Below are 288,358 nucleotides of genomic sequence, written 5' to 3'. Positions count from 1 at the left end.
GGGATCAGCAGTGGAAAAGGTGAGCAGTTTCAAGTTCCTGAGTGTCTTTCCTGGGCTCAATATATTGATACAATTGCAAACAAGGCATAACAGCAGCTCTATTTCATTAGGAGACTTGGTATGTCATCAAAGACGTGCAAATTTTGACAGATTACTATGGAGAGTATTCTAACTGGTTGCATCACTGTCTGGTATGGAGGGGCCACTGCACATGATTGTAAAATAATACCCTTAATACCATCATTCCAAATAAACTGATTCCTAAGCTCTGGAACCTGTGTCTTAGCACTCAGATCTGCAGCTAAATCTTCAACTTCCTCTCAGACAGGACCCGAGCTGTAAAAATAAGGGACAAGCTCTCCTCTACAATCACTCTGAGCACCGGTGCCCCACAAGGCTGTGTACTCAGCCCTGTGCTGTACTCACTGTGTAGCCAAGTTGTGATTGTGTAGCCAAGTTTCCATCGAACTCAATATACAAGTTTGCTGATGACACCACAATTGTAGGCTGTATCTTGGGTAATGATGAGTCTGAGTACAGAGAGGAAATTAAAAACCTGGTGGCATAGTGCGAAGACAATAACCTATCCCTCAATGTCAGCAAGACGAAGGAATTGGTTGTTGACTTCAGAAGGAGTAGTGGACCACACAACCCCATCTACATCGGTGGTGTGCAGGTGGAACAGGTCAAAAGCTTTAAGTTCCTCGGGGTGAATATCATAAATGACCTGACTTGGTCTAACCAAGCAGAGTCCACTGCCAAGAAGGCCCACCAGTGCCTTTACTTCCTGAGAAAGCTGAAGAAATTTGGCCTGTCCCCTAAAACCCTCACTAATTTTTATAGATGCACCATAATCGTAGAAAGCATTCTTCTAGGGTGCATCACAACCTGGTATGGAAGTTGTCCTGTCCAAGACCGGAGGAAGCTGCAGAAGATCGTGAACATAGCCCAGCACATCACACAAACCAATCTTCCATCCTTGAACTCACTTTACACCGCATGCTGTCAGAGCAGTGCTGCCAGGATAATCAAGGACACAACCCAATTAGAACAGCTTCTTTCCAACTGTGATAAGACTGCTGAACGGATCCTGACCCGGATCTGGGCCGTACCTTCCAAATATCCGGACCTGACTTGCACTACCTTACTTTCCCTTTTCTATTTTCTAATTATGATTTATAATTTAAATTTTTATTATATTTACTTCAATTTGTACTTCAGGGAGCAAGAAGTGCAGAATCAAATAATGCTGTGATGATCGTACGCTCTAGTATCAATTGTTTGGTGACAATAAAGTAAAGTAAAATGCTGCAGAAAGTTGTAAACTCAGTCAGTTCCATCATGCACACTAGCCTCCCCATCATCGAGGACATCTTCAAAGGTGATCTTCAAAAGGCAGCATCTGTCATTAAGGACCCCCATCACCCAGAAATGCCCTCTTATTATCATCATCAGGGAGGTGGTACAGGAGCCTGAAGACACAACTCAACATTTAGGAACAGCTTTTTCCTTTCCATCATCAATCCTTTGAATGGGCAGTGAACCCATGTTCACTACCTCACTATATTTTTTCTGGTTTACATTTAATTATGTAATTTTGTAATTTATAGATCTATTTTTATTATATATTGCACTGTACTGCTGCCACAAAGCAACATTTCATAACATATGCCAGCAATATTAAATCCATTTCTGATTCTGCCCTGCTTGCTTACCTTTGGCATTATAGAAAGGACACTTTCGAACATCTCCTTTGCCATCGTGAAGTGGGATTCCATCTTCTTGACCCGTTCCTTTAAGGGTTTTTCCTATTTTATCCAGTTCCTCAAATACCTGTGAGATTGTGTAAATAGAATAAAGATTAAAGGGTGGAAGGCTGTGGCCAATGAGTCCAAGTAGGCAACAATTGTTCCTCAAAGGTGAGCCCTCTGATCATCAGAATCAATCCAGTGCCCTTCGTGATATCCACTCTATTACAAGTAGACCTTTGCTCTTGCGAGGATGTCAAAACAGTTCACAATTGCAGGTGTGGATTCACTAAAATCCAGTAAAACTGAATTAAAAGCCTCCCAATTCAGGCTAACCTCCTCCCACTGAAGGCTGTATCTGCAGGTTAACTCCAAGCTGTAGGAGCCCAAATCCTTGATTACCAACACTGCATGTTAAGGACCTTAATCCCTGAAGTGCAGGACACAGAGGATCTTGTAGAGGTGTATGGAATCATGAGACATATACACTCAGTATTTGGTCTTTTCCCTGTGGTTGGGGAATTAGGAACTGGAGAGCTTAGATCTAAAGGGAGGGGACAAATTTACTAGTAACGAGGGTAAACTTTAAACACAAAGGGTGATCTGTACAATGAGCTGAGACATGGGCAGATACATACATTGGGAATGTTTAGAAGATGATGGGCCAAATGCTGACAAATAGGACAACTCGGATGGACATTTTGGTCAGCATGGACCAGATGGGCCAAAGAGCCTGCTATTGTCTGCATGTCTCTGTGGCACCAGACATACCACCACCCCCACCCCACAACATTTAGCTTATCCATTGTTACCATCACAATAATTTTATTAAAGTCCTCACCACCCATTAACTTAGAACATAGAACACTACACCAGAGGAACAGGCCCTTCAACCCATAGTATTGTGCCAAACCAATTACATTTACTCATCAAATAGCCAACGGAACTTATCACTTATGCCTACACAACTTCTATATCCTATTTTCCTCACATTCATGTGCCTATCTAAACATCTCTTAAAAGTCCTTAATATTTCTGCCTCTACCACCATCCCAGGCAGCACATTCCAGGCACCCATCACTTTCTCTTGCCTTTCACATTTCCTTTGAAATTATCCTCTCACCTTAAATGCATGTCCTCGGGTATTTGACATTTTAACCCTGTCTGTCTACTCTAACTATGCCTCTCATAATCTTATAAACCTCTATCAGATCTCCCCTCAGTCTCCACCACTCCTGAGAAAACAACTCAATTTTGTCAAACCTCACTTTACAGCACACACCCTCTAATCCAATCAGCATCCTGGTAAACCTCTTCGGCACCCTCTCCAAAGCCTCAACAGTCTTCCTCTAATGGGGTGACCAGAACTGTATACAATACTCCAGGTATGGCCTAACTAGAGTTTTTGCCCCTTGAATTCTTTTCTCAGCTTAGAGGAATTTGAATATGTGTGAAAATTTCACCCAGGACTAGAGGGCACAGCCTCAGAATAGAAGGATGTCCTTTGTGAACAGAGATGAAGAGGAATGTCTTTAGACAAAGGGTGGTGAATCTGGAATTCATTGTCACAGTCGACTGTGACATTGGGTATATTTAAAGCAGAGGTTGATAGGTTCTTGATTAGTCAGGGTGTCAAAGATTACAGGGAGAAGGCAAGAGAATGGGGTTGAGAGGGATAATAAATCAGCCATGATGGAATGGCAGAGCAGATTCGATGGGCCAGATGGCTTAATTCTGCTCCTATGTCTTATGAAAGCTGGCAAAGGTGCAGAAAAGATTCATGTGGATGAAGGGATTGGGTTATAAGATTCAAGATTGTTTAATGTCATTTCCTGCATATGAGTGTAAAGGACAATGAACTAATTGTTACTCTGGATCTGAGGCAGCAAAAAAAATGCAATAAGATAAAGAACACAATAATAAAATAAATAACAATAAACATAAATACAAAAGATAACATATACTCTGATGAAGGGTCTCGGCTCAAAACATTGACTGTACTTCTTCCTATAGATGCCCCCTGGCCTGCTGCATTCCACCAGCATTTTGTGTGTCTTGCTCAGACTGATTGTATGTCCATAAGGGAACTGACAGGAAATGATAAAGTAGTGGTGGTTGGAGGTATGGAGAGTGGAGTTAGTGGGTGGAGGTGTTGATCAGTCTTACTGCTTGGTGAAAGTAACCATTTTTGAGTCTGGTGGACTCGGTGTGGATGCATGGGATCCAGGGAAGTTTGGCCAGGTGGATTCAGAATTGGCTTGCCTGTAGAAGGCAGAGGGTCGTGGTGGAGGAAGTACATACAGATTGGAGGGTTGTGAATAGTGGTGTCCCACAAAGATCCGTTCTGGGACCTCTACTTTTCGTGATTTTTATTAACGACCTGGATGTAGGGGTAGAAGGTTGGGTTGGCAAGTTTGCAGATGACACAAAGGTTGGTGGTGTTGTGGATAGTGTAGAGGATTGTCGAAGATTGCAGAGAAACATTGATAGGTTGCAGAAGTGGGCTGAGAAATGGCAGGTGGAGTTCAACCCAGAGAAGTGTGAAGTGGTAAACTTTTGAAGGACAAACTCCAAGGCAGATTACAAAGTAAATGGCAAGATACTTGGTAGTGTGGAGGAGCAGAGGGATCTGGGGATATATGTCCACAGATCCCTGAAAGTTGCCTCACAGATTGATAGGGTAGTTCAGAAAGCTTATGGGGTGTTAGCTTTCATAAGTCGACGGGTAGAGTTTAACAGTCACGATGTAATGATGCAGCTCTATAAAACTCTGGTTAGGCCACACTTGGGAGTACTGTGTCCAGTTCTGGTCGCCTCACTATAGGAAGGATGTGGAAGCATTGGAAAGGGTACAGAGGAGATTTACCAGGATGCTGCCTGGTTTAAAGAGTATGGATTATGATCAGAGATTAAGGGAGCTAGGGCTTTATTCTCTGAAGAGAAGGAGGATGAGAGGAGACATGATAGAGGTGTACAAGATATTAAGAGGAATAGATAGAGTGGATAGCCAGTGCCTCTTCCCAAGGACACCACTGCTCAGTACAAGAGGACATGGCTTTTAGGTAAGGGGAGGGAAGTTCAAGGGGGATATTAGAGGAAGGTTTTTCACTCAGAGAGTGGTTGGTGCGTGGAATGCACTGCCTGGGTCAGTGGTGGAGGCAGATACACTAGTGAAGTTTAAGAGACTACTAGACAGCTATATGGAGGAATTTAAGGTGGGGGGTTATATGGGAGGCAGGGTTTGAGGGTCGGCACAACATTGTGGGCCAAAGGGCCTGTAATGTGTTGTACTATTCTATGTTCTATGCCACATAGCCTCCTCCCTGATGGGAGTGGGACAAACAGCCCAGGAGCAGGATGGGTGGGATTCTTCATGATTTACTCACGAAGAAATCCTTTTTTATTGCACTACTTATTTATTTGTTCATATATTTTTGTTATTATGCCCTGCTGTGGCTAAACAACAAATTTTGTGACATAAGTCAGTGATATTAAATCTGATTCTGATTCAGTAATCTCAGGGACTCCATGCCAACACTTTTGCAGGAACTCTCACTAGCTGCATCCCATCACACAACCAGAACAGGCAATTGGCCACTGTGCCGGCCGCTCACTGCAAATGTCCAGGTCCAAAGCCCACCTCCATGTTGAAGCGGAAGGCCTGGTTAGCCTCCTCCACAATCCTCTGCCTGATTTCCTCACTGGGCTCCAGACTGTTGAGCCTCGAGCGGTAGAGCTGCTTGAAGCGACTTGGGTTGGAGATGTTGTCAAAGGTGTAAAAGAGGACACCCTCTCCTGAGCTGGGCAAGCTGAGGGCCCTCTGGGCCACCTTCTTTAGCACCTGCCCCCCTGACAGGTCCCCCATGTAGCGGGTGTAGGCATGGGCAACCAGCAACTCAGGCTCATGCTCCCCAATGTGATGGATCCGCTCTGTGTATCTCCTCGTAGCCTCCGAGCACTGGATTTGATCCTTCCAGCTGGGACCCCATAGGAATGCCAGATCCTTAGCAAGAGACTCCTTGCGATGCAGCTCGAGGGGAAAGTACAGGGGAGCAAAGGCTGGATGCTCGGCATTCTTATCCATTTCTTCCTCCAGGGCGCTGTAGGTGTAGTAAAGGGCTACCGTGCCAAGCTGTAACACAAGACCAGACAGTGTTGTGACAGGGAGCCTTACATGCACCAGGCTCATCTACTTCCCCACACACCCTCACCTCTTTCTCCACAAGGAGCTTGCTGAAAGTCCTCCCAGAATGGAAAGAAAGCTTAGATCAGCTGTCTCTTCATTTTCCCAACCCTCTGGTGGTGGTGGGGGGGGGGGGGGGGGGAGATCATTGGGGAAACAATTATAGGGAATGATCCAAATATTTTATAAGGGTAATCCAGAGGTCCAAAGTGCCAAATGTCACGAACTACCACACACCCTACGAAGCCCAGTCTGAACAGGGTGGGTATGGATGTGTAGAGTTTAGTGCTACACATTACTGTGGCAGCAATCAGGGTTTAACTGGATATGGCGGGGCCACTGCACAGGATCAGAAAAAAATTCTGTATGGACAATGAACCCGTGAACACTCCCTCACTATTTCCTTCTCTCTTTTTGTACCATTTATCTTTTTTTTAATATATACCTACTGTAATTTATAGATTTTTTATTGTCATATATTGCAATGTACTGTTGCAACAAAACAACTTTCACAACCTATGCCGGTGATATTAAACCTGATTCTGATTCGAATTCCTGTCAGGAGTTTGGACGTTCTCCCCATGAACACATGGGTTTTGTCTGCGCGCTCCCACATTCCAGATTAGGGTTGGTAAGTTGTGGGCATGCTCCACTACCAATAAAAAGTATTCACCCTCTTGGAATTTTTCATGGTTTATTGTTTTACAACATTGAATCACAGTGGATTTAATTTGGCTTTTTTTTACACTAATCTACAGAAAAAGATGCCTTAAAATAAAAAGTGATCTAAATTAATTACAAATATAAAACACAAAGACATTATTGCACAAGTATTCATCCCCATTAACGTGACACACTAAATCAACACTAGTGCAGCCAATTGGTTTAGAAGTCAAATGATCAGTTAAATAGGGATCTGTTTTTGGAGACGTGAGGGCAGTCAAGGAGTTTCAATTGATTGTAAAAATACACTTGTACCTGGAATGTCTAACTGTTGGTGAGTCAGTACCCTGGCAAAAACTACACCCTGTAAACAAAAGAGCACTCCAAGCAACTCTGTGAAAGGTTATTGAAAAGCACAAATCAGGAATGGATATATCCAAGTCACTGAATGTCCCTTGGCATACAACCAACAAGAAATGGAATATGGCACAACTGAAAATCTGCCTAAAGCAGGCCATTCTCAAAACCTGAGTGACCGTACAAGAAGGGAACTAGTGAGAAAGGCCTTCAAGAGACCTATGACAACTCTGGAGGAGTTGAGTGTTGAGGTAAGAGAAACTGTGCATAAAACTGTTGCCCAAGTGCTTCACCAGTCACGGCTTTATGGGAGAGTGACAAACAGAAAACCACTGTTGAAAAAGCTCACATGAAATCTCGACTAGAGTTTGCCAGAAGACGTGGGAGACTCTGAAGTCAGCTGGAAGAAGGTTCTCTGGTCTGATGAAACCAAAATTGAGTTTTTTGGCCATCAGAATCAACACTATGTTTGGCATAAACCAAACATCACACTTCATCAAAAACACACCACCCCTACCGTGAAGCATGATAGCAGCTGCATCATATTGTGGGAATGCTTCACTGCAGCAGGCCTTGGAAGGCTTGTGAAGGCACAAGGTAAAATGAATACAGCAAAGTACAGGGAAATCCTGGAGGAAAACCTCATGCAGTCTGCAAGAGAATTGCAACTTGGGAGAAGCCTTGTTTTCCAGCAAGACAATGAGCCCAAGCATAAAGCCAAAGCCACACAGGAATGGCTTAAAAACAACAAAGATAATGTCCGGGAGTGGCCAAGTCAGAGATCAGGCCTCAATTCAATTGAGAATTTGTGGCTGGACTTGAAAAGGGCTGTTCACTCACAAGCCCCATGCAGTCTGACAGAGCTTGGGCAGTTTTGTAAGGAACAATGGGGGGAAATTGCAGTGTCCAGATGTACAAAGCTGACAGAGACCTATCCACGCAGACTCAAGGCTGTAATTGCTGCTGAAGGTGCATCTACTAAATACTGACTTGAAGGGGGTGAATACTTATGCAATCAATTATTTTTTGTTTTATAGTTGTAATTAATTTAGATCACTTTGTAGAGATCTGTTTTCACTTTAACACAAGACTTTTTTGATCAGTTGATCAGTGCCAAAAAAGACAAATTAAATCCACTGATTCCTGACTTCCTGTCAGATTGCCGGCAGATGGTAAGAGTGGGCTTCCTCACCTCTGATCCTCAACACAGGAGTCCCTCAGGGCTGTGTACTAAGCCCCCTCCTTTACTCTCTGTATACCTATGATTGTGTCACCACCCATAACTCCAATCTGCTAATTAAATTTGCTGATGACACTACATTGATTGGCCTAATCTCAAATAATAATGAGGCAGCCTACAGAGAAGAAGTCATCACCCTGTCACAGGAATTATCCTGGTGACCCTCCTTTAACTGACTCCAGTGTTATAGTATCTTTGTTTTAGGTAAGGGCACCAGGTGGGCAGTTTTCCAGGCATACATCACCTCTACAACTTCACAAAAACGTTTATGAGGCATTTAGACCGAGGTGGATGGGAAGGGAACAGATGGATTCAAGCCATGTACAGGCAGACAGGACTAGTAGAATGGCATCTTGGTCAATATACACAGGATAGGTGTTCCTTTGTTCCAACCCCTCATAATCCAGACAACACAGGCAGCAAGTAGAATCAGCCCTACCTTGAACAACTCCCGATGAATCTTGCCCTTGAGGAAGTCCTTGACGAACTGAGTATTCTCTGCTCGGTCATGTGATTCCTTTGTCCCTTCCTTCAGGATTTCTGACAGGTCTGTGGGACTGTGGGTGGAAGAAGACAATCAGAGCTAGCCATTAGCGGGTAAGGGCCAGCAAATCAATTGGGGTACAAGCAAGTGGAACACCTAGATTGATAACAGTTTGCTTCTCAGAAAGTAAACAATATTTTGACTTTACTTGTTGAGAGGTTGAGAATATTCCTGGGTGGAGTACAGTGCAGTGACACTCTGATATGCAATCTACCCCAATCTTGGAGAAGTACAAAATCCCATTCCCATCTCAGCTGTCCTTGTGCCTGAGAACACCATAGTCATTGCTCAAAATGGCTGAAAAGTTCTTGCTGTCTACCATTTCAAAACAGGAAAGAAAAGTGGATCTAGAACATAATAGCACAGTACAGGCCTTTCGGCCCACAATGATGTGCTGACCTTTAAACTTATTCGAAGATCAATCTAACTCTTCCCCTTCGAGGGGGGGATCCATGGACTAGTGTGCCACTTGGACAGAAGTCGGGGTCTGATCACCCCGGCTGGGTTGCCCTGGCAAGGGTGTCTGATGATTAAAGACCTGAAACATCCTACAACCCCGTGTTCATCACTGAAGATGTGTCCAAGTAGCCCCAGTAGGTGTATTCTGGTGGCATCCGTCGGTCTTGAGAGACCGTGGATCTGCGCCTGGAGTTTCCAGGGCGCAGGCCTGGGCAGGGTTGTATGGGAGACAGGCAGTTGCCCAAGCTGCAAGCCTTCCCCTCTCCACGCCACCGATGTTGTCCAAGGGAAGGGCACGAAGTCCCATGCAGCTTGGCACCGGTGTCGTCGCAGAGCAATGTGTTGTTAAGTGCCTTGCTCAAGGACACAAACATGCTGCCTCAGCTGAGGCTCGAACCAGTGACCTTCAGGTTACTAGTCTGATGCCTTGCCCACGCGCCAACGCATGGTGTATTCTACAATTCTACAACAACAATAACTTACTCAATGATCGATTTAACCCTTCTCCTCCCACATAGCCTTCAATTTTTCTATCATCCATGAGTCTAACTAAGAGTCTCTTAAATGTCTGGGGTGTAGTGCCTACAAAAAGTACTCAAACCCTTGAAAGTTCTCATGTTTTACAACATCAAATCACAGTGGATTCAATTGGATTTTTTGACACTGATCAATAGAAAAAGAATTTCATGTCAAAGTCAAAACAAATCTCTACATGGTGATCTAAATTCATTACAAATATAAAACAAAAAATTGATAGCATAAGTATTCACCACTTTAATTTGACACACTAAATCATCACTGGTGCAGCCAATTGGTTTTAGAAGTCACATAATTAGTTAAATGGAGATCACCTGTGCGCAGTCAAGGTGTTTCAAGGTGGCCTCCGTCAGTCGTGTCGACCATGGGTACTGCGCCTCTGGTAGTTACCAGGAGTGGCTTCTCCAGGGCAGAGTTGATATGGAGATCTGTCTGTTGCCCATGCAGTGGGACCCCCCTCCCCGTGCTGACGACGGGTCCAGAGGAACGACGGGAGTCGGTACAGTTTGGTGCCAGCAGCATCGCAGGAGTCGCCGTGCCGGTGCTGGGTACAGCAGTCAGCCGTCTTCGGGACTCCGACTCCGGATTTTTCCTCGGGGTTTACGCCCAAAGCCTTTCCTGTGAGCGGGTATAGCCGCAAGGCAGCGGAGGTTTGAAATTGGAGTTTTTCCTTTCCTGGACGAGCTACTATCCGTGGATAATGAGCCCCATCTGCCCAGAGCAACTGGTTTTAAGGCAGCAGTGGCCCGCCTTTGCCCCTTCTCCTCTCAGTGAGAACAGCTCCGCCGGGCATAAGAACTACACCAGACGTTGGACTTGGTTGTCAGAGGCTGTTTGAGACGCACGCCATGAAGAGCATTTGTTTAGCAGTGAGAGCTCGTCCCCACTACCACCCTTTGGCTATGACCACCCTTGGAGCCTGTTCAATTGACTGTAGTAAAAATACACCTGCATCTGGCAGGTCCAACTGCTGGTGGGTCAGTATCCTGGCAAAAACTACACCATGAAGACAAAAGAACACTCCAAGCAACTCTGCAAAAATCACATCACGAGATGGTTACAAGAAAATTTACAAGTTACTGACTATTATTGGAGTACAGTTAAGTCAATCAAGAAATGGAAAGAATATGGCACAGTTGTAAACCTGTCTAGAGCAGACTGTCCTCAAAACCTGAATCACCGTGCAAGAAGGGGACTAGTCAGGGAGGCCACCACTCCAGAGGAGTTACGAGCTTCAGTGGCTGAGATGGGAGAGACTGTGCATATGACAACTGTTGCCCGGGAGCTTCACCAGTCACAGCTTTATGGGAGACTGGGAAAGAGAAAGCCACTATTGGAAAATACTCACAAGAAATCTCAGATAGAGTTTGCTCTAAAGTCAGCTGGAAGAGGTGTTATTGACTGATGAAACCAAAATTGAGCTATTAGGCTTTTCGGCCATCAGACTAAATGCTACTTTTAGTGTAAGGCTAACACTGCACTTCATCAAAAACACATAACCTCTATCATGAATCGTTGTGGTGGCTGTATCATGCTGTATCTTCCCTTCAGCAGGCCCTTGGAAGGCTCATGAAGGTAGAGGGTAAAATGAATGCACAAAATACAGGGAAATCCTGGAGGAAAACCTGATGCAGTCTTGCAAGAGAACTGCAACTTGAGAGAAGATGTCTTTTCCAGCAACACAATGACCCCGAGCATAAAGCCAAAGCTGCACAAGACTGGCTTAAAACAACAAAGTTAATGTCTTGTAGTGGCCAAGTTAGAATCCAGACCTAAATCCAACTGAGAAGTTGTGGCTGGACTTGAAAAGAGCTGTTCATTCACGATCCCCATGCAATTCAACAGAGTTTGAGCAGTTTTCTAAAGAAGAATGGGGAAAAACTGCAGTGTCTAGATGTGCAAAGCTGATAGAAACCTATCCATACAGACTCAAGGCTGTAATTACTGCCAAAGATTCATCTACTAAGTACTGACTTGAAGGGGTTAGTAATTATGCAATCAATAATTGTGTTTAATAACTGTAATAAATTTAGACTAATTTGTAGAAATTTGTTTTCACTTTGATTCAAGTCTTTTCTGTTAATCTGTGCCAAAAAAGCCAAATTAAATCCATCGATTCAATGTAGGAAACAATAAGACGTGAAAACTTCCAATGGGGGGGGGTGAATATTTTTTTACAGCCACTTTGTTGTTGCTTTGCAAGGCAGGTGTTTTTCTCTTCACACTTCTCGTGCTTCAAATGATGAAGTGTGGCCCGAAAGGGGTAGACTTGAGCTGTCTGTCCGGGAGGCAGGGCAGGATCAATCTTCTCCACAGCCATTCCAACAGGGGTGGCTCTGAGTTGACGGCACCTGATGGAGTCCTTGAAATACATAAGCGTCCTGTTACGTGCCAACAGCCATAGACCACAGACTCGGATTTTAATGTTAAACAAAGATATTTTCAATACCTACCCAAAATATAGACAATTAAAACAATGGCTCCCCTAACCAAAAATTAACAGTGCAATGCATCTTAGCTCACAAACTGTGAAGGTCTGGAAATTGTTCTTCCTAAGTCTTACTCAAACAGAGTCCCAGGATGGCAATCCAGAAGGTTCCGGAATCCACGGGAACAGGTACAGGTGTCTGTGAGGAAGGGTTCATAAATCCACATTAAGATGACACAAGGTGATGATCATGGAAAATTCCAGAAGGCAAGTGGATCCACACAGGGATAACGAGGTGACAGTCACAGAAGATTCCAGATGTCAAGTGGTCGTCACTTAAATACTGGAGTCCACACAGGAATAACAAAGTGACGCCTAAGTTCCAAAATCCACATAGGGATATCACAAGGTGACAGTCAGGGAATAGTCCTTAACACAAGCGGTCACCACATAACACACCCAATTCTATGTATGGATCATACAAAGTGACAGTCACATATCAAATATGCAGTGTGTGCCGCAAATTATCACAATCTTCTGGACGCGGAGAAATATTAGGAACTACCACTGCAGTAGTGAACTCTTCAACTAACTCTACTCACTCTCTTGCTGGTAACTCAGTCTGCTGCATCGCTTAGCTGCAAAAATTTTCAGAAACCTCCCAAATTCAATAGAAAAAGCCTACACTCGTTTGTTATATGTTTGTTGAGGCCATCCCCATGCCTCATCCAGGCATACCCAAATGACCGATCCCACACCCCATCCAGACGCACCTAAATGACACTTACGGTTAATCCAAGCAACGTTGACATGTAACTCTCCACACATCGACATGTGGGTCCAGGTCATGGAGGCACTGCATTTGCCTCTCCCACCCCCTGGAAGTGTGTTCTATACACCCACCACATCCTCCCTGTACTTTCCTCCTATAACTATTTCTGCCCTGGAAGAAAGGCTGTCTACCCACTGTGCCTCCTATCATCTTGTACACCTTTATCATGTGTCCCCTCATCCTCCTCCGCTCCAAAAACAAAAGCCCTAGCTCCCTCAACCTATCATCATAAGATTTGTTCTCTACTCCAGGCATCATCCTGGTAAATCTCCTCTGCATCCTCTTGAAACATTGCACATCTAACGAGGTGACAAGAACAGAACACAATATTCCAAGTTGGCCTAACCAGGGTTTTATAGAACTGAAAGATTACATCATAACTCTTGAACTCAATTCCCTGATTAATGAATGCCAACACACAATAATAAAGAGAAAACTGAAAGACTTTGGAACATGTACAGGGTATCATTGTCCCGATAGTAATATTTACAACTGGAATCATCCCAAAGGCACTACACAATAGCATTAAACAATTAGACCTACACAGTAATATCTATGTAAATCTCCAGAAAGCCACAATAATAAACACCACTGGAATAGTCCAAAAGTTTTGAGCAATTGAGAAATTAGCATGCTTGGCTCATTTACCAGCTTGAGCGAAGAAAAAATAAATAATAACTTTATTTTTATAGCACCTTTCATACATTAAAATATAGGCTCAAAGAGTTTTACATAGCTTGTAAAGATAAATCAATATAGTCATAAAAATAAGACAAAATTAAAATCATAATTATACGGAATAAAATATAATAAAACATAGCAAATTGTGTAAATGTAAGCTACACCACCAGGCATTAAGTATTCCTATAAGTAAGCCAAATTTAAAAAGTAGATGTTTAGAAGTGTTTTGAAACATTTCACTGTACTAGCCTGGCATATCTCAGAAAGTAGAGTATTCCAGATTTTTAGTGCACAAGAGCAAAAGGCTGCATCAACAGTTCTTGAACGTTTGGCTCTAGAAACACTAAGCAAACCAGTATGAGGATCTAGATTATTCAGAGTCTTGTATACAACTGAGAGCATTTTAAAATTGATCTGAAAGCATCTGAAATGATACCAAAACCAATGAAATGTGCTCAGATTTTCTTTCTTTGGTTAAGACTCTTGCTGCTGTATTTTGAACAAGCTGCAGCCGATTTATATCTATTTTAAGCAGTCCTGAAAAAAAGAGTCCATAACAGTGGCCTAATTGGCTAAAATCAAAACTGTATCAGTTTTTTTGCATGTTGAGATGTTATAAGAAATCAAATTTTTAAATGAAGGTACGCAGTCTTAGTAATCTGGTTAATTTGTGATCTGACACTTAGCTCAGTCAATAAAAAATTCTCTACTTCTGGCTTGTTTTGTTAAGCCAGATAATCAAGTTTATTTCTAAGATCCTCACTTTTTTATTGCTATCAATAACTAAAATGTTTTTTCCTTATTTATTTTCAGGAAATTCAAACTCATCAATTCTATAATGCTACTAAGACATCGGACAAGGAGGTTCAGAGCCTTATGCTCATCTGGTGTAATGGACAATTACAGTTGTGCCATTTGCGTAGCTGTGGTAATTCACCGTGTGTTTTGAAATAATCTGACCGAATGGGAGCAGATAGAGTAAGAACCACAATGGACCATACACCTCCTTAATCCTATCAACTCGTGTGGCAACTTTGAGGGTTCTATGGATGTGGACCCTGAGACCCCTCTGTTCCTCCTCACTGTTGAGAATTCTGCCTTTAACCCTGTAGTCTACCTTCAAGTTCCATCTTTCAAAATGAACCACTTTACACTTTTCTGGATTGAACTCCATCTGCCACTTCTCAGCCCAGCTCTACATCCTGTCAATGTCCTGGTGTAACCTGTGACAACCTTCTACACGATCCAGAACACCACTAACCTTTGTGTTTTTGTGGAGAATTTTGTCCTCTTGTACCTGCTCCACAGTGTCTCATCTTTTACCTCACTGCTCCTTTCAGCTCTTGCCACAGATCTCTCAATTCTGCCAATGCCCACACCACTATCAGTCTCTGCCTTGATATTCAGCAACTGAACCTCCACAGCCCTTCAAGGGTTGAGAAATCCCATGAATCCCCACCCTCAATGAGGAAAATCTGTCTCTGTCCTAAACGGCCAACCCTTGTGGTGGGTCTGTGATCTCTGGTCCTGGCCAACTCAGCCATCAATCAGAAATATCAACTCTCCAACCACCCTGGGAGACCTTTAATGAGCCTGAGATGCTTGAACCAGCTGACATCAGAATGTGTACATTCCAGCCACCAAAATTGAAGCTGAGTGCCACAATCGTCCCGCAAACCCAGGGTAATGGAAGTCTGTTAGTAAGACATAGAAATAGAATTAAGCTATTTGGTCCATCAAGTTTGCTGTGCCACTTGATCATAGCTGATTTATTTTCCCTCTCAATCCCATTCTCCTGTCCTCTCCCTGACTACTCTAGAACCTAACAACCTCTGCTTTAAATATACCAAATGACTTGGCTTCCACAGCTGTCTGTGGTAATGAGTTCCATAGATTCACCACCCTCTGGCTTAAAAAATTCTTCTGTTCTAAAGGGACGTCCATCTTTTCAGAGGCTGTGCCCACTGGTCCTGGACTCTTCCACTATAGGAAACATCCTCTCCACATGCACTCTACCTAAGCCTTTCAGTATTCTGTAGGGTTCAATAAGATCCCCTTCATTCTTCTAAACTTCAATGAGTACAGGCCCAAACCCCTCAAACACTCCATCCGTTAACCCTTTCATTCCCAGGATAATTCTGTTTCCATGTTGTGTTTTTACATGAAGTGTAAAGGACAATTGCTGGAAAAGATGCTGGAGAGTAGTGGGGGGACAATGGAATGGTGGATGAACTGAATAAGTATTTTGTATCAGCCTTCACTGTGGAAGACACTAGCAATATGGTGGATTCAAGATGTCGGGTATCATGAAATGCTTGAATAGAGAAGGTTCTTGGGGAACTGAAAGGTCTGAAGGTAGACAAGTCAGCTGGATCCAATGGTGTACACCTCCCGAGTTCTGAAAGAGGTGGCTGAAGAGATCATGGAGGCATTAGTATTGATCTTTCAAGAATCACTAGATTCTGGAAGGTCTGGAAGACTGGAAAATTGCAAATGTCACTCCACTCTTCAAGGAAGGAAACTACAAGCCAGTTAGTCTGACCTCAATGGTTGGAAAAAATGTTGTGAGGTGTCAGGGTACTTGGAGGCCCATGATAAAATAGGCCGTAGGCAGCATTGTTTCCTCAAGGGAAAATCTTGCCTAACAAATCTGTTGGAATTCTTTGAAGAAATAACAAGCAGGATGGACAAAGGAGAATCAGTTGATGTTGTGCACTTGGATTTTCAAAATGCCTTGGACAAAGTGCCACACATGAGGCTGCCTAACAAGCTCCAAGCCCAGGGTATTACAGGAGAGATTCTAGCATGGATAAAGCAGTGGCTGATTAGCAGGAGGCAAAGAGTGGGAATAAAGGAGGCCATTGCTGGCTGGCTGCCGGTGACTAGTGGTGTTTTCACAGGGATCTGTGTTGGAACAGATTCTTTTTACATTGTATGTCAACAATTTGGATGGTGGACTTTATGGCTTTGTTGCAAAGTTTTCTGACTATATGATAGGTGCAGGGGCAGGCAGTTTTGAACAAGTAGAGAGCCTACAGAAGCACTTGGGATTAGGAGAATGGGCAAAGAAATGGCAGATGGAATATGGTGTTGGGAAGTATATGACCATGGTAGAAGAAATGAAAGGGTTGACTATTTTCTAAATGGAGAGAAAATACTGTACAAAAAACTGAGGAGCAAAAGAACTTGGGAGTCCTTTTGCAGGATTCCCTAAAGGTTAAGTTGCAGGTTGAGTCCGTGGTGAGGAAGGCAAATGCATTGTTAGCATTCATTTCAACAGAACTAGAATACAAGAGCAAGGATGTAATGTTGAGACTTTATAAAGCACTGGTGAGGCCTCACTTGGAGAATTGTAAGCAGTTTTGGGCTCCTTATCTGAGAAAGGATGTGCTGAAACTGGAGAGGGTTCAAAGGAGTTTCCCGAATATGATTCCAGGATTGAATGGCTTGTCATATGAAGAGCATTTGATGGCGCTGGGTCAGGATTCGGTGGAATTCAATAGAATGAGGGGTGACCTCATTGAAACCTATTGAATGGTGCAGCGTCTTGATAGAGTGGATGTGGAGAGAATGTTTCCTGGGGTGAGAGAGCCTAAGACCAGACGACACAGCCTCAGAATAGAGGGGCATCCTTTTTGAACAGAGATGAGGAGGAATTTCTTGAGCCAGAATGTGGTGAATCTGTAGAATTCTTTGCCACAGATAACTGTGGAGGACAAGTCTTTATGAATCTTTAAGGGAGAGGTTGACAGGTTCCTGATTGTTCAGGGCATGAAGGGATACAGAGAGAAGGCAGGAGATTAGGGCTGAGAGTAAAATTGGATCAGCTTTGATGAAATGGCAAAGCGGAAACAATGGGCCAAATGGCCTAACTAGTTCTTATGGTGTATCACTCAATATAAAAGAAAAGCAGATGATATTGAGGACCTCAGGACCATACAACTCGGACACGATGACGCCCACAAAAGCACTGGAAGCAGAATAAAGCAAATCACTTCACAAACTACCTATCCTCCCTCCTCACCCCCCCCCCCCACACACAACACCCCCCTCATTAATTAAATAACCCGCTAAACATGGCAAACCTGACAATGTCCCCATCCATTCTGGACTCCTCGTCTTCGCCGGGCACCATTGTTCAGTCGCTGGAGCTCGGTACTGGCACGGCATGGAATGAGGTGATGCGGCAGGGGTCGGGGTCGGGGTCGGGGTCGCTGCGGACACCAGAAGTGACAGTCAGGCAGAGTGAAAGGTGCAGAGACCCCCTCCCCTCCTGCCCCCCCCCCGTACCTGCCCCTGTCCCCCTCCCCTCCTGCCCCCCCGTACCTGCCCCTGTCCCCCTCCCCTCCTGCCCCTGCCCCTGCCCACCCCCCCCCCCCGTACCTGCGGTCCGCGACACCGTCCCTTTGCTAAGGTCGTTAAACGGACATGACGTCACAGCGCGGGCCCAACCACCGGAAAGTGCGTCGCCGTTGCCCCGGTTAACGCCGCGGCCCTCCCCTACCGGACTCTAGCTCCCCTCAGGGCCTCCTCCAGCGTGGCTGCGTTTCGGGCGTCCGTCGACCCCGGGTGAGAACGGATGGTGCCAGTGGGAGCGCCACCCGCCCCTGTCCCCGGTCTTTGTGTCTGAAATCACTGGATTCGCAGCATTAGCGTCCCTCTGGTGAGGTGACTGACTCCCACCATGGCTGTGAGTAATGGGCTCTGGCATTTAGACCCAGACATGTAGAGAGACTTTATTTCAAAACTAGACGGTATGATATGAAATAATATACAAATATAGAAACCGTGAACTCGTCTCGAGATCTAGGACCAAAGGGAACAGCCTTAGAGTGCAAAGACCTCCCATTAGAACAGAGATGAAGAAAAAAATTCTTAAGCCATAAGGTGGTGAATTTGTGGAATTCATTGCCACAGGCGGCTGTGGAGGCCAGGTCATGGAGTATATTTAAAGCAGAGGTTGATAGTTTCTTGATTAAGTTCAAGTTCAATTGTCATTCAACCACAATAGTACCTATGAATACCGGCAAACGAAACAACATTCCTCTGGGGCCCAGGTGACACCTTTAACTACAGTCAGAAGGCACATACAGCGAGTATAGGATTGCAGTAAAATACAGTCACACCAAAAATAGAAACCAAGACCCTGGGTCCGTGAATGTTATAGCAGTCAAACACAATACAAGCTGTTAAAGGTTACAGGGAGAAAGCAGGAAAATTGGGTTGAGAGGGATAATAAATTAGCCATGATGGAATGGAGTAGCAGACTCAATGCTGAGCGATGTAAGTTCTGTTCCTATGTCTTGTGGTTCTATTCATTAGAGTGAACTTTGAGAAAAGAGAGACAAAGGGCTAAATTATTAATGAAATAATTCTAACGAGTATAGCAAAGTTTTACCTCCATGGCTCTAACACTCAATATCGTAAACTAACACAAACATTGCCGCTGCTGTGGACGGTCTTCCATTGTTCAAGGAGCTTTCCACCCAATGCTGCCCCCTGTGTGCAATAAAGGAAGGAGGCTAGACTCTGGTCCTTCTCCCACAGGTTGGTTGCATTACTGCCTGGTATGGAGTCTGTGATTGCACTGGATTGTGAGAGGCTGCAATGGGTTGTAGACTCAGCCAGCTCTCAACCCTGCCCGCCATCACGGATATGATCAAGGTGCAGTGCATCATGAAAGTGGCATCTGTCATTAAGGGACCTCCCCATCCAGGAAATAAGACATAGGAGCAGAATTAGGCCATTTGGCCCATCGAGTCTGCTCCACCATTAAATCATGGCTGATCTTTTTCCCCCTTCAAACCCAGTTCCCAGCCTTCTCCTCGTAACCTTCGATGCCATATCCAATCAAGAACCTATCAATCTCTGCCTTAAGTACACCCAACAACCTGGCCTCTACAGCTGCATGTGGCAACAAATTTCATAAATTCACACCCTCTGGCTAAATAAATTTCTCCACATCTGTTTTGAATGGACGCTGCTCTATCCTGAGGCTGTGCCCTCTTGTCCTGAACTCTCCCAGCATGGGAAACATCCTTTCCACATCCAATCTGTCTATTTCCTCCCCCCATCCTTCTAAATTCCAGTGAGTACAGACCCAGAGCCATCAAACATTCCTCATTTGATAACCCTTTCATTCCTGGAATCATCCATGTGAACATCCTCTGGATCCTCTCCAAAGCCAGCACATATTTTCTTAGATGAGGAGGCCAGAACTGTTCACAATACTCAAGGTGAAGCCACGTCAATGCCTAATAAAGCCTCAGCATCACATCCTTATTCTTGTATTGGAGACTTCTCGATATGAATGCTAACATTGTATTTACCTTCCTCACCACCAACTCTACCTGCAAGTTAACCTTCAGGGTGCTCTGCACAAGGACTCCCAAGTCCCTTTGCATCTCAGATTTTTGGGCTTTCTCCCCATTTAGAAAATAGTCCACACATTTATTTCTACTACCAAAGTGCATGACCATGCATTTTCCAATATTATATTTCATTTGCCATTTTCTTGCCCAATCTTGTAATCTGTTTAAGTCCTTCTACATCCTACCTGTTTCCTCAACACTACCTGCCCTTCCACCAATCATTGTATCATCTGTAAACTTGGCAGCAAAGCCATCTTCTTCATCTAAATCATTCACATTCAGCATAAAAAGAAGTGGTCCCAACACCAACCCCTGCAGAACACCACTAGTCACTGGCAGCCAACCAGACAAGGGTCCTTTTATTCCCACCTTCTGCCTCCTACCAATCAGCCAATACTCTAACCATGTTAGTAGCTTTCCTGTAAAACCATGGGCTCTTAACTTGGTAGGCAGCCTCAGGTGTGGCACCTTGTCAAAGGCCTTCTGAAAGTCCAAATACAACATCCACTGCATCCCCTCAATCTATCCTACTTATAATCTCCTCAAAAGATTCCAACGGGTTCGTCAAGCAGGATTTTCCCTTAAGTAAACCATGCTGACTTTGCCTTATCTTCTGTGTCACTAAGTACTCCATAACCTCATCCTTAACAATTGACTCTTAACAGCTTCCCAACCACGGGGGTCAGGCTAACTGCTCAATAATTTCCTTTCTGCTGCCTTCCCCTTTCTTAAAGAGTTGAGAGACATTTGCAATTTTCCAGTCCTCTGGCACCATGCCAGAGTCCAGTGATTTTTTTTTTGAAAGATTGTTGCTAATGCCACTACAATCTTTAATGCTACCTCATTCAGCACCCTAAGATGCAGTTCATCTGGTCCGAGTGACTTATGTACTTTTAGGTCTTTCAGCTTTTTGAGCATCTTCTCCTTTGTAATAGTAACTGCACCCACTTATCTTCCTTCACACACTACAACATCTGACATACTGCTAGTGTCTTCCACAGCGAAGACATGCAAAATACTCACTCAGTTCATCTGCCATCTCCTTGTCCCTTGTTATTATTTTTCCTGCCCATTTTCTAGTGGTCCTATATCCACTCTCATCTCTTTTTTTTTTGCATACTTGAAAAAGCTTTCACTTTGATGTTATTTGCCAGCTTACTTTCATATTTCATCTTTTCCCTTTTCATGATTCTTTTAGTTGTTACCTGTAGATTTTTAAAAACTTCCCAATCTTCTATCTTACCATCAATTTTTGCTTTGTTGTATGCCCTGTCTTGTTTTTACATTAGCTTTGATTTCCCTTGTCAGCCATGGTTGTACTATTTTGCCATTTGAGTATTTCTTCATTTTTGGAATTCACATGTCCTGTACCTTCCTCATTTTTCCCAGAAACACACGCCATTGCTGCTCTGCTGACATCCCTGCCAGCAGCTCCTTCCAATTTACTTTGGTCAACTCCTCTCTCACACCAGGAGTGAAGGGATTAACATATAAGGAGAATTTGGCAGCTTTTGGCCTGTACTCACTGGAATTTAGAAGAATGCAGAGAGATCTCATTGAAACCTACTAAATGACTAATTAGGGTGGATGCGGGGTGGATGTGGAGAGGATGTTTCCTATGGTGAGGGTATCTAGAACTAAAGGGCACAGCCTCACAATTGAGGGGCAATCTTTTGGAACACAGGTAAGGAGGTAATTTCCTTTACTCCACTGAACTACTGCTACATCAGACTTTACTTCCTCCCTATCAAATTTCAAGTTAAACTCAGTCATATTGTAATCACTGGTTCCTAAGGTTTCTTTTACCTTAAGCTCCCTAATCGCCTTCGGTTCATTACATAACACCCAATCCAGTATAGCTGATCCCTTAGTAGGCTCAACAACAAACTGCTCTAAAAAGCCATCCCTTAGGCATTCAACAAAGTCACTCTCTTGAGATCCATTATCAACATGATTTTCCCAATTGAGCTGCTTGTTAAAATCTCCCATGACTATCACAACGTTGCCCTTTTGACACGCCTTTTCTATTTCCTGTTGTAATTTGTGGTCCACCTTCCAGCCACTGTTGGGAGTCCTGTATATAACTGCCATCAGGGTTCTTTTACCCTTGCAGTGTCTCATTACTACCATAGGGGAGGAGGTACTTGAGCCTGAGGCCCCACACTCAACAAGTTAGGAACAAGACGTACGGAAAAGCTGGATGAACTCAGCAGGTCACTGTTTCGGGTCGAGACCCTTCGTCAGGACTCAAGTTAGGAACAGCCACTTCCCCTCTGCCTTCGGTCCAGGAACACTGCCACACTTTTTTTTTTCATTATTTGCTTTAATAATGTATAGATTTCATGTCTTACACAAAACAGCAAATTTCATATCAGAAGTCAGGATTAATAAAACAGATTCTGATTCAGACTATCTGAGGCAAAGCAGATTGACCAGATTCAGCTCCAGATTTATTTGTTACATCAAAATATACAGTGAAATGTGTCTTTTGTGTTAACAACCAACGCAACCTAAGATGTGCCCTCCAAGAGAACCACAACCTTGTCGTGGTCTGGAGGCTTGCATAATTCAATGACCAGGAGAGCACCGTTGGCTGGAATCAGGGCTTCTATGTTTTGGCTTTTGGTAGGGTCACCCATGTCAAACCGGTCAAAAGGTAGAGGCCACATTAAAAGTGGTCCATTAGTCCTCCAGGTTTCAGGGGTTCAGCTCAGGGCTGACAACCCTGACTCTCAAAAAAATGCTGTTAGGGAAACAGCAACGAAGAATCTTCTGTATCTGAAGTAGAGGTATTCCTGAATCTCCATCCGGGACTTGCATCACTGACAGTAGTGAAAGGAAGACCATAAAACAAAGAAGCAGAATTAGACCTTTCAGCTGATCCAGTCTGCTCTGCTATTTAATCATGGCTGATCCTGGATCCCAGTCAACCCCATAACACCTGCCTTCTCGCCATATTCTTTGATGCCCTGACCAATCCGGAAACTATCAACTTCCACCTTAACATACCCACAGATTTGGCCTCCACCATAATCTGTGGCAAAGTATTCAACTGATTCACTACTCTCCTCCTTACCTCTGTTCCAAAAGATTGCCCCTCAATTGTGAGGCTGTGCCCTTTAGTTCTGGATACCCTCACCATAGGAAACATTACTAACCCCTTCAAGTCAGTACTTAGTAGATGAATCTTTGGCAGTAATTACAGCCTTGAGTCTGTATGGATAGGTTTCTATCAGCTTTGCACATCTAGACACTGCAGTTTTTCCCCATTCTTCTTTGGAAAACTGCTCAAACTCTGTTGAATTGCATGGGGATCGTGAATGAACAGCTCTTTTCAAGTCCAGCCACAACATCCTCTCCACATCCACCCTAACTAGTCATGCAGTAGGTTTCAATGAGATCTCTCCACATTCTTCGAAATTCCGGTGAGTACAGCCCAAAGCTACCAAACACTCCTCATATGTTAACCCCTTCATTCCTGGAATGAGCCTCGTGAACCTCCTCTGGACTCTCTCCAATGACAACGCTTCCTTTTTGAGATATGGGGCCCCAAACTGTTGACAATACTCCGTGTAGTCTGATATGTGTCTAATAAAGCATCAGCATTATCTCCTTGCTTTTATATTCTGTTCCCCTTGAAATAAATGTCAGCATTGCATTTGCCTTCTTTACCACAGACTCAACCTGTAAATTAACCTTCTGGGAGTCTTGCAAGAGGACTCCCAAGTCCCTCTGCACCTCTGAATTTTGAACCTTCTCCCCATTTAGATAATAGTCTGCACTATTGTTCCTTTTACCAAAATGCATTATCATATATTTCCCAACACTGTATTCCATTTGCCACTTTTTTGCCTATTCTTCCAATTTGTCTTGAGTCCTGCTGCAATTACGTTCCTTCCTCAGCACTACCTACTCCTCCACCTATTTTCGTATCATCTTTGCCATCAAGCTGTCAATTCCATTATCTAAATCACTGATAAGCAACGTGAAAAGTCGTCCCAATACTGACCCCTGAGGAACACCACTCATCAGTGGCAGCCAACCAGAAAATGCCCCTTTTATTCCCACTTGCTCCCTTCTGCCTGTCAGCCATTCCATTATCCATGCCAGCATCTTTCCTGTAATGCCATAGGATTTTATCTTGTTAAGCAGCCTCATGTGTGACACCTTATCAAATGCCTTCTGAAAATCCAAGTAAATGACATCTACTGCCTCTCCTTTGCCCATCTTCCTTGTTATTTCCTCGAGGAACTCTTAACAGATTTGTCAATCAAGATTTCCCTTTACAAAAACCATGCTGACTTTGACTTATTTTGTCATTAGTCTCCTTGTACCCCTGAAAACTCATCCTTAATAATAGATTGCAGCACTTTCACAGCCACTGAGGTTAGGCTAACTGGCCTATCATTCCTGTCTTTTGCCTTCCTCCCTTCTTAAAGAGTGGGGTGACATTTGCAATCTTCCAGTCCTCTGGGACCATGTTAGAATTAAGTGATTCTTGAAAGATCATGACCAATGCATCTGTTATCTCTTCAACAACCTCTCTCAGGACTCTGGAATGTAGTCCACCTGGTCCAGGTGACTTATCCACCTTAAGATATTTGAGTTTGTCTAGCACTTTTTCCCTTCCTAATAGCAATGGCACTTACTCCTGCTCCCTGACACTAATGGACATCTGACACACTGCTAGTGTCTTCCACAGTGAAGACTGATGCAAAGTATCCATTAAATTTATCTAACATTTCTTTGTCCCCCATTACTTTCTCACCAGCATCATTTTCCAGTGGTCCAATATCATCTCTCACCTCCCTTTTATTCTATATAACTGAAAAAGCTTTTACTATTCTGCTTTATATTATTTGCTAGTTTGCCCTCATATTTCATCTTTTCCCTTCTCAAAGCTGTTTTAGTTGCTTCTTTTGGATTTTAAGAGCTTCCCTGTCATCCAACTTCCCACACACTTCTACTCACTTTTATGTCCTTTCCTTAGCTTTTATACAGTACTTAAGTTCCCTTGTCAGCCATGGTTGCTGGCTATTTGAGGACTTCTGTAGGACTTCTCCCAGAAACTCCACTGCTCTGCTATCATCCCCACTGGTATCCTCCACCACTCCACCTGGGCAAGCTCCTCTCTCATGCCTCTGTAATTTCCTTTATTTCAGTGCAATACTGATGCATCGGAATTGTGCTTCTCCCTCTTGAATTACAGTATGAATTGAATCATGTTATGATCACTGCCTCCTAAGGGTTCCTTTACATTAATCTCCCTGATAAGATCAGGGTTATTACACAGCACCCAATCTAAGATAACCTTTCTGTGAGTAGGCTCAAGCACAAGCTGCTCTGAAAAGCCATCCCATAGGCATTCAATAAATTTCCTCTCTTGCAATCTGACACCTGCCTGATTTCCTAATCCCTTTCAATATTGAAGTCCCTCATTACAATTGTGACATTACCCTTATTACATGTCTTTTCCAGCTCCCTTTGCAATCTCAACCCCACATTTTGGCTACTATCTGTGGCCTATATATGATTCCCATAATGGTACTACCAGATGAAGGAAGCCACGAAAACCCCCCAGGGATGGATCACCTTCATTGCTGCCCTGAACGCCAGCGGTGTGATGGGCAAAAGAGAAAGAGAGCACCCAAAGGTGTAAGTGTCCACTACCCATTCCAGTGCAACATAGCATGCCCACAACGAACATTCAATATTAATACTTGGCCCTTAATCAATGTCTTAAGTGATAGTAAAGTCATTATCCCATTGTTGTTTTTGGGCTCTTGTTTTGTCATCTTGGCTTCTGTGCTTTCCTATACTGAAACAGTGTCTGTATCGAATACAGAACAGTACAATATAGGCCCTTTGGCCCAGTGAACACATTGAACACAGAACAGTACTGTACAATACAGGCCCTTTGGCCCAGTAAACACATTGAACACAGAACAGTACTGTACAATACAGGCCCTTTGACCCAGTGAACACATTGAACACAGAACAGTACAGTAAAATACTGGCCCTTTGGCCCAGTGAATACATTGAACACAGAACAGTACAATACTGGCCCTTTGGCCCAGTGAATACATTGAACACAGAACAGTACAGTACAATACAGGTCCTTTGGCCCAGTGAATACATTGAACACAGAACAGTACAATACTGGCCCTTTGGCCCAGTGAATACATTGAACACAGAACAGTACAGTACAATACAGGTCCTTTGGCCCAGTGAATACATTGAACACAGAACAGTACAGTACAATACAGGTCCTTTGGCCCAGTGAATACATTGAACACAGAACAGAACAGTACAATACAGGTCCTTTGGCTCATGATGTGCTGATCTTTTAACCTACTAGAAGATGAATCTGATGCTTCCCTCCTGCAGAACCCTTCATTTTTCTATCATCCATATGCCTGTGTAAGAGCTTTAGATGTCACTAATATATCTGCCTCGATCACCAACCCTGACAGGACATTCGACACACCACACTCAATGTGGGGGGAAAGAAACTACCTCTGGCATCCACCCTATACATTCCAATCACCTTAAAATTATGCCCCCTTGTCTTATATGCCCTGGGGAAAAGTCTCTAGTTGTCCACTTTATCTATGTATCTTATCATCTTGTATACCTCTATCAAGTCAACCCTCATCCTCTTTAGCTCCAAAGAGCTAGGCCCTAGCTTGCCCAATCTATCCCCATAAGACATGCTCTCTAATCCAAGCAGCATCCCAGTAAATCTCTGCATCCTCTCTGCAGCTTCCATATATTTCTTATAATGAGGCAAACAGAAATGAACACAATACTCCAAGTATGGTCTAACCAGAGTTTTACAGAGCTGTAACTTCCAAAAAAATAGTCCTCACTGGCTCTAAAACCCTTGTCAAATCCTGGGGGTGTCTTATAAATGTGAGACCTTTTAAGGAAGTGTGCTTGCTTTGACTGAACAGGAGTTTAAATGCTCCCATTATTTCAGAGAGCTGTAACAGGTCTAATATTCTGCAGTTTGATCCATTTGCAAAATGTTTTTCCTAGAGGAAGGCAGTCTTAAAATTTATCAAGTAAAGCTGTGTTTAGCAGGGAGATGCAACCTTCACAAATGCATACTAAAAATTTGTTATAGCTTGCCTTTTATTGTGTTGGTAATCTATGCCTGTGCAGGTTTTCATAGCAGCTCACACATCAACCTCAGCTGACGTAAGGCTATCAGACAGCCAGACAGATTTATTTGTTAATTTTTAAGTTACTTAGAGATATGAGGTGGAACATGCCCTTCTGGCCCAGTGAGCCGCACCACCAGAAAACAATCTATTTGGTGGTTGCCTGTTGTATCCGACATGACAGGAAAACAGACAGACAGACATACTTTATTGATCCCAAGGGAAATTGGGTTTCGTTACAGCTGCACCAACCAAGAATAGTATAGAAATATAGCAATATAAAACCATAAATAATTAAATAATAATAAGTTAATCATGCCAAGTGGAAATAAGTCCAGGACCAGACTATTGGCTCAGGGTGTCTGACACTCCGAGGGAGGAGTTGTAAAGTTTGATGGCCACAGACAGGAATGACTTCCTGTGATGTTCAGTGTTACATCTGGGTGGAATGAGTCTCTGGCTGAATGTACTCCTGTGCCTAACCAGTACATTATGGAGTGGATGGGAGTCATTGTCCAAGATGGCATGCAACTTGGACAGCATCCTCTTTTCAGACACCACCGTCAGAGAGTCCCGTTCAACCCCAACAACGTCACTGGCCTTAAGAATGAGTTTGTTGATTCTGTTGGTGTCTGCTACCCTCAGCCTGCTGCCCCAGCACACAACAGCAAACGTGATAGCACTGGCCACCACAGCCTGATAGAACATCCTCAGCATTGTCCGGTAGATGTTAAAGGATCTCAGTCTCCTCAGGAAATAGAGACAGTTCTGACCCTGTGCGGGAGAATTTTTAAAGTGGAAAAACCATTGCATTGTGGGAATTCTCTCAACTGAGTAAATCTGGTTCCAGTGGTATGAGTAGTCGTCACAAACTGGGGTCTTTCTGTTTGCAGTGCCTTGTCATGCTCTTCTCCATGGAGTATTGCAGAGCCGTCTTCCTGGCCGTGGGATCTCACTGTTAATCTCATCTGCCCAGCCCGCCGGAGCTGACTTTGCAGGCTAGGATAGACATGTCCCTATGAGGCCCACAGACTACCCTCAAATGGTTTAGACCGCCTGTTGAAGTGGTGTACCAATGTGTGGCCACTGTCGCATGCAAACAGCTGTTTGGAGACACAGGTGAGAGCTGAGTGTCTGGTGAGGACCAAAGGTGAATGAGATGCCCCAGAATGGACACAACAAGCCCCTTCACCAGAGGTGCTACCCCTTATACCTCTACCACCTATTTAACCCTAGCCTAATCATAGGACAATTTACAATGACCTACTAACCATTATTTCTTTGGAATATGGGAGGAAACCGGAGCTGCTCATGGGGAGAACATACAAACTCCTCACAGACAACATCGAAATTAAACTCTGAAACCCGACGCACCAAGTAGTAATAGTGTCGTGCTAACTGCACCTTGGAAAAAATGTACAGAAAGTGGTGGATTCAGCCCGGTCCATCACATGCAATGCCCTTCCCACCATCGAGCTCAAATACATGGAGCACTGCCACAAGAAAGCAGCATCCATCACTAAGTACCCCAGCATCCAGGCCATTCTCTCTTCTCAATACTACGATTGGACAGGTACAGGAGCCTTGGGTCCCACACCACTAGGTTCAGGAACAGGGATAACCCTGCAACTATTAGGCTCTTGAACTCACCTCAACACTGAACTGATTCCACAACCTACAGACTGACCTTCAAGGACTCTTTAAAACTCATGTTCTCAGTATATTTTTTATCTGCACTTCAAGGAGTCTGTGGAAGAAGGCTACCAGCTGGCACATTCTAGGCAGTAGGAGTACATTCTGAGAGACTCATTGAAGCTTGTTGCAGCCACCGAAAGGGCTCGGTGGGGAAGAACCACATTGTAGTGTTCTCCTACTGAAGAGGAAAGTGCCATGTTGAGGAAGAATTCCCTCAATTATTGGAGTACTGAACTACCCCAGGGGGCTTCATGAGAGGCAGCAGTGTTATTGATTTTAAGAAATGTAATAGAACACTGCTTAACACATTATCTATGAAGGTAAGATTGAAAAGGCATTGCCCCATTCTTGTAAATAATTCTTTTCGCTATGAATAAAGTTTATTTTGATAAAAATTGTCTTTTACACATTGTTTTTGTCAGCCTTTATTTATGTATAACTTTTCATAGATTCTACTGTATTTCTTTATTTTCTTGGAAAACCTTGCAAAAAAAATGAATCTCAAGACAGTATCCGATAACTGATAATAAGTTTGATTTTGACTTTGTGCCCATATCACAGGCTGTCACTGAGCTGGAGTGCACAGCAGTGCATGGCACAGCTGAACATTGAATGGCTGGCGTCAGGAACAATGAGGCTGTAACATCATAGAAATCTGCTGGAGCAAACAGCTGCATTGACTTAGGATGCAGTAGTAGATCTATGAGGAAAACGTTCAATTAGATAAACCAGAATGTGGTCTACAAAATTATGAGGGTATAGAATCCTCTCAATTATTGTAGCAGTGAACCACCCCACCAGTCACATGAGAGGTAAATACAGGCAGGCTTTTTCCACTAAGGTTAAGTGAGACTAGAACTAGAGGCCATAGGTTAAGGGTAAAAGGTGAAATATTTAAGGGGATCCTGAGGGGAAACTTCTTCACTCAGAGTGGGGAACGCATGTGGAACAAGCTGCCAGCGGAAGTGCTGGATGCAGGTTCGATTGCAACATTTAAGAGAAATTTGGGTGAGTACACGTATGGGAGGAGTATGGAGGGCAATGGTACAGGTACAAGTCGATGGGACTAGGCAGAATAATAGTTCGGTATGGTCTAGATGGTCTTCTGTAGTACTCTGTAAATCAAATTGCGTTCTCGGTTGTGGTACATTGATGTCAGTGTTGCTGAAGAAGGGAGAGGGTCAAGAACAACCAAATCCTGGCTCCAATTCACAAAACCCAGCAAATGTTGTTTGGGTATATTTGGATCAAAATTCAAGACTTGACTCTGTACTCTGTACTAGCTGGATCACCATTGCTGTCTGAGCTCACAGCTGGCAACATAGCCTTTTTAGCCAGCTACCAGAGGGCTCCCACTGCATATAGAACTAGGCAGACCTGTGCTGAATTAGATTATTTTTTAGACTGTTTCATTGTTATTGTCTTTACAGTTTAACAACTGCTTGTATTTTAAGAATATAATATATACAGAACATATGTATATATGCTCTTATATACATGTAACTGCTTACTACGGTTTCTGGTGGTCATTGTATGTATATGCAGTTGTTCAGTGTGTCCACTAGTGGTAACATATGTATGATTCTGGAAAGTTCTGGAAGCTTCTCTGGTGCTGAGTTATTTGAATAGGAACTACCTGATTTGTTGACTCTTACCTACAAACGTGAATGTTTTTGTCTTATCTATGGGGGGGATCTTCTGTCTTAGTCTTTTTGCCTTTTGCCATTTTGCTATTCCTTCTCTTCAATTACTAGACCTCTATCTGGCTGGTGGCGTAGTGGTACAGCACCGGACTTCAGAGCGAAGGCTCCTGAGTTCAACTCCAGCTGGCTCCCTTGCACGCTTGAGTCGAGCTAGCAACTCGGCCTTGTAAAAATAAGAAAGCCTGTTTTAAAAAGCTGTCATGATGGCATCCTGATAACTCTGCTTGGAGTTAAGGGCTTTCTTCTTCTTCAGTAGACCTCTGTAGTCTTAGAGATGATTTTGGCTCATTACTCTATGATGACCTGCCTACTCCCATCAACCAGCACCTGGACCGTATCCCTCCATACCGCTACTATCCATGTGCCTATACCTATCCATACTTCTCTTAAACATTGAAATTGATCTCGCATTCACCATTTGTGCAGGCAGCTCATCCCACACTCTCACCACCCTCTGAGTGAAGAAATATCCCCTCATATTGTTTGGGTATATTCCCCTTAAACTTTTCACCTTTCACCCTTAACCCATGGCCTTTGGTCGTAGTCCCAACCAAACTCAGTGGAAAAAGGCTGCTTGCATTTATCCTATCTTTTCCACTCATGATTTTGTATACCTCTATCAAATCACCTCTCAATCTTCCATGTTCTAAAGAATACAGTTCTAACCTATTCAGTCTTTCCTTATAACTCAGGTCCTTCAGACCTGGCAACATCCTTGTGTATGTTCTCTGTACTCTTTCAACATTATTTACATCTTTCCTGTAGGTAGGTAAACAAAACTGTACAAAAAAACTCCAAATTATGCTGCACTGACATATAATTTCAACATCCCATCTCTTGTACTCAAAATGAAGCTTTCTTTATGACCCCATCTACTTTTGACATCACTTTCAATGGATTATGGACCTATATTTCCAGATCCGTTTGTTCTATTGAACTCCTCGGTCCCCTGCCATTCACTGTGTAACATCTACCCTGGTGGGTCCTACCAAAGTGCAACACCTCGCTGCATTAAATTCCACCTGCCATTTTCAGCCCATTTTTACAGCTGGTCCTGATCCCGCTGCAAGCCAGGATAACTTTCCTCACTGTCCACTACACCCCTAATCTTGGTGTCAGCCACAAATTTGCTGATCCAGTTAACTACATTATCATCCATATCATTGATATACAGTAGATGACAAACAACAACGGACACAGCACTCCACTAGCTACAGGTCTCCAGTCAGAGAGGCAACCATCTACTACCACTGTCTGGCTTTTTCCACAAGGCCAATGTCTAATCCAGTTTGGCGTTTCGGGCTGAGACCCTTCATCAGTCCTGATGAAGGGTCTCAGCCCGAAATGTCGACAGTGCTTCTCCTTATAGATGCTGCCTGGCCTGCTGTGTTCCACCAGCATTTTGTGTGTGTTGTTTGAATTTCCAGCATCTGCAGATGTCCTCGTGTTTGCTCTAATCCAGTTTACTAGCTCGTCTTGAATGCTGAGTGATCGAACCTTCTTGACCAATCTTCTATATGGGACCTTCTCAAATGCTTCGCTAAAGTCCATGTAGGCAACATCCACAGTCTTCCCTTCATCCACTTTCCTGGTAACTTCCTCTAAACTCTATAAGTTTGGTTAGACATTACATACTATGCACAAAGCTATGTTGACTATCCTTAATCAGTCCAAGTGTATCCAAATACACATATATCCAGTCCGTTAGAATACCTTCCACTAACTTTTCCACAATTGATGTCAGACTCACTGGCCTATAATTGCCTGGTTTCTGTTTAGGGTCTTTTTAAAATAGCGGAATAATATTGTCCATCCTCCAATCCTCTGGTACTTCTCCTTTAAGGATGATATAGATATTTCTGCTAGGGTCCCAGCAATTTCTGTACTTGCCTCCTGTAGGATCCGAGCAAACACCTTGTCGGGCCCTGGGGATTTAACCAACCTGGTTTGACTCAGGACAGCAAACACCTCTTCCTCTGTAATCTGTACAGCATCCATGAAGTTTGTGCAACTTTGCCTCTGCATCCATCTTTCGAGTAAATACAGATGCAAAAAAGATTTTATGAGCTCCCCCATCTGTTTTGGCTCCACGCACTAATTACCATTATGATCTTCCGGAAGACCAAGTTTGTTTCTTGCGATCCTTATGTTCTTAACATATCTAGAATCCCTTAAGATTCTCCTTCACCTTCTCTGTAAGAGCATCTTCATGTCTTCTTTTAGCCTTCCTGATTTCTTTCTTGTGTTCTCCTGCAATTCTTACACTCCAGAAGATCTCTGGGGGATCTCTACCCACAGCTTTTCTTTTTTGTTTTCTCTGACTGAACTCTCGAAGAGCTAAAGCATCAAAATCTCCGCTCTAACTCTGTTCACTCCAAAGATGGCCACTCCACTTGCCCCTGCCTGCTTTCCTTTACTTTGCTCTTGCCAATCAATCCCAAATGTCAATTGGTCGCTGGTCAAAGCTCCAAAAAACTGCTGCCGGTTATCTCTCATCACTGTCTGTTTTTCAACTCTTTTTGTTCTATTGACGCTTAACAAAATGATCATGAAGCAACAAGTTTATGTGCCTCTTTCCCAAAATCTAAAAGGACCTTGGAGTAAAAACTGGAATCCAACAGGTAGGAGGGAGAATCACCAGAGGATGTGCCTTGGGAAATTGGCAGAAACACTAGATAAAACAACTTGTGTCAGTGCAGCTGTATGCAAAGCAGCAAAATACCTGTCAATCTTTCTTTCAAATAAATTCCTTGGAAGGGTTTGGCAAGGCTATTTACAAGAAATGACAGGAAATTATTGAAAATAGAACATGCAAGTTAGAAGTGTTCAGTGTACACTCAGGCAGCTCCGTCGCGGGTACAAGCCTCCCCGGCCTCAAGGATATCTTCAAAAGGAAATGCTTCAAAAAGGCAGCATCCATCATTAAGGACCTCCATTAACCAGGACATTCACTCTTCTCATTGCTACAGCAACTGTGAGGTACAGGAGCCTGAAGCACACAGTCAGTGTTTCAGGAACAGCTTCTTCCCCACCGCCATCATAGGTTAATTTCTGAATGGAGAATGGACCTACGTACACTTCCTCACTACTTTATTTACATTTTTAAAAGATTGATCTTGGAGCAGGTTAAAAAGCCACATAACAGCATGGGCCAGAAGTCCTGTACTGTGTTGTAATGTCTATGTTCTTTTAATTAATACTCTTCAGTCCTGGTGAACTGTTCTGCACCCTTTCCATAGGCTCCACATCCTTCCTGGAATGTGGTAACCAGAACTGCACACTATATTCCAAGTGTGGCCTAACTAAAGTTTTATACAGCTTTAATATGATTTGACAACTTTTATACTCAGTGCCTCTAGCAAAAATGACATATGCCTTCGTAACTGTTCATACTCTCAGGGAGCTATGGACTTGAACCCCAAGATCTTTCTTTGCGGAAGTGCTCCTAAGGGTTGTGCTGTTTAGTGAATACTTTCCTCTGACAGCTGATCTCCCAAAGTGAAACAGCTCACACTTGTCAGATTAAACTCCTTCTTCCAAAATCAGAATCAGGTTTAGAATCACCAGCATTGATAGATCTCTGTCAAGGCCACAGAAATCTCCTCTTTTGCCTTTCAATAACTTGTGATGGATCCCATCAGGCCCTGTGGACTTATCCATAGTCTTCTTCAAGAGACCCAACAACTCCACTTTCTTGGTATTACATGTCCTAGAATATCAACACCACCCCTCCCTGATCTCAGTATCCTCCATGTGCTTGTCCTTGGTGAATACCAATGCAAATTACTCTCTTTGAATGGTCCTAGCTACCTTCTTGTTTTTAATATATATGTAAACTGGCTTTTGGGATTTATTTACTTAGAGTTGTGCCTGGGGTAACTGCACAATGTGTCCACGCCGTCCAATTGCACCCATGTGACCAACTAACCTATTATCCCATATGTCTTTGGAATGGGGGTGAAAGCCAGAGTGACGAGGTTCTGCAAAAGGGAGTTAGGTGCTAAGTTAAAGGGTAGGACCTCCAGGGTTGTGATCTCAGGATTGCTATTCGTGCCACCTGTTATTAAGGCCAGAAACAGGAAGATTAACACTAGCAGTTGGTATAGGAGGAAGGGAATAAGATTTTTAGATCATTGGTCTCTTTTTCAGGGAAGGCTTTGCACCTGAACTGGAAGGAGACTAATGTCCTAGTGAGAAGTTTCACTAGTGTTGCACAATGGGGTTTAAGTTAGAGTTGCAGAGGCATGGGTGCCAGAACAGTTAGTGGAGAGGTTGTGGAGACAGATGTTGGTAAGACTTCAGTCAAAGTTGGGAATCAAAAGGTTGAACATAGTGTGACTAGTGTCCTGAGCTGCCTGTATTTCAATGCAAGAAATATCGTAGTAAAGGCAGATGACCTTGCCATGGATCAACACCTGGAATGATGATGTTGTAGCCATTAATGAGACTTGGTTGTGGGAGGGGCAGGACTGGCTGCTCAATATTCCAGGGTTCTGTGACAGAGTGAGGGGGTATTAAAGGAGGAGAGATGGCTTTAATTAGTCAAGGAAATGTCATCAACCAACAGTCCAAGGGATTGAGAGGAACATATTTGTAGAGAGATTGCCGACTGTTGCAAAAAACATATGGTTGTTATAGTAGATGATTTGAACTTTCCACATACTGACTGGAACTCCCACAGTGCCATTAACTTCAAAGTAAATATGCAAAAAAATAGGTCTGGTCCATGGGCTGAGATTCTAAATTGGTGAAAGGTCAATTTTACTGGTATCAGAAATTATCTGGCAAGTGTGGGTTGGGACAGGCTGTTTTCTGGCAAAGGTGTACTTGGTAAGTGGGATGACTTCAAAAGCAAAATTTTGAGAGTACAAAGCTTGTGTGTAAAGATAACAAATGTAGGGAACTTTGGTTTTCAAGAGATATTGAGGCCCTGGTTAAAAGAAACAAGGAGGTGCATAGCAGGTATAGGCAAGAAGGAACAAATGAGACGCTTATGGAGTATAAGAAATGCAAGAGAACACTGAAGAAAGAAATCAAGAAGGCTAAAACAAGGTGCAAAGTTGCACTAGTGGACAAGGTCTACAGATATGTTAAGAGCAAAAGTATTGCAAGAGACAAAGTTGGTCCTCTGGAAGATCAGAATAGTAATTCATGTGTGGAGCCAAATCAGATGGGGCAGAGCTTAAATATTTTTTTGCTTCTGTATTTACTTGAGAGATGGACACTGTCTATAGATGTGAGGCAAAGTGACAATAACTTCATGATCTTGTATAGATTACAGAGGAAAAGGTGTTTGCTACCCTGAGGTGAATCAGGATGGATATATCCCTAAGGCCTGAAATGGTGTTCACTTGGACCCGGCGGGAGGCAAGTACAGAAATTGCCAGGGCCCTAGTAAAGATATTTAAATCATCCTTAGTGACACAAGAGCTATCAAAGGATTGGGAGATAGCCAATGTTATTCCATTGTTTAATGAAAGGCTGGAGACATAATCCAGGAAATTATAAACCGGTGAGTTTGACATCATTGTATGTGCTATCCAATGCAATTAGAACTGCACAGATCTGTATATCAGTGAGACAAAACCACCACTTCACAAACAGATAGCCCAACATAGGAGGTCTAACGCCTCAGGTTAAGACTCGGGACAAGGGACAGACAGACAGACATACTTTATTGATCCCAAGGGAAACTGGGTTTCATTACAGTTGCACTAGCCAAGAATAGTGTAGAGATATAGCAATATTAAACCATAAATAATTAAATAATAATAATGAGTACAAGTGGAAACAAGTCCGGGACCAGCCTATTGGCTCAGGGTGTCTGACACTCCAAGGGAGGAGTTGTAAAGTTTGATGGCCACAGGCAGGAATGACTTCCTGTGATGCTCAGTGTTGCATCTCGGTGGAATGAGTCTCTGGCTGAATGTACTCCTGTACCTAACCAGCACATTATGGAGTGGATGGAAGACATTGTTCAAGATGGCATGCAACTTGGAAAGCATCCTCTTTTCCGACACTACCATCAGAGAGACACTCCTCTGATGTTAACAATGTTAACAATGTCCACATTTTGGACAGGGAGGACAGGTGGTTTAAAAGAGCAGTTAAAGAAGCCATCTTTGTCAAACTGGAAAACCCATCCCTGAACAGAGGGGATGGGTATGACACCACTTATCAGCTACTTACAATGCAGTTCTAACATCTCCACCCTGGCATCTCCACAACAATTCACACCTCCATTCATGCAAAGATAAGGCTAATGACACTCTCATTATCTCTGCGGCTCTTAATGACTGTCATGTGATTGCTAAACCTTTAAGCAACTCAGAAAATTATAACCGGAAAACTACCCACCATGGATTAAAACTGAAGAAGTCTCTTGGATGAATGGAGAAATATCTTCAAGACAACACAGCAAGTCCCTTGGCTTGATTTATTAGGAAACTGGATGAAGGCAAGGCAGTGGATGTTATCTACATGGTCTTTAGCAGGGCATTTGGCAAGGTCCCACATGGGAGGTTGGTTAAGAAGGTTCAGTCGCTTGGTTTTCAAGATGAGGTGGCAAATTGGATTAGACATTGGCTGTGGGAGAAGCCAGAGAGTGGTAGTAAATGGTTGCCTCACTGACTGGAGGCCTGTGACTAGTGGTGTGCTGCAGGGATCTGTGCTGGGCCCATTGTTATTTGTCATCTATATCAATGATCTAGTTAACTGGATCAGCAAATTTGTGGAGGACACCAAGATTGGGGGTGTGGTGGACAGTGAGGAAGGCTATCATGGCTTATAGGGGGAATCTGCATCAAATGGAAAAATTAGTTGAAAATGACAGATGGAATTTAATGGAGACAAGTGCAAGGTTTTGCACCTCTGTAGGGCTGACCAGAGTAAATCTCACACAGTGAGCAGTAGGACAAAAGGATCTGGGAATACCGGTCCATAATTCTTTGAAAGTGGCATCATAGATAGATAGGATCATAAAGAAAACTTCTGGCATATTGGCCTTCATAAATCAATGTATTGAGTACAGGAGATAGGATGTCATGTTGAAGTTGTTTAAGATGTTGGTGAGGCCTAAATTGGAGAACTGTGTGCAGTTTTGGTCACCTACCTACAGGAAAGATGTATATAAGTTTGAAAGAGTACAAAGAAAATTTACAAGGATGTTGCCAGGTCTGATGGACCTGGGTTATAAGAAAAGATTGAGTAGGTTAGGACTTCATTCCTTAGAACATTGAAGATTGAGGGGAGATTTGATAGGGGTATACAAAATTATGAGAGTTATAGATAGGGTTAATGCAAGCAGGCTTTTTTCACTAAAGTTGGGTAAGACTACAACAGAGATCATGGGTTAAGAGTGAAATGCGAAAAGTTTAAGGGGAATATGAGGGGGAGCTTCTTCAATCAAAGGGTTGTGAGAGTGTGAAATGAGTTGCCAGCACAAGTGGTGCATGTGAGTTTCCAGTCAAGATGGTGCTTACATTTAACACTCCTTCAGTCAGCATCTTTTGGATAGATCATGAAATCATATATTTCACTTGTCCTTTACATGTTTTTATCTTGAATGTGATTCTGGAACTGTTGGAGCCTGCGGTTTGCAGTTTGCAGATCGTTTGGGTGTTTTGGCGCTCTGCAGTCTTCGAGAGGATTCCGGGATTCAGAGGCAGAGTGCAGGAACCTTGTGGCAAGAAGGCTGCCCGATCGCTGTGGGGTGCAAGCCAGTGTTTGGCTCCATTTTGTCAATTAAAACTTCTCTTGTTTACCAATTAAAACGACAAAAGAGATTGAAACATCAAGGTGAAGGTGGAAGGTGAGTGCTGGCTGTTAACCTTTTGATTGTGTTACGTACCCCATAACTGGGTCACTTACCAGCAAAGATAGAGAGATCCGTTGAAGTCTGATGGTACTATTTTTAACAGTATTTATTGATAAAAATACACAAAAATAATATCAATGCAAACATACAGATAATATACGTCGTCAATACTAAAACTAAAAGCGAGGGTACAATAATAATCAGTAAGGAATAGCTCTATCGTTGTCTAGGGGATAATGTATTGTCCGATGGAAATATAAAAGTCACGCAAGTTCATTCAAGCTGCAGCTTTTTTGGTTGGAGAGAAAGACGGGTTAAAACTTTTATGATGTCAATCTTTCGAGAGTCGTTGGGAGTTGATTTCCCTGTTGTTAGCTAAAAACCGTTCCTTCGTGGTAAAGACCAACCAATTCCAGGGCAAATGGAAACGGACGCACGTGGCCTTCCCACCTGCTTTCGCTATTACGGGATCGCTAACATTTCTTCTGGTGTGTCTGAGGGGCTGTGCACACAGACTCTCTTTTATCCTGACTCACAGGGTCTCAGATGTCAATCAGGTTGGGATGATGCAATCCCTCCACCAACCCCCCCCCCCCTCGGTTCATTGCCCGGGGGGGGGGGCTTCGATGAATTGTACAGCATTCAATACACAATTCCGTCTCCAAAAGACAATAACCTGTTCTGTGTCTTTTTATCTCGGAGACCCAGGAAACATTCCAACCATTGAGGAATCTGTGTGTCTCTCTCATTTCCTGGGTCTCCTGACTCGAATCAATAACGATCCTGCGATTCTCAAAAAGGAGGGGGCCACGGGCGTAACAATTGCTGGTGTGATCGCTCTGCTGCCGGAGAGGTGAGACTGCCTTTTGATATCTGGTGGGATTGCTCTGCTACAGAGAGGGAAAGGCCTGCCCCTGGGCCTGGAGAATGTTACCCAGGTGTTCTGTGTTTTGGATATGGACTTGGACTATAGACATTTTTTTCAGTCTTATAGATTTTTATATTCTGTGTTTTTCACCCAATCTTTCTCTTTTTTTGTGTGTGTGCAGGGGATGAGAATTTGAGGATCAATGTGCCTGTTAGATTTTGAGGTGGGGGGGCAGATGGGAACAGTGGGAGGGTGGTCCTAGCCCCTGCAGCTCCAGCTGAAGGGGACCAGAATAGCCATAAAGGATGTCTGACCATCTGAAATACTAACTAAGACCCTCCACTGGTCGGGATTGACTGGTGATACACAGGACAAAACAATATGGAGAGCAAGCTGTTGCCCACGCAACAGTTCCCCCCCCCCCCCCCATGCTGCTGATGAATAAAGAAACAGCAAAAATTGATACAATTTGGCATCAGCACTGTCGCAGGAGTTGCCAGTCAGCGTATAACTCAACGTAGGACACCCTCAGGGACTCCAGCTTCAGAGTTTTCCTTGGGGTTCATTCCCAAAGACTCCCCTATGAGTGAGTATAGCCGAATGGCAGTGGAAGTTTGAGATCAGAGTTTTCTTTCTCCAGGATGAGCTACCAACATCAGCTGACCGAAGCAATCGATTTTAAGGCACGAGTAACCTACTTTTGCGTCTCTTCCCGTCAATAGGTACTGTTCCAATTGGTCTAATAGCTAAGCCACATGTGAAGGCCAAGAGCTGGACTTGGTTATTAGAGGCTATTTGAGAAACACGTCATTGGGTGTATTTAATAGGCAGAGGGAGTTTATTCCCACAACCTCCCCCACCCACCCCCCAGCAAATGACAGCCTTAAAGAACCAAAATATTTCAACACACAAGGAATCATGTAACTATCATGAATTTTGTTCTATAATGATATATATTACACAAAACATGATTGTACAGCCAAGTTGGAGTATTATTTCAGCAAAACAATCCCTTTTAAAACCACACTGCCAAACTGATTAAAATAGAGATAAACTAGAAGTGGCTCAGAGTTTGATAACGTATGATGACTCAGCAGCTTTGAGTCTGAATATTTCCACTTCCACAGCAAGTGATGGTATTGGTTGTTCCCTGGTGCTCAGTGTCGCAGCCCTGGACTTCACGGTACACAGGTGGGTCAGGGTAAAGAGCAAATCAAGAAAAAAAGAGATAGTGTTTATGGATTCATTGTCCATTCAGAAATCTGGTGGCGGAGGGAAAAAGCTGTTGCTAAAATGCCTTCAGGTTCCTGTACCACCTCCCAGATGGTGGTAATAAAAATTCTATTCTTCACGCTTCAGACACCCAGGATTTCGGCTATATTCAAACTATCCAATGCCTCGAAGTATGATTCTCTTCACATTCACATTCCATAACATAGTCTTGATATCAATCTGCCACTCTGCAACAACACTGACGTGATCTGTCTCAAAGCGTTTAACGTTTAGCTGCCACAAGAAGGCAGCATCTGGGCCATGCTCTCTTCTTGCTGCTGCTGTTGGAAAGATCAGCAGCCTCAGGTCCCACATCACCAGGTTCAGAAACACTTATTACCCCTCAACCATCAGGCTCCTGAACCAGTGTGTATGTGTCACTGCTCTCTCCCATTGAGAACACAGTGTATGGGTCACTGCTCTCTCCCATTGAGAACACGGTGTATGGGTCACTGCTCTCTCCCATGCAGACCATGGTGTATGGGTCACTGCTCTCTCCCATTGAGAACACGGTGTATGGGTCACTGCTCTCTCCCATGCAGACCATGGTGTATGGGTCACTGCTCTCTCCCATTGAGAACACGGTGTATGGGTCACTGCTCTCTCCCATTGAGAACACAGTGTATGGGTCACTGCTCTCTCCCATTGAGAACACGGTGTATGGGTCACTGCTCTCTCCCATGCAGACCATGGTGTATGGGTCACTGCTCTCTCCCATTGAGAACACGGTGTATGGGTCACTGCTCTCTCCCATTGAGACGATGGTGTATGGGTCACTGCTCTCTCTCATTGAGACCATGGTGTATGGGTCACTGCTCTCTCCCATTGAGACCATGGTGTATGGGTCACTGCTCTCTCTCATTGAGACCATGGTGTATGGGTCACTGCTCTCTCCCATTGAGAACATGGTGTATGGGTCACTGCTCTCTCTCATTGAGACCATGGTGTATGGGTCACTGCTCTCTCCCATTGAGAACATGGTGTATGGGTCACTGCTCTCTCTCATTGAGACGATGGTGTATGGGTCACTGCTCCCTCTCATTGAGACCATGGTGTATGGGTCACTGCTCTCTCTCATTGAGAACATGGTGTATGGGTCACTGCTCTCTCTCATTGAGACCATGGTGTATGGGTCACTGCTCTCTCCCATTGAGACCATGCTGTATGGGTCACTGCTCTCTCTCATTGAGACCATGGTGTATGGGTCACTGCTCTCTCCCATGCAGACCATGGTGTATGGGTCACTGCTCTCTCCCATTGAGAACACGGTGTATGGGTCACTGCTCTCTCCCATTGAGAACACGGTGTATGGGTCACTGCTCTCTCCCATTGAGAACATGGTGTATGGGTCACTGCTCTCTCTCATTGAGAACATGGTGTATGGCTCACTGCTGTCTCTCATTGAGACCATGGTGTAGGGGTCACTGCTCTCTCCCATTGAGAACATGGTGTATGGGTCACTGCTCTCTCCCATTCAGACCATGGTGTATGGGTCACTGCTCTCCCATTGATAACATGGTGTATGGGTCACTGCTCTCTCTAATTGAGACCATGGTGTATGGGTCACTGCTCTCTCTCATTGAGACCATGGTGTATGGGTCACTGCTCTCTCTCATTGAGACCATGGTGTATGGGTCACTGCTCTTTCCCATTGAGAACATGGTGTATGGGTCACTGCTCTCTCTCATTGAGACCATGGTGTATGGGTCACTGCTCTCTCTCATTGTGACCATGCTGAATGGGTCACTGCTCTCTCCCATTGAGAACATGGTGTATGGGTCACTGCTCTCTCCCATTGAGACCATGGTGTATAGGTCACTGCTCTCTCTCATTGAGACCATGGTGTATGGGTCACTGCTCTCTCCCATTGAGAATATGGTGTATGGGTCACTGCTCTCTCTCATTGAGACCATGGTGTATGGGTCACTGCTCTCTCTCATTGTGACCATGCTGAATGGGTCACTGCTCTCCCATTGAGACCATGGTGTATGGGTCACTGCTCTCTCCCATTGAGAACATGGTGTATGGGTCACTGCTCTCTCTCATTGAGAACATGGTGTATGGCTCACTGCTGTCTCTCATTGAGACCATGGTGTAGGGGTCACTGCTCTCTCCCATTGAGAACATGGTGTATGGGTCACTGCTCTCTCCCATTCAGACCATGGTGTATGGGTCACTGCTCTCCCATTGATAACATGGTGTATGGGTCACTGCTCTCTCTAATTGAGACCATGGTGTATGGGTCACTGCTCTCTCTCATTGAGACCATGGTGTATGGGTCACTGCTCTCTCTCATTGAGACCATGGTGTATGGGTCACTGCTCTTTCCCATTGAGAACATGGTGTATGGGTCACTGCTCTCTCTCATTGAGACCATGGTGTATGGGTCACTGCTCTCTCTCATTGTGACCATGCTGAATGGGTCACTGCTCTCTCCCATTGAGAACATGGTGTATGGGTCACTGCTCTCTCCCATTGAGACCATGGTGTATAGGTCACTGCTCTCTCTCATTGAGACCATGGTGTATGGGTCACTGCTCTCTCCCATTGAGAATATGGTGTATGGGTCACTGCTCTCTCTCATTGAGACCATGGTGTATGGGTCACTGCTCTCTCTCATTGTGACCATGCTGAATGGGTCACTGCTCTCCCATTGAGACCATGGTGTATGGGTCACTGCTCTCTCCCATTGAGACCATGGTGTATGGGGCACTGTTCTCTCCCATTGAGAACATGGTGTATGGGTTACTGCTCTCTCTCATTGAGACCATGGTGTATGGGTCACTGCTCTCTCCCATGCAGACCATGGTGTATGGGTCACTGCTCTCTCCCATTGAGACCATGGTGTATGGGTCACTGCTCTCTCTCATTGAGACCATGGTGTATGGGTCACTGCTCTCTCCCATGCAGACCATGGTGTATGGGTCACTGCTCTCTCCCATTGAGACCATGGTGTATGGGTCACTGCTCTCTCTCATTGAGACCATGGTGTATGGGTCACTGCTCTCTCCCATTGAGACCATGGTGTATGGGTCACTGCTCTCTCCCATTGAGACCATGGTGTATGGGTCACTGCTCTCTCTCATTGAGACCATGGTGTATGGGTCACTGCTCTCTCCCATTGAGACCATGGTGTATGGGTCACTGCTCTCTCTCATTGAGACCATGGTGTATGGGTCACTGCTCTCTCCCATTGAGACCATGGTGTATGGGTCACTGCTCTCTCCCATTGAGACCATGGTGTATGGGTCACTGCTCTCTCTCATTGAGACCATGGTGTATGGGTCACTGCTCTCTCCCATTGAGACCATGGTGTATGGGTCACTGCTCTCTCCCATTGAGACCATGGTGTATGGGTCACTGCTCTCTCTCATTGAGACCATGGTGTATGGGTCACTGCTCTCTCTCATTGAGACCATGATGTACTGATCAAGATGGGACCAAACTGCAAAGTCAGTTGTGATCATTGCATTGGCTGCATTGTTTTTTCAGTTTCTGTAGATGGTTTTCAGGAACAGCACAGCATGTTTGGGGTGAGTTTGTGGTTTAGGATCATCACTGAGGGAGAGTTGGTGATCAGAGGCAGTAAATGTAGAGTTAGGGGCAGGAGACAAAGTTGGGAATCCAGGTCAGAGTGCTCTGCAGTCAAAGGTCAGCAGACCTTGAGAACCGAGGTCGTGTCTGCAGGGGAGAGGACACAGACCAGGGCTGGTGACCACACCCCACCCATGTCAGCTGGTCAGAGGTTCACGCCGGAAGGACACTTGGGTTGGTGACACCATCTCCCCATACTCCTAAGTTTGGGGAACCCCAACTCTGCAGGTCGCAGCCCAGAGGTCGGAATACCATGATCAGCAAGTTCGGGGGTCAATACCCAGAGTTTGCCCAAGTCCAGAGGAAAAGCCAAAAGTCAAAGCCTCTGGCTCCGCCTATTCAGAAGTTTGGGATCCGATGGTTTTAAGTCAGTGTATCCAGCCCAGGGACTGGAGGTGGCCTGGCCTGAAGTTGGAGGCCTTTCTGTGAGTGCAGGTGGGTGGGTGTGAGGCTGAATTGGAGCTTCGTTTGCTGTTTGGTGAAACAATGTGGAGTGCGCCATTTTTGTTCTCTGGAAACTACACGGCTTCAGCAACCCCACAACCCTGGTTAACCCTTACCTAATCACAGGACAATTTTACAATGACCAGTTAATCTACCTGGCATGTTTTTGTGTTGTGGGAGAAAACTGGAGCACCTTGGGAAAGAAACACACACCGCATAGGGAAGGCATACAGAGATTCCTTACAGACGCACCAGAATTGAACTCAGAACTCTGATGCACCAATCTATCACGCTGATGCACCATCAATAACTCACTCTGAGACATAAAGGCGAGATATTGGCTTTTATTGACTGGAAGAAGGAACAAGCAGTGAGTGACCACCATACTACATCCTGGAGACTGAGAGGCCGGGCTCAGGCCTTGATCGCCTTTATACAGGGGTCTGTGGGAGGAGCCACAGGAGCAGTCAGCAGGGGGCATGTCCAGACAGGTATATGTAGTTCACCACACACGCTAACCGTTCCATTACCGTGACACTGTGGTTGTTGATTTGTTTTTTTATTGTTGTTGCTGCTTGTGATGTTCTCCTGAACATTCTGGACATGCAGTGTTGGTCCCAGAATGTGTGGTGGCATTTGCAGGCTGCCCCTAGCTTACTCTTGGGTGTGTTGGTTGTTAACTCAAATGATACATTTCACTGTATGTTTCAATGTACATGTGATAAATAAATTTTAATCTTGACTATGAAGTAGCCAGGCAAGCCAATAAGCATACTGACTGCCTGAACCTCTGGGTGTATCCAGCATATCCTGTTCTTGTCTAGAGTTTTCAGCATTAAATTAGCATATTTTTGTGTACCTACCATATATTAACCCAAGTGGAAGGAATATATAAGGTGGATGGTTACAGTCTTTTCTCCAGGCTAGGGGAAACCAAAGTTATGGGGCATTGGTTTAGGATGAATGGGTGAAGAAGTTAAAAGGGGTCCTGAGGGACAACTTTTTCACAAAGAGGATGTCTTTGTGTTCTGTGTTCTTCTGCTAAGCATTGTGGGCCTAAGCAGGCTGATACTAGAATGTGTGGTGACACTTACAGGCTGCCCCCAGCACACCCTTGAGTGCATTGGCAGTTAATCCAAATGATGCATTTCACTCTATGTTTCAATGTACACATGGTTAAAAAAAACTTGATTCTTGATTGAGCTGCTAGAAGAAATGGTTGAGGTTGGTACAGTAGTAATATTGAAGGTGCACTTAGCTAGGTACATGGAGTCAAGATTATTTTATGTCACTTCTAGTAAACAAGTGTAAAGGAGGACAAAATATTTGTTATTCTGGATCTGATACAGCACAAGGAAACAGTTAGATAAAGAATAGAATGTTTTTTTAAAAAACATACAATAAGTATAAGTACATGAGATAGCTTAAATACATGGATTGATTGTCTGTCCATAATGTGACACTAGGCACAGGTGTGTCTGTACATAAGGTGACTCTGACAGGAAATGATGAAGTAGTGGTGGCTGGGGGGTGTGGAGGTGTTGATCATCCTTACTGCTTAGGGAAAGTAACTGTTTTTGAATCTAGTGGTTCAAAGTTCAAAGTAAAATTATTGTCAAAATATATATTTGTCACCATATACAACCTAGATTTATTTTCTTGTGGGTATAATCAATAAGTCCAATAACCATAATAGAGTCAACAGGGCAGATGACCAGTGTGCAATAGACAACAAACTGTGTGAATACAAAAAAGAAAAAAGAAAAAGCGACAAGTTTTGAGAACATGAGATGAGGAGTCCTTGAAAATGAGTCCATAGATTGTGGGAATTGAGTGGTTATCTCCTCTAGTTCAACAGCCTGATTGCTAAGGGATAATATTTTTTCTGAACCTTGTGCTGTGAGTCCTGAAGCTCATGTGTCTTCTTTCTGATGGCATCAGTGAAAAGAGAGCATGGCCTGGGTGGTGGGTCCCTGAAGATAGATACTGCTTTCCTACGACAAATCTCTGTCTAGATGTGCTCAGTAAACAGGTAGAGCTTTACCCGTGATGGACTGGGCTGTACCCACTACTTTTTGTATGATTTTCCGTCTAAGGCCATTGGTGTTTCCATACCAGGCTGTGGTGCAGCTAGTCAATCCTGGTATGGATTCTACATAGCCACCTCTCCGATGGGAGTGGGACAAACAGTCCATGAGCAGGGTGAATGTTGCTGGCTCTTTTCAGGCACCTTTCAGAGGGATATGGGACATTGGGCCAAGCTGGGTGAGCATCGTGGTTGGTATGGACTGGTTGGACAAAGGGCCTGCTACTTTGCTCCATGGGTCTATGACTCTAAGTTTCCTTGACTCCTTATTTCACCATCTTCCACTTTTTCCCACCTTAAGTTCAAAGTGGACATCACATTCTCTGCCATTGAATACAAACACAGTGAAGCTGCTCTTGGTAAACACAAGAGATTCTACTGATGCTGAAAATCCATAAGTGTTGCCCCTCCTTCCCTCTTCATTTCCCCACTCTGGCCTCTTACCTTTTCTCACTTGCCTATCACCTGCTCCTGGTGCCTCTCCCCCTTCCCTTTCTCCCATGGTCCACTTTCCTCTACTATCAGATTCCTTCTTCTCCAGCCCTTTACATTTTCCACCTATCACCTCCCAGCTTCCTCCCCAGCTACCTGGCTTCACCTATTACCTTCTGGATTGTCTCCTTTCCCCTCCCCCCTACATGCTTATTCTGATTTCTTCCCCCTTCATTTCCAGTCTTGATAAAAGGGGCCTTGGCCCAAAACTTCCATTTCCACCATAGTTTGTGCCTGACCTCCTGAGTTCCTCCAGCATTCTGAGACTGTTCTTGGGTTTGCTGAATCCACGTGTTTCTGGGACAGAAAGATTTGATGCCACCATACAAACATATAATGTTACCAGCACTTCCTTTGAAACTGAGATGTTCCTAATTGCAGACACTGTGATGTAATGCATAAATTGGAGATGAGTAAGGGGAGCACAGGCCCAGACCAGAAGCCATTTACAGTGTGAGCTGCCCACCCAGATCCCTGCTCCGTTACCCAGGTGAAAGGCTACCCCTGGCAGTATAGGCGGATCTGTCCCTGTAGAGGATCCAAACCAGTTTTGGTCTGTCACTGCTGGTTCTCTTTCACTTTCTATTTCTTAATGAGAAATGTCCATTGGCAGAGAGTCACCCAGACCTAGGTTAAACCTACAAATTTTACTGGAGAGTATAATTAACACTGTGAATACTAGCACTGAAGCAATGAATAATGACACCAAGTTTAACCATGTCAGTACTGGAACTGGGAATGACTAACATTACAAAGAATCTTTGTTCCTTTGACTGCTGTGTACATCAGCACAGATGACCCTTTGAACCGCAACCCCCGACAAACCCTAACCTAATCACGGGACAATTTACAATGAATGACCTATCCTTACCCAGTACACACTTGGACTGTGAAATCTGGGGAAAACCCATGCATTCTATGGGGAGGACATACAGGCTCCTCACAGAAGACACCCGGGTTGAACTCCGAACTCCGGAACGTCACAATTGATAATAGTGTTGTACTAATCACTATGTTACTGTGGCTCTGTGTACACCAGATGTATTAGTGTACCATATCTGGTGCTCCTGATGCAGCCTCCTCTGCATTGGTGAGACCCAACATAAATCGGGGAGGTGCTTTGACGAGCAGCTCAGCTCCGTCAGCCAAAAGCAGAATTTCCTGGTGGTCAACAATTTCAATTGCTATGCAATTACATTCCGGCATGTCGGTCCTTGGCCTCTGCTTTCTGCCATGGTGAAGCACCTCTCTACTTCCTCAAACCTACCTGCCCTTCCACCTATCTTCATATCATCTACAAATCTTGCAAAAGCCACCGATTCCATCATCCAAATCATTGACATATAATGTAAAAAGAATCGGTCCCCACAGAGATCCTCGTGGAACACCACTAATCAACAGCAGCCAACCAGAAAAGGCTCCCTTTATTCCCACTCTTTGCCTCCTGCCAATTAGCCACTGCTTTATCCATGCTAGAATCTTTCCTGTAATACCATGTACACATAGCATGTTAAGCAGCCTCGTGTGTGGCACTTTGTTAAAGGCCTTCTGAAAATCCAAGCACATACATCTACTGATTCTCCATTGTTACTTCTTCAGAGAATTCCAATAGATTTGTCAGGCAAGATTTTCCTTTGAGGAAACCATGTAGACTATGGCCTATTTCATCATGTGCCTCCAAGTACCCTGAGACCTTGTCCTTAATAATCAACTCCAACATCTTTCCAACCACTGAGGTCAAACTAACCGGCCTATAGTTTCCTTCCTTCTGCCTTTCTCCTTTTTTGAAGAGTTTCAAAGCTACATTTAATGTCAGAGAAATGTATGCAATATACATCCTGAAATTCTTTTTCTTCACAAACATCCACGAAAACAGAGGAGTGTCCCAAAGAATGAATGACAATTAAACGTTAGAACCCTAAAGCCCCCCCAGCTCCCCCCTCCCACGCATAAGCAGCAGGAAAGCGATGATCCCCCCTCCCCCACCAGCAAAATAAAAGCATTAGCACCTCCCACTGAGCACTCAAGCGTGCAGCAAAGCATCAATAAAGACGCAGTACCCCAAAGACAGCTCGTTCACCTGGTCATTCGATATACCACTCTCCCTAATAAGGGAAAAAGAGGTGTCCCCATTTCACAGCGAGAGGGGAGACATAACGAAACAACTTGCTGATTTATGGTGTTAAAAGTCCATTGCACCACTTTTTCTGAGCTCTATGCTTAAAGAACTTAGGTCTCTGGGGCAGACAGTCAGCAGCCAGTTGCTGCTTTCGATCTTCCATGTACTCTCATGACACACCGATCTCCTGCTGAGGCACTGACCTCGAGTCTGCCAGCCTCCAGATCCACCAAACCCTGAAACCCTGCAGCATGCTCGTCTTCTAGCCGTGTCCTTGGTATATTCAATTGCAGCCAGTCTTGAGACCCCGAGAGCGAGTCCAATTCCCACAAAGAACCGAAGCCAGTGTGTAGCTCCAGGTCAGGCTCTTCAAAAGAACCCTGAAAGGGAAAAATAGAGATAGAAGTAGAGCGGTTTCCAAAGGTGCAAGCAAAAGAGCCGCCTTAGGTACCATTGTCTCCGAAGCTCCAGGAGCTTAGGTTTGAGGATTGAAGTGACATTTGCAATTCTCCAATCTTCCGGAACCATTCCAGAATCTAATGATTCATTACAAATGCCTCCACAATCTCTTCAGACACCTCTTTCAGAACTCTGGGGTGTACATCTGTTCCAGGTGACTTCTCTAGCTTCAGACCTTTCAGCTTCCCAAGAACCTTCTCTCCAGTTATACTTCATGACCTCTGACTCCTGGGCCTTCCACCATACTGCTAGTGTCTTCCACAGTGAAGACTGATGCAGAGTACTTACCCAGTTCATTTGTTGTTTCATTGTCCCCCATTACTACCTATCCAGCATAACTTCCTGCGGTCCAATATCCAATCTCACCTCTCTTTTACACTATGTTTCTGAAGAAACTTTTGGTATACTCTTTAATATGATTGGCTACTTTATATTCCATCTTAACCTTTTTAATTACTTTTTAGTTGCCTTCTGTTGTTTTTAAAAGCTTCCCAATACTTAACTTCCCACTAATCTTTGCTCTATTATATGCCCTCTCTTTGGCTTTTATTTTGGCTTTGACTTCTCTTGTTAGCCATGATTGTGTCATCTTGTTTTTAGAATACTTCTTCCTTTTTGGGATGTATTTCTCCTGTCCCTTTCAAATTGCTTCCAGAAATTCCAACTATTGCTGTTTTGCTATTCCAATCAATTCTGGCCAACTCCTTTCTCATGCCTCTGTAATTTCCTTTATTCCACTGTGATACTGATACATCTGACTTTAGCTTCTCCTTCTTACATTTCAGTTATTTTATGATCATTTTCCCCTAAGGGTTCTTTTACCTTAAGGTTTCTAATCAATTGTGGTTCATTGCACAACACCCAATAGCTGATCTTCTAGTGGACTCAACCATGAGCTGCTCTAAAAAGCCATCTCGTAGGCATTCTACAAACTCCCCCTCTTGGAATCCAGCACCACCCTGGTTCTCCTAATCTACCTGCATATTGAAATCACCCATGACCCTTATAACATTACCCTTTTGACATGCATTTTCTATCTCCTGTTGTAATTTGTAGACTACATCCTCACTACATCAGGGTCTCTTTACCCTTACAGTTTCTATCCACAAAGATTCGACACCTTCTGATCCTATGTCACCTCTTTCTAATGATTTGATTTCATTTTTTACCAACACTCCTTCTGCCTTCCTGCCTATCCTTTCGATGCCTTGTGTATCCTTGCACATAAAGTTCCCACCTCTAAGGTGCAGGAGGAAAGGTTTCAGATTTATAGGTAATTGGGTAGTTTTCCAGGGAAGGTGGGACCTGTTACAGCGGGAGGAATTACATCTGAACTGGAGGGGGACAAATAATCTTGCAGGTACGTTTGCTAGAGAGGCTCCAGTGGATTTAAACTAGATACAAGGGGGGAGGGGAACCAGAGTGTAGGAACAGATGTATGGGAGAAGGAAGAAAAAGAAGATAGTAAAGTTGTTTGCACCATTGGAGATAAACAGAGAGGAAGAGGTGGAGAATTTCTTAAATGCATTTATTTTAATGCGAGGAGCATTGTAAGAAAGGTGGATGAGCTTAGAACATGGATTGATACCTGGAAATATGATGTTGTAGCTATTAGTGAAACATGGTTGCAGGAGGGGTGTGATTGGCAACTAAATATTCCTGGATTTCGTTGCTTCAGGTGTGATAGAATTGGAGGGACAAGAGGGGGAGGTGTTGCATTGCTTGTCAGAGAAAATATTACAGCAGTGCTCTGGAAGGATAGATTAGAGAGCTCGTCTAGGGAGACTATTTTGGTGGAATTGATGAATGGGAAAGGTGTAGTAACACTTATTGGGGTGTATTATAGACCACCTAATGGGGAGCGAGAATTGGATGACCAAATTTGTAAGGAGATAGCAGATATTTGTAGTAAGCACAGGGTTGTGATTGTGGTTGTGGGAGATTTTAATTTTCCACACATAGACTGGGAAGCCCATACTGTAAAAGGGCTGGATGGTTTGGAGTTTGTAAAATGTGTGCAGGATAGTTTTTTGCAGCTATACATAGAGGTACCAACTAGAGATGGGGCAGTGTTGGATCTCCTGTTAGGGAATGAGATAGGTCAGGTGATGGAGGTATGTGTTGTGGAGCACTTCGGGTCCAGTGATCACAATGCCATTAGTTTCAATATAATTATGGAGAAGGATAGGACTGGACCCAGGGTTGAGATTTTTGATTGGAGAAAGGCTAACTTTGAGGTGATGCGAAAGGATTTAGAAGGAGTGGATTGGGACAATTTGTTTTATGGGAAGGATGTAAGAGAGAAATGGAGGTCATTTAAAGGTGAAATTTTGAGGGTACAGAATCTTTATGTTCCTGTTAGGTGGAAAGGAAAGGTTAAGTTTGAGAGAGCCATGGTTTTCAAGGGATATTGGAAACTTGGTTTGGAAAAAGAGAGAGATCTACAATAAATATAGGCAGCATGGAGTAAATGAGGTGCTCGAGGAATATAAAGAATGTAAAAAGAATCTTAAGAAAGAAAGCTAAAAGAAGACACGAGGTTGCTTTGGTAAGTAAGATGAAAATAAATCCAAAGGGTTTCTACAGTTATGTTAATAGCAAAAGGATAGTGAGGGATAAAATTGGTCCCTTAGAGAATCAGAGTGGACAGCTATGTGTGGAGCCAAGAGAGATGGGGTAGATTTTGAACAATTTCTTTTCTTCGGTATTCACTAAGGAGAAGGATATTGAATTGTGTAAGGTAAAGAAAACAAGTAGGGAAGTTATGGAAACTATGACAATTAAAGAGGAAGAAGTGCTGGTGCTTTTAAGGAATATCAAAGTGCATAAATCTCCAGGTCCTGACAGCATATTCCCTAGGACCTTGAGGGAAGTTAGTGTAGAAATAGCAGGGGCTCTGACAGTTTAATTAGAAAATACAATAGACTGCAGATGCTGGAATCAGAACCATGTTTATTATCACTGACACACAGTAGGTTGTGAAAGTTGTTTTGCAGCAGCAATATATTAAATAATTACTCCGTAACAATATGAAATATAAAAAATAGTTAAGTTGTGCAAAAAGAGAGCAAAGGAAGAGGTAGTGTTCATGGCTTCATGGACCATTCAGAACTCTTAAAAACAAGAGATTATGCAAATATTGAAGATCTTAGTCTGGCTACTTCACCTTCCTTTCCAGACCTGATGAAGGTTTTCTGCCTGAAACATCATCTCTTTCTTCTTCTCCATAGATGCTGCCTGACCTGCTGAGTTCCTCCAGCAATTTGTGTGTTCCCCTATTCAAAAATCTGATGGCAGTGGGGAAGAAGCTTTTCAGTGACACTCTTTGAACTCCTGTATTTCCTCCCTCAGGGTAGTAATGAGAAGAGGGCATCTCCTGGGCCCGTAGTGACAGATGCCGTTTTCTTGAGGCATCACCTTTTGAAGGTATCCTTGTAAGGAATCTCAAATTTAAATTTATTGGCATTTGAATAAATACATGTAGGCATTAATGCAAAGAAAAAACTTACTTGCAGCAGCATTGCACGAACATAGTATCAGATAAGCAGCACTGAAGAGAAACATAAATTACTGGGTATGCACACTTCTTATATGAAAAGGGTGCAGTTAGAACAGAGATGATACTAGTCATAGTGTTGCTGAAAGGTAGTGATTAGGGCTTGCCGATTGAAGGGAAGTAGCTGTACCTGAACCTGCTGATGTGGGAATTCAGGCTGCTGAACGTTCTGCCCAATGGTAGCTGTGAGATGTTTGTTTAAGTAATTCATTACGGGCTGTATGTAAAAACACATGAAATGTATATGTCATGATGCCACCACATGATACGTGTAGGCCTTGCTTAAAGTAAATACGAACTAACACTTGCATTTCTCAGCTCTCTTGTCTTCCTTTCAAAACATAACACCCTCCTGTACTGCCTCAATGAGGCCACACCCAGGTTGGAGGAACAACACCTTATATTCTGTCTGGATAGCTTCCAACCCAAAGGCATGAACATAGATTTCTCTAACATCTGGTAATTTCTTCCTCCTCCCCCCATCTCTATTTCCATTCCCCATTCTGGCTCTCCTCTCACCCTTCCTCCTCACCTGCCCATCACCTCCCTCAGGTTCCCCTCCTCCTGTCTTTTCTTCCATGGTCTACTGTTCTCTCATTCCTTTTTCTTCAGCCCTTTACCTCTTCCACCTGTCCACTCCTAACTTCATACTTCATCCCACCTTCCCCCTCACCAGATTTTACCTATCACTTGCCAGCTTGTAATCCTCCCCCCTCCTCCAATCTTTTTATTTCAGGCTCTGTCCCCTTCCTTTCCAATCCCGATAAAGGCTCAGCCCAAAATTTCAACAGTTTTCCCCTCCGTAGATGCTGCTTGAACTGTTGAAATCCCCCCCAGCATTTTGTGTGTGCTGCTCGATATTTACAGCATCTTCAGATACTCTTTTATTTATGTATCAGAGAACGTTTTTATATTCCCAAAGTCTACTGCCTGTGAAGGTGGTGAACAGTCTTCGAAATTTGGAACTGGCCTTCCTAATACACCGAGGTCTCAGCATAATTCAAGCCAAACCAAGGTCACATCACCATGGAGTTATTGGTGTGGGTTGGGGTAAGCAGACTCATACCCAGCCTGTGTCGGGGGAATTACTCCCCCTGAGTGCACATCTCAGGATGTTGGGTGACATGAGAATGGATCACTTTCTGTCCACCATTTGCATGCTGACATCTGAGGTTTCCAAAGACTATCATGCATTTACATAGCAGCATGCAAAAATTGCTGGAGAGACTCAGCAAGTCAACAGTATCTGTGGAGGGGAATAAATAATCGATGTTTCAGGCCAAGACCTGAAAATACACATTTATAAATCGACATTCACAGCATTGAGATGTTCCGATACCTTTTACAGCATGTTGAAGTGTGCACAGGGCCTTTGAGCAGGCACTAACCCCCCCACACATCAGGATCAGGTTTATTGTCATCGGCATGTACTGTGAAATTTGTTAACTTAGCAGCAGCAGTTCAATACAATACATAATATAGAAGAAAAAAATTATAATAAATAAATAAACAAATCAATTACAGTGTACATATATTGAATAGATTAAAAATTGAGCAAAAAAGCAGAAATAATATATATTAAACAAGTAAGGTTGTGTTCAAGGGTTCAATGTCCATTTAGGAATCGGATGACAGAGGGGAAGAAGCTGTTCCCAAATCGCTGAGTGTGTGCCTACATGCTTCTGTACCTCTTTCCTGATGGGAACAGTGAGAAAAGAGCATGCCCTGGGTGCTGGGGGTTGTTAATAATGGACGCTGCCTTTCTGAGACAATGCTCCTTGAGATGTCCTGGGTACTTTGTAGGCTAGTAACCAAGATGGAGCCGACCAAATTTACAATCTTCTGCAGCAGATCAGGCAGACAACGACTTTAATGACAAACTAGAAGCAGATACTGGAAATACTCAGCAGGACCGGCTGCATCAGTGAAGAGAAAGCAACAAATACAAAAAGTAGGAGAACTCAACAAGTCAGACAGCATTTATGGAAATGAATCAACAGTTGATGTTTCAGGACGAGAGCCTTCATCAGGACTGAAAGGGAAGGGGGAAGGTGCCAGCATAAGAAGATGGGGGAGAGGGAGGCATACAAACTAGAAACAAGTGAGTGGTGAAAGGGGGTGAAGCAAGAAGCTGGGAACTTATAGGTGGACAAGGTAAAAGATGGGAGAAGGAGGAATCTGATAGGTGAGGAGAGTGGGCCACTGGAGAAAGGGCACCAGGGCAAGATGATGGGCAGTTGAGGAGAAAAATTACTGACTGTTAGAGAAATCGATGTTTGTGCCATCAGGTTGAAGGCTGCCCAAATGGATTATGAGGTCTTGTTCCTCCTACCTGGGTGTGGCATCATCATGGCAGAAGAGGAGGCCATGGACTGACAATATGGGAATGGGGCTAGGATGTAAAATGGTTGGCCACTGGGAAATTATGCTTTTTGTGGATGAATTATGCTTTTTGAGGTGCTTGAGAAGGTGGTCCCCAATGTTGGGTGTCACCAATGATGAGGAGGCTGCATTGGGAGCAATGGATACAGTAGATGACCCCAACAGAGTGACAGCTGAAATGTTACCTCACCTGGAAGGACTGTCTGGTGCCCTGAATGGAGGTGAGAGATGCGGAAACAACGTTTCGGGTTAATGGTTAGAACTGGGACAGAGGTAAAAAATGCTGTTTTATTCCACAAATCTGGCCCAGAGGTCCGGCAATAGAAACTTCTTAATCTAAGCAGATGTAGCTAGCTAGGAGAGCTGCTTTCCTGGGAGAAGAGGGAAGGAACAGGGCAGTAACAAAAAATCTGCTGGAGGAACTCAGAGATCAGGCAACATAAGTGGGAAGGGGGCAATTGTTGACATTTTGGTCTGAAGCAACAGGACTGAGATGAAGTAGAGTTCCTGACCTGCCGGGTAGGACACAGGATGTTTGACCAGGGTTTGTTTTTTTGTGTGTGCATGTGTGCAATGTAGTGGGTGTGTGGTGTAGCTGTGTGTCTGGTGTACAGTGAGTGTGTTTGTGTGTGTATGTATAGTGAAGTGACTGTGTAGTATGTGTGTGTAGTGTGCCTGTGTGCATATTGTGAGTGTGTAGTGTAGAGAGTGTGTAGTGTGGCTGTGTAGTTAGTGAGTGTAGTGTGTGTGTGCAATATAATGAGCGTTAAGTGTGTGTGTAGTGCAGTGTGTGTTTGTAGTGGAGTATGTGTAGTGTGTGTGTGGTGGAGTGAATGTTTAGTGTGTCTGTAGTATAGTGAGTGCGTAGTGTGTCTGTGTAGTGCAGTGAGTGCGTAGTGTGTCTGTGTAGTGTGGTGAGTGTGTAGTGTATCAGTGTGTAGTATGTATGTAGTGTAGTGAATGTGTAGTGGTGTGAGTGTGTAGTGTAGTGAGTGTGCAGTGGAGTGAGTGTGTAGTGTGTCTGTGTGTAGTGTAGTAAGTATGTAGTGTGTGTGTGTGTCTATGTGTAGTGAGTGTGTAGAGTGGTGAGTGTGTAGTGTGTCTCTGTGTGTCTATGTGTAGTGAGTGTACAGTGTGTCTGTGTAGTGGAGTGAGTGTAGTGTGTCTGTGTAGTGTGGTGAGTGTGTAGTGTGTGTAGTGGAGTGAGTGTGTAGTGTGGTGAATGTGTAGTGTGTGTAGTGGAGTGAGTGTGTAGTGTGGTGACTGTGTAGTGTGTCTGTAGTGTAGTGAGTGTGTAGTGTGTCTGTGTAGTGAGTGTGTAGTGTGTCTAGTGTGGTGACTGTAGTGTGTCTAGTGTAGTGAGTGTGTAGTGTGGTGAGTGTGTAGTGTGTCTGTGTAGTGAGTGTGTAGTGTGGTGAGTGTGTAGTGGAGTGAGTGTGTAGTGTATCAGTGTGTAGTATGTATGTAGTGTAGTGAATGTGTAGTGGTGTGAGTGTGTAGTGTGGTGAGTGTGCAGTGGAGTGAGTGTGTAGTGTGTCTGTAGAGTGGTGAGTGTGTAGTGTGTGTGTGTGTCTATGTGTAGTGAGTGTGTAGTGTGTCTGTGTAGTGTGGTGAGTGTGTAGTGGAGTGAGTGTGTAGTGTATCAGTTTGTAGTATGTATGTAGTGTAGTGAATGTGTAGTGGTGTGAGTGTGTAGTGTAGTGAGTGTGCAGTGGAGTGAGTGTGTAGTGTGTCTGTGTGTAGTGTAGTAAGTATGTAGTGTGTGTGTGTGTCTATGTGTAGTGAGTGTGTAGTGTGTAGAGTGGTGAGTGTGTAGTGTGTCTCTGTGTGTCTATGTGTAGTGAGTGTACAGTGTGTCTGTGTAGTGGAGTGAGTGTAGTGTGTCTGTGTAGTGTGGTGAGTGTGTAGTGTGTCTGTAGTGTGGTGAGTGTGTAGTGTTTCTGTGTAGTGTAGTGAATGTGTAGTGGGTGTGTAGTGTGTCTGTGTAGTGGAGTGAGTGTAGTGTGTCTGTGTAGTGTGTCTGTAGTGTGGTGAGTGTAGTGTGTCTGTAGTGTGGTGAGTATGTAGTGTGGTGAATGTGTAGTGTGTGTAGTGGAGTGAGTGTGTAGTGTGGTGAATGTGTAGTGTGTCTGTAGTGTAGTGAGTGTGTAGTGTGTCTGTGTAGTGAGTGTGTAGTGTGTCTGTAGTGTGGTGACTGTGTAGTGTGTCTGTAGTGTAGTGAGTGTGTAGTGTGTCTGTGTAGTGTGGTGAGTGTGTAGTGTGTCTGTGTAGTGAGTGTGTAGTGTGGTGAGTGTGTAGTGGAGTGAGTGTGTAGTGTATCAGTGTGTAGTATGTATGTAGTGTAGTGAATGTGTAGTGGTGTGAGTGTGTAGTGTGGTGAGTGTGCAGTGGAGTGAGTGTGTAGTGTGTCTGTAGAGTGGTGAGTGTGTAGTGTGTGTGTGTGTGTCTATGTGTAGTGAGTGTGTAGTGTGTCTGTGTAGTGGGTGTGTAGTGTGTCTGTGTAGTGTGGTGAGTGTGTAGTGTGGTGAATGTGTAGTGTGTCTGTGTAGTGGGTGTGTAGTGTGTCTAGTGTGGTGAGTGTGTAGTGTGTCTGTAGTGGAGTGAGTGTGTAGTGTGAATGTGTAGTGTGTGTAGTGGAGTGAGTGTGTAGTGTGTCTGTGTAGTGTGGCGAGTGTGTAGTGTGTCTGTGTAGTGGAGTGAGTGTGTAGTGTCTGTGTAGTGTGTCTGTGTAGTGGAGTGAGTGTGTAGTGTGTCTGTGTAGTGGAGTGAGTGTGGTGTGTGTGTAGTGTCTGTAGTGTGAGTGTGTAGTGTGTCTGTGTAGTGAAGTGAGTGTGTAGTGTATGTGTAGTGTGGTGAGTGTGTAGTGTCTGTGTAGTGTGGTGAGTGTGTAGTGTGTCTGTGTAGTGGAGTGAGTGTGTAGTGTGTCTGTGTAGTGTGGTGAGTGTGTAGTGTGTCTGTGTAGTGGAGTGAGTGTGGTGAGTGTGTAATGTCTGTGTAGTGTGGTGAGTGTAGTGTGGAGTGAGTGTAGTGTGGTGTGTGTGTAGTGTGGTGAGTGTGTAGTGTCTGTGTAGTGGAGTGAGTGTAGTGTGTCTGTGTAGTGGAGTGAGTGTGGTGAGTGTGTAGTGTCTGTGTAGTGTGGTGAGTGTGTAGTGTGTCTGTGTAGTGGAGTGAGTGTGGTGAGTGTGTAGTGTCTGTGTAGTGTGGTGAGTGTGTAGTGTGTCTGTGTAGTGGAGTGTCTGTGTAGTGGAGTGAGTGTGGTGAGTGTGTAGTGTCTGTGTAGTGTGGTGAGTGTGTAGTGTGGTGAGTGTGTAGTGTGTCTGTGTAGTGGAGTGAGTGTGTAGTGTGTCTGTGTAGTGGAGTGAGTGTGGTGAGTGTGTAGTGTCTGTGTAGTGTGGTGAGTGTGTAGTGTGTCTGTGTAGTGTGGTGAGTGTGTAGTGTGTCTGTGTAGTGGAGTGAGTGTGGTGAGTGTGTAGTGTCTGTGTAGTGTGAGTGTGTAGTGTGTCTGTGTAGTGTGGTGAGTGTGTAGTGTGTCTGTGTAGTGGAGTGAGTGTGGTGAGTGTGTAGTGTCTGTGTAGTGTGGTGAGTGTGTAGTGTGGAGTGAGTGTGGTGAGTGTGTAGTGTGTCTGTGTAGTGGAGTGAGTGTGTAGTGTGGTGAGTGTGTAGTGTGGAGTGAGTGTGGTGAGTGTGTAGTGTGGAGTGAGTGTGGTGAGTGTGTAGTGTGGAGTGAGTGTGGTGAGTGTGCAGTGTGGAGTGAGTGTAGTGTGGTGAGTGTGTAGTGTGGAGTGAGTGTAGTGTGGTGAGTGTGTAGTGTGGAGTGAGTGTGGTGAGTGTGTAGTGTGGAGTGAGTGTGGTGAGTGTGTAGTGTGGTGAGTGTGTAGTGTGTGTGTAGTGTGGTGAGTGTGTAGTGTGTCTGTGTAGTGTGGAGTGAGTGTAGTGTGGTGAGTGTGTAGTGTGGAGTGAGTGTGTAGTGTGGAGTGAGTGTAGTGTGGTGTCTGTGTAGTGTGGAGTGAGTGTGGTGAGTGTGTAGTGTGGAGTGAGTGTGGTGAGTGTGTAGTGTGGAGTGAGTGTGTAGTGTGGAGTGAGTGTGGTGAGTGTGTAGTGTGGAGTGAGTGTGGTGAGTGTGTAGTGTGGTGAGTGTGTAGTGTGGAGTGAGTGTGGTGAGTGTGTAGTGTGGAGTGAGTGTGGTGAGTGTGTAGTGTGGAGTGAGTGTGGTGAGTGTGTAGTGTGGAGTGAGTGTGGTGAGTGTGTAGTGTGGAGTGAGTGTGGTGAGTGTGTAGTGTGGAGTGAGTGTGGTGAGTGTGTAGTGTGGAGTGAGTGTGGTGAGTGTGTAGTGTGGAGTGAGTGTGGTGAGTGTGTAGTGTGGAGTGAGTGTGGTGAGTGTGTAGTGTGGAGTGAGTGTGTAGTGTGTGTGTGCGCGCGCGCGCGGTGGGCGGGACCGGGGGAACGAGAGGTGTTACTGACTTTACAGGTTACCCCGCGGGCCTCTCACCTTCCATTACAAACCCAGTATTTGGGGAATTGAATGAGAAAACGCTGAAAACGCCCAGTGGCTTGGGAAGCGCCTCTAATGTTACAGGTACAGGTGTCAGTAACGTTCTCAGTTTGTAGTTCGGTCTGTAGGTTTTGGGGGAAGGTCTGACTTTAGAAGGGGAGCTGGAGCCACGTCCCGTTCTGTTCGGTGACCTTGTCCCGGGCCACAGGTTGTAGAAAGTCCCCCAAAATCTGCCTAGAACCGAGGGCGGGGACACAGTCAGGTCGCTGTGGGCTTCCGACTGTAAGCGAGGAGCCAGAGAACTCGCTTCGCCTCATCCGGTCCCGGCGAAAGAGCGCCTGCCGCCCGGGAGCTGCTTCGTGCGCCTGGCTGCGCTCTCCTCGCTCGCTGTCCGGGACGCCGAAGCTAAACGGGGCAGTGACACGGGGAGTGCGGAACTCGCTCAGAGCGGCTCGGGGACACCGGCATCCTCTCCCCGTTCCCGGCGGCAGCGGAGCGACTCCACCTGGGCTGCCCGCCCGGGACAGATGCCGGTAGGGGATGCGGACGGTCCCCGACCCTTATGGAAGGTGGCGCTTGGTGTGGGGAGCTGGCGGATGGGGTGTCGGCGTTGGGGAGAGTTTTGGGGTTGGATGAGTGAGTAGATCCTCACTGGGTAATCTAGGAAATTGGAGTATGCGTTCTGTACGTGGCTCCCTGAAAGTGGAGTCACAGGTAGACAAGGTGGCGAAGAAGGTGTTTGACGCGCTGGCCTTCATCACTCCAGAGTACCGAGTCTAGAAGTTAGAACGAGATGTTGGCGAGGATGCACTTGGAGTATTTAGTTCAGTTTTGATCTTTATAGGAAAAATGTAATTAAACCCGAAGACTTGCAGAAAATATCCTCCAGTTTGTCGCCGGGACTTGAGGGGCTGAGTTATAGGACCTTTTCACTGCAGTGCAGGAGACTGAGAGGTGTGTAAGGAGAAGTGGAGATGTTTCCGTGTATATGTGACAAGGTCAAGATTATTTAATGTGAAAGCAGTTTGTTTCCCAGGATTGGTGAATCTAAACTAGGGTTAAGACGAGGAGGGAGAGGTTGAATATAAACTAGAGGAGCAATTGCTTAATGCAGTGGATAGTCTTTGTATGAAACGAACTGCCAGAGGAGGTGGGTACATTTAAACCGCATTTCCACAGTTAAATGGATGGGAAAGGTTTAATGGATACGGATCAGATTGATCTGGCTCGGGCAGGCTTGTCAGATACTCTCCTGGGACCCCTCGTGGTGCACGTCCTGGCCTCATTAGTGCTCCCAAGCGCCATTGAATTCCATTTCTCAGCCCACTTCGCCCGCACAGCGATATCACTCTGCCCACCCTCCACATCTATGACATCGGTGAACTGCCATCCTGCCTCCTTTGTCCACAACAGATCGTTCACGTACGTTGTACTTTGGAAAGTTAGCTGGGCAGTGTGTCGAACCGTGTGCATAAAGCTATGCTGACGCGTCTTTCAGTGACTCTGTATCAGGATCCAATGTGCCACGGCATTCCGAGACAGACCAGCCGGAACGGCTGCCATCCTCACCAGTGTGCCACGGCATTCCGAGACAGACCAGCCGGACCTGGTGCCACCCTCACCAGTGTGCCACGGCATTCCGAGACAGACCAGCCGGACCTGGTGCCACCCTCACCAGTGTGCCACGGCATTCCGAGACAGACCAGCCGGACCTGGTGCCATCCTCACCAGTGTGCCACGGCATTCCGAGACAGACCAGCCGGAACGGCTGCCATCCTCACCAGTGTGCCACGGCATTCCGAGACAGACCAGCCGGACCTGGTGCCACCCTCACCAGTGTGCCACGGCATTCCGAGACAGACCAGCCGGAACGGCTGCCATCCTCACCAGTGTGCCACGGCATTCCGAGACAGACCAGCCGGAACGGCTGCCACCCTCACCAGTGTGCCACGGCATTCCGAGACAGACCAGCCGGACCTGGTGCCATCCTCACCAGTGTGCCACGGCATTCCGAGACAGACCAGCCGGACCTGGTGCCACCCTCACCAGTGTGCCACGGCATTCCGAGACAGACCAGCCGGAACGGCTGCCATCCTCACCAGTGTGCCATGGCATTCCGAGACAGACCAGCCGGACCTGGTGCCACCCTCACCAGTGTGCCACGGCATTCCGAGACAGACCAGCCGGAACGGCTGCCATCCTCACCAGTGTGCCACGGCATTCCGAGACAGACCAGCCGGACCTGGTGCCACCCTCACCAGTGTGCCACGGCATTCCGAGACAGACCAGCCGGAACGGCTGCCACCCTCACCAGTGTGCCACGGCATTCCGAGACAGACCAGCCGGACCTGGTGCCACCCTCACCAGTGTGCCACGGCATTCCGAGACAGACCAGCCGGACCTGGTGCCACCCTCACCAGTGTGCCACGGCATTCCGAGACAGACCAGCCGGAACGGCTGCCACCCTCACCAGTGTGCCACGGCATTCCGAGACAGACCAGCCGGACCTGGTGCCACCCTCACCAGTGTGCCACGGCATTCCGAGACAGACCAGCCGGAACGGCTGCCATCCTCACCAGTGTGCCACGGCATTCCGAGACAGACCAGCCGGACCTGGTGCCATCCTCACCAGTGTGCCACGGCATTCCGAGACAGACCAGCCGGACCTGGTGCCATCCTCACCAGTGTGCCACGGCATTCCGAGACAGACCAGCCGGACCTGGTGCCACCCTCACCAGTGTGCCATGGCATTCCGAGACAGACCAGCCGGAACGGCTGCCATCCTCACCAGTGTGCCACGGCATTCCGAGACAGACCAGCCGGAACGGCTGCCACCCTCACCAGTGTGCCACGGCATTCCGAGACAGACCAGCCGGAACGGCTGCCACCCTCACCAGTGTGCCACGGCATTCCGAGACAGACCAGCCGGACCTGGTGCCACCCTCACCAGTGTGCCACGGCATTCCGAGACAGACCAGCCGGAACGGCTGCCATCCTCACCAGTGTGCCACGGCATTCCGAGACAGACCAGCCGGACCTGGTGCCATCCTCACCAGTGTGCCACGGCATTCCGAGACAGACCAGCCGGACCTGGTGCCATCCTCACCAGTGTGCCACGGCATTCCGAGACAGACCAGCCGGAACGGCTGCCACCCTCACCAGTGTGCCACGGCATTCCGAGACAGACCAGCCGGACCTGGTGCCATCCTCACCAGTGTGCCACGGCATTCCGAGACAGACCAGCCGGAACGGCTGCCACCCTCACCAGTGTGCCACGGCATTCCGAGACAGACCAGCCGGACCTGGTGCCACCCTCACCAGTGTGCCACGGCATTCCGAGACTGACCAGCCGGACCTGGTGCCACCCTCACCAGTGTGCCACGGCATTCCGAGACAGACCAGCCGGACCTGGTGCCATCCTCACCAGTGTGCCATGGCATTCCGAGACAGACCAGCCGGACCTGGTGCCATCCTCACCAGTGTGCCACGGCATTCCGAGACAGACCAGCCGGACCTGGTGCCACCCTCACCAGTGTGCCACGGCATTCCGAGACAGACCAGCCGGAACGGCTGCCATCCTCACCAGTGTGCCACGGCATTCCGAGATAGACCAGCCGGAACGGCTGCCATCCTCACCAGTGTGCCACGGCATTCCGAGACAGACCAGCCGGAACGGCTGCCATCCTCACCAGTGTGCCACGGCATTCCGAGACAGACCAGCCGGACCTGGTGCCATCCTCACCAGTGTGCCACGGCATTCCGAGACAGACCAGCCGGACCTGGTGCCATCCTCACCAGTGTGCCACGGCATTCCGAGACAGACCAGCCGGAACGGCTGCCATCCTCACCAGTGTGCCACGGCATTCCGAGACAGACCAGCCGGAACGGCTGCCATCCTCACCAGTGTGCCACGGCATTCCGAGACAGACCAGCCGGAACGGCTGCCATCCTCACCAGTGTGCCACGGCATTCCGAGACAGACCAGCCGGACCTGGTGCCATCCTCACCAGTGTGCCACGGCATTCCGAGACAGACCAGCCGGAACGGCTGCCACCCTCACCAGTGTGCCATGGCATTCCGAGACAGACCAGCCGGTCCTGGTGCCACCCTCACCAGTGTGCCATGGCATTCCGAGACAGACCAGCCGGAACGGCTGCCATCCTCACCAGTGTGCCACGGCATTCCGAGACAGACCAGCCGGAACGGCTGCCACCCTCACCAGTGTGCCACGGCATTCCGAGACAGACCAGCCGGACCTGGTGCCACCCTCACCAGTGTGCCACGGCATTCCGAGACAGACCAGCCGGACCTGGTGCCACCCTCACCAGTGTGCCACGGCATTCCGAGACAGACCAGCCGGACCTGGTGCCATCCTCACCAGTGTGCCACGGCATTCCGAGACAGACCAGCCGGAACGGCTGCCATCCTCACCAGTGTGCCACGGCATTCCGAGACAGACCAGCCGGACCTGGTGCCATCCTCACCAGTGTGCCACGGCATTCCGAGACAGACCAGCCGGAACGGCTGCCACCCTCACCAGTGTGCCACGGCATTCCGAGACAGACCAGCCGGACCTGGTGCCATCCTCACCAGTGTGCCACGGCATTCCGAGACAGACCAGCCGGACCTGGTGCCATCCTCACCAGTGTGCCACGGCATTCCGAGACAGACCAGCCGGACCTGGTGCCACCCTCACCAGTGTGCCACGGCATTCCGAGACAGACCAGCCGGAACGGCTGCCATCCTCACCAGTGTGCCACGGCATTCCGAGACAGACCAGCCGGAACGGCTGCCACCCTCACCAGTGTGCCATGGCATTCCGAGACAGACCAGCCGGACCTGGTGCCATCCTCACCAGTGTGCCACGGCATTCCGAGACAGACCAGCCGGACCTGGTGCCACCCTCACCAGTGTGCCACGGCATTCCGAGACAGACCAGCCGGACCTGGTGCCACCCTCACCAGTGTGCCACGGCATTCCGAGACAGACCAGCCGGACCTGGTGCCACCCTCACCAGTGTGCCACGGCATTCTGAGACAGACCAGCCGGAACGGCTGCCATCCTCACCAGTGTGCCACGGCATTCCGAGACAGACCAGCCGGAACGGCTGCCATCCTCACCAGTGTGCCACGGCATTCCGAGACAGACCAGCCGGACCTGGTGCCACCCTCACCAGTGTGCCACGGCATTCCGAGACAGACCAGCCGGACCTGGTGCCATCCTCACCAGTGTGCCACGGCATTCCGAGACAGACCAGCCGGACCTGGTGCCACCCTCACCAGTGTGCCACGGCATTCCGAGACAGACCAGCCGGACCTGGTGCCATCCTCACCAGTGTGCCACGGCATTCCGAGACAGACCAGCCGGAACGGCTGCCATCCTCACCAGTGTACCACGGCATTCCGAGACAGACCAGCCGGACCTGGTGCCATCCTCACCACTGTGCCACGGCATTCCGAGACAGACCAGCCGGACCTGGTGCCACCCTCACCAGTGTGCCACGGCATTCCGAGACAGACCAGCCGGAACGGCTGCCATCCTCACCAGTGTGCCACGGCATTCCGAGACAGACCAGCCGGACCTGGTGCCACCCTCACCAGTGTGCCACGGCATTCCGAGACAGACCAGCCGGAACGGCTGCCATCCTCACCAGTGTGCCATGGCATTCCGAGACAGACCAGCCGGAACGGCTGCCATCCTCACCAGTGTGCCACGGCATTCCGAGACAGACCAGCCGAACCTGGTGCCACCCTCACCAGTGTGCCACGGCATTCCGAGACAGACCAGCCGGACCTGGTGCCATCCTCACCAGTGTGCCACGGCATTCCGAGACAGACCAGCCGGACCTGGTGCCACCCTCACCAGTGTGCCTCGGCATTCCGAGACAGACCAGCCGGAACGGCTGCCATCCTCACCAGTGTGCCACGGCATTCCGAGACAGACCAGCCGGACCTGGTGCCACCCTCACCAGTGTGCCACGGCATTCCGAGACAGACCAGCCGGAACGGCTGCCATCCTCACCAGCTACATTGGTTGCTGGATCCTGGTGATTTTGCCATCTGGAATTCCTAAGTCAAGAATGAGGCATAAGGCTCGTTGCTTACAGCCAATTTATCGAGTGTTACAAGAGCAAAGGCAAACAATCCTGCTCAGCTCCTAAAGTAACCAGTACCAACTGAAAAACAGCAATTACCCTCTGAAATAACCAGATTCAAGTGGTTTGATATCTACTACCAAAAATCTGAGAAGGAGCTAGAAAAACACAGAAGCAACAATACGACAATTACTGGAAAATTCCGTGAGCAAATGCAAACACACCTATATAGACAATTATATAAAGATACAAGCAAGTGCAGGAAAGTCAAACCAAAAGATAATTAACAGTCGTTCCTTCGTTGTGTGGCAGCTCTTATGAATTGGGCGATTGTGGTCTTTCCGTGGCCATAATTGCTCTTGGCATTTTTTTCTACAGAAGTGGTTTGTCATTGCCTTCTTCTGAACAGTGTCTTTACAAGACAGGTGACCCCAGCCATTATCAATACTCTTCAGAGATTGTCTGCCTGGCGTCAGTGGTCGCATAACCAGGATTTGTTATCTGCTCCAGCTGCTCATTCGACCATCCACCACCTCCCAAGACTTAACATGACCCAGATTGGGGTGGAGGGGGTTCACCTTTCCCAAGGGTGAACTGCAGGCGAGCAGAGGGAAGAAGCACATTATTCCTCCTTTGGTAGAAACAGATCTCCACCCTGCCACCCCAAATAACTCCGTTATAGGGAGAGATTGCCCACACTGGGTCTTTGCTCTGAGTTATGGGGAGAGATTGCCCACACTGGGTCTTTACTCTGAGTTATGGGGAGAGATTGCCCACACTGGATCCTTACTCTGAGTTATGGGGAGCGATTGCCCACACTGGATCCTTAACCCCTGAGTTATGGGGAGAGATTACCCACACTGGGTCTTTACTCTGAGTTATGGGGAGAGATTACCCACACTGGGTCTTTACTCTGAGTTATGGGGAGAGATTACCCACACTGGATCCTTACCCCCTGAGTTATGGGGAGAGATTACCCACACTGGATCCTTACCCCCCGAGTTATGGGGAGAGATTGCCCACACTGGATCCTTACTCCCCGAGTTATAGGGAGAGATTGCCCACACTGGGTCTTTACTCTGAGTTATGGGGAGCGATTGCCCACACTGGATCCTTAACCCCTGAGTTATGGGGAGAGTTTGCCCACACTGGATCTTAACTCTGAGTTATGGGGAGCGATTGCCCACACTGGATCCTTAACCCCTGAGTTATGGGGAGAGATTGCCCACACTGGGTCCTTACTCTGAGTTATGGGGAGAGATTGCCCACACTGGGTCTTTACTCTGAGTTATGGGGAGCGATTGCCCACACTGGATTCTTAACCCCTGAGTTATGGGGAGAGATTGCCCACACTGGATCTTAACTCTGAGTTATGGGGAGAGTTTGCCCACACTGGATCTTAACTCTGAGTTATGGGGAGCGATTGCCCACACTGGATCCTTAACCCCTGAGTTATGGGGAGAGTTTGCCCACACTGGATCTTAACTCTGAGTTATGGGGAGAGATTGCCCACACTGGATCCTTACTCTGAGTTATGGGGAGAGATTGCCCACACTGGGTCTTTACTCCCCGAGTTATAGGGAGAGATTGCCCACACTGGATCCTTACTCCCTGAGTTATGGGGAGAGGTTGCCCACACTGGGTCTTTACTCTGAGTTATGGGGAGAGATTACCCACACTGGGTCTTTACCCTGAGTTATGGGGAGAAATTGCCCACACTGGATCCTTACTCCCCGAGTTATAGAGAGAGATTGCCCACACTGGATCCTTACTCCCCGAGTTATGGGGAGAGATTGCCCACACTGGATCCTTAACCCCTGAGTTATGGGGAGAGATTGCCCACACTGGATCCTTACTCTGAGTTATGGGGAGAGATTGCCCACACTGGGTCTTTACTCTGAGTTATGAAGAGAGATTGCCCACACTGGGTCTTTACTCTGAGTTATGGGAGAGAGATTGCCCACACTGGGTCTTTACTCTGAGTTATGGGGAGCGATTGCCCACACTGGATTCTTAACCCCTGAGTTATGGGGAGAGATTGCCCACACTGGATCTTAACTCTGAGTTATGGGGAGAGTTTGCCCACACTGGATCTTAACTCTGAGTTATGGGGAGCGATTGCCCACACTGGATCCTTAACCCCTGAGTTATGGGGAGAGTTTGCCCACACTGGATCTTAACTCTGAGTTATGGGGAGCAATTGCCCACACTGGATCCTTAACCCCTGAGTTATGGGGAGAGTTTGCCCACACTGGATCTTAACTCTGAGTTATGGGGAGAGATTGCCCACACTGGATCCTTACTCTGAGTTATGGGGAGAGATTGCCCACACTGGGTCTTTACTCCCCGAGTTATAGGGAGAGATTGCCCACACTGGATCCTTACTCCCTGAGTTATGGGGAGAGGTTGCCCACACTGGGTCTTTACCCTGAGTTATGGGGAGAAATTGCCCACACTGGATCCTTACTCCCCGAGTTATAGAGAGAGATTGCTCACACTGGATCCTTACTCCCCGAGTTATGGGGAGAGATTGCCCACACTGGATCCTTACTCCCTGAGTTATGGGGAGAGATTGCCCACACTGGATCCTTACTCCCCGAGTTATGGGGAGAGATTGCCCACACTGGATCCTTACCCCCAGAGTTATAGGGAGAGTTTGCCCACACTGGATCCTTATTCCCTGAGTTATGGGGAGCGATTGCCCACACTGGATCCTTAACCCCTGAGTTATGGGGAGAGTTTGCCCACACTGGATCTTAACTCTGAGTTATGGGGAGCAATTGCCCACACTGGATCCTTAACCCCTGAGTTATGGGGAGAGTTTGCCCACACTGGATCTTAACTCTGAGTTATGGGGAGAGATTGCCCACACTGGATCCTTACTCTGAGTTATGGGGAGAGATTGCCCACACTGGGTCTTTACTCCCCGAGTTATAGGGAGAGATTGCCCACACTGGATCCTTACTCCCTGAGTTATGGGGAGAGGTTGCCCACACTGGGTCTTTACTCTGAGTTATGGGGAGAGATTACCCACACTGGGTCTTTACCCTGAGTTATGGGGAGAAATTGCCCACACTGGATCCTTACTCCCCGAGTTATAGAGAGAGATTGCTCACACTGGATCCTTACTCCCCGAGTTATGGGGAGAGATTGCCCACACTGGATCCTTACCCCCAGAGTTATAGGGAGAGTTTGCCCACACTGGATCCTTATTCCCTGAGTTATGGAGAGAGATTGCCCACACTGGGTCTTTACTCTGAGTTATGGGGAGAAATTGCCCACACTGGGTCTTTACTCCCTGAGTTATGGAGAGAGATTGCCCACACTGGGTCTTTACTCTGAGTTATGGGGAGAAATTGCCCACACTGGGTCTTTACTCCCCGAGTTATGGGGAGAGATTGCCCACACTGGGTCTTTACTCTGAGTTATGGGGAGAGATTGCCCACACTGGGTCTTTACTCCCCGAGTTATAGGGAGAGATTGCCCACACTGGGTCTTTACTCCCTGAGTATGGAGAATAAGGGGTGACCTCACAGAAATTTATAAAACCATAAAGGATATGGAAAGGTGGGCAGTCATTGTCTTTTCCCCAGGGTCAGGGAGTTCAAGATAAGAGAGCACACATATGAGATAAGATGGGAGAGATTTAAAAGAGATCTGAGAGGCAGTTTCTTTACACAGTGAGTACCTGGAATGAACTGCCAGTGGAAATGGTCAAGGTAGGTATAATTGCGACAGCTAAGAGACATTTGGAGAAGGGCCATGGAGGATAATGGGCTGAACTCAGATTAGCAGGAAGGATGCTGTCAGCATGACCCGATGGGCTGAAGGGCCTCTTTCTAAGATGTATTACTCAATGACTATGATCTATATCATAATATATAAAAGGACAAGATTGTTTAATGTCATTTCCAGTAAAATGGAACCAAGTAACTGTTACTCCAGATCCAATGCAGCAAAAAACATCATAATAATAATAATTAAAAACCACACAATACAGTAAATATAAATTTGTTAGATGGTTAATAAACATAGATTGATTGTATGTCTATAAAAGTAACACCAGGCACAGGTGCTGATTCTGACAGGAAATGATAAAGTAGTGGTGTTTGGGGTGGGCCAGAGGGAGGAGGTGTTGATCAGCCTTACTGCTTGGAGAAAGTAACCTTGTTTGAGTGTGATGGTCCTGGGGTGGATGCTCTGTAGCCTTCTCCTGATTGGGCAGTCAGTGGGATCCTTCATGATGTTACAAGTTGTCTGAATGGCTCTGGTAGCCATTCACTATGACCATGACTAATCCTGTGCTAAATCTGGTATCAATGATCACCTTCAGTGACCCCAGCTGTGAATAAATTCAAGGACATTCACCGTACTCAGTGCCCACACAATGTTGACATGTCTGTCTACATGTCTGAAACAGATGATCCTTGCTACTTGCAGTTTGTGGGAGCTCACTATGTGCTGGCTGAAAGGATGTGTGACAGATATTGTAGAAATGTACACATGTTTGCTGTTGAGTGATGAGATTTGTTTGAATTTCCAGAGAGAAGATGGTGCAGAAATACCAGTCCCCCGTGCGGGTCTACAAGTACACGTTTGAGATGGTGATGGCAGTAAGTTTCTCTCACCGGTTGTCCCCCAACCCACATGTTTTCAGTGTGATCTTTGCATTTAAAAGTATATTAGTGAGTTTTAACTGTTCCTTGCACAGTGGAGTCTGGTGAGATTTTAAGTCACACCAGAATGTGAACCTCCCGTGCTATTGAGTTTATGGAGGGGCCACTGCACAGGATCAGAAAAATCTGCAGTAAGTTGTAAACTCAGCCAGCTCTATCAGGAGCACTAGCCTCCCTAGCATCACGGACACCTTGAAAGGTGGCACCTATCATTAAAGACCTCCATCACCCAGGACATGCTCCCTTTTCATTACCACAATCAGGGAGAAGGTACAGGAGCCTTAAAATGTACACTCAACATTTTAGGAACAGCTTATTCCCTACTGCTGTCAGATTTCTGAATGAATATAGTTTTTTCTATTATTATGTATTGCAATGTACTGCTGTCACAAAACAAATTTCATGACATATGCCAGTAATATGAAACCTGATTCTAATTCTTTAGTCTGAGGCAATGATGCTCTGTTTAAGAGTTTGGCAGGTCGGCAGGAGATGATGAGAATACAGGAACGGGGCACTAGTTTCACTGATCAGCTAGACCTAATCATCGTTTGACCCTGTTTCTACTGGGGTTAGGTGAGCTTGCCCGATCTTGCTCCGTGTGAGATGTCAATGTTAAAGAGTGTTGCTCATGCCATGACGACAATGGAATGCTGAGGGAATGGCTCAAAATCAGCTTTATTATCACTGATGTATATCATGAATTGTGTTACTTTGTGGCATCAGTTCAGTGCCATACGTCAAAGTTACCATAATTACAGGAAGGATATTTTAAAGGATAAGCAGTGCAGAAAGAGACCAAGTAGTGAGGTAGTGTTCATGGACTGTTCAGAAATCTGATGGTGGAGGGAAAGAAGCTGTTTCTAAAACAATGAGTGTGCGTCTTCAGGATCCAGTATCTCTTTCCTCAAGGATGCATGCTTAGCCCACTGCTCTACTCTCTCTAACCTATGACTGTGTGGCTAGATATTCCACAGACACAGATTTCATGAAATAGCCAGTAATATTAAACTTGATTCGGATTCTGGTAGTAATGAGAAGGGGGCATATCTGGTTGGTGAGGGTCCTTCATGATGGATGCTGCCTTCTTGAGGCAGTGCCTTTTGAGGAAGTCCTCAATGTGGAGTGTGCTGATGGTCCAAGTCCCAGACTTTATGTTGAGGAGCAGAAGATGACTGGGCACTAATTGTTTTAACGTGGGGTTCCCAGTACTCCCCAGCTAAGAGGTGGGCTTGACAGAGAGTTCTTGGCCCAGAGGCAAGGGGATCCAAAACGATTGCACTATGCATAGCAATGTGTAAATAGGCAGAGATGCACACAACTGCTGTGGAAGTTGTGGTAAGGCAAGGGTTAACATAATATCCAGGCAAGGACAGACTACAGATAGAATGATGTCAGCCCAGGCAAGAAAGTTCTTAGATTCCCCTTGCACAGCAGAGTTCCGGAGACAAGACCCAAGGCACACACACCAACCAAGGGACAATTGCTTTACTAACATTAAAGTATTGCTGGTTGGCAACTTGTAGATTCTATGGACTTTTAACACCTCTATTATGAACAGAGTTTGTTCTTTAGGGTAAGGACTTTCAAATATACACAGTGTACCAAATAGCAGTTATCTGTTCTGGCCTGAGAACAGTGTGGTGACAGGACCATGCTGTTCTCTTTGTGCACAAGTAAAATAAAGTGTGGTTGAGTCGCAGTTATTTGATTATCAGTGATAACACTGTCTGTTCTCAGGTGCAACGTGTGTCAAGGGAGACAGCTCTCCATAAACAACAAACATACTGAAGAACTCACAGGGTCGAGCTCCTTCAGCAAGTTTTGGCTCCAGATTCCCACATCCACAATGACTTCACCTCTTACTAAAACATGATGCAGCAAATTCACCCCAGCACAGCCTTCATCCACTCAGCAGAAGTGGTAGATCAAAGTTCAATTGTAACAGTTAAGAGAAGTTTGGATAGATTTATGGATCAGAGAGTTTGGAGGGATAGGGCCCGAATGCAGGTAGATGGGACTAGGCAGAATATCAGCTCAGCATGGACTTGATGGGCCAAAGGGCCTTCAGCATGGACACGATACAAGGATAGGTGGAGGGGTAGGAAGTGTTGAGGAAGCAAGGAGCCTGCAGAAGGACTTGGACAGATTAGGAGAATGGACAAAGAAGTCACAGATGGAATACAGTGTAGAGAAGTGTTTGGTCATGGACTTTGATAGAAGGAATAAAGGTGTAGATTATTTTCTAAAAGGGAGTGCCTCTTCAGACCCAGTGATTCCTCTTCTCCCCATGCCTGTGTTAGTGGCTCTGTTGATGTTAATCCAGTTACCCTGCGTTGTCTGCTAGTTGCTCCTCTCCCCCTTAATGCCCCTTGCTGGTTGTCCATCACATCTAATGATAACAGGAAACCTGCGCGGGAAGTTTTTAAAGCGGAAAAGCCGTTGCACTGGGGCAGTGACACTCTCTCACCCTCGGAAGTTCAAGTCCAGTAGGACGAGTGGTCGTCGTAAACTGGGGTCTTCCTTGTTGGCAGTGGATGACCGTGACATCTCCTGTGCCTTGTCATGCCCTTCGCTCTCCACAAAGTGTTGCAGAACCACTTTCCTGGCTGCTGGACCTCATTGATGATTTAATCCGCCCAGTCCACCAGAGCTGATTTCACATGCTAGGACAGGCATGTCCCTATCTCACTGGGGTATGAAGCCTGCCAGCTACCCTCACCTGGTTTAGCCCACCTGTTGAAATGGTGTACCAGGGTGTGGCCGCTTTCACGTGCAAACAGTTACTTGGAGCCACAGGTGAGAGCTGAGTGTCCGGTGGGCCCCAAAGATGAGTGATTGGACATGACCAGCCCCTTCACCAGAGGTGCTACCCCTCTCTGGACACCCCATACATCCATCCCTTAATGCCTTGTTTCTTTACAGGAGTCGATCCAGTCCCTTTCCTCAAGCCCTCTTTGCTGACTCTAGGAGTCTAATTTCCTAATTCTGTGACTGAGTAGGTATTTCCTTTAGTTCTCAGGCATGTAGTGAGCACAGCTCAGAAACACAAAGCACAAGAATGAGAGAACAAGAGGGTGTGGACTGTGATGGTCACCTGCCAGTAATGAGCTTTAAGGTGACCTTTCTCAAAGTACATTCCAACACAGATCTGCTCTCTTGATGTCATGTGTGTCGAGCATTTCGAAATGTTACACAGCGACCCATCCTGCATTGCCTTGCTCGACTCCAAAGGGCTGCTGCGGAAAAGAAGCGGCCATGTAATCCTCCTCTACTCCCCTCAGAGCAGAAGTTCCTGTTGTTCTGTGTGCGAGAGTTCCTACTGTCTGAGGTCATCCGTATGAAGGAGGATTTGAAACTTCGCCTGGAAGTCAGAGATCTGTCCAGACGAAGAAGAACTCCAAACTTCTCTTTTGTCTTCCTGCCCACACTAGTTTTAGTTCCTCTTGGATTGCATTGTCCACGGGCTTTGAAATGCTGAAACTTGCTGCTCACATAAATGCAGAAAAGACTAAGTGAAGTGATGTCATTTCTGTCAGTCTCTTTCTCACAGGACAGATTTTAATTCATTCGGAAATGATAACTCCCTCTCTCCTCGTTCCCTTCTCATGCTGTGTCTGTTCAATACTCTCTTACACAATGTTATTTAAATAAAGCAAACATTTCTTTATTAGATGCTGTCAGTAGCTAGGCACTGAGCCAGCAAAGCTCCAAGATTATCCGGACAACATGACTTCACATGTAAAGTCTGTTCCATTGGGATGTGAGACTCCCCTATGCTAATGTACTCTTACACTTTAAAACACTTTTAAGAGACTCTGAGTAAATTTGAAATTTAATGTTGATTCACTCTTTGTTTCTTCTTGTACCACTGTCATTGGGACTGTGTGTTTCTCATTGTCAAACTTGGTCTTGTGTTGGCCTGCTGTGTTTATCTTTCTCCCTCTCCTCTCTATCTCTCCCTATCTTCTCTCTCTGTGTATTTCTGTCTCTAAGTGTGCGTGTATGTGTGTCTTCCCTATCTTATCCACATACTCACACATACTCAGTCTCCTTCATACTTGCGTCCCTGCTCCCTTCTGTCACCCCCATGTTGTCAGGGTTTTTATCTCTGGTCTGTGCTGGTTTGGTGCTCAACTATTGATGACTTTGAATAAAGGTGTGTCTGATTTATTTAAATAGAAATGTTTGTAAAATGAAAGAGATTATCAGGATCATCACATTGTAGTGCAGTGAGGCAGCTGCCATTTGTTCTACAAAGTATAACAACCCAGAATGCCAGCAGAGTGACAGGCAGGCAGTAGGTAAATTCCATCACAAACAAGGAACTCAGCAGGCCAGAGAAACTCAAGAGCTCCTGCAGCATTTTGTATGGGTTGCTGTGTGTTTCCAGCATTTTTTGTGTTTATAACACCCCAATTTCATTCTGCAGATCGTCACCAGACATCATCTGACAGGAGCCTGGTAGGGTTTTAGACTTTGCCAGGGAGGCTTACTGTGGGAATTCTAGAGTCCTTGGCTTCAGGAACTGAAGGCAAGATTTCCTGAGGGGGGATTCAATATTGTTCAATGTCATTTCCAGTACACAAGTGTGAAAGAGAATGAAATAATTGTTACTCTGGATCTGATGCAGCTCAAAAAACACATAATCAGACAAGGAACATGATAAGTGGCAATACAAAAGCTGGCTTATATGTGTAGATTGTATGTCCAGACAGTGATGCTAGCACAGGAGTGTCTGTATGTAAGGTGACTGACCGGAGATGATAAAGTGGTGGTGGTTGGGGGTGTGGAGGGGTGGGTTACTGGTTGGGGGTGTTGATCAGCTTTACTGCTTGGGGAAAGTAACTGTTTTTGTGTCCACACGAGGACTCATGAGCCCTGACGAAGGGTCTCGGCCTGAAACATCGACAGTGCTTCTCCTTATAGATGCTGCCTGGCCTGCTGTGTTCCACCAGCATTTTGTGTGTGTTTTTGAGTCCATTGGTCCTGATGTGGATGTTACGAAGCCTCCACCCTGATGGGAGTGGGACAAACAGTCCATGAGCAGGGTGGGTGGGACCCTTCATGATGTTACACCACTCTGCATACATGTTCCCGATGGTGGGTAGGCTGGTGCCGGTGATCATTGGGCAGTTTTGACTACCCATTCTAGAGCCTTACTGTTCACCACAGTGCAGTTTCTGGACCGTGTAGTGATGCAGCTTGTTGGGATGCTCTCTAGCAAGAATCGATAGAAAGACACAGGTATAGATGTGCACAGTCCAGCTCTCTTCAACCTCCTCGGAAAGCAGAGGTGTTGGTGATTGTGTAGGGTGTGCTCTGGGACCATGAGGGGTTGTACAAGGTGTGCTGTCTGCAGGAGTTTGAAACTGTTTGCAGTTTGCACTGCAGTGCCACTGTTGTAAAGAGGGGTGGGAGTGGTGTGTAAGAGAGGTGTGTAATTGGATTCACACACGAGCACTGAAAGATTAAAAGAGATTTGCTTTATTTGTCACATTTACATCACAACATACAGTGAAATGTGTCACTTGTTTCAACAACTAACACAGTCCGAGGATGTGCTGGGGCAAGGGTCACCGTGCTTCCGGCACCAACGTAGCACGCCCACACCCCACTAGCCCGTATCTCCTTGCAATGTGGCAGGAAAGCGGAGCAATCGTAAGAAACCCCCCCAGTGACGGGGAGGATCCCCGATGGTGCCGTATCCTCAGGCTCTGATGCAGATGACAGATTTCATTGTATGTTTCTCTGTAGTGTGACAAGTAAAGGTAACTTTCTTCATGTTGACAGGTGGGTAGGGTGGGAAAGGTGATCAGTCACTGAGTACGGGAGTTGGGATATCATGCTGCAGTGTGTGAGTATTGGCAAAGTCACCCTCGGAGTACTGTGTACAGTTTTGATCACTCAGTGATAGAAAGATGTGGTTAAACAGGAAAGGGCGCAGAAAAGATTTGCAAGGATGTTGCCAGGACCAAAGGGCCTAAGCTGGAGGAAGAGATTGGCCAGGCTGGGACTTTATTCTTTGGAGTGTAGGAGAACGAGGGGTTTAATGATGTGAGGCACAGATAACGAGAATGGTAACAGCCTTTTCCCCAGAGTAGGAGACACCAAAACTAGGGGGGATAGAGTTAAGGTGAGAGGGGAAAGATTTAAAAGGGACCTGAAGGCAACTCTCTCCCCAGAGAGTGGTGAGTTTAAGCATTGAGCTGCCACAGGAACTGGCTGAGGTGGGTACAATAGTTTCATTAAAAAGCACCTGTACAGGTACATGGAGGGTGTGGCTTAGAGAGATACGGGACAGGAAGTTGGGACTAAATGGACTAGTTGGACTGAGGGGCCTGTACCCTTGTTGTGTTGCCCTGTGACTCTATCCGCCTGTCACTGTTGTGTTACCCTGTGACTCTATCCACCTGTCACTGTTGTGTTACCCTGTGACTCCATCTGCCTGTCACTGTTGTGTTGCTCTGTGACTCTGTCCGCCTGTCACTGTTGTGTTGCTCTGTGACTCTATCCGCCTGTCATTGTTGTGTTACCCTGTGACTCTATCCACCTGTCACTGTTGTGTTGCCCTGTGACTCCGTCTGCCTGTCACTGTTGTGTTACCCTGTAACTCTATCCGCCTGTCATTGTTGTGTTGCCCTGTGACTCCATCTGCCTGTCACTGTTGTGTTACCCTGTGACTCTATCCGCCTGTCACTGTTGTGTTGCTCTGTGACTCTATCCGCCTGTCATTGTTGTGTTGCTCTGTGACTCTGTCCGCCTGTCACTGTTGTGTTGCCCTGTGACTCTGTCCGCCTGTCATTGTTGTGTTACCCTGTGACTCCGTCTGCCTGTCACTGTTGTGTTACCCTGCGACTCTATCTGCCTGTCACTGTTGTGTTACCCTGTGACTCTATCCGCCTGTCACTGTTGTGTTACCCTGTGACTCTATCCGCCTGCCACTGTTGTGTTGCTTTGTGACTCTATCCGCCTGCCACTGTTGTGTTGCCCTGTGACTCTATCCGCCTGTCACTGTTGTGTTGTTCTGTGACTCTATCCGCCTGTCACTGTTGTGTTACCCTGTGACTCTATCCGCCTGCCACTGTTGTGTTGCCCTGTGACTCTATCCGCCTGTCACTGTTGTGTTACCCTGTGACTCTATCTGCCTGTCACTGTTGTGTTACCCTGTGACTCTATCCGCCTGCCACTGTTGTGTTGCCCTGTGACTCTATCCGCCTGTCACTGTTGTGTTGTTCTGTGACTCTATCCGCCTGTCACTGTTGTGTTGCTCTGTGACTCTGTCCGCCTGTCACTGTTGTGTTGCTCTGTGACTCTGTCTGCCTGTCACTGTTGTGTTGCCCTGTGACTCTATCCGCCTGTCCCTGTTGTGTTGCTCTGTGACTCTATCCGCCTGTCACTGTTGTGTTACCCTGTGACTCTATCCACCTGTCACTGTTGTGTTACCCTGTGACTCTATCCGCCTGTCACTGTTGTGTTGCTCTGTGACTCTATCCGCCTGTCACTGTTGTGTTGCTCTGTGACTCTATCCGCCTGTCACTGTTGTGTTGCTCTGTGACTCTGTCCGCCTGTCACTGTTGTGTTGCTCTGTGATTCTATCCGCCTGTCACTGTTGTGTTGCTCTGTGACTCTATCCGCCTGTCACTGTTGTGTTGCTCTGTGACTCTGTCTGCCTGTAACTGTTGTGTTGCCCTGTGACTCTGTCTGCCTGTCACTGTTGTGTTGCCCTGTGACTCTATCCGCCTGTCACTGTTGTGTTACCCTGTGACTCTATCCGCCTGTCACTGTTGTGTTGCTCTGTGACTCTATCCGCCTGTCACTATTGTGTTGCCCTGTGGCTCTATCCACCTGTCATTGTTGTGTTGCTCTGTGACTCTGCCTGTCACTGTTGTGGCACTGTGTGCCTCTCCACCATGTTGAATGATCAGTCCAGGGAGAGAGAGTCAACAACTGGGCCCTCAGACCAGTTTCTGCATTGCAGTTGGACAACTGCTCAACCTGCTGAGCTCCTTCACCATTAGGCCTTAAGACATAGGGACAGAATCATGCTGTTCGGCCCATCAAGTCTGCACTGCCATTCCATCAAGGCCGATTTATTAACTCCCCCAACTTCATTCTCCTGCCTTGTCCCCGTAACCTTCAATGTCCTGACTAATCTATCAACCTCTGCTTTAAAAATATCCAATAGCCCATCTTCCACGTATGTCTGTGGCAATGACTCACCACACTCTGTCTAAAGAAATTCCTCCTCATCTCTGTACTAAATGGACATCCTCCTATTCTGAGGCTGTGTCCTCAGGTCCTAGACCCCCCCACCAAAAGAAACATCCTCTCCACATCCACTCTATCTTGGCCTTTCAATATTCAATAGGTTTCAGTGAGATCCCCCCCACACCCCCATTCTGCTAAACTCCAGCATGTACAGGCCCAGAGCCAGCAAACACTCCTCACACATTAACCCTTTCATTCTCAAGGACCTCCTCTGGACCCTTGAACATCTTTTCTCCGATAAGGAGTCCAAAACTGCTCTCAATACTGCAAGAGCCTCAGAGAGAGCAGAGTTCAGCAGAATCTGCTGTCCCACGTCCTAGCATCGGCACCCTCTGCTGTCCCCAGTGCCTTCAGCATGAGAATCACTGACGTGGTCATTGTTTTGTGGCAGCACTACGGTGCAAGATATTAAAAAATGACAGTAAGAAATGTAAAAAAAAACATGAGTGCAAAAAGAGCAAAATATGAGGTTGTCGCCATTCAGGAATCCAGTGGCAGAGGGGAAGAAACATTGAGTGTGTGTCTTTCGGCTCCTGTATTCTGCCCGGATGGTAGAGATGAGAAGCAAGCATATCCTGGTTGGCGAGGATCCTCAATGATGGCATCACGTTTTGAAGATGTCCTTGGTGGTGGGGAGGCTAGTGCCCATGTTGGAGCTGGCTGAGTTTACAACCCTCTGCAGTGGTCCCTCCACACCAGACCAGTTAGAGATCTCTTCTGGGTGTTGAGTTTTACCTCACTTCCTATTCCAGGCTTATGAGAAGAGATTCCCGACATGCCTGCTGATCCCGGTTTTCCTGGGGAGTGAGAAACTCAGTGAGTACAAGAATGAGGATGGCTCGCTGCATGTTGTGGAGCGAAGCTGCAAGTTGAACGTGGAGGCCCCCCGGCTGCTGAAGAAGGTGAGTGGGGAGGGGGGCTCTGCAGGGACCTCACACCTGTGTTCCCCACTCAGCTGAAAACAGATTGGGTTGGTGGTGTCTGGGTAATAGCAGATTCCAAATGAAAGGTCTCGACCCAAAACATTAACTCTTCTTTTCTCTCCATAGACGTTGCCTGACTGACTAAGCATTTTCATTTAGAGATACTGTGGGGAACAGGCCCTCCCGGCCCAATGAGCCACACCGCCCAGTAACCTCCCTATTTAACCCTAGCCTAACCACAGGACAATTTACAATGACCAATTAACCTACTAACTGGTACATCTTTGGACTGCGGGAGGAAATCCACGTGTTCATGGGAAGAATGTGGAAACACAGGATGCCGGAATTGAACCCTGAGCTACGATAACCACCATGGCTACACTATTCTGTGTGCGATGCTTCAGATTACCGGGACCTGCATTCTCTCTTGTGTCTGACAGCATCTGACCTGGAAGAACTAGACCTAGCCTGGGATGGAATGGGAGGGTGTAGCAGAGGTAGACTGGGACTTGATTCACGTTAGGAGATCAGATAACCGTCAGAGCACAGGAAGGAATTTTCAGGAAGGAACTGAAAAGATGAGGAAAAAGCACTTGTAAGGGTCCAGGTAGCTAGAGAGCTGCTCAAAGGACAGGTCCAGTGGGATAGATGGTCTCCCATTTACACAAGAGATCCTGAAGGTGCTGGAAATCTTGAGCAACACACACAAAATGCTGGAGGAACTCAGCAAATGGCACCCATGGAGAGGCATAAATGGTGAATGTTTGAGGCTGAGAACCTTCACCAAGAAAGGGGAGCAAAGCCAGAATAAGAAATCAGTGTGAGGGGGAGGAAGACAAGCTGGCAGGTGAAAGGTGAGACCAGGAGACCAGGTGAGGGGGTGAGGCATGGATGAAGTAAGAAGCTCAGAGGTGATAGGTAGAAAAGGTAAAGAAGAAAGAGTCTGGTAGGAGAGGACGGTGGACCATGGGAGAAAGGGGAGGTGGAGGGGACCCAGAGGGAAACGTTGGGTAGGCGAGGAGAAGAGAAGGGATGAGAGGGTAACTGGAATGGGGATTGAGAACAAAAAAAATGTCTCCCATCCACTCCATAATGTACTGGTTAGGCACAGGAATACATTCAGCCAGAGACTCATTCCACCGAGATGCAACACAGAGCATCATAGGAAGTCATTCCTGCCTGTGGTCATTAAACTTTACAACTCCTCCCTTGGAGTGTCAGACAGCCTGAGCCAATAGGCTGGTCCTGGACTTATTTCCACTTGGTATGATCAACATTATTATTTAATTATTTCTGGTTTTATATTGCTATATTTCTACACTATTCTTGGTGCGACTGTAATGAAACCCAATTTCCCTCGGGATCAATAAAGTCTGTCTGTCTGTCTGTCTGAAAGAAGGAGGGAGATTGGAGTAATTACTTGAAGATAGAAAAATTGATGTTCATACCATCGGGTTGGAGGCTACCCAGATGTAATATGAGGTGTTTCTCCTCCAACCTGGGAGTGGCCTCATTGTAGCAGTACGGGAGGCTGTGGACAGACATGTTAGAATGGGAAGTCAGGATGAAATGGGAGATTCATTTATTTTAATTATTTAATTAACATTAAATGATTTGGATGAGTTGCTGGGCGACATCCAAATGTTGGACTGGGGTGAGGGATACGGAGTGTGTTCCAGGTGCCTGTGCTGGAAGCCTGACCCGGTGGTGGGCAGACCCTTGTTCTGGGTCAGACAGGGCTGGACTCCTCCAACAAACAAGGACAAACCTCTGTGGCCCGTTGCAGATCGCAGGAGTGGAGTACGTCTACTTTATCCAGAAGAACACACTCAACTGGAAGGAGCGAACACTGCTGATCGAGGCTCACAACGAGACGTTCGCCAACCGGGTCCTGGTCAACGAGGTCTGCAGTTACAGAGTGAGTCCCAGCACTGAGAATCCAATGTGTAACTTACTTACTGCCCAATACGCCGCTGGCATTTCAGGCAGCAGTGAAGGTCCTCCATCTCTGGCGGTGTTCATGGCTCTTTTCATTGTGCTCTCGGTTTTCACCACTGTCACTCATGCAAGGTCTGCGTGGAGGCTCAGGAAAACCATCACACTCAGATGCAGAGGGATTCTTCATTGCTGTTTCTGTAACAATTTTGTTTGACCAGTCGGGGTGGTTAACCCTGAGCTGAACCCCCGACCCTGGAGGACCGGTGAACCACTCTTAGTCTGGCCTTGACCCTTTCACCTCTTTGACATGGGTGACCCTGCAAAGTGCCAAAGCATAAAGCCCTGACTCCAGCCAACATGGCTCTCTGGGTTATTGAGGCACACAAGCCTCTAAACCATGACAAGGTCATGGCCCTCTTGACACTTAAACCACTGTCTTCCTGTTTTCTGTGCAGTCCCCACATTACTGGAGGCCAGGCATCAATGTCTGTGCCTGTGGGATACCATCAAAAACTGGAGTAACACTCACAAAATGCTGGAGGAACTCAGCAAGTCAGGCAACATCTATGGAGGGGAATAAACAGTCAGTGTACCAGGCCAAGACCTTTCATCAGAACTAACCAGTCCCTCTCTGCCCAAAATGTCAACTATTTATTCCTCTCCATAGATGCTGCCTGACTTGCTGAGTTCCTCCAGCATTAGTATGTGTTACTCTGGATTTCCAGCATCTGCAGAATCTCTGGCATTTATACGAACCAGGAGTAGGAGTTAGTCATTTGGCTGGTTGAGCCTGCTCCAGCATTCAATATGATCAAGGCTGGGCTCAATTTCACCTACCTGCCTTCTCCCCAGACCCGTAATTCCCCCACTATGCAAAAATCCACTGAAATGTGTCTCAATTATCTACTATTAGCTTTATTTGTCACGTGTACAGTGAAATGTCTCCTTTTATCAACAACCAGCACAGTCCAAGGATGTGCTGGGCATCCCGCAAGAGTTGCCAGTTTGCTTCAGGCGCTGATGTAGCATGCCTACAATTTGCTAATCCTAACCTGTAGCCTTGGACTGTGGGAGGAAACTGGAGCATCTGGTGGAAACCCATGCAGTCACAGGGAGAACGTACAAACTTCCTACAGTCAGCAGCGGGAATTGAATGTCAATGAGTGATTGCTGTCGAACCTACTCCACCTTTCAATACAATCATGGCTCATCTACTTGCCTTTTCCCCAGAACCCAGAATTTCCTGGCTATGAGGCAGCATCTGTTGCTTTCCTGGCAGAGAATCCCACAAATTCACAACTCTGGGAGAAGCAATTTCTCTTCATCTCTGACCGAAATCTTTCCCCTCGAATCTTGAGGCTTTGTCCCCTAGGCGAGACAGCCCAGCCAGACTCTGGGATTTTCTGGAATTCTGGGTTCAACGTGTCTCCATTCTCTTCTCCAGGTTCACCCAGACAATGAGGACTGGACCTGCTTCGAACAGTCTGCATCGCTGGACATCAAGTCATTCTTTGGCTTTGAGAGCACGGTGGAGAAGATTGCAATGAGACAGTACACAGCCAATGTCAAGAGGGTAAGGAGTCCAGTTTATGGTGGGGTTTGGGGTGAGGGGATCAGTGATGATGGGATAGAAATCTGACACCAACCCTGCATTTGATTGGCTCTTCCTCTTTGAATGAAAGTGACCTGGATTTAATACTATATTAGATGGGCTCTTTTTCTTTGAATGAAGGGGACCTGCATTCATGTCTGGTAGCTGGTGGAGATCTCCCCAGATACATGCTGATTGATATTAACACACTCTGACTGACACACACCGATTGATATGGATGCATGCTGACTGACAAGTGCTGATTGATATTGACACATGCTGATTGACACATACCGATTGATATTGACACATGCTGATTGACACATGCTGATTGATATTGACACATGCTGAATGACACGTGCTGATTGATATTGACACATGCTGAATGACACGTGCCGATTGATATGGATGCATGCTGATTGATATTGACACATGCTGATTGACACGTGCTGATTGATATTGACACACGCTGATTGACACGTGCTGATTGATATTGACACATGCTGATTGACACATGCCGATTGATATGGACACACTGATTGACACGTGCCGATTGATGCACGCTATCACTTGGTTAAGTTGTTCTCCAGCTATTAGGCTGACCTCTTGCCCGGAGTGAGCTGCCATCCCTCAGTAACAGATTCTGCTGTTTCAGGGTAAGGAAGTTATCGAGTACTACCTAAGGGAACTGACAACACAGGGAACTCGACACATCCCTCGTTGGACTCCTCCTGTGTCAGCCCCTATCAATGATGAGGTGCCAGTGTCCAGCTGTCCTGCACCAGTATCCTCGGCACCTCTCGGGACCGAGCCATCGGACACAGAGACAGACGGCACCCCCGGGGAGGCAGCGGCCAGTCTGTGTGAACCCACAGCGTCTGATGGTTAGTGTTTTTCGGCAATCGACATCACTCTCCTCCCTGTGAGGAGAGCGAGAGATCACATGATGGGTTGTGTGGGCAGGGGTGGAGAAAAGGAGAGACCACCCCATGTGACCAGTCGTGGCAGAGCTGTCGATGTTGTCTATGTGAAATTTAGTAAGGCGTTAGACAAGCTCCCTCGGGGAGGCTCCTCCAGAAGTTCAAGATGCGTGGGATCCACGTGAACTGGCTGCCTGGATTCAGAATTTGCTTGCCCCAGATGGTAGTGGTTGATTGGGTTTAATCTGGCTGGTCTGTGAATTTTACAACATTTTTTCAATTTAGCTTATAAATTTCCCAAAGTGCAGGGTAGCTGCAAGCTTTGTCCCTCTGCTCTGCTGCAGCTGGTTTGATGTGACCGCATTACTGAGTTCGTTCAAGTTCGAGTTTAACTGTCATTCAACTATACATGTGGAACATTTGTTTCTCTGGGGTCAAGGGGCAAAGCACAGAACCAACAGTCACACACACAACAAGGCACATGTAATTTTAGCAGTGGGACATACAGTTACAAAAATAGACAGATCAAATCATAATAATAGAGCCCAAGTGCCTGAGGGCCAAGGCCTGAAGTTCACAGGTGCAGGAGATGTTGCCCTGGAGCCACGTTTCTGCAGGAAGAGACCGCAGCAGTCCCTCGTCTCGCACTAGTTCAGCCGCTGATGAACCTAATTCAGCTGGTCTTCCTGGAAGCAAATGCTGTAGCCTCAGTGACGCTGGGTTTTACCCCTGTACTTTGCAGCCGACAAGCTTGATACCGACTACATCGAGCGTCACCTGGGCCATCTGTCTCCGATGCAAGAGAGCTGCCTGATCCAGTTGCGCCAGTGGCTGCAGGAGACACACAAAGGCAAGGTGGGCGATGGGCAGAGCAGGGGAGGGCATGCAGCCGCCTCGGGGGTGATGGGCAGAGCAGGGGAGGGCATGCAGCCGCCTCGGGGGCAATGGGCAGAGCAGGGGAGGGCATGCAGCCGCCTCGGGGGTGATGGGCAGAGCAGGGGAGGGCATGCAGCCGCCTTGGGGGTGATGGGCAGAGCAGGGGAGGGCATGCAGCCGCCTCGGGGGCAATGGGCAGAGCAGGGGAGGACATGCAGCCGCCTCGGGGGTGAGAGCAGGGGAGGGCATGCAGCCGCCTCGGGGGTGATGGGCAGAGCAGGGGAGGGCATGCAGCCGCCTCGGGGGTGATGGGCAGAGCAGGGGAGGGCATGCAGCCGCCTTGGGGGTGATGGGCAGAGCAGGGGAGGGCATGCAGCCGCCTCGGGGGCAATGGGCAGAGCAGGGGAGGACATGCAGCCGCCTCGGGGGTGAGAGCAGGGGAGGGCATGCAGCTGCCTCAGGGGTGAGAGCAGGGGAGGGCATGCAGCCGCCTCAGGGGTGATGGGCAGAGCAGGGGAGGGCATGCAGCCGCCTCGGGGGCAATGGGCAGAGCAGGGGAGGACATGCAGCCGCCTCGGGGGTGATGGGCAGAGCAGGGGAGGACATGCAGCCGCCTCGGGGGTGATGGGCAGAGCAGGGGAGGGCATGCAGCCGCCTCGGGGGCGATGGGCAGAGCAGGGGAGGGCATGCAGCAGCCTCGGGGGTGATGGGCAGGGGAGGGCATGCAGCCGCCTCGGGGGTGATGGGCAGAGCAGGGGAGGGCATGCAGCCACCTCGGGGGTGATGGGCAGAGCAGGGGAGGACATGCAGCCACCTCGGGGGTGATGGGCAGAGCAGGGGAGGGCATGCAGCAGCCTCGGGGGTGATGGGCAGAGCAGGGGAGGACATGCAGCCGCCTCGGGGGTGAGAGCAGGGGAGGGCATGCAGCTGCCTCGGGGGTGATGGGCAGAGCAGGGGAGGGCATGCAGCCGCCTCGGGGGCAATGGGCAGATCAGGGGAGGACATGCAGCCGCCTCGGGGGTGATGGATGATGGGGATCGGAGGTGAATGCAGTTGGGGGGACCTGTCTACAGAGGCTGGTGAATGGGGGTTGGCCCAGAAAGCTGAATTAAAATTCTCAGAATCAGAATCGGCTTTGATATCACTTGTGTATGTCATGAAAGGTGTCATTTTGCAGCAGCAACACATCACCATACACAATAAAAAGAAACTATAAACTACAATAGGAAATAGATAGAACATTTTAAGTAGTGCAAAAGCAAAAACAATGATGATGTAGTGGGTGCTGTCCACTCAGAAATTGGATCACAGATAGAAAGAAACTGTTACTGAAATGTTGAATGTGGTCTTTACCCTCCTCCTTCCTGGCAGTAACAAGGAGAAGAGAGCATGTCCTGGGTGATGGGGGTCTTTAATGATGGATGTCGTCTATTTGAGGCGTGGCCTGTTGAAGGTGTCCCTGATGCTGGGGAGTTTAGTGCCCATGGTGGAGCTGGCTGAGTTTACAGCTTTCTGCAGCTTTTTTTCCGATCCTGTGCAGTGGCCCCTCCATACCAGACAGTGATGCGACCAGTTAGAATGCTCTCCACAGTAATCTGTAGAAATGTGCAAGTGTCTTTGGTGACAGACCAAGTCCAGTGAAATGTAGCTGCTGTCGTGCTTTCCAGGATGGATCCTCAGAGATACTGACACCCAGGAATGAGGGGTGGGTTCAGGAGAATGGGACTCTTGTGTCAGGGATGCTGTAAGTCTTGGTCCTAGAGTGACACCTGGAGTATTGGCCCCACATATCTGCTGCAGAGTCAGTCTGCATTCTCACACGCTGAGTTGACGGTGAGGAAGGCTTCACTTGCAAATGACTGGAATACAAGGCAAGGCTGTAATGCCGAGGCTAAAAACAGCACTGGTCAGAGCATGTGTGGAGTATTGTGAGCAGCTTTGAGCTCAATAGAAAAGACGTCCTGGCACTGGAGAGGGTCCAGAGAAGGTTCATGAGAATGATTCCGGCAATGAAAGGGTTAATGTAGGAGGCTCATCTGATAGCTCTGAGTCTGTACTCACTCGAGTTTAGAAGAATGGGGAGGGGAATGTCATTGAAACCTATCGAATATTGAAAGGCCTAGATAGAATGAACGTGGAGAGGATGTTTCCAGTAGCGGGGGAGTCTAGGACCAAAGAGCATGGCCACAGAACAGGAGGACATCCACTTAGAACAGAGCTGAGGAGAAATTTCTCTAGCCAAATGGTAATGAATCTGTGGAATTCATTGCCACAGACAACTGTGGAAGACAAGTCATTTGGTATATTTAAAGCAGAGGTTAATAGGTTCTTGATTAGTCACGTCATCAAAGGTTACAGAGAGAAGGCATGGGAATGAGGTTGAGAGGGTTAATAAATCTGAGGAATTTATTGCCGCAAATGGCTGTGGAGGCAGGCTATTGAGTGTATTTAAAGCAGGGGTGATAAGATAAGGAAGTGGAAGGGTGGTTAAGGCAGCATACAGTGTGTTGGTCTTCATTAGTCAAGAGCTCCAAGGTAATAGTGCAGCTCTATAAAATCCTGGTTCGACCACACTGGGAATATTGTGTTCAGTGCTGGTCACCTCATTATAGAAAGGAGGGTGCAGAGGAGATTCACCAGGATGCTGCCTGGATTAGAGAGGGTGCAGAGGAGATTGACCAGGATGCTGCCTGGATTAGAGAGGGTGCAGAGGAGATTCACCAGGATGCTGCCTGGATTAGAGAGGGTGCAGAGGAGATTCACCAGGATGCTGCCTGGATTAGAGAGGGTGCAGAGGAGATTCACCAGGATGCTGCCTGGATTCGAGAGGGTGCAGAGGAGATTCACCAGGATGCTGTCTGGATTAGAGAGGGTGCAGAGGAGATTCACCAGGATGCTGTCTGGATTAGAGAGGGTGCGGAGGAGATTCACCAGGATGCTGCCTGGATTAGAGAGGGTGCAGAGGAGATTCATCAGGATGCTGCCTGGATTCGAGAGGGTGCAGAGGAGATTCACCAGAATGCTGTGTGGATTAGAGAGGGTGCAGAGGAGATTCACCAGAATGCTGTGTGGATTAGAGAGGGTGCAGAGGAGATTCACCAGGATGCTGCCTGGATTAGAGAGGGTGCAGAGCAGATTCACCGGGATGCTGTGTGGATTACAGAGGGTGCAGGAGAGATTCACCAGGATGCTGTCTGGATTAGAGAGGGTGCAGAGGAGATTCATCAGGATGCTGCCTGGATTAGAGAGGGTGCAGAGGAGATTCACCAGGATGCTGCCTGGATTAGAGAGGGTGCAGAGGAGATTCTCCAGGATGCTGTGTGGATTACAGAGGGTGCAGAGGAGATTCACCAGGATGCTGTGTGGATTAGAGAGGGAGCAGAGGAGATTCACCAGGATGCTGCCTGGATTCGAGAGGGTGCAGAGGAGATTCACCAGGATGCTGCCTGAATTAGAGAGGGTGCAGAGGAGATTCACCAGGATGGTGCCTGGATTAGAGAGGGTGCAGAGGAGATTCACCAGGATGCTGCCTGGATTGGAGAGGGTGCAGAAGAGATTCACCAGGATGTTGCCTGGATTGGAGAGGGTGCAGAGGAGATTCACCAGGATGCTGCCTGGATTAGAGAGGGTGCAGAGGAGATTCACCAGGACGCTGCCCGGATTAGAGAGGGTGCAGAGGAGATTCACCAGGATGCTGTCTGGATTAGAGAGGGTGCAGAGGAGATTCACCAGGATGCTGCCTGGATTAGAGAGGGTGCAGAGGAGATTCACTAGGATGCTCCCTAGATTTGAGAGGGTGCAGAGGAGATTCACTAGGATGCTCCCTAGATTTGAGAGGGTGCAGAGGAGATTCACCAGGATGCTGCCTGGATTAGAGAGGGTGCAGAGGAGATTCACCAGGATGCTGCCTGGATTAGAGAGGGTGCAGAGGAGATTCACCAGGATGCTGCCTGGATTAGAGAGGGTGCAGAGGAGATTCACCAGGATGCTGTGTGAATTAGAGGGTGCAGAGGAGATTCACCAGGATGCTGTGTAGATTAGAGAGGGTGCAGAGGAGATTCACCAGGATGCTGCCTGGATTAGAGAGGGTGCAGAGGAAGTTCACCAGGATGCTGCCTGGATTAGAGAGGGTGCAGAGGAGATTCACCAGGACGCTGCCTGGATTCGTGAGGGTGCAGAGGAGATTCACCAGGATGCTGTCTGGATTGGAGAGGGTGCAGAGGAGATTCACCAGGACGCTGCCTGGATTCGAGAGGGTGCAGAGGAGATTCACCAGGATGCTGTCTGGATTAGAGAGGGTGCAGAGGAGATTCACCAGGACGCTGTCTGGATTAGAGAGGGTGCAGAGGAGATTCACCAGGATGCTGCCTGGATTAGAGAGGGTGCAGAGGAGATTCACCAGGATGCTGCCTGGATTAGAGAGGGTGCAGAGGAGATTCTCCAGGATGCTGTGTGGATTACAGAGGGTGCAGAGGAGATTCACCAGGATGCTGTGTGGATTAGAGAGGGAGCAGAGGAGATTCACCAGGATGCTGCCTGGATTCGAGAGGGTGCAGAGGAGATTCACCAGGATGCTGCCTGAATTAGAGAGGGTGCAGAGGAGATTCACCAGGATGGTGCCTGGATTAGAGAGGGTGCAGAGGAGATTCACCAGGATGCTGCCTGGATTGGAGAGGGTGCAGAAGAGATTCACCAGGATGTTGCCTGGATTGGAGAGGGTGCAGAGGAGATTCACCAGGATGCTGCCTGGATTAGAGAGGGTGCAGAGGAGATTCACCAGGACGCTGCCCGGATTAGAGAGGGTGCAGAGGAGATTCACCAGGATGCTGTCTGGATTAGAGAGGGTGCAGAGGAGATTCACCAGGATGCTGCCTGGATTAGAGAGGGTGCAGAGGAGATTCACTAGGATGCTCCCTAGATTTGAGAGGGTGCAGAGGAGATTCACTAGGATGCTCCCTAGATTTGAGAGGGTGCAGAGGAGATTCACCAGGATGCTGCCTGGATTAGAGAGGGTGCAGAGGAGATTCACCAGGATGCTGCCTGGATTAGAGAGGGTGCAGAGGAGATTCACCAGGATGCTGCCTGGATTAGAGAGGGTGCAGAGGAGATTCACCAGGATGCTGTGTGAATTAGAGGGTGCAGAGGAGATTCACCAGGATGCTGTGTAGATTAGAGAGGGTGCAGAGGAGATTCACCAGGATGCTGCCTGGATTAGAGAGGGTGCAGAGGAAGTTCACCAGGATGCTGCCTGGATTAGAGAGGGTGCAGAGGAGATTCACCAGGACGCTGCCTGGATTCGTGAGGGTGCAGAGGAGATTCACCAGGATGCTGTCTGGATTGGAGAGGGTGCAGAGGAGATTCACCAGGACGCTGCCTGGATTCGAGAGGGTGCAGAGGAGATTCACCAGGATGCTGTCTGGATTAGAGAGGGTGCAGAGGAGATTCACCAGGACGCTGTCTGGATTAGAGAGGGTGCAGAGGAGATTCACCAGGATGCTGCCTGGATTTGAGAGGGTGCAGAGGAGATTCACCAGGATGCTGCCTGGATTAGAGAGGGTGCAGAGGAGATTCACCAGGACGCTGCCTGGATTAGAGAGGGTGCAGAGGAGATTCACCGGGACGCTGCCTGGATTAGAGAGGGTGCAGAGGAGATTCACCGGGACGCTGCCTGGATTAGAGAGGGTGCAGAGGAGATTCACCGGGACGCTGCCTGGATTAGAGAGGGTGCAGAGGAGATTCACCGGGATGCTGCCTGGATTAGAGAGGGTGCAGAGGAGATTCACCAGGATGCTGCCTGGATTAGAGAGGGCGCAGAGGAGATTCACCAGGATGCTGTGTGGATTAGAGAGGGTGCAGAGGAGATTCACCAGGATGCTGCCTGGATTCGAGAGGGTGCAGAAGAGATTCACCAGGAAGCTGCCTGGATTCGAGAGGGTGCAGAGGAGATTCACCAGGATGCTGCCTGGATTCGAGAGGGTGCAGAGGAGATTCACCAGGATGCTGCCTGGATTGGAGAGGGTGCAGAGGACATTCACCAGGATGCTGCCTGGATTCGAGAGGGTGCAGAGGAGATTCACCAGGATGCTGCCTGGATTCGAGAGGGTGCAGAGGAGATTCACCAGGATGCTGCCTGGATTCGAGAGGGTGCAGAGGAGATTCACCAGGATGCTGCCTGGATTAGAGAGGGTGCAGAGGAGATTCACCAGGATGCTGCCTGGATTAGAGAGGGTGCAGAGGAGATTCACCAGGATGCTGCCTGGATTTGAGAGGGTGCAGAGGAGATTCACCAGGACGCTGCCTGGATTAGAGAGGGTGCAGAGGAGATTCACCAGGACGCTGCCTGGATTAGAGAGGGTGCAGAGGAGATTCACCGGGACGCTGCCTGGATTAGAGAGGGTGCAGAGGAGATTCACCGGGACGCTGCCTGGATTAGAGAGGGTGCAGAGGAGATTCACCGGGACGCTGCCTGGATTAGAGAGGGTGCAGAGGAGATTCACCGGGATGCTGCCTGGATTAGAGAGGGTGCAGAGGAGATTCACCAGGATGCTGTCTGGATTAGAGAGGGTGCAGAGGAGATTCACCAGGATGCTGTCTGGATTAGAGAGGGTGCAGAGGAGATTCACCAGGATGCTGCCTGGATTAGAGAGGGTGCAGAGGAGATTCATCAGGATGCTGCCTGGATTAGAGAGGGTGCAGAGGAGATTCAACAGGATGCTGCCTGGATTAGAGAGGGTGCAGAGGAGATTCACCAGGATGCTGCCTGGATTAGAGAGGGCGCAGAGGAGATTCACCAGGATGCTGTGTGGATTAGAGAGGGTGCAGAGGAGATTCACCAGGATGCTGCCTGGATTTGAGAGGGTGCAGAAGAGATTCACCAGGAAGCTGCCTGGATTCGAGAGGGTGCAGAGGAGATTCACCAGGATGCTGCCTGGATTCGAGAGGGTGCAGAGGAGATTCACCAGGATGCTGCCTGGATTGGAGAGGGTGCAGAGGACATTCACCAGGATGCTGCCTGGATTCGAGAGGGTGCAGAGGAGATTCACCAGGATGCTGCCTGGATTCGAGAGGGTGCAGAGGAGATTCACCAGGATGCTGCCTGGATTCGAGAGGGTGCAGAGGAGATTCACCAGGATGCTGCCTGGATTAGAGAGGGTGCAGAGGAGATTCACCAGGATGCTGCCTGGATTAGAGAGGGTGCAGAGGAGATTCACCAGGATGCTGACTGGATTAGAGAGGGTGCAGAGGAGATTCACCAGGATGCTGCCTGGATTAGAGAGGGTGCAGAGGAGATTCACCGGGATGCTGCCTGGATTAGAGAGGGTGCAGAGGAGATTCACCAGGATGCTGCCTGGAGTAGAGAGGGTGCAGAGGAGATTCACCGGGATGCTGCCTGGATTAGAGAGGGTGCAGAGGAGATTCACCAGGATGCTGCCTGGATTCGAGAGGGTGCAGAGGAGATTCACCAGGATGCTGCCTGGATTAGAGAGGGTGCAGAGGAGATTCACCAGGAAGCTGCCTGGATTCGAGAGGGTGCAGAGGAGATTCACCAGGATGCTGCCTGGATTCGAGAGGGTGCAGAGGAGATTCACCAGGATGCTGCCTGGATTGGAGAGGGTGCAGAGGACATTCACCAGGATGCTGCCTGGATTCGAGAGGGTGCAGAGGAGATTCACCAGGATGCTGCCTGGATTCGAGAGGGTGCAGAGGAGATTCACCAGGATGCTGCCTGGATTCGAGAGGGTGCAGAGGAGATTCACCAGGATGCTGCCTGGATTAGAGAGGGTGCAGAGGAGATTCACCAGGATGCTGCCTGGATTAGAGAGGGTGCAGAGGAGATTCACCAGGATGCTGACTGGATTAGAGAGGGTGCAGAGGAGATTCACCAGGATGCTGACTGGATTAGAGAGGGTGCAGAGGAGATTCACCAGGATGCTGCCTGGATTAGAGAGGGTGCAGAGGAGATTCACCAGGATGCTGCCTGGATTAGAGAGGGTGCAGAGGAGATTCACCAGGATGCTGCCTGGAGTAGAGAGGGTGCAGAAGAGATTCACCGGGATGCTGCCTGGATTAGAGAGGGTGCAGAGGAGATTCACCAGGATGCTGCCTGGATTCGAGAGGGTGCAGAGGAGATTCACCAGGATGCTGCCTGGATTAGAGAGGGTGCAGAGGAGATTCACCAGGATGCTGCCTGGATTCGAGAGGGTGCAGAGGAGATTCACCAGGATGCTGCCTGGATTAGAGAGAGTGTCTTGTGAGGATAGGCTGGGCGAGCTTGGCTCTTCTCTTTGAATCAAAGGAGGATGTTAGAGTGTACAAGATGATGAGAGGCATAGGTAGTGTGGACAGCTGGATACCTTTTCCCGGGCTGTGAAAATACAAGGGGGCATAATTTTAATGTGATTGGAGGAAAGTATGGTGGTGGGATATCAGAGGTGGGCTTTTTAAGCAGAGTGCCGGCTGTGTGGGACGCCCTGCCAGAGGTGGTGGTAGACTCAGATACATTAGACAGACACACAGATAAACATAAAAATGGACGGCTGTGTAGGATGGAAGGGTTAGATTGTTCTTGGAGTAGGTTGATATGTCAGCACGACATTGTGGGCCAAATGGCCTGTACTGTTCTGTGTTCTGTACGTTCTGAACCTCAGTTACCTCTTTCTCTGTGCTTTTGTAGTCTGAGGCGGGGGACTGGAAACCAGAGAAGGTAATGTTTTCCTCTGTGTGTTTATATATATGTTTCATGTCTGGGTATGTTAGTTTAAGCGTTGTTCAGAGAACAAGAAAAACAGCTCGTTCTGACATCCAGAACCACACCCTAAGGTACTGACACAACCTGTTACCAGATAAACTGTATCTTAAACTTGATTGTGTCACTAACTTTACCTCATTCATTCAAGTTCAATTTCATTGTCACCTGACTGTACGTTTATAGAATCAAACGAACAACTTTCCTCTGGACCACAGTGCACCCACATAACATCACACACGTAGCACACAAACCAAAACTTTACCATAGATAAGTTAATAAAATGTAACTCAGGATGCACAGCACAGGTAAAGAGTGAACTCCCGTTGGCTGAAAAGACAAGCAGCCGGGGATCCCCACTGTGTAACAGGCCCCGGTCCCCTTTGTCCCTTTGTATCATTCACTGGCTACTAAGAGGTTGGCTCCATCACCCCCGTCCCCATTGTACACACACACAGACACTGCTCTCAATCCTTACACGTACATTTACGTGCAGACTGCTCCCCTTAGTTGTAAGATTCATCCAAAATGCCAGTGTGTTGGTCAAGAGATCTGCATGTGCTTGCTGTGTTCCCTTGGACCTCACACAAAATCCCCGATGACAAGACAGGAGGTTTCTGACCAAAATGGTAGGGCAGCAGTTAGTGTAACACTTTACAGTGCCTGGGATTACCAATCGGTTCAGTTCCCGCTGCTGTCTGTGAAAAGCTTGTATGTTCTTCCCATGACTGCGAGGGTTTCCTCCCGCAGTCCAAAGACTAACAGGTTAGGGTCAGTGAGCTGTGGGCATGCTATGTTGCTCCTGGAAATATGATGACACTGCGGGCTGTCCCCAGCACACTCTCGAGCGGCCCGCGGTGTTGGTCATTGATGCAAACAATACATTTCACTGTATGTTTCAATATGTTGATGTACATGTGACAAATAAAGCTAACCTTTAACCTTTAAAACCCAACACAAACCAACAGCAAATTGAACCATGAGTCTGCACCAGATGTCGGGGCACAGTGAGTCTGGTGTTCATGCAGAAGGTGGCCCTGTGTGACTGTAAATATCTGCTGTATGTCTTTATTTTCAGAGATGCAGCACAGTAACAGGCACCTGCCAACAAGCTGCCCACTTACACCCTAATGCGTGACCATGAACCTACCAACTGCACGTCTTTGGACTGTGGGAGGAAACCAGAGCACCCAGAGGAAACCCACGTGGTCACAGGGAGAACGTACAAACTCCTCACAGACAGCAGCGGCCCACTGGCTCTGTGATCGTGTTATGCTAACTGCTACAGTACCATGCTGCCCATCTGTCAAAATTACAATATTTCAGTCGGGAAATCTGAAGTGAAAGCAGAAAATGCCGTACACACTTGGCTGGCAAGGCTGCAGGCCATTCCTGCTTTCTGACACCTTCACCTTCGTCCCAGTCTCAATCTTGCTCTGACTTTCTGCACTTTTCCAACAAGGTTCAGTGAAAGCACCGGACAGCACTTCACCTTATCACAGCCTTCCAGATTCAACATTTTCACATGCCCACCCGTCCCAGCCTCTAAATTCATATTTCCTCTGCTCAGTTTAAATCTCCCTTTGATTCTAATTTTGGTTTTGCACAATCCTAACCCTCCATTTGCCCGCTCCTCCACCACTGACTTGTACCATGGCAACTCTGTCATCTCTCTTCCACCTGACTCTTCGATAAAACTCCCTCCTCCTTTCCTCTGTAGTACCACTAACGTTTCCACTGACTGCGCTCTCATTCCACAGAAGCTGCCTTACTGGTTGAGTATTTCCTTCGCGCCCACCTTACCTACCTTTCACCTCTCGTCTGCCAGTTTATGACTATCCCCTTTCCCCACCCTTTTATAGTTTCCACTCCTGACGAAGGGTCTCAGGCTGAAACATTGGCTTCCATTTCCCTCCATAAACACTGCCTGACATGCTGAGTTCCTCCAGCAGTTTGTGTGCTAAAGACTGAAAGATAAAGATACATCTGCACATTAAAATATTTAGACATAGAGTGAAAGGTGTCTTTTCCGACAACAACCCACATGATCCGACAATTGTGCTGGGGACAGCCCACAAGTGTCAACATAGCATGCCGACAGTTTACTAACCCTAATCCACCCGTTTTGGAATGTGGGAGTAAACCAGCGTGGTCACGGAGTGAACGTACAAGCTCCTTACAGACTGCAGCAGGGACTGAACCCTGTCGCTGGTGTAGTACGGTGTTACACAAACCACTCTGCTACTGTGCTCGGTACTCGCAGCGTTTCCTGGTTTTATTCATAATTTATTTAGAGTTAAAGTGCAGAACAGGCCCTTAGAGCTCAGCAATTAACACCAGCCTAACCACTGGACAGTTTACGATGACCAGTTACCCTACTAACCAGTACGCCTTTGGAGGAAAGCCACGTGCACACAGGAAGGAACATACAAACTTGCTTTCTGAGGACACTGCAATTGAACTCTGAACTCTAATGCCTTGAGCTGTAATAGCTTTGCACTAATCGTTATGCTTCCATTGTGTCCCCAAGTTTTCCTGACATAACTGCAGTGTGGAAGCGGAGTGTTTGAGCGCGGCTTTGGTGAGGGGAGTGCTGGTGTTGTGTCCAAGTGTGAACTCGGAGGGCGAGTCTTTGCCACTGTTGTATTTTGTAGATTCCCAAAGATCAGCACATTCTGCGTTTCCTGAGGTCACGGGACTTTAACCTGGAGAGGACGCGTGAGATCCTGTGTCAGTCCCTCACGTGGCGAAAGCAGAACCAGGTGGACCACATCCTTGAGATGTGGAGGCCTCCCCCAGTCCTGCAGGACTACTATACAGCAGGGTGGCACTACCATGACCGAGGTAAACTCGGGGGAAGGGACGGGACAGTGAGGGGGAGAGGGAAAGGGAAGGGAGGGGAGGGGCAGGGGAGAATGGGAGTGGGGGTGGAGAAAGGGGTTGGGAGGAGGTGGAGGGATGAGGACAGGGAGAGGGGAGGGGTGGGGGTCACTGAGAGAGGGCGATCCCACCTGACTAACCACTTTCCCACCCCCCACCCCTGACTGAGACAGACGGCCGGCCGCTCTACATCCTGCGCCTGGGACAGATGGATACCAAGGGGCTACTGAAAGCTCTTGGGGAGGAGGCCATTTTGCGGCACGTGAGTAATCCAGGGGCTGGGGCTGCTGCTAGGCCCGAGCATTTGTCAGAGGGGAGGGGGGAGCTCCCCCTAGGCTGACTGGGGCGAGGGAGAATGAGCAGCTCTGTCTATCCATGGGCACGGCAGGCGATAAATTGCACCCTGATCAGGGTGGGAAAATTGTAATGCAGTTGTTGTATTGCACATAGGACACTGCAGACACTTTGGCTCACAATGTGATACCAACCCCTAAACCGACTTTAAACTGAATCTAATCCTTCCCTCTCACATCTAATCTAATGTCTCTAATGTACCTGCCTGTACCATCACCTCTTGCAGGGTGTCCACACACCCACCACTCTCTGTGTAAAGCCCCTACCTCTGACAGCCCCCCCCCCACCCTTTACTTTCCTCCAATCACCTTAAATGCATCCTTTGATGTTAGCCATTTCTGGCTCTCCACTCGATCTGAGCCTCTTATCATCTTGTCCCCTCCATCAAGTCACCTCTCATCCTCCTTCACTCTAACGAGAAAAGTCCTAGCGTGCTTAACCTCTCAATGTGGGACCTGCTGTCCAGTCTAGGTAGCATCTGGTAGTTATAGCTGTATTTGTTGCAGTGAAATCAACTCAGTTTCTGGAACAGCTGGTGCCATTCTGCCCCTCGTTATATGTACAGGGACAGCAGAGGCCATTCTGCCCTTCCAATCTGCTGTACGGAGAGAGCAGAGGCCATTCTGCCCCTTTGATGTGCTGTACAGGGGCTGTAGGAAGCCTTCACCTACCATTCGTTAACACCTGATCCTCAGCAGAACTCAATGGCAGTTGACTGTCGGCTGTTTGAAAGCTCAGCTCCAGGGTCACAGCCACACCACACAGCACAAACTGCGTGAAATTTCCCCTGGCCTTCTCAGCCTCTTGATCTTGCACAGTTGTGTTCCCTGCGTGTGCTCGCTCGCGTAGTTTGTTCAGCCTGAACAGACCGGGTAATGGCCACGGGGCACCCTCTCACTGAGCCCCCTCTCTCGCCCCAGGTGCTGTCCATCAACGAGGATGGCCAACGGAGGTGTGAGGAGAACACCAGAGTCTTCGGGCGTCCCATCACGTCAGTAAAGTCCTCCAGGCCTTGTATTTCCCACCTGACTCCCCAGCTCGGTAACCCAGCCTCCAGCTGGGATGTGGATCCAGGGGCAGGGCAGGGCAGGAAGGGGGTGATGTGAGGGTGAGGGGGATGTGAGAGTGGAGGGGGATGTGAGGGTGAGGGGGATGTGAGAGTGGAGGGGGATGTGAGGGTGAGGGGGATGTGAGAATGGAGGGAAATGAGAGGGTGGGGATGTGAGAGTGGAGGGGGATGTGAGGGTGAGGGGGATGTGAGGGTGAGGGGGATGTGAGAGTGGAGGGGGATGTGAGAGTGGAGGGGGATGTGAGGGTGGAGGGGGATGTGAGGGTGAGGGGGATGTGAGGGTGGAGGGGATGTGAGAGTGGAGGGGGATGTGAGAGTGGAGGGGAATGTGAGGGTGAGGGGGCTGTGAGGGTGAGGGGGCTGTGAGGGTGAGGGGGATGTGAGAGTGGAGGGGAATGTGAGGGTGGAGGGGATGTGAGAGTGGAGGGGGATGTGAGAGTGGAGGGGAATGTGAGAGTGGAGGGGAATGTGAGGGTGAGGGGGCTGTGAGGGTGAGGGGGATGTGAGAGTGGAGGGGAATGTGAGGGTGGAGGGCTGTACAAAGCAATCATTTTGTGGGACAGTGAGGGAGGGGAGGTAAAGAGGACTGTGTCAGACAAAATGGACGGGTGAGAGTGATGGTTGGGAGAGCCAAAGGTTTGAGGTGTGGGTGCAAGGCAGTGGTTGGGGCGGAGGACGGAGGATTGTTGGGGCTTCAGGGGTAGATTGCTGGGTGGGTGCAAGGGGTGATGGGTGATCTCTCCATGTGCCAGCACCTATGGGTGACTGCAGTATCTGATCTTCGCCAGTTCCTGGACGTGTCTGGTGGACATGGAGGGGTTGAACATGAGGCACCTATGGCGACCGGGAGTGAAAACGCTGCTTAGGATCATCGAGGTGGTGGAGACAAATTATCCCGAGACCCTCGGGCGGTTGCTCATCCTCCGAGCTCCCCGAGTCTTCCCCGTGCTCTGGACATTGGTGAGTTCCAACTGGCCTGGTTCTGCCTCTCAATTAACCTCCCCTGCTGCTTCTGCATCATCAAAGTGTGAAGTAGATTTATTATTGAAGTAGTCTATATATTTCTATATACAATCCTGAGGTTCATTTTAAGACCATAAGATAAAGGAGCAGAATTAGGCCATTTGGCTCATCTAGTCTGCTCTGCTGATCCAATTTCTCTCTCAGCCCCAATCTCCTGCCTTTTCCCCGTATCCCTTCATGCCCTGAACAATCAAGCATCTATCAACCTTTCTTAAATATACAGAAAGACTTGGCCTCCACAGCTGCCTGTGGCAAAGAATTCCACAGATTCACAACTCTCTGGCTGAGTAATCCCTCCCTATCTCTGTTCTGCAAGGACCTCCCTGTATGCTCTTTGTACTCTGGTCTTAGACTCTCCCACGATAGGAAACATCCTCTCTGCATCACGTCTATCAAGGTCTTTCACCATTCCATAGGTTTCAATGAAGTCGCTCTTCATTTTTCTGAATTCCAGTGAATGCCGGCCCAGAGCCATCAGTCTGCATTTGACAAGCCATTCCATCCTGTAATTTCCTTTCAAGCCTCACCAGTTTCAGCACATCCTTTCTAAGATAATGGGCTCAAAACCATTCACAATACTCCGTGAGGCCTCGCCTGTGCTTTATGAAGCCTCAACATAACGTCCTTTTGTACTCTAATCCTCTTGAAATGAATGCCAACAGCACAGTTGCCTTCCTCATCACCAACTCAACCTGTAAATTAACTTTAAGTAACCCTGCACAAGGACTCCCAAGTTCCTTTTCACCTCAGATTTTTGAATTTTCCTCTCCATTTAGAAAATACTTTACCCTTTTATTTTTTTCTACCAAAACGCATGACCAGATACTTCCTGGCACTGTATTCCATCTGCCACTTTTTTGCCCAATCTCCTAGTTTAAGTCCTTCTCTACTTCCTCAAAGCTACCTACCCCTCCACTTATCTTCATATCATCCATAAACTTTGCAACAAAGCCATCAATTCCATCATCCAAATCATTGACATATAATGTCCCAACTGAAACCTCTAGCCACTGGCAGACTACAAGAAAAGGCTCCCTTTATTCCCACTCTTTGCCTCCTGCCAATCAGCCACTGCTTGACCCATGCTAGTATCTTTCCTGTAATAAATTTTTTTGCAGGCGTTCACAGAAAATACAAGAAAAGAAAAAATAAAACCAAATAATAATAAATAAATAAGCAATTAATATTGACAACATGAGATGAAGAGTCCTTGAAAGTGAGTCTATAGGTTGTGGAAGAGTTAGTGTTGGAATGAATGAAATATCCCCTCCAGTTCAAGAGCCTGATGGTTGAGGGGTAATAACTGTTCCTGAACCTGGTGGTGTGAGTCCTGAGGCTCCTGTACCTCCTGCCTGATGGCAGCATTGAGAAGAGAGCATGGCCTCGGTGGTGGGGGTCCCTGCTGATGGATGCTGCTTTCCTGTGACAGTGTAGTGCTCTGTGCAGATGTGCGCAATGGTGGGGAGACACTTACCTGTGTTGGACTCCCACTGCCTGCTGTGTCTGTCCTGCACAGCATCCACAGGATGCTTTCTTCTATTGTTCCACTCTCCTCTCCTATCGATTCCTTCCCCTCCAGCCCTTTACCTTTCCCACCCACCTGGCTTCACCAATCACCTTCTAGCTTTCCGCCTTCCCACCCCCCACCTTTTTAAATTCTGGTGTCTTCCCTCTTCCTTTCCAGTCCTGCAGAAGGGTCTTGGCCCGAAATGACAGCAGTTTATTAATTTCCATTGATCTGCCTGACCTGCTAAGGTCCTCCAGCATTCTTTGTGTGTTCTTTATCTAGATGGATTTTAAACATTGCTAATGTGCCTGCCTCAATGACTATTTCTGGCAGCTCTTTCTGAATACAAACCATTCTTTGTCTGAAGAAGCAGCCTCTGATATTCCTTTTAAATCTCACACCTCAGATCTTAAACATCTGTCTCTTTTAGTGTCCATTCCCTGAGAAAAAGCCTTTGCTTTCACCCTGTCCATGCCCTTCATGATCTTGTGTACTGGGGTTCACCCCCCAGTCTCGTAAGTTCCAGTGAAGAAAGTCCTGGCCTACACAATCTCATCTTCTAACTCAGGATCCCAAGTCCAGGTGACATTCTAGGAACTTTCTCTGCACACTTTCTAGTTAAATAACATCCTTCCTATGACAAAGTGATCAGAAATGGACGCAGCGCTTGAAGATGAAAGATGAGCTTTATTTGTCATGTACAGTGAAACATACAGTGATGAGTTGAGGATGTGCTGGGGGCAGTCACAAATGTCGCCACACTTCTGACGCCAAACTCACTTGCCCACAACTTACTAACCTGAATGCCTTTGGAATGAGAGAAGAAACCAGAGCCCCTGGAGGAAACGGGGCAAACATACAAACTTCTCACGGACAGCGGGGGATTTCAATCCTGACTGCTGACATGTAAAGCATTACACTACCGTGTGTGGTCAGGAACGGGTAGAGACAGATTTACTAAAGCGCGAGCAGGGCGGAAATCTATAATAATAATGACACGTTGAGATTTTGGGACAGTTATCAGTGTCCTGGGAGGAGATGAGCAAGTGTGCAAGTGGATTAGAAGCAGGAACTGTTTTATCTCCCCCAGACACTGGCACAGCTCCGGGAAAAGGAGATGACAGGGGTGGGGTCTGTTGATAGAATCAAATGGCTGAGGTCTACGTAAAGGAGGGAGGTGCCTTTCCCTTGGCTAAGGGATCAAGGATCTGAAACTGTCAGTAGAAAGGCGAGAGGAGGGGTGAGGAGATGTACGTCACACCCAGTGGGTTTGGGTCTGGAGCCGGACACACAGCAACCCCTCTCTACATGGAGGTGACCCCTGGATGTGTGAGCAGGGCAGTGAGTGTGTGTCAGATCACAGAGCAGGGTTCGGTCAGGGACCTCACAAAATTGCTGAAGATGTATTACTGTTTCATGAACTGAGATACAGTGAAAATTGACTTACATGCTATCTGTACAGATCAAATCATTGAGGAAGAACAAAGTAAGACAGGAACAATGTGGAATAAAGTGCCAGAGTTATGGAGGAAGTGCAGTGCAGGCAGACAGACAGACAGGTGCAAGATCAAAACGAGCTGGATCGTGAGCCAATCACAAAGAAGAAAATCTGCAGATGCTGGAAATCGAAGCAACACACACAAAATGCTGAGGATCTCAGCGGGCCAGGTAGTATCGATGGAAAAAAGTACAGTCGATGTTTCGGGCTGAGACTCTTCAGCAGGGCTGTGGGGTCCTGATTGTGAGGTCGACAGTCCATCTGATCGTACTAGCCAGCCTGCAGACAGACAGACACTGTGTTTCTCAAGGATGCAGAAAGACCAGAAGACAAAGGAGAGAATTAGGCCATTCAGCCCATTGAGTCTGTTCCACCATTCTATGATGGCTGTATTATTATCCTCCTCAACCTAATTCTCCTGCTTTCTCCCCGTAACCTTTGATGCCCTGACTAATCAACAATCTGTCAACTCCCGCTTTAAATATGCTCAAAGACTTGGTCCTGGAAAAAGGAGTGGGAACTCAGCTTTATTCAGCAGTGGAAAATAAATGGGTAAATTGGTTAATTATTGCCACATGTACCAAGATACAGTGAGAAGTTTATCTGTTTATACAGATCAGATCATCACACAGTGCATTGTGGTAGAGTGCAGAACAAGCTCTCACAGAGGAGGTGTAGGACAGCGGTGAATGTGCTCTGCAGTGCCCCCATTATTCCACGTCTATCCTGACCCTCACCAACATGGCCAACCCTAACGCTGGGTACACCGTGGGATCATAAAGGGCTGGGCTGTAGCCACCAGCTATGTTAATGAGAAGCTCAGTAGAGGTGCCCAGCTCCACACACTGACCAAGCTTTTGTCTCTCACCACCCTCAGGTTAGTCCATTCATCAACGAAAACACCCGGCAGAAGTTCCTTATCTACAGCGGCAGCAACTTTCAGGGTGCAGGAGGTCTCCTCGATTACATAGAGAGGGACCTCCTTCCCGACTTCCTGGGTGGAGACTGCCTGGTATGACCGGGGAGGGGTGGGAGGAGAGGGGTGTGGTGAGGAGAAGGGGTGTGGAGTGGGTGGGGGGTGTGGTGAGGAGAAGGGGTGTGGAGTGGGTGGGGGGTGTGGTGAGGAGAAGGGGTGTGGAGTGGGTGGGGGGTGTGGTGAGGAGAAGGGGTGTGGAGTGAGTGGGGGGTGTGGTGAGGAGAAGGGGTGTGGAGTGGGGGGTGGGGTGAGGGGAAGGGGTGTGGTGAGGGGAAGGGGTGTGGAGTGGGTGGGGGGTGGGGTGAGGGGAAGGGGTGTGGTGAGGAGAAGGGGTGTGGAGTGAGTGGGGGGTGTGGTGAGAGGAAGGGGTGTGGTGAGGGGAAGGGGTGTGGAGTGGGTGGGGGGTGGGGTGAGGGGAAGGGGTGTGGTGAGGAGAAGGGGTGTGGAGTAGGTGGTGGTTTGGTGAGGAGAAGGGGTGTAGAGTAGGGAGGGGTGTGGTGAGGGGAAGGGGTGTGGAGTGGGTGGGGGGTGGGGTGAGGGGAAGGGGTGTGGTGAGGAGAAGGGGTGTGGAGTGGGTGGGGGGTGGGGTGAGGGGAAGGGGTGTGGTGAGGGGAAGGGGTGTGGAGTGGGTGGGGGGTGGGGTGAGAGGAAGGGGTGTGGTGAGGGGAAGGGGTGTGGAGTGGGTGGGGGGTGGGGTGAGAGGAAGGGGTGTGGTGAGAGGAAGGGGTGTGGTGAGGGGAAGGGGTGTGGAGTGGGTGGGGGGGTGGGGTGAGAGGAAGGGGTGTGGTGAGGGGAAGGGGTGTGGAGTGGGTGGGGGGTGGGGTGAGAGGAAGGGGTGTGGTGAGGGGAAGGGGTGTGGAGTGGGTGGGGGGTGGGGTGAGAGGAAGGGGTGTGGTGAGGGGAAGGGGTGTGGAGTGGGTGGGGGGTGGGGTGAGGGGAAGGGGTGTGGTGAGGAGAAGGGGTGTGGAGTAGGTGGTGGTTTGGTGAGGAGAAGGGGTGTAGAGTAGGGAGGGGTGTGGTGAGGGGAAGGGGTGTGGAGTGGGTGGGGGGTGGGGTGAGAGGAAGGGGTGTGGTGAGGGGAAGGGGTGTGGAGTGGGTGGGGGGTGGGGTGAGAGGAAGGGGTGTGGTGAGGGGAAGGGGTGTGGGGGGGTGGGGTGAGGGAAGGGGTGTGGAGTGGGTGGGGGGGTGAGGGGTGGTAAGGGTGTGGAGTGAGTGGGGGGTGTGGTGAGGAGAAGGGGTGTGGAGTGAGTGGGGGGTGTGGTAAGGAGAAGGGGTGTGGAGTGGGTGGGGGGTGGGGTGAGAGGAAGGGGTGTGGTGAGGGGAAGGGGTGTGGAGTGGGTGGGGGTGGGGTGAGAGGAAGGGGTGTGGTGAGGGGTAGGGGTGTGGAGTGGGTGGGGGGGTGAGGGGTGGTAAGGGTGTGGAGTGAGTGGGGGGTGTGGTGAGGGGAAGGGGTGTGGAGTGGGTGGGGGGTGTGGGGTGAGAGGAAGGGGTGTGGTGAGGGGAAGGGGTGTGGAGTGGGTGGGAGGAGTGGGGCCAGTTTTCGGATTCGGGTTGATTTATCATGGGTACGTCAATACCTACAGTGAAATGTGTCGTTTATTTTAACAACCAACACAACCCAAGGATGAGCTGGGCCAGCCTGCACGTATCACCACACATTCCAACACCAATGTAGCAGTTCCACAATGTTCAGCAGAACAACAAGAAAGCAGCCTTCCCACTTCACACACACAGGCTGGCCTTCAACCCCGACACAGGACCGATATTGTGATGTTCAGTGTGGGTTTTTTGTTGGATAAAAGTCTTACAAACACCTTAGGACACTGTTATATTATGGTTGTAGTTTTAATCAAGTTATTGTTTTGCTCAGTCTCCTCTCATATCTAAGAAAGGAGAAAGCATTGGGCGCTTGGTGGTTCAAGCTCTAACAGGCAGATTGCTGTTGATTGCGCACTGAATACCAATCTCTCCCAGTGGCCCCAGCTCCCCGATCAGCGGGCAGAATGCAAGTGTCTCTGCAGCTGTGGCCAGGGCTGGTTCCCTTGTGGAGTTGGTGGCCCACAGTATTTCAAGGTATCTGTACTCCATTCACAGTGCAATATCCCAGAGGGAGGAATGGTCCCCAAATCCTTATACCAGTCTGAGGAAATGCTGGATAATACGGATCACATTCGACTCTGGACAGAAACCATTTACCAGTCTGCCAACATCTTCAAGGGAGCTCCACATGAGGTAAATTCTCCCAGTCATTCATGGCTTGTGGCTATTTCATGTTAACCCTACAGAATAAACTCTGTTCTGTTTTATTAAGAATAAATGTTATTCATAGGATCTGCAGAAATATAGCAGTCTACTCATATGTCACTGCTCACATTTCAAACCTAATCACTGATATAAAATATATCTACATAAACACAGGCAATTCTGCAGATGCAGGAAATCCAGAGCAACACACCAAATGCTGGAGACAGGCCTGATGAAACATCCCCTCCATAGGTACCACCGGACCTGTTGAGTTCCTCCAGCATTTCGTGCTTCATGTCTAATGATGCTGATGTTCTGTGACCTATGTTTTCAGTCCCAGTGGGTCCAATGGCCACAGAGTCCTCAACTCTGCTCCTTTGTGGTGTCTGCACTGCTCTCCAAAGTATGTGGGCTGCTCTTGGAACTGGAGAACCTGCAGGATTTGAGCAGAACAAAGCCACTGAACTGATGACTGCAAAGTTATCAATGAGGAGATTTGGCTCAATAAGCTCTGACACCCAACTGGAAATGGTTTATTATTATCACGTGTACAGAGATACAGTGAAGAGCTTACCTTTCATACTGTTCATGCAAATCCATTATTTGCACAGTGCATTCTGTTAGAGCAACTGTAAAACAGCAATAGTGTGCAGAATAAAGTCTAACAGATATAGAGATAGTGCAGTGCAGGCAGACAACAGGTCAAAGTCAAACATGAGCTCAAGTCATGAGGAACCATTCAATAGTCTGATAACAGTGGGGTTGAGGCTGTCCCTGACCCTGGTGGTCTGTGCTTTTAGGCCAATGGTAGAGGGAAGAGGGAATGTTGGAGTGAGCGGATCTTTACGAGAGACAAGCTAAAGCAGAATGCAACGTTCCAGTTACAGAGGAAGTAAAAGATGATAAGGAGCCAGATTGTGAGGTCCTTGAGCCTGGTGGTCCGTGCTTTCAGGCTTTTGCACCCCACACAGGAAGGTGTGTTTCCTCTGGCTCTGGTCCTGCTCTCAGTTCTGTGCTGGCCTGTTTTGCAGAAGGTGATTGAGATTCTAGAACCCACATCGGTCATCACCTGGGACTTCGACATACTGAAGGGTGACGTGGTGTTCAACATCTTCCATTCCAAGCAACCACTGCTGGCCCATGGCAGGGACCCGGCTGGCTCGATCGGTGCCTTTGCTGTCGGCAACAACATGCAGCTGATAGACAGGAGCTGGGTGCTGGGGAAGGACTTCAGCTCTGTGGAGTCACCACTCGTCTGCCACGAGGGAGAGAGCATCCAGGTGTGTCACACTCAGCATGTATTGTGCTTCAATCCGCCTTGACCAGCAACAAACTCTTGACTTGGAATTTGCAACTGGAGCTCAAATTTGGTCTGTTTGTTTATTGATTCATCCATCCATTTATGTAACTATTTATTTATTCACTTATTTAGAGATACAGCATGGAACAGGCCCATCTGCCCAACAATACGTGCTGCCCAGCAGCCCACCTATTTAACCCTAGCTTAATCACAGGACAATTTACAATGACCAGTTAACCTGCTAACCCGAACGTCTTTGGACTGTGGGAGGAAACCGGAGCACCTGGAAGAAACCCATGTGCTCATGGGAAAGCCATACAAACTTCTTGCAGAACGTTGGAATTGAACTGTGAACTCCGATGCCCCAAGCTGTAATTGTGAATTTTCACCCTGATGGGAGGGTGGGAAAGAATGACCGTGGTAGGAGGCTCCTTGATTATTTTGGCTGCTTTACTAAGGCAACAGGAAGTATAGTCTGTGGAGGGGAGGCTGGTTACTGTGCTGAGCTGAGATCTGTCCACAACTCAGTGCAGTTTCTTGTGGTCACAGGGAGAGCAGTAGCCAAAGCAGGTGTGGCATCTGTAGGTCGGGGTCTGATTTGTCGAGAGTCTTCACTGCAAGCAGGATTTCCAATAGCTAACCTTTTAAATTCTAATCCTTGTTCCCATTTCAGCATGTTGGTCCATGGCATCCTCTTCTGCCAATCTCAGATTGGAGGAGCAACACCTCATACAGTATTCTGTTTGGGTACCCTCCAACTGATGGCATAAACATTGATTTTTCCAACATCTCGTAATTTTCCCCCTCCCCTCTTCTTTCATTCCACTATGGCACCCTTCTTACCTCCTCTCTTCTCCTCACCTGCCTATCACCTCCCCCTGGTGCCCTTCCTGTCTCCCATTTCCTTCTCCTATCAGATTCCTCCTTCTCCAGACCTTTACCTTTTCCACCACTTCCCACACAGCTTCTAACTTCTGCCACCCACGATTTCACCTATCACCTTCCAGCTAGCCTTCCTTTCCCTCCTCACCTTCTTCCTCTGGCATCTTCCCCCTTGATGAAGGGTCTCAACCCGAAAAGTCGACTGTTCAAATGTTTAATGTCTTCTGCGGGAGCGAGCTTTCAGAATGTCCAGTGTGGGCATGTTTGATCTTATTCCGTTTAGATGGGAGGGCGATGGTCCAGGTCAATAGGGTTAGGCAGATTCAGAGTTCGGTATGGACTAGAGGAAATGAAAGGTCTGTTTCCGTGCTGTAGTGTTCTGTGACTCCAAGTGAAAAAACACTTCAGCAGAGTTTCTACAGTAGTTAAAAACAGGTTAAGAAAGTGTGTGCTAGGCTTATATTCCCCACACTCTGGGGAATCAAAACTGAAAAATAAGCAGGTATCAGGAGGATCAAATGGGTGTTTTGCATCAATCCTCTTCTCAGAGGATGCAATTGAGGAAGCAACTCAGGGAAATGGTTGTATGTGCTTTGCTGGAGCTGTGGATGAGAACTCCCTGGGTAAATGGTAAATTGGTTAATTATTGTCACATGTACCAAGGTACTGTGAAAAGTGTTGTTTAGCATGCATTCCAAACAGATCATTTCATCACATCCCATCAGTGCCTTGAGGTAATACAAGGTAAACAATAACAGAATACAGAATAATGTGTTACATTTACCATAAGATCATAAGATATAGGAGCAGAATTAGGCCATTTGGCCCATCAAGTCTGCTCCACCATTTCACCATAGCTGATCCAGTTTTCCTCTCAGCCCCAATCTCCTGCCTTCTCCCCGTATCCCTTCATGCCCTGACCAATCAAGAAGCTATCAACCTCTTCCTTCAATATACATAAAAACTTGATCTATAGCTGACTGCGGCAAAGAATTCCACAGATAGACCACTCTCTGACTAAAGAAATTCCTTCTCATCTCTGATCTAAAAGGACGTCCCTCAGTTCTGAGACTGTGTCCTCTGGTCTTAGACTCTCTCACCACAGGAAACATCTTCTCCACATCCACTCAAGGCCTTCCACCATTCAATAGGTTTCAATGATATGTTCACATGAACACAGGCCCAGAACCATCAAACGCTCTTCACATGACAAGCCATTCAATCCTGAAAACATTTTCGTGAACCTCCTTTGAACCGTCTCCAGTTTCAGCACATCCTTTCTAAGGGGTGCAAGCCTTCTCACAATAGTCCAAGTGAGACCTCACCACTGCTTTATCAACATCACATCCTTGCTTTTACATTCTAGTCCTCTTGAAATTAATGCTAACATCACATTTGCCTTCCTTACCACAGACTCAACCTGCAAATTAACCTTTAGGGAATTCTGCACAAAGACTCCCGAGTCCTTTTGCGCCTTAGTTTTTTGTATTTTCTCTCCATTTAGAAAATTGTCAACTCTTTCATTTCTTCTACCAAAATGCATGACCATACATGTCCCATCACCATATTCCAGAAAAAAGAGAAAATGTAATGCAGATAGATAATAAGATGCAAGGTCATAATAATAGAACATAGAACATAGAATAGTACAGCACATTACAAGCCCTTTGGCCCATAATGTTGTGCCAACCCTCAAATCCTGCCTCCCATATAACCCCCCACCTTAAATTCCTCCATATACCTGTCTAGTAGTCTCTTAAACTTCACTAGTGTACCTGACTCCACCACAGACTCAGGCTGTGCATTCCATGCACCAACCACTCTCTGAGTGAAAAACCTTCCTCTAACATCCCCCTTGAACTTCCCTCCCTTACCTTAAAGCCATGTCCTCTTGTATTGAGCAGTGGTGCCCTGGGGAAGAGGCGCTGGCTGTCCACTCTGTCTATTCCTCTTAATATCTTGTGCACCTCTATCATGTCTCCTCCCATTCTCCTTCTCTCCAAAGAGTAAAGCCCTAGCTCCCTTAATCTCTGATCATAATCCATACTCTCTAAACCAGGCAGCATCCTGGTAAATCTCCTCTGTACCCTTTCCAATGCTTCCACATCCTTCCTATAGTGAGGCGACCAGAACTGGACACAGTACTCCAGGTGTGGCCTAACTAGAGTTTTATAGAGCTGCATCATTACAATATGTCTCTTAAACTCTATCCCTCCACTTATGAAAGCTAACGTCCCATAAGCTTTCTTAGCTACCCTATCTACCTGTGAGGCAACTTTCAGGGATCTGTGGACATGTACCCCCAGATCCCTCTGCTCCTCCACACTAACAAGTATCCTGCCATTTACTTTGTACTCTGCCTTGGAGTTTGATCCTTGTGGGACACCACTAGTCATAACCCTCCAATCTGAATGTACTCCCTCCACCATGACTCTCTGCCTTCTGCAGGCAAGCCAATTCTGAATCCACCTGGCCAAATTTCCTTGGATCCCATGCCTTCTGACTTTCTGAATAAGCCTACCGTGTGGAACCTTGTCAAATGCCTTACTAAAATCCATGTAGATCACATCCACTGCACTACCCTCATCTATATGCCTGGTCACCTCCTCAAAGAATTCTATCAGGCTTGTTAGGCATGATCTGCCCTTCACAAAGCCATGCTGACTGTCCCTGATCAGACCATGATTCTCTCAATGCCCATAGATCCTATCTCTAACAATCTTCTCCAACAGCTTTCCCACCACAGACGTAAGGCTCACTGATCTACAATTACCTGGACTATCCCTGCTACCTTTTTTGAACAAGGGGACAACATTCGCCTCCCTCCAATCCTCCGGTACCATTCCCGTGGACAACAAGGACATAAGGATCCTAGCCAGAGGTTCAGCAATCTCTTCCCTTGCCTCGTGGAGCAGCCTGGGGAATATTCTGTCGGGTCCCGGGGACTTATCCATCCTAATGTATTTTATCAACTCCAGCACCTCCTCTCCCTTAATATTAACATGCTCCAGAACATCAACCTCACTCATATTGTCCTCACTGTCTTCAAGTTCCCTCTCAGTGGTGAATACCGAAGAGAAGTATTCATTGAAGACCTCGCTCACTTCCACAGCCTCCAGGCACATCTTCCCACTTTTATCTCTAATTGGTCCTACCTTTACTCCTGTCATCCTTTTGTTCTTCACATAATTGAAGAATGCCTTGGGGTTTTCCTTTACCCTACTTGCCAAGGCCTTCTCATGCCCCCTTCTTGCTCTTCTCAGCCCCTTCTTAAGCTCCTTTCTTGCTACCCTATATTCCTCAATAGACCCATCTGATCCTTGCTTCCTAAACCTCATGTATGCTGCCTTCTTCCAGCTGACTAGATTTTCCACCTCACTTGTCACCCATGGTTCCTTCACCCTACCATTCTTTATCTTCCTCACCGGGACAAATTTATCCCTAACATCTTGCAAGAGATCCTTAAACATCGACCACATGCCCATAGTACATTTCCCTGCAAAAACATCATCCCAATTCACACCCACAAGTTCTAGCCTTATAGCCTCATAATTTGCCCTTCCCCAAATTAAAAATTGTCCTGTCCTCTCTGATTCTATCCTTTTCCATGATAATGCTGAAGGTCAGGGAGCGGTGATCACTGTCCCCCAGATGCCCACCCACTGACAGATCTGTGACCTGACCCGGTTCGTTACCTAATACTAGATCTAGTATGGCATTCCCCCTAGTCAGCCTGTCGACATACTGTGACAGGAATCCATCCTGGACACACTTAACAAACTCTGCCCCATCTAAACCCTTGGAACTAATCAGGTGCCAATCAATATTAGGGAAGTTAAAGTCACCCATGATAACAACCCTGTTATTTTTGCACCTTTCCAAAATCTGCCTCCCAATCTGCTTATTATTATTACTTATAATAATAAGTACTTTATTGATCCAGAGTAGGAAATTAATTACTTACAGCAGCAACATTTAAAAACACACTTAGCAATAATAAATAATCATATTAACTATTAATAAAGTACAGAATAATATACACAATAATAGTTTAACACTGCAATAATAATGTACGAAATAACAAAGCAGAGACTGTTGTACTATGATGTGTGTTCTCCTGTTGCACAGAGATGAACTGTTGTACATGCTTATTGCATTTGGTTGGAGAGATTTGATAGCAGAGCTGAATGAGTCTGTTCGAAAGGGTGCTCCACAATTTATTCAGTCGGTCATGGAGAGGATGTGTCTGATTGTCCATAATGGATAAAGTTCATTAGTGACCTCCTTTCCACCACTAACTCAAAAGAGTCCAGGTTGTAGCCAAGGGAGATCCAGCCTTTTTGATGAGTTTGTAGCAAGGTAGATAATGAAGTGCCAATCGGGTCATACTAGGGATCCATTCAATGTTCTTAATAACGGAATAGAAGCTGTGGTATGGGCTTTCACATCTTCTGAGAAGGGAGAATATTCAGGGTGGGAAGGGTCTTTGATAAACCCTGGTCCATCCTGCCTTACAAGAGATAGCTACAGTACTTTTATTTAGCCAACATTCCCCAGGCTGGGGAAAAGTTCCATTATAATGTGTATGTTATAAAGTGACAAATTCAGGTGAAGTGTCTCGGCCCAAAACAGCCACTGACTTTTCCATCCTAGATGCTATCTGACCCACCAGGTTGCTCTAGCTGTTCATCTGTATTTCTAGTTTCTTGCCTCTCTATTATAAAGGGAGTTTCACCCTGCATCGGAAAGGTGCTGTCCTTACATTGGGAGTTCTCTGCTCTTTGCCATTTGATGGACATGAGTTTTGTGTTCCAGGACATGGGTTAAGCATGGTCTATTACTGTAACTGCTTTATAATTGGAATTTAATGCTTCTCATTCTGCCTAAACAATGGCTCAGAATTTAATGAAGTGAAAAATTCTCTTCTAGATTCCAAACTCATTTTTCACTTTGGGTATTAGATGAATCCTCACTGATCGTTTTCTCATGAATATTTAAACCCTTCAGTTCACTCTCTGTGGAGCTTGTTTTTGCTTTCGAGCCAAGCGTTGGACTGTCACCCCCACCATGCATTTATGTAATGTGTTTGATGAATGGGAACATCGGGGGGTGGGGCTGGTGGGAGGGAGCAAACAAGGTAGAGCGAGCCCAATGTTGATGTTGGGAAGGAATTCGGGGGGGGGGGGTGGAGTTGAAGGACCCTCCTACAGAACTGAGAGGTTTGGGGAAGGTCTGCCCTCAATTTACCCTCTCCCCCTCCCTTTAGATCATATGACATAGGAACAGAATTAGGCCATTTAAACCATAGAATCTGCTCTATCATTCCATCATAGCTGGTTTATTTTCCCTCTCAAACCCATATACCCAATGATTTGGCCTCCACAGCTGCCTGTGGCAAAGAATTCCACAGATTCACAACCCTCTGGCTAAAGAAATTCCTCCTAATCTGTGTTCTAAATAGACCCTGTATTCTGGTAGGAAACATCCTCTCCACATCCATACTATCTAGGCCTTTCAATATTCAGTAAGTTTCAATGAGATTGCCCCCTTATCCTTCTGAACTCCAGCGAGTGTAGGTCCAGAGCCGTCAGATGTTCTCATATGTTAATCCTTCCATTCCTGAATCATTCTCATGAACCTCCTTTGAATCCAATGCCACCATATCCTTTCTTAGATAAACTGCTCACCATAGTCTAGATGTAGTTTGACCAATATCTTATAAAGCCTCAACATTACATCCTTGCTGTATATATTCTGGTCCTTTCAAAATGGATACTAACATTGCATTTGCATTCCTTAACCTGCAAGTTACTCTTGAAGGAATTCTGCACGAGGACTTAGTACCTCTGATTTTTGAATTTTTTCCCTGTTTAGAAAATAGTCTGATTTATTCTCCTTTGCTTGGAGTTGCCAGGCTCTGAAGCATGGCATGAACCAGCTAGCTGGGGTAAGGTGGTTTTGTCTGGGGATCTCAGATGCACAGTTTGTCTGTCCACAGGGCTCACATGTGACCCGCTGGTCTGGCTCCTACATCCTACAGTGGAAGATGTTGACACCAAGCCCATGCAACTCCAATCTCCCTCGTGTTGACGACGTCTTAGCTAGCCTGCAAGTTTCCTCCTACAAGTGTAAAATTATGTTCTACACTGAAGTACTGGCATCAGAGGACTTCAGGTGAGTGAGAGATGAGGGTAAATCCTCCCTCTGTAATCCAGCCCCACGGCAGGACTGGACACCTCTGGATGTGGGTGTTTGATGGGGTATTCCTCCCTCTGTAATCCAGCCCCACGGCAGGACTGATGGATGGGGGTGTTTGATGGGGTATTCCTCTCTCTATAATCCAGCCCCACGGCAGAACTGAACACCTCTGGATGGGGGTGTTTGATGGGGTATTCCCTCCTCTGTAATCCAGCCCCACGGCAGGACTGGACACCTTTGGATGGGGGTGTTTGATGGGGTATTCCCTCCTCTGTAATCCAGCCCCACGGCAGGACTGGACACCTTAGGATGGGGGTGTTTGATGGGGTATTCCCTCCTCTGTAATCCAGCCCCACGGCAGGACTGGACACCTCTGGATGGGGGTGTTTGATGGGGTATTCTTCCCTCTATAATCCAGCCCCACGGCAGGACTGAACACCTCTGGATGGGGGTGTTTGATGGGGTATTCCTCCCTCTGTAATCCAGCCCCACGGCAGGAATGGACACCTCTGGATGGGGGTGTTTGATGGGGTATTCTTCCCTCTATAATCCAGCCCCACGGCAGGACTGGACACCTTTGGATGGGGGTGTTTGATGGGGTATTCCCTCCTCTGTAATCCAGCCCCACGGCAGGACTGGACACCTTTGGATGGGGGTGTTTGATGGGGTATTCCCTCCTCTGTAATCCAGCCCCATGGCAGGACTGGACACCTCTGGATGGGGGTATTTGATGGGGTATTCCTCCCTCTGTAATCCAGCCCCATGGCAGGACTGGACACCTCTGGATGGGAGTGTTTGATGGGGTATTCTTCCCTCTATAATCCAGCCCCATGGCAGGACTGAACACCTCTGGATGGGGGTGTTTGATGGGGTATTCCTCCCTCTGTAATCCAGCCCCACAGCAGGACTGATGGATGGGGGTGTTTGATGGGGTATTCCTCCCTCTGTAATCCAGCCCCACAGCAGGACTGATGGATGGGGGTGTTTGATGGGGTATTCCTCCCTCTGTAATCCAGCCCCACAGCAGGACTGAACACCTCTGGATGGGGGTGTTTGATGGGGTATTCCTCCCTCTGTAATCCAGCCCCACAGCAGGACTGAACACCTCTGGATGGGGGTGTTTGATGGGGTATTCTGTAATCCAGCCCCACAGCAGGACTGGACACCTTTGGATGGGGGTGTTTGATGGGGTATTCCCTCCTCTGTAATCCAGCCCCACGGCAGGACTGGACACCTTTGGATGGGGGTGTTTGATGGGGTATTCCCTCCTCTGTAATCCAGCCCCACAGCAGGACTGAACACCTCTGGATGGGGGTGTTTGATGGGGTATTCTGTAATCCAGCCCCACAGCAGGACTGGACACCTTTGGATGGGGGTGTTTGATGGGGTATTCCCTCCTCTGTAATCCAGCCCCACGGCAGGACTGGACACCTCTGGATGGGGGTATTTGATGGGGTATTCCTCCCTCTGTAATCCAGCCCCATGGCAGGACTGGACACCTCTGGATGGGAGTGTTTGATGGGGTATTCTTCCCTCTATAATCCAGCCCCATGGCAGGACTGAACACCTCTGGATGGGGGTGTTTGATGGGGTATTCCTCCCTCTGTAATCCAGCCCCACGGCAGGACTGAACACCTCTGGATGAGGGTGTTTGATGGGGTATTCCTCCCTCTGTAATCCAGCCCCACGGCAGGACTGAACACCTCTGGATGAGGGTGTTTGATGGGGTATTCCTCCCTCTGTAATCCAGCCCCACGGCAGGACTGAACACCTCTGGATGAGGGTGTTTGATGGGGTATTCCTCCCTCTGTAATCCAGCCCCACGGCAGGACTGGACACCTCAGGACAAGTAGCCTGGACCAAGAAGACACAGGAGCTCAATTAGGCCATTTGGCATGTCAAGTCTGCTCCATTATTCCATCATGGCTGTTTTATTATCTCTCTCAATCGCATTCTGCTGCCTTCTCCCTGTAACCTTTGATGCCCTTAATAATCAAGAACCTATCAACGTCTGCTTTAAATGTACCCAAAGACTTGGCATCTAGAGCTGTATGTGGCATTGAATTTTGCAGATTCAGCACCCTCTGGTCCTAGACTCCCCCACTATTGGAAAAGTCCTCTCCACACCCACTCCAGTGAGTGCAGGCCCAGAGCCATCAAAAGCTCCTCATACATTAACCCTTTCATTCCTAGAATCATTCTCCTGACCCTCTCCAATATCTTCTCTTAGATATGAGACCCAAAACTGCTCACTTTACTCCCGTGCAGTCTGACCCCTGAGGTACAATCCCAGTTACCCAACCACAATACTAGCACCAAAGCTGCACTTAAAACTGAACAAACAGCAGCTGTGCAGACCTTCTACTCACCCACACATTATCTGTGCTTAACTATGGGCCCCGTGTCAGGTCTCTGGTTCAATAAATGTAAGGGGAGAAGACAAAAAGGGGCTGGAATGAGTGGGATTAGAGAGGGATGAGGGTGTTGAGTGGAGAGGGACAAGGGGAACAAGGGACCCCAGTGGAGAGGGACGAGAGGGACGCAGGAGTGGAGAGGATGAGGGGGACTTGAGTGGAGAGGGACAAAAGGGACTCGGGGGGTAGAGGGTGGTGAGAGACTCGGGAGGGGAAAGGGTCAAGAGGGACTTGGGGGTGGAGGGGAGAGGGTCGAGAGAGATGGGCGTGGAGTGGAGAGGGATGAGAGAGACTCAGGAGTGGAGTTCCCATATCCCCGTATGCCCTGACCAATGAAGAATCTATCAACCTTTGCCTTAAATATACATAAAGACTTGGTCTCCACAGCTGCCTGTGGCAAAGAATTCCAGATTTACCACCCTCTGGCTAAAGAAATTCCCCTTCATCTCTGTTCAAAAAGGACACCCCTCCATTCTGAGGCTGTGTGCTCTGGACTTAAGGCTCTCCCACCATAGGAAACATCCTCTCCATGTCCACTCTATCAAGGCCTTTCACCATGCGATAGGTTTTAATGAGGTCACCCCCTTTCTTCTGAATTCCAGTGAATACAGGCCCAGAGCCATCAGACGCTCTTCACATGACAAGCCATTCAATCCTGGAATCATTTTTGTGAACCTCCTTTGAACCCTCTCCAGTTTCAGCACATCCTTTCTAAGACAAAGAGCCCAAACTGCTCACAGTACTTCAAGTGAGGCCTCACCAGTGCTTTATAAAGTCTCAACATTACATCCTTGCTTTTATATTCTAGGTCTCTTGAAATGAATGCTAACTTCACATTTGCCTTCCTCACCACAGACTCAACCTGCAAATTAACCCCTAGGGAATCCTGCACAAGGACTCCCGAGTCCCCTTGCACCTCTTTTTTTTTGTATTTTCTCTCCTTTTAGAAAATAGCCAACCCTTTCATTGCTTCTACCAAAGTGCATGACCACACACTTCTTGACACGATATTCCATCTGCCACTTCTTTACCCGTTCTAATTGGTTTAAGTCCTTCTGTAGTCTCTCTACTTCCTCAAAATTACCTGCTCCTCCACCTGTCTTCATAACGTCTGCAAACTTTGCAACAAAGCCGTAAATTCCATCATTCAAATCACTGGCATAAAAGATAAAAAGAATCGTCCCAACACAGACCCCTGTGGAACACCACTAGTCAATGGCAGCCAACCAGAAAAGGATCCCTTAATTTCCACTCTTTGCCTCCTGCCAATCAGCCACTGCTTTATCCATGCTAGAATCTTTCCTGTAATACCATAGACTCATAGCTTATTAGGCAGCCTCGTGTGGTACTTTGTCAAAGGCCTTTTGAAAATCCAAGTGCACAACATCATCTGATTCTCCTTTGTCTATCCTGCTTGTTATTTCTTCACAGAATTCCAACAGATTTGTCAGGCAGGATTTTCCCTTGAGGAAACCATGCTGACTAAGGCCTACTTTATCATGCGCCTCTAAGTACCCTGAGACCTCATCCTTACTAATCAACTCCAACATCTTCCCAGCCACTGAGACAGACTAACTGGCCTATAGTTCCCTTTCTTCTGCCTCTCTCCCTTCCTGAACTGTGGAGTGACAATTGCAATTTTTTCAGTCTTCTGGAACCATTTCAGAATCTAGTGATTCTTGAAAGATCATTACCAATGCCTCCACAATCTCTTCAGTCACCTCTTTCAGAACCCTGGGGTGTACATCATCTGGTCCAGGTGACTTATCTACCTTCAGACCTTTCAGTTTCCCAAGAACCTTCTCTCTAGTAATGGTAACTTCACACAATTCATGACCTCTAACACCATACTGTTAGTGTCTTCTACAGTGAAGACTGATGCGAAATACTTATTCAGTTTGTCCACTGTATCCTTGTCTCCTGTTACAACCCCTCCAGCATCGTTTTTCAGTGGTCCAATATCCACTCTTGCATTTTTTATACACTTTATGGTATCCTCTTTAACATTACTGGCTACCTTACTTTAACTTCTTAATGACTTTTTTAGTTGCCTTCTGATGGTATTTAAAAACTTCTCACTAATTTTTGCTCTATTATATCCACTCTCTTTGGCTTTGATTTACTTCTCTTGTTAGCCATGGTTGTGCCATATTGCCTTTAGAATACTTCCTCCTCTTTCAAATGTTTATGTGCTCTGCCTTCTGAATTGCTTCCAGAAGTTCCAGCCATTACTATTCTGCCATCATCCCTGCCAATATTCTTTTCCAGTCAGTTCTGGCCATCTCCTCTCTCATGCCTCTGTAATTCCCTTTACTCCACTGCAATACTGATACATCTGACTTTAGCTTCTTCTCCTCAAATTTCAGGGTGAATTCGATCATATTGTGATCACTTTCCCCTAGGGTTCTTTTACCTGAAGCTCACTAATTAATTCTGGTTCATTACACAACACTCAATCCAGAATAGCTGATTCCTGGTGGACTCAACCACAAGCTGCTCTAAAAAGAACCATCTTACAGACATTCTCAAAAATCCCCCTCTTGGAATCCAGCACCAACCTGATTTTCCCAATCCCCCTGCATATCGAAGTCCCCCATGACTATTGTAACATAGAAAATGCATTCCAAAAATGCTATCTCCCATTGTAATTTGTAGGCCACATCCTTACTACTGTCTGGGGTCTGTATACAACTCCCATCAGGGTCCTTTTACCCTTGCAGTTAGCTCTATCCACAATAGTTCAACAACTTCCAACCCCATGTCACCTCTTTCTAATGATTTAAATCCATTTTTTACCAACAGAGGAACGCACCCCCTTTGCCTTCCTGTCTGTCCTTTTGATACAATGTGTATCCTTGGATATGAAGCTCCCAGCTATAATCTTCTTTCAGCCATGATTCCGTGATGCCTCCAACATCATACATGCCAATCTGTAACTGTGCTGCAAGTTACCTTATTCCGTATACTGAGCACATTCAAATATAACAAAATCAGTCCTGTATTCATGCTTTCCGATTGTGTCTTTGATGTTGTAACTCATCACGTTGACTGCAATTTTGCCCTATCAACAGCATCTCTTCACTAAACAATGCCTCTGTAAACCAGCCACCTCATCTCCAGCACTATCATCCGCCTTTCCTATGATATTTCTTGCATTGAAATATACGCAGTTCAGGATATTAGTCACACCATGTTCAACCTCATGATTTCTGACTTTGTCTGAAATCTTACCAACATTTGCCTTCACAAACTCTCCAGTAACTGTTCTGGCACTCTGGTTCCCATCCCCCTGCAACTCTAGTTAAACCCCACTGTGCAGCATTAACAAACCCTCCTTCTAGGATATTAGTCCCCCTCCAGTTCAAGTGCAAACCATCCCATCTGTACAAATCCCAGCTTCCCTGGGAGAGAGTCCAATGTTGCAGAAATCTTATGCCCTTCCTCCTACATCAGCTTCTTTAAACTGTATAATCTTCCTAGTTTTGGCCTCACTAACATGTAGCACAGGTAGCAATCCTGAGATCACAACCCTGGATATCCTGCTCTTTAATTTAGCACCTAACTCCCTATGCAGAACCTCGTCACTTGTCCTTGTCAACCATGTCAATGGTACCTATGTGGACCATGACTGTTCACCCTTCCACTCGCTACCCGTGCCACAGATCTGGCACCTGGGAGGCAACATATCGTTCTCGCCCACAGAAACTCCTGTCTGTTCCCCTAACTAACGAATCCCCTATCACCACAGTGTGCCTCTTCCCTTCTGAGTTGCAAAGCCAGACTCAGTGTCAGAGACCCGACCGCTGTGACTTTCCTCTGTTAGGTCAACCCTGCCAACAGAATCCAAAGTGTTGTTGAAGGGGTACCCTGCACTGGCTCCTTAACCCCTTTCTGCTTCCTGACTGTCACCCAGTCTCTTGCACCTTGGGTGTAACTACCTCTCTATATGTCCTATCTATCACCCCCTCAGTCTCTTGAGTGATCTGGAATTCACCCAGTTCCCATGCAGATTGTTAGAAGCTGCAGCTGGATGAACTTCTCGCAGTTGCAGTCGTTAGGAACACTGCCTTCCCACATCCTGCAAGTATGTTTGAGGTGGTGGGTTAGCAAAGGGAGGAAAGGAGCTTGATTTGCTGTTGTTGTGTGTCGGCACTACTGTGTGGTGACATGTGGGCCGCCCCTGGCACATCCTTAGGTCATCTTGATGGTTAACATAATTAATGCATTTTACGGTATAGTTTGACGTACATGAGTCTGATCAATAATTCTGAATCTTTGCAGGGGCTCCATGTCCAGTCTCGAGTCTTGTCATAGCGGCTTCTCGCAGCTCAGTGCTGCCACTACCTCGTCTAGCCAGTCGCACAGCAGCTCCCTCATCTCCAGGTAGGGGCCCTGCTGATGGCGACATGAGGAAAGCTAACTACCTCAGGGTCAGGTACAGCGGTGGCTCCACCACGCTCCACGCCAGTCCAAACCTCACACTCGTGTGTTTACAATGGTTGGGGACGGGACATCTAGTGACTTTGGCCTCTTCAGTCGTATATGTCACACTCTAGGCTGAATGGGTGCAGTGGACTGACTTCAGCACATCCTTGCCCTGCTCAGGTGTTGTTTGTCCAACACCAAGGCACTTCACAACTCACCCACTCGTCAGGGACAAATTGTTCCGCTACACTTAACATAGAATACCCAGGGGCAAAATGCTGGAGGAGCTCAGCAGGTCAGGTAGCATCTGTGGAAAGGAATTCCCCTCCATAGATACTGCCTGACCTGCTGAACTCCTCCAGTACTGTGTGTGTATTGCTCTGAACTTCCAGCATCTACAGAATCTCTTATGTTCGATATTGAATACTCATTCATTTTTCAGCCGCTTGTCTGATTGGGAGAACTCAGCTGTGTAACAGTTCCGACTGGTTCCCACTGACCCTATCCATACTCACTCCTCTCTCCATTACTACTTTATCAGGGATGATCTACCTCTCTTTGGAAGGTGATGTGCTGGCTTATTAAATCCACTTGCCCAACTATCAGACTCTCTCTCTGTGCTGAATAAAGTGGCTTCACTTTTTAACTTCAGATCCTTTTGTGATCTTGTTTATCACACTTCCAACTATTTCCACTGGAATCCAGTCCATTTGTGAGTTCTGTCCGAGTCTCCCTGGAACACCAGGAATCCAGTTATGGGCACACAGATGCTGTATGCAAATTTATGAAAACTGGTTTCTAGTGTGTGCAGACCTGGGGCCTCTCCGTTTCAAAGCCTGTCTCATTTATCCAGGCCAGCATTGAATCTATGAGCTTTGCCCTAGCCTTCATGAGAACTGAACTGCAGTTGCATCTGGTGCCGTCACTGCCTACCACAGTGTTCTTTACTTCCTGATTCATATGGTGGATTTTAAATGCACAGCTCTGTCACTTTATTTTTTATCAATCCCTTTGACCCTTGTGGCTGGTGACTGCTACAGCCATGGGGTAAACCCTCGCCACTTTTCCAAGGAAAACTCAACCACAATGGCAGGAGGCGAAGGGGTGGTTTGTTAATTCCCCTCCCCATGGTTAGTTTCTCTGCTGAGGACTTTAGACATCTTGAGCACCCCCCATGTTAATTTGATTTCCTGCTACAGGGATATAGCTGCTGTGTAGTGGATGGTGGGATCCTCCACATAATAATCACCGTCAAGCCTTGCATTTACAGAGAGAGCATATGGCAGGCACATTGCAATGAGAATATTGTGAGAGTGATTGTTTAAAAACCTGGCAGAATTTAATTTTGGGAAAGAGGAGGCTGTCTCCAGATCATCTGTATGACAGTGAGCTTTTATCTTATCTGAATGCGTTCTGGGATATGTCACTGATTTTCATTTTTCGGTGCAATTGCCTAACCCATTTAAATCTCATTAATGTTTTTAACTTTGTACTGTAAAGTAAGGTTTTATTTATTGGAATTACACCTTTATAAGAAATGTGCAGATTTAATATTTATGTGAACTCTTGTATACGAACGTGGGCAAGGCCTCCTGCTTCCCCTTTCATTGCCTGACAGCCCCGTTCCTGTCCATCTTGGAGTTGGTGGGACAGCTTCATGCATTTGGATGGGGAGATGGCGGGTGCCTGAAACTGTTGATGAGATGTGGCTGAGGCTGGAACTTGCTGCCTTTTTCACCGGATCTGGTTCCTTATCTTAAGACCATAAGTAGGCCATTTGGCTTATTCCATCACAGCTAATTTATTTTCTCTTTACAACCCCATTCTCATGCTTCCTCCCCATAACCTTTGATGCCCTGACTAATCAAGAACCTACCAACCTCTGCTTTAAATACACTCAATTACGTCCTCCATAGCAGTCTGTGGCAATGAATTCCATAGATTCACCACCCTCTGGCTAAAGAAATACCTCATCTCTGTTCTAAATAAGACATCCCTCTGGTCCTAGGCTCCACACAGGAAACATCCTCTCCATGTCCAGACTATCTAGGTCTTATCCTTTAACCCCTGACAAGGGTGAGGGCAACACTATCTGACAGCCTAACTCTGACCATCCCACACAGATCCTGGTGTCCTGCCCTGCAACATCATGGGATGAATACCTATTCCTGGCAGTGAGAGAGGTTTACACTAACCTGTGCTCTAGCAGCCCTGCTTCCTTATAACCTCAAGCAGCACAAAGTTCAAACAACAGGGCCTCTAATTTCTCTGTGATGATTACATTCAGTGGGGCTTTGAGACGTGGATAAAACGCGATCGATTTAAGCTCCTGGGGGAATGATATTTGAAGCTCGGAACGGTTGGTCTGTAAACTGATCGCTCCCTTAGATGTGTTTCTGTGACACCAGATCCTGTTCAAAAGGTTGTGAGCGGTGTTTCCTTCCACTCTGAATGTCACCCAGGCCTGGGAATGAACTGGAACGCTGGGTGCAATTGGCCATTAGCAAGCACTGTTAATTTTGTAAAGATGGAAATAAATCTCTTTGTTTCTGGAACATTCTGTCCATTGTTTGAAATGACAAGATAAGAAGAATGAAGTCCAATCAGTGTGACGTGCAGGGCAGGGAGCCAATGACCCACGGCCAAATCGGTTAAACGCTGGGACTGTGTCTGCCCTCCCGCAGCACCACACACAGAGAAACCATAGTTACACAACAGACAAAACGTTCTTTTTACTGAGGATTTAAACGTGCCCAGTGGTGTGAGAAGTCATTGCCAGTCAGTAGGTTGGGTTCAAAGCTGCCGCCCAGTCCTGTCACTCCTGGAGCAGCAGGAGAGTTCAGTACGAGGGGATTTTCCAAATTCTGGGACCAAGACTCCTCGGGCTCAGCGGTCCTTGCCAAGTATACACACAGACGGCCAGATGACACTAACCCGCCTCTGCCAACACAGGAGACGTGGTCGCTCGGGGCTCTCAGCTTCCACTGCAGTTTAGTCACTCACTGCCTCATGTCACACCATCCAGATCTGCATTTACAGGCCACCAGTACCATCCCCGGGACGCACTGGCTCCTCCTGGTAATGGCACAGAACTACTCCCCTCTGGGTCCTGCCCGTGGAGGGGCCCACCTACTCTGAGCAGATTCCGAGGTTCTTCTTGAGGTTTTCCATCAGCAGGAGGTTCTGCAGAGCCAGCCGGCGGCATTCAGCGTCGGGATCATTCTCTGCAACGTCTGGGGAGGGAGAGAGAGGGAGAATGAATGAATGAATGAATGAATCTGCAGCAGGTGTGGCTGTGGCACTGGGGCCAGAGAGTCACGGTATAGTGCAGTGCTACAACACCACCTAGGCACCTTCAGAAATGGCAGAGTGTAGAGCAGAAAATGCAAAAATCTATTTTTAAAAAATTATTTATTTTATATTTATCTGTTCTATTTATTTATTTATTCTCAATCCTTTATTAAAAAATCTATATTTATTTAGAGATACAGCATGGTAACAGGCCCTACTGGCTGAATGAGCCTGCGCTGCCCAATTATACCCATGTGACCTGGAAACACCAGGAAGAAAGCCAGTCGGTGAGAATTGAACCTGGGTCACTGGGGCTTTAACAGTGTTGCATCTCTATGGTCACAGGGAAGCCAGCCGTCCTGGCGGTCAAAGTTGATGGTGTGTGACTCTGTGCCTGTGAACCTCTGAGGCAAGGAGAGAAGGCAGCCCTCACAGCTCACTGCAGCAAGCTGATGGTATGGCAGGTGAGGAATTGTTTCCTCTGTGCAGATGATGCATACTGCCATTCAACTACCAGACACCCTCCCTTCCTGTTGCTCTCATCCCCAGTTCAAGCCCAAGCCAGTTCTCAGTGCCAGGGGACTGGCACTAACCCTTCACTGCCCGGGACATAAAACTCACCTGCCAGCCAAGATCTTGCTTCCAGGAGCTCATCAGGAACATCAGCCAGAAGCCGGTCGCTGGGAATGGTCAGCAGCAAGGAGGAGAAGCCAAAGAGTGTTCCCTGCCGGACGTACCTGAGGTGGGAAAGGCAGCATCACTGTTAGAGCAACACAGCAAGTCAGGCAGCACGAAGGAAGGGAATAAACAGTTGATGCTTTCTGCTGAGACCCTTCTTCATGAATGGAAAGGGAAGAGGGTAGAAGCCAGAGTAAGAGGAAGGGAAGGAGAACAAGTTGGTAGGTGATAGGTGAGACTTGGGTGGGTGGAGGGAGGAGAGAAATGAAATAAGAAACTGGGAGGTGATAGATGGAAGAGGTAAAGGGTTTAAGGAGGAGGAATCTGATAGGGAAGGAGGAGGGGAACCAGAGGTGAGCAGAAGAGAAAAAATAAGATGGGAGCCAGTATGAGGAATGCAAAAAGAGAAAAGGAGGGAGGAAGAAATTACCAGAAGTTGGAGAAACCAATGTTCATGCATCAAGTTGGAGGATATTTAGATGAAATGTGAGATGGTGCTCCTCCATCCATGGACAAAATGGCATAGGGAAATAGGATTAGTGATCCTGAGCCCAGGGAACCAGGGCGGAGTTCCCACATCTAGGGAACACACTCGAAAGTGGACCCAAGGACGCAGAGTGGATTTGAAAATGTTTCTCAACCGAATCTCTGCAGTCTGAACATGACTGACCCTTGCTCTGTGCAAATAGAGATCAGAATGGGTCTGTCTGCCTGTCACTATGCCAAGGTTCAGCTAGAGCAGTGACCAGTGAAGCCTCCCGTGGATCAATGTCCTGTGGCTGTGAGAGGAGACGACCAGAGGAGGTGATGAGCAGAGACTACAGCAAGGGAGGGAAGGGCTGAAGGATGACCAGCTACTTACGTGTCTGGGTGGTAACGGAGGGCCCAGGTAAATCCGAGCAGAGCCATGCCCATGGAAATGATGATCTATGGGAGGGCAAAGGTGACTGTCAGCACAGGAGAGACGTTGGGATAGAGGCATCCCACTGAAATGCAATCTCACTCCCCCGAGTTCCCTCCCCCACTCCCCCAACCACAGAGAGAGCAACCCCCACCAGACGACAGCACCCACATTCTCCAGTCACACCTGCTTCACCCACCACCCCCATCGTTTTAATCTTGGCCCCAGACCCAAAGCTGCCCTTCCTCCCCAACCTTCTCACCGGCACATTGACGGACAGGTACACCAAGACAGCAAGGCTGTGGGTCAGACGGCCCAGCATCAGTGGCTCTGACAGGAAGTCGTAGGCAGCCTTAGGTCTGGGTCGTGAGGTTGGGGGTAAATGGTGAGAGGTTAGTCCTGATACTGACCCATACTCTATTTACCAACTGCTGCCTCACAGCCCCTCCCCTGATGTTCACTAAATTTCCCTTCCCTCCCCCACGTCAATATGCTCCACCCCCACCCTTCTTCATTAATTTCGACCCCTTCTAGGCAGCTGCGTTGATTGAAGTAACTTCATTGGGTAAGGGCAGAGGAGACGGGCGGATATTGGTCAGTTGCTGTTACCTGTCGTAGTTGTTGATCAAGGGGAAGAAGAAATGTCCGGCCACTGGACCCAGACGGTTGGGAGATGCCTGATGTCTTGGTTTCAACCAGCCCTGACAAAGAGCAGTAACATCAGCTGGAGGGAAGCCTGTGTTCAACTCCCATCCCCACTCATGGACATAGGTTCCATTCCCAGTTCCACCTCCTCCCTCCCGACACCACCTCTCCTCTTCTGCTGGGGGAAGGAACAGAGAGACTAGGGGAGCTTGGAATTGCGTTTGTCCCTCTCAGAACCTGATGCAGGTGGGGGACACTTTACCCCAGCACTCCTCTCCCTCCCCTCGGTGCCTACAGCTGTCTGCCCATCCCGACCCACTTTACTGAAGCGACGGGTCTTGTTCTGCAGCCTCTGCTCGATGATTTGTTTCCAGTGCCGGCTGGGGTCGGACGCCACCCTGTGCTGGACTTGAAGGAACGGGTCTGCGCTCTCGTCTGACGGGCTGCCTGCTGCAGGTCCAGGCTGGGCCAGTTCCTGGGCAGAGAGCACCAGCACCTGTACACAGACACAGATAGCCAGTGATCAGAGGGGTTTCAGCACAAGCGGTCAGTGTGACAGTTAGTGCAGGGGTTCAGTGTGCGCAGGTCAGTTTGACTGCCTGGGAAGGTGCACAAATACTTTAAAGATTAAAGTTTAGTTTCATTTGTCACACATACATAGAAAAAAACAGCAAAACATGTCATTTTCATCAACAATCAACATTATGAGGATATGCTGGGGGCAGCCCACAAATGTCACCATGCTGCCTGTGCCATCATAGCATACCCACAGACTTACTTGCCCTAATCCGTCCTCATACATCTGGAATGTGGGAGGAAACCAGAGCACCCAGAGGAAACCCATGCAGTTAACGGGGAGAATGCACAGATACAGACAACGGTGGGAATTGAACCCCGAACGGTCATCACTGGCACTGTAAACTATTATTCTAACCATTACTTACATCCAGGATGTCCATGCGCTGGGACAGGCTGTAGTTCACAGCGTAGAACTCTGAGGTCAGGTACTGAGTGACCTGTGATTGAGGGACAGAAGGTGAAACAGCAGTTCTGTATAGATGTGTTCCCTCCCCCCATTCTCCTTCAATAAACACTGCCCAGTTGTTGTTGCACTGGAGATGTTCAGGGACATGGGGAGTGTCAGGGCAGCAGGATTGAGACAAGAGGAATGAACGAATGAGAAAAACTGTATACACACACACACACAGTTGCAAAAAAAAGTTTGTGAATCCTTTGCAGATACCTGTTTTTCTTCATTAGTTACTCATAAAATGTGGTCTGATCTTCATCTAAGTTAGAATAATAGACAAAGAGAATCTGCCTAAACTAATATCACACAAACAATTGAACTTTTCATGTCTTTATTGAACATATTTAATTATTCACAGTCCAGGCTGGAACAAGTGTGTGAACACTTGTACATAATAACTGCCTGAACCTCCTTTAGCAGCAGGAACCTCCATCAAATGGAGGTTCTATTAAGCTTCAGGTGATGTTCCACTACCCTGACAATCTCCTGTAAAATGTCTTGACAGAATTTTGAATTCACTGTTCCTTCAAACAATTGTAAGCTGTTCAGATCCTGAGGCAGCAAAGCAGCGCCAAACCATGAAGCTCCTTCCACCATGCTTCACAGTTGAGATGAGATTTTGGTGTTGGTGTGCTTTGCCCTTTTTCTCCAAACATTGCAATGTACATTTCTGCCAGAAAGTTAAAACTTTTGTCTCATCTGTCCACAGAACATTGTTCCAGAAGTGTTGTGGAATATCTAGGTGGTCTTTTGTAGCCTTTTCCAGCTTCATGCATCTCTACAATTCTTCTTCTAAAAGTTGTTTTGATTGAGGCATGGTGCACATAAACAGATCCTTCTTCAGAAGAGCATTTACTTTGTGTTTTTATAGGGTAGGGCATTTTTACAATGCACACTTCCAATCTCATCTCCTTGACTGGAACACCTGACTCCAAACAGCTTTTGTAGAAGGCATTACCCCAGACTTTTATCACATACTTTTTTGAACCTCGGCTGTGATTGTTTAGATGGTGTACTCAGTATTGATGAGTAGTAGTATAATTATTTGTGTGTTATTGGTTTTTATATATACATATTAAAAAAACACATACAAATACACACAGATTTACATGTCCTATTATAATTTATAATTATGTATTACAAAGACCTGCTGTCACATAACAATAGATTTCATGACATATGCCAGTGATATTAAACATGATCCTGATAATTAGGCTGTGGATGAAGAACCAGGAGAGGAAACTGGACATACAGCACCAGTCTGGTTCAAGGGTAAAGAGTGAGAGGGAGTGGACAGTGAGGGCTGGGTCTCGGGGCAGTAGGCTCAATGGCAGACAGTTTATGGTTCAGGCCCACGGACCACACCCCACCCGATACTCACGGGAACCACGCTGGTTACAGTCAGGGCCACCAGTGCCCGCTGCCGCAATCCAGTGAATCCCACAATGCCGAACTTGTCTTCAAGGTGTAGCAGGACCTTGGTGAGTTCCACACTGACCTATGGGCAGAAAGCAGACCTATGGGACCTATGGGAGAGTGACACAGGAGGCACAGCCACAAAGATCCCTCTCATTGGGTCAAACCCCACCTTTCACCCACACAACCCCTTTCCATGGGACACTTCCTGGGTGTGAGAGACTCTGAGGGAGGAGTTAACCCCAGAGCTCAGGTTCCTGCCTGTCAAACACACACTCATACAAGTTGGACATCCTGGTGTTAGGGGTCACTCTTGAGTTATAAGTTCATGGAAAGCATAATTATGGATGAACTAAAATGAGAACCAGTCTTTAGGAAATAAAACCTGTTCACAATTTAACTTCCAACTTCGTAGCTAGTGAAACTAATCAGTGGGTGTGGGACATTCGGATTCTGTCCCATAGGGACAGACTATAGATGAATGTTCCTGCTGTTACCGCATTGTTAGAGATGTGTCTCTGCCACTTCAAAATTAAACTTACAAAGATAAAGATAAAAATGTGTGTATATATATGTCACCATATATAACCAGCTTCAGATGGGGCTGGTGAAAGTCAGCTACATTCTTTATTAATCACACTTTTTCTGGTAAATGTACACTGAAAACAAAAGCTTGTGACTTCTGAGTCGAGCTTTTGAATCACCTATATGCCCTGACATCTTGCAGCACGAACCGAAGTCTCGAAGGTGCAGAACGGTTGTGGCATAGCAGGGTCCAGGCTCAACAGGATAGAATGAGCAAATATAGGGCCATTGCTGGAGAGGACTTGGAGGCAATTCGATGCAGCAGAACTGAGGAGAGTTGAGGCAGAGCGTGGGCCCTGAGAGTGAGGAAAGACCCGAAATTTGATCAATTTAAGCACTGAACAGAATTGGAAAGGTTGGGTTCAGGATGAATTGAGGCAGGGGTCGCAGAGTAAGGAATGACCTGAAATTTGGATGATTTAAGTGTCAGGCCAGACTGAAAAGGTCAGGATGTCAGGGCCAGAGGTAAAGGATGGGCCAGTGTAGATCACTACTCCATGAGGTTTACTTGTCTCTGCACTGAAATGAGACTGTGGCCTGCAACAAACGGGCTTCTGAACAACCCTGTGATTCATTTCCTTGTAGGCCTACTCAATAAATACAATAACCATAATAGCATCAACTGGGTGTATAACCAGCGTGCAAAAGATGACAAACTGTGCAAATACAAAAGGAAATAATAATCAAATGTGGAGAACAAGAGATGAAGAGTTCTTGAAAGTGAATCCATGGGTTGTGGAAACATTTCAGCGATGGGACAAGCGAAGTTATCCCCTTTGGTTCAAGAGCCTGATTGTTGAGTTTGAGGAGATTTGGTACATCACCAGCGACTCTGAGAAATTTCTACAGATGTACCATGAAGAGTATTCTAACTGGTTACATCACTGTCTGATATGGGTTACTACAGAGGATTGAAGTTGTAAACTTAGTCAGCTCCATCAAAGGCACTAGCCTCTGTACTATCCAGGACATCTTTAAGGAGCAGTGCCTCAAAAAGGTGATATCCATCATTAAGGACCTGCCCCCCATCACTCAGGTCATGACTTGTTCTCACTGCTACCATCAGGAAGGAGGTATGGAAGCCTGAAAGCACACACCCAATCATTCAGGAACAGCTTTTCCCCTCAGAAATCCGCTTTCTGAATGGACATTAACCCATGAACACAATTTTTTATTTTTACTTTTTTATTTCTATTTTTGCACTATTTAATGATTTAACTATTACATTTATATAATATATAAATATATATATATATATATATATATATATATATATATATATATACTGTAATTCAGTTTAATCCCACTTTTACAATGTATTGGATTCTACTGCTGATGCAAAAACAACAAATTTCATGACACATGCCAGTAATATTAAACCTGATTCTGATTATTGTTCCTGGACCTGGTGGTGAGTCCAGAGGCTCCTGTGCCACCTTCCTGGTAGCAACAGTGAAAACAGGGCATGGCCTGGGCGGTGGGGTTCCTGATGATGGATGTTGCTTTCCTGTGACAGCGTTCATGTAGATGTACTCAATGCTTTACCTGTTTTGTAGGATTTTCCATACAAGGGCATTGATGTTTCCATACCAGGCTGTGATACAGCCAATCAATATACTCTCCACTACACATCTATAGAAGTTTGTCAAAGATTTGGACAAAATCTTTTGTCCCGCACCATTTAATCATGGCTGATCTATTTCCCTCTCAACCTCATTCTCCTGCCTCCTCCCCATAGTCTTTCATGCCCAGACTAATCAAGAACCTATTAACATCTGCCTTAAACCTGGCCTCGACAGCCACTTGTAGCAACAAAGTCCAGATTCACCACCCTTTGAGTCATAGAAAAGGACAATATAGAAACAGGCCCTTTGGCCCATCTAGTCTGTACCAAACCATTTAAACTGCCTACTCCTATTGACCTGCACTGGGACCAAAGCACTCCATATTCCTATCAAATTGTCCTGAACGCTGAAATCAAGCTCGCATCCATCATTTCTGCTGGCAGCTTGTTCCACACATTCACCACCTTCTGAGTGAAGAAGTTTTCTCTCATGTTCCCCTTAAACTTATCACCTTCAACTCTTAACCCATGACCTCTAGTTCCAGTCTCACCAACCTCAGTGGAAAAAGTCTGCTTGCATTTGCCCCATCTATACCCCTAATAATTTTGTATACCTCTATCAAATCTCTCAATTTTCTACGTTCCAAGAAATAAAATCCTAATCTATTCAATCTTTCTGTATAATTTAGATCTTGCAAACCTAGCATCATCCTTGTAAGCTTCCTCTGTACTCTTTCAACCTCATTTACACCTTTCCAATAGGTAGGTGACCTAAACTGCACACAATATTCCAAATTAGGCCTCAGCAATGTCTTAAACATCAATGTAACATCCCATGTCCTGTACTCAGCACTTTGATCTATGAAGGCCAATGTGCCAAAAGCTTTCTTTAAAACCTATCTACCTGTGACGCCACTTTCAATGGATTATGGACTGGTATTCCCAAATCCCTTCGTCCCATCACACACCTCAAGGCCCTACCATTCACTGTGTAAAACCTACCATGGCTGGTGCTACCGAAGTGTAACACCTTGCGCTTGTCTGTGTTAAATAACATCTGCCATTTTCAGCCCCATTTTATCCCACTGCAAGCTATGATAGTATTCCTTACTGTCCACTACACCCTCATTCTTGGTGTCACCCACACAATTGCCGATCTAGTTCAACACATTATCATTAGGATTGTGGATATAGATGACAAACAAAAATGGACCCAGCACTCCCCTACTCACAGGCCTCCAGTTAGAGAGGCAACCCTGTACTACCACTCTGGCTTATCCCGCAAAGCCAATGTCTAATCTAGTTTACTCCTCACCTTGAATGCTGAGCGACTGAATCTTCTTGGCCAACCTTCCATGCAGGACCATGTCAAGTGCCATGCTAAAGTCCATGTAGACAACATCCACTGTCTTGCCTTCATCAACTTTTCTGTAACTTCCTCGAAAGACTCTGTAAGATTGGTTAGGCATGACCTACCCCACACAAAGCAATGCTAACTATCCTTAGTCAGTCCACATCTATCCAAACACTTATATATCCAGTCCCTTAGAATACCTTCCAATAACTTTCCCACTACTGATGTCAGGCTCACTAGCCTATGATCTCCTGATTAACTTTTAGAGCCTTTCTTAAACAGTGGAACAACAGTGGCTATCCTCCAATCCTCTGGTACCTCTCCTGTCACTAAGGATGATTTAAATATCTCTGCTAGGGCCCTAACAATTTCTGCACTTGCCACTGTGTCCAAGGGAACACCATGTCAGGCCTTGGGGATTTATCCACCCTAATTTGCCTCAAGACAGCAAACACCTCCTCCTCTGTAATCTGTATACAGTCCATGAAGTTGATGCCGCTTTGCCTTACTTCTTTAGACTCTGTGTCTTGAGTAGTTACAGACACAGATCTTCCCCATCTCTTTTGGCTCCATGCATGGTTTACTATTCTGATTTTACAGAGGATCAATTTTGTACCTTACACTCCTTTTGCTCTTAACATCTCTGTAAACTCCCTTAGGGTTTTCCTTTACCTTGTTTGTTTAAGGCAAGTTCATGCCTTCTTTTAACATTCCTGATTTCTTCAGTTCTCTTGCATTTCTTATACTCCATAAGCACCTCATTTGTTCCTACCTGCCTAAACCTGCTATGTACCTCCCTTTTTTTTTAATTAACTAGGGCCTCAATATATCTTGAAAACCAAGCCTCTCAAGAGAATTGTTATCTTTACCTTTTATTTGGCAGTCATATACAAGCTTTGCACTCTAAAAATTTCACTTTTGAAGGCCTCCCACTTACCACGCACACCTTTGCCAGAGAACTATCTGTCCCAATCCAACATGCCAGATCCTTTCTGAGACCATCAAATTTGCCATTCTCCAACTCAGAATCTCAAATTGCAGACCAGAACTATTGTTTTGCATATTTACTTTGAAACTAATGGCTTTGTGATCCCTAGATGCAAAGTGTTCCCCTACACAATTTTCTGTCACGTGTCCTAATAGGAGATCAAGTATCTCTTTGGGACTTCTATGTACTGGTGAAGGAAACTTCCCTGAACACATTTGATAAACTCTATCCTATCTAGTTCTTTTACAGTATTGGATTCCCAGTCAGTACGCTCTGTTATTGCAAATGTTACTTGATTTAAACTTATAAGAGGTGCAAACACTTGTATTTGATACAAGTTTAGCCTGGAATTGCCACTTTGCCTGTGAGATGACTTTTTGGAGATCATATCTGAACCTCTTGTAACATTTCACAGGGTAGGCTTATCCAGAAAGTCAGAAGGCATGGAATCCAGGGAAGTTTGGCCAGGTGGATTCAGAATTGGCTTGCCTGCAGAAAGCAAAGGGTCATGGTGGAGGGAGTACATTCGGATTGGAGGGTTATGAATAGTAGTGTACAACCTGGATGTGGGGGTAGAAGGGTGGGCTGGCAAGTTTGCAGACGTCACAAAGGTTGGTGGTGTTGTGGATAGTGTAGAGGATTGTTGAAGATTGCAGAGAGACATTGATAGGATGCAGAAGTGGCAGATGGAGTTCAACCCGGAGAAGTGTGAGGTGGTACACTTTGGAAGGACAAACTCCAAGGCAGAGTACAAAGTAAATGGCAGGATACTTGGGAGTGTGGAGGAGCAGAGGGATCTGGGGTACATGTCCACAGATCCCTGAAAGTTGCCTCACAGGTAGATAGGGTAGTTAAGAAAGCTAATGGGGTGTTAGCTTTCATAAGTCGAGGGATAGAGTTTAAGAGTCACGAGGTAATGATGCAGCTCTATAAAACTGCTTAGGCCACACTTGGAGTACTGTGTCCAGTTCCGGTTGCCTCACTGTAGGAAGGATGTGGAAGCATTGGAAAGGGTACCGAGGAGATTTACCAGGATACTGCCTGGTTTAGAGAGTATGGATTATGATCAGAGATTAAGGGAGCTAGGGCTTTACTATTTGGAGAGAAGGAGGATGAGAGGAGACATGATAGAGGTATACAAGAGGAATAGATAGAGTGGACAGCCACTGTCTCTTCCCCAGGGCACCACTGCTCAGTACAAGAGGACATGGCTTTAAGGTAAGGGGTGGGAAGTTTAAGAGGGATATTAGAGGAAGGTTTTTTTACTCAGAGTGGTTGGTGCGTGGACTGCACTGCCTGAGTCAGTGATGGAGGCAGACACACTAGTGAAATTTAAGAGATTACTATACAGTTATATGGAGGAATTTAAGGTGGGGGTTTATATGGGAGGCAGGGTTTCAGGGTCGGCACAACATTGTGGGCTGAAGGGCCTGTACTGTGCTGTACTATTCTATGTTCTATTCTTGGCTATCAGCCTTGAATGCTTCTGATCTGGCCCTCAGCAGATTGTGGATCTCATGGCTCATCCATGGCTTCTGATTGGGGAAGACACTGAATGATTTTGTGGCGACACGCTCATCTACAACTGTTTTAATACAGTCTGTGACAATCATGGTATATTTATTTAGATCCACAGATTAGTCCTTGAACACGGTCCAGTCCACAGACGTGAAGTAATCCTGTAGTCACTCCTTTGTCTCCCCTGGTATTACAGGAAAATTACTGGCATGGTTAGAGCGTTGGCTGATTGGTAGGAGGCAGAAGGTGGGAATAAAAGGACCCTTGTCTGGTTGGCTGCCAGTGAGTAGTGGTGTTCTGCAGGGGTCAGTGTTGGAACCTCTTCTTTTTATGTTGTATATCAGTGATTTAGATGATGGAATAGATGGCTTTGTTGTCAAGTTTGCAGATGATACGAAGATTGGTGGAGGGGCAGGTAGTGTTGAGGAAACAGGTAGGATGCAGAAGGACTTAAACAGATTAGGAGAATGGGCAAGAAAATGGCAAATGAAATACAATGTTGGAAAGTGCATGGTCAGGCACTTTGGAAGTAGAAATAAATGTGCAGACTATTTTCTAAATGGGGAGAAAATCCAAAATTCAGAGAAGCAAAGGGACTTGGGAGTCATTGTACAGAACACCCTAAAGGCTAACTTGCAGGTAGAGTCAGTGATGAGGAAGGCAAATGTAATGTTAGCATTCATTTCAAAAAGGCCAGAATACAAGAGCAGGGATGTGATGCTGAGGCTTTATAAGGCACTGGTGAGGCCTCATCTTGACTATTGTGAACAGTTTTGGGCTCCTCACTTAAGAAAAGATGTGTTGGCATTGGAGAGGGATCAGGGAGGTTCACAAGGATGATTTTGGGAATGAAAGGGTTATCATACGAGGAATGTTTTATGGCTGTAGGTCTGTACTCACTGGAATTTAGAAGGACAGGGGGGATCTTATTGAAACCTTTCAAATGTTGAAAGGCCTAGACAGAGTAGATGTGGAAAGGATGTTTCCCATGGTGGAGGAGTTTAGAACAAGAGGGCACAGCCTCAGGATAGTGGAAAGTCCATTTAAAACAGAGATGCGGAGAAATTTCTTTAGACAGAAGGTGGTGAATTTGTGGAATTTATTACCACGGGCAGCTGTGGAGGGCAGGTCATTGGGTGTACTTAAGGTAGGTCTTGATAGTTTCTTGATTGGACATGGCGTCAAAGGTTACTGGGAGAAGGCTGGGGAGTGGGGCTGAGGAGGGGGAAAAAGGATAGCCATGACTGAATGGCAGAGCAGGCTCGATGGGCCAAATGGCCTAATTCTGCTTCTATGTCTTATGACCACCTCTTGGTTCTGCTAATAGCTAGAGACTTGCTCTTTAGGCTCCACCTGTATGCAGAAGGAGAGGGACAGTCAAGTGATCAGATTTCCTGAAATGCGGTCTGGGCATGGAATGGTAGGCATTCTTTATCTTAATAAAACAGCGGTCTAGTGTGTTGGGACCTCTGGTACTAAAAGTTATATGCTAAGGGCAATTTGCCCTTGTATCCTTGCACATTTGCTAACAAGATTGTTGGTAGAGGAGGTCTCATTCTTTTGTGTTTCAGCCTGGCTCGAAGTCCTCCCCTCCTACCTTACTTCTGACCACAGTGATGAACCTTCATCTGCCTAAAGGTGCCATACCTGCTTGTTTGAGAGTTAAGTCTGCTGAATCTTTCAAAAGATTGTGAAATATGCTATTCATTAAGTTGACTTAAAAGTATATTGCTGAAAGAGAAATTACATGCAGCAGATTGCAGTGACAGTGATTAAAAGAGATATATTTAAAAGTTTGTGCACTTAATACAGAGCTCAGAACAGAGATCTTTCTTCTTGTTTAACCTTCTGGTTAGTTTTATATTCATGGAGCCATCCCTCACTGTAACAAGGTGTGTGCAGTTTGTACTCGAGGCTTTTGGAACAGACACCCTACTGAATATTCAAAGAGATTCCACTAGTTGGTACATGCTGCCATTGTAAATATGTAATTCTGTATATCTGGACTATAACAACAGGACAAGAATATAATTGTATGTTTGTGCAGCTGAGGTTTTATAAGGCTCTGGTCAGGCTGTCCTGGGGTAATGTGAGCAGTTTTGGGCCCTTATCTAAGAATGAATGTGCTGGAATTGAAGAGGATCCAGAGAAAGTTCAGGAGAATGATTCTGGGAATAGAAGGGTTAACATATGAGGAACGTTTGATGGCTCTGGGCCTGTGCTCACTAGAGTTTAGAAGAATGAAGGGAAATCTCATTAAAACTTATCGACTACTGAAAGGCCTAGATGGAGTGGACATGGAGAGAATGTTTCCCATAGCGGGAGAGTCTAGGACCAGAGGTCAAAGCCTCAGAATAGGACACTCATTTAGAACAGAGAAGAGGAGAATTTCTTTAGCCAGGAGGTAGTGAACCTGTGGAATCCATTGCCACAGAAAACTGTGGGGGCCAAGTCACTGGAGGTAGATATGTTCTTGATTAGTCAGGGCATCAAGGTTATGGCCAGAAAGCAGAATGAGTTTGAGAGGGATAATAAGTTAACCATGATGGAATGGCGGAGCAGACACAATGGGCTGAATGGACTATTTCTTATGTATATTCATGGTTCAGTTGCTTTGACTATATTCCAAATGTTATAGGTGATTACAGCAATCAAAATTGTTCACTGTTATTTTTGTGGTGACTGCGTCAGGAGAGTCAGATTCACTGCGTGAATACGTTCCCCGGTTACTGCGTGGCTCAGTCTCAGTCAGTCACGACACTCTTTCTCCTCACCTCTCTGGCTGCATTTGGGTTCTTTCTGATCAGGTCCTCCAAGATCTTCAAGCTCCCTTCCACCCTCTCGGGATTGTCCGATGCCAGCAGTACTGCAAGGGAGGAAGGGAGGGTACAGCTCACACAGTGCCAGGAAGGCGATGGCAGTTAAATTCTTCCCCTCCATTTTCTCCCAGACCCCTATCACCTCCATTCCACACACACAGCCTCTCCCCCTCCCGTGGCCCAGACATACAGACACCAACACCACCCCCCACCCCCCTACCCCGTGTGGGGCAAGCTCACCCTCCAGACAGTCACCGACATACACCGGGGCTTGACTGCGACACAACTCAGAGTCTGCAGACAGGTCGTAGGGAACCAGCTCATCATCACTGTCAGCAGAGGGGAGAAAATGGAGAATGAGTGGAGAGTAAGCAAGAGTGCAGGGTAGGAGTTGGGGAGAGAGGAGGGGGCAGGAAGGGGAGAGGAATGGGCGGGGGTAGGAGTGGTGGAGAGAGGAGGGGGCAGGAAGGGGAGAGGAATGGGCGGGGGTAGGAGTGGCGGAGAGAGGAGGGGGCAGGAAGGGGAGAGGAATGGGTGGGGGCAGGAGGGGAGAGAGGTGGGGGCAGGACAGATAGGGACAGGATAGTGGAGAAAAGTGAGTGGGGGGCAAAAGAGAGAGGAGGGCCGAAGGATAGGGGAGAAGCGGGTATGAGGCAGGGTAGATATAAAACTCATATTCCAACCTGTCTAACTCAGATTCGGTCTCTGTCTGGTTGCTGCCTCTGCTCTCAGTTGCTTCTTGTCTGGTGTCTGTCTGCGATTCACCATTTCTAGGAAGGGAACAGAGCCAATCAATGCTTTCACCTCTGGGCAGTAGATGTCGGTGAGAAGTCTTCATATTGGAGGAGGGGAAACAGGCAGAAATCCTAAGAGGATACCAGTGCTGGCTGGTTTCAGCAGCATCGTGGATCCTGGTGCCTTGTAAGGGATGTCGGGCAGAGAGATTAGCTGGAACGCCAGTAACGTGGAGTTTAAGCATGAAAGGTGAAATAGTTAAGGGGGACCTGATGAGGAACGTCTTCACTCGGGACAGTGAGAATGTGAATGAGCTGCCAGTGGAAGTGCCGGACTTGGGTTCAATTTAAAATTAAGAGAAGTTTCTACATGGATGGGAGGGGTATGGATGGTTATTGGCCACATGCCAATGGTACAAGGCAGTAAAACATTTAAGCATGAACAAGATGGGCCAAAGCACCTATTTGTGTTGTGCAATATGACTCTAAGTCAGCAGAGAAAGGGCAGATGGAGAACTCTTTTCAAAAGGGCCAGCACTAGCATGATGGGCTGATCAATCTCTTATTTTGTATCCAAATGGGTGAGTTCTTCCCTACAGGGAGTTTAAAGACCAATGAATGAGAGAGTGTGGAACCTCCCCATGGTGTGATCAAGTGACCACACTCCCTCTCATTGCATCCTGAGCCAAAGAAACACGTATCCAGCAGAAAGCAAGTGTCATGTCTCTCTGGACTCTGGACACTTCTAGACCAGGATTTCTCAACCAGTGTTCTGCGAGAGATCGTGATTTTAAAAACTAAACATAATTTTTTGAATCGCACGACATGTGAAACTAGCGTTCACAATGGTGGACAGTGACCAAGCAGCCCTGTTAACAATCTCATTAGAGGTCTCTCAGCCCAGAATGGCAGTATGCAGTAGGATCATATTAATTCTCTGTTTTTGATGCAAGCTTGGGGAGGCCTTGGATAATTGGTGAGCGCTGTACTACATTGAGGGGAGGACGGTAGGCTGATAATTGGTGAGCGCTGTATTGCACAGAGGGGTGGACGGTCAGTTGATAATTGACGAGCATGGAGGCAAGGACAGTAGGCTGATAATTGGTGAGAAACTGGATTGCACAGAGGGAGGACAGTCGGCAGATGAGGAGCATGAAGTGCATTTTCTGTGCACTGAATAGACTCACCCAACTTGGGCTGTGGTGTCAGCCTCTCACTTACCCGCCACCGACTGACTTATGGGAGCGAGCAAGCTCCAACGGTGTAGAGGAAAATTGGAGAGCAATTTTCAATCTAAAGAAGGAATTTTTACATGTTGCGACTCAGCTGCTGGCCTGCTACTTTGCTGCTGTTGTAAAAATTGCGATTGTGTAGGTTAGAAGTGAACTGTATTGTCAAGTTTTCATACTTTTTTACTCTTTTCCCATTTAGTTATTTATTATGCCATTCTTTTTTATATATTATTAACCCTCTGTTAGGATAAGATGCAGTATGAGAAATTGAAAAGGCTTCAGTTTCAAACAGTATGATAACTTGATGTATTGATGACGTCACATGATGCTGAAGAAGTTGTGTGATAAACTGAAAAAGAACAGTTTCTCTATGCAGGTTGATGAGTCAACAGATTTCGCCAGTAAATGTCATGTTGTAGCATTTGTAAGATTTGTAAATGATAGTGAAATTCAATAAAACGTTTTCTGTTGCAAAGAGCTGCCCGAAACAAGCAAAGGCTAAGATATATTGAATGTTTTACCTTCATATCTGGAAACAAAAGGTCTGTTTTAGAGGAACTGTGAATTACAGGATTACTTTCAAGAAAATAGCAGGCCAGATTTTGCCTGCAGAAGACCACTGTTAACCTAATCCTTCTACAAGGGAACTACACCAATGAACATGTCACAGCAAATGGAAAACCAATATGCAAGAAATCTACTGAAAAAGCTGCAGAAAGTTGTAAACTCAGGCAGCTCCATCATGGGCATTAGCTTTCCCACAATTGAGGACATTTTCAAAAGGCAGTATCTCTAAAAAGTAGCATGTTGCCATTAAGGACCCCCATCACCCAGCGAATGCCCTCTTCTCTTTGCTACTATTGAGGAGGATGTACACACTCAACATTTCTGGAACAGCTTCTTTCCCATTGCTGTCCGATCTCTGAATGAACAATGAACCTGTGTACACCACCTCACTGCTTTATTTTGCTCCCTTTTTGCACTACTTATTTTTTTAAAAATATACTTACTGTCATTTATAGTTTTTTATTATTATATATTGCAAAGTATTGCTGCCGCAAAACAACAAATTTCATAATATTTCAGTGATATTAAACCTGATTCTGATTCTGAGTACCTGTGTGGCTGTGGGGGGCTCTCCCAGCTCGACAGGGGTCTCGGAGTGCAGAGTGAGCGAATCTCCCTCACCTCATCATCGTCCTCATACTGAAAGATCAGAGAGTACAACTCATCAGCTGCTGTGGAGGACAAGGAACGATGTGGGCATGGGAAAAGGGGTGACTAAATTAATGATGCAAGAGCAAAGTGTGTGACTACATGGGTGTGTAATGACCTGCACAACTGTGCACACTCCCCACCCACACGCAATGAGGCAAGGACAACAGGGCTTGTTACAAACTGCAACTGATGCAGTGAAGGGGTCAGTCCCAACTGTCCACCTGAGTGTGACTGCAGATCGGGAGTGGGTGGGAGGAGGCACTCAGCCCATCCAGCCTGCCCCACCTCATCTCCACACTAACCACTTTAACAACCTATGTTCAGTTAGGCTTCAAATTGTAGTTCACTTAGATTCACTTGCCCCATCACTGAAATGTTCCCACAACTAATGAACTCACTTTCATGGCCTCTTCATTTCATTCTCAATATTATTTATTTATGTATTATTTCCTCTCTTTTGTATTTGCACAGTTTGTTGTCTTCTGCACTCTGGTTGAATACCCTAGTTGGGCAATCTTTCATTGATTCTGTTATGGTCATGGTTCTATAGATTTATTGAGTATGCCCAAAATAAAATGAATCTCAGGGTTGTATAAGGTGACATATGTACTTTGACGATAAAATTTACTTCGAGCTTTTAATATGTTGTTCTGTGTCAGCATTAGTGTACATTATGCTTGGTTAGATGTTACACAATCACCTGTTGCTAGTAACTTGCGATATGTTTGGTTCTATACTAGTGTAGTTGCTGTTTACACACTCGATGTTTTAGGAGCGACTTCTTCCTCTCCACCATCAGATTTTGAATGATCCATGAACACTATCTCAATATTTTTGGTCAGTTTTTGCACTACTTAGTTGTAGTTACTTCTCTGCATTGCTTGCTGGTACAAACTGACCCTGTGACATGCACTCTGAACACCTAATAACACAGCTGTGACCATGGGATTTATGTCTCATCTTGACTTACACAGAACAAAGACTAGTAAGCACAGGACAGGCCCTTGAGCCCATAATGTTATGCCAATCCAATTAAATTAATAATCAATTGGCTCACTAATCTCTTCAGCTTACACAATGTCCATTTCCTCCCATCTTCCTCTCATTTGTGTGCCTGTCTAAACATCTTTTAAGAGTTCCTGGTGTATCCACCTCTATCACCACCCAGGCACCCACCACTCTCTATGTAAAAACTTGCCCCTCATATCTCCTTTCAAATTAACCTTGCTCAGCTTAAATGCATGCCGTCTGGTATTAGACATTTCAACCCTGGGAAACAGATACTGTCTGTCTACTCTATCTATGCCTCTTAAAACTTTATAAACTGCTATCAGACCTCCTGCCAGCCTCCACCCTTCCAGAGAAAACAACCCAAGGTTGTTGAACCTCTCATTAGAGCACATGCCCTCTAATTCAGGCAATATCTTGGTCAATGTCTTCTGCCCCCTCTCCAAAACCTCAACAGCCTTCTTATAATGGGTGACTAGAACTGTATGCAATACTCCAGCTTCAGCCTAACTAAAGTTTTGTAAAACTGCAACGTAATTTCCTGAAAATCTTCTAGACATCATCTCCAGAACTAACACCTACCACCCCTGGTTTGTCAAGAACTGGTTCATCTTTGCCTTACCAATATTAAAAACAAAGACACACCATCCCTGAGAGAAATTAATTCACCTCATCTTCATCCTGAGTGGGCAACCGACTAGTTAAAGCATTCACTGTCCTCAGTCTAGATTCTCCTACTAGAAAATACATTCTATCATACAGCAGAGCTAGTGTGGAAGGATTAACATAATATCCAGGTAAGGACAGACTGCAGATAGAGAGCAGACAGCCAAGGCAAGAAAGGTCTTTGAAGATAACTTTTCTTTGCACAGTAGCAGTCTGGGGACAAGATCAGCGACCCAAGGCACACACATCATCTAACAAAGTAACTTTACTAATTTGAAAGCATCATCAGTTGTCAGCTTGTAGATTCTATTAAATTTTAACATCTGTATTATGAATGGTGATTGTTCTTGCAAGAAAGGAATCAAAACATACATAGTTTACCAAATAGTCAATATCCATAATCTCTGTTCAGAATTCATAAGATATAAGACATAGGAGCAGAATTAGGCCACTCAGCTCATCAAGTCTGCTCTGCCATTTCATCATTGCTAATTTATTATCCCAACCGATTCTCCTGCCTTCTCTCTACAACCTCTGACGCCCTGACTAATCAAAACCCAATCAACCTCCGCTTTAAATATACTCCAACTCTATGACTTAGCCTCTATGGCCACCCTTGGCAATGAATTCCACAAATTCATCACCCTCTTGACTAAAGAAATTCTCCTCATCCTTGTTCCAAATGGATGTCTCCTTGTCTGAGGTTATGCTCTCTGGTCTGAGATTCATCCGCTACAGGGAACATCTTCCCAAAATCCAGAGTCTAGGGCCGTTCAATATTTCATTGGTTTGTATGAGATCTCCCCTCATCCTTCTAAACTCCAGTTGGTACAGGCCCAGAGTCATCAAACACTTCTCATACGTTAACCCTTTCATTCCCAAGGATTATATGCATGTCCTCCTCTGGACTCATTTCAAATGACAGCACATCTCTTCATAGGTAAAGGGCCCAAAACTGCTCACAATAGTCCAAGTGTGGTCTGACCAATACCTTATAAAGCCTCAGTGTCACATCCTTGCTCTTACATTCTAGTTCTCTCAAAATGAATGCTGACGTTGCATTTGCCTTCTTTCCTGACTCAACCTGCAGGTTAACCTTTAGTGAATCCTGCACAAGGACTCCCAAATCCCCTTGCACCTCTAATTCAGAATGTTGTTCTCCTTATACAGAAGTAAAATTAAGTATGATTGAGTTGTAAATGTGTATGTGTTCAGGGTCCATTTCTTTTATTTATTATTACCCCCCTCCCCTCACCATTCTAGCCTTTTTCCCAGGGAGGTGTGCTACAAACATAGGTTTACGATCAGAGGTGAGAGATTTACCTGGGCATTACAAACACCGATGTCTGAATGCTGTTTGTTGACTATTGCTCAGCGTTTAACACCATCATTCCTACAGTCCTGATCGATAAGCTTCAGAACGTGGCTCTCTGCAATGGGATCTATGACTTCCTAACCAGAAGACCACAATCTGTGCAGGTTGTAAATAATATGAAAGGCATTGATCGTGTAGATAGACAAAAGCTTTTTCCCAAGGCTGAAAGGGCTAACATGAGAGGGCACAGTTTCAAGGTGCTTGGAAGTAGGTACAGAGGAGATGTCAGGTGTTAAGTTTTTTTTAATGCAGAAAGTGGTGAGTGTGTGGAATGGGCTGCTGGCAACAGTGGTGGAGGTGGATAAGATAGGGTCTTTTAAGAGTCTCCTGGACAGGTATATGGAACTTAGAAAAGTAGAGGGTTATGGGTAACCCTAGGTAATTTCTAAGGTGAGGACATGTTCAACACAGCTTTGTGGGCCGAAGGGCCTGTATTGTGCTGTAGGTTTTCTATGTTTCTAACATCTCCTCCTTGCTGATGACAACACCGAGGCACCTCAGGGGTGTGTGGTTAGCCCACTGCTCCACTCCCTCTACACCCATGACTGTGTGGCTAGGTATAGCTCAAATGCTATCTATAAACTTGCTGATGATACAAACATTCTTGGTAGAATTTCAGATGGAAACGAGAGGGAGTATAGGAGTGAGATATATGAGCTAGTTGAGTGGTGTCGCAGCAACAACCTTTTCAACTTCAGTAAATTGAATCCTCAGAGGGATCAGAGCAATTTCAAGTTCCTGGGTGTCAAGATCTTTGAGGACCTAACCTGCGGCTATAAAGAAGGCAAGACAACAGCTATGTTTCATTAGGAGTTTGAAGAGATTTGGTTTGTCACCCAAAACACTCGAAAACTTCTATAGATGTACCATTGAGAGCATTCTGACAGGCTGCATCACTGTCTGGCATTGGGTGTGGGGTGGGAGGGGGGGTGAGTGCTACTGCACAAGACTGAAAGAAGCTACAGAAAATTATAAATTTAGTCAGCTCCATCTTAGGTACTAGCCTTTGTAGTATCCAAGACACCTTTAAGGAGTGGTGCCTCAAAAAGGTGGCATCCATTACTAAGGACCTCCATCACCCAGGACATGCCCTCTTCTCATTGTTACTGTCAGGAAGGAGGTACAGAAGCCCAAAGGCACACAGCAATTCAGGAACAGCTTCTTCCCCTCTGCCATCTGATTCCTAAATGGACATTGAACCCACAAACTTTTTTCTGCATTATTTCTGTTTTGTGGGATATTTAATCTAACTACTTAATATACATATACATCTTACTGTAATTGATGTATTTATTTTCTTTCTATATAATCATCTACTGCACTATACTGCTGCTACCAAGTTAACAAATTTCACAACACATGCCAGTGATAATAAACCTGATTCTGATTCTAAAAGGGATATCAGGGCAGTTTCATCATACGAATGGAGCTGCATATTTGGAATGAGCTGCCAGAAATAGTGATTGAGGCAGGCATATTAGCAACGTTTAAAATCCATCTAGGTAAGTACATGGATGCAAGAGGTTCAGAGGGCTATGGGCCAAACCTGGGCAGATGAGACTAGCTTACTGGACAACACAGTCAGCATAGACTAGGGTCAAAGAGCCAGTTTTCTTGCTGTTTGACTCTAGTGCTGAGAGACCCACTGCAGCTGCCCTGCCAAACTTCCCATTCTTACCTTGCCTGTTCTAAAACGTCACCATGCCCCGTCCCTCGTCTCACTATGACCCAGTCCATGTGAATCACTCCCCTCCCTGGGATCCCACTGCCCAGCTGTGCTGCAGAGATTGACAGTGACTCTGGTGGGAAATTCGCGGTCAGTTGAAACATCCAAGTCCTACCCCCTTACACATTGCCCCGCTCCTTCACTCAGGTATCCACCTGCTCGTCCCCACTGGCTCACCTGGAAGGTCAGGCGGTATTCTCTGGTGTCCACCTTCGCGCTGATGCACTCTGCCACCACCATCCCCAGCCGGCGCACTCGCACCAGACTGCTGTCCAGGTGACAGTCCACACCTCCCGTCATCAGAGAGAGAAGCTCTGCAGAGGAAGAGTCACATAGACTGGGGCTGGCCCACTGCACACACTCTCCCCACTCCCAACCCAACTTCCTCCCCTACTCCATAACTTTTCCCCATCCCCTCTCCTCTCCTAAGACATACCAGACCACAATCTCTCCCTACTCCCCACTGCCTAATTCCTTACCCAAATCCCACTGCACACCGCACATCTCCCCTCTCCCTACTGCACATTCTATCATTAACACATACCCTATACTCCCAACCCCCAACAACCAGTAATGCCCCATTGACTCAGTGAGCCCCTCCTTCCCCCTCACCTGCTCGGTGATGCTGGGTCTGTGCCTGACTGAGCTCTCCAAGAGTAATGGCGATGGCCTTGCTGATGTACACTTGCTGCTCGATTGGGCTGTGCCTGACCGCACTCCGGCTGCCCCAGATCTCCAGCAGCCTCTTCAGCACCTGCACTCAGACACAGGCCCCACCCTTCATTAGCCGTCAGGTAATGTTGCAGCTCTATAAAGTTCTGGCTAGACCACACTTGGAATATTGTGTTCAGTTCTGGTTTCCTCTTATAGGAAAGATGTGGAAGCTTTCAAGAGGGTACAGAGGGGATTTACCAGGATGCTACCTGGATTAGAGAGCATGTTTTATGAGGATAGTCAAAGGTTTTTCTCTTTGGAGAAAAAGAGGACGAGAGGTGACGTGATACGAGACCCAGATAGAATGGGCAGCCAGAGGCTTCTTCCCAGGGCAGAGATGGAAAATACGAGACGGCACCTGTGTCTATAAGCTATCCTACGTATTTACCTTTATTATGTTTTTTTTAAAATTACTGTGTTCTTTATTTTATGGTGTGTTTTTTGTGCTGCATTGGATCCAGAGTAACAATTATTTCACTCGCATTAGCACTTGTGTACTGGAAATGAAATTACACAATCTGGAATAACTTTAACGGAGGAAAGTATGGTGGGGGGGAGCTGTTAGGGGTAGGTTTCTTACACAGAGGCAAATACGTTAGGGATAGGCACGTGGATGATAGAAAAACAGAGGGCTATGTGACAGGGAAGAGTTATACTGATCTTGGAGCAGGTTAAAAGGTTAACACTACATTGTGCTGCACTGTTCGATGTTCAGTGACCCACTCCCCACTCACAACCTCAGTTCCTGCTGCTGCTGAGACTGCAGTCCTGCTCCAGTATCTCACTGTGGTCAAATTCGGGGGCTGTTCCCTGCTCCAGTGATCAGATCCCACAACTACAGCCTTACAGCAAACCCCCAGCTGGTAGCAAGATCCCTTCCCCAACAACATTGTCCCACTTACCTCTATTAACAGGGTGTCCCGAGTCACCTCCCTGGCCAGGTATCCCAGCAGGCTTTGTAGGACAGACGTCTGTGCTAAGCAGAAAGACAACATCAGTCCCCCACCTGAACACGCTCCCCAATGCCCGAAATCCCAAAACAATACCTCCATACTGAGTTGCTCCTCACTATCCGTACACTTCTTGGATTCAGATATATTTGTCAATTGTACATTGAAACATATAGTGAAACACTTTGTTGGCTGCCACAGCAGCGTAGCGGTTAGCACACTGCTAATACATGTCACGGCATCATTGTTCAGAGTTAAACTCTGCTACTGTCTATAAGGAGTTTGTTTTCTCCATGACTGCGTGGGTTTCCTCTGGGTGCTCCGATTTCCTTTCACACTTTAAAGATGTACAGGTCAGTGAATTGTGGCCATGTAACATTGGCACTGGAGGCCAGACGGAGTGGCTTCCCCATCTTAGTCAACCAGAAGAGACAGGAGAGAGACCAACCTGTTATGTAAATAATTCTACTCAATATCAAACTGCAACAATGACTACACTTCAACGTAATGGTTAATGTGATGCTATTACACCTCAGGGCTCCAGAGTTTGGAGTTCAATTCTGGCACCTTCTGTAAAGAGTTTGTACATTTCTCCCCAAGAACTGTGGGTTTCCTCCCAGGGGCTCTGGTCTCCTCTCACAGTCCGAAGACGTACTGGCTGGTAGGTTAATTGTCCTGTGATTAGGCTTGGGCTAAATAGGTGGGTTGCTGGGCAGTACAGCTTAGAAGGGCCTGTTCCGCACTGTACCTCTAAATAAAATAAAAATAACTACAGAATGGTGCAGGGGAATGGGAGGACCTGTCAAAGTACAGCCAATGCCACTGCTGGGTACTATCGCACCCAATTAAATTGATCTTGAGTCATGCACTCCTGGATTAGCAAGTCCAGTTCCTGGGTGAGCTTCCTGCTGAGGAAGTTCACCAACATTCACCGGACAGGTTCCTGGCAATGTGGGTCTTCACTGAGGAGAGATTAAGCAGTTGGCACCGGAAGAATGGCAACACTTGCGGGCTGCCGCGCACATTCTCCGACTCTGTTGGTCATTGTACATTTTGATGTACTGTACATGTGACAAATAAAGCTGATCCTTACCTTTGAAGATAAATGATAACCTTTATTTGTCATATGCATATCAAGACATAAAGTGAAATGCATTGTTTGTGTCAACGAGCAACACGGTCTGAGGATTTACTGGGGCAGTCCACAAGTGTTACCATGCTTCTGGTGCCAATACAGAATGCCCACAACCTACTAAGCCTAACATTTGGACAGTGGGAGGAAACCCTCTCAAGAACATACAAACTCTTCGCATTCAGCAGCGGGAATCGAAGCCTGGTCATCGGTGCTGTCTCACCCATCATCCCGGCTTGGAAATATACCCCCCGTTTCATCACTGTCACTAGCTCTACCTCCAGGAACTTCCACTGTCACTGTTGGAAAAGGCAATGCATGCATCCCAGGGCACGATCAAGTTCAAGTTTAATTGTTATTCAACCGTACAGATGTATATAGCTATATACTTTCCTTTGGGACCAAGGTGCAAAACACAGTACATACATCACACATAACACATGTGGTTACCATTACACAGTCACAAAAATTAATATTAGAAATGAACACAAAAAACCTCACCCCCAACTCCATCCTCTGTACTCCCAGTACCCAGCCTGCTCCACACCCACCTTATGGTGATACTGTAAGAGAAGCAGTTTATGTGTCAGGAGAAACTCAGCCTTCTTGTTCTTCAAAACGATACTGCCTAGCAACCGAGATAATACTTCGGGACTGAGGAGAAAAGGGGAGACAATAAGGAAATGATGGCCCTTTTCTGGAGACCCTCCCCACCAACAGCATACAGATCATAAATACAAGATATTCTGCATACAGGAAATCCAAAGTAACACACACAAATACTGGAGGAACTTAGCAAGTCAGTTAGCAACTGTGGAGGGGAATAAGCAGCCAACATTTTGGGAGAGACCCTTCATCAGGTCATAAAAGCACACTAACGCAGCATCTCCTCTGGTGTGCTGCTCTCTCTGCACAGCTGTATCATACAGTCACCCATTAAACAGCATGTCGCTCATTTACACTACGCCTCCCCCAGTGCATGCTCTATCGACAGCTCACCGCTCTCAGCGGCCACTCGTCAAGGCGCTGAGCAAGGTGGCCCAGACAATCTGCTGCTGCAGCCAGGTTCAGGAAGAATTATCCCTCAACCATCAAGCTCTTGAATCAAACTTCATTTCATTCCCCATCACTGAACTGTTCTCACAACCTATGGACTTATTTTTAAGGACTCTTCATCTCACATTCAAGATATTTATTGCTTATTTGCCTACTATTATTATTATTTTTTTTGCTTTGTTTTTACTGTGAATGCCCATGAATCTGAGGGCTGTATATGGTGACATTATATATAGTTTTTAGAGATACAGCATGGATCAGGGCCATCCACCCACCTATTTAACCCTAGCCTAATCACAGGAGAACCTGCAATGACCAGTTAATGTACTAACCAAGAGGAAACTCCCCCGTTTCAGAGGGAGAATATACAACCTATTTATAGACAGTACTGGAATTGAACTCCAGACTCGAGAACTCCCCCGAACTGTTATAGTGTCAAACTAACTGCTATGTTGCTGAGGCCATATTTGTGCTGTGATAGTAAATTTACTTTAAACTCCATCATTTACTTTGGAAACTATGACTCCTGGGTAGTTGCCCCTTGTACCCCAACCCCTTCCCCAGCTTTGAGATGCTCATATCTCAGCCTTGGCCCCGCAGCCTCTCTCCCTGGACTCACCCTTCCGCTCTCTGGACCACACCAGACAGCACGCTCTCCATCCAACGCTCTGGTACACACTCCACCAATCGCCAGCAGATCCGCCGCCAGATGCAATCGGACTGGGTAAGGAGAGCAAGCTTGGGCACCAACACTCCCAGAACACCGTCTGAGGAAACAGCAGTCAATCACAGACAGGAGAAGTCAGCTCAATGGGCCACGTGGTCTGTTCAACTCCAACCCCCCATCCAGGAACAATATGTGGGGCTCCAGCAGTGAACCGGGAAGTCATTATTTTGTGTGTGGGGAAACCAGAGCCTTACATTTATCCTGGGAGAGAAAGCAATTGCTAAATTCCTTCAGATGTCACTGTGTAACTGGCCTTTCCCTGACTCCTGCACTGGAGGAATTCCCTCAGAGTGTCTCAGGTCAGTGTGTAACTGGCCTTTCCCTGACTCCTGCACTGGAGGAATTCCCTCAGAGTGTCTCAGGTCAGTGTGTAACTGGCCTTTCCCTGACTCCTGCACTGGAGGAATTCCCTCAGAGTGTCTCAGGTCAGTGTGTAACTGGCCTTTCCCTGACTCCTGCACTGGAGGAATTCCCTCAGAGTGTCTCAGGTCACTGTGTAACTGGCCTTTCCCTGACTCCTGCACTGGAGGAATTCCCTCAGAGTGTCTCAGGTCACTGTGTAACTGGCCTTTCCCTGACTCCTGCACAGGAGGAATTCCCTCAGAGTGTCTCAGGTCAGTGTGTAACTGGCCTTTCCCTGACTCCTGCACTGGAGGAATTCCCTCAGAGTGTCTCAGGTCACTGTGTAACTGGCCTTTCCCTGACTTCTGCACTGGAGGAATTCCCTCAGAGTGTCTCAGGTCAGTGTGTAACTGGCCTTTCCCTGACTCCTGCACTGGAGGAATTCCCTCAGAGTGTCTCAGGTCACTGTGTAACTGGCCTTTCCCTGACTCCTGCACTGGAGGAATTCCCTCAGAGTGTCTCAGGTCAGTGTGTAACTGGCCTTTCCCTGACTCCTGCACTGGAGGAATTTTGCCGCTGGTCCTATGACACTTGAATCTGGTTGTTTTATGGATTAATTGTTATCTTATTAGTCAGAGCAAGGTTTTGTAAAATATGACATTTTTGTTCTCTCTTCTTCTTTCATTTGTCATTCTTGTAACACCAAAGGGACGTAAGCAATAAGTTTTACATCTGTTTCTTTAGTTTGGAACTTCTGGATTGCAAAAACACCAGGATTTACAGCCTCAAACAGAGTTCTGACAATTCTTCACTTCAGGGTCCCTCTTCTTTGAGGCACTTCCTGAGCTCTTCAAACAGTCCAACCTCACTATCCCCAACCCCAGCCCTTCCGCCTGTCCAGGTACAGTGAGACCCTGAACAAGACCAGACCCCTGGTAATAGCTGAACCTCTTGCACGCCGGATGATGGGGACCTCTTACTGCCTCAAAAAGGCAGCATCCATCATTGAGGACCCTCACCATTCAGGACATACCCTCTTCTCATTCCTACCATCAGGGAGGTGGTAGGTGCCTGAAGCCACATAAACAACCTTTTACGAATGGCTTCTTCCCCTCTGTCATCAGATTTATGAATGGTCCATGAACCCATTAACACTACCTCACTATCTTGCTCTCTTTTTGCACTTTTTATGTATTCTTACTGTAATATTTAGTACATATTTATGTATTACAATATCCTGCTGCAACAAAACAACACATTGACGGCATATGTCAGCGATAATAAATACGATTCTGATTGAAGTCACCCAGCAGGGTGTCTCAGACTCACCACTGTGTCCCTGAATGCAGACCTTCCCCAATAGCTGAGAGACGAAGGAGAGGGAACTGTCCGAACCGCCTGAAAGAGAAGGTAGCAAGTCAGGGGCCAGCAATAACTGCCCAACATAAGACAGAATGAATTCCTGTCCCAAGCCTACACTCCTAGCGTCAGTGAGAGACTTGAGCTGCTAACTTGTACACTCCAGTCAGGTTAACATTGAATATAGAACAGTACAGCACACGATGCATTCCAACCCTTCGAGCAGTACCGCCAGCAACTCTTGATCTAACTCTAGCCTAATTGCAGGACAATTTTCTGATGAATCTATCAACTGTTACATCTTTGGACTGTGGGAAGAAACCAGAGCACTGGAAGGAAACCCATGCATTCCATGAAGATAATGAATAAACTCTTTAAAGTGGACGCCGGGATTGGACTCTGAAGTCCCAAGCTGTAATAGTGTTGCACTGACTACTAGGCCTCTGTGGTGGCCCATGTAGTGCTGAATTTGCTCTGCCACTCCATCGTGGCTGATTCATTATCCTTCTCAACCCCATTCTCCTGCCTTCTCCCTATAACTTTTGATGCCCTGATTAATCAAGAATGTCCACAGCCGTCTGTCGCAATGAATTCCACAAGTATCGGTTTTGCACTCTCTTTTTCTACCTCCGACCACTGTCTATTATGATTTATATTCTGTGTATTGTCTGTACCGATGTGCTTGTGATGCTCTTGCAAACAAACTTGTTATTGTACCTGTACCTCACCATACTTGGGCACATGACAATAAATTCAACTAGATACACATTTGAATCTGAAGCTGATTGGTAATAATATTCAGGGAATGATGTAGGTGGATTAGAATGTGGTCAACTGGATCAGCAAATCTGTGGATGACACCAAGATTGGGGCACAGTGGACAATGAGGAAGACTATCAAAGTCTGCAGTGAGATCTGGACCGGTTGAAGACATGGAACTAAAAATATCAAATAGAATTTAATGCAGACAAGTGTGAGGACAAACCAGGGTAGGACTTACACAGTGAGTGACTGAGCACTGAGGAGTAAGGTAGAATAGAGTTAACTTTCAATACAGATCCATATTTCTTTGAAAGTAGCATCTCAGATAGAACGGGTCATAAAGAAAGCTTTTGGCATATTGGCCTTCATAGATCAAAGTACTGAGTACAGGACATACAAACACGCTGGATGAACTCAGCAGGTCGGGCAGCATCCGGTGAAACGAGCAGTCAAATGTCAGGACTGAAGAGGGAGGGGGCAGGGGCCCTATAAAGAAGGTGGGGAGAGGGTGGAAGGTGCCAGGTGAAAAACCAATCAGAGGAAAGATCAAGGGGTGGGGGAGGGGAAGCAGGGGAGGTGAAGAAGAAATGTAAGGGGAAAGCACTATGGGTAGTAGAAGGTGGTGGAATCATGAGAGAGGTGATAGGCAGCTGGAAGAGGCAGAGTGAAAGTGGGATGGGGGAAGGGAGAGGGAGGGAATTACCAGAAGTTGGTGAATTCGATGTTCATGCCAAGGGGCTGGAGACTACCCAGACTGTATATGAGGCATTGCTCCTCCAACCTCAGTTTGGCCTCACCGTGGCCGTAGAGGCGGCCGTGTATGGACATATCCGAATGGGAATGTGAAGCAGAGCTGAAGTGGGTGGCGACTGGGAGATCCTGTCTGTTGTGGCGGACGGAGTGGAGGTGCTCGACGAAGCGGTCCCCCAATCTGCGTTGGGTCTCACCGTACCAGATGCAATAGGTGACCTCAACAGACTTACAAGTGAAGTGTTGCCTCACCTGGAAGGACTGTTTGTGGCCCTGAATGATGGTAAGAGAGGAGGTGTAGGGACAGGTGCAGCACTTACACTTGCAGGGATAAGTACCAGGTGGGAGTTCTGTGGGGATCAGGACGGATGTGTGGACCAGGCAATCACAAAGGGAATGATCCCTGTGAAAAGCAGAGAGGGGTAGAGAGGGAAAGATGTCCTTAGTGGTGGGGACCTGTTGAAAGTGGCGGAAGTTGCAGAGGATAATATGCTGGATCCAGAGGCTGGTGGGGTGGTAGGTGAGGACAAGGGAAACACGGTCCCTGTTGTGGTGACAGGAGGATGGGGTGAGGGCCAAAGTGCGGGAAATGGAGGGGATGCGGGTGAGGGCATCATTGATGAGCACAGGAGCTAGGCTGTTATGTTGAAACCGTATAAGACGTTGGTGAGGTCTAATTTGGAATACTGAATATAGTTTTGGTCAATAAATAAGATTGAAAGAGTGGGTAGAAAATTTACAAGGATGTTGCTGGGACTTGAGGACCTGAGTTATAGGGAAAGATTGAAAAGATTAGGACTTCACTTCCTGGAGCATAGAAGAATAAGAGGAGATTTGACAAAAGTATACAAGATTCTGAGGTGAATGTAAGAAGGCTTTTTCCACGCAGGTTGGATGAGATAAGAAATAGAGGTCATGGGAGAATGGTGAAATGTTTAAGAGAAACCTGAGAGGGAACTTCTTCACTCAGAGGGTGGTGACAGTGTGGAAGTGGTGGATATGGGTTTGATTTCATTTCATTTCATTTAAGAGAAATTTGAATAGGTACATGGATAGTTGGTCCAGATTGATGGGACTAGGCAGATTAATAATTCTGCACCGACTAGATGGGCCAAAGGTCCTGTTACTGTGCTGTAGTGCTCTCTCTATGACTGGTTTTGTGGCTGGAAGCCTTTGATCAGGTGTGCAGCGCAGTGATTGATTTTGGGTCCTTTATTAAAGCTCTGGGATATGAATGTAGAAGCTTGTCTTATGAGGATAGGTTAAGTGTGCTAGCGCTTTTCTGTTTCGAGTGAAGGCTGCTCCTACTTGTTAAACCCGTTTCTGTTCCATCAGATTCTCACCTCTCAGTCGCTGTTTGACCCTCTCCAGGGCCGACAGCATCTCGTGGCCCAGCAGTGGGTAGTAGTTCTCTGGGTAGAACGCTGCCCGGTTTCTCTCCCGAAGCTTGTTAGCCATGTGATCTGGAAGAGCAGCGATTCTGGCAAGCAGAGGCTCACGGTCTGTTTGTGGAAGTTCGCCATCTTGACTCACCTCCCAGATCAGCTCAGCCATCCGGTGTTCCCGAAGGAACCGCTCCAGGATTTCCACACTTCGGTTCTGCCGGAAGCCCGGGCTGCAACACAGAACCCAGTGGTAACAGACAGGGTGCAGATCAGGATCCAATCCTTGAACGTATTCCCACACAAGAGGGTGTGGATCCCTATGCAATCCCAATACATCCCCACCAATTCACAGAGTGCAGATCCGGATCTGATCCTAGACCCTATTCCCACCCAATGGACAGAGTGTAGACTGAATTCAATCCCAGACTGCATTCCCACCGATGGACTGAATGTGGATCCAGGTTGAATCCTGGAGCCCATTCCCACCCAATGGACAGAATTTAGATTGGATTCAATCCCAGACTGCATTCCCACCGACGGACTGAATGTGGATCCAGGTTGAATCCTGGAGCCCATTCCCACCCAACGGACAGAGTGTAGATTGGATTCAATCCCAGACTGCATTCCCACCGACGGAGTGAATGTGGATCCAGGTTGAATCCTGGAGCCCATTCCCACCCAATGGACAGAGTGTAGATCCAGACACAATACCACTGATGGACAGTGTGTGGATTCGGATCCAGTCCCAGACACGTACCCAGAAATGGCAGCCGGCCTTGCATTGCCTGATTCCCAGATGGGAAGGCCCCTAACATGGACAAGGGGCAGGGTGCCTGGGTGCTGCCCTGGTGGAGGGTTACCTGGCCAAGGTGACAGCATCCAGCAGCACCAGGTAGGCATGGAGTGGAGGTCCATCCAGGAAAAATCCATCCAATAGCTCCCTCTGCTGGTTGTTGGGCAACAGCTGTAACCAATCAGCTTGCAGATTACTGACTAGCACTTGCAGGAACCGGGGGTAATGCATGTTTAAAAATTCCTGGCTCTGCGGTGAGCGTTCTCCCTCGGTCGGCTCCAGGTACTGCCTCATCGCCTGCAGGATGTGTGTGATTTCTGCGCCATCCCTGGAGGAGGACAAGGTGCCCAGGGCTTGTCTGACAAAGCTGTGCGATTGTAGAACTTCAGCCTCCATTGGTGACAGGATCTAGAAGAGCAGATAGAGTGAGCTAAAACCAGCCTCTAACCAACAAACTGTATTGGTTTAATACCACAAAGGAGTTTTATTCCACACTGCCTCTCTTAAATAAAAATAAAACATCCTCTCTTTTGTTACCAACCAACTTTAGATCCAAATCTGTATTTAAGTCATTTGCAATTTACTGTCATGTGTGGTGAGGTAGGGGTACGATGAAACACTTGCAGCAACATCACAGGCACCTTGGTACAGACAACCCTCAAAATTATAGGCGACTGGAAAGAGAGAGCAGTGCTTCAGCTTTCTGAGGAGAGTTGACACATCACCAAATATTTCCAAACTTCTATAGATGCAGTGTTGAAAATATCCTGGTTAGTTGCATCACAGCCCGGTGATAATGCAGTTCCAACACTGCAAAAGATTAGTGAACACAGCGGTCCATCACGGGCATGGCCCACCCCACCAATGACAGTATCTAAAGGCAGTGGTGCTGCAAGAAAGCAGCATCCATCATCAAAGGCTCCCATCATCCTGGTAATGCCTTTTCTCCCTGTTACTGTCAGACAACAGATATAGAAGCCTGAAGCCCCACAGCATCTGGTTCAGGAACAGCTACTTTCCTACAATCATCCTGCATAACCGTATCCTGACCCAGAAATGGGACTCTGCAGACCACCTCTTGCACTAGTGTTGTTTTGCAAAATTACCTTGTTTTTCATATTTTCCCCTCTCTCTCTGTATAATTTACGTTCTGAGGGTTGTCTGTACTGACGTGCCTGTGATGCTACTGAAAGTTTTTCGTTGTACCTGTGCCTCACCATACTTATGTACATGACAATAAATTCCAGTTGACATGACTTAAATATGGATCTGGTAATAACAGAGAGGATGATTTATTTTTATTTAGAAATAGCACAGAATAGGCCCTTTGAGCTGTAACACCCCTAACACCAATTTAACCCTAGTCTAATCCCAGGACAATTAACCTACTAACCGGAAGTCTTTGGACTGTGGGTAGAAACAGGAGCACCTGGAGAAAACCCATGCATTTCACAGGTCACTGGGATTGAATTCCAAAGCCCTGAGCTATAATAACGTGGCATGAAGTGCAACACGACTGCAGCACCCACGTTGGTTTTACGGTTGGAAGCACTTGTTCGGAGTGTAGCATAGCGATTGATGTTGGGTCCTTTACTTATATATTAAATCAAAATTCAACTTTATTCATCCTATACATTTACTTGCTTCAGAAGTTTTCTGTGGAATTTTAAGGTTTGGGATATGAATATGGAAATATGTTTATGAGGATAGGTTGAGCATGCGAGGGCTTTTTGGAGCAAAGGAGGATGAGAAGTGACTTGATAGAGGTGTACAAGATTATGAGAACCATAGATCGAGTGGATAGCAGAGACTTTTTCCCCCGGGTGGATGTGGATAATACGAGGAACATCATTTTAAAGTGACTGGAGGGAAATGCAATATCAGGGGTGGGCTTATTTCAAACAGAGTGGTGGGTGCTTGGAACTTGTGGCTGGGGGTGGTGGAGGAGGCAGATACGTTAGGGACATTTAAGATAATTGTAGACACATGGATGATAGAAATCGGACAGCTATGGGGGAAGGGTTAGACTGAGTAAGTTAAGAGGCTAGCACAACATCAGTTTTGGACCCATTTTGAACGCACATCGATAAGGTCAGATACCAGTGAAGAATGTTTCCCCTTATGCACACCTGCTAGCTCTATTTCTGATTTGTGGGCTGATGAGAAGTGAGGGGGGACTCTCCCAGGCTGGGTCACGCCTAGGGTTGCAGACAGGGACAGAGAATGGGCTGTTCCTTCCAGGCTCCCTGACCCCGGGATGGTGGTGGCCAGAGACCCCCTCTCCCCCCATGCCACCCCCGCGGGCGCGGCTGCGAGGTTCGGCCGCACATTTTACCTCAGTTCCGGACGGAACCAGCAACGGAGATCCGAAGACCGGGCTCTCGGCCGGCCCGATCCCATTGGCCGCCACGCGACCACGTGACATTCCTGCGCAAATTTCGAACATGCTTGCGCGTTGACGTCATCCCGGCACGGAGGCGGGTCTGTAGATGACGCAATGAACATAGATCAAAGTTCAAAGTAACTTTACTACCGAAGTACATATACGTCACCATATACAACCCTGAGATGCATTTTCTTGTGGGCATACACAGTAAATACAAGCAACACAATAGAATCAATGAAAGACCGCAGGACGGACAAATAACCAATGTGCAAAAGACAACAAACTGCAAATACTGTACAAAATAATAAAAATAATAATAAATAATAAGCAATAAATATTGAGAACATTGAACAGTTCAGTGATGGGGTGAGTGAAGTTATCCCCACTGGTTCAAGAGCCTGATGGTTGAGGGGTAATAATTGTTCCTGAAGCTGATATTGTGGGCCTTGAGGCTCCTGTACCTTCTTCCTGATGTTAGCAGTGAGAAGACAGCATGGCCTGGATGGTGAAGTCCCTAATGATGGATGCTGCTTTCCTGCAACAACACACTGCGTAGATGTGCTCAGTCATTAGGAGGGCTTTCCCTGTGATGGACTGGCCATATCCACTACTTTTTGTAGGATTTTCCGTTCAAGGGCATCGGTGTTTCCATACCAGGCTGTGATGCAACCAGTCCATATACTTTCCACCACACATCTTGTCAAAGTTTTAGATGGCATGCGGAACCTACGCAAACTTCTAAGAAAGTAAAGGAGTTACATGGGAAACTTATAAGACAAAAAGTGTGGGAAGGTCTGCTGAAAATCTGAGTCTTACTGCAATCACTCAAGTTGAGTATGAAGAGGTTGTTCCACAAATGGGAGAAAATCTGTATATGCTGGAAATCTGAGCAACACACACAAAATGCTGGAGGAACTCAACAGGTCAGGCAGCAACTATGGAAAATAGTACACAGTCAATGTTTCGGACTGAGACCCTCCATCAGGATGAAGGGACTGTTTACTGGTGAGTCCTAGATGTCTCAAGGAAGCGGCATTCCTCATTAAGTGGAGGTTGTGGTTGGTCTTTTGGTTGTTCAGTCTGTTTTCGCAGCCGACACTTGTTCTCTGTGGCACAGTGGAGGTAACTTTAATTTAAAATCCAAATACGCTACATCCTCTGGATCTCTCTCATCTTTACCCTCAAGCCCCAGTAGTTCCTTATTTTCATTTAACTTCTTATTCCCTCTTCTGCACCCACCCTCGAACCTCTTCCCTGACTCGGCCTTGACCCGCCCTCCTGCGGGATGCTGCCACCTACTGGACGTACTGCAGCGATGCCGGTCCGTGCGTGACGACGCAGCGCGCAGTCGGTGACGACAAATAAGTGGGACGTGGTGGCGGCAGGATCCCGGAGGAAGCGGGAAGAGAGTGGAATGTAAGTGGATGTGAATCCTGTTCCATCCGAGGCCGGGGGCGTCTGCGGGGCGCGGGCTCCAGCCCCTCGCACTCCGGGCAACCCGACCTTCAGGCAGCGGGCCCTCTTTAGACAAGATGAACGTTTCTCTGCACGGAATGGAATCCGCTGTACAAGGAAGCCTGAGGCCTAGCAAGCGGCTCCCAGTTACCGGGGGAGGGGTCAGTGTCGTGGGGAGTCAGAGGGTGGGGGTGAAGCAGTGAGGGTCAGGGGTTAAGGGTCAGTGCGGGGTGGGGGTCAGGGAGGAGTTGGTGTTAGAGGGAGACGAAATCGAGTCAGGTTTAATATCACTGGCAAATGTCGTGAAATTTGTTTTGCGGCAGCTGTACATTGCAATGCATAATAAAAACTATAAATTGCATTAAGTATACGGAAAAATAAATAAGTAATGCAACAGGAGAGGGAAAAATAGTGAGAAGGTGTTCATGGGTTGATTGTCCATTCAGAATTTAATAGTGGAGGTGAAGAAGCTGTTCCTGAAATGTGTGTCCTCGGGCTCCTATACCTCCTCCCTGATGGTAGTTATGAGAAGAGGGCATGTCCAGGGTGTCAGGGGGTCCTTAATGATGGATGCTGCTTTTATGAGGCATCGCCTATTGAAGATGTCTCTGATACTGGGGAGGCTCATGTCCATGATGGAGCTGACTGAGTTTACAACTCTGTGTGACTTTTACCCACCCTCTGCAGTGCTCCCCTCTTACTAGATGATGATGCAACCAATCAGGATGCTCTCCAAAGTACATCTGTAGAAATTTGTGTGTTTGGAGACATACCAAATCTTTTAAGTTTATCCTTCCCATCTTGAAGCACTGCCCTGTAGACATTTGACATTTCCACCTTGGGAAATAGATGCTGATTATCTACTCTATCAATGCCTCTCAGCTTTTCATATTCTTCTATCAGACTGCCCCTCTGCCTGTGACACTCAGAGTAAACACACCAAACTTGTCCAGCCTGTCCTTACAGTGACATCTCGGTGAATCTCTTCTGATCCCTTTCTAAAGCCTCCATGTCCTAATGTGGTGGTCAGATCTCTGTATGATACTCCATGTGTGGTCTAACAGAAACATACAGCTGCAACATACCATACCAACTTTTATACTCTGTGCCCCAGCACAGGTTTAATATCACTGACATACGTTGTGAAATGTCTCTGTGGTAGCAGTACAATTCTGGGGTGCCACAGCGATGGAGTGGTTAGTAACACTCTTTCAGTTTGGGGTGTCAGAGATCAATCTCGGCATCCTCTGTTAGGAGTTTCTATGTTCTTCCCGTGAATGCACACATTTTCTTTCACAGTCCAAAGACGTACTGATTAGTCATTGTAAATTACCAGCCTGTGATTAAATCAGGGGTTGCTGGGCGGTGTAGGTCATTGGGCCAGAAGGGCCTGTTCCACACGGTATAAGTAAAGGCGCATATGTTGTATGCCATTTTCCTCACCCTGTCCACTTGTGTTGGCAGTTTTGCACCCCAAGATCTCTCTGTGCATCATTGTTTCAAAGGATTCTGCCATTTAACAATATACCTTCCCACTCGTATTTGTCTTCTCAAATTGCAACTTCTCACTCGTGTATGTATAAAGTAAATAGTGGAAAAAGAGAGCAAAGAAAAGCAAATAGTGGGGTAGTGTACATGGGTTCTTTGTCCATTCAGAAATCCGATAGTGGAGGGGGAGAAGCTGTTACTGAAATGTTGAATGTATCTTCAATGGGTACCACCTTATAAAGGAGTCCTTGAAGCTGATGGGGCTTGTGCCCATGGTGGAGCTGGCTGAGTTAACACCTTTTTGCATCTTTTTCTGATTGTGTGCAGCGGCCCCTCTGTACAAGTTGGAACGTCCTCTGTGGTGCCTCTATCGAGATGATGCTGATTGGGCACTGGTTGAGTTTAATCATCCAGTCCAGATGGGCAGACATTTGTTACTGTGAGCTGTCTGATTGTCTTTGACGTAATATTGCAGCGCAAGGGAAGATAGAGATCTTGTAGATTAGTTTTGTCACTTGTACATAAAAACAGTGAACTGTGTAATTGTGTTAAAACAAGTCATAGGTTTGCCATGCGGCTGCTGTCAACATAGCACATCACGACTGACTGACCCTAACCCCAACACCTTTGTGACGTGGGAGGAAACCGGAGCACCCGTGGCTGCGGGGGGAGCCCTGATTTTACAGCCAGTTCCGTAAGGGGCTGCGCTACTGTGGCACCTCACTTGAGTGAAAGAGAGTCGAGAGGGACGTGTGTTTCCATGGACAAGTACAGTTAGGGAAAACCCGATCTTGTTTGAACATTGCTGTTTGCTGGCAGGAGCTGCAGCTGGAGACTGGTTATTGTCTGTGTTTTGGTTGGGTCTGATAGTCATAGAACACAAACAGGCCCTTCAGCCCATCTAGTCTTTGCCAGACTGTTACTCTGCCTAGTCTGTTGACCCACACTAGGCCCATAGTCCACCGTACCCCTCCCATCCAACTTCCTGCCAAATTTATCTTAAATGTTGCAATCAAACCCACGTCCACCTCTTCTGCTAGGAGCTTATTCCACACTCACCATCTCTAAATGAAGAAGTTCTCCCCTTCGTGTTCCCCTTAAACATTTCACCTTCCACCCTTAATTCATGACCTCGAGATGTAGTCTCACCCAACCTCTGGGAAAATCCTGCTTGCATTTACTGCATCTATACCCCTTATAATTTTGTATACCTCGATCAAATCTCCCCTCATTCTCCTGCACTCCAGGGAATGAAGTTCTAACTTATTTAACCTTTACCTATAACTCAGGTCCTCAAGTTCCGGCAACACCCTGGCAAATTTTCTCTGCACACTTCCAATCTTACTGATATCCTTCATGTAGGTAAGGTGACCAGAACGGTAATCGATACTCCAAATTACGCCTCACTGTCTTTTACAACTTCCACATAACATCACACTTTGTGTACTTACTACCCTGGTTTAAGAAAGCCAGTGTGACAGAAGCTGTCTTTACTCTTTCAGTGGTGTGCATGCAGAGTTGGTTGGGCTGCCAGCCCGTTGGTTTGGGCAAGGTTTGATGGCCGAGTGGAGTGGACGGGAGATACTGCTGCACCTTCAGAATTGTGGTGTTATCTCGGCTTCCTGAAAGCTTGGTATATGGTGTGCAAGGCAGTGAACAGTGAGCCTGGGAGTCCACTGGAGGCGTCTATGTGTGTGGGTGAGGGGAAAGGGGCTTGTTTTCTGCTGAACATCGTGGACGTGCTATATTGGCACCGGAATGTGTGTGTGCGTGCTGACATTTGCGGCTGCCTCCAGCACATCCTTCAGTTGTGCTGGTTGGTAATTCAGTTCACTGTTTGTTTCCACGTCTGTGTGATAAATGAATCTGAAATGCAACTAGGCTGGCTCAGGGGACGGCGTGGGGTTGCTGAAGTTCGGTGTCCAGTTGTCCCATGCTCCTGTGAGACTAGAACTAGAGGTCATAGAACATTAGAAAGCTTTTGACAAGAACAGGCCATTCAGCCCGACAAAGCTCGCCAAACTCCTGTTCACATAGTGTGTTGAAATAACTATTGAGTTTAGATTTGAAAGTCTATAAGGTATTACTCTCATCTACGCAATTAGATATGTAAAGAAATGCTTCCTGATGTTGGTCTGAAATCTCCTGTTAACCAGTCTTCATCTGTGGCCCCATTGATGGATTAATTCTGAAGTAGCAGCTGTCATCCACCTTACTGAAACTCTTAATGATTTTGAACACCTCTATCATGTCTGCTCACATTCTACTTCTCCTTAGGCTAAAAAGATTTAATTCTTTTAATCTTTCTTCATAATCACATCCTGCAGACTCGGAATGAATCTTGTCACAACTTCTCTGAGCTCTGTCCAGTGCCTTCACGTCCCTCACACAATTAGTTCGTTGTCATCCTTCTGTCTCGAAGGAGAATGGGTGATGATCATCATCACAAGCCTGTGCGGAAGGTATGGAGATCCTGAGATGCCCAGTTGTCAAAATCCCCCTCTTGGCCTCTCCGGTGTAGTCCAAAGGAAAGCTTTTGAAACAAAACGTGTGGCACCAGCTTGGCTGCAGGAGCTGCCGGAAGGATGTTCAATGACATCCAGCCGCCTCAGGGGCTCCACTCCGGATTCGCTGTCTGGGTTTACTCCCGTAGCCTTCACCTCTTCCGAGGCTGTCCACAAGGCAGTGGTATTTACCCATAGATGGGGATCTGGTTCATGAGCACTAGGGCATGTCCACACACTGGTAGGCCCGTGTGCTGTGTGTGTAGGCGCCAGACCTTCTCCCCGTCCTCTGTAGTTCAGCCTGAGTCCAAAAGCAGTTCAGTTGCTTGTGTCGCCAGCGAGGAGGCAATGTACTGGCATGGAGACGCTTCAGCTGTCCAGTGGAAAGTGAGAGCGACAAGCACTACCCACTACACAATCACTCCTCACACATTATGCATCCAGAATTATACACAGTCTCAAGGTGTGGCCTCACAAGCGCATTATACAGCTTAAGGAGAGTGTCTAAGGTTAAAAGTGAAAGGTGAAATGTTTAGGGGGAGCAGGAGGGGGAATCTTTTTCACTCTTATTGTGGTGAGAGTGGATGTGGGGCGGGTCCAGTTGTAACATTTAAGAGACAGCTGGATAGGTACAAGGATGAAAGGGGTATGGAGGGGCTGTGGTCCAGGTATGGGTCCGTGGAACTAGGCAGAAGAACAGCTCAGCGTGGATTTGTTGGCTGAAGGCCCTACTTCTGTGCTGCAGCGTTCTATGAAGATTAAAATTATCCTTTGCGGAAGCATCGCCTTCTGGTATGGAGGGGTGACAGCGCAGGGTTGGAAAAACCTGCAGAAAGTTGTGAACTCATTCAGCTCCATCGTGGGCACGAAGCTCCCTGGTATCAGGAACACTTTCTAAAGGTAATGTCTCAAAAAGGCAGCATTCCTCATTAAGGATCCCTGTCATCCAGGACATTCCCTCTTCTCATTACTACCATCAAAGGGGAGTTGCAGGAGCCTGAAGCCACACACAATGATTCAGGAACAGCTTCTTCCCCTCCACCATCAGATTTCTGAATGGACATTCAACCTACGAACACTATCTCACTTTTGTTTCCTTTTTTGCATTACTTAATTTTAAATACACATTATCATAATTTATACTTTGTGCTGCCACGAAACAGCATATTTCACAATGTATGACAGTTTCTGATTGTGAAAGGTGTGCCACCTTCAACCCCAGGTTGAGCACTGTTCTGTTGCTCACTCTGTTTGCTATATTTTTATATTCTGTGCTCCTTTTGATTGTTTTGGCCAGGGCTCCGTCACCAACCAAGCGTAAAGAACACGGACAGGAGAAATCCAAAGACAGGGCAAAGGAGAAGTCGAGCGTCAAGGAGTCGAGTGAGAAGGAACGAGGGCGTGACAAGAGCCGGAAGCGGAGGAGTGCCTCGACTGGTAGCAGCAGCAGCAGGTACAGGGGGAGCGGGCAGGCGTGTTTGAAAATGTGGGCTGCTCACGGATAGATCAGTGGTGTGCGGAAGAACAGGCAGCGGGAAGACGAGCGAGTCGTGGGAGCAGACGGGGATTGCCGTTCCCTTGCTGTCCACTAAACTTGGGAACTCCAAGTTCTCTTAAAGATGAAAGATTAGCTTTGTTTGTGAAATGTACATCAATACGTACATTGAAATGAGTCGTTTGCATCAATGCCTAACAGCCTGAGGAAGTGTTGGCGGAAGCAAGTGCCACCATTCATTCTAGCGCCAGCGTAGTGTGCCCACAACTCACTAACCTCAACCGTATGTCTTTGGAATGTGGGAGAACTGGAGAAACAGAACGTACAGTCAGTGCTGGGAATTGATCGTGGGTTGCTGGTGTTATAAAGCATTGTGCTAACTGCTACACTACCATACCGCTGCTCATAATTTTATGTAGCTCAGTATTGGAAACCCTCCATTCGTGGCAGCATCCTGCCAAATCTCATTTGCCCCCTTTCCAGCAGCATCCAGCTGCGATTTGACTGTTGTCTTATACAGGTGGAGCAGAGCCACCCTATTCAATAGGTTTCAAAAGCTACATTTAATGTCAAGAGAAATGTATACAATATACATCTTGAAATTCTTTTTCTTCGCAAACATCCACGAAAACAGAGGAGTGTCCCAAAGAATGAATGACAGTTAAACGTTAGAACCCCAAAGCTCCCCCATTGCCAGCTTCCCCCCCCATTCACAAGCAGCAGCAAGGTAACCACCCACCCACCAACAAAAAAGCATCAGTGCCCTCTACCAAGCACTCAAGTGTGCAACAAAGCATCAATAAAGGCACAGACTTGCAATACCCCAAAGACTGCTCGTTCACCTGGTAACAACATACCGCAGGCATGCGTGCGCCCTCTCCCTCCCCCCTCCCCCTCACTGCCTCTCTCCCTCTCCCCCTAATAAGGGAAAAAGAGGTGTCCCCATTTCACCAGGTCCCATTCTTGCAGAGAACTTAAGCCAGAGTGTAACTCCAGGTCAGGGTCTTCAAAAGAACCCTAAAAAGGGAAAAAGGAGATATCAAAGATAGGAATGAAGCTGTTTCTAAAGATGCAAGCAAAGGAGGCACCATTTAGCGCCATCTTGACTTCGCCTCGCTTCTCTGATTCCAAATTCAAGGGCAGCCTGTCATCTGTTTTCTTAACAACATTATCTACCTGCACTGCCACCATCGAGAGTCTTTCGGCTTGGAAACCAGCCCGTCTGTCCTGAGCACTCCTAAGACCCCTCCGAATCAGAATCAGGTTTATTATGTAACGTGAAATTTGTTAACCGAGCAGCAGCAGTTCAATGCAATATGTAATCTAGCACAGAGAGAGAGAGAAAAAAACAAAACATAATAATAAACAAGTGAATCAATTATGTATATTGAATAGAGTATTAAAAAGTGCAAAAACAGTAATACTGTATATTAAAAAAAAGTGAGGTAGTGTCCAGAGATTCAATGTCCATTTAGGAATGGGATGGCAGAGGGAAAGAAGCTGTTCCTGAATCGCTGACTGTGTGCCTTCAGGCTTCTGTATCTCCTACCTGATGGTAACAGTGAGAAAAGGGCATGGCCCTGGGTGCTGGAGGTCCTTAATAATGGAAGCTGCCTTTCTGAGACACTGCTCCCTAAAGATGTCCTGGGTACTTTGTAGGCTAGTGCCCAAGATGGAGCTGACTAGATTTACAACCCTCTGCAGCTTCTTTCGGTCCTGTGCAGTAGCCCCTCCATACCAGACAGTGATGCAGCCTGTCGGAACAACTATAGAAGTTTTTGAGTGTATTTGTTGACATGCCAAATTGCCTCAAACTCCTGATGAAGTATAGCTGCTGTCTTGCTGATATGTTGGGAGCAGGTTAGATCCTCAGAGATCTTGACACCCAGGAATTTGAAGCTGGTGGACGTCCCAGCTTCAGGTGGTTCCATGATGGCATAGCAGTTAATACCAGCACTGTTACAGCTCAGGGTGCTGATGTTTGGAGTTCAGTTCTGGTGCCCTCTGTAAGAAAGTTTGTACGTTCGTTCTGGGTGCACTCAAATTTCTTCCTGGTGCTCTGGTTTCCTCCCACAGTCCTCAGACGTATCGGTTAGTAGACTGATTGGTCATTGTAAATTGTCCTGTGATTAGGCTGGGGTTAAATCGGTGGGCTGCTGGGTAGGGTGGCTCATTGGGCTGGTAATGTCCGTTCCACAGTTTATCTCTAAATTTTAAAACTGTGTGAGTGTGTGTTTGTTTATTTTTATGCGGTTGGTTAAAGACAGTGTACATGTGTTCTTTGTCTATTCAGAAATTTAATGGCAGGGGTGGGGGGGGGGGGGGTTGTGGGGATGGAAGAAGCTGTTCCTAAAACATTGAGTGGCTAGCACCTCTGTACAAGCTCCTTGCATTCAGTGGCAGGAATTGAATGGGGATCCCTGGTGGTGTAATAGCGTTACGGTTTTGGATCCCAGAACTTCTGGTTCATTGTCGAACGTTGTTGAAAGCCTTTGTGAAGTCCTTGTGAATCACATCGTCTGCACTGCCCTCATCAACTTCAAAAACATTTGGTCAGACAGGATCCTGTAGCAGCCAAATGCTTCCTGCTTTGTCTGTTGCCAGAGGTGCAGTTGGACGGCTGAATAGAACGTTATTTTGTTACGAGGGGAAGGGCCTGGGTCCAGGGCTTGTCCATACTGTCTGGTGCACTCTCGTCTCCCTCCCTCTGTCTGGATAATGGTTCTCTGATGTCTCTGTAGTTCCAGCTCCAGTTCGGGCTCCAGTTCCACCTCGGCCTCCAGCAGTGGATCGAGCTCCTCATCCGCCTCCAGTCGTTCCGGAAGTTCCAGCAGCTCTCGTAGTTCTAGTTCCAGCACTTCGTCGGGATCTCCAAGCCCCACGAGGCGCAGGCACGCCAACAGGAGGCGCACTCGCTCAAAGTGAGTCCAACCACTGCAGTGTCAGACCTCGTCAGAGCGCTGATCGTCTCGGGGTCAGGATCTTGCTCATTTTACATCTGCAGCATCTTCAGTGGGTGGTGGTTAAGTCAAACACAAAGCAGAGAACACGGCAGCACAGTACAGGCCCTTTGGCCCAACATGTTATGCTGACCCTTTTACCTATTCTGAGATCAATAAACTCCTCCTTCCTTCAAAGCCATCCATTTTTCTATCATCCATGTCCCTATCGAAGTCTCAAATACTCCAAATGTAGCTGTCTTACTGATCTATAAGCTTAATCTAGAGCATTATAGCACATTACAGCCCCTTTGCAAGGTAATTGTGGGAAAGCGAGGGAGAACGAGAGAGAGAACAGGACTTTTTGATCACAATATTGTGCCAACCTTTTAACCTACTCTTGAGATCAATCCTTCCCTCCTATAACTAACTCATGTTCTGCCTGTTATGCCACTGGCATTTAGAGTAGCAATGAAGGTCCTCCATTGGTCCTGACGAAGGGTCTCGGCCCGAAACGTTGACTGTTTGTTTCCATGGATGCTGCCCAACCTGCTGAGTTCCTCCAGCTTGTTGTATGTGTTGCTCCTCCATCTGTCTGTCCCCGACCACCTTCTCTATTGTGCCCCAGGTAAGGTTTATGGTTCTCATTTCTGCCATAACGTCATACACAGATGTAGGAGGATTTTTCATGTCTGTTTCCATCACGGTTTTGTTTGACCAGACAGGGTTGTCAGCGGAGAGCTGAACCCATAAACCTGGAGGACCAGTGGACAACTCTTAGTCTGACCTCTACCCTTCGACCTGTTTGACATGGGTGACCCTGCAAAGTGCAAAAGCATAAAGCCCTGACTCCAGCCAACATGGCTCTCAGGGTCATTGAGGCACACAAGTCTCTAAATCGTGACAAGGCTGTGATCCTCTCAGAGGCCTTTTATTAATTATTGACGAACCATTATCGATTATAGACTAACCTTTCATTTGTTCATATCTATTACTGAACTTGGCTTAAAGCAGTGAGTTAAAAATGATGGATTTCTGGAGAAGGGAATGTGTGCTGTGTTCGTGCTTTTGGAGAGAGGCTGAACCACAAAGAAGGTGCAGAGGAGATATATGGTTCGGTGCAGGCTGGAGTTTTCTGGTTAGAGTGTGTCGAAGAATCTACCTTGTTTTACCCTGTTTTACTGTCAGAGAATTTACCCCATTATCAGACAGAAATAAAGATACAGACCCTGATATAATGTTAACCTTTTAATAAGTGATCATGGGGAGATGTTGCATAACTACTGCCAATATCTTAAATTTATACAGTAAATTTTGGGCAGTAGCCAACAGCTAAACATACTTAGTGAATGATTTCAAGAAGCACTTATTAGGGATCAGCCAGTTCACAAATATTTTTGGGCATTACATAAAATTAGAACTGCACCTCCACATTCAGTTCCTCTTTTAACCAAACAATGTCAGACAAATGTTAGAACTACCTCGTTATTGGCATGATCTCTTGCTAGCTGTTTTTAGTTCGCACAAGCAAGACAGTGTCTGCGTCTTTTCTTGTCACCCTCATGACCCAAATCTTGGGCAATGCTTAGCTAGTCAAGCTTGTCAACAAAATTTAATTTTCTTCCACAGAGTGGAATAGGTAAAAGGGACAGTTCACATAGGTATTGAAAATACTGTTTCCGTCAGTAGGAGAATATGGGGTCAGGGAATGAAGGCCATCGCTGATACTAAGGACGTAATTTTACTGTGATTTGGGGGAGAGGTAGAGGTAGGTTATTTTTAAACGGAGGGTGGTGAGTGCATGGGACACACTGCTGGGGTGGTGGTGGATACATTAGGAATATCTAAGAGACCCTTAGATAGGCACGTGGATGAAAGGAAAATGGACCTCTATGTAGGAGGGGAAAGGTTAGATTGATCTTACCGCAAGTTAAACGGTCAGCATAACATCGTGGGCTGAAGGGCCTGTTCTGTGCTCTACTGTTGTGTGGGCTTTGAGATGTTGAAGCTGAAGTTGAGCCATAAGGTATCCAGGAGCAGTGGGATTTGACTGTGATGTTCGGCACAGTTACCGTGCTGACCCGGTTCCCGGTTTCTCCATCCTGTGTACGTTCACCGAGGCTGAGAGTGCGGCACTGACTGACTCGTCGTCACCATCTCCAGTGGGAGGGTCAGGTGCCCATTGTCCTCAAACCTGCCAAAACCGTTGGTCAATTAGTTTCTTATTGTTTCAGTCAGTACAATACTGTGAACAACATGCCTTCCATACCGTTCATACAGATCAGATCGTTACACAGTGTATTGAAAACAAAAACAGTGCTGAATAAAATGTAATGGCTGCAGAGAAAGTGCGGTGCAGCTGAACAATAAGGAGCAAGATGATAATGAGATGGATTGTACGGTCAAATTTTTATTGTGTTAGGAAACCAATCAATAGTCTGATAACCGTGCAATAGAAGCTGTCTTTGAGACTATGGTATGTAGAGGCAGGTTTTTGTATCTTCTGTTTGATGGGATGAAAGAGGAGAGATTGTCCGATGGGACGGGGAGAGGAGAGACTGTCCGGTGGGTATTCTGTCCGATGGGACGGGGGAGAAGAGAGATTGTCCGATGGGATGGGAGAGGAGAGACTATCTGGTGGGTATTCTGTCTGATGGGACAGGGGAGAGGAGAGACTGTCCGGTGGGTATTCTGTCTGATGGGACGGGGAGAGGAGAGACTGTCCGGTGGGTATTCTGTCTGATGGGACGGGGGAGAAGAGAGATTGTCCGATGGGGCGGGAGAGGAGAGACTATCTGGTGGGTATTCTGTCTGATGGGACAGGGGAGAGGAGAGACTGTCGGGTGGGTATTCTGTCCGATGGGACAGGGGAGAGGAGAGACGGTCCGGTGGGTATTCTGTCTGATGGGATGGGGAGAGGAGAGACTGTCCGGTGGGTATTCTGTCCGATGGGACAGGGGAGAAGAGAGACTGTCCGGTGGGTATTCTGTCCGATGGGGCAGGGGAGAGGAGAGACTGTCCGGTGGGTATTCTGTCCGATGGGAGAGGGGAGAGGAGAGACTGTCGGGTGGGTATTCTGTCCGATGGGAGAGGGGAGAGGAGAGACTGTCCGGTGGGTATTCTGTCCGATGGGAGAGGGGAGAGGAGAGACTGTCGGGTGGGTATTCTGTCCGATGGGACAGGGGAGAGGAGAGACTGTCCGGTGGGTATTCTGTCCGATGGGACAGGGGAGAGGAGAGACTGTCCGGTGGGTATTCTGTCCGATGGGACAGGGGAGAGGAGAGACTGTCCGGTGGGTATTCTGTCCGATGGGAGAGGGGAGAGGAGAGACTGTCGGGTGGGTATTCTGTCCGATGGGACAGGGGAGAGGAGAGACTGTCCGGTGGGTATTCTGTCCGATGGGACAGGGGAGAGGAGAGACTGTCCGGTGGGTATTCTGTCCGATGGGACAGGGGAGAGGAGAGACTGTCCGGTGGGTATTCTGTCCGATGGGATGGGAGAAGAGTGAATAAACACGGGGATCCTTCAGATACTGTACATCTTGAGCAACACACAGGCACAGTGCAGGAGGAACTCAACAGGTCATACAGCAGCCATGGGGGGGGAATAAACAGTTGAAGTTCCAAAGGTGGATGGGGACTTTCATTATTTTGGATGCTCTGCTGAGGCAACGAGAAGCGTAGACAGAGTCTGTGGAGGGGAGGTTTCTTTCAGGGATATGTCTACAGTTCTCTTCAGCTTCTTGCAGTCACAGTTCGAGTAGTTGGCGTACCAGGCCGGGTGAAAGGAGACATGCCAAATTTCTTTAACCCCTGAGGAAGTAGAGGTGCTGATGACATTTCAGATTTTTTAGCCTCTGAGGAAGTAGAGGGGCTGCTGAACTTTTTTGATGTGGCGTCAGTGTGGTTGGAGCAGGACAGGCAATTTGTAACAGAACATCGAACAATACAACGTGTTCCAGTTCTATCTCCACCTGGCAGCTTCCATTGTTGCTGTGGTGTTTCTTATGCAGGTTTGTTTGGTGGTGACTTCAGGGCTCCCATTTTCTGTGCTTCTCTAACCTCAAGCAGTCTGACAGTGGTGAGTGCAGGGACCCTGAGAAGAGGAGGGCTGAGTTGGTTAGGGATCGTGAGCTCTGTTCTGAGTGAAGTTATGTCAGCTTTGTTCTGAAGTGGTGCATCGGCATCTAAAGTGAATATGGCGATGGTTTACTGGCAACTCACAGAATCACTACATATTCTACAAAATATATTTTTCTGAACTACGATCTGCAGCCTGTAATTTCCACATGTAATCTTGCGTATTGGTTGTTTTGACAGTCTTTGTGTGTAGTATTTCCTTGTTCTACAGTGAATGCCTGTGAGAAAATGACTCTTAGGCTTGTATGTGCTGATATATCCCCTGACCTTATAATAACATTACTTTGAATGCCGGGGCTGCACCAGAATACTTAGCAAGAATGGATACCCTGACTGTGGGTAACAGCTCCCTGTGTGCTGTGTACTGTAACCTCTTCTTTATTGTCCTGACAGATCAAAGTCTCCGAAACGGGATGACAAGGAGCGGAAGAAGAGAAGCCCCACCCCCCGACCCACAAAAGTGCACATCGGCAGATTGACCAGAAATGTGACCAAGGTGCCTATGAATGTTACATGTTGTACAGCGAAGGCCGTGGCTCTGCTTCATCTTTTAGTTCACCTCTGTCCCACTGGGTCACCCTCCTCCATTCCTGCCTCCTTTCCCCGTCCAAAGTGACTGTCAGCATGGCTGTCAGCTCCCGTGGTGCTGCGGATGACTTCAGGGACATGATGTTGTGGCTTTGGTCAGACAGCACTTAAGAGTATTGTGAGCAGTTTTGGGCTCTTTATCTAAGAAAGGATGGCATTAGAGAGAATCCAGAGGAGCTTCATAAGAGTTATCCCAGGAGTGAAAGGGTTAATGTGCGAGGAGGGTTTGATGGCTCTGGGTCTGTACTCGCTGACATTTTAAAGAATGAGGGAAAATTTCATTGAAACCTGTTTAATATTGAAAGACCGAGATAAAGTGGATGTGGAAAAGATGGTTCCTATGATGGAGGAGTCTAGGATCAGAGGGCACAGCCTCAGTATAGAGGGACGTATATTTAGAACAGTGATGAGGAGAATTTCTTCAGCTAGACGGTCATGAATCTGGAATTTACTACCACAGATGGCTGTGGAGGTCAAGTCCTCGCATATATTTAAAGTGGAGGTTGACAGGTTCTTGATTAGTAAGGGTGTCAAAGGTTATGGTCAGAAGGCAGGAGAATGGGTTTGAGAGGGGCATGGTAAATCAGCCATGATTGAATGCAGAGCAGACAATGGGCCAAATGGCCTGATTCTGCTCCAATGTCTTATGGTCTTGTGGACTTTGAAGTTTTCCACAGCTTAACCTGGTGATCTCCCATTGAGATGTGCCTGTGGATTGGGGGAGGAGTGGTTAAAGTGATGGTCAGGGGGTTAGTGCAGAAAGTGGGACTGAGATAATAGATCTGATGTGTTATTGATGTGCATGTGGGCGTGCTTGATGGGCTGAATGGCCTTCTGTTTCTTCCATAGTGGTCAAGGATCTTCCTTGTGAATACCTACCGCCTTTTGTCACGTGGAGGAATGGGTGGTGAGGTGGTGATTGATACCTTTGGAAGGGAATGGTTAGTGTGTCAGGAGCCCGGGGTCTCCTCTGTGCAGGAAGTGAGGACCTGAATACTCTGTCCAGCTGCCCAGCAGTGCTCACCCCAACTCCTGAGGACTGAGGGAGGGAATCCATTCCACACAGGGAAAGGACTGCCAGCAGGCTTCAGTGTTCAATTGCACGGTAGTTGTGAGGGAATTGGGGAGAAAGGGGGAGTGATTGAATATAGAACATTACAGCCCAATACAGGCCCTTCGGCCCACAGTGTTGTGCTAACTTTTAACCTTCTCAAAGTTCAATCTAACCCTTCCCTCCCACATTGCCTCAAACACAAAACCTGCAAGGAACTGAGCAGGTCAGGCAGCATCTTTGGAAAGGAATAAACAGTCAATGTTTCAGGCTGAAACCTTTCATCAGCACTAGTACCAAATCTGCTCCTAAGGCTTGTGGTTTTAACCAATCCTGCAGACTCCAGGAACAGGGCCGACCATATAGTCTGTGATGGTGGTAGTACAGTTTATGTGGATATCTCTGAGATGGCAGTGCATAACTCTCTCTCCCTCCTCCCCCACCTCCCACTCACCCTGAGCAGGAACACATCATGGAGATCTTCTCCACCTACGGCAAGATCAAGCTGATTGACATGCCACTGGACCGTCTGCACCCTCATCTGTCAAAGGGCTACGCCTACGTGGAGTTTGAGAATCCAGATGACACGGAGAAGGCTTTGAAGCACATGGATGGGGGTGAGAGGAGTTGGGATGTTCTGTTGAAGTTGAATACAGGCGTCCCCCGCTTTACAAATGTTTGCTTTACGTCGCTTCGCTTTTACAAATGACCTACATTAGTAATTTGTTTTCACATTATAAAGAGGATTTTTGCTCTTACGGAAATTTTTCCCATATAAGTTAATGGTTCTTTGCTTTACGCCATTTTGGCTTAAGAAACGTTTCATAGGAATGCTGTACCTTTATAAAGGGGGGTGTGCGTGACGCCTGTAAGATGATGGTGAGACCAAATCTGTAGTATTGTGTGCAATGCTGGGAGGACAAAGCAGTGAGCGGTAGGACACTGTGTGCTATAGAACAGAGAGGGGTCTGGGAATACAGATTCTTAAATCATTGAAATTGCTGTCACAGGTAGGTAGAGTCATAAAGAGAGCTTTTTGCACATTGACCCATATAAATCAAAGTATTGATTACAGGAGCTGGGATGTTAGTTGAAGTGGTATGAGACATTGGTGAGGCCTAATTTGGAGTATTGTGTGCAGTTTTGGTCACCTGCCTATAGGAAAGATATGGGTAAGATTGAAAGAGTGCTGAGAAATTTTACAAGAATGTTGTCGGGACTTGTAGGAGAATGAGGAGAGATTTGATAGAGGTATTCAAAATTATGAGGGGTATAGATAGGGTAAATGCAAGCAGGCCTTTTCCACTGAGATAGGGTGAGACTACAACTAGAGGTTAAGGGTGAAAGGTGAAATGTTTCAGAGGGTAGTGTAGGTGTGGAACGAGCTGCCAGTGGAAGTGGTGCACACGAATTCAATTTGAACATTTAAGTGAAGCTTGGATTGTACATGGATGGGAAGGGTATGGAGAGCTAGAACTATGGTCCAGGTCAAAGAGACTAGCAGAACAATAGTCTGGAACTAGAGGGGCCGAAAGGCCTGTTTCTATACGGTAGCGTTCTGCGACTGAGCAGCTGCTGTTAGACGGTACTGGCATAGCCAAAACCGGATGTTACCCAGCAGCATCCTAGGCTGGCGGCTTCTTTGAAAGACGGATTTAGTAAATAAACACAAGATTCTGCAGGTGCTGGAAATCTAGAGCAATACACACAAAATGGTCGCAGATCATGCAGCATCTGTGCAGAGGAATAAATGAAAGGTCTCGGCCTGAAACATTGGCTGTTTATTCCCCTCCATAGACCTGCTGATTCCTCTGTTATTTTGTGTTTTCCTTTAGAAAGATAGATTAGCTTTATTTGTTACACATATATCGCAACATACTGTGAAATGCATCATTTCTGTCAACAACCAGCACAGTCCGAGAATGTGCTGGGGGCAACCTGTGAGTGTCACCACACTCCTGTCACCAACGTAGCACGTCCACAACTTACTGACCCTAACCCGTATGTCTTTGAAATATGGGAGGAAACCGGTGCACCCGGAGGAAACCCAGATAATCATGGGGAGAATGTACAGAGAGTGGTGGGAATTGCAGCCTAATCACTGGGGCTGTAAAGATGTGTCACTCTGTTGTGCAGAGTCTCTCTGCCTGGCTCCACCGCTCTCCCAGTCCCGGCCCCCACCGATCTCCCAGTCCCGGCCCCCACCGATCTCCCAGTCCTGGCCCCCACCGCTCTCCCAGTCCTGGCCCCCACCGCTCTCCCTGTCCCGGCCCCCACCGCTCTCCCAGTCCCGGCCCCCACCGATCTCCCAGTCCCGGCCCCCCACCGATCTCCCAGTCCCGGCCCCCACCGCTCTCCCAGTCCCGGCCCCCACCGCTCTCCCTGTCCTGGCCCCCACCGCTCTCCCTGTCCTGGCCCCTACCGCTCTCACTGTCCTGGCCCCCACCGCTCTCCCTGTCCTGGCCCCCACCGCTCTCCCTGTCCTGGCCCCCACCGATCTCCCAGTCCTGGCCCCACCGATCTTCCAGTCTTGGCCCCCACCGCTCTCCCTGTCCTGGCCCCCACCGCTCTCCCTGTCCTGGCCCCCACCGATCTCCCAGTCCTGGCCCCCACCGCTCTCCCAGTCCTGGCCCCCACCGCTCTCCCAGTCCTGGCTCTGGTTCTCGGCTCAATGTGTGACTGGCTATGTGTGGAGTCAGAAACTGCAGGGGACTGGGGTTCCTGTCTGGCACCAGTTGGGAAGGTGAGTCACCCTCAATGTCACTGTGATAGGAAAGAACAGGTGGGGGTTGTGGGGGTTTACGGGGAGATTAAGGGTGGAAATGGGAGAGTTATGACTATGCCATGTCATAGGAGCAGACATTCCAAGTCTGTGTCTTCTGGTCCTAGACTCCACCACTATAGGAAACATCCTCTCCAGATGCACGGTACCTTGGCCTTTCAATATTTGACAGGTTTCAATGAGATCCCCCGCCCCAATCTCCTAAACTCCAAACTGCTGTGGTACCCAATCACTTGTATCATGTCTTGCATTTCATTCACCTTAAATCATTTAAAAACAAAACTTGTCCTAATGGACCTCAAGGCAAAGCGCCTCATCTTCCATCTAGACTCAGTGTAGTATTCAGTTCTGTGCAGGCATTATGGGCTCAGGATTGTTGTCTATCTGTAATATAGTTATCAGTAATGAAAAATGTATCATCTGTGTAGGCATCAAAAAAGTTAAATTTACTTTTCACAAACTTTGTGTGAAATTTATTCTCCATCTCTGATTTTTTTTTTGTGTGTGTGTTGATTTACAAATTTTGTACGGGGAAATTTTTGTTTCCTGAAGGGGTCATCTGGACTGATTTCAAAATGTTCAGATAATCAGCCTTTCCTGTTTGTCAATTGTGATGCAAAGTCAGTCACCTGCAATGTTAACTCAATTTTACTGTCTCCCCAGATGCCATCAGACCTACAGTTTTGTTCCAGATTTCCAGCATCTGCTGTGTTCTACATCTCATGTTTCCAGCATCACTTTGGTTTTGTTCTCCTTTATCTCCTTATGTCAGTCCCTCCTTCAGATCGATCAGTGATAATGAATGAGTCTCTATCGCTGTCTGTCAGAAGAACGCCATCTTATCACAGACCCTTCCTTCGTTCTGTCCACCCTTTGCTTTTCTTTGCAATGTAAAACACTCGTTTTCTCATTTTTCCCCAAATCTGACGTAAGATCAATGAACTGAAAAATTAATGTTGTTTACTCCTTCACAGGTGCTGCCTGATCTGTCAAATATTTCCAGCATTCAGTTTATATTTTGGGAGCTTTAACTAAATATCTGAGTGTTTTAGTCTACAGATACTATCAGCGCTTCTTCCACTGTACAGATTACTTAAGCACGTCAACAACTATCAACTCACAGTCCCTCACTCAGCTGAGAGCTGTGGTGTTGTACAGTTCCTCAGACATTCAGGTCCAAATGTACTTTCTCACGTTGACTGTAACTCCACCAACTACAGTCCATTTATCGCCCTGACTGTCTCTGACCACAACCACAATGGATCGCTGCTCTTGCCCTCTGCCCTTGTGTGCAGCTACAGGCACAGTGTGTGATCAGCTCCGGATTGACCATGTCAGACCCTTTTCCATTTTTCATTTTTTGTGGCATCAAATAGGTCTGGGTTATGAATTCCTTTCAGTAATATTGTTGTTAATAAGATTCAAGATTGGCCAATGTTAGTTCCAGTACACAGTTGTAAAGGAGAATGAAGTAATTGTTACTCCAGATTCAATTCAGCACAAAAAAACCACACACAGTAAGGTAAAGAACACAATTTAAAAAGCACAATAAATGTAAATACATAAGCTAGCTTGTATACATAGATTGATTGTATGCTTATAATCTGACGCTAGGCACAGGAGTGTCTATATAAGGTGACTGGGACAGGAAATTATAAAGTATTGGTGGTTGGGGGTGTGGAGGGCTGGGTGGAGATGTTGATCAGCCTCATTGCTTGGCAAAAGTAACTTTCTGAATTATGATACTCAACTCTCAGTATGTGCTGTCCCTCCAGTTGCTGGCATCCTGCTGTAAAATACCCTCCCACTGTCGTGTTCTTGCTCACAACTGTGCTTTTGTGATATAAATAGATAGAAGTTAATTTTCTAGTTTCTGCCCAAGTACACATTCAGTTATTTGTGTAACTGGATCTTAAATTGAATGGACCTTTTGCTGGTCGTTGTCTAATTAAACAATGATGGGATTTGGCTGTAGGAGAATCCCCACTGCTTCTGTTCATTACCGACATATTACTTGAGCCCTCCATTTTTCACAAGGTCCATAAAATGTGCTGATCAAATTCGTGTAATTTCAGAGCTGTTTTATGTAGCTTTACGAAGTTTCTGTGTTCAGTCAACCTTATGGAAATAGGCGGAGTCTTTGTCTCACTAAGCTATTTAGATATAAACTGGTTGAGACATTTAAACAGAAGAGAAATACAGGCTATTCTAGGCCATTTGGCCCAGGCTTGCTCCACATTTAATGAGATTGTTGAATTTTCTTTTCTCAATGGCCTTTCCATCACTGATCTCTCAATTCCCTAGAAAAGTAATCAGTCCTGGTCATGATTGCACATGACCCTCATGGGCCAGGAATTCCAGAGTTTCACATCCATCTTGAGTAGTTGACTCTTTAATTTGAGCATATGACTCCCCATTTTAGATGCATTGTCTCTACATCAATCCTGCTAAGGTCAGTAAAGAGTTTGTAAGTTTGATTGACATTGTCCTCATTCCTCTAAACACAGGAGTGCAGGTCTGGACTTCTAACTCTGTCCTCTCACCATCCTGAGAATTGATCTGGACTTGATCCTGTGACAGTGACATTCAGAAATAACCCAATGTCTGAACCTTCGCATCTGGCTCAAAGGGTCATCTTCTCCGTGCTCCCTGGGATTTACTTGCCCTGGGACTTGCCAAATTCTATGGGGAATTTATTCCAGTACTCTGATATTATAATATAAAAACCTGGTTAAAGGTGTGTTAAGGTCTTCATATTTGAATAATATCCAGTTGTCTTTATAAATCTGCCAGTTCACCACTACCAAGGCCCTGAGTATGGCAGGTTATTGGTGTTTTACTGTAGTCATTTGGGCCGCTGAAGTGTCTCGGCCTGAAACGTCGACTGTCTGTTCCCCTCCCTAGACCTGCTGAGTTCCTCCAGTGTTTTGTATGTGTCGCTCTGGATTTCCAGCATCTGCAGAATTCCTTGTGTCCGTTGCTTTTCTAATAGTTTAAGTAGCGAGGGTGCCAGTGGTTGAATTATTAGCACTAATAACTCTGTTATTCCTTAAAATAAGTCACAAATGTAATCAAATAATCTCACCAGACTCGGGACTGGCAGAGATTGAATACTCAAAGATTATTATGTCACTTCAGAATTTCAGTTCCAGAATTCTTTATCCTCCAAGGAATCAGATAAACCATTTGTTCTCAGGGGAAGCCAGAAGTGTGTCAATAGGTTTTAGTGAGATTACCCCACCACCGTGCTCTTCTGACCTCCAGCGATTCTAGGCTGGGCTGGGCCATCAAGTACTCTTTTGATTGAGTAGGGGTGGAGTGTGGGAAGTGGGGTTGAGGGGAGTTCCGCCTGAACACTGTGTCCTTGTGTAGAGGATGGAATGTGACAGGAGAGGATTTGTCCCTGACTGCCTGATGTGAGCGTTAGGAGTGTGATGTGCAGTAGTTTCTCCTGCACTCTGCCGTTGACACTCCCACCCTCCCTCACTGCAGGTCAGATCGACGGACAGGAAGTGACCGCTACAGCTGTGCTGGCTCCACGTCCCAGACCACCGCCGCGGCGAATGACCCCTCCCCGACGGATGCCACCGCCGCCTCCCATGTGGCGAAGGACTCCCCCGCGGATGAGGAGGAGGTGAGTGACGAACGGGTGGGGGTGGTCGGTGTATGGGGCCACAAGGAGGCTATAAGACATGGGAGCAGAAATAGACGATTCGGCCCATCAGGTGCTACTCCATTCCATCATGACTGATTTATTATCCCTCTCAACCCATTCTCCTGCCTCCTGCCTATAATCTTTCACATCCTGACTATAAGAGCATACGTATCAACCTCTGCTTTAAATATACAGCCATCTGTGGCAAGGAATTCCAAAGATTCACCCCCCTCTGCCTAAGAAATTCCTCCTCATCTCTATTCTAAATGGACATCCCTCTATTTTGAGGCTGTGCCTTCTGGTCCTAGACTCGTCCATTATAGGAAACATCCTCTCCACATCTACTCTAGGCCTTTGAATACTCAATGAGATTCACCCCCTCCATTCTTCTAAACTCCAGTGAGTACAGGCCCAGAGCCATTGAATGCTCCCCATACGTTAACCCTCTCATTACTGGAATTGTCCTGAGCTGGTAAAACATTTTCCTATCTTGTCCCCGCAGGTCGCGGTCTCCCCGCAGACGTTCACCCGTCCGCCGGCGATCCCGCTCACGTTCTCCTGGGAGACGCCGTCACCGCAGCCGGTCCAGCTCCAACTCCTCGCGGTAAGGTCTGCAGCCTGAGGGTGGGGGGATGTCTCGTCCCCCACCTTCCACACCTATGGACGTTCAGTGTACATCGGAGATTTAGCCACCTTTCCCCGTCCCTAATTCTGTTCCAGTTGTGTTTTATCCCAGTTGTGAATGGGGGAGGGGGTTTGAAGGGGTGCGGCAGCGGACGAATCAGTATTGCATCTCACACAACTCGAAGCCCATGTTCAATGGGAGAGAACTGGTGTGGTACGCAGGAATCTTGTGTCAGACCGAGAAGGCCGAAGTGATACCCATCTCCTTCCGAAGCAGTGCGTTGGATATTTCAGTAAGCATCGTCAGACTGGATAATCTCTTCACTGCCTCAGGCAAAGCAAGTGTGGCCGAGACAACACCAATACTTGTCTGAGTATAACATTCATCCAGCGACAGGCGGGGCTGGTCTGATTCCCGGCCTGTTTTCCTACACTGAACTGAGCTGGAGGAGTGATGTGTTAACGGAGATTTCTACAGTCACCCTCTCTCCAAGTCCTACGTTTTCTATTGCTTTCTTGTTTGGCCATTTGCTATTTGTACCATAAGTTCTGTATCTCAATAAACAGAGAATCATTACAGCTCAGACATGTGGACTTCATTGGATAAAGGTAACAGATTAGCTCTATTTTTCAGCTGTATATTGAATCATCCAGTGAAGTATGTTGTTTGTGTCAGATTGAGTCGGCGAGGATTGTGCTGGGCCCTCAAGTGAAATTAAACATACAACAGTGCAGCACAGAAACAGGCCGTTTGGCCCATGATGTGCCGAAACAATTAAATTATTGATCAAATGGCCAGCTAAACTAATCCCTTCTGCTTACACAATGTCCATTTCCTCCCATCTTCCTGATATTCATGTGCCTGTCTAAATGTCTGTGAAAAGTCTCCAATGTATCTGCCTCTACCACCAGCCCAGGTAGTGCATTTCAGCCACCCACCACTGTCTTTGTAAAAAAAAGTTTGCTCCTCATATCTCCTTTAAAATTACCCCCCCCCCCCCCCCGACCTTAAATACTTGCCCTCTGGTATTAAACATTTCAACGCTTGGAAAAAATGTCTATCCATTCAATTTTTGCTTCTCGTAATCTTATAAATCTTGATTAAATCTCTACTCAGCCGCGGCTCATGCAGAGAAAACGACCTGAGTTTGAACTTTTATCCAGCCAGCATCCTGGTAAACCTCTTCTGCAGCCTCAACATCCTTCTTCCAACAATACGCAGTACTGTACTCCAGATGTGGCCTAACTAGAGTTTTTATAAAGCTGCAATGTAACTTCCTGACTTCTGAACTCAGTGTCTTGACTAATAAAGGCAAGTATGGCATTTGCCCTCTTACCCACCCTATCGACCTGTGGCGCCATTTTCAGGGAGCTGTAATCTGTTATGCTTCCAATGACAACATACTGTGCCCACAACTTGTTAATCCTAACCTGTACATCTTCGGAATGTGAAAAGAAACCGACACAGTCACGAGAGAACATGCAAGCTGTTTATTGACGGCGGTGGGAATTGAATGCCGATCAGAAAAACGATGCAAAACTCAGAGTCACCTGACCTGCTGTGTTTGACCACACTGAGAAAGCGTGTGATTGGCTGAAGTCACCTGATCGGGGTCGGACACAAGGGAGAGTAAGAAGCTGTGGAGTACAGGGCCTTCGTTTTTTATCCTTAAATATAAAACTAATCTTAAAACTATTTCAAGATAAATCTTTATTTTTTTCCCTCTATTCCCTGCAGTCAAGTACCTGGCTCTCGTATGTTTTCACTTTCCAGCTCATTACACACATTGGCATGCCATCCGTATGTATCAACCGTGCATCCAGGTAAAACAATCTGTTATTTGTCAGTAACAGCTACAGAGGAAGTGCAGGGTGGGCAGACAATAATGTGAAAAAAGGCCATTCCTATGTAGATTGTGAGGTCAAGTGTCCACCTTATGGGAGGAGGCAGGAGAATGGGGTTGAGAGGGAAATGATGGAATGGCAGGGCTACCTGTTTGGGTGGGGAAAGACTGGTCAGTGATTGGCAGGACCTGTTTGGGTGGGGAAAGACTGGTCAGTGATTGGCAGAGCCTGTTTGGGTGGGGAAAGACTGGTCAGTGATTGGCAGAGCCTGTTTGGGTGGGGAAAGACTGGTCAGTGATTGGCAGGACCTGTTTGGGTGGGGAAAGACTGGTCAGTGATTGGCAGAACCTGTTTGGGTGGGGAAAGACTGGTCAGTGATTGGCAGAGCCTGTTTGGGTGGGGAAAGACTGGTCAGTGATTGGCAGAGCCTGTTTGGGTGGGGAAAGACTGGTCAGTGATTGGCAGGACCTGTTTGGGTGGGGAAAGACTGGTCAGTGATTGGCAGAGCCTGTTTGGGTGGGGAAAGACTGGTCAGTGATTGGCAGAGCCTGTTTGGGTGGGGAAAGACTGGTCAGTGATTGGCAGAGCCTGTTTGGGTGGGGAAGACTGGTCAGTGATTGGCAGGACCTGTTTGAGTTGGGAAAGACTGGTCAGTGATTGGCAGGATCTGTTTGGGTGGGGAAAGACTGGTCAGTGATTGGCAGGACCTGTTTGGGTGGGGAAAGACTGGTCAGTGATTGGCAGAGCCTGTTTGGGTGGGGAAAGACTGGTCAGTGATTGGCAGAGCCTGTTTGGGTGGGGAAAGACTGGTCAGTGATTGGCAGAGCCTGTTTGGGTGGGGAAAGACTGGTCAGTGATTGGCAGAGCCTGTTTGGGTGGGGAAAGACTGGTCAGTGATTGGCAGAGCCTGTTTGGGTGGGGAAAGACTGGTCAGTGATTGGCAGAGCCTGTTTGGGTGGGGAAGACTGGTCAGTGATTGGCAGGACCTGTTTGGGTTGGGAAAGACTGGTCAGTGATTGGCAGGATCTGTTTGGGTGGGGAAAGACTGGTCAGTGATTGGCAGAGCCTGTTTGGGTGGGGAAAGACTGGTCAGTGATTGGCAGGACCTGTCTGGGTGGGGAAAGACTGGTCAGTGATTGGCAGGACCTGTTTGGGTGGGGAAAGACTGGTCAGTGATCGGCAGAGCCTGTTTGGGTGGGGTGGTACTGGTCAGTGATTGGCAGGACCTGTTTGGGTGGGGAAAGACTGGTCAGTGATTGGCAGGACCTGTTTGGGTGGGGAAAGACTGGTCAGTGATTGGCAGGACCTGTTTGGGTGGGGAAAGACTGGTCAGTGATTGGCAGGACCTGTTTGGGTGGGGAAAGACTGGTCAGTGATTGGCAGGACCTGCTTGGGTGGGGAAAAACTGGTCAGTGATTGGCAGGACCTGTTTGGGTGGGGAAAGACTGGTCAGTGATTGGCAGGACCTGTTTGGGTTGGGAAAGACTGGTCAGTGATTGGCAGGACCTGTTTGGGTGGGGAAAGACTGGTCAGTGATTGGCAGGACCTGTTTGGGTGGGGAAAGACTGGTCAGTGATTGGCAGGACCTGTTTGGGTGGGGAAAGACTGGTCAGTGATTGGCAGGACCTGTTTGGGTGGGGAAAGACTGGTCAGTGATTGGCAGAGCCCATAGCTGCCGATCCTGACGGTCAACTGTAGCTGTGGAGATTGAGACAGAGTCTGTTGCTGCACCTCGCCCAGTCGACCCTGTTGGAACACTGCAGGTAGGCACAGGAAGAGCCTACACTGGACAATGCCTCCTCCAACCCTGCCTTCATGCAATTTTGGTGGCACAGGAGGTCTTATGCATTAGCAAAGGCAAATAAAAATAAGCTGGGACAAGCAGCATGACCATTGTTGGACTGGACCAATGATAGAGTGGGGGAGGGGCTGGGGCGAGGTACGTACCTGGGTAGTTACTTCATCCTTCGTTAGTGCACAGAGCAGCAAGAATGGCTCCAAGGGCTGGTTTGTGTGAGATGTGAGACCTCCAGCCTCCCAACAAACCACATCTGCACTTGGTGCACCAGACTGCAGCTCCGTAGAGAATGTATTAAGCAACTGGAGCAGCAGCTTGATGACCTTCAGCTCATATGGGAGGTGATAGACAGGAGTACAGGGAGGTAGTCAACCCTAGGCTGCAGAAGGCTGGAAAGTGGTTGACTGTCAGGAAAGATGGGAAATGGGTGGTTCTGTAAGTACTGTATGCTCTGGGGCTTGGAAGGGGGGAGAAGAGCTCTGCAGAAGTGTATGAAGTTGCCATTACTAGGGAGAAGGTTCTTGGGAAACTGACAAGTCTGAAGGTAGATAACTCACCTGGACCAGATGGTGTACACCCCAGGGTTCTGAAAGAGGTGGCTGAAGAGATCGTGGAAGCATTTGTAATGATCTTTCAAGAAGCATTAAATTCTGGAATGGTCCTGGAGGATTGGAAAATTGCAAATGTCACTTCACGCTCCAAGAAGGGAGGGAGGCAGAAGAATGGAAATGATAGGCCAGTCAGCTTGAGTCAATTGTTAAGGATGAGATTTCAGGGTGCTTGGAGGCTCATGATAAAATAGTCAGCATGGTTAGAATTGTTTCTTTAAGGCAAAATCTTGCCTGACAAATTTATTTGAATTATTTGAGGAATTAACAAGCAGGATAGACAAAGGAGAATCAAGGGATGTATAATTGGATTTCCAGAGGGTCTTTGACAAGATGCTGCACACGCGACTCCTTAACAAGAACCCATGGTATTACGGGAAAGATGGATAAAGCTTTGGCTGCGGGTGACTAGTGGTGTTCCACAGGGGTCTATGTTGGAACCACTGTGGCCAAGTTTGCAGATGTTACAAAGATATTTGGAGGGGCAGGTAATGTCGAGGAAGCAGGGTGGCTGCAGGAACACTTGGATAGTTTAGGAGAATGGGCAAAGAAGTGGCAGGTGGAATATAGTGTTGGAAAGTGCACAGTTATGCACTTTGATAGAAGACTTAAAAGCATAGACTATTTTCTAAACGGGGAGAAAATTCAAAAATCTGAGGTGCAAAAGGACTTGGGCGTCCCTGAAGATTAACTTGCAGATTGAGTCAGTGGTGAGAAAAGCAAATGCAATGTTATCATTCATTTCGAGAGGACTAAAATATAGATGCAAGGATATAATGCTGAAGTTTTCTAAGTCATTGGTGAGGCCTCACTTGGAGTATTGTGAGCAGTTTTGGGCCCCTTATCTAAGAAAGGACGTGCTGATATTGGAGAGGGTTCACATGGATGACTCTGGGAATGAAAGGGCTATCTTATGAGGAGTGTTTGACAGCTTTGGGCCTGTACTCACTGGAATTTAGAAGAATGAGGGGATCTCACAAACATATTGAACATAGAAAGGCTCAGATAGAGAGGATGTTTCCTATTGTGAGCGAATCGAGGACCAGAGGACACAGCCTCAGAATAGAGGGGTGTCCATTTAGTATGGAGATGAGGAGGAATTTCTTTAGCCAGAGCGTGGTGAGTCTGTGGCTGATGGGTTCTTGATTAGTCAGGGAGAAGCAGGATCATTGGGTTGTGAGGGGAAATGGATCAGATGGCAGAGCAGATGCGATGGGCCAAATGGCCTAATTCATCTCCCATGTCATATGCTCTCACTTTCTGCAGCCCAAAGGCATCAGTAGACTGTCACACTCACCCAGCCGCACCCTGTGGGATGTAGAAACAGACCCCACTCCCCTCCAGATCCACAGTAAAGGCATTCACTGGGCAGGTTTTTATTTTAAACTTGGCAGCTGTAACAGCAGTATCCTTGATACTGGGCTTCTAATCACATTTATTTTAATTTGATTATTTCAAATTGATTTAATTAACTTAATTTAAATTCCTTTGTGGAAATGGCAGGATTGGAACTCGTGATTGAGTTGTTGGAGGTTGTGGTTGACTCAGTGACGATGAAGTTGCTGCCAATACCTCCTCTCCCCTGCTCCCACTCGCAGGCTGAACATTCTTCTAAAACACTTGAAACAACTAACTAGTGCCTTGGCTAATGAAGGCAGCTACACCATCTAATCAATGTACATTCAACCACTTTAATGAAGAGGCCGCTGAGTGTATGTCCATGGTCTGCTGCTGTTCCCATCCACTTCATCGTTCAACGTATTGTGCATCTTCTGCACAGCAATGTGTGGTTATTTGAGTTACTGTGGCCTTCCTGTCAGCTTGACCCAGTCTGGCCATTCTCTGACCTCTCTCATTAACAAAGTGTTTTCACCCACGGAGCTGCCAATCACTGGATGCCTTTTGATTTTCACACCATCCTCTGAATTCTGGAGACTGTTGTGCATGAAAATCCCAGATCAGCCGTTTCAGAAATACTCCAACCAAACTATCAAAGACTCTGTCATTCGTCCCTCTGGCACTTACCCTTGCAAGTGCTACACCTGCTCCCTCACTACCATTCAGGGTCCCAAACAGGCCTTCCATGTGAGGCGACACTTCACCTGTGAGTCTGTTGGGGTCATCTGCTGTATCTGGTGCTCCTGGTGTGGCCTCCTGCCCATTGCTGAGACCTGATGCAGATTGGGAGACCGCTTCACCGAGCACCTACACTCTGTTTGCCAGAAAAGATGGCATCTCCGGTGGCTACCCATTTTAATTCCACTTCCCGTTCCCATTCTGATATATCAGTCCATATCCTCCTCTGGAATTGTGATGAGGCCACACTCAGGTAGCAGGAACAACACCTTATATTCTGTCTGGCAGCTTCCAACCTGATGGTGTGAACATCGATTTCTTAAACTTCCAATAATGGACCTTACCCGTCCTTCAAACTCCCCCATCCCCTTTTCCCTCTCTCACCTGCCCATCTCCTCCCTCTGGTGCTCCTCCCCCTTTTTTTCCATGACCTTCTGTCCTCTTGTCTCAGATTCCCCCTTCTTCAGCTCTGTATATCATTCACCAATCAGCTTCCCAGCTCTTTACTTCACCTCTCCCCACCCCAGCTTCACCCATCATCTTGTATTCACCCCTCTCCCACCCCCCGTTTCACCCGTCACCTTGTGTTCACCCCTCTCCCACCCCTGTTTCACCCATCAACTTGTGTTCTTCACCCCTCTCCCCACCCCAGCTTCACCCATCATCTTGTATTCACCCCTCTCCCACCCCCCGTTTCACCCGTCACCTTGTGTTCACCCCTCTCCCACCCCCCGTTTCACCCGTCACCTTGTGTTCTTCACCCCTCTCCCCACCCCAGCTTCACCCGTCATCTTGTATTCACCCCTCTCCCACCCCCCGTTTCACCCATCACCTTGTGTTCACCCCTCTCCCACCCGTTTCACCCGTCACCTTGTGTTCTTCACCCCTCTCCCCACCCCAGCTTCACCCGTCATCTTGTATTCACCCCTCTCCCACCCCCCGTTTCACCCGTCATCTTGTATTCACCCCTCTCCCACCCCCCGTTTCACCCGTCACCTTGTGTTCACCCCTCTCCCACCCCCGTTTCATCCGTCACCTTGTGTTCTTCACCACTCACCCCACCCCGTTTCACCCGTCACCTTGTGTTTACCCCTCTCCCCACCCCCGTTTCACCCGTCACCTTGTGTTCACCCCTCTCCCACCCCCCCGTTTCACCCGTCACCTTGTGTTCACCCCTCTCCCCACCCCCGTTTCACCCGTCACCTTGTGTTCACCCCTCTCCCACCCCCTGTTTCACCCGTCACCTTGTGTTCACCCCTCTCCCACCCCCCCGTTTCACCCGCCACCTTGTGTTCACCCCTCTCCCCACCCCAGCTTCACCCGTCACCTTGTGTTCACCCCTCTCCCACCCCCGTTTCACCCGTCACCTTGTGTTCACCCCTCTCCCACCCCCGTTTCACCCGTCACCTTGTGTTCACCCCTCTCCCACCCCCGTTTCACCTGTCACCTTGTGTTCACCCCTCTCCCCAACCCCCGTTTCACCCGTCACCTTGTGTTCACCCCTCTCCCACCCCGTTTCACCCGTCACCTTGTGTTCACCACTCACCCCACCCCATTTCACCCGTCAGCTTGTGTTCACCCCTCTCCCCACCCCCGTTTCACCCGTCACCTTGTGTTCACCCCTCTCCCCACCCCCGTTTCACCCGTCACCTTGTGTTCACCCCTCTCCCACCCCCGTTTCACCCGTCACCTTGTGTTCACCCCTCTCCCCACCCCCCGTTTCACCCGTCACCTTGTGTTCACCCCTCTCCCCACCCCCGTTTCACCCGTCACCTTGTGTTCTTCACCCCTCTCCCCACCCCCCGTTTCACCCACCACTTAGTGTTCTTCACCCCTCTCCCCACCCCCCGTTTAAACCCACCACTTAGTGTTCTTCACCCCTCTCCCCACCCCCCGTTTCACCCACCACTTTGTGTTCTTCACCCCTCTCCCCACCCCCCGTTTCACCCATCACCTTGTGTTCACCCCTCTCCCCACCCCCGTTTCACCCGTCACCTTGTGTTCACCCCTCTCCCCACCCCCGTTTCACCCGTCACCTTGTGTTCACCCCTCTCCCCACCCCCCGTTTCACCCACCACTTAGTGTTCTTCACCCCTCTCCCCACCCCCCGTTTCACCCACCACTTTGTGTTCTTCACCCCTCTCCCCACCCCCCGTTTCACCCATCACCTTGTGTTCACCCCTCTCCCCACCCCCGTTTCACCCGTCACCTTGTGTTCACCCCTCTCCCCACCCCCCGTTTCACCCACCACTTAGTGTTCTTCACCCCTCTCCCCACCCCCCGTTTCACCTACCACTTAGTGTTCTTCACCCCTCTCCCCACCCCCGTTTCACCCACCACTTTGTGTTCTTCACCCCTCTCCCCACCCCCCGTTTCACCCATCACCTTGTGTTCACCCCTCTCCCCACCCCCGTTTCACCCGTCACCTTGTGTTCACCCCTCTCCCCACCCCCGTTTCACCCGTCACCTTGTGTTCACCCCTCTCCCCACCCCCGTTTCACCCGTCACCTTGTGTTCACCCCTCTCCCCACCCCCGTTTCACCCGTCACCTTGTGTTCACCCCTCTCCCACCCCCCGTTTCACCCGTCACCTTGTGTTCACCCCTCTCCCCACCCCCGTTTCACCCGTCACCTTGTGTTCACCCCTCTCCCCACCCCCGTTTCACCCGTCACCTTGTGTTCACCCCTCTCCCCACCCCCCGTTTCTCCCGTCACCTTGTGTTCACCCCTCTCCCCACCTCCGTTTCACCCGTCACCTTGTGTTCACCCCTCTCCCCAACCCCAGTTTCACCCGTCACCTTGTGTTCACCCCTCTCCCCACCCCCCTTTTCACCCGTCACCTTGTGTTCACCCCTCTCCCCACCCCCGTTTCACCCGTCACCTTGTGTTCACCCCTCTCCCCACCCCCCGTTTCACCCGTCACCTTGTGTTCTTCACCCCTCTCCCCACCCCCGTTTCACCCACCACTTAGTGTTCTTCACCCCTCTCCCCACCTCCCGTTTCACCCGTCACCTTGTGTTCACCCCTCTCCCCACCCCCCGTTTCACCCGTCACCTTGTGTTCACCCCTCTCCCCACCTCCTTACTCCGACTCTTTCTCTGGTCCTGAGGAAGAGTCTCGGCCCAAACTCGTTAACCGGACCCTTTTGCATAGATGCTGCCTGACTTGCTGAGTTCCTCCAGCATTTTGTGTCTGTTGCTTGGATTTCCAGCATCTGCAGATTTTCTCCTGTTTTTGACGGGCACTTATTCTTCCCCATTCTGATGTTTGCTCTGAACAGCAGGTGGACCGCCTCTCCATGCATGTCTGCATTGAGTTGCTGCTGCCAGATCAGGTGTACCTAACAAAGTGGCCACCGTGTGGGCATGGCCGGGTGTTTCATTTTCATACTCTGGGCTCTTGCTTGTACTGGGTTTGAATCCCAGACCCAGACCGAGATCGTAACTTCACATCACTGTTTCTCCACCCTCTGGTTTGCTGTTTCATGAGGCATTTGATTTGAATGAAAAGCTTCAACACAACACAGGTTGTTTCAGTCAGCTGTCTATTGATAAACATCCTCAAACATGAGGCAGTGATTCCCTGTGCTTGGCACAAATGATTTTATTGCTAATCGATACCTTACAGGAGTGGTTGTTCTGGAACCAGTCTGTCACCAAAGAGTGGGGTGGGGGAGGGAGTCACACTGGGTTCAGGGGAAGTTGGAGGACATTGTAACAGATAGCTCTGTAACTTTGGAATGTATTGTTGACACTGTCTCTGGAGGTAGTTGGTGTTGTTGGACATTTGCAGTTTATAGGTTGTAGGTACTGCCTGCAGCACAACATTCCCACTGAACCAGCTCGCTGTGACGGAACCACAGGCTGATCTCCTTCTTGGCCACTTCAACAGAGTCGCTGGCATGGACAGCGTTCCTGGAAAGAGGGACGACAGTTACAGGAGGCGAGGCTCAGAACTGACCGGAGTATTCGGACGGTGGGAGGTGAGTCCCCCTCTCCTACCTGCTGATGTGAACACACAGGTCCCCACGGATAGTCCCAGGAAGAGCCTCTCCAGGACTGGTAGCACCCACCATCATGCGAGAAACCTTCACCACGTCGTGGCCTTCCCACACCTGCAGACGAGACAGCACAAATCCAGCCGGGAAAAGAGGCCGGGAGTGAGGGGTATAGGCTCTTCAGCTGGCAAGTTCAATCTAACCCTTCCCCTTCCCACACCTGCAGACGAGACAGCACAAATCCAGCCGGGAGTGAGGGGTATAGGCTCTTCAGCTGGCAAGTTCAATTTAACCCTTCCCCTTCCATACGCCCGTCTCAAAGTCTCTTAAACGTCCCTAATGTATCTGTCTACCACCGCCTTTGGCAGGATGTTCCACACCCACCACTGAATTGAATTGAATTGACTTTATTTCTTAACATCCTTCACATACATGAGAAGTAAAAATCTTAATGTGCAGTCATACTAATTTATAGTAATTAGAACAGTCAATGTAACACAGAAATACACTCAAATCACCGTGAGTTCATCAGTCTGATGGCCTGGTGGAAGAAGCCTGTTGGTCCTGGTTTTTATGCTGCGGTACCGTTTCCCGGCTGGTAGCAGCTGGAATAGATTGTGGTTGGGATGACTCAGGTCTCCAATGATCCTACGGGCCCTTTTTACATACCTGTCCTTGTAAATGTCCTGAATCTTGGGAAGTTCACGACTACAGATGCACTGGGCTGTCCGCACCACTCTGCGAGTCCTGTGATTGAGGGAGGTACAGTTCCCACACCAGGCAGTGATGCAGACAGTCAGGATGCTCACAATTGTGCCCCTATAGAAAGCTCTGAGGATTTGGGGCCCAAACCAAACTTCAACTGTCTGAAGCAAAAGCGGCGCTGTGGTCCCTTTTTCACCACAGCTGGTGTGTACAGACCACGTGATGTGGATGAATAAAGAACCGACCTCTGACATTCGCCCCCCACCCTACAACACTCCAATCACTTTAAAATTATGACTCCTGAATTCGCCACTTTCACCTGGGAAAAAGGCTACTCAATCTATGCCTATTATCATCTTGTACAGCTCTATCAGGTCACCCCTTGTCCATCGCTTCAAGGAGAAGGCGTGCTCACCCTACTCTTATAAGCCATGCTCTCTGATCCAGGCAGCGTCCTGGTCAATCTCCTCCGCACACTCTCTGATCCAGGCAGCGTCCTGGTCAATCTCCTCCGCACCCTCTCTGATCCAGGCAGCGTCCTGGTCAATCTCCTCCGCAGCCTCTCTGATCTACACAGCGTCCCGGTGAATCTCCTCTGCACCCTTTCTAATCCACACAGCAGCCTGGTGAATCTCCTCTGCACCTTCTCTAATCCAGGCAGCGTCCTGGTGAATTTCCTCTGCACCCTCTCGAATCCAGACAGCGTCCCGGTGAATCTCCTCTGCACCCTCTCTAATCTACACAGCGTCCCGGTGAATCTCCTCTGCACCCTCTCTAATCCACACAGCAGCCTGGTGAATCTCCTGTGCACCCTCTCTAATCCAGACAACATTCTGGTGAATCTACTCTGCACCCTCTCTAATCCAGACAGCATCCTGGTGAATCTCCTCTGCACGCTCTCTAATCCAGACAGCATCCTGGTGAATCTCCTCTGCACGCTCTCTAATCCAGACAGCATCCTGGTAAATCTCCTCTGCACCCTCTCTAATCCAGACAGCATCCTGGTGAATCTCCTCTGCACCCTCTCTAATCCAGACAGCATCCTGGTGAATCTCCTCTGCACCCTCTCTAATCCAAGCAGCATCCTGGTGAATCTCCTCTGCACCCTCTCTGATTCTGGCAGCATCCTGGTGAATCTCCTCTGCACCCTCTCTGATCCAGGCAGCGTCCTGGTGAATCTCCTCTGCACCCTCTCTGATCCAGGCAGCATCCTGGTGAATCTCCTCTGCACCCTCTCGGATCCAGACAGCATCCTGGTGAATCTCCTCTGCACCCTCTCGGATCCAGGCAGCATGCTTGTGAATCTCCTCTGCACCCTCTCTAATCCAGACAGCATGCTGGTGAATCTCCTCTGCACCCTCTCGAATCCAGGCAGCATGCTGGTGAATCTCCTCTGCACCCTCTCGAATCCAGACAGCATCCTGGTGAATCTCCTCTGCACCCTCTCGAATCCAGACAGCATCCTGGTGAATCTCCTCTGCACCCTCTCGAATCCAGACAGCATCCTGGTGAATCTCCTCTGCACCCTCACGAATCCAGGCAGCGTCCTGATGAATCTCCTCTGCACCCTCTCGAATCCAGACAGCATCCTGGTGAATCTCCTCTGCACCCTCTCTAATCCAGGCAACATCCTGGTGAATCTCCTGTGCACCCTCTCTAATCCAGGCAGCGTCCTGGTGAATTTCCTGTGCACCCTCACTAATCCAGGCAGCCTCCTGGTGCATCTCCTCGGCACCCTCTCTAATCCAGTCAGCGTCCTGGTGAATCTCCTCTGCACCCTCTCGAATCCAGACAGCGTCCTGGTGAATCTCCTCTGCACCCTCTCGAATCCAGGCAGCGTCCTGGTGAATCTCCTCTGCACCCTTTCTGATCCAGGCAGCATCCTGGTGAATCTCCTCTGCACCCTCTCGAATCCAGACAGCATCCTGGTGAATCTCCTCTGCACCCTCTCTAATCCAGGCAGCGTCCTGGTGAATCTCCTCTGCAGCCTCTCCAATCCAGACAGCATCCTGGTGAATCTCCTCTGCACCCTCTGTAATCCAGGCAGCATCCTGGTGAATCTCCTCTGCACCCTCTCGAATCCAGACAGCATCCTGGTGAATCTCCTCTGCACCCTCTCGAATCCAGACAGCATCCTGGTGAATCTCCTCTGCACCCTCTCTAATCCAGGCAGCATCCTGGTGAATCTCCTCTGCACCCTCTCTAATCCAGGCAACCTGCTGGTGAATCTCCTCTGCACCCTCTCTAATCCAGGCAGCATCCTGGTGAATCTCCTCTGCACCCTTTCTAATCCAGACAGCGTCCAGGTGAATCTCCTCTGTACCCTCTCTAATCCAGACAGCGTCCAGGTGAATCTCCTCTGCACCCTCTCTAATCCAGGCAGCATCCTGGTGAATCTCCTCTGCACCCTCTCTAATCCAGGCAGCATCCTGGTGAATCTCCTCTGCACCCTCTCTAATCCAGACAGCGTCCAGGTGAATCTCCTCTGCACCCTCTTGAATCCAGACAGAATCCTGGTGAATCTCCTCTGCACCCTCTCGAATCCAGACAGCGTCCTGGTGAATCTCCTCTGCACCCTCTCGAATCCAGACAGCATGCTGGTGAATCTCCTGCACCCTCTCTAATCCAAGCAGCATGCTGGTGAATCTCCTCTGCACCCTCTCTAATTCAAGCAGCATGCTGGTGAATCTCCTCTGCACCCTCTCTAATCCAGGCAGCATGCTGGTGAATCTCCTCTACACCCTCTCTAATCCAGGCAGCATCCTGGTGAATCTCCTCTGCACCCTCTCTAATCCAGGCAGCATGCTGGTGAATCTCCTCTGCACCCTCTCTAATCCAGACAGCATGCTGTTGAATCTCCTCTGCACCCTCTCTGATCCAGGCAGCATGCTGGTGAATCTCCTCTGCACCCTCTCTGATCCAGGCCGCGTCCTGGTGAATCTCCTCTGCACCCTCTCTGATCCAGGCAGCATGCTGGTGAATCTCCTCTGCACCCTCTCTGATCCAGGCAGCGTCCTGGTGAATCTCCTCTGCACCCTCTCTGATCCAGGCAGCGTCCTGGTGAATCTCCTCTGCACCCTCTCTAATCCAGGCAGCATCCTGGTGAATCTCCTCTGCACCCTCTCTAATTCAAGCAGCGTCCTGGTGAATCTCCTCTGCACCCTCTCGAATCCAGGCAGCATCCTGGTGAATCTCCTCTGCACCCTCTCTAATCCAGGCAGCATGCTGGTGAATCTCCTGCACCCTCTCTAATCCAAGCAGCATGCTGGTGAATCTCCTCTGCACCCTCTCTAATTCAAGCAGCATGCTGGTGAATCTCCTCTGCACCCTCTCTAATCCAGGCAGCATGCTGGTGAATCTCCTCTACACCCTCTCTAATCCAGGCAGCATCCTGGTGAATCTCCTCTGCACCCTCTCTAATCCAGGTAGCATGCTGGTGAATCTCCTCTGCACCCTCTCTAATCCAGACAGCATGCTGTTGAATCTCCTCTGCACCCTCTCTGATCCAGGCAGCATGCTGGTGAATCTCCTCTGCACCCTCTCTGATCCAGGCCGCGTCCTGGTGAATCTCCTCTGCACCCTCTCTGATCCAGGCAGCATGCTGGTGAATCTCCTCTGCACCCTCTCTGATCCAGGCCGCGTCCTGGTGAATCTCCTCTGCACCCTCTCTGATCCAGGCAGCGTACTGGTGAATCTCCTCTGCACCCTCTCTAATCCAGACAGCGTCCAGGTGAATCTCCTCTGCACCCTCTTGAATCCAGACAGAATCCTGGTGAATCTCCTCTGCACCCTCTCGAATCCAGACAGCGTCCTGGTGAATCTCCTCTGCACCCTCTCGAATCCAGACAGCATGCTGGTGAATCTCCTGCACCCTCTCTAATCCAAGCAGCATGCTGGTGAATCTCCTCTGCACCCTCTCTAATTCAAGCAGCATGCTGGTGAATCTCCTCTGCACCCTCTCTAATCCAGGCAGCATGCTGGTGAATCTCCTCTACACCCTCTCTAATCCAGGCAGCATCCTGGTGAATCTCCTCTGCACCCTCTCTAATCCAGGCAGCATGCTGGTGAATCTCCTCTGCACCCTCTCTAATCCAGACAGCATGCTGTTGAATCTCCTCTGCACCCTCTCTGATCCAGGCAGCATGCTGGTGAATCTCCTCTGCACCCTCTCTGATCCAGGCCGCGTCCTGGTGAATCTCCTCTGCACCCTCTCTGATCCAGGCAGCATGCTGGTGAATCTCCTCTGCACCCTCTCTGATCCAGGCAGCGTCCTGGTGAATCTCCTCTGCACCCTCTCTGATCCAGGCAGCGTCCTGGTGAATCTCCTCTGCACCCTCTCTAATCCAGGCAGCATCCTGGTGAATCTCCTCTGCACCCTCTCTAATTCAAGCAGCGTCCTGGTGAATCTCCTCTGCACCCTCTCGAATCCAGGCAGCATCCTGGTGAATCTCCTCTGCACCCTCTCTAATCCAGGCAGCATGCTGGTGAATCTCCTGCACCCTCTCTAATCCAAGCAGCATGCTGGTGAATCTCCTCTGCACCCTCTCTAATTCAAGCAGCATGCTGGTGAATCTCCTCTGCACCCTCTCTAATCCAGGCAGCATGCTGGTGAATCTCCTCTACACCCTCTCTAATCCAGGCAGCATCCTGGTGAATCTCCTCTGCACCCTCTCTAATCCAGGTAGCATGCTGGTGAATCTCCTCTGCACCCTCTCTAATCCAGACAGCATGCTGTTGAATCTCCTCTGCACCCTCTCTGATCCAGGCAGCATGCTGGTGAATCTCCTCTGCACCCTCTCTGATCCAGGCCGCGTCCTGGTGAATCTCCTCTGCACCCTCTCTGATCCAGGCAGCATGCTGGTGAATCTCCTCTGCACCCTCTCTGATCCAGGCAGCGTACTGGTGAATCTCCTCTGCACCCTCTCTGATCCAGGCAGCGTCCTGGTGAATCTCCTCTGCACCCTCTCTAATCCAGGCAGCAACCTGGTGAATCTCCTCTGCACCCTCTCTAATTCAAGCAGCGTCCTGGTGAATCTCCTCTGCACCCTCTCGAATCCAGGCAGCATCCTGGTGAATCTCCTCTGCACCCTCTCTAATCCAGGCAGCATCCTGGTGAATCTCCTCTGCACCCTCTCTAATCCAGGCAGCATCCTGGTGAATCTCCTCTGCACCCTCTCTAATCCAGGCAGCATCCTGGTGAATCTCCTCTGCACCCTCTCTAATCCAGACAGCGTCCAGGTGAAACTCCTCTGTACCCTCTCTAATCCAGACAGCGTCCAGGTGAATCTCCTCTGCACCCTCTCGAATCCAGACAGAATCCTGGTGAATCTCCTCTGCACCCTCTCGAATCCAGACAGCGTCCTGGTGAATCTCCTCTGCACCCTCGAATCCAGACAGCGTCCCGGTGAATCTCCTCTGCACCCTCTCTAATCTACAGAGCGTCCCGGTGAATCTCCTCTGCACCCTCTCTAATCCACACAGCGTCCTGGTGAATCTCCTCTCCACCCTCTCTAATCCAGACAGCGTCCAGGTGAATCTCCCCTGCACCCTCTCGAATCCAGACAGAATCCTGGTGAATCTCCTCTGCACACTCTCGAATCCAGGCAGCATGCTGGTGAATCTCCTGCACCCTCTCTAATCCAAGCAGCATGCTGGTGAATCTCCTCTGCACCCTCTCTAATTCAAGCAGCATCCTGGTGAATCTCCTCTGCACTCTCTCTAATCCACACAGCATTCTGGTGAATCTCCTCGGCACCCTCTCGAATCCAGGCAGCATCCTGGTGAATCTCCTCTGCACCCTCTCTAATCCAGACAGCATCCTGGTGAATCTCCTCTGCACACTCACTAATCCAGACAGCATCCTGGTGAATCTCCTCTGCACCCTCTCTAATCCAGGGAGCACGCTGGTGAATCTCCGCTGCACCCTCTCTGATCCAGGCAGCGTCCTGGTGAATCTCCTCTGCACCCTCTCTGATCCAGGCAGCGTCCTGGTGAATCTCCTCTGCACCCTCTCTGATCCAGGCAGCGTGCTGGTGAATCTCCTCTGCACCCTCTCTGATCCAGGCAGCGTGCTGGTGAATCTCCTCTGCACCCTCTCTGATCCAAGCAGCGTCCTAGTGAATCTCCTCTGCACCCTCTCTAATCCAGGCAACCTGCTGGTGAATCTCCTCTGCACCCTCTCTAATCCAGGCAGCATCCTGGTGAATCTCCTCTGCACCCTCTCTAATCCAGGCAGCATCCTGGTGAATCTCCTCTGCACCCTCTCTAATCCAGACAGCGTCCAGGTGAATCTCCTGTGCACCATCTCTAATCCAGGCATCATCCTGGTGAATCTCCTGTGCACCCTCTCTAATCCAGGCAGCATCCTGGTGAATCTCCTGTGCACCCTCTCTAATCCAGGCAGCATCCTGGTGAATCTCCTCTGCACCCTCTCTAATCCAGACAGCATCCTGAAGAAACTACTCTGCACCCTCTCTAATCCAGACAGCATCCTGGTGAATCTCCTCTGCACGCTCTCTGATCGAGACAGCATCCTGGTAAATCTCCTCTGCACCCTCTCTAATCCAGAGAGCATCCTGGTAAATCTCCTCTGCACCCTCTCTAATCCAGACAGCATCCTGGTAAATCTCCTCTGCACCCTCTCTAATCCAGACAGCGTCCTGGTGAATCTCCTCTGCACCCTCTCTAATCCAGTCAGCGTCCTGGTGAATCTCCTCTGCACCCTCTCTAATCCAAGCAGCATGCTGGTGAATCTCCTCTGCACCCTCTCTGATTCTGGAAGCATCCAGGTGAATCTCCTCAGCACCCTCTCTGATCCAGGCAGCGTCCTGGTGAATCTCATCTGCACCCTCTCTGATCCAGGCAGCATCCTGGTGAATCTCCTCTGCAGCCTCTCCAATCCAGACAGCATCCTGGTGAATCTCCTCTGCACCCTCTCGAATCCAGGCAGCATCCTGGTGAATCTCCTCTGCACCCTCTCGAATCCAGGCAGCATCCTGGTGAATCTCCTCTGCACCCTCTCTAATCCAAGCAGCATGCTGGTGAATCTCCTCTGCACCCTCTCTAATCCAAGCAGCATGCTGGTGAATCTCCTCTGCACCCTCTCTAATCCAGGCAGCATGCTGGTGAATCTCCTCTGCACCCTCTCTAATCCAGGCAGCATGCTGGTGAATCTCCTCTGCACCCTCTCTAATCCAGGCAGCATGCTGGTGAATCTCCTCTGCACCCTCTCTAATCCAAGCAGCATGCTGGTGAATCTCCTCTGCACCCTCTCTAATCCAGGCAGCATGCTGGTGAATCTCCTCTGCACCCTCTCTAATCCAGGCAGCATCCTGGTGAATCTCCTCTGCACCCTCTCTAATCCAGACAGCATCCTGGTGAATCTCCTCTGCACCCTCTCTCATCCAGGCAACCTGCTGGTGAATCTCCTCTGCACCCTCTCTAATCCAGGGAGCATGCTGGTGAATCTCCTCTGCACCCTCTCTGATCCAGGCAGCATGCTGTTGAATCTCCTCTGCACCCTCTCTGATCCAGGCAGCATGCTGGTGAATCTCCTCTGCACCCTCTCTGATCCAGGCAGCATCCTGGTGAATCTCCTCTGCACCCTCACTAATCCAGAGAGCATCCTGGTGAATCTCCTCTGCACCTCACTAATCCAGAGAGCATCCTGGTGAATCTCCTCTGCACCCTCTCGAATCCAGGCAGCGTCCTGGTGAATCTCCTCTGCACCCTCTCAAATCCAAGCAGCATGCTGGTGAATCTCCTCGGCACCCTCTCGAATCCAGGCAGCAAGCTGGTGAATCTCCTCTGCACCCTCTCGAATCCAAGCAGCATGCTGGTGAATCTCCTCTGCACCCTCTCTAATCCAAGCAGCATGCTGGTGAATCTCCTCTGCACCCTCTCTAATCCAAGCAGTATGCTGGTGAATCTCCTCTGCACCCTCTCTAATCCAGACAGCATGCTGGTGAATCTCCTGTGCACCCTCTCTAATCCAGGCAGCATGCTGGTGAATCTCCTGTGCACCCTCTCTAATCCAGACAGCATGCTGGTGAATCTCCTGTGCACCCTCTCTAATCCAGGCAGCATGCTGGTGATTCTCCTGTGCACCCTCTCTGATCCAGGCAGCGTCCTGGTGAATCTCCTCTGCACCCTCTCTGATCGAGGCAGCGTCCTGGTGAATCACCTCTGCACCCTCTCTGATCCAGGCAGCAGCCTTGTGAATCTCCTCTGCACCCTCTCTAATCCAAGCAGCGTCCTGGTGAATCTCCTCTGCACCCTCTCTAATCCAGGCAACATGCTGGTGAATCTCCTCTGCACCCTCTCTAATCCAGGCAGCATCCAGGTGAATCTCCTCTGCACACTCTCTAATCCAGGCAGCATCCTGGTGAATCTCGTCTGCACCCTCTCTAATCCAGACAGCGAACTGGTGAATCTCCTGTGCACCCTCTCTAATCCAGGCAGCGTCCTGGTGAATCTCCTGTGCACCCTCTCTAATCCAGGCAGCATCCTGGTGAATCTCCTGTGCACCCTCTCTAATCCAGGCAGCATCCTGGTGAATCTCCTGTGCACCCTCTCTAATCCAGGCAGCATCCTGGTGAATCTCCTCTGCACCCTCTCTAATCCAGACAGCGTCCTGGTGAATCTCCTCTGCACCCTCTCTAATCCAAGCAGCATGCTGGTGAATCTCCTCTGCACCCTCTCTAATCCAGGCAGCATGCTGGTGAATCTCCTCTGCACCCTCTCTAATCCAGGCAGCATCCTGGTGAATCTCCTCTGCACCCTCTCTAATCGAAGCAGCATGCTGGTGAATCTCCTCTGCACCCTCTCTAATCCAGGCAGCATGCTGGTGAATCTCCTCAGCACCCTCTCTAATCCAAGCAGCATGCTGGCGAATCTCCTCTGCACCCTCTCTAATCCAGGCAGCATGCTGGTGAATCTCCTCTGCACCCTCTCGAATCCAGGCAGCATCCTGGTGAATCTCCTCTGCACCCTCTCGAATCCAGGCATCGTCCTGGTGAATCTCCTCTGCACCCTCTCGGATTCAGGCAGCGTCCTGGTGAATCTCCTCTGCACCCTCTCGGATCCAGGCAGCGTCCTGGTGAATCTCCTCTGCACCCTCTCGGATCCAGGCAGCGTCCTGGTGAATCTCCTCTGCACCCTCTCGGATCCAGGCAGCGTCCTGGTGAATCTCAGCGTCCTGGTGAATCTCCTCTGCACCCACTCGGATCCAGGCAGCATGCTGGTGAATCTCCTCGGCACCCTCTCGAATCCAGGCAGCATGCTGGTGAATCTCCTCTGCACCCTCTCGAATCCAGGCAGCATGCTGGTGAATCTCCTCTGCACCCTCTCTAATCCAAGCAGCATGCTGGTGAATCTCCTCTGCACCCTCTCTAATCCAAGCAGCATGCTGGTGAATCTCCTGTGCACCCTCTCTAATCCAGACAGCATGCTGGTGAATCTCCTGTGCACCCTCTCTAATCCAGGCAGCATGCTGGTGAATCTCCTGTGCACCCTCTCTAATCCAGACAGCATGCTGGTGAATATCCTGTGCACCCTCTCTAATCCAGGCAGCATGCTGGTGAATCTCCTGTGCACCCTCTCTGATCCAGGCAGCGTCCTGGTGAATCTCCTCTGCACCCTCTCTGATCCAGACAGCATGCTGGTGAATCTCCTCTGCACCCTCTCTGATCCAGGCAGCGTCCTGGTGAATCTCCTCTGCACCCTCTCTGATCCAGGCAGCGTCCCGGTGAATCTCCTCTGCACCCTCTCTAATCTACAGAGCGTCCCGGTGAATCTCCTCTGCACCCTCTCTAATCCACACAGCGTCCTGGTGAATCTCCTCTCCACCCTCTCTAATCCAGACAGCGTCCTGGTGAATCTCCTCTGCACAATCTCGAATCCAGGCAGCATGCTGGTGAATCTCCTGCACCCTCTCTAATCCAAGCAGCATGCTGGTGAATCTCCTCTGCACCCTCTCTAATTCAAGCAGCATGCTGGTGAATCTCCTCTGCACTCTCTCTAATCCAGGCAGCATGCTGGTGAATCTCCTCTACAACCTCTCTAATCCAGGCAGCATCCTGGTGAATCTCCTCTGCACCCTCTCTAATCCAGACAGCATCCTGGTGAATCTCCTCTGCACACTCACTAATCCAGACAGCATCCTGGTGAATCTCCTCTGCACCCTCTCTAATCCAGGGAGCACGCTGGTGAATCTCCGCTGCACCCTCTCTGATCCAGGCAGCGTCCTGGTGAATCTCCTCTGCACCCTCTCTGATCCAGGCAGCGTCCTGGTGAATCTCCTCTGCACCCTCTCTGATCCAGGCAGCGTGCTGGTGAATCTCCTCTGCACCCTCTCTGATCCAGGCAGCGTGCTGGTGAATCTCCTCTGCACCCTCTCTGATCCAAGCAGCGTCCTAGTGAATCTCCTCTGCACCCTCTCTAATCCAGGCAACCTGCTGGTGAATCTCCTCTGCACCCTCTCTAATCCAGGCAGCATCCTGGTGAATCTCCTCCGCACCCTCTCTAATCCAGGCAGCATCCTGGTGAATCTCCTCTGCACCCTCTCTAATCCAGGCAGCATCCTGGTGAATCTCCTCTGCACCCTCTCTAATCCAGACAGCATCCTGAAGAAACTACTCTGCACCCTCTCTAATCCAGACAGCATCCTGGTGAATCTCCTCTGCACGCTCTCTGATCGAGACAGCATCCTGGTAAATCTCCTCTGCACCCTCTCTAATCCAGAGAGCATCCTGGTAAATCTCCTCTGCACCCTCTCTAATCCAGACAGCATCCTGGTAAATCTCCTCTGCACCCTCTCTAATCCAGACAGCGTCCTGGTGAATCTCCTCTGCACCCTCTCTAATCCAGTCAGCGTCCTGGTGAATCTCCTCTGCACCCTCTCTAATCCAAGCAGCATGCTGGTGAATCTCCTCTGCACCCTCTCTGATTCTGGCAGCATCCTGGTGAATCTCCTCTGCACCCTCTCTGATCCAGGCAGCGTCCTGGTGAATCTCATCTGCACCCTCTCTGATCCAGGCAGCATCCTGGTGAATCTCCTCTGCAGCCTCTCCAATCCAGACAGCATCCTGGTGAATCTCCTCTGCACCCTCTCGAATCCAGGCAGCATCCTGGTGAATCTCCTCTGCACCCTCTCGAATCCAGACAGCGTCCTGGTGAATCTCCTCTGCACCCTCTCTAATCCAAGCAGCATGCTGGTGAATCTCCTCTGCACCCTCTCTAATCCAAGCAGCATGCTGGTGAATCTCCTCTGCACCCTCTCTGATCCAGGCAGCGTCCTGGTGAATCTCCTCTGCACCCTCTCTGATCCAGGCAGCGTCCCGGTGAATCTCCTCTGCACCCTCTCTAATCTACAGAGCGTCCCGGTGAATCTCCTCTGCACCCTCTCTAATCCACACAGCGTCCTGGTGAATCTCCTCTCCACCCTCTCTAATCCAGACAGCGTCCTGGTGAATCTCCTCTGCACACTCTCGAATCCAGGCAGCATGCTGGTGAATCTCCTGCACCCTCTCTAATCCAAGCAGCATGCTGGTGAATCTCCTCTGCACCCTCTCTAATTCAAGCAGCATGCTGGTGAATCTCCTCTGCACTCTCTCTAATCCAGGCAGCATGCTGGTGAATCTCCTCTACACCCTCTCTAATCCAGGCAGCATCCTGGTGAATCTCCTCTGCACCCTCTCTAATCCAGACAGCATCCTGGTGAATCTCCTCTGCACACTCACTAATCCAGACAGCATCCTGGTGAATCTCCTCTGCACCCTCTCTAATCCAGGGAGCACGCTGGTGAATCTCCGCTGCACCCTCTCTGATCCAGGCAGCGTCCTGGTGAATCTCCTCTGCACCCTCTCTGATCCAGGCAGCGTCCTGGTGAATCTCCTCTGCACCCTCTCTGATCCAGGCAGCGTGCTGGTGAATCTCCTCTGCACCCTCTCTGATCCAGGCAGCGTGCTGGTGAATCTCCTCTGCACCCTCTCTGATCCAAGCAGCGTCCTAGTGAATCTCCTCTGCACCCTCTCTAATCCAGGCAACCTGCTGGTGAATCTCCTCTGCACCCTCTCTAATCCAGGCAGCAGCCTTGTGAATCTCCTCTGCACCCTCTCTAATCCAAGCAGCGTCCTGGTGAATCTCCTCTGCACCCTCTCTAATCCAGGCAACATGCTGGTGAATCTCCTCTGCACCCTCTCTAATCCAGGCAGCATCCAGGTGAATCTCCTCTGCACACTCTCTAATCCAGGCTGCATCCTGGTGAATCTCGTCTGCACCCTCTCTAATCCAGACAGCGAACTGGTGAATCTCCTGTGCACCCTCTCTAATCCAGGCAGCGTCCTGGTGAATCTCCTGTGCACCATCTCTAATCCAGGCAGCATCCTGGTGAATCTCCTGTGCACCCTCTCTAATCCAGGCAGCATCCTGGTGAATCTCCTGTGCACCCTCTCTAATCCAGGCAGCATCCTGGTGAATCTCCTCTGCACCCTCTCTAATCCAGACAGCGTCCTGGTGAATCTCCTCTGCACCCTCTCTAATCCAAGCAGCATGCTGGTGAATCTCCTCTGCACCCTCTCTAATCCAGGCAGCATGCTGGTGAATCTCCTCTGCACCCTCTCTAATCCAGGCAGCATCCTGGTGAATCTCCTCTGCACCCTCTCTAATCGAAGCAGCATGCTGGTGAATCTCCTCTGCACCCTCTCTAATCCAGGCAGCATGCTGGTGAATCTCCTCAGCACCCTCTCTAATCCAAGCAGCATGCTGGCGAATCTCCTCTGCACCCTCTCTAATCCAGGCAGCATGCTGGTGAATCTCCTCTGCACCCTCTCGAATCCAGGCAGCATCCTGGTGAATCTCCTCTGCACCCTCTCGAATCCAGGCATCGTCCTGGTGAATCTCCTCTGCACCCTCTCGGATTCAGGCAGCGTCCTGGTGAATCTCCTCTGCACCCTCTCGGATCCAGGCAGCGTCCTGGTGAATCTCCTCTGCACCCTCTCGGATCCAGGCAGCGTCCTGGTGAATCTCCTCTGCACCCTCTCGGATCCAGGCAGCGTCCTGGTGAATCTCAGCGTCCTGGTGAATCTCCTCTGCACCCACTCGGATCCAGGCAGCATGCTGGTGAATCTCCTCGGCACCCTCTCGAATCCAGGCAGCATGCTGGTGAATCTCCTCTGCACCCTCTCGAATCCAGGCAGCATGCTGGTGAATCTCCTCTGCACCCTCTCTAATCCAAGCAGCATGCTGGTGAATCTCCTCTGCACCCTCTCTAATCCAAGCAGCATGCTGGTGAATCTCCTGTGCACCCTCTCTAATCCAGACAGCATGCTGGTGAATCTCCTGTGCACCCTCTCTAATCCAGACAGCATGCTGGTGAATATCCTGTGCACCCTCTCTAATCCAGGCAGCATGCTGGTGAATCTCCTGTGCACCCTCTCTGATCCAGGCAGCGTCCTGGTGAATCTCCTCTGCACCCTCTCTGATCCAGACAGCATGCTGGTGAATCTCCTCTGCACCCTCTCTGATCCAGGCAGCGTCCTGGTGAATCTCCTCTGCACCCTCTCTGATCCAGGCAGCGTCCCGGTGAATCTCCTCTGCACCCTCTCTAATCTACAGAGCGTCCCGGTGAATCTCCTCTGCACCCTCTCTAATCCACACAGCGTCCTGGTGAATCTCCTCTCCACCCTCTCTAATCCAGACAGCGTCCTGGTGAATCTCCTCTGCACAATCTCGAATCCAGGCAGCATGCTGGTGAATCTCCTGCACCCTCTCTAATCCAAGCAGCATGCTGGTGAATCTCCTCTGCACCCTCTCTAATTCAAGCAGCATGCTGGTGAATCTCCTCTGCACTCTCTCTAATCCAGGCAGCATGCTGGTGAATCTCCTCTACACCCTCTCTAATCCAGGCAGCATCCTGGTGAATCTCCTCTGCACCCTCTCTAATCCAGACAGCATCCTGGTGAATCTCCTCTGCACACTCACTAATCCAGACAGCATCCTGGTGAATCTCCTCTGCACCCTCTCTAATCCAGGGAGCACGCTGGTGAATCTCCGCTGCACCCTCTCTGATCCAGGCAGCGTCCTGGTGAATCTCCTCTGCACCCTCTCTGATCCAGGCAGCGTCCTGGTGAATCTCCTCTGCACCCTCTCTGATCCAGGCAGCGTGCTGGTGAATCTCCTCTGCACCCTCTCTGATCCAGGCAGCGTGCTGGTGAATCTCCTCTGCACCCTCTCTGATCCAAGCAGCGTCCTAGTGAATCTCCTCTGCACCCTCTCTAATCCAGGCAACCTGCTGGTGAATCTCCTCTGCACCCTCTCTAATCCAGGCAGCATCCTGGTGAATCTCCTCCGCACCCTCTCTAATCCAGGCAGCATCCTGGTGAATCTCCTCTGCACCCTCTCTAATCCAGGCAGCATCCTGGTGAATCTCCTCTGCACCCTCTCTAATCCAGACAGCATCCTGAAGAAACTACTCTGCACCCTCTCTAATCCAGACAGCATCCTGGTGAATCTCCTCTGCACGCTCTCTGATCGAGACAGCATCCTGGTAAATCTCCTCTGCACCCTCTCTAATCCAGAGAGCATCCTGGTAAATCTCCTCTGCACCCTCTCTAATCCAGACAGCATCCTGGTAAATCTCCTCTGCACCCTCTCTAATCCAGACAGCGTCCTGGTGAATCTCCTCTGCACCCTCTCTAATCCAGTCAGCGTCCTGGTGAATCTCCTCTGCACCCTCTCTAATCCAAGCAGCATGCTGGTGAATCTCCTCTGCACCCTCTCTGATTCTGGCAGCATCCTGGTGAATCTCCTCTGCACCCTCTCTGATCCAGGCAGCGTCCTGGTGAATCTCATCTGCACCCTCTCTGATCCAGGCAGCATCCTGGTGAATCTCCTCTGCAGCCTCTCCAATCCAGACAGCATCCTGGTGAATCTCCTCTGCACCCTCTCGAATCCAGGCAGCATCCTGGTGAATCTCCTCTGCACCCTCTCGAATCCAGACAGCGTCCTGGTGAATCTCCTCTGCACCCTCTCTAATCCAAGCAGCATGCTGGTGAATCTCCTCTGCACCCTCTCTAATCCAAGCAGCATGCTGGTGAATCTCCTCTGCACCCTCTCTGATCCAGGCAGCGTCCTGGTGAATCTCCTCTGCACCCTCTCTGATCCAGGCAGCGTCCCGGTGAATCTCCTCTGCACCCTCTCTAATCTACAGAGCGTCCCGGTGAATCTCCTCTGCACCCTCTCTAATCCACACAGCGTCCTGGTGAATCTCCTCTCCACCCTCTCTAATCCAGACAGCGTCCTGGTGAATCTCCTCTGCACACTCTCGAATCCAGGCAGCATGCTGGTGAATCTCCTGCACCCTCTCTAATCCAAGCAGCATGCTGGTGAATCTCCTCTGCACCCTCTCTAATTCAAGCAGCATGCTGGTGAATCTCCTCTGCACTCTCTCTAATCCAGGCAGCATGCTGGTGAATCTCCTCTACACCCTCTCTAATCCAGGCAGCATCCTGGTGAATCTCCTCTGCACCCTCTCTAATCCAGACAGCATCCTGGTGAATCTCCTCTGCACACTCACTAATCCAGACAGCATCCTGGTGAATCTCCTCTGCACCCTCTCTAATCCAGGGAGCACGCTGGTGAATCTCCGCTGCACCCTCTCTGATCCAGGCAGCGTCCTGGTGAATCTCCTCTGCACCCTCTCTGATCCAGGCAGCGTCCCGGTGAATCTCCTCTGCACCCTCTCTAATCTACAGAGCGTCCCGGTGAATCTCCTCTGCACCCTCTCTAATCCACACAGCGTCCTGGTGAATCTCCTCTCCACCCTCTCTAATCCAGACAGCGTCCTGGTGAATCTCCTCTGCACAATCTCGAATCCAGGCAGCATGCTGGTGAATCTCCTGCACCCTCTCTAATCCAAGCAGCATGCTGGTGAATCTCCTCTGCACCCTCTCTAATTCAAGCAGCATGCTGGTGAATCTCCTCTGCACTCTCTCTAATCCAGGCAGCATGCTGGTGAATCTCCTCTACACCCTCTCTAATCCAGGCAGCATCCTGGTGAATCTCCTCTGCACCCTCTCTAATCCAGACAGCATCCTGGTGAATCTCCTCTGCACACTCACTAATCCAGACAGCATCCTGGTGAATCTCCTCTGCACCCTCTCTAATCCAGGGAGCACGCTGGTGAATCTCCGCTGCACCCTCTCTGATCCAGGCAGCGTCCTGGTGAATCTCCTCTGCACCCTCTCTGATCCAGGCAGCGTCCTGGTGAATCTCCTCTGCACCCTCTCTGATCCAGGCAGCGTGCTGGTGAATCTCCTCTGCACCCTCTCTGATCCAGGCAGCGTGCTGGTGAATCTCCTCTGCACCCTCTCTGATCCAAGCAGCGTCCTAGTGAATCTCCTCTGCACCCTCTCTAATCCAGGCAACCTGCTGGTGAATCTCCTCTGCACCCTCTCTAATCCAGGCAGCATCCTGGTGAATCTCCTCCGCACCCTCTCTAATCCAGGCAGCATCCTGGTGAATCTCCTCTGCACCCTCTCTAATCCAGGCAGCATCCTGGTGAATCTCCTCTGCACCCTCTCTAATCCAGACAGCATCCTGAAGAAACTACTCTGCACCCTCTCTAATCCAGACAGCATCCTGGTGAATCTCCTCTGCACGCTCTCTGATCGAGACAGCATCCTGGTAAATCTCCTCTGCACCCTCTCTAATCCAGAGAGCATCCTGGTAAATCTCCTCTGCACCCTCTCTAATCCAGACAGCATCCTGGTAAATCTCCTCTGCACCCTCTCTAATCCAGACAGCGTCCTGGTGAATCTCCTCTGCACCCTCTCTAATCCAGTCAGCGTCCTGGTGAATCTCCTCTGCACCCTCTCTAATCCAAGCAGCATGCTGGTGAATCTCCTCTGCACCCTCTCTGATTCTGGCAGCATCCTGGTGAATCTCCTCTGCACCCTCTCTGATCCAGGCAGCGTCCTGGTGAATCTCATCTGCACCCTCTCTGATCCAGGCAGCATCCTGGTGAATCTCCTCTGCACCCTCTCGAATCCAGGCAGCATCCTGGTGAATCTCCTCTGCACCCTCTCGAATCCAGGCAGCGTCCTGGTGAATCTCCTCTGCACCCTCTCTAATCCAAGCAGCATGCTGGTGAATCTCCTCTGCACCCTCTCTAATCCAAGCAGCATGCTGGTGAATCTCCTCTGCACCCTCTCTGATCCAGGCAGCGTCCTGGTGAATCTCCTCTGCACCCTCTCTGATCCAGGCAGCGTCCCGGTGAATCTCCTCTGCACCCTCTCTAATCTACAGAGCGTCCCGGTGAATCTCCTCTGCACCCTCTCTAATCCACACAGCGTCCTGGTGAATCTCCTCTCCACCCTCTCTAATCCACACAGCGTCCTGGTGAATCTCCTCTGCACACTCTCGAATCCAGGCAGCATGCTGGTGAATCTCCTGCACCCTCTCTAATCCAAGCAGCATGCTGGTGAATCTCCTCTGCACCCTCTCTAATTCAAGCAGCATGCTGGTGAATCTCCTCTGCACTCTCTCTAATCCAGGCAGCATGCTGGTGAATCTCCTCTACACCCTCTCTAATCCAGGCAGCATCCTGGTGAATCTCCTCTGCACCCTCTCTAATCCAGACAGCATCCTGGTGAATCTCCTCTGCACACTCACTAATCCAGACAGCATCCTGGTGAATCTCCTCTGCACCCTCTCTAATCCAGGGAGCACGCTGGTGAATCTCCGCTGCACCCTCTCTGATCCAGGCAGCGTCCTGGTGAATCTCCTCTGCACCCTCTCTGATCCAGGCAGCGTCCTGGTGAATCTCCTCTGCACCCTCTCTGATCCAGGCAGCGTCCCGGTGAATCTCCTCTGCACCCTCTCTAATCTACAGAGCGTCCCGGTGAATCTCCTCTGCACCCTCTCTAATCCACACAGCGTCCTGGTGAATCTCCTCTCCACCCTCTCTAATCCAGACAGCGTCCTGGTGAATCTCCTCTGCACACTCTCGAATCCAGGCAGCATGCTGGTGAATCTCCTGCACCCTCTCTAATCCAAGCAGCATGCTGGTGAATCTCCTCTGCACCCTCTCTAATTCAAGCAGCATGCTGGTGAATCTCCTCTGCACTCTCTCTAATCCAGGCAGCATGCTGGTGAATCTCCTCTACACCCTCTCTAATCCAGGCAGCATCCTGGTGAATCTCCTCTGCACCCTCTCTAATCCAGACAGCATCCTGGTGAATCTCCTCTGCACACTCACTAATCCAGACAGCATCCTGGTGAATCTCCTCTGCACCCTCTCTAATCCAGGGAGCACGCTGGTGAATCTCCGCTGCACCCTCTCTGATCCAGGCAGCGTCCTGGTGAATCTCCTCTGCACCCTCTCTGATCCAGGCAGCGTCCCGGTGAATCTCCTCTGCACCCTCTCTAATCTACAGAGCGTCCCGGTGAATCTCCTCTGCACCCTCTCTAATCCACACAGCGTCCTGGTGAATCTCCTCTCCACCCTCTCTAATCCAGACAGCGTCCTGGTGAATCTCCTCTGCACAATCTCGAATCCAGGCAGCATGCTGGTGAATCTCCTGCACCCTCTCTAATCCAAGCAGCATGCTGGTGAATCTCCTCTGCACCCTCTCTAATTCAAGCAGCATGCTGGTGAATCTCCTCTGCACTCTCTCTAATCCAGGCAGCATGCTGGTGAATCTCCTCTACACCCTCTCTAATCCAGGCAGCATCCTGGTGAATCTCCTCTGCACCCTCTCTAATCCAGACAGCATCCTGGTGAATCTCCTCTGCACACTCACTAATCCAGACAGCATCCTGGTGAATCTCCTCTGCACCCTCTCTAATCCAGGGAGCACGCTGGTGAATCTCCGCTGCACCCTCTCTGATCCAGGCAGCGTCCTGGTGAATCTCCTCTGCACCCTCTCTGATCCAGGCAGCGTCCTGGTGAATCTCCTCTGCACCCTCTCTGATCCAGGCAGCGTGCTGGTGAATCTCCTCTGCACCCTCTCTGATCCAGGCAGCGTGCTGGTGAATCTCCTCTGCACCCTCTCTGATCCAAGCAGCGTCCTAGTGAATCTCCTCTGCACCCTCTCTAATCCAGGCAACCTGCTGGTGAATCTCCTCTGCACCCTCTCTAATCCAGGCAGCATCCTGGTGAATCTCCTCCGCACCCTCTCTAATCCAGGCAGCATCCTGGTGAATCTCCTCTGCACCCTCTCTAATCCAGGCAGCATCCTGGTGAATCTCCTCTGCACCCTCTCTAATCCAGACAGCATCCTGAAGAAACTACTCTGCACCCTCTCTAATCCAGACAGCATCCTGGTGAATCTCCTCTGCACGCTCTCTGATCGAGACAGCATCCTGGTAAATCTCCTCTGCACCCTCTCTAATCCAGAGAGCATCCTGGTAAATCTCCTCTGCACCCTCTCTAATCCAGACAGCATCCTGGTAAATCTCCTCTGCACCCTCTCTAATCCAGACAGCGTCCTGGTGAATCTCCTCTGCACCCTCTCTAATCCAGTCAGCGTCCTGGTGAATCTCCTCTGCACCCTCTCTAATCCAAGCAGCATGCTGGTGAATCTCCTCTGCACCCTCTCTGATTCTGGCAGCATCCTGGTGAATCTCCTCTGCACCCTCTCTGATCCAGGCAGCGTCCTGGTGAATCTCATCTGCACCCTCTCTGATCCAGGCAGCATCCTGGTGAATCTCCTCTGCACCCTCTCGAATCCAGGCAGCATCCTGGTGAATCTCCTCTGCACCCTCTCGAATCCAGGCAGCGTCCTGGTGAATCTCCTCTGCACCCTCTCTAATCCAAGCAGCATGCTGGTGAATCTCCTCTGCACCCTCTCTAATCCAAGCAGCATGCTGGTGAATCTCCTCTGCACCCTCTCTGATCCAGGCAGCGTCCTGGTGAATCTCCTCTGCACCCTCTCTGATCCAGGCAGCGTCCCGGTGAATCTCCTCTGCACCCTCTCTAATCTACAGAGCGTCCCGGTGAATCTCCTCTGCACCCTCTCTAATCCACACAGCGTCCTGGTGAATCTCCTCTCCACCCTCTCTAATCCACACAGCGTCCTGGTGAATCTCCTCTGCACACTCTCGAATCCAGGCAGCATGCTGGTGAATCTCCTGCACCCTCTCTAATCCAAGCAGCATGCTGGTGAATCTCCTCTGCACCCTCTCTAATTCAAGCAGCATGCTGGTGAATCTCCTCTGCACTCTCTCTAATCCAGGCAGCATGCTGGTGAATCTCCTCTACACCCTCTCTAATCCAGGCAGCATCCTGGTGAATCTCCTCTGCACCCTCTCTAATCCAGACAGCATCCTGGTGAATCTCCTCTGCACACTCACTAATCCAGACAGCATCCTGGTGAATCTCCTCTGCACCCTCTCTAATCCAGGGAGCACGCTGGTGAATCTCCGCTGCACCCTCTCTGATCCAGGCAGCGTCCTGGTGAATCTCCTCTGCACCCTCTCTGATCCAGGCAGCGTCCTGGTGAATCTCCTCTGCACCCTCTCTGATCCAGGCAGCGTGCTGGTGAATCTCCTCTGCACCCTCTCTGATCCAGGCAGCGTGCTGGTGAATCTCCTCTGCACCCTCTCTGATCCAAGCAGCGTCCTAGTGAATCTCCTCTGCACCCTCTCTAATCCAGGCAACCTGCTGGTGAATCTCCTCTGCACCCTCTCTAATCCAGGCAGCAGCCTTGTGAATCTCCTCTGCACCCTCTCTAATCCAAGCAGCGTCCTGGTGAATCTCCTCTGCACCCTCTCTAATCCAGGCAACATGCTGGTGAATCTCCTCTGCACCCTCTCTAATCCAGGCAGCATCCAGGTGAATCTCCTCTGCACACTCTCTAATCCAGGCAGCATCCTGGTGAATCTCGTCTGCACCCTCTCTAATCCAGACAGCGAACTGGTGAATCTCCTGTGCACCCTCTCTAATCCAGGCAGCGTCCTGGTGAATCTCCTGTGCACCCTCTCTAATCCAGGCAGCATCCTGGTGAATCTCCTGTGCACCCTCTCTAATCCAGGCAGCATCCTGGTGAATCTCCTGTGCACCCTCTCTAATCCAGGCAGCATCCTGGTGAATCTCCTCTGCACCCTCTCTAATCCAGACAGCGTCCTGGTGAATCTCCTCTGCACCCTCTCTAATCCAAGCAGCATGCTGGTGAATCTCCTCTGCACCCTCTCTAATCCAGGCAGCATGCTGGTGAATCTCCTCTGCACCCTCTCTAATCCAGGCAGCATCCTGGTGAATCTCCTCTGCACCCTCTCTAATCGAAGCAGCATGCTGGTGAATCTCCTCTGCACCCTCTCTAATCCAGGCAGCATGCTGGTGAATCTCCTCAGCACCCTCTCTAATCCAAGCAGCATGCTGGCGAATCTCCTCTGCACCCTCTCTAATCCAGGCAGCATGCTGGTGAATCTCCTCTGCACCCTCTCGAATCCAGGCAGCATCCTGGTGAATCTCCTCTGCACCCTCTCGAATCCAGGCATCGTCCTGGTGAATCTCCTCTGCACCCTCTCGGATTCAGGCAGCGTCCTGGTGAATCTCCTCTGCACCCTCTCGGATCCAGGCAGCGTCCTGGTGAATCTCCTCTGCACCCTCTCGGATCCAGGCAGCGTCCTGGTGAATCTCCTCTGCACCCTCTCGGATCCAGGCAGCGTCCTGGTGAATCTCAGCGTCCTGGTGAATCTCCTCTGCACCCACTCGGATCCAGGCAGCATGCTGGTGAATCTCCTCGGCACCCTCTCGAATCCAGGCAGCATGCTGGTGAATCTCCTCTGCACCCTCTCGAATCCAGGCAGCATGCTGGTGAATCTCCTCTGCACCCTCTCTAATCCAAGCAGCATGCTGGTGAATCTCCTCTGCACCCTCTCTAATCCAAGCAGCATGCTGGTGAATCTCCTGTGCACCCTCTCTAATCCAGACAGCATGCTGGTGAATCTCCTGTGCACCCTCTCTAATCCAGGCAGCATGCTGGTGAATCTCCTGTGCACCCTCTCTAATCCAGACAGCATGCTGGTGAATATCCTGTGCACCCTCTCTAATCCAGGCAGCATGCTGGTGAATCTCCTGTGCACCCTCTCTGATCCAGGCAGCGTCCTGGTGAATCTCCTCTGCACCCTCTCTGATCCAGACAGCATGCTGGTGAATCTCCTCTGCACCCTCTCTGATCCAGGCAGCGTCCTGGTGAATCTCCTCTGCACCCTCTCTGATCCAGGCAGCGTCCCGGTGAATCTCCTCTGCACCCTCTCTAATCTACAGAGCGTCCCGGTGAATCTCCTCTGCACCCTCTCTAATCCACACAGCGTCCTGGTGAATCTCCTCTCCACCCTCTCTAATCCAGACAGCGTCCTGGTGAATCTCCTCTGCACAATCTCGAATCCAGGCAGCATGCTGGTGAATCTCCTGCACCCTCTCTAATCCAAGCAGCATGCTGGTGAATCTCCTCTGCACCCTCTCTAATTCAAGCAGCATGCTGGTGAATCTCCTCTGCACTCTCTCTAATCCAGGCAGCATGCTGGTGAATCTCCTCTACACCCTCTCTAATCCAGGCAGCATCCTGGTGAATCTCCTCTGCACCCTCTCTAATCCAGACAGCATCCTGGTGAATCTCCTCTGCACACTCACTAATCCAGACAGCATCCTGGTGAATCTCCTCTGCACCATCTCTAATCCAGGGAGCACGCTGGTGAATCTCCGCTGCACCCTCTCTGATCCAGGCAGCGTCCTGGTGAATCTCCTCTGCACCCTCTCTGATCCAGGCAGCGTCCTGGTGAATCTCCTCTGCACCCTCTCTGATCCAGGCAGCGTGCTGGTGAATCTCCTCTGCACCCTCTCTGATCCAGGCAGCGTGCTGGTGAATCTCCTCTGCACCCTCTCTGATCCAAGCAGCGTCCTAGTGAATCTCCTCTGCACCCTCTCTAATCCAGGCAACCTGCTGGTGAATCTCCTCTGCACCCTCTCTAATCCAGGCAGCATCCTGGTGAATCTCCTCCGCACCCTCTCTAATCCAGGCAGCATCCTGGTGAATCTCCTCTGCACCCTCTCTAATCCAGGCAGCATCCTGGTGAATCTCCTCTGCACCCTCTCTAATCCAGACAGCATCCTGAAGAAACTACTCTGCACCCTCTCTAATCCAGACAGCATCCTGGTGAATCTCCTCTGCACGCTCTCTGATCGAGACAGCATCCTGGTAAATCTCCTCTGCACCCTCTCTAATCCAGAGAGCATCCTGGTAAATCTCCTCTGCACCCTCTCTAATCCAGACAGCATCCTGGTAAATCTCCTCTGCACCCTCTCTAATCCAGACAGCGTCCTGGTGAATCTCCTCTGCACCCTCTCTAATCCAGTCAGCGTCCTGGTGAATCTCCTCTGCACCCTCTCTAATCCAAGCAGCATGCTGGTGAATCTCCTCTGCACCCTCTCTGATTCTGGCAGCATCCTGGTGAATCTCCTCTGCACCCTCTCTGATCCAGGCAGCGTCCTGGTGAATCTCATCTGCACCCTCTCTGATCCAGGCAGCATCCTGGTGAATCTCCTCTGCAGCCTCTCCAATCCAGACAGCATCCTGGTGAATCTCCTCTGCACCCTCTCGAATCCAGGCAGCATCCTGGTGAATCTCCTCTGCACCCTCTCGAATCCAGACAGCGTCCTGGTGAATCTCCTCTGCACCCTCTCTAATCCAAGCAGCATGCTGGTGAATCTCCTCTGCACCCTCTCTAATCCAAGCAGCATGCTGGTGAATCTCCTCTGCACCCTCTCTGATCCAGGCAGCGTCCTGGTGAATCTCCTCTGCACCCTCTCTGATCCAGGCAGCGTCCCGGTGAATCTCCTCTGCACCCTCTCTAATCTACAGAGCGTCCCGGTGAATCTCCTCTGCACCCTCTCTAATCCACACAGCGTCCTGGTGAATCTCCTCTCCACCCTCTCTAATCCAGACAGCGTCCTAGTGAATCTCCTCTGCACACTCTCGAATCCAGGCAGCATGCTGGTGAATCTCCTGCACCCTCTCTAATCCAAGCAGCATGCTGGTGAATCTCCTCTGCACCCTCTCTAATTCAAGCAGCATGCTGGTGAATCTCCTCTGCACTCTCTCTAATCCAGGCAGCATGCTGGTGAATCTCCTCTACACCCTCTCTAATCCAGGCAGCATCCTGGTGAATCTCCTCTGCACCCTCTCTAATCCAGACAGCATCCTGGTGAATCTCCTCTGCACACTCACTAATCCAGACAGCATCCTGGTGAATCTCCTCTGCACCCTCTCTAATCCAGGGAGCACGCTGGTGAATCTCCGCTGCACCCTCTCTGATCCAGGCAGCGTCCTGGTGAATCTCCTCTGCACCCTCTCTGATCCAGGCAGCGTCCTGGTGAATCTCCTCTGCACCCTCTCTGATCCAGGCAGCGTGCTGGTGAATCTCCTCTGCACCCTCTCTGATCCAGGCAGCGTGCTGGTGAATCTCCTCTGCACCCTCTCTGATCCAAGCAGCGTCCTAGTGAATCTCCTCTGCACCCTCTCTAATCCAGGCAACCTGCTGGTGAATCTCCTCTGCACCCTCTCTAATCCAGGCAGCATCCTGGTGAATCTCCTCTGCACCCTCTCTAATCCAGGCAGCATCCTGGTGAATCTCCTCTGCACCCTCTCTAATCCAGGCAGCATCCTGGTGAATCTCCTCTGCACCCTCTCTAATCCAGACAGCATCCTGAAGAAACTACTCTGCACCCTCTCTAATCCAGACAGCATCCTGGTGAATCTCCTCTGCACGCTCTCTGATCGAGACAGCATCCTGGTAAATCTCCTCTGCACCCTCTCTAATCCAGAGAGCATCCTGGTAAATCTCCTCTGCACCCTCTCTAATCCAGACAGCATCCTGGTAAATCTCCTCTGCACCCTCTCTAATCCAGACAGCGTCCTGGTGAATCTCCTCTGCACCCTCTCTATTCCAGTCAGCGTCCTGGTGAATCTCCTCTGCACCCTCTCTAATCCAAGCAGCATGCTGGTGAATCTCCTCTGCACCCTCTCTGATTCTGGCAGCATCCTGGTGAATCTCCTCTGCACCCTCACTAATCCAGAGAGCATCCTGGTGAATCTCCTCTGCACCCTCACTAATCCAGCGAGCATCCTGGTGAATCTCCTCTGCACCCTCTCGAATCCAGGCAGCGTCCTGGTGAATCTCCTCTGCACCCTCTCAAATCCAAGCAGCATGCTGGTGAATCTCCTCGGCACCCTCTCGAATCCAGGCAGCATGCTGGTGAATCTCCTCTGCACCCTCTCGAATCCAAGCAGCATACTGGTGAATCTCCTCTGCACCCTCTCTAATCCAAGCAGCATGCTGGCGAATCTCCTCTGCACCCTGTCTAATCCAAGCAGTATGCTGGTGAATCTCCTCTGCACCCTCTCTAATCCAGACAGCATGCTGGTGAATCTCCTGTGCACCCTCTCTAATCCAGGCAGCATGCTGGTGAATCTCCTGTGCACCCTCTCTAATCCAGACAGCATGCTGGTGAATCTCCTGTGCACCCTCTCTAATCCAGGCAGCATGCTGGTGAATCTCCTGTGCACCCTCTCTGATCCAGGCAGCGTCCTGGTGAATCTCCTCTGCACCCTCTCTGATCGAGGCAGCGTCCTGGTGAATCACCTCTGCACCCTCTCTGATCCAGGCAGCAGCCTTGTGAATCTCCTCTGCACCCTCTCTAATCCAAGCAGCGTCCTGGTGAATCTCCTCTGCACCCTCTCTAATCCAGGCAACATGCTGGTGAATCTCCTCTGCACCCTCTCTAATCCAGGCAGCATCCAGGAGAATCTCCTCTGCACACTCTCTAATCCAGGCAGCATCCTGGTGAATCTCCTCTGCACCCTCTCTAATCCAGACAGCGAACTGGTGAATCTCCTGTGCACCCTCTCTAATCCAGGCAGCGTCCTGGTGAATCTCCTGTGCACCCTCTCTAATCCAGGCAGCATCCTGGTGAATCTCCTGTGCACCCTCTCTAATCCAGGCAGCATCCTGGTGAATCTCCTGTGCACCCTCTCTAATCCAGGCAGCATCCTGGTGAATCTCCTCTGCACCCTCTCTAATCCAGACAGCGTCCTGGTGAATCTCCTCTGCACCCTCTCTAATCCAAGCAGCATGCTGGTGAATCTCCTCTGCACCCTGTCTAATCCAGGCAGCATGCTCGTGAATCTCCTCTGCACCCTCTCTAATCCAGGCAGCATCCTGGTGAATCTCCTCTGCACCCTCTCTAATCCAAGCAGCATGCTGGTGAATCTCCTCTGCACCCTCTCTAATCCAAGCAGCATGCTGGTGAATCTCCTCTGCACCCTCTCTAATCCAAGCAGCATGCTGGTGAATCTCCTCTGCACCCTCTCTAATCCAGGCAGCATGCTGGTGAATCTCCTCAGCACCCTCTCTAATCCAAGCAGCATGCTGGCGAATCTCCTCTGCACCCTCTCTAATCCAGGCAGCATGCTGGTGAATCTCCTCTGCACCCTCTCGAATCCAGGCAGCATCCTGGTGAATCTCCTCTGCACCCTCTCGAATCCAGGCATCGTCCTGGTGAATCTCCTCTGCACCCTCTCGGATTCAGGCAGCGTCCTGGTGAATCTCCTCTGCACCCTCTCGAATCCAAGCAGCATGCTGGTGAATCTCCTCTGCACCCTCTCTAATCCAGGCAGCATCCTGGTGAATCTCCTCTGCACCCTCTCTAATCCAGACAGCATCCTGGTGAATCTCCTCTGCACCCTCTCTAATCCAGACAGCATCCTGAAGAAACTACTCTGCACCCTCTCTAATCCAGACAGCATCCTGGTGAATCTCCTCTGCACGCTCTCTGATCGAGACAGCATCCTGGTAAATCTCCTCTGCAGCCTCTCCAATCCAGACAGCATCCTGGTGAATCTCCTCTGCACCCTCTCGAATCCAGGCAGCATCCTGGTGAATCTCCTCTGCACCCTCTCGAATCCAGACAGCGTCCTGTTGAATCTCCTCTGCACCCTCTCTAATCCAAGCAGCATGCTGGTGAATCTCCTCTGCACCCTCTCTAATCCAAGCAGCATGCTGGTGAATCTCCTCTGCACCCTCTCTAATCCAGGCAGCATGCTGGTGAATCTCCTCTGCACCCTCTCTAATCCAGGCAGCATGCTGGTGAATCTCCTCTGCACCCTCTCTAATCCAAGCAGCATGCTGGTGAATCTCCTCTGCACCCTCTCTAATCCAGGCAGCATGCTGGTGAATCTCCTCTGCACCCTCTCTAATCCAGGCAGCATCCTGGTGAATCTCCTCTGCACCCTCTCTAATCCAGACAGCATCCTGGTGAATCTCCTCTGCACCCTCTCTCATCCAGGCAACCTGCTGGTGAATCTCCTCTGCACCCTCTCTAATCCAGGGAGCATGCTGGTGAATCTCCTCTGCACCCTCTCTGATCCAGACAGCATGCTGTTGAATCTCCTCTGCACCCTCTCTGATCCAGGCAGCATGCTGGTGAATCTCCTCTGCACCCTCTCTGATCCAGGCAGCATCCTGGTGAATCTCCTCTGCACCCTCACTAATCCAGAGAGCATCCTGGTGAATCTCCTCTGCACCCTCACTAATCCAGCGAGCATCCTGGTGAATCTCCTCTGCACCCTCTCTAATCCAGGCAGCATGCTGGTGAATCTCCTCTGCACCCTCTCTAATCCAGGCAGCATCCTGGTGAATCTCCTCTGCACCCTCTCTAATCCAGACAGCATCCTGGTGAATCTCCTCTGCACCCTCTCTCATCCAGGCAACCTGCTGCTGAATCTCCTCTGCACCCTCTCTAATCCAGGGAGCATGCTGGTGAATCTCCTCTGCACCCTCTCTGATCCAGGCAGCATGCTGTTGAATCTCCTCTGCACCCTCTCTGATCCAGGCAGCATGCTGGTGAATCTCCTCTGCACCCTCTCTGATCCAGGCAGCATCCTGGTGAATCTCCTCTGCACCCTCACTAATCCAGAGAGCATCCTGGTGAATCTCCTCTGCACCCTCACTAATCCAGCTAGCATCCTGGTGAATCTCCTCTGCACCCTCTCGAATCCAGGCAGCGTCCTGGTGAATCTCCTCTGCACCCTCTCAAATCCAAGCAGCATGCTGGTGAATCTCCTCGGCACCCTCTCGAATCCAGGCAGCATGCTGGTGAATCTCCGCTGCACCCTCTCTAATCCAAGCAGCATGCTGGTGAATCTCCTCTGCACCCTCTCTCATCCAAGCAGCATGCTGGTGAATCTCCTCTGCACCCTCTCTAATCCAGACAGCATGCTGTTGAATCTCCTCTGCACCCTCTCTGATCCAGGCAGCATGCTGGTGAATCTCCTCTGCACCCTCTCTGATCCAGGCAGCATCCTGGTGAATCTCCTCTGCACCCTCACTAATCCAGAGAGCATCCTGGTGAATCTCCTCTGCACCCTCACTAATCCAGCGAGCATCCTGGTGAATCTCCTCTGCACCCTCTCTAATCCAGGCAGCATGCTGGTGAATCTCCTCTGCACCCTCTCTAATCCAGGCAGCATCCTGGTGAATCTCCTCTGCACCCTCTCTAATCCAGACAGCATCCTGGTGAATCTCCTCTGCACCCTCTCTCATCCAGGCAACCTGCTGCTGAATCTCCTCTGCACCCTCTCTAATCCAGGGAGCATGCTGGTGAATCTCCTCTGCACCCTCTCTGATCCAGGCAGCATGCTGTTGAATCTCCTCTGCACCCTCTCTGATCCAGGCAGCATGCTGGTGAATCTCCTCTGCACCCTCTCTGATCCAGGCAGCATCCTGGTGAATCTCCTCTGCACCCTCACTAATCCAGAGAGCATCCTGGTGAATCTCCTCTGCACCCTCACTAATCCAGCGAGCATCCTGGTGAATCTCCTCTGCACCCTCTCGAATCCAGGCAGCGTCCTGGTGAATCTCCTCTGCACCCTCTCAAATCCAAGCAGCATGCTGGTGAATCTCCTCGGCACCCTCTCGAATCCAGGCAGCATGCTGGTGAATCTCCTCTGCACCCTCTCGAATCCAAGCAGCATACTGGTGAATCTCCTCTGCACCCTCTCTAATCCAAGCAGCATGCTGGTGAATCTCCTCTGCACCCTCTCTAATCCAAGCAGTATGCTGGTGAATCTCCTCTGCACCCTCTCTAATCCAGACAGCATGCTGGTGAATCTCCTGTGCACCCTCTCTAATCCAGGCAGCATGCTGGTGAATCTCCTGTGCACCCTCTCTAATCCAGACAGCATGCTGGTGAATCTCCTGTGCACCCTCTCTAATCCAGGCAGCATGCTGGTGAATCTCCTGTGCACCCTCTCTGATCCAGGCAGCGTCCTGGTGAATCTCCTCTGCACCCTCTCTGATCGAGGCAGCGTCCTGGTGAATCACCTCTGCACCCTCTCTGATCCAGGCAGCAGCCTTGTGAATCTCCTCTGCACCCTCTCTAATCCAAGCAGAGTCCTGGTGAATCTCCTCTGCACCCTCTCTAATCCAGGCAACATGCTGGTGAATCTCCTCTGCACCCTCTCTAATCCAGGCAGCATCCAGGTGAATCTCCTCTGCACACTCTCTAATCCAGGCAGCATCCTGGTGAATCTCCTCTGCACCCTCTCTAATCCAGACAGCGAACTGGTGAATCTCCTGTGCACCCTCTCTAATCCAGGCAGCGTCCTGGTGAATCTCCTGTGCACCCTCTCTAATCCAGGCAGCATCCTGGTGAATCTCCTGTGCACCCTCTCTAATCCAGGCAGCATCCTGGTGAATCTCCTGTGCACCCTCTCTAATCCAGGCAGCGTCCTGGTGAATCTCCTCTGCACCCTCTCTAATCCAGACAGCGTCCTGGTGAATCTCCTCTGCACCCTCTCTAATCCAAGCACCATGCTGGTGAATCTCCTCTGCACCCTCTCTAATCCAGGCAGCATGCTGGTGAATCTCCTCTGCACCCTCTCTAATCCAGGCAGCATCCTGGTGAATCTCCTCTGCACCCTCTCTAATCCAAGCAGCATGCTGGTGAATCTCCTCTGCACCCTCTCTAATCCAAGCAGCATGCTGGTGAATCTCCACTGCACCCTCTCTAATCCAAGCAGCATGCTGGTGAATCTCCTCTGCACCCTCTCTAATCCAGGCAGCATGCTGGTGAATCTCAGCACCCTCTCTAATCCAAGCAGCATGCTGGCGAATCTCCTCTGCACCCTCTCTAATCCAGGCAGCATGCTGGTGAATCTCCTCTGCACCCTCTCGAATCCAGGCAGCATCCTGGTGAATCTCCTCTGCACCCTCTCGAATCCAGGCATCGTCCTGGTGAATCTCCTCTGCACCCTCTCGGATTCAGGCAGCGTCCTGGTGAATCTCCTCTGCACCCTCTCGAATCCAAGCAGCATGCTGGTGAATCTCCTCTGCACCCTCTCTAATCCAGGCAGCATCCTGGTGAATCTCCTCTGCACCCTCTCTAATCCAGGCAGCATCCTGGTGAATCTCCTCTGCACCCTCTCTAATCCAGACAGCATCCTGAAGAAACTACTCTGCACCCTCTCTAATCCAGACAGCATCCTGGTGAATCTCCTCTGCACGCTCTCTGATCGAGACAGCATCCTGGTAAATCTCCTCTGCACCCTCTCTAATCCAGAGAGCATCCTGGTAAATCTCCTCTGCACCCTCTCTAATCCAGACAGCATCCTGGTAAATCTCCTCTGCACCTTCTCTAATCCAGACAGCGTCCTGGTGAATCTCCTCTGCACCCTCTCTAATCCAGTCAGCGTCCTGGTGAATCTCCTCTGCACCCTCTCTAATCCAAGCAGCATGCTGGTGAATCTCCTCTGCACCCTCTCTGATTCTGGCAGCATCCTGGTGAATCTCCTCTGCACCCTCTCTGATCCAGGCAGCGTCCTGGTGAATCTCATCTGCACCCTCTCTGATCCAGGCAGCATCCTGGTGAATCTCCTCTGCAGCCTCTCCAATCCAGACAGCATCCTGGTGAATCTCCTCTGCACCCTCTCGAATCCAGGCAGCATCCTGGTGAATCTCCTCTGCACCCTCTCGAATCCAGACAGCGTCCTGGTGAATCTCCTCTGCACCCTCTCTAATCCAAGCAGCATGCTGGTGAATCTCCTCTGCACCCTCTCTAATCCAAGCAGCATGCTGGTGAATCTCCTCTGCACCCTCTCTGATCCAGGCAGCGTCCCGGTGAATCTCCTCTGCACCCTCTCTGATCCAGGCAGCGTCCCGGTGAATCTCCTCTGCACCCTCTCTAATCTACAGAGCGTCCCGGTGAATCTCCTCTGCACCCTCTCTAATCCACACAGCGTCCTGGTGAATCTCCTCTCCACCCTCTCTAATCCAGACAGCGTCCTGGTGAATCTCCTCTGCACACTCTCGAATCCAGGCAGCATGCTGGTGAATCTCCTGCACCCTCTCTAATCCAAGCAGCATGCTGGTGAATCTCCTCTGCACCCTCTCTAATTCAAGCAGCATGCTGGTGAATCTCCTCTGCACTCTCTCTAATCCAGGCAGCATGCTGGTGAATCTCCTCTACACCCTCTCTAATCCAGGCAGCATCCTGGTGAATCTCCTCTGCACCCTCTCTAATCCAGACAGCATCCTGGTGAATCTCCTCTGCACACTCACTAATCCAGACAGCATCCTGGTGAATCTCCTCTGCACCCTCTCTAATCCAGGGAGCACGCTGGTGAATCTCCGCTGCACCCTCTCTGATCCAGGCAGCGTCCTGGTGAATCTCCTCTGCACCCTCTCTGATCCAGGCAGCGTCCTGGTGAATCTCCTCTGCACCCTCTCTGATCCAGGCAGCGTGCTGGTGAATCTCCTCTGCACCCTCTCTGATCCAGGCAGCGTGCTGGTGAATCTCCTCTGCACCCTCTCTGATTCAAGCAGCGTCCTAGTGAATCTCCTCTGCACCCTCTCTAATCCAGGCAACCTGCTGGTGAATCTCCTCTGCACCCTCTCTAATCCAGGCAGCATCCTGGTGAATCTCCTCTGCACCCTCTCTAATCCAGACAGCATCCTGAAGAAACTACTCTGCACCCTCTCTAATCCAGACAGCATCCTGGTAAATCTCCTCTGCACCCTCTTTAATCCAGAGAGCATCCTGGTAAATCTCCTCTGCACCCTCTCTAATCCAGACAGCATCCTGGTAAATCTCCTCTGCACCCTCTCTAATCCAGACAGCGTCCTGGTGAATCTCCTCTGCACCCTCTCTAATCCAGTCAGCGTCCTGGTGAATCTCCTCTGCACCCTCTCTAATCCAAGCAGCATGCTGGTGAATCTCCTCTGCACCCTCTCTGATTCTGGCAGCATCCTGGTGAATCTCCTCTGCACCCTCTCTGATCCAGGCAGCGTCCTGGTGAATCTCATCTGCACCCTCTCTGATCCAGGCAGCATCCTGGTGAATCTCCTCTGCAGCCTCTCCAATCCAGACAGCATCCTGGTGAATCTCCTGTGCACCCTCTCTGATCCAGGCAGCGTCCTGTTGAATCACCTCTGCAGCCTCTCTGATCCAGGCAGCAGCCTTGTGAATCTCCTCTGCACCCTCTCTAATCCAAGCAGCGTCCTGGTGAATCTCCTCTGCACCCTCTCTAATCCAGGCAACATGCTGGTGAATCTCCTCTGCACCCTCTCTAATCCAGGCAGCATCCAGGTGAATCTCCTCTGCACACTCTCTAATCCAGGCAGCATACTGGTGAATCTCCTCTGCACCCTCTCTAATCCAGACAGCGAACTGGTGAATCTCCTGTGCACCCTCTCTAATCCAGGCAGCGTCCTGGTGAATCTCCTGTGCACCCTCTCTAATCCAGGCAGCGTCCTGGTGAATCTCCTGTGCACCCTCTCTAATCCAGGCAGCCTCCTGGTGAATCTCCTGTGCACCCTCTCTAATCCAGGCAGCATCCTGGTGAATCTCCTCTGCACCCTCTCTAATCCAGACAGCGTCCTGGTGAATCTCCTCTGCACCCTCTCTAATCCAAGCAGCATGCTGGTGAATCTCCTCTGCACCCTCTCTAATCCAGGCAGCATGCTGGTGAATCTCCTCTGCACCCTCTCTAATCCAGGCAGCATCCTGGTGAATCTCCTCTGCACCCTCTCTAATCCAAGCAGCATGCTGGTGAATCTCCTCTGCACCCTCTCTAATCCAAGCAGCATGCTGGTGAATCTCCTCTGCACCCTCTCTAATCCAAGCAGCATGCTGGTGAATCTCCTCTGCACCCTCTCTAATCCAGGCAGCATGCTGGTGAATCTCCTCAGCACCCTCTCTAATCCAAGCAGCATGCTGGCGAATCTCCTCTGCACCCTCTCTAATCCAGGCAGCATGCTGGTGAATCTCCTCTGCACCCTCTCGAATCCAGGCAGCATCCTGGTGAATCTCCTCTGCACCCTCTCGAATCCAGGCATCGTCCTGGTGAATCTCCTCTGCACCCTCTCGGATTCAGGCAGCGTACTGGTGAATCTCCTCTGCACCCTCTCGAATCCAAGCAGCATGCTGGTGAATCTCCTCTGCACCCTCTCTAATCCAGGCAGCATCCTGGTGAATCTCCTCTGCACCCTCTCTAATCCAGGCAGCATCCTGGTGAATCTCCTCTGCACCCTCTCTAATCCAGACAGCATCCTGAAGAAACTACTCTGCACCCTCTCTAATCCAGACAGCATCCTGGTGAATCTCCTCTGCACGCTCTCTGATCGAGACAGCATCCTGGTAAATCTCCTCTGCACCCTCTCTAATCCAGAGAGCATCCTGGTAAATCTCCTCTGCACCCTCTCTAATCCAGACAGCATCCTGGTAAATCTCCTCTGCACCCTCTCTAATCCAGACAGCGTCCTGGTGAATCTCCTCTGCACCCTCTCTAATCCAGTCAGCGTCCTGGTGAATCTCCTCTGCACCCTCTCTAATCCAAGCAGCATGCTGGTGAATCTCCTCTACACCCTCTCTGATTCTGGCAGCATCCTGGTGAATCTCCTCTGCACCCTCTCTGATCCAGGCAGCGTCCTGGTGAATCTCATCTGCACCCTCTCTGATCCAGGCAGCATCCTGGTGAATCTCCTCTGCAGCCTCTCCAATCCAGACAGCATCCTGGTGAATCTCCTCTGCACCCTCTCGAATCCAGGCAGCATCCTGGTGAATCTCCTCTGCACCCTCTCGAATCCAGACAGCGTCCTGGTGAATCTCCTCTGCACCCTCTCTAATCCAAGCAGCATGCTGGTGAATCTCCTCTGCACCCTCTCTAATCCAAGCAGCATGCTGGTGAATCTCCTCTGCACCCTCTCTGATCCAGGCAGCGTCCCGGTGAATCTCCTCTGCACCCTCTCTGATCCAGGCAGCGTCCCGGTGAATCTCCTCTGCACCCTCTCTAATCTACAGAGCGTCCCGGTGAATCTCCTCTGCACCCTGTCTAATCCACACAGCGTCCTGGTGAATCTCCTCTCCACCCTCTCTAATCCAGACAGCGTCCTGGTGAATCTCCTCTGCACACTCTCGAATCCAGGCAGCATGCTGGTGAATCTCCTGCACCCTCTCTAATCCAAGCAGCATGCTGGTGAATCTCCTCTGCACCCTCTCTAATTCAAGCAGCATGCTGGTGAATCTCCTCTGCACTCTCTCTAATCCAGGCAGCATGCTGGTGAATCTCCTCTACACCCTCTCTAATCCAGGCAGCATCCTGGTGAATCTCCTCTGCACCCTCTCTAATCCAGACAGCATCCTGGTGAATCTCCTCTGCACACTCACTAATCCAGACAGCATCCTGGTGAATCTCCTCTGCACCCTCTCTAATCCAGGCAGCACGCTGGTGAATCTCCGCTGCACCCTCTCTGATCCAGGCAGCGTCCTGGTGAATCTCCTCTGCACCCTCTCTGATCCAGGCAGCGTCCTGGTGAATCTCCTCTGCACCCTCTCTGATCCAGGCAGCGTGCTGGTGAATCTCCTCTGCACCCTCTCTGATCCAGGCAGCGTGCTGGTGAATCTCCTCTGCACCCTCTCTGATCCAAGCAGCGTCCTAGTGAATCTCCTCTGCACCCTCTCTAATCCAGGCAACCTGCTGGTGAATCTCCTCTGCACCCTCTCTAATCCAGGCAGCATCCTGGTGAATCTCCTCTGCACCCTCTCTAATCCAGACAGCATCCTGAAGAAACTACTCTGCACCCTCTCTAATCCAGACAGCATCCTGGTAAATCTCCTCTGCACCCTCTCTAATCCAGACAGCATCCTGGTAAATCTCCTCTGCACCCTCTCTAATCCAGACAGCATCCTGGTAAATCTCCTCTGCACCCTCTCTAATCCAGACAGCGTCCTGGTGAATCTCCTCTGCACCCTCTCTAATCCAGTCAGCGTCCTGGTGAATCTCCTCTGCACCCTCTCTAATCCAAGCAGCATGCTGGTGAATCTCCTCTGCACCCTCTCTGATTCTGGCAGCATCCTGGTGAATCTCCTCTGCACCCTCTCTGATCCAGGCAGCGTCCTGGTGAATCTCATCTGCACCCTCTCTGATCCAGGCAGCATCCTGGTGAATCTCCTCTGCAGCCTCTCCAATCCAGACAGCATCCTGGTGAATCTCCTCTGCACCCTCTCGAATCCAGGCAGCATCCTGGTGAATCTCCTCTGCACCCTCTCGAATCCAGACAGCGTCCTGGTGAATCTCCTCTGCACCCTCTCTAATCCAAGCAGCATGCTGGTGAATCTCCTCTGCACCCTCTCTAATCCAAGCAGCATGCTGGTGAATCTCCTCTGCACCCTCTCTAATCCAGGCAGCATGCTGGTGAATCTCCTCTGCACCCTCTCTAATCCAGGCAGCATGCTGGTGAATCTCCTCTGCACCCTTTCTAATCCAAGCAGCATGCTGGTGAATCTCCTCTGCACCCTCTCTAATCCAGGCAGCATGCTGGTGAATCTCCTCTGCACCCTCTCTAATCCAGGCAGCATCCTGGTGAATCTCCTCTGCACCCTCTCTAATCCAGACAGCATACTGGTGAATCTTCTCTGCACCCTCTCTCATCCAGGCAACCTGCTGGTGAATCTCCTCTGCACCCTCTCTAATCCAGGGAGCATGCTGGTGAATCTCCTCTGCACCCTCTCTGATCCAGGCAGCATGCTGTTGAATCTCCTCTGCACCCTCTCTGATCCAGGCAGCATGCTGGTGAATCTCCTCTGCACCCTCTCTGATCCAGGCAGCATCCTGGTGAATCTCCTCTGCACCCTCACTAATCCAGAGAGCATCCTGGTGAATCTCCTCTGCACCCTCACTAATCCAGCGAGCATCCTGGTGAATCTCCTCTGCACCCTCTCTAATCCAGGCAGCATGCTGATGAATCTCCTCTGCACCCTCTCTAACCCAGGCAGCATCCTGGTGAATCTCCTCTGCACCCTCTCTAATCCAGACAGCATCCTGGTGAATCTCCTCTGCACCCTCTCTCATCCAGGCAACCTGCTGCTGAATCTCCTCTGCACCCTCTCTAATCCAGGGAGCATGCTGGTGAATCTCCTCTGCACCCTCTCTGATCCAGGCAGCATGCTGTTGAATCTCCTCTGCACCCTCTCTGATCCAGGCAGCATGCTGGTGAATCTCCTCTGCACCCTCACTAATCCAGAGAGCATCCGGGTGAATCTCCTCTGCACCCTCACTAATCCAGTGAGCATCCTGGTGAATCTCCTCTGCACCCTCTCGAATCCAGGCAGCGTCCTGGTGAATCTCCTCTGCACCCTCTCAACTCCAAGCAGCATGCTGGTGAATCTCCTCGGCACCCTCTCGAATCCAGGCAGCATGCTGGTGAATCTCCTCTGCACCCTCTCGAATCCAAGCAGCATACTGGTGAATCTCCTCTGCACCCTCTCTAATCCAAGCAGCATGCTGGTGAATCTCCTCTGCACCCTCTCTAATCCAAGCAGTATGCTGGTGAATCTCCTCTGCACCCTCTCTAATCCAGACAGCATGCTGGTGAATCTCCTGTGCACCCTCTCTAATCCAGGCAGCATGCTGGTGAATCTCCTGTGCACCCTCTCTAATCCAGACAGCATGCTGGTGAATCTCCTGTGCACCCTCTCTAATCCAGGCAGCATGCTGGTGAATCTCCTGTGCACCCTCTCTGATCCAGGCAGCGTCCTGGTGAATCTCCTCTGCACCCTCTCTGATCGAGGCAGCGTCCTGGTGAATCACCTCTGCACCCTCTCTGATCCAGGCAGCAGCCTTGTGAATCTCCTCTGCACCCTCTCTAATCCAAGCAGCGTCCTGGTGAATCTCCTCTGCACCCTCTCTAATCCAGGCAACATGCTGGTGAATCTCCTCTGCACCCTCTCTAATCCAGGCAGCATCCAGGTGAATCTCCTCTGCACACTCTCTAATCCAGGCAGCATCCTGGTGAATCTCCTCTGCACCCTCTCTAATCCAGACAGCGAACTGGTGAATCTCCTGTGCACCCTCTCTAATCCAGGCAGCGTCCTGGTGAATCTCCTGTGCACCCTCTCTAATCCAGGCAGCATCCTGGTGAATCTCCTGTGCACCCTCTCTAATCCAGGCAGCATCCTGGTGAATCTCCTGTGCACCCTCTCTAATCCAGGCAGCATCCTGGTGAATCTCCTCTGCACCCTCTCTAATCCAGACAGCGTCCTGGTGAATCTCCTCTGCACCCTCTCTAATCCAAGCAGCATGCTGGTGAATCTCCTCTGCACCCTCTCTAATCCAGGCAGCATGCTGGTGAATCTCCTCTGCACCCTCTCTAATCCAGGCAGCATCCTGGTGAATCTCCTCTGCACCCTCTCTAATCCAAGCAGCATGCTGGTGAATCTCCTCTGCACCCTCTCTAATCCAAGCAGCATGCTGGTGAATCTCCTCTGCACCCTCTCTAATCCAAGCAGCATGCTGGTGAATCTCCTCTGCACCCTCTCTAATCCAGGCAGCATGCTGGTGAATCTCCTCAGCACCCTCTCTAATCCAAGCAGCATGCTGGCAAATCTCCTCGGCACCCTCTCTAATCCAGGCAGCATGCTGGTGAATCACCTCTGCACCCTCTCGAATCCAGGCAGCATCCTGGTGAATCTCCTCTGCACCCTCTCGAATCCAGGCATCGTCCTGGTGAATCTCCTCTGCACCCTCTCGGATTCAGGCAGCGTCCTGGTGAATCTCCTCTGCACCCTCTCGGATCCAGGCAGCGTCCTGGTGAATCTCCTCTGCACCCTCTCGGATCCAGGCAGCGTCCTAGTGAATCTCCTCTGCACCCTCTCGGATCCAGTCAGCGTCCTGGTGAATCTCCTCTGCACCCTCTCGGATCCAGGCAGCGTCCTGGTGAATCTCCTCTGCACCCTCTCGGATCCAGGCAGCGTCCTGGTGAATCTCCTCTGCACCCACTCGGATCGAGGCAGCATGCTGGTGAATCTCCTCGGCACCCTCTCGAATCCAGGCAGCATGCTGGTGAATCTCCTCTGCACCCTCTCGAATCCAAGCAGCATGCTGGTGAATCTCCTCTGCACCCTCTCTAATCCAAGCAGCATGCTGGTGAATCTCCTGTGCACCCTCTCTAATCCAAGCAGCATGCTGGTGAATCTCCTGTGCACCCTCTCTAATCCAGACAGCATGCTGGTGAATCTCCTGTGCACCCTCTCTAATCCAGGCAGCATGCTGGTGAATCTCCTGTGCACCCTCTCTAATCCAGACAGCATGCTGGTGAATCTCCTGTGCACCCTCTCTAATCCAGGCAGCATGCTGGTGAATCTCCTGTGCACCCTCTCTGATCAAGGCAGCGTCCTGGTGAATCTCCTCTGCACCCTCTCTGATCCAGGCAGCGTCCTGGTGAATCTCCTCTGCACCCTCTCTGATCCAGGCAGCGTCCTGGTGAACCTCCTCTGCACCCTCTCTGATCCAGGCAGCAGCCTGGTGAATCTCCTGTGCACCCTCTCTAATCCAAGCAGCGTCCCGGTGAATCTCCTCTGCACCCTCTCTAATCCAGGCAACATGCTGGTGAATCTCCTCTGCACCCTCTCTAATCCAGGCAGCATCCTGGTGAATCTCCTCTGCACACTCTCTAATCCAGGCAGCATCCTGGTGAATCTCCTCTGCACCCTCTCTAATCCAGGCAGCATCCTGGTGAATCTCCTCTGCACCCTCTCTAATCCAGGCAGCATCCTGGTGAATCTCCTGTGCACCCTCTCTAATCCAGGCAGCATCCTGGTGAATCTCCTCTGCACCCTCTCTAATCCAGGCAGCATCCTGGTGAATCTCCTCCGTACCCTCTCAAATCCAGGCAGCATCCTGGTGAATCTCCTCTGCACCCTCTCTATTCCAGGCAGCATCCTGGTGAATCTGCTCTGCACCCTCTCTAATCCAGACAGCATCCTGGTGAATCTGCTCTGCACCCTCTCTAATCCAGGCAGCATGCTGGTGAATCACCTCTGCAACCTCTCGAATCCAGACAGCATCCTGGTGAATCTGCTCTGCACCCTCTCTAATCCAGACAGCATCCTGGTGAATCTGCTCTGCACCCTCTCTAATCCAAGCAGCATGCTGGTGAATCTCCTCTGCACCCTCTCTAATCCAAGCAGCATGCTGGTGAATCTCCACTGCACCCTCTCTAATCCAAGCAGCATGCTGGTGAATCTCCACTGCACCCTCTCTAATCCAGAGAGCATGCTGGTGAATCTCCTCTGCACCCTCTCTAATCCAGGCAGCATCCTGGTGAATCTCCTCTGCACCCTCTCTAATCCAAGCAGCATGCTGGTGAATCTCCTCTGCACCCTCTCTAATCCAAGCAGCATGCTGGTGAATCTCCTCTGCACCCTCTCTAATCCAAGCAGCATGCTGGTGAATCTCCTCTGCACCCTCTCTAATCCAGGCAGCATGCTGGTGAATCTCCTCAGCACCCTCTCTAATCCAAGCAGCATGCTGGCAAATCTCCTCGGCACCCTCTCTAATCCAGGCAGCATGCTGGTGAATCACCTCTGCACCCTCTCGAATCCAGGCAGCATCCTGGTGAATCTCCTCTGCACCCTCTCGAATCCAGGCATCGTCCTGGTGAATCTCCTCTGCACCCTCTCGGATTCAGGCAGCGTCCTGGTGAATCTCCTCTGCACCCTCTCGGATCCAGGCAGCGTCCTGGTGAATCTCCTCTGCACCCTCTCGGATCCAGGCAGCGTCCTAGTGAATCTCCTCTGCACCCTCTCGGATCCAGACAGCGTCCTGGTGAATCTCCTCTGCACCCTCTCGGATCCAGGCAGCGTCCTGGTGAATCTCCTCTGCACCCTCTCGGATCCAGGCAGCGTCCTGGTGAATCTCCTCTGCACCCACTCGGATCGAGGCAGCATGCTGGTGAATCTCCTCGGCACCCTCTCGAATCCAGGCAGCATGCTGGTGAATCTCCTCTGCACCCTCTCGAATCCAAGCAGCATGCTGGTGAATCTCCTCTGCACCCTCTCTAATCCAAGCAGCATGCTGGTGAATCTCCTGTGCACCCTCTCTAATCCAAGCAGTATGCTGGTGAATCTCCTGTGCACCCTCTCTAATCCAGACAGCATGCTGGTGAATCTCCTGTGCACCCTCTCTAATCCAGGCAGCATGCTGGTGAATCTCCTGTGCACCCTCTCTAATCCAGACAGCATGCTGGTGAATCTCCTGTGCACCCTCTCTAATCCAGGCAGCATGCTGGTGAATCTCCTGTGCACCCTCTCTGATCAAGGCAGCGTCCTGGTGAATCTCCTCTGCACCCTCTCTGATCCAGGCAGCGTCCTGGTGAATCTCCTCTGCACCCTCTCTGATCCAGGCAGCGTCCTGGTGAACCTCCTCTGCACCCTCTCTGATCCAGGCAGCAGCCTGGTGAATCTCCTGTGCACCCTCTCTAATCCAAGCAGCGTCCCGGTGAATCTCCTCTGCACCCTCTCTAATCCAGGCAACATGCTGGTGAATCTCCTCTGCACCCTCTCTAATCCAGGCAGCATCCTGGTGAATCTCCTCTGCACACTCTCTAATCCAGGCAGCATCCTGGTGAATCTCCTCTGCACCCTCTCTAATCCAGGCAGCATCCTGGTGAATCTCCTCTGCACCCTCTCTAATCCAGGCAGCATCCTGGTGAATCTCCTGTGCACCCTCTCTAATCCAGGCAGCATCCTGGTGAATCTCCTCTGCACCCTCTCTAATCCAGGCAGCATCCTGGTGAATCTCCTCTGTACCCTCTCAAATCCAGGCAGCATCCTGGTGAATCTCCTCTGCACCCTCTCTATTCCAGGCAGCATCCTGGTGAATCTGCTCTGCACCCTCTCTAATCCAGACAGCATCCTGGTGAATCTGCTCTGCACCCTCTCTAATCCAGGCAGCATGCTGGTGAATCACCTCTGCAACCTCTCGAATCCAGACAGCATCCTGGTGAATCTGCTCTGCACCCTCTCTAATCCAGACAGCATCCTGGTGAATCTGCTCTGCACCCTCTCTAATCCAAGCAGCATGCTGGTGAATCTCCTCTGCACCCTCTCTAATCCAAGCAGCATGCTGGTGAATCTCCACTGCACCCTCTCTAATCCAAGCAGCATGCTGGTGAATCTCCACTGCACCCTCTCTAATCCAGAGAGCAAGCTGGTGAATCTCCTCTGCACCCTCTCTAATCCAGGCAGTATGCTGGTGAATCTCCTCTGCACCCTCTCTAATCGAGACAGCATGCTGCTGAATCTCCTCTGCACCCTCTCTGATCCAGGCAGCATGCGGGTGAATCTCCTCTGCACTCTCTCTGATCCAGGCAGCATGCTGGTGAATCTCCTCTGCACCCTCTCTGATCCAGGCCGCGTCCTGGTGAATCTCCTCTGCACCCTCTCTGATCCAGGCAGCGTCCTGGTGAATCTCCTCTGCACCCTCTCTGATCCAGGCAGCATCCTGGTGAATCTCCTCTGCACCCTCTCTAATCCAGACAGCATCCTGGTGAATCTCCTCTGCACCCTCTCGGATCCAGGCAGCATCCTGGTGAATCTCCTCTGCACCCTCTCTGATCCAGGGAGCATCCTGGTGAATCTCCTCTGCACCCTCTCTAATCCAAGCAGCGTCCTGGTGAATCTCCTCTGTACCCTCTCTAATTCAAGCAGCATGCTGGTGAATCTGCTCTGCACCCTCTCTAATCCAGACAGCATGCTGGTGAATCTCCTCTGCACCCTCTCGAATCCAGGCAGCATACTGGTGAATCTCCTCTGCACCCTCTCGAATCCAGGCAGCATGCTGGTGAATCTCCTCTGCACCCTCTCGAATCCAGACAGCATGCTGGTGAATCTCCTCTGCACCCTCTCCCTCTCTAATCCAAGCAGCATGCTGGTGAATCTCCTCTGCACCCTCTCCCTCTCTAATCTAAGCAGCATGCTGGTGAATCTCCTCTGCACCCTCTCTAATCCAAGCAGCATGCTGGTGAATCTCCTCTGCACCCTCTCTAATCCAGACAGCATGCTGGTGAATCTCCTCTGTACCCTCTCGCATCCAGGCAGCATGCTGGTGAATCTCCTCTGCACACTCTCTAATCCAGACAGCATGCTGGTGAATCTCCTCTCAGCCTCTCTAATCCAGACAGCATCCTGGTGAATCTCTCACCCTCTTGGATCCAGACAGCGTCCTGGTGAATCTCCTCTGCACCCTCTCTGATCCAGGCAGCGTCCTGGTGAATCTCCTCTGCACCCTCTCTGATCCAAGCAGCATGCTGGTGAATCTCCTCTGCACCCTCTCTAATCCAAGCAGCATGCTGGTGAATCTCCACTGCACCCTCTCTAATCCAAGCAGCATGCTGATGAATCTCCACTGCACCCTCTCTAATCCAGAGAGCAAGCTGGTGAATCTCCTCTGCACCCTCTCTAATCCAGGCAGCATGCTGGTGAATCTCCTCTGCACCTGCTCTATTCGAGACAGCATGCTGGTGAATCTCCTCTGCACCCTCTCTGATCCAGGCAGCATGCGGGTGAATCTCCTCTGCACCCTCTCTGATCCAGGCAGCATGCTGGTGAATCTCCTCTGCACCCTCTCTGATCCAGGCCGCGTCCTGGTGAATCTCCTCTGCACCCTCTCTGATCCAGGCAGCGTCCTGATGAATCTCCTCTGCACCCTCTCTGATCCAGGCAGCATCCTGGTGAATCTCCTCTGCACCCTCTCTAATCCAGACAGCATCCTGGTGAATCTCCTCTGCACGCTCTCTAATCCAGACAGCATCCTGGTGAATCTCCTCTGCACCCTCTCTAATCCAGACAGCATCCTGGTAAATCTCCTCTGCACCCTCTCTAATCCAGACAGCGTCCTGGTGAATCTCCTCTGCACCCTCTCTAATCCAGGCAGCGTCCAGGTGAATCTCCTCTGCACCCTCTCTAATCCAGACAGCGTCCAGGTGAATCTCCTCTGCACCCTCTCGAATCCAGACAGAATCCTGGAGAATCTCCTCTGCACCCTCCCGAATCCAGACAGCGTCCTGGTGAATCTCCACTGCACCCTCTCGAATCCAGGCAGCATGCTGGTGAATCTCCTGAACCCTCTCTAATCCAAGCAGCATGCTGGTGAATCTCCTCTGCACCCTCTCTAATTCAAGCAGCATGCTGGTGAATCTCCTCTGCACCCTCTCTAATCCAGGCAGCATGCTGGTGAATCTACTCTACACCCTCTCTAATCCAGGCAGCATCCTGGTGAATCTCCTCTGCACCCTCTCTAATCCAGACAGCATCCTGGTGAATCTCCTCTGCACCCTCACTAATCCAGACAGCATCCTGGTGAATCTCCTCTGCACCCTCTCTAATCCAGGCAGCACGCTGGTGAATCTCCGCTGCACCCTCTCTGATCCAGGCAGCGTCCTGGTGAATCTCCTCTGCACCCTCTCTGATCCAGGCAGCGTCCTGGTGAATCTCCTCTGCACCCTCTCTGATCCAGGCAGCGTGCTGGTGAATCTCCTCTGCACCCTCTCTGATCCAGGCAGCGTGCTGGTGAATCTCCTCTGCACCCTCTCTGATCCAAGCAGCGTCCTAGTGAATCTCCTCTGCACCCTCTCTAATCCAGGCAACCTGCTGGTGAATCTCCTCTGCACCCTCTCTAATCCAGGCAGCATCCTGGTGAATCTCCTCTGCACCCTCTCTAATCCAGGCAGCATCCTGGTGAATCTCCTCTGCACCCTCTCTAATCCAGGCAGCATCCTTGTCAATCTCCTCTGCACCCTCTCTAATCCAGGCAGCATCCTGGTGAATCTCCTCTGCACCCTCTCTAATCCAGACAGCGTCCAGGTGAATCTCCTGTGCACCATCTCTAATCCAGGCAGCATCCTGGTGAATCTCCTGTGCACCCTCTCTAATCCAGGCAGCATCCTGGTGAATCTCCTCTGCACCCTCTCTGATCCAGGCAGCTTCCTGGTGAATCTCCTCTGCACCCTCTCTAATCCAGGCAGCATCGTGGTGAATCTCCTCTGCACCCTCTCTAATCCAGGCAGCATCCTGGTGAATCTCCTCTGCACCCTCTCTATTCCAGGCAGCATCCTGGTGAATCTCCTCTGCACCCTCTCTAATCCAGACAGCGAACTGGTGAATCTCCTGTGCACCCTCTCTAATCCAGGCAGCGTCCTGGTGAATCTCCTGTGCACCCTCTCTAATCCAGGCAGCATCCTGGTGAATCTCCTGTGCACCCTCTCTAATCCAGGCAGCATCCTGGTGAATCTCCTGTGCACCCTCTCTAATCCAGGCAGCATCCTGGTGAATCTCCTCTGCACCCTCTCTAATCCAGACAGCGTCCTGGTGAATCTCCTCTGCACCCTCTCTAATCCAAGCAGCATGCTGGTGAATCTCCTCTGCACCCTGTCTAATCCAGGCAGCATGCTGGTGAATCTCCTCTGCACCCTCTCTAATCCAGGCAGCATCCTGGTGAATCTCCTCTGCACCCTCACTAATCCAAGCAGCATGCTGGTGAATCTCCTCTGCACCCTCTCTAATCCAAGCAGCATGCTGGTGAATCTCCTCTGCACCCTCTCTAATCCAAGCAGCATGCTGGTGAATCTCCTCTGCACCCTCTCTAATCCAGGCAGCATGCTGGTGAATCTCCTCAGCACCCTCTCTAATCCAAGCAGCATGCTGGCAAATCTCCTCTGCACCCTCTCTAATCCAGGCAGCATGCTGGTGAACCTCCTCTGCACCCTCTCGAATCCAGGCATCGTCCTGGTGAATCTCCTCTGCACCCTCTCAGATTCAGGCATCGTCCTGGTGAATCTCCTCTGCACCCTCTCGGATCCAGGCAGCGTCCTAGTGAATCTCCTCTGCACCCTCTCGGATCCAGACAGCGTCCTGGTGAATCTCCTCTGCACCCTCTCGGATCCAGGCAGCGTCCTGGTGAATCTCCTCTGCACCCTCTCGGATCCAGGCAGCGTCCTGGTGAATCTCCTCTGCACCCACTCGGATCCAGGCAGCATGCTGGTGAATCTCCTCGGCACCCTCTCGAATCCAGGCAGCATGCTCGTGAATCTCCTCTGCACCCTCTCGAATCTAAGCAGCATGCTGGTGAATCTCCTCTGCACCCTCTCTAATCCAAGCAGCATGCTGGTGAATCTCCTGTGCACCCTCTCTAATCCAAGCAGCATGCTGGTGAATCTCCTGTGCACCCTCTCTAATCCAGGCAGCATGCTGGTGAATCTCCTCTGCACCCTCTCTGATCCAGGGAGCATCCTGGTGAATCTCCTCTGCACCCTCTCTAATCCAAGCAGCGTCCTGGTGAATCTCCTCTGTACCCTCTCTAATTCAAGCAGCATGCTGGTGAATCTGCTCTGCACCCTCTCTAATCCAGACAGCATGCTGGTGAATCTCCTCTGCACCCTCTCGAATCCAGGCAGCATACTGGTGAATCTCCTCTGCACCCTCTCGAATCCAGGCAGCATGCTGGTGAATCTCCTCTGCACCCTCTCGAATCCAGACAGCATGCTGGTGAATCTCCTCTGCACCCTCTCCCTCTCTAATCCAAGCAGCATGCTGGTGAATCTCCTCTGCACCCTCTCCCTCTCTAATCTAAGCAGCATGCTGGTGAATCTCCTCTGCACCCTCTCTAATCCAAGCAGCATGCTGGTGAATCTCCTCTGCACCCTCTCTAATCCAGACAGCATGCTGGTGAATCTCCTCTGTACCCTCTCGCATCCAGGCAGCATGCTGGTGAATCTCCTCTGCACACTCTCTAATCCAGACAGCATGCTGGTGAATCTCCTCTCAGCCTCTCTAATCCAGACAGCATCCTGGTGAATCTCTCACCCTCTTGGATCCAGACAGCGTCCTGGTGAATCTCCTCTGCACCCTCTCTGATCCAGGCAGCGTCCTGGTGAATCTCCTCTGCACCCTCTCTGATCCAAGCAGCATGCTGGTGAATCTCCTCTGCACCCTCTCTAATCCAAGCAGCATGCTGGTGAATCTCCACTGCACCCTCTCTAATCCAAGCAGCATGCTGATGAATCTCCACTGCACCCTCTCTAATCCAGAGAGCAAGCTGGTGAATCTCCTCTGCACCCTCTCTAATCCAGGCAGCATGCTGGTGAATCTCCTCTGCACCTGCTCTATTCGAGACAGCATGCTGGTGAATCTCCTCTGCACCCTCTCTGATCCAGGCAGCATGCGGGTGAATCTCCTCTGCACCCTCTCTGATCCAGGCAGCATGCTGGTGAATCTCCTCTGCACCCTCTCTGATCCAGGCCGCGTCCTGGTGAATCTCCTCTGCACCCTCTCTGATCCAGGCAGCGTCCTGATGAATCTCCTCTGCACCCTCTCTGATCCAGGCAGCATCCTGGTGAATCTCCTCTGCACCCTCTCTAATCCAGACAGCATCCTGGTGAATCTCCTCTGCACGCTCTCTAATCCAGACAGCATCCTGGTGAATCTCCTCTGCACCCTCTCTAATCCAGACAGCATCCTGGTAAATCTCCTCTGCACCCTCTCTAATCCAGACAGCGTCCTGGTGAATCTCCTCTGCACCCTCTCTAATCCAGGCAGCGTCCAGGTGAATCTCCTCTGCACCCTCTCTAATCCAGACAGCGTCCAGGTGAATCTCCTCTGCACCCTCTCGAATCCAGACAGAATCCTGGAGAATCTCCTCTGCACCCTCCCGAATCCAGACAGCGTCCTGGTGAATCTCCACTGCACCCTCTCGAATCCAGGCAGCATGCTGGTGAATCTCCTGAACCCTCTCTAATCCAAGCAGCATGCTGGTGAATCTCCTCTGCACCCTCTCTAATTCAAGCAGCATGCTGGTGAATCTCCTCTGCACCCTCTCTAATCCAGGCAGCATGCTGGTGAATCTACTCTACACCCTCTCTAATCCAGGCAGCATCCTGGTGAATCTCCTCTGCACCCTCTCTAATCCAGACAGCATCCTGGTGAATCTCCTCTGCACCCTCACTAATCCAGACAGCATCCTGGTGAATCTCCTCTGCACCCTCTCTAATCCAGGCAGCACGCTGGTGAATCTCCGCTGCACCCTCTCTGATCCAGGCAGCGTCCTGGTGAATCTCCTCTGCACCCTCTCTGATCCAGGCAGCGTCCTGGTGAATCTCCTCTGCACCCTCTCTGATCCAGGCAGCGTGCTGGTGAATCTCCTCTGCACCCTCTCTGATCCAGGCAGCGTGCTGGTGAATCTCCTCTGCACCCTCTCTGATCCAAGCAGCGTCCTAGTGAATCTCCTCTGCACCCTCTCTAATCCAGGCAACCTGCTGGTGAATCTCCTCTGCACCCTCTCTAATCCAGGCAGCATCCTGGTGAATCTCCTCTGCACCCTCTCTAATCCAGGCAGCATCCTGGTGAATCTCCTCTGCACCCTCTCTAATCCAGGCAGCATCCTTGTCAATCTCCTCTGCACCCTCTCTAATCCAGGCAGCATCCTGGTGAATCTCCTCTGCACCCTCTCTAATCCAGACAGCGTCCAGGTGAATCTCCTGTGCACCATCTCTAATCCAGGCAGCATCCTGGTGAATCTCCTGTGCACCCTCTCTAATCCAGGCAGCATCCTGGTGAATCTCCTCTGCACCCTCTCTGATCCAGGCAGCTTCCTGGTGAATCTCCTCTGCACCCTCTCTAATCCAGGCAGCATCGTGGTGAATCTCCTCTGCACCCTCTCTAATCCAGGCAGCATCCTGGTGAATCTCCTCTGCACCCTCTCTATTCCAGGCAGCATCCTGGTGAATCTCCTCTGCACCCTCTCTAATCCAGACAGCGAACTGGTGAATCTCCTGTGCACCCTCTCTAATCCAGGCAGCGTCCTGGTGAATCTCCTGTGCACCCTCTCTAATCCAGGCAGCATCCTGGTGAATCTCCTGTGCACCCTCTCTAATCCAGGCAGCATCCTGGTGAATCTCCTGTGCACCCTCTCTAATCCAGGCAGCATCCTGGTGAATCTCCTCTGCACCCTCTCTAATCCAGACAGCGTCCTGGTGAATCTCCTCTGCACCCTCTCTAATCCAAGCAGCATGCTGGTGAATCTCCTCTGCACCCTGTCTAATCCAGGCAGCATGCTGGTGAATCTCCTCTGCACCCTCTCTAATCCAGGCAGCATCCTGGTGAATCTCCTCTGCACCCTCACTAATCCAAGCAGCATGCTGGTGAATCTCCTCTGCACCCTCTCTAATCCAAGCAGCATGCTGGTGAATCTCCTCTGCACCCTCTCTAATCCAAGCAGCATGCTGGTGAATCTCCTCTGCACCCTCTCTAATCCAGGCAGCATGCTGGTGAATCTCCTCAGCACCCTCTCTAATCCAAGCAGCATGCTGGCAAATCTCCTCTGCACCCTCTCTAATCCAGGCAGCATGCTGGTGAACCTCCTCTGCACCCTCTCGAATCCAGGCATCGTCCTGGTGAATCTCCTCTGCACCCTCTCAGATTCAGGCATCGTCCTGGTGAATCTCCTCTGCACCCTCTCGGATCCAGGCAGCGTCCTAGTGAATCTCCTCTGCACCCTCTCGGATCCAGACAGCGTCCTGGTGAATCTCCTCTGCACCCTCTCGGATCCAGGCAGCGTCCTGGTGAATCTCCTCTGCACCCTCTCGGATCCAGGCAGCGTCCTGGTGAATCTCCTCTGCACCCACTCGGATCCAGGCAGCATGCTGGTGAATCTCCTCGGCACCCTCTCGAATCCAGGCAGCATGCTCGTGAATCTCCTCTGCACCCTCTCGAATCTAAGCAGCATGCTGGTGAATCTCCTCTGCACCCTCTCTAATCCAAGCAGCATGCTGGTGAATCTCCTGTGCACCCTCTCTAATCCAAGCAGCATGCTGGTGAATCTCCTGTGCACCCTCTCTAATCCAGGCAGCATGCTGGTGAATCTCCTGTGCACCCTCTCTAATCCAGACAGCATGCTGGTGAATCTCCTGTGCACCCTCTCTAATCCAGGCAGCATGCTGGTGAATCTCCTGTGCACCCTCTCTGATCAAGGCAGCGTCCTGGTGAATCTCCTCTGCACCCTCTCTGATCCAGGCAGCGTCCTGGTGAATCTCCTCTGCACCCTCTCTGATCCAGGCAGCGTCCTGGTGAACCTCCTCTGCACCCTCTCTGATCCAGGCAGCAGCCTGGTGAATCTCCTGTGCACCCTCTCTAATCCAAGCAGCGTCCTGGTGAATCTCCTCTGCACCCTCTCTAATCCAGGCAACATGCTGGTGAATCTCCTCTGCACCCTCTCTAATCCAGGCAGTATCCTGGTGAATCTCCTCTGCACACTCTCTAATCCAGGCAGTATCCTGGTGAATCTCCTCTGCACCCTCTCTAATCCAGGCAGCATCCTGGTGAATCTCCTCTGCACCCTCTCTAATCCAGGCAGCATCCTGGTGAATCTCCTGTGCACCCTCTCTAATCCAGGCAGCATTCTGGTGAATCTCCTCTGCACCCTCTCTAATCCAGGCAGCATCCTGGTGAATCTCCTCTGTACCCTCTCAAATCCAGGCAGCATCCTGGTGAATCTCCTCTGCACCCTCTCTATTCCAGGCAGCATCCTGGTGAATCTGCTCTGCACCCTCTCTAATCCAGACAGCATCCTGGTGAATCTCCTCTGCACCCTCTCTAATCCAGGCAGCATGCTGGTGAATCACCTCTGCAACCTCTCGAATCCAGACAGCATCCTGGTGAATCTGCTCTGCACCCTCTCTAATCCAGACAGCATCCTGGTGAATCTGCTCTGCACCCTCTCTAATCCAAGCAGCATGCTGGTGAATCTCCTCTGCACCCTCTCTAATCCAAGCAGCATGCTGGTGAATCTCCACTGCACCCTCTCTAATCCAAGCAGCATGCTGGTGAATCTCCACTGCACCCTCTCTAATCCAGAGAGCAAGCTGGTGAATCTCCTCTGCACCCTCTCTAATCCAGGCAGTATGCTGGTGAATCTCCTCTGCACCCTCTCTAATCGAGACAGCATGCTGCTGAATCTCCTCTGCACCCTCTCTGATCCAGGCAGCATGCGGGTGAATCTCCTCTGCACTCTCTCTGATCCAGGCAGCATGCTGGTGAATCTCCTCTGCACCCTCTCTGATCCAGGCCGCGTCCTGGTGAATCTCCTCTGCACCCTCTCTGATCCAGGCAGCGTCCTGGTGAATCTCCTCTGCACCCTCTCTGATCCAGGCAGCATCCTGGTGAATCTCCTCTGCACCCTCTCTAATCCAGACAGCATCCTGGTGAATCTCCTCTGCACCCTCTCGGATCCAGGCAGCATCCTGGTGAATCTCCTCTGCACCCTCTCTGATCCAGGCAGCATCCTGGTGAATCTCCTCTGCACCCTCTCTAATCCAAGCAGCGTCCTGGTGAATCTCCTCTGTACCCTCTCTAATTCAAGCAGCATGCTGGTGAATCTCCTCTGCACCCTCTCTAATCCAGACAGCATGCTGGTGAATCTCCTCTGCACCCTCTCGAATCCAGGCAGCATACTGGTGAATCTCCTCTGCACCCTCTCGAATCCAAGCAGCATGCTGGTGAATCTCCTCTGCACCCTCTCGAATCCAGACAGCATGCTGGTGAATCTCCTCTGCACCCTCTCCCTCTCTAATCCAAGCAGCATGCTGGTGAATCTCCTCTGCACCCTCTCCCTCTCTAATCTAAGCAGCATGCTGGTGAATCTCCTCTGCACCCTCTCTAATCCAAGCAGCATGCTGGTGAATCTCCTCTGCACCCTCTCTAATCCAGACAGCATGCTGGTGAATCTCCTCTGTACCCTCTCGCATCCAGGCAGCATGCTGGTGAATCTCCTCTGCACACTCTCTAATCCAGACAGCATGCTGGTGAATCTCCTCTCAGCCTCTCTAATCCAGACAGCATCCTGGTGAATCTCTCACCCTCTTGGATCCAGACAGCGTCCTGGTGAATCTCCTCTGCACCCTCTCTGATCCAGGCAGCGTCCTGGTGAATCTCCTCTGCACCCTCTCTGATCCAAGCAGCATGCTGGTGAATCTCCTCTGCACCCTCTCTAATCCAAGCAGCATGCTGGTGAATCTCCACTGCACCCTCTCTAATCCAAGCAGCATGCTGATGAATCTCCACTGCACCCTCTCTAATCCAGAGAGCAAGCTGGTGAATCTCCTCTGCACCCTCTCTAATCCAGGCAGCATGCTGGTGAATCTCCTCTGCACCTGCTCTATTCGAGACAGCATGCTGGTGAATCTCCTCTGCACCCTCTCTGATCCAGGCAGCATGCGGGTGAATCTCCTCTGCACCCTCTCTGATCCAGGCAGCATGCTGGTGAATCTCCTCTGCACCCTCTCTGATCCAGGCCGCGTCCTGGTGAATCTCCTCTGCACCCTCTCTGATCCAGGCAGCGTCCTGGTGAATCTCCTCTGCACCCTCTCTGATCCAGGCAGCATCCTGGTGAATCTCCTCTGCACCCTCTCTAATCCAGACAGCATCCTGGTGAATCTCCTCTGCACGCTCTCTAATCCAGACAGCATCCTGGTGAATCTCCTCTGCACCCTCTCTAATCCAGACAGCATCCTGGTAAATCTCCTCTGCACCCTCTCTAATCCAGACAGCGTCCTGGTGAATCTCCTCTGCACCCTCTCTAATCCAGGCAGCGTCCAGGTGAATCTCCTCTGCACCCTCTCTAATCCAGACAGCGTCCAGGTGAATCTCCTCTGCACCCTCTCGAATCCAGACAGAATCCTGGTGAATCTCCTCTGCACCCTCCCGAATCCAGACAGCGTCCTGGTGAATCTCCTCTGCACCCTCTGGAATCCAGGCAGCATGCTGGTGAATCTCCTGCACCCTCTCTAATCCAAGCAGCATGCTGGTGAATCTCCTCTGCACCCTCTCTAATTCAAGCAGCATGCTGGTGAATCTCCTCTGCACCCTCTCTAATCCAGGCAGCATGCTGGTGAATCTACTCTACACCCTCTCTAATCCAGGCAGCATCCTGGTGAATCTCCTCTGCACCCTCTCTAATCCAGACAACATCCTGGTGAATCTCCTCTGCACCCTCACTAATCCAGACAGCATCCTGGTGAATCTCCTCTGCACCCTCTCTAATCCAGGCAGCACGCTGGTGAATCTCCGCTGCACCCTCTCTGATCCAGGCAGCGTCCTGGTGAATCTCCTCTGCACCCTCTCTGATCCAGGCAGCGTCCTGGTGAATCTCCTCTGCACCCTCTCTGATCCAGGCAGCGTGCTGGTGAATCTCCTCTGCACCCTCTCTGATCCAGGCAGCGTGCTGGTGAATCTCCTCTGCACCCTCTCTGATCCAAGCAGCGTCCTAGTGAATCTCCTCTGCACCCTCTCTAATCCAGGCAACCTGCTGGTGAATCTCCTCTGCACCCTCTCTAATCCAGGCAGCATCCTGGTGAATCTCCTCTGCACCCTCTCTAATCCAGGCAGCATCCTGGTGAATCTCCTCTGCACCCTCTCTAATCCAGGCAGCATCCTTGTCAATCTCCTCTGCACCCTCTCTAATCCAGGCAGCATCCTGGTGAATCTCCTCTGCACCCTCTCTAATCCAGACAGCGTCCAGGTGAATCTCCTGTGCACCATCTCTAATCCAGGCAGCATCCTGGTGAATCTCCTGTGCACCCTCTCTAATCCAGGCAGCATCCTGGTGAATCTCCTCTGCACCCTCTCTGATCCAGGCAGCTTCCTGGTGACTCTCCTCTGCACCCTCTCTAATCCAGGCAGCATCGTGGTGAATCTCCTCTGCACCCTCTCTAATCCAGGCAGCATCCTGGTGAATCTCCTCTGCACCCTCTCTATTCCAGGCAGCATCCTGGTGAATCTCCTCTGCACCCTCTCTAATCCAGACAGCATCCTGGTGAATCTGCTCTGCACCCTCTCTAATCCAGGCAGCATCCTGGTGAATCTCCTCTGCACCCTCTCTAATCCAGACAGCATCCTGAAGAAACTACTCTGCACCCTCTCTAATCCAGACAGCATCCTGGTGAATCTCCTCTGCACCCTCTCTAATTCAAGCAGCATGCTGGTGAATCTCCTCTGCACCCTCTCTAATCCAGGCAGCATGCTGGTGAATCTACTCTACACCCTCTCTAATCCAGGCAGCATCCTGGTGAATCTCCTCTGCACCCTCTCTAATCCAGGCAGCACGCTGGTGAATCTCCGCTGCACCCTCTCTGATCCAGGCAGCGTCCTGGTGAATCTCCTCTGCACCCTCTCTGATCCAGGCAGCGTCCTGGTGAATCTCCTCTGCACCCTCTCTGATCCAGGCAGCGTGCTGGTGAATCTCCTCTGCACCCTCTCTGATCCAGGCAGCGTGCTGGTGAATCTCCTCTGCACCCTCTCTGATCCAAGCAGCGTCCTAGTGAATCTCCTCTGCACCCTCTCTAATCCAGGCAACCTGCTGGTGAATCTCCTCTGCACCCTCTCTAATCCAGGCAGCATCCTGGTGAATCTCCTCTGCACCCTCTCTAATCCAGGCAGCATCCTGGTGAATCTCCTCTGCACCCTCTCTAATCCAGGCAGCATCCTTGTCAATCTCCTCTGCACCCTCTCTAATCCAGGCAGCATCCTGGTGAATCTCCTCTGCACCCTCTCTAATCCAGACAGCGTCCAGGTGAATCTCCTGTGCACCATCTCTAATCCAGGCAGCATCCTGGTGAATCTCCTGTGCACCCTCTCTAATCCAGGCAGCATCCTGGTGAATCTCCTCTGCACCCTCTCTGATCCAGGCAGCTTCCTGGTGAATCTCCTCTGCACCCTCTCTAATCCAGGCAGCATCGTGGTGAATCTCCTCTGCACCCTCTCTAATCCAGGCAGCATGCTGGTGAATCTCCTCTGCACCCTCTCTAATCCAGACAGCATGCTGGTGAATCTCCTCTGTACCCTCTCTAATCCAGGCAGCATGCTGGTGAATCTCCTCTGCACACTCTCTAATCCAGACAGCATGCTGGTGAATCTCCTCTCAGCCTCTCTAATCCAGACAGCATCCTGGTGAATCTCTCACCCTCTTGGATCCAGACAGCATCCTGGTGAATCTCCTCTGCACCCTCTCTGATCCAGGCAGCGTCCTGGTGAATCTCCTCTGCACCCTCTCTGATCCAAGCAGCATGCTGGTGAATCTCCTCTGCACCCTCTCTAATCCAAGCAGCATGCTGGTGAATCTCCACTGCACCCTCTCTAATCCAGGCAGCACGCTGGTGAATCTCCTCTGCACCCTCTCTGATCCAGGCAGCGTCCTGGTGAATCTCCTCTGCACCCTCTCTGATCCAGGCAGCGTGCTGGTGAATCTCCTCTGCACCCTCTCTGATCCAGGCAGCGTGCTGGTGAATCTCCTCTGCACCCTCTCTGATCCAAGCAGCGTCCTAGTGAATCTCCTCTGCACCCTCTCTAATCCAGGCAACCTGCTGGTGAATCTCCTCTGCACCCTCTCTAATCCAGGCAGCATCCTGGTGAATCTCCTCTGCACCCTCTCTAATCCAGGCAGCATCCTGGTGAATCTCCTCTGCACCCTCTCTAATCCAGGCAGCATCCTTGTCAATCTCCTCTGCACCCTCTCTAATCCAGGCAGCATCCTGGTGAATCTCCTCTGCACCCTCTCTAATCCAGACAGCGTCCAGGTGAATCTCCTGTGCACCATCTCTAATCCAGGCAGCATCCTGGTGAATCTCCTGTGCACCCTCTCTAATCCAGGCAGCATCCTGGTGAATCTCCTCTGCACCCTCTCTGATCCAGGCAGCTTCCTGGTGAATCTCCTCTGCACCCTCTCTAATCCAGGCAGCATCGTGGTGAATCTCCTCTGCACCCTCTCTAATCCAGGCAGCATGCTGGTGAATCTCCTCTGCACCCTCTCTAATCCAGACAGCATGCTGGTGAATCTCCTCTGTACCCTCTCTAATCCAGGCAGCATGCTGGTGAATCTCCTCTGCACACTCTCTAATCCAGACAGCATGCTGGTGAATCTCCTCTCAGCCTCTCTAATCCAGACAGCATCCTGGTGAATCTCTCACCCTCTTGGATCCAGACAGCATCCTGGTGAATCTCCTCTGCACCCTCTCTGATCCAGGCAGCGTCCTGGTGAATCTCCTCTGCACCCTCTCTGATCCAAGCAGCATGCTGGTGAATCTCCTCTGCACCCTCTCTAATCCAAGCAGCATGCTGGTGAATCTCCACTGCACCCTCTCTAATCCAAGCAGCATGCTGATGAATCTCCACTGCACCCTCTCTAATCCAGAGAGCAAGCTGGTGAATCTCCTCTGCACCCTCTCTAATCCAGGCAGCATGCTGGTGAATCTCCTCTGCACCCTCTCTATTCGAGACAGCATGCTGGTGAATCTCCTCTGCACCCTCTCTGATCCAGGCAGCATGTGGGTGAATCTCCTCTGCACCCTCTCTGATCCAGGCAGCATGCTGGTGAATCTCCTCTGCACCCTCTCTGATCCAGGCCGCGTCCTGGTGAATCTCCTCTGCACCCTCTCTGATCCAGGCAGCGTCCTGGTGAATCTCCTCTGCACCCTCTCTGATCCAGGCAGCATCCTGGTGAATCTCCTCTGCACCCTCTCTAATCCAGACAGCATCCTGGTGAATCTCCTCTGCACGCTCTCTAATCCAGACAGCATCCTGGTGAATCTCCTCTGCACCCTCTCTAATCCAGACAGCATCCTGGTAAATCTCCTCTGCACCCTCTCTAATCCAGACAGCGTCCTGGTGAATCTCCTCTGCACCCTCTCTAATCCAGGCAGCGTCCAGGTGAATCTCCTCTGCACCCTCTCTAATCCAGACAGCGTCCAGGTGAATCTCCTCTGCACCCTCTCGAATCCAGACAGAATCCTGGTGAATCTCCTCTGCACCCTCCCGAATCCAGACAGCGTCCTGGTGAATCTCCTCTGCACCCTCTCGAATCCAGGCAGCAGGCTGGTGAATCTCCTGCACCCTCTCTAATCCAAGCAGCATGCTGGTGAATCTCCTCTGCACCCTCTCTAATTCAAGCAGCATGCTGGTGAATCTCCTCTGCACCCTCTCTAATCCAGGCAGCATGCTGGTGAATCTACTCTACACCCTCTCTAATCCAGGCAGCATCCTGGTGAATCTCCTCTGCACCCTCTCTAATCCAGACAGCATCCTGGTGAATCTCCTCTGCACCCTCACTAATCCAGACAGCATCCTGGTGAATCTCCTCTGCAACCTCTCTAATCCAGGCAGCACGCTGGTGAATCTCCGCTGCACCCTCTCTGATCCAGGCAGCGTCCTGGTGAATCTCCTCTGCACCCTCTCTGATCCAGGCAGCGTCCTGGTGAATCTCCTCTGCACCCTCTCTGATCCAGGCAGCGTTCTGGTGAATCTCCTCTGCACCCTCACTGATCCAGGCAGCGTGCTGGTGAATCTCCTCTGCACCCTCTCTGATCCAAGCAGCGTCCTAGTGAATCTCCTCTGCACCCTCTCTAATCCAGGCAACCTGCTGGTGAATCTCCTCTGCACCCTCTCTAATCCAGGCAGCATCCTGGTGAATCTCCTCTGCACCCTCTCTAATCCAGGCAGCATCCTGGTGAATCTCCTCTGCACCCTCTCTAATCCAGGCAGCATCCTTGTCAATCTCCTCTGCACCCTCTCTAATCCAGGCAGCATCCTGGTGATTCTCCTCTGCACCCTCTCTAATCCAGACAGCGTCCAGGTGAATCTCCTGTGCACCCTCTCTAATCCAGACAGCGTCCAGGTGAATCTCCTGTGCACCATCTCTAATCCAGGCAGCATGCTGGTGAATCTCCTCTGCACACTCTCTAATCCAGACAGCATGCTGGTGAATCTCCTCTCAGCCTCTCTAATCCAGACAGCATCCTGGTGAATCTCTCACCCTCTTGGATCCAGACAGCATCCTGGTGAATCTCCTCTGCACCCTCTCTGATCCAGGCAGCGTCCTGGTGAATCTCCTCTGCACCCTCTCTGATCCAAGCAGCATGCTGGTGAATCTCCTCTGCACCCTCTCTAATCCAAGCAGCATGCTGGTGAATCTCCACTGCACCCTCTCTAATCCAAGCAGCATGCTGATGAATCTCCACTGCACCCTCTCTAATCCAGAGAGCAAGCTGGTGAATCTCCTCTGCACCCTCTCTAATCCAGGCAGCATGCTGGTGAATCTCCTCTGCACCCTCTCTATTCGAGACAGCATGCTGGTGAATCTCCTCTGCACCCTCTCTGATCCAGGCAGCATGTGGGTGAATCTCCTCTGCACCCTCTCTGATCCAGGCAGCATGCTGGTGAATCTCCTCTGCACCCTCTCTGATCCAGGCCGCGTCCTGGTGAATCTCCTCTACACCCTCTCTGATCCAGGCAGCGTCCTGGTGAATCTCCTCTGCACCCTCTCTGATCCAGGCAGCATCCTGGTGAATCTCCTCTGCACCCTCTCTAATCCAGACAGCATCCTGGTGAATCTCCTCTGCACGCTCTCTAATCCAGACAGCATCCTGGTGAATCTCCTCTGCACCCTCTCTAATCCAGACAGCATCCTGGTAAATCTCCTCTGCACCCTCTCTAATCCAGACAGCGTCCTGGTGAATCTCCTCTGCACCCTCTCTAATCCAGGCAGCGTCCAGGTGAATCTCCTCTGCACCCTCTCTAATCCAGACAGCGTCCAGGTGAATCTCCTCTGCACCCTCTCGAATCCAGACAGAATCCTGGTGAATCTCCTCTGCACCCTCCCGAATCCAGACAGCGTCCTGGTGAATCTCCTCTGCACCCTCTCGATTCCAGGCAGCATGCTGGTGAATCTCCTGCACCCTCTCTAATCCAAGCAGCATGCTGGTGAATCTCCTCTGCACCCTCTCTAATTCAAGCAGCATGCTGGTGAATCTCCTCTGCACCCTCTCTAATCCAGGCAGCATGCTGGTGAATCTACTCTACACCCTCTCTAATCCAGGCAGCATCCTGGTGAATCTCCTCTGCACCCTCTCTAATCCAGACAGCATCCTGGTGAATCTCCTCTGCACCCTCACTAATCCAGACAGCATCCTGGTGAATCTCCTCTGCAACCTCTCTAATCCAGGCAGCACGCTGGTGAATCTCCGCTGCACCCTCTCTGATCCAGGCAGCGTCCTGGTGAATCTCCTCTGCGCCCTCTCTGATCCAGGCAGCGTCCTGGTGAATCTCCTCTGCACCCTCTCTGATCCAGGCAGCGTTCTGGTGAATCTCCTCTGCACCCTCACTGATCCAGGCAGCGTGCTGGTGAATCTCCTCTGCACCCTCTCTGATCCAAGCAGCGTCCTAGTGAATCTCCTCTGCACCCTCTCTAATCCAGGCAACCTGCTGGTGAATCTCCTCTGCACCCTCTCTAATCCAGGCAGCATCCTGGTGAATCTCCTCTGCACCCTCTCTAATCCAGGCAGCATCCTGGTGAATCTCCTCTGCACCCTCTCTAATCCAGGCAGCATCCTTGTCAATCTCCTCTGCACCCTCTCTAATCCAGGCAGCATCCTGGTGATTCTCCTCTGCACCCTCTCTAATCCAGACAGCGTCCAGGTGAATCTCCTGTGCACCCTCTCTAATCCAGACAGCGTCCAGGTGAATCTCCTGTGCACCATCTCTAATCCAGGCAGCATCCTGGTGAATCTCCTGTGCACCCTCTCTAATCCAGGCAGCATCCTGGTGAATCTCCTCTGCACCCTCTCTGATCCAGGCAGCTTCCTGGTGAATCTCCTCTGCACCCTCTCTAATCCAGGCAGCATCGTGGTGAATCTCCTCTGCACCCTTTCTATTCCAGGCAGCATCCTGGTGAATCTGCTCTGCACCCTCTCTAATCCAGACAGCATCCTGGTGAATCTGCTCTGCACCCTCTCTAATCCAGGCAGCATGCTGGTGAATCACCTCTGCAACCTCTCGAATCCAGACAGCATCCTGGTGAATCTGCTCTGCACCCTCTCTAATCCAGACAGCATCCTGGTGAATCTGCTCTGCACCCTCTCTAATCCAAGCAGCATGCTGGTGAATCTCCACTGCACCCTCTCTAATCCAAGCAGCATGCTGGTGAATCTCCACTGCACCCTCTCTAATCCAGAGAGCAAGCTGGTGAATCTCCTCTGCACCCTCTCTAATCCAGGCAGCATGCTGGTGAATCTCCTCTGCACCCTCTCTAATCGAGACAGCATGCTGCTGAATCTCCTCTGCACCCTCTCTGATCCAGGCAGCATGCGGGTGAATCTCCTCTGCACTCTCTCTGATCCAGGCAGCATGCTGGTGAATCTCCTCTGCACCCTCAATGATCCAGGCCGCGTCCTGGTGAATCTCCTCTGCACCCTCTCTGATCCAGGCAGCGTCCTGGTGAATCTCCTCTGCACCCTCTCTGATCCAGGCAGCATCCTGGTGAATCTCCTCTGCACCCTCTCTAATCCAGACAGCATCCTGGTGAATCTCCTCTGCACCCTCTCGGATCCAGGCAGCATCCTGGTGAATCTCCTCTGCACCCTCTCTGATCCAGGCAGCATCCTGGTGAATCTCCTCTGCACCCTCTCTAATCCAAGCAGCGTCCTGGTGAATCTCCTCTGTACCCTCTCTAATTCAAGCAGCATGCTGGTGAATCTCCTCTGCACCCTCTCTAATCCAGACAGCATGCTGGTGAATCTCCTCTGCACCCTCTCGAATCCAGGCAGTATACTGGTGAATCTCCTCTGCACCCTCTCGAATCCAGGCAGCATGCTGGTGAATCTCCTCTGCACCCTCTCGAATCCAGACAGCATGCTGGTGAATCTCCTCTGCACCCTCTCCCTCTCTAATCCAAGCAGCATGCTGGTGAATCTCCTCTGCACCCTCTCCCTCTCTAATCTAAGCAGCATGCTGGTGAATCTCCTCTGCACCCTCTCTAATCCAAGCAGCATGCTGGTGAATCTCCTCTGCACCCTCTCTAATCCAGACAGCATGCTGGTGAATCTCCTCTGTACCCTCTCGCATCCAGGCAGCATGCTGGTGAATCTCCTCTGCACACTCTCTAATCCAGACAGCATGCTGGTGAATCTCCTCTCAGCCTCTCTAATCCAGACAGCATCCTGGTGAATCTCTCACCCTCTTGGATCCAGACAGCGTCCTGGTGAATCTCCTCTGCACCCTCTCTGATCCAGGCAGCGTCCTGGTGAATCTCCTCTGCACCCTCTCTGATCCAAGCAGCATGCTGGTGAATCTCCTCTGCACCCTCTCTAATCCAAGCAGCATGCTGGTGAATCTCCACTGCACCCTCTCTAATCCAAGCAGCATGCTGATGAATCTCCACTGCACCCTCTCTAATCCAGAGAGCAAGCTGGTGAATCTCCTCTGCACCCTCTCTAATCCAGGCAGCATGCTGGTGAATCTCCTCTGCACCCTCTCTATTCGAGACAGCATGCTGGTGAATCTCCTCTGCACCCTCTCTGATCCAGGCAGCATGCGGGTGAATCTCCTCTGCACCCTCTCTGATCCAGGCAGCATGCTGGTGAATCTCCTCTGCACCCTCTCTGATCCAGGCCGCGTCCTGGTGAATCTCCTCTGCACCCTCTCTGATCCAGGCAGCGTCCTGGTGAATCTCCTCTGCACCCTCTCTGATCCAGGCAGCGTCCTGGTGAATCTCCTCTGCACCCTCTCTAATCCAGACAGCATCCTGGTGAATCTCCTCTGCACGCTCTCTAATCCAGACAGCATCCTGGTGAATCTCCTCTGCACCCTCTCTAATCCAGACAGCATCCTGGTAAATCTCCTCTGCACCCTCTCTAATCCAGACAGCGTCCTGGTGAATCTCCTCTGCACCCTCTCTAATCCAGGCAGCGTCCAGGTGAATCTCCTCTGCACCCTCTCTAATCCAGACAGCGTCCAGGTGAATCTCCTCTGCACCCTCTCGAATCCAGACAGAATCCTGGTAAATCTCCTCTGCACCCTCCCGAATCCAGACAGCGTCCTGGTGAATCTCCTCTGCACCCTCTCGAATCCAGGCAGCATGCTGGTGAATCTCCTGCACCCTCTCTAATCCAAGCAGCATGCTGGTGAATCTCCTCTGCACCCTCTCTAATTCAAGCAGCATGCTGGTGAATCTCCTCTGCACCCTCTCTAATCCAGGCAGCATGCTGGTGAATCTACTCTACACCCTCTCTAATCCAGGCAGCATCCTGGTGAATCTCCTCTGCACCCTCTCTAATCCAGACAGCATCCTGGTGAATCTCCTCTGCACCCTCACTAATCCAGACAGCATCCTGGTGAATCTCCTCTGCACCCTCTCTAATCCAGACAGCGTCCAGGTGAATCTCCTGTGCACCATCTCTAATCCAGGCAGCATCCTGGTGAATCTCCTGTGCACCCTCTCTAATCCAGGCAGCATCCTGGTGAATCTCCTCTGCAGCCTCTCTGATCCAGGCAGCTTCCTGGTGAATCTCCTCTGCACCCTCTCTAATCCAGGCAGCATCGTGGTGAATCTCCTCTGCACCCTCTCTAATCCAGGCAGCATGCTGGTGAATCTCCTCTGCACCCTCTCTAATCCAGACAGCATGCTGGTGAATCTCCTCTGTACCCTCTCTAATCCAGGCAGCATGCTGGTGAATCTCCTCTGCACACTCTCTAATCCAGACAGCATGCTGGTGAATCTCCTCTCAGCCTCTCTAATCCAGACAGCATCCTGGTGAATCTCTCACCCTCTTGGATCCAGACAGCGTCCTGGTGAATCTCCTCTGCACCCTCTCTGATCCAGGCAGCGTCCTGGTGAATCTCCTCTGCACCCTCTCTGATCCAAGCAGCATGCTGGTGAATCTCCTCTGCACCCTCTCTAATCCAAGCAGCATGCTGGTGAATCTCCACTGCACCCTCTCTAATCCAAGCAGCATGCTGATGAATCTCCACTGCACCCTCTCTAATCCAGAGAGCAAGCTGGTGAATCTCCTCTGCACCCTCTCTAATCCAGGCAGCATGCTGGTGAATCTCCTCTGCACCCTCTCTATTCGAGACAGCATGCTGGTGAATCTCCTCTGCACCCTCTCTGATCCAGGCAGCATGCGGGTGAATCTCCTCTGCACCCTCTCTGATCCAGGCAGCATGCTGGTGAATCTCCTCTGCACCCTCTCTGATCCAGGCCGCGTCCTGGTGAATCTCCTCTGCACCCTCTCTGATCCAGGCAGCGTCCTGGTGAATCTCCTCTGCACCCTCTCTGATCCAGGCAGCATCCTGGTGAATCTCCTCTGCACCCTCTCTAATCCAGACAGCATCCTGGTGAATCTCCTCTGCACGCTCTCTAATCCAGACAGCATCCTGGTAAATCTCCTCTGCACCCTCTCTAATCCAGACAGCGTCCAGGTGAATCTCCTCTGCACCCTCTCGAATCCAGACAGAATACTGGTGAATCTCCTCTGCACCCTCCCGAATCCAGACAGCGTCCTGGTGAATCTCCTCTGCACCCTCTCGAATCCAGGCAGCATGCTGGTGAATCTCCTGCACCCTCTCTAATCCAAGCAGCATGCTGGTGAATCTCCTCTGCACCCTCTCTAATTCAAGCAGCATGCTGGTGAATCTCCTCTGCACCCTCTCTAATCCAGGCAGCATGCTGGTGAATCTACTCTACACCCTCTCTAATCCAGGCAGCATCCTGGTGAATCTCCTCTGCACCCTCTCTAATCCAGACAGCATCCTGGTGAATCTCCTCTGCACCCTCACTAATCCAGACAGCATCCTGGTGAATCTCCTCTGCACCCTCTCTAATCCAGGCAGCACGCTGGTGAATCTCCGCTGCACCCTCTCTGATCCAGGCAGCGTCCTGGTGAATCTCCTCTGCACCCTCTCTGATCCAGGCAGCGTCCTGGTGAATCTCCTCTGCACCCTCTCTGATCCAGGCAGCGTGCTGGTGAATCTCCTCTGCACCCTCTCTGATCCAGGCAGCGTGCTGGTGAATCTCCTCTGCACTCTCTCTGATCCAAGCAGCGTCCTAGTGAATCTCCTCTGCACCCTCTCTAATCCAGGCAACCTGCTGGTGAATCTCCTCTGCACCCTCTCTAATCCAGGCAGCATCCTGGTGAATCTCCTCTGCACCCTCTCTAATCCAGGCAGCATCCTGGTGAATCTCCTCTGCACCCTCTCTAATCCAGGCAGCATCCTTGTCAATCTCCTCTGCACCCTCTCTAATCCAGGCAGCATCCTGGTGAATCTCCTCTGCACCCTCTCTAATCCAGGCAGCACGCTGGTGAATCTCCGCTGCACCCTCTCTGATCCAGGCAGCGTCCTGGTGAATCTCCTCTGCACCCTCTCTGATCCAGGCAGCGTCCTGGTGAATCTCCTCTGCACCCTCTCTGATCCAGGCAGCGTGCTGGTGAATCTCCTCTGCACCCTCTCTAATCCAGGCAGCGTGCTGGTGAATCTCCTCTGCACTCTCTCTGATCCAAGCAGCGTCCTAGTGAATCTCCTCTGCACCCTCTCTAATCCAGGCAACCTGCTGGTGAATCTCCTCTGCACCCTCTCTAATCCAGGCAGCATCCTGGTGAATCTCCTCTGCACCCTCTCTAATCCAGGCAGCATCCTGGTGAATCTCCTCTGCACCCTCTCTAATCCAGGCAGCATCCTGGTGAATCTCCTCTGCACCCTCTCTAATCCAGACAGCATCCTGAAGAAACTACTCTGCACCCTCTCTAATCCAGACAGCATCCTGGTGAATCTCCTCTGCACCCTCTCTAATTCAAGCAGCATGCTGGTGAATCTCCTCTGCACCCTCTCTAATCCAGGCAGCATGCTGGTGAATCTACTCTACACCCTCTCTAATCCAGGCAGCATCCTGGTGAATCTCCTCTGCACGCTCTCTAATCCAGACAGCATCCTGGTGAATCTCCTCTGCACCCTCACTAATCCAGACAGCATCCTGTGAATCTCCTCTGCACCCTCTCTAATCCAGGCAGCACGCTGGTGAATCTCCGCTGCACCCTCTCTGATCCAGGCAGCGTCCTGGTGAATCTCCTCTGCACCCTCTCTGATCCAGGCAGCGTCCTGGTGAATCTCCTCTGCACCCTCTCTGATCCAGGCAGCGTGCTGGTGAATCTCCTCTGCACCCTCTCTGATCCAGGCAGCGTGCTGGTGAATCTCCTCTGCACCCTCTCTGATCCAAGCAGCGTCCTAGTGAATCTCCTCTGCACCCTCTCTAATCCAGGCAACCTGCTGGTGAATCTCCTCTGCACCCTCTCTAATCCAGGCAGCATCCTGGTGAATCTCCTCTGCACCCTCTCTAATCCAGGCAGCATCCTGGTGAATCTCCTCTGCACCCTCTCTAATCCAGGCAGCATCCTTGTCAATCTCCTCTGCACCCTCTCTAATCCAGGCAGCATCCTGGTGAATCTCCTCTGCACCCTCTCTAATCCAGACAGCGTCCAGGTGAATCTCCTGTGCACCATCTCTAATCCAGGCAGCATCCTGGTGAATCTCCTGTGCACCCTCTCTAATCCAGGCAGCATCCTGGTGAATCTCCTCTGCACCCTCTCTGATCCAGGCAGCTTCCTGGTGAATCTCCTCTGCACCCTCTCTAATCCAAGCAGCATCGTGGTGAATCTGCTCTGCACCCTCTCTAATCCAGGCAGCATCCTGGTGAATCTCCTCTGCACCCTCTCTAATCCAGACAGCATCCTGAAGAAACTACTCTGCACCCTCTCTAATCCAGACAGCATCCTGGTAAATCTCCTCTGCACCCTCTCTAATCCAGACAGCATCCTGGTAAATCTCCTCTGCACCCTCTCTAATCCAGACAGCGTCCTGGTGAATCTCCTCTGCACCCTCTCTAATCCAGGCAGCGTCCTGGTGAATCTCCTCTGCACCCTCTCTAATCCAAGCAGCATGCTGGTGAATCTCCTCTGCACCCTCTCTGATTCTGGCAGCATCCTGGTGAATCTCCTCTGCACCCTCTCTGATCCAGGCAGCGTCCTGGTGAATCTCATCTGCACCCTCTCTGATCCAGGCAGCATCCTGGTGAATCTCCTCTGCAGCCTCTCCAATCCAGACAGCATCCTGGTGAATCTCCTCTGCACCCTCTCTAATCCAGGCAGCATCCTGGTGAATCTCCTCTGCACCCTCTCGAATCCAGACAGCATCCTGGTGAATCTCCTCTGCACCCTCTCTAATCCAGGCAGCATCCAGGTGAATCTCCTCTGCACACTCTCTGATCCAGGCAGCATCCTGGTGAATCTCCTGTGCACCCTCTCTAATCCAGGCAGCATCCTGGTGAATCTCCTGTGCACCCTCTCTAATCCAGGCAGCTTCCTGGTGAATCTCCTGTGCACTCTAATCCAGGCAGCTTCCTGGTGAATCTCCTGTGCACCCTCTCTAATCCAGGCAGCATCCTGGTGAATCTCCTCTGCACCCTCTCTATTCCAGGCAGCATCCTGGTGAATCTCCTCTGCACCCTCTCTAATCCAGACAGCATCCTGGTGAATCTGCTCTGCACCCTCTCTAATCCAGACAGCATCCTGGTGAATCTCCTCTGCACCCTCTCTAATCCAGGCAGCATCCTGGTGAATCTCCTCTGCACCCTCTCTAATCCAGGCAGCATCCTGGTGAATCTCCTCTGCACCCTCTCTAATCCAGGCAGCATCCTTGTCAATCTCCTCTGCACCCTCTCTAATCCAGGCAGCATCCTGGTGAATCTCCTCTGCACCCTCTCTAATCCAGACAGCGTCCAGGTGAATCTCCTGTGCACCATCTCTAATCCAGGCAGCATCCTGGTGAATCTCCTGTGCACCCTCTCTAATCCAGGCAGCATCCTGGTGAATCTCCTCTGCACCCTCTCTGATCCAGGCAGCTTCCTGGTGAATCTCCTCTGCACCCTCTCTAATCCAGGCAGCATCGTGGTGAATCTCCTCTGCACCCTCTCTAATCCAGGCAGCATGCTGGTGAATCTCCTCTGCACCCTCTCTAATCCAGACAGCATGCTGGTGAATCTCCTCTGTACCCTCTCTAATCCAGGCAGCATGCTGGTGAATCTCCTCTGCACACTCTCTAATCCAGACAGCATGCTGGTGAATCTCCTCTCAGCCTCTCTAATCCAGACAGCATCCTGGTGAATCTCTCACCCTCTTGGATCCAGACAGCGTCCTGGTGAATCTCCTCTGCACCCTCTCTGATCCAGGCAGCGTCCTGGTGAATCTCCTCTGCACCCTCTCTGATCCAAGCAGCATGCTGGTGAATCTCCTCTGCACCCTCTCTAATCCAAGCAGCATGCTGGTGAATCTCCACTGCACCCTCTCTAATCCAAGCAGCATGCTGATGAATCTCCACTGCACCCTCTCTAATCCAGAGAGCAAGCTGGTGAATCTCCTCTGCACCCTCTCTAATCCAGGCAGCATGCTGGTGAATCTCCTCTGCACCATCTCTATTCGAGAGAGCATGCTGGTGAATCTCCTCTGCACCCTCTCTGATCCAGGCAGCATGCGGGTGAATCTCCTCTGCACCCTCTCTGATCCAGGCAGCATGCTGGTGAATCTCCTCTGCACCCTCTCTGATCCAGGCCGCGTCCTGGTGAATCTCCTCTGCACCCTCTCTGATCCAGGCAGCGTCCTGGTGAATCTCCTCTGCACCCTCTCTGATCCAGGCAGCATCCTGGTGAATCTCCTCTGCACCCTCTCTAATCCAGACAGCATCCTGGTGAATCTCCTCTGCACGCTCTCTAATCCAGACAGCATCCTGGTGAATCTCCTCTGCACCCTCTCTAATCCAGACAGCATCCTGGTAAATCTCCTCTGCACCCTCTCTAATCCAGACAGCGTCCTGGTGAATCTCCTCTGCACCCTCTCTAATCCAGGCAGCGTCCAGGTGAATCTCCTCTGCACCCTCTCTAATCCAGACAGCGTCCAGGTGAATCTCCTCTGCACCCTCTCGAATCCAGACAGAATCCTGGTGAATCTCCTCTGCACCCTCCCGAATCCAGACAGCGTCCTGGTGAATCTCCTCTGCACCCTCTCGAATCCAGGCAGCATGCTGGTGAATCTCCTGCACCCTCTCTAATCCAAGCAGCATGCTGGTGAATCTCCTCTGCACCCTCTCTAATTCAAGCAGCATGCTGGTGAATCTCCTCTGCACCCTCTCTAATCCAGGCAGCATGCTGGTGAATCTACTCTACACCCTCTCTAATACAGGCAGCATCCTGGTGAATCTCCTCTGCACCCTCTCTAATCCAGACAGCATCCTGGTGAATCTCCTCTGCACCCTCACTAATCCAGACAGCATCCTGGTGAATCTCCTCTGCACCCTCTCTAATCCAGGCAGCACGCTGGTGAATCTCCGCTGCACCCTCTCTGATCCAGGCAGCGTCCTGGTGAATCTCCTCTGCACCCTCTCTGATCCAGGCAGCGTCCTGGTGAATCTCCTCTGCACCCTCTCTGATCCAGGCAGCGTGCTGGTGAATCTCCTCTGCACCCTCTCTGATCCAGGCAGCGTGCTGGTGAATCTCCTCTGCACCCTCTCTGATCCAAGCAGCGTCCTAGTGAATCTCCTCTGCACCCTCTCTAATCCAGGCAAACTGCTGGTGAATCTCCTCTGCACCCTCTCTAATCCAGGCAGCATCCTGGTGAATCTCCTCTGCACCCTCTCTAATCCAGGCAGCATCCTGGTGAATCTCCTCTGCACCCTCTCTAATCCAGGCAGCATCCTTGTCAATCTCCTCTGCACCCTCTCTAATCCAGGCAGCATCCTGGTGAATCTCCTCTGCACCCTCTCTAATCCAGACAGCGTCCAGGTGAATCTCCTGTGCACCATCTCTAATCCAGGCAGCATCCTGGTGAATCTCCTGTGCACCCTCTCTAATCCAGGCAGCATCCTGGTGAATCTCCTCTGCACCCTCTCTGATCCAGGCAGCTTCCTGGTGAATCTCCTCTGCACCCTCTCTAATCCAGGCAGCATCGTGGTGAATCTCCTCTGCACCCTCTCTAATCCAGGCAGCATCCTGGTGAATCTCCTCTGCACCCTCTCTATTCCAGGCAGCATCCTGGTGAATCTCCTCTGCACCCTCTCTAATCCAGACAGCATCCTGGTGAATCTGCTCTGCACCCTCTCTAATCCAGGCAGCATCCTGGTGAATCTCCTCTGCACCCTCTCTAATCCAGACAGCATCCTGAAGAAACTACTCTGCACCCTCTCTAATCCAGACAGCATCCTGGTGAATCTCCTCTGCACCCTCTCTAATTCAAGCAGCATGCTGGTGAATCTCCTCTGCACCCTCTCTAATCCAGGCAGCATGCTGGTGAATCTACTCTACACCCTCTCTAATCCAGGCAGCATCCTGGTGAATCTCCTCTGCACCCTCTCTAATCCAGGCAGCACGCTGGTGAATCTCCGCTGCACCCTCTCTGATCCAGGCAGCGTCCTGGTGAATCTCCTCTGCACCCTCTCTGATCCAGGCAGCGTCCTGGTGAATCTCCTCTGCACCCTCTCTGATCCAGGCAGCGTGCTGGTGAATCTCCTCTGCACCCTCTCTGATCCAGGCAGCGTGCTGGTGAATCTCCTCTGCACCCTCTCTGATCCAAGCAGCGTCCTAGTGAATCTCCTCTGCACCCTCTCTAATCCAGGCAACCTGCTGGTGAATCTCCTCTGCACCCTCTCTAATCCAGGCAGCATCCTGGTGAATCTCCTCTGCACCCTCTCTAATCCAGGCAGCATCCTGGTGAATCTCCTCTGCACCCTCTCTAATCCAGGCAGCATCCTTGTCAATCTCCTCTGCACCCTCTCTAATCCAGGCAGCATCCTGGTGAATCTCCTCTGCACCCTCTCTAATCCAGACAGCGTCCAGGTGAATCTCCTGTGCACCATCTCTAATCCAGGCAGCATCCTGGTGAATCTCCTGTGCACCCTCTCTAATCCAGGCAGCATCCTGGTGAATCTCCTCTGCACCCTCTCTGATCCAGGCAGCTTCCTGGTGAATCTCCTCTGCACCCTCTCTAATCCAGGCAGCATCGTGGTGAATCTCTTCTGCACCCTCTCTAATCCAGGCAGCATCCTGGTGAATCTGCTCTGCACCCTCTCTAATCCAGGCAGCATCCTGGTGAATCTCCTCTGCACCCTCTCTAATCCAGACAGCATCCTGAAGAAACTACTCTGCACCCTCTCTAATCCAGACAGCATCCTGGTGAATCTCCTCTGCACGCTCTCTGATCGAGACAGCATCCTGGTAAATCTCCTCTGCACCCTCTCTAATCCAGACAGCGTCCTGGTGAATCTCCTCTGCACCCTCTCTAATCCAGGCAGCGTCCTGGTGAATCTCCTCTGCACCCTCTCTAATCCAAGCAGCATGCTGTTGAATCTCCTCTGCACCCTCTCTGATTCTGGCAGCATCCTGGTGAATCTCCTCTGCACCCTCTCTGATCCAGGCAGCGTCCTGGTGAATCTCATCTGCACCCTCTCTGATCCAGGCAGCATCCTGGTGAATCTCCTCTGCAGCCTCTCCAATCCAGACAGCATCCTGGTGAATCTCCTCTGCACCCTCTCTAATCCAGGCAGCATCCTGGTGAATCTCCTCTGCACCCTCTCGAATCCAGACAGCATGCTGGTGAATCTCCTCTGCACCCTCTCTAATCCAGGCAGCATCCAGGTGAATCTCCTCTGCACACTCTCTGATCCAGGCAGCATCCTGGTGAATCTCCTGTGCACCCTCTCTAATCCAGGCAGCATCCTGGTGAATCTCCTGTGCACCCTCTCTAATCCAGGCAGCTTCCAGGTGAATCTCCTGTGCACTCTAATCCAGGCAGCTTCCTGGTGAATCTCCTGTGCACCCTCTCTAATCCAGGCAGCATCCTGGTGAATCTCCTCTGCACCCTCTCTATTCCAGGCAGCATCCTGGTGAATCTCCTCTGCACCCTCTCTAATCCAGACAGCATCCTGGTGAATCTGCTCTGCACCCTCTCTAATCCAGACAGCATCCTGGTGAATCTCCTCTGCACCCTCTCTAATCCAGACAGCATCCTGGTGAATCTCCTCTGCACGCTCTCTAATCCAGACAGCATCCTGGTGAATCTCCTCTGCACCCTCTCTAATCCAGACAGCATCCTGAAGAAACTACTCTGCACCCTCTCTAATCCAGACAGCATCCTGGTGAATCTCCTCTGCACGCTCTCTGATCGAGACAGCATCCTGGTAAATCTCCTCTGCACCCTCTCTAATCCAGACAGCGTCCTGGTGAATCTCCTCTGCACCCTCTCTAATCCAGGCAGCGTCCTGGTGAATCTCCTCTGCACCCTCTCTGATCCAGGCAGCTTCCTGGTGAATCTCCTCTGCACCCTCTCTAATCCAGGCAGCATCATGGTGAATCTCCTCTGCACCCTCTCTAATCCAGGCAGCATCCTGGTGAATCTGCTCTGCACCCTCTCTAATCCAGGCAGCATCCTGGTGAATCTCCTCTGCACCCTCTCTAATCCAGACAGCATCCTGAAGAAACTACTCTGCACCCTCTCTAATCCAGACAGCATCCTGGTGAATCTCCTCTGCACGCTCTCTGATCGAGACAGCATCCTGGTAAATCTCCTCTGCACCCTCTCTAATCCAGACAGCGTCCTGGTGAATCTCCTCTGCACCCTCTCTAATCCAGGCAGCGTCCTGGTGAATCTCCTCTGCACCCTCTCTGATTCTGGCAGCATCCTGGTGAATCTCCTCTGCACCCTCTCTGATCCAGGCAGCGTCCTGGTGAATCTCATCTGCACCCTCTCTGATCCAGGCAGCATCCTGGTGAATCTCCTCTGCAGCCTCTCCAATCCAGACAGCATCCTGGTGAATCTCCTCTGCACCCTCTCTAATCCAGGCAGCATCCTGGTGAATCTCCTCTGCACCCTCTCGAATCCAGACAGCATCCTAGTGAATCTCCTCTGCACCCTCTCTAATCCAGACAGCATCCAGGTGAATCTCCTCTGCACACTCTCTGATCCAGGCAGCATCCTGGTGAATCTCCTGTGCACCCTCTCTAATCCAGGCAGCATCCTGGTGAATCTCCTGTGCACCCTCTCTAATCCAGGCAGCTTCCAGGTGAATCTCCTGTGCACTCTAATCCAGGCAGCTTCCTGGTGAATCTCCTGTGCACCCTCTCTAATCCAGGCAGCATCCTGGTGAATCTCCTCTGCACCCTCTCTATTCCAGGCAGCATCCTGGTGAATCTCCTCTGCACCCTCTCTAATCCAGACAGCATCCTGGTGAATCTGCTCTGCACCCTCTCTAATCCAGACAGCGTCCTGGTGAATCTCCTCTGCACCCTCTCTAATCCAGGCAGCATCCTGGTGAATCTCCTCTGCACGCTCTCTAATCCAGACAGCATCCTGGTGAATCTCCTCTGCACCCTCTCTAATCCAGACAGCATCCTGGTAAATCTCCTCTGCACCCTCTCTAATCCAGACAGCGTCCTGGTGAATCTCCTCTGCACCCTCTCTAATCCAGACAGCGTCCAGGTGAATCTCCTCTGCACCCTCCCGAATCCAGACAGCGTCCTGGTGAATCTCCTCTGCACCCTCTCGAATCCAGGCAGCATGCTGGTGAATCTCCTGCACCCTCTCTAATCCAAGCAGCATGCTGGCGAATCTCCTCTGCACCCTCTCTAATTCAAGCAGCATGCTGGTTAATCTCCTCTGCACCCTCTCTAATCCAGGCAGCATGCTGGTGAATCTCCTCTACACCCTCTCTAATCCAGGCAGCATCCTGGTGAATCTCCTCTGCACCCTCTCTAATCCAGACAGCATCCTGGTGAATCTCCTCTGCACCCTCACTAATCCAGACAGCATCCTGGTGAATCTCCTCTGCACCCTCTCTAATCCAGGCAGCACGCTGGAGAATCTCCGCTGCACCCTCTCTGATCCAGGCAGCGTCCTGGTGAATCTCCTCTGCACCCTCTCTGATCCAGGCAGCGTCCTGGTGAAACTCCTCTGCACCCTCTCTGATCCAGGCAGCGTGCTGGTGAATCTCCTCTGCACCCTCTCTGATCCAGGCAGCGTGCTGGTGAATCTCCTCTGCACCCTCTCTGATCCAAGCAGCGTCCTAGTGAATCTCCTCTGCACCCTCTCTAATCCAGGCAACCTGCTGGTGAATCTCCTCTGCACCCTCTCTAATCCAGGCAGCATCCTGGTGAATCTCCTCTGCACCCTCTCTAATCCAGGCAGCATCCTGGTGAATCTCCTGTGCACCCTCTCTAATCCAGGCAGCATCCTGGTGAATCTCCTGTGCACCCTCTCTAATCCAGGCAGCATCCTGGTAAATCTCCTCTGCACCCTCTCTAATCCAGACAGCGTCCAGGTGAATCTCCTGTGCACCATCTCTAATCCAGGCAGCATCCTGGTGAATCTCCTCTGCACCCTCTCTAATCCAGGCAGCATCCTGGTGAATCTCCTCTGCACCCTCTCTAATCCAGACAGCGTCCAGGTGAATCTCCTGTGCACTATCTCTAATCCAGGCAGCATCCTGGTGAACCTCCTGTGCACCCTCTCTAATCCAGGCAGCATCCTGGTGAATCTCCTGTGCACCCTCTCTAATCCAGACAGCATCCTGGTGAATCTCCTCTGCACCCTCTCTAATCCAGACAGCATCCTGGTGAATCTCCTCTGCACCCTCTCTAATCCAGACAGCATCCTGAAGAAACTACTCTGCACCCTCTCTAATCCAGGCAGCATCCTGGTGAATCTCCTCTGCACCCTCTCTAATCCAGGCAGCATCCTGGTGAATCTCCTCTGCACCCTCTCTAATCCAGGCAGCATGCTGGTGAATCTCCTCTGCACCCTCTCGAATCCAGGCAGCATGCTGGTGAATCTCCTGCACCCTCTCTAATCCAAGCAGCATGCTGGTGAATCTCCTCTGCACCCTCTCTAATTCAAGCAGCATGCTGGTTAATCTCCTCTGCACCCTCTCTAATCCAGGCAGCATGCTGGTGAATCTCCTCTACACCCTCTCTAATCCAGGCAGCATCCTGGTGAATCTCCTCTGCACCCTCTCTAATCCAGACAGCATCCTGGTGAATCTCCTCTGCACCCTCACTAATCCAGACAGCATCCTGGTGAATCTCCTCTGCACCCTCTCTAATCCAGGCAGCACGCTGGAAAATCTCCGCTGCACCCTCTCTGATCCAGGCAGCGTCCTGGTGAATCTCCTCTGCACCCTCTCTGATCCAGGCAGCGTCCTGGTGAATCTCCTCTGCACCCTCTCTGATCCAGGCAGCGTGCTGGTGAATCTCCTCTGCACCCTCTCTGATCCAGGCAGCGTGCTGGTGAATCTCCTCTGCACCCTCTCTGATCCAAGCAGCGTCCTAGTGAATCTCCTCTGCACCCTCTCTAATCCAGGCAACCTGCTGGTGAATCTCCTCTGCACCCTCTCTAATCCAGGCAGCATCCTGGTGAATCTCCTCTGCACCCTCTCTAATCCAGGCAGCATCCTGGTGAATCTCCTCTGCACCCTCTCTAATCCAGACAGCGTCCAGGTGAATCTCCTGTGCACCATCTCTAATCCAGGCAGCATCCTGGTGAATCTCCTGTGCACCCTCTCTAATCCAGGCAGCATCCTGGTGAATCTCCTGTGCACCCTCTCTAATCCAGGCAGCATCCTGGTAAATCTCCTCTGCACCCTCTCTAATCCAGACAGCGTCCAGGTGAATCTCCTGTGCACCATCTCTAATCCAGGCAGCATCCTGGTGAATCTCCTCTGCACCCTCTCTAATCCAGGCAGCATCCTGGTGAATCTCCTCTGCACCCTCTCTAATCCAGACAGCGTCCAGGTGAATCTCCTGTGCACTATCTCTAATCCAGGCAGCATCCTGGTGAACCTCCTGTGCACCCTCTCTAATCCAGGCAGCATCCTGCTGAATCTCCTGTGCACCCTCTCTAATCCAGACAGCATCCTGGTGAATCTCCTCTGCACCCTCTCTAATCCAGACAGCATCCTGGTGAATCTCCTCTGCACCCTCTCTAATCCAGACAGCATCCTGAAGAAACTACTCTGCACCCTCTCTAATCCAGGCAGCATCCTGGTGAATCTCCTCTGCACCCTCTCTAATCCAGGCAGCATCCTGTTGAATCTCCTCTGCACCCTCTCTAATCCAGGCAGCATGCTGGTGAATCTCTTCTGCACCCTCTCTAATCCAGGCAGCATGCTGGTGAATCTACTCTACACCCTCTCTAATCCAGGCAGCATCCTGGTGAATCTCCTCTGCACCCTCTCTAATCCAGGCAGCACGCTGGTGAATCTCCGCTGCACCCTCTCTGATCCAGGCAGCGTCCTGGTGAATCTCCTCTGCACCCTCTCTGATCCAGGCAGCGTGCTGGTGAATCTCCTCTGCACCCTCTCTGATCCAGGCAGCGTGCTGGTGAATCTCCTCTGCACCCTCTCTGATCCAAGCAGCGTCCTAGTGAATCTCCTCTGCACCCTCTCTAATCCAGGCAACCTGCTGGTGAATCTCCTCTGCACCCTCTCTAATCCAGGCAGCATCCTGGTGAATCTCCTCTGCACCCTCTGTAATCCAGGCAGCATCCTGGTGAATCTCCTCTGCACCCTCTCTAATCCAGGCAGCATCCTGGTGAATCTCCTCTGCACCCTCTCTAATCCAGACAGCGTCCAGGTGAATCTCCTGTGCACTATCTCTAATCCAGGCAGCATCCTGGTGAACCTCCTGTGCACCCTCTCTAATCCAGGCAGCATCCTGGTGAATCTCCTGTGCACCCTCTCTAATCCAGACAGCATCCTGGTGAATCTCCTCTGCACCCTCTCTAATCCAGACAGCATCCTGGTGAATCTCCTCTGCACCCTCTCTAATCCAGACAGCATCCTGAAGAAACTACTCTGCACCCTCTCTAATCCAGGCAGCATCCCGGTGAATCTCCTCTGCACCCTCTCTAATCCAGGCAGCATCCTGGTGAATCTCCTCTGCACCCTCTCTAATCCAGGCAGCATGCTGGTGAATCTCCTCTGCACCCTCTCTAATCCAGGCAGCATGCTGGTGAATCTCCTCTGCACCCTCTGTAATCCAGGCAGCATCCTGGTGAATCTCCTCTGCACCGTCTCTAATCCAGGCAGCATCCTGGTGAATCTCCTCTGCACTCTCTCTAATCCAGGCAGCATCCTGGTGAATCTCCTCTGCACCCTCTCTAGTCCAGGCAGCATCCTGGTAAATCTCCTCTTCACCCTCTCTAATCCAGACAGCGTCCTGGTGAATCTCCTCTGCACCCTCTCTAATCCAGGCAGCGTCCTGGTGAATCTCCTCTGCACCCTCTCTAATCCAAGCAGCATGCTGGTGAATCTCCTCTGCACCCTCTCTGATTCTGGCAGCATCCTGGTGAATCTCCTCTGCACCCTCTCTGATCCAGGCAGCGTCCTGGTGAATCTCATCTGCACCCTCTCTGATCCAGGCAGCATCCTGGTGAATCTCCTCTGCAGCCTCTCCAATCCAGACAGCATCCTGGTGAATCTCCTCTGCACCCTCTCTAATCCAGGCAGCATCCTGGTGAATCTCCTCTGCACCCTCTCGAATCCAGACAGCGTCCTGGTGAATCTCCTCTGCACCCTCTCTAATCCAAGCAGCATGCTGGTGAATCTCCTCTGCACCCTCTCTACTCCAAGCAGCATGCTGGTGAATCTCCTCTACACCCTCTCTAATCCAGGCAGCATGCTGGTGAATCTCCTCTGCACCCTCTCTAATCCAGGCAGCATCCTGGTGAATCTCCTCTGCACCCTCTCTAATCCAAGCAGCATGCTGGTGAATCTCCTCTGCACCCTCTTTAATCCAGGCAGCATCCTGGTGAATCTCCTCTGCACCCTCTCTAATCCAGACAGCATCCTGGTGAATCTCCTCTGCACCCTCTCTCATCCAGGCAACCTGCTGGTGAATCTCCTCTGCACCCTCTCTAATCCAGGGAGCATGCTGGTGAATCTCCTCTGCACCCTCTCTGATCCAGGCAGCATGCTGTTGAATCTCCTCTGCACCCTCTCTAATCCAGGCAGCATCCTGGTGAATCTCCTCTGCACCCTCTCTGATCCAGGCAGCATGCTGGTGAATCTCCTCTGCACCCTCTCTGATCCAGGCAGCATCCTGGTGAATCTCCTCTGCACCCTCACTAATCCAGAGAGCATCCTGGTGAATCTCCTCTGCACCCTCACTAATCCAGCGAGCATCCTGGTGAATCTCCTCTGCACCCTCTCGAATCCAGGCAGCGTCCTGGTGAATCTCCTCTGCACCCTCTCTAATCCAAGCAGCATGCTGGTGAATCTCCTCGGCACCCTCTCGAATCCAGGCAGCATGCTGGTGAATCTCCTCTGCACCCTCTCGAATCCAAGCAGCATGCTGGTGAATCTCCTCTGCACCCTCTGTAATCCAGGCAGCATCCTGGTGAATCTCCTCTGCACCGTCTCTAATCCAGGCAGCATCCTGGTGAATCTCCTCTGCACCCTCTCTAATCCAGGCAGCATCCTGGTGAATCTCCTCTGCACCCTCTCTAATCCAGGCAGCATCCTGGTGAATCTCCTCTGCACCCTCTCTAATCCAGGCAGCATCCTGGTGAATCTCCTCTGCACCCTCTCTAATCCAGGCAGCATCCTGGTGAATCTCCTCTGCACCCTCTCTAATCCAGGCAGCATCCTGGTGAATCTCCTCTGCACCCTCTCTAATCCAGGCAGCATCCTGGTGAATCTCCTCTGCACCCTCTCTAATCCAGGCAGCATCCTGGTGAATCTCCTCTGCACCCTCTCTAATCCAGACAGCATCCTGGTGAATCTCCTCTGCACCCTCTCTAATCCAGGCAGCATCCTGGTGAATCTCCTCTGCACCCTCTCTCATCCAGGCAGCATCCTGGTGAATCTCCTCTGCACCCTCTCTAATCCAGACAGCATCCTGGTGAATCTCCTCTGCACCGTCTCTAATCCAGACAGCATCCTGGTGAATCTCCTCTGCACCCTCTCTAATCCAGGCAGCATCCTGGTGAATCTCCTCTGCACCCTCTCTAATCCAGGCAGCATCCTGGTGAATCTCCTCTGCACCCTCTCTAATCCAGGCAGCATGCTGGTGAATCTCCTCTGCACCCTCTCTAATCCAGGCAGCATGCTGGTGAATCTCCTCTGCACCCTCTCTAATCCAGGCAGCATCCTGGTGAATCTCCTCTGCACCCTCTCTAATCCAGGCAGCATCTTGGTGAATCTCCTGTGCACCCTCTCTAATCCAGGCAGCGTCCTGGTGAATCTCCTCTGCATTCTCTCTAAAGCTTCCACATCCTCGCTGGAGCTTTAGGAGATCGGCATCCTTTAAGCCACTGAGTAACTGTGTGTCTGCTGGTGCTCTGGAACTCACCATGGCAACGATAGGTCCGGAGCCCATGTACTCGATCAGTGCCGGGTAGAACGGCTTCTCCACCAGATCGTGGTAGTGAGCTGAGAGAATGTCCTGGGATGCCTGAAACAAGGATGCACAAAGTCAATGTTTCAAACCCCCCCCCCCCCCACACGATTCCATCTTGTGGGGCTCATCCACAAGCTCAACAAGAATTGAGCTACCCCTTACTGACAGAGTGACCTCACCCTACCCCTCCGCCTCCTCCACTCCAGAGAAAGCAATCCCAGCTTGCCCAGTCTCCTTGTAACTGTCCTCTCCAGTCCCGGTAAATCCTTCTGAGCCTTCTCTCTTCTCTGCCATCTCCCCAGCTTCATGACACCCTTCGAACTGTACACACACAAGTCGCACTGACATCCCAGCTCTTGTACGCTGCTCTGATCATGAATGCAAGTGTGTCTCCTTCGCCATGTGTTCCTGTGAATCCACTGTGTAGTTATACTGCTAGATCTCACTGTTCTACAACAGTCTCTAGTCTTAGAGACACAGAAAACCTACAGCACAATACAGGCCCTTCGGCCCACAAAGTTGTGCCGAACATGTCCCTATCTTAGAAATTACTAGGCTTACCCATAGCCCTCTATTTTACTATGCTCCATGTACCTATCCAAAAGTCTCTTAAAAGACGCTATTGTATCTGCCTCCACCACCGTCACCAGCAGCCCATTCCATGCTCTCACCACTCTGAGTAAAAAAAACGTAACCCAGACATCTCCTCTGTACCTACTCCCCAGCACCTTAAACCTGTGCCCCCTTGTGGCAATCATTTAAGCCCTGGGAAAAAGCCTCTGACTATCTACACGATCTATGCCTCTCATCATCTTATACACCTCTTGTCCGATTTAACTTACCAAAATGTAACACTCAACACTTGTCTAGGATAAACTCCAGCTGCCATTTCCTGGTCCACTTCCTCAATTGATCTAGATCTTGTTGCAACTTTAAATACCTATCTTCACTATCCACTATACCACTAAATCTGGTGTTCCTCACACACTTTCAAACCATGTCACTTCACCATCGATCTCTGTAGCACTCAATGTCTACCATCCTGCCCTCGTCAATCCTCTTCAAATAATTCAGTTAAATTCATGAGTTACCATTTCCCACACAAACAACTGTGCTGACTATCCCAAATGTGCCCCTACCTTTCCCAATGCAGATACATCCTGCCTCTTAAAGCACCCTTCAGTAATGTGAGGCTCACTGGCCTGTGGTTCCCTGGCTTAATCTCAGAATCACAGGGCTTTTGGCTTCTCCAGTCAAGGCTGAACTGTTACTCTGCCTGGTCCATCAAGCCAAGTACTTGTCCAAACTCCTCTTAAATGTTGAAACTGAACTAACGTCCACCACTTTTGCTGACAGCTCATTCCACACTCTGAAGAAGTTGCCCATCAGGTTCCCCTTAAATATTTCACCTTTCACCCATGACCTCTAGTTGTTGTAGTAGTCCCAGCCAACCCCAGTGGAAATGCCCACTTGCATTTACCCATCTACACCCCTCATAACTTTGTATACTTGTATCACATCTCCCCTCATTTTCCTACGCTCCAGGGAACAGCTGTAACTTGTTCAGCAATTCCCTACAACTCAGATGCTCAATTTCCAGTAACATCCTTGTAAGTTTTCTCTGCACTCTTCCGATCATATTGATTTCTTTCCTGCAGGAAGGTGACCAAAACTGCAACTGTACGACTACAACATGACATCTCAACTCCTGTATTCATGATCTGATCCAGGTGCCGAAAGCCCTCTTTATGGCCCTATCTATGCATGACAACATTTCAAGGAATCCTGTACCTGTAATCCCATATCCCTCTGTTGTACCACATTCCTCAGTGCCCTACCGTTCACTGTGGAAGTCCTACTCTGGTTAGTTCTCCCACTCTAGAGCAATAACTAACACTTGCTTGCATTAAATTCCACCTCCAGCCCATTTGGTCGAGATCCCACTGTCTCTCCAATCCTCCAGATTGAAGAGAATGCCTTCCAGGTCCCTTTGTTCTACCGTACTCCTCAATGTCCTACCATTCACCATGGAAGTCCTAGCAGATTAAACAAAGGCTGGCTGTCATTGCACTTGGATCTTGCAGTACCTGCACAAGTTTCAGTCCCACCAGCTGGAAGCCCCTTCTCTCAAACCGCTGGATAATCTCTCCCACGAGCCTCCTCTGCACCCCATCTGGTTTCACTGCCACCAGCGTCTGTTCACAAAACCCCTCGGCCCCTGAGGAGGCAGGAGGGAAAAGTTAGAAGTTAGCCAGTTCACACTTTACCCACAGCTCCAGGACGCAGGAGCCACAGGCTTAACCGAATGGAGGGGCTGATTTGCCTCGTCCTCCCCAGTGGGCACTTCCAACAGTACAGTACAGGCCCTTCAGCCCACAATGTTGTGCCAACCCTTTAACCTACTCCCAAGATCAATCTGAGCCCTCCTATGCTCTGAGACACCAACCCATCACAGCCTTCTCACGTCCGGCCACACTGTAGAACATTTCCCTTTCCGAGAGAGGTCCCTCCAACATGAAGCACAGACACTTACTACAGAGAGAGGTGAGCCAGTTTAATGTCAGGGGCTTTAAGAGACTGTTAAATGCCCCTGAGATGCATAGATAGGAAAACGGAAGGCTACAGGACCCAGAATACCGCAGGACAGCACAGGCCCTTTGACCCACTGTGTTGCACCAACCTTTCAACCTCCAAGATCAGTCTATCCCTTCCCTCCCTCACAACCACAGAAGGGAAAAGATAAAATATGAGAGTAAACTAGCCGACAATATAAAAGAGGATACTAAAAGTTCTTAAGTTATATAAAAGGTAAAAGGGAGGTGAGAGTTGATATTGGACCACTGGAAAATGATGTTGCTGATGTAGTAATGGGGGACAAAGAAATGGCAGATGAACTTAATGGCTATTTTGCATCAGTCTTCACTGTGGAAAACAGTAGCAGTGCATCAGAGCAAGTGTGTGTCAGGGAGCAGGAGTGAGTGCCATTAAAAAGTGCTGGGCAAACTGAAAGGTCTGAAGGTGGATAAGTCACCTGGACCAGGTGAACTACATCCCAGAGTCCCGAGAGAGGTTGCTGAAGAAATAATGGGTGCATTGGTCATGATCTTTCAAGAATCACTTGATTCTGGCACGGTCCCGGAGACTGGAAAATTGCAAACTTCACTCCACTCTTTTAGAAGGGAGGAAAGCAAAAGAAAGGAAGTTATAGGCCAGTTAACCTAACCTCAGTGGCTGGGAAAAAGTTGGGAGTCTATTATTAAGGATGATGTTTCAAAGTACTTAGAGACTAATGATAAAATAATTCAATGTCAGCATGGTTTCTATAAAGGAAGATCTTGCCTGACAAATTTGTTAGAATTATTTGAGGAAGTAACAAGCAAGGTGAACAAAGGAGTGGATGTCATTGACTTGGATTTTCAGAAGAGTTTGATAAGGTGCCTCACATGAGGCTGCTTAGCAAGATAAGATTCTATGGCATTACAGGAAATATATTGACAGAGGAATGGCCGACAGGCAGAAGGCAGCAAGTGGGAATAAAAGGGGCATTTTCTGGTTGGCTGCCAGTGACTAGTGGTGTTCCTCAGGGGTCAGTATTGGAACCATGACTTTTCACATTGTTTCAGTGATTTGGGTAATGAAATTGATGGCTTTGTGGCAAAGTTTGCAGATGATATGAAGATGGGTGGAGGAAACAATATGATTACAGCAGGACTTAGACAAATTGGAAGAACGGGCAAAAATGTGGCAGGTGGAATACAGTGTTGGGAAATGTATAATAATGCATTTTGGTAAAAGGAACAATAGTGCAGACTATTATCTAAATGGAGAGAAGGCTCAAACATCAGAGGTGCAGAGGGACTTGGAAGACCACTTATAAGACTCCGTTAGTTAACAGGTTGAATATGTGGTAAAGAAGGCAAATGCAATGTTGGCATTTATTTCAAGGGGGATAGAATATAAAAGCCAGGAGATAATGCTGAGGCTTTATAAGACACTAGTCAGGCCGCACTTGAAGTATTACCAACAGATTGGAGTCCCGTATCTCAGAAAGGAGATGTTGTCATTGGGGAGGGTCCAGAGGAGGTTCCTGAGGATGATTCTGGGAATGAAGGGGTTAACATGTGAGGAGTGTTTGACAGCTTTGGGCCTGTACTCACTGGAATTTAGAAGAATGTGTGGGGATCGCATTGAAACCTATCGAATGTTGAAAGGACTGGATAGAGTGGTAGTGGAGAGGATGTTTCCAATGGTGCAGGTATCCAGAACTAGAGTGCACAGCCACAAATCTGAGGGATGACCCTTTAGAACAGAGGTAAGGAGAATTTGCAACGCTCTACCACAGACTGCGGAGGAGGCCAAGTCTGTGGGTATATTTAAGGTGGAAGCTGCTCGTTTCCTGATCGGTCAGGGCATCAAAGGATATGGTGAGAAGGCAGGTGTATGGGGTTGGGTGGGATCCGGAATCAACCATGATGGAAAGGTGGAACAGGTTTGATGGGCTGAATGGCCTAATACTGCTCCTATGTCTTATGGTCTTATATCCCTCCATTTTTCTCCATCTATGTGCCTAAGAGATTCTTAAATACCCCTAATATATCTGCCTCTGCCACCATCCCTAGCAGGGCATTCCACACACTCACCACTCTGTGTAAAAACCCTACGTTGGACATCCAACCCCACCCATACTTTCTTCCAGTCACCTTAAAATTATGACCCATTGTATTAGCCACTTCTGTTCTGGGAAAAAGTCTCTGACCATCCACAATGCGTTTTATCATCTTTACAACCTTTCAACCTCCTCCACTTCAAAGAGAAAAGCCCCAGCTTGCTCAACCTATCCTCATAAAACATGGTCTCTAGTCCAGACAGCATCCTGGTGAATCTCCTCTGCACCCTCTCCAATCCAGACAGCATCCTGGTGACTCTCCTCTGCACCCTCTCTAATCCAGGCAGCATCCTGGTGAATCTCCTCTGCACCCTCTCCAATCCAGACAGCATCCTGGTGACTCTCCTCTGCACCCTCTCTAATCCAGGCAGCATCCTGGTGAATCTCCTCTGCACCCTCTCTAATCCAAGCAGCATGCTGGTGAATCTCCTCTGCACCCTCTCTAATCGAGACAGCATGCTGGTGAATCTCCTGTGCACCCTCTCTAATCCAGGCAGCATGCTGGTGAATCTCCTGTGCACCCTCTCTAATCCAGGCAGCATCCTGGTGAATCTCCTCTGCACCCTCTCTAATCCAGACAGCATCCTGGTGAATCTCCTCTGCACCCTCTCTGGTGAATCTCCTCTGCACCATCTCCAATCCAGACAGCATCCTGGTGAATCTCCTCTGCACCCTCTCTAATCCAGGCAGCATCCTGGTGAATCTCCTCTGCACCCTCTCTAATCCACACAGCATCCTGGTGAATCTCCTCTGCACCCTCTCTAAAGCTTCCACATCCTTCCAATAATGAGGTGACCAGAACAGAATACAATATTGCAAGTGTGGTCTAACCAGGTTTATAAAGCTACAAGATTACCTTCATCAAAGGATTCAATCAGCCTCTTGAGGTGTGGCCTTCCCCTCAAAATCATGCTGACTATCCCCGAATCAGGTAATGCTTTCCAAATACTTCTAAGTTCTGTCTCTAATAACGTACGTAGGTGGGAAGGGTTAGATTTATCTTAGAATAGGTCAAAAGGACCTGTACTGTTGTATGTTTTAAGGTTGTGTACATGCTCTCTCAAACATCCCCAACAAACACCAAGGTGAACAAGCCCCGATCGATATCACTTGGGTACCCTTGAGTTCCATGCACAGTCCAACCTTTATTTAGAAATCTGTCATGGAGGACAGGTAACAGCTGTGTAAACAGGCCAATCAGTCACACAGCCGCTGCCACCGCCTCGAAAGCCTTCGATTCCAGAGCAGCTGGTGTTTGGCTGCAGGGAGTGGGCGCTCCATACACAGCACGAGTTCCAGCTCTACAGACAACGTCGAGTACTAGACCAGATCACTGACTACACCGGAGAGCATGTCTTTTTGGGGAAAGGCTGAGCACGCAAGGCCTTTTCTCTTCGAAGCGAAGGAGGACGAGAGGTGATTGAGCTGTACAAGGTGCACATTCTAAACACTCCCTGAAAAAGTATGTGCTGGTGTTGGAGGAGGTCCAGAGGATGTTCACAAGAATGATCTTGGAAATGAAAGGGTTAATGTATGAGTTGCTTTTGAAGGCTCTGGGCCTCCACCACTGGAATTTAGAAGAGTAGTGAGGGATGGGGAGGATCTCATTGAAACCTATCAACTATTGATAGACAGAGTGAATGTTTCCTTTGATGGGAGCCTCCAACCTTTTGGCATGAATATCAATTCCTCCTTCCTATAAACACCCCCCTCTCTATTCTCCACTCTGGTCTCTGCCCTCTCCTCAGCTGCTTATCACTTCCCCCTGGTGTGCCCTCCTCCTTCCAAAGACTGTAAGACATGGGAGCAGAATTAGGCCATCTGGTCCTTTGAATCTGTTCCGCCATTCAATCATGGCTGATTCTTTTTTAATCTCCCTCTCAACCCCAGTTCCTGGCCTTCTCCCTGTAACCTTTGATACCATCCAATCAAGAACCTATCAACCTCTGCCTTAAACGCACCCCCAATTACCTGGCCTCCACAGCTGCATGTGGCAACAAATTCCACAAATTCACCACTCTTTGGCTAAAGAAATTTCTCTGCATCTCTGTTTTGAAAGAGCACCCCTCTATCCTGGGGCTGTGCCCTCTTGTCCCAGACTCCCCCACCATGGGAAACATCTTTTCCATATCTACTCTGTCTAGGCCTTTCAACATTCGAAAGGTTTCAATGAGATTCCCCCTCATCCTTCTGAATTCCAGTGAGTACAGACCCAGAGCCATCAAATGTTCCTCTTATGATAACCCTTTCATTCCTGGAACCATCCTTGTGAACCTCCTCTGGATCCTCTCCAATGCCAGCACATCTTTTCTAAGATGTGGGGCACAAAACTTCACAATACTCAAGTGAGGCCTCACCAGTACCTCAAAGCCTCAGCATCACATCCCTGCTCTTGTATTCTGGACCTCTTGAAAGGAATGCTAACATTGCATTTGTCTTCCTCACCACCGACTCAACCTGCAAGTTAACCTACAGGGTGTTCTGCACAGGACTCCCAAGTCCCTCTGCATTTCAGATTTTTGGATTTTCCCCCATTTAGAAAATAGTCCACACATTTATTTCTTTTACCAAAGTGCATGACCATGCATTTTCCAACATTGTATTTCATTTGCTTCTTTCTTGCCCATTCTCCTAATCTGTCTTAAGTTCTTCTGCATCCTACCTGTTTCCTCAACACTACCTGCCCAACCACCTATCGTTGTCTCACTTGCAAGCTTGGCAACAAAGTCCTCTGTTCCATCATCTAAATCACTGATATAGAGCATAAACAGAAGTGGTCCCAACACCAACCCTGCGCAACACCAACAGTCACTGGCAGCCAAACAGAAAAGGATCTTTTTATTCCCTTCATCAGGAAGGGACCTTTCCTGATGAAGGGTCTTGGCCCAAAACGTTGGCTACTCTTTTCTCATGGATGCTGCCTGACCTGCTGAGTTCTTCCAGCGTCATGTACGTATTCTTTGATCCACAGCATCTGCAGTTGTATTGTTGTCTTTTTATTCCCACTTGCTGCCTCCTACCAATCAGCCAATGCTCTCACCATGTTAGTAACTCTGCTGTAATACCATGGGCTCTTAACTTGGTGAACAGCCCCATGTGTGGCACCTTGTCAAAGGCCTTCTGAAAGTCCAAATATTCAACATCCACTGCATCCCCTTTATCTATCCTACTTGTAATTTTCTCAAAGAATTCCAACAGGTTCATCTGGCAGGATTTTCCCTGAAGGAAAGCATGCTGACTTTGTGTTACCAAGTACTCTATTTGAATATAGCTGGAATATTTACTGAGTGCAGTTTTGGGCTCCTTATTTAAGAAAGGATGGGCTGACATTGGAGAGGGTTCAGAGAAGATTCACTGGAATGATTCCGGGAATGAGAGGGTTAACATATGAGGAATGTTTGACCGCTCTTGGTTTGTACTCCTTGGAGTTTAGAAGAATGAGGGGGGACCTCACAGAAACATTTCAAATGTTGAAAGGCATGGACAGTGTGGATGTGGCAAAGTTGTTTCCCATGGTGGGGGAGTCTAGTACGAGAGGACATGACTTGAGGATTGCAGGGCGCCCATTCAGAAAAGAGATGTGAAAATTTTTTTTAGCCAGAGGGTGGTGAATCTATGGAATTTGTTGCCACAGGTGGCAGTGGAGGCCAAGTCATTGGGTGTATTTAAGGCAGAGATTGATAGGTATCTGAGTAGTCAGGGCATCAAAGGTTATGGTGAGAAGATGGGGGATTGGGACTAAAGGGGAGATTGGATCAGCTCATGATGAAATGGTGGAGCAGACTCAATGGGCCGAATGGCTGACTTCTGCTCCTTTGTCTTATGGTCTTAATTGACTCCCAACCACTGAGGGGTCAGGCTAACTGGTCTATAATTTCCTTTTCTGCTGCCTTCCCTTTCTCCTACGGTCCATGCCCACTCTCCTCTCCAATCAGATTTGTTCCTCTCCAGCCCTTTGCCTTTCCCACCCACCTGCTCTCCAGCTAGGCTCCTTACCTTCCCCTACCTTTTTATTCTGGCATCCTCCCCCCTTCCTCTCTTGTCCTGATGAAGGGTTGTGGCCCGAAACATTGATCGTTTATTCCTTTCCATAGATGTAGCCTGATCTGCTGAGTTCCTCCAGCATTTTGTGTGTGTCACTCTGGAGACAAGCTTCCAGTTTGAGAAACAACTCTGTCAATTATCACCCTCTTCTTCCTATCACGAAGCCCATTGAGAATCCAATCAGCCATCTCCCCCGGACGAGGCTGCCCAGAGGGAACGTCAAAGACCTTGCTGAAGTCCACGTTAAACACCAGCACCAGATATAGCTGGAATATTTGAATGCACCCACACTGGAGCGAGTTGTGACTTGCATTTTGACATCAACTTAATTCAAGAAACTCCCAAAACAGCAGGGAGAAGAGCGATCAGACGCTAGCATGGCTCATTCCCCCAACACAGAACATAGAACAGTACCACACAGGAACAGGCCCCTCAGCCCACAATGACCCAACACATTTGTAATCAAATGGCCAACTGTCTACACAATGTGCATATCCCTCCATTTCCTTTACATTCCTGTGCCTAAACGTCTCTTAAAAACCTCTCATGTATCTGCCTCTACCACCCCAACACCACTGTCTGTGTAAAAAACTTGCCCCTCACATCTCCTTTGAAATTACCCTCTCTCACCTTATATACCCCTCTGGCATAAGATATTTCAACCCTGGGAAAAGTACTCACTGTCTACTCCATCCATGCCTCTCATAATTTTATAAACCTCTCTCAGGTCTCCCCTCGGCCTCCGCCGTTCCAGAGAAAACTAGCCGGTTTTGTCCAACCTCTTGTTACAGCACATGCCCTCTAATCCAGGCAGCATCCTAGTGAACCTCTCCGAAGCCTTGACATAATGGGGTGACTTGGCACAGTTTAACACGGAGAGAGACAGCGATAACAAGATCTCAGCAGGTGAATACTCCGTGACCAACGTTGAATGGATTAAAATCGAGGAGCGGGGTTGCAGAGAATTACAGGGTAGGAGACATTTGGAAGGACAAGGGAGGGTGGGGTGTTGCTGAAAGGACCAGAAAAGGCTACAGGGGATTAAAAACTCAGCCAGCTCCACCATGGGCGCGAGCCTCGCTACCACTGAGGACATCTTCAAAAGGTGATACCTTCATCTTGAAGGTGGCATCCATCATTAAGGACCCCATCACCCAGGACATGCCCTCCTCTCATTGCTACCATCAGTGAAGAGGTACAGGAGCCTGAAGACCCACACTCAACATTTTAGGAACAGTTTCTTCTCCTCCACCTTCAGATTTCTGATTGGACAATGAACACTACCTCACTGCTTTGCTCTGTTTTTGCATTATTTTTTAAAAATATAATCTTACTGTAACTTATAGTAATCTTTATGTATTGCAATGCACTGCTGCCACAAAACAGCACATTTCACGACCTTCGCCAATGACCATTTCTCAAGGTTTTGGTACTAAATGGACAGAGAGGACCAGTGGCCAATGATATACGTGGTCCAGAGGGCAATCACTGAGTGGCAATTATCCTTGAAGGACAGAGGTAATGGCCAGGGAATAATCAAAGGAAACAGCTTCATCTCTTCCACTAGATATCTGTCGGCAGAGAAGAAGAAATTGTAAAACATTGAGGCTCCCGTACCTCCTCCCTGATGGTAGTAATGAGAAGGAGGCATGTCCTGGATGATGGGGGTCCTTAATGATGGATACCTTATAACAGAAACTCCACCAAACTCAAGGACAGCCCAACTCCTGCTGATATATAAGTTGGACTGTGGACCTCACAATAAACCTTGTTATAATTTTGCACCTTATTATGGCAGGTGGGGTGGAGATACATCTCCGCCAAAGGAGGTGTAAGGTGCTCCTTCCCTCTGCTGGCCTGCAGGTCACCCTTAGGGAAGGTGTAACACCTGCTCAGCCCCCGATCAGGGTCATGTGAAGCCACAGGTCGTATGAGCAGCTGGAGCACATCACAAGTCCTGGTTATGTGACCAGACGCCAAGCAGACAATCTCTTCTGATATTGATAATGGCTGGGGTCTCCCATCTTATAAGAACACTGCCCAGAAGGCTGTGATGGTAAACCACTTATGTAGAAAAATTTGCCAAGAACATTTCTGGTCATGAAAAGAGCATGATCACACATGTTGTATCTCAGGACACATAATGAACAAACTTTATGGTCTCTCTGCACTGCACTTTCTCTGTAGCTGTAACAGAGCAACTCTCCCCGATCATCGCACTCCCATACACAACTGCATTCAAATCATCCATCACCAATGCTGCCCCAGTATGCCACAGGTTAACGGGGTTCAGCCTCTGCTGCTGAGGTGTTAAATGTGCAGGCCTGGAGCTATCAGAAAACGTGTTCTGTCAGTACAGGTGAGTTTTCTAACGCACTTGACAAGTAAATTACCAAGCGAAGGTGTTGAACAGAGACCTGGGGTCCAAAGTAACAACACAGTGCATAAGGTGGTGAAGGTGGCATTCGAGATGCTTGCCATCAAAGGCCAGACTATGCAATTCAACAGAGGTTATGTTGCAACTTTACAAAACACTGGGTAGACCTCACGTGGAGAACTGTGTACAGTTCTGCTCACCATGAGGAGTAGGATGAGGTTGTGCTGGAAAGACAAGAGATTCACCAGGATATTGCTTGAACTGAAATATTTCAGTTACAGGAGATTGATCTCCCTGGAGTGAAGCAGGCTGATCAGGATATCAAAGTAGAAGGTGAGAGAGAGATATTCAAAAGTGTAATTTTGAGAGATGGAAAATGGGCTGAGAAATGACAGATGGAATTTAATGCAGATAAGTGCAGTGTTTTGCACCTCTGTAGCACCAACCAGGTTAGGGCACTGAGGGATGTGGCAGGACAAGGGGATCTGGGAATACAGGGCCATTGTTCATTGAAAGTGGCGTCACGGGTAGATAGGGTCAATAAGAAAGTTTTTGGCACATTGGCCTTCATAGATCAAAGTACTGAGATGGGATGTTATGTTGAAGTTGTACAAGACGTCGGTATTGTGTGCTGTTTTGGATCACCTACTGACAGGAAGGATGCAACTAAGATTGAAAGAGTACAGAGAAAATGTACAAGGATATTGCCAGGACTGGAAGATCTGAGTTATAGCAAAAAATTCAGAAGGTTAGAACTTTATTCCCTAGGACTTGGAAGATTGAGAGATTTGATAGAGGTAAACAAGATTATGAGGGGTATAGAGAGAGTAACTGCAGGCAGGTTTTTTCCACTGAGGTTGGGTGAGCCTACAACTAGAAATCATTGGTTAAGGGTGAAAGGTGAAATGCTTAAGGGGAATACGAGGAAGGAACTTCTTCACTCAGAGGGTGGTGAGAGTGTGGAATGAGTTACCAGTGCAAGTGCTGGATGCAGGGTCAATTTCAACATTTAAATGAAGTTTGGATAAGTACATGGATGGGAGGGGCATGGAGGACTATGGTAATATATGGGTCAGTACAACATCAAGGGTCAAAGGGCCTGTACTGTGCTGTAGTATTCTAGTGTCCTGGTGCAGGTTGATGGGAGTAGGCAGTTTAAATGGTTTCCCATGGACTGGATGGGCCAAAGTGCCTGTTTCTGTGCTGTAGTATTCTATCACTCTTTGTTTTCTTGTGGACATTCACAGTAAATACAAAGAAGCAAAATGAGAGACCACATGTAACAAGATGGACAAAAAGCTTGTGTGCAAAAGACAGACCCTACAAATATTAAATAAATAAACAAATAAATAAATGAACAGACAAATAAATAAATATATATTGAGAACATGAGATGAAGAATCCTTGAAAGTGAGTCCATAGGTTGTGGGAACAGTTCAATGGTTCATTTTGTTAGGTCAAATATGAAGGCAGAATATAGTATTAATGGTAAGACTCTTGCAAGTGTGGAGGATCAGAGGGATCTTGGAATCTGAGTCCATAGGACACTAAAAGCTGCTGCGCAGGTTGTCTTTGGTTAAGAAGGCGTATGGTGTATTGGCCTTCATCAGTCGTGGGATTGAGTTCAGGGGCCACGAGGTAATGTTACAGCTATATAGGGCCCTGGTCAGACCCCACTTGGAGTACTGTGCTCAGTTCAGGTCACCTCACTACAGGAAGGATGTGGAAACTATAGAAAGGGTGCAGTGGAAATCTACAAGGATGTTGCCTGGATTGGGGAGCGTGCCTTATGAGAATAGGTTGAGTGAACTCGGTCTTTTCTCCTTGGAGTGACAGAGGATGAGAGGTGACCTGATAGAGGTTTATAAGATGATGAGAGGCATTGATCATGTAGATAGAAGCTTTTCCCCAGGACTGAAATGGTTAACGTGAGAGGGTAGTTTTAGGGTGCTTGGAAGTAGGTACAGAGGAGATGTCAGGGGTAAGCTTTTTAATGCAGTGGTGAGTGCGTGGACTGGGCTGCCAGCGACGGTGGAGGAGGTGGGTACAATAGGGTCTTTTAAGAGACTCCTGGACAGATACATGGAGCTTAGAAAAATAGAGGGCTGTGGGTAACCCTAGGTAATTTCTAAAGTAAGTACAGCATTGTGGGCCGAAGGGGCTGTATTGTGCTGTAGGTTTTCTATGTGTTGGCCTTACTGTTGAACGTTAATAATTTCCTAGAGGTGTGGGTCCTGAGGCTCCTGTACCTCCATCACGATGGCAGCAGTGAGAATATACATGGCCTGAGTGGTGGGGGTCCCTGATGATGGATCATGTATATATAAGGGTATGAGGCATGAATATGATTTTTAAAGGGGATTTCTTTTTACACAGAAATCCGGAACTCAATGCCTGAGATGGTGGCGGATTCAGGTACAATCACTGTGTTTATTTAAAAGAGGTATTTAGACATTTGAATCCTAAAGCAGGCAGATTGGGTTAGTGTAGACGATATAAAGTCAGTATAGTGTTTCTGTATTGTATAACTGACCAGCTCAACAAAGTTACAACACAGGATACAATTATATTATTAATTGTAACTGAAACTAGTTTAGTTACATTAATTTAATCTAGATTTTTTTTCATTTGATTAACCAATTTTAGATGTGGCCGCAGATGGTGATTGAACATGAAGCTAGTACTCAATTGGGATATCAGAGCACAATTCAACGCAGCAAACAGAGGGTCACCCCCAGCACAGGGGGGTTAGGGACCACCCACCCACGGTGTAGATCGAGGGGTTCACCCTCCTCCAGTCCTGGAGGTTCCAGGGTTCTCCGCGAGTTTCTGTGAAACTTGCAAAACAACTCGGCAGCGGAACAAATGAATGAACCCGGTCCCGCACTTACCGGAGGAGAGGAGCCGGAGGCCAGCGCCGGCCCAGCGGAGCCCCGGGCTGGCAGGAAGCCGACGCTCCGTCCACAGGCGACTTAGCGCCCGCAACAGCATCATGGCTCGGCTCGGCCTGACTGAGCCGCCTCCCGCGAGCTGGACGGGGCGGGGCCACAGCGAGGGCAGCTCCGCCCGGGCTCAAGACCCACCTTCACCCCAGGCCTCAGGCACGACCGCGGATAATGAACTACAGCCACAGCCGCTTCTACCTCCACCCTACCCGGTTCCTGCCTCTTACGAACGTTTCAGTCCATTATCCATACCGGAGAGCGTCAACTGTTTCAAGGTTCAGGCCAGTTATTTTACCCCAAAATCTGTATTTGCACTTACGAAACATTTTTCGTAAAGTTTAGTATTCTAAAAATTGATCCCGGACCAACAACTAAATTGTGGTATCTCAAAGTTCAAAGCAAATTTATTATCAAAGTATAATGCCACCATATACTATCCGAAGATCCATTTTCTTGGGGGCATTCACAGCAAATACAAAGAAACAAAAACAAGCAAAACAATAAATCAATAAACAAACAGTAAATATAGAGAAGACGGGATGAAGAATCCTTGAAAGTGAGTCTATAAGTTGTGGAGACAGTTCAGTGATGGGATGAGTGAAATTATCCCCTCTAGTTCAGGAGCCTGATGGTTGAGGGGTTTAAAACTGTTCCTGAACCTGGTGTTGTGGATCCTCAGGCTCCTGTACCTCCTTCCTGATGGCAGCCTTTTGTCTGCTCATTTCGGGATGTGGACGAGGGATGTGTTGGTCATGATTCAAATTACATTATATCACCATATACAGCTTGAGATTTATTTTCTTGCGGGCATATTCAATAAATCCATGAAAGGCCACACCACTGATCAGTGTGCAAAAGACAACAAACTCTGCAAATGCAAAAATAAATAAAGAAAAAATATAGAAATAATTAGTAACTATAAAGAACATGAGATGATTCCCAAAGGCTGGACAAAGATGTTCTTCATTTGAATACTACACTGATTGGAGGCAGTGTGAGGTGACTCTACAAACACTTCAGTTAACTCAAATGAAGAGTGTTTGATGGCTCTGGGCCTCTACTCACTGGAGTTTAAAAGAGGGAAGATCTCATTGAATGAAGCCTATTGATTTCAGACCTAGATAGAGTGGATATGGGGAAGATGTTTCCTCTAAGAGGGCAAGTCTAGGACCAGAGGGCACAGCCTCAGATAATAAGGGATCAGAGGTGAGGAGCAATGTCTTTAGCCAGAAGGTGGTGAATCTGTGGAATTCATTGCCACATATGGCTGTGCAGGCTAAGTCATTGGGTATATTTAAAGTGGTGTGTTCTTGATTAGTTAGCATCAAGGGTTATGGGGAGAAGACAGAAGAATGGGACCGATGAGCCAAATAGCTCAATTCTGCTCCCATAGTGACGAACAGAGGAAACCAGCCTGAAATATAGTTATAAACACAAGACATTCTCCAGATGCTGGAAATCCAGAGCAACACATGCAAAATGCTGGAGGAACTCAGCAGGTCAGGCAGCATCTATGGAAATGAATAAACAGTTGGTGTTTCAGTCCTGATGAAGGGTCCTGTCCCAATACGTCAACTACTTATTCATTTCCATACATTGATGCGGCCTGACCTGTTCGTCCAGCAGTTGTGTCTGAAACAGAATCACGTTGGTAGTTGATAAGAATTCAAGAAGAATGGGATAAAATTTTGACATTAGAAGCAAGAAAGAACGTGGACCAGAGAAACAAGTACAAGTTTGGATTTCCAAAGGATCATTCTTAACCTCAGATTGTCCCAGGGCCTTTATAATGTAGGAAGGTGGTAGCCAATTTCAACATAGTTGAGAGCTTGGAGGAAAGTTTGGGGATGGGATATCAAAGGTAGTTTTTTTTCCCCCACACAGAGAGTGGTGGGTGTGTGCAACATCCTGTCTGGGTGGTGGTACGGGCAGATACACCATGGACAAAGCACATATGTCACTATACACAACCCTGAGATTCATTTTCTTGCAGGCATTTACAATAAATACAAAGAAACAAAATAATCAATAAAAATGCTCACAAGTTGGACAAACTGCAAATACAAAAAGAAAAATAATAAACAATAAATACTGAGAACATGAGATAATAAGTCCTTGAAAGTGAGTCGATAGGTTGTGGGAACAGTTCAGTGCTAGGACGAGTGAAATTATCCTTTGCGGTTCCCCTCCTTGCTTGTTGTTATAATGAATTACACCAACATGCAGGTTGCTCAAGCAGAGGTTGCAGATTGTTCCTACAGTTGGCAGAGTAGGACTGAAGGAAAATGGGAAAAGGGTGAATGGAATTAAACCCAGGAAAGTATAATATCATGTGTTCAGGGTACGTGAGAAAACATGCAGTGAATGGAAAGATACACACCCAGAAGATATAGGTGCAGAATTACACCATTCAACCCATTGAGTCTGCTGTATCATTCCCTCATGGCCGATCCATTTTTCCTCTCAGCCCCAGTCTTCTGCCTTCTCCCCGTATCTCTTCATGCCCTGACCAATCAAGAATCTATCAACCTCTGTCTTAAATATAAAGACTTGGCCTCCACAGCTGCCTGTGGTAAATAATTCTACAGAGTCACCACTCTCGATAAAAAAATTCCTCATTTCTGTTCTAAAAGGATGCCCCTCGACTCCGAGGCTGTATCCTCTGGTCTCAGACTCCCCCACCATAGGAAACATACTCTCCACATCCACTATTCAAGGCCTTTCACCATTTGATAGGTTTCAATTAAGCCCCACCCCCCATTTTTCCAAATTCCAGTGAATGCAGGCTCTGAGCCATCAAACACTCTTTATATGACAAGCCATTCAATATACTGAAATGATTTTCTTAAGCCTCCTTTGAACCCTCTCTAGTTTCAGCACATCCTTTCTAAGGGGTCCAAAACTGCTCACAATACTCCAAGTGAGGCCTCACCAGTGCTTTATAAAGTCTCAACATTACATCCTTGTTTTTATATTCTAGTCCTCTTGAGATGAATGTTAACATCACATTTGCCTTCCTCTCCACAGACTCAAACAGTAAAAGTGCATGACCATACGCTTCCTGACACAGCATTCCACCTGCCGTTTCTTTGCCCATTCTCCTAATCTGTCCAAGTCCTTCTGTGGCCTCTCTTCTTCAGAACTACCTGCCCCTCCATCTACCTTGTCATGAATGAAAATGTACTTCCACTAAGCCTGAAACCAGATCCTCAACTTCACTGGGAGACCACAGATCAGAAATAACATCTCTTTGCTGACAATAAACATTGGCGCACCTGAAGGATGGATCTTGTTACACTGCTCTACTCTCTCTATATCCATGATTATGTGGCTAGGTACAGCTCAAATGGTATCTAAATTTGCCAATAACAACGGTTGGTAAAATTTCAGATGACAATGAGGACGCAAACAGGAGTGAGTGGTGTCCCAACCACCACCTTACTCTCAAGACCAAGGAGTTAATCATGGACTTCTGGAAGTACAAGTACGGAGGTCACCTTCTTAAGAGGACTGGCGTCTAACACATTAATGCAATCACAAAAAGACACACCAGTGGCTCTACTTCATTAGGAGTTTGAGGAGATTTGATACGTCATCAGAGACTTATGAAGTTCTATAGCTGTTTGATGGAGAGCATTCTGTCTAGCATGGAGTGTGTACAGGATGGCAAAAGGCTGCAGAGGGATGTAAACTCAGTCAGCTTTATCATGGGCACAACCCTCCCCACTGAGGACGTATTCATGAGGTGGTGCCTCAAGAAGGAGTCACCTATCACTCAGGACCCTCAGCATCTGGGACATGCCCTGTTCTCATTCTTACCTTCAGGGAGGAGGTACAGGAGCCTGAAGCTCCACACTCAACAATTCCAAAACAGCTGCTTCTTCTCTGCAAGCAGATTTCACAACAGTACATGAAAATTACAGAGGACCTACATTTCCCTCAGGGGTTTAATGGCGTCAGTAGTAGAGGGGACATGAGGACAGTTTCATTCTAGGGGTGTAGACTCATTGGCCACAAGACCATAAGATATAGGAGCAAAATTAAGACATTTGGTCCATTAAGTCTTTGTCATTTCATTATAACTGATCCAGTTTTCCTCTCAGCTCCAACCTCCTGCCTTCTCCCTGTATGCCCTGACCAATCAAAAATCTATCATCCTCTGTCTTAAATATACACAAAACCTGCCTCCACAGCTAGCTGCAGCAAAGAATTCTAGATTCACCACCCTCTGGCTAAATAAGTTTCTCATCTTTGTTCTAAAAGGACACCCCTCTATCCTGAGGCTGTGCCCTCTGATCTTAGGCTCTTCCACCATAGAAAACATCCTCTCCACATCCACTCTATCAAGGCCTTTCACCATTCAATAGGTTTCAATACGATCACCCCTCATTCGTCTGAACTCTAGTGAATACAAGCCCAGAGCCATCAGTCTTCATATGACAGGCCATTCAATCTTGGAATCATTTTCATGAACCTCCTTTGAACCATCATTACCTGAGAACATGGGAGACAGAAACCCTCATCAGATTTAAACAGCACCTGAAGAGCAGAGGGGTCTCAGGACTGCAGAGAGGATGAAGTTGAATAGCTCACTTCTGACAGGTGTTGGGACAATGTGCCATACTTTATTATTTGACAAAAAGATGTCAGGGAAGAGGTACAGTAGTCTCAGATCCCACACCAGGTTCAGGAACAGTCATCACCCCTCAGCCATCAGACACTCCTTTCTGCTACAGCAAGACTTAGACAGATTAGGAGAACGGGCAAAGAAATGGCAGATGGAATAGTGTCGGGAAGTGTATGGTCATGCACTTTGGTAGAGGAAATGAAAGGGTAGACTATTTTCTAAATGGAG

The 288,358-nt window shown here is 49.1% G+C and overlaps 5 protein-coding genes across 14 annotated transcripts in view; 2 read left to right on the top strand and 3 right to left on the bottom strand.

Annotated features, from left to right (window-relative positions):
* The window catches only part of LOC132399015 (heme oxygenase 2-like), a 20,144-nt gene extending 1,946 nt beyond the window's left edge, over positions 1 to 18,198 (bottom strand). Inside the window, exons 1-5 of one of the 2 annotated variants that reach the window (XM_059978889.1) lie at positions 18,056 to 18,198; positions 17,758 to 17,886; positions 8,631 to 8,748; positions 5,389 to 5,880; positions 1,716 to 1,833 (exon numbers count right to left, since the gene is read on the bottom strand). In XM_059978889.1, coding sequence (XP_059834872.1) covers positions 1,716 to 1,833; positions 5,389 to 5,880; positions 8,631 to 8,748; positions 17,758 to 17,807 — 778 coding nt within the window. In that variant the 5' untranslated portion in view covers positions 17,808 to 17,886; positions 18,056 to 18,198. The remainder of the gene's footprint in view (positions 1 to 1,715; positions 1,834 to 5,388; positions 5,881 to 8,630; positions 8,749 to 17,757; positions 17,887 to 18,055) is intronic. The other variant, XM_059978888.1, reaches the window with a different exon arrangement.
* A 41,947-nt stretch (positions 18,199 to 60,145) lies between these two features.
* On the top strand, positions 60,146 to 123,568 carry LOC132399012 (SEC14-like protein 5). Of its 3 annotated transcripts, none has more exons than XM_059978881.1 (17): positions 60,146 to 60,268; positions 70,822 to 70,891; positions 79,978 to 80,127; positions 81,935 to 82,066; positions 83,531 to 83,659; positions 84,333 to 84,561; positions 85,340 to 85,452; positions 94,148 to 94,177; positions 96,874 to 97,063; positions 97,273 to 97,361; positions 98,374 to 98,444; positions 99,311 to 99,482; positions 103,428 to 103,562; positions 105,621 to 105,758; positions 106,802 to 107,050; positions 113,951 to 114,126; positions 120,846 to 123,568. In XM_059978881.1, exons 2-17 carry the CDS (start codon positions 70,829 to 70,831, stop codon positions 120,949 to 120,951), a joined length of 2,172 nt encoding a protein of 723 aa, XP_059834864.1. In that variant the 5' UTR covers positions 60,146 to 60,268; positions 70,822 to 70,828; the 3' UTR covers positions 120,952 to 123,568. The 3 variants fall into 3 exon arrangements, with proteins under 3 accessions (XP_059834864.1, XP_059834866.1, XP_059834865.1); XM_059978882.1 differs by lacking the exon at positions 60,146 to 60,268 and adding an exon at positions 60,622 to 60,717; XM_059978883.1 differs by lacking the exon at positions 94,148 to 94,177.
* A 134-nt stretch (positions 123,569 to 123,702) lies between these two features.
* Positions 123,703 to 158,190, bottom strand: telo2 (TEL2, telomere maintenance 2, homolog (S. cerevisiae)). Of its 7 annotated transcripts, XM_059978877.1 has the most exons (21): positions 158,043 to 158,190; positions 155,775 to 156,115; positions 154,873 to 155,144; positions 151,988 to 152,056; positions 150,209 to 150,356; positions 149,085 to 149,187; positions 147,354 to 147,422; positions 146,350 to 146,491; positions 145,915 to 146,051; positions 140,862 to 140,950; positions 138,462 to 138,548; positions 138,019 to 138,107; positions 137,734 to 137,825; positions 128,916 to 129,032; positions 127,449 to 127,520; positions 126,824 to 127,000; positions 126,469 to 126,560; positions 126,122 to 126,218; positions 125,821 to 125,885; positions 124,902 to 125,017; positions 123,703 to 124,222 (listed from the first exon to the last, which is right to left on the bottom strand). In XM_059978877.1, exons 1-21 carry the CDS (start codon positions 158,151 to 158,153, stop codon positions 124,119 to 124,121), a joined length of 2,589 nt encoding a protein of 862 aa, XP_059834860.1. In that variant the 5' UTR covers positions 158,154 to 158,190; the 3' UTR covers positions 123,703 to 124,118. The 7 variants fall into 7 exon arrangements, 4 of the variants coding, with proteins under 4 accessions (XP_059834860.1, XP_059834861.1, XP_059834862.1 ...); XR_009513856.1 differs by lacking the exon at positions 126,122 to 126,218; XM_059978878.1 differs by lacking the exon at positions 126,122 to 126,218 and having other exon boundaries at positions 126,829 to 127,000.
* A 1,166-nt stretch (positions 158,191 to 159,356) lies between these two features.
* LOC132399013 (RNA-binding protein with serine-rich domain 1-like) lies at positions 159,357 to 181,397 on the top strand. Its single transcript, XM_059978885.1, has 7 exons — positions 159,357 to 159,509; positions 164,838 to 164,993; positions 167,777 to 167,956; positions 172,507 to 172,609; positions 174,216 to 174,369; positions 180,027 to 180,168; positions 180,692 to 181,397. Coding segments are annotated over exons 1-7 (843 nt in total). The 5' UTR covers positions 159,357 to 159,507; the 3' UTR covers positions 180,798 to 181,397.
* A 9,314-nt stretch (positions 181,398 to 190,711) lies between these two features.
* nme4 (NME/NM23 nucleoside diphosphate kinase 4) lies at positions 190,712 to 283,703 on the bottom strand. The gene is made up of 5 exons (XM_059978875.1): positions 283,450 to 283,703; positions 271,559 to 271,689; positions 269,424 to 269,525; positions 191,141 to 191,253; positions 190,712 to 191,053 (listed from the first exon to the last, which is right to left on the bottom strand). The coding sequence occupies exons 1-5, from the start codon at positions 283,550 to 283,552 to the stop codon at positions 190,933 to 190,935; spliced, it is 570 nt and encodes a 189-aa protein (XP_059834858.1). The 5' UTR covers positions 283,553 to 283,703; the 3' UTR covers positions 190,712 to 190,932.
* Positions 283,704 to 288,358: the final 4,655 nt, after the last annotated feature.

Source organism: Hypanus sabinus, chromosome 9, assembly GCF_030144855.1.
Source record: "Hypanus sabinus isolate sHypSab1 chromosome 9, sHypSab1.hap1, whole genome shotgun sequence".
Lineage (NCBI taxonomy): Eukaryota > Metazoa > Chordata > Chondrichthyes > Myliobatiformes > Dasyatidae > Hypanus > Hypanus sabinus.
Note: the sequence above shows the minus strand (reverse complement) of the source record. Positions and strands in the feature narration are given on the sequence as shown.

Excerpts from the sequence above, each read along its gene's own strand:
- LOC132399012 (XM_059978881.1), top strand. The coding sequence starts at position 70,829 with ATGGTGCAGAAATACCAGTCCCCCGTGCGGGTCTACAAGTACACGTTT. Across the intron at positions 84,562-85,339 it reads TGAACCCACAGCGTCTGATG|CCGACAAGCTTGATACCGAC; the intron begins GTTAGTGTTTTT and ends TGTACTTTGCAG. Across the intron at positions 99,483-103,427 it reads TCCCCGTGCTCTGGACATTG|GTTAGTCCATTCATCAACGA; the intron begins GTGAGTTCCAAC and ends CACCACCCTCAG.
- telo2 (XM_059978877.1), bottom strand. The coding sequence starts at position 158,153 with ATGTTCGAAATTTGCGCAGGAATGTCACGTGGTCGCGTGGCGGCCAAT. Across the intron at positions 140,951-145,914 it reads AATACCGCCTGACCTTCCAG|TATGAGGACGATGATGAGGT; the intron begins GTGAGCCAGTGG and ends CTGATCTTTCAG. Across the intron at positions 138,108-138,461 it reads ACCGAATCTGAGTTAGACAG|TGATGATGAGCTGGTTCCCT; the intron begins GTTGGAATATGA and ends CTCTGCTGACAG.
- LOC132399013 (XM_059978885.1), top strand. Across the intron at positions 164,994-167,776 it reads ACTGGTAGCAGCAGCAGCAG|TTCCAGCTCCAGTTCGGGCT; the intron begins GTACAGGGGGAG and ends ATGTCTCTGTAG. Across the intron at positions 180,169-180,691 it reads CCCCCGCGGATGAGGAGGAG|GTCGCGGTCTCCCCGCAGAC; the intron begins GTGAGTGACGAA and ends TTGTCCCCGCAG.
- nme4 (XM_059978875.1), bottom strand. The coding sequence starts at position 283,552 with ATGATGCTGTTGCGGGCGCTAAGTCGCCTGTGGACGGAGCGTCGGCTT. Across the intron at positions 271,690-283,449 it reads CCTCCGGCTCCTCTCCTCCG|GGGCCGAGGGGTTTTGTGAA; the intron begins GTAAGTGCGGGA and ends CTGCCTCCTCAG. Across the intron at positions 191,054-191,140 it reads CTGTGTGTTCACATCAGCAG|GAACGCTGTCCATGCCAGCG; the intron begins GTAGGAGAGGGG and ends CCCTCTTTCCAG.